General features: G+C 40.6%; 24 protein-coding genes, 1 long non-coding RNA gene and 1 pseudogene across 52 annotated transcripts; 17 read left to right on the top strand and 9 right to left on the bottom strand.

Moving 5' to 3' along the window:
• Positions 1-798: 798 nt before the first annotated feature.
• LOC115738681 (peptidyl-prolyl cis-trans isomerase CYP59) lies at positions 799-12,377 on the bottom strand. The gene is made up of 14 exons (XM_030671386.2): positions 12,132-12,377; positions 11,568-11,672; positions 11,128-11,245; positions 10,820-10,870; positions 8,659-8,750; positions 8,470-8,569; positions 7,935-8,057; positions 7,760-7,837; positions 7,541-7,587; positions 7,379-7,434; positions 6,179-6,219; positions 2,712-2,817; positions 1,879-2,008; positions 799-1,731 (listed from the first exon to the last, which is right to left on the bottom strand). Exons 1-14 carry the CDS (start codon positions 12,227-12,229, stop codon positions 1,050-1,052), a joined length of 1,827 nt encoding a protein of 608 aa, XP_030527246.2. The 5' UTR covers positions 12,230-12,377; the 3' UTR covers positions 799-1,049.
• Positions 12,378-22,247: 9,870 nt separating this feature from the next.
• LOC115738583 lies at positions 22,248-23,740 on the top strand. Its single transcript, XM_030671225.2, has 4 exons — positions 22,248-22,752; positions 22,867-23,004; positions 23,165-23,317; positions 23,504-23,740. Exons 1-4 carry the CDS (start codon positions 22,315-22,317, stop codon positions 23,621-23,623), a joined length of 849 nt encoding a protein of 282 aa, XP_030527085.2. The 5' UTR covers positions 22,248-22,314; the 3' UTR covers positions 23,624-23,740.
• A 5,925-nt stretch (positions 23,741-29,665) lies between these two features.
• On the top strand, positions 29,666-45,328 carry LOC115738577 (molybdenum cofactor sulfurase). Of its 2 annotated transcripts, none has more exons than XM_030671216.2 (22): positions 29,666-29,839; positions 29,936-30,034; positions 30,731-30,789; positions 30,887-31,047; positions 33,447-33,577; positions 34,361-34,487; positions 34,839-34,941; positions 35,020-35,065; positions 37,264-37,302; positions 37,374-37,530; positions 38,368-38,470; positions 38,858-38,962; positions 39,385-39,462; positions 39,563-39,664; positions 39,781-39,874; positions 40,693-40,803; positions 41,534-41,598; positions 43,295-43,446; positions 43,689-43,921; positions 44,331-44,467; positions 44,554-44,664; positions 44,752-45,328. In XM_030671216.2, exons 1-22 carry the CDS (start codon positions 29,716-29,718, stop codon positions 44,938-44,940), a joined length of 2,526 nt encoding a protein of 841 aa, XP_030527076.2. In that variant the 5' UTR covers positions 29,666-29,715; the 3' UTR covers positions 44,941-45,328. The 2 variants fall into 2 exon arrangements, with proteins under 2 accessions (XP_030527076.2, XP_048130204.1); XM_048274247.1 differs by having other exon boundaries at positions 44,738-44,915.
• Positions 45,329-46,301: 973 nt separating this feature from the next.
• Positions 46,302-65,554, top strand: LOC115738582 (transcription factor JUNGBRUNNEN 1). Of its 2 annotated transcripts, XR_007197441.1 has the most exons (5): positions 46,302-46,313; positions 48,233-48,239; positions 54,694-54,700; positions 57,046-57,048; positions 65,438-65,554. XR_007197441.1 is itself a non-coding variant. In XM_030671224.2 (3 exons), the coding sequence occupies exons 1-3, from the start codon at positions 55,362-55,364 to the stop codon at positions 57,472-57,474; spliced, it is 981 nt and encodes a 326-aa protein (XP_030527084.1). In that variant the 5' UTR covers positions 55,343-55,361; the 3' UTR covers positions 57,475-57,635. The 2 variants fall into 2 exon arrangements, 1 of the variants encoding a protein (XP_030527084.1); XM_030671224.2 differs by lacking the exons at positions 46,302-46,313; positions 48,233-48,239; positions 54,694-54,700; positions 65,438-65,554 and adding exons at positions 55,343-55,605; positions 56,391-56,698 and having other exon boundaries at positions 57,046-57,635.
• On the top strand, positions 60,610-64,883 carry LOC115738576 (elongation factor 2). 2 transcript variants are annotated; one of them, XM_030671211.2, is made up of 4 exons: positions 60,610-60,716; positions 61,656-61,705; positions 61,813-61,900; positions 62,108-64,883. In XM_030671211.2, exons 2-4 carry the CDS (start codon positions 61,703-61,705, stop codon positions 64,546-64,548), a joined length of 2,532 nt encoding a protein of 843 aa, XP_030527071.1. In that variant the 5' UTR covers positions 60,610-60,716; positions 61,656-61,702; the 3' UTR covers positions 64,549-64,883. The 2 variants fall into 2 exon arrangements, with proteins under 2 accessions (XP_030527071.1, XP_030527075.1); XM_030671215.2 differs by having other exon boundaries at positions 60,694-60,711; positions 61,655-61,705.
• On the bottom strand, positions 65,472-76,417 carry LOC115738579 (KRR1 small subunit processome component homolog). Of its 4 annotated transcripts, none has more exons than XM_048274274.1 (12): positions 76,366-76,417; positions 68,669-68,932; positions 68,460-68,570; positions 68,272-68,340; positions 67,541-67,597; positions 67,267-67,305; positions 67,060-67,164; positions 66,899-66,981; positions 66,713-66,794; positions 66,287-66,430; positions 66,099-66,173; positions 65,472-65,927 (listed from the first exon to the last, which is right to left on the bottom strand). In XM_048274274.1, exons 2-12 carry the CDS (start codon positions 68,927-68,929, stop codon positions 65,793-65,795), a joined length of 1,161 nt encoding a protein of 386 aa, XP_048130231.1. In that variant the 5' UTR covers positions 68,930-68,932; positions 76,366-76,417; the 3' UTR covers positions 65,472-65,792. The 4 variants fall into 4 exon arrangements, with proteins under 4 accessions (XP_048130231.1, XP_048130230.1, XP_048130229.1 ...); XM_048274273.1 differs by having other exon boundaries at positions 76,370-76,389; XM_048274272.1 differs by having other exon boundaries at positions 68,669-68,941; positions 76,367-76,388.
• Positions 69,174-73,822, top strand: LOC115738578 (UBP1-associated protein 2A-like). 3 transcript variants are annotated; one of them, XM_048274271.1, is made up of 2 exons: positions 69,174-70,798; positions 72,343-72,572. In XM_048274271.1, exon 1 carries the CDS (start codon positions 69,334-69,336, stop codon positions 70,786-70,788), a length of 1,455 nt encoding a protein of 484 aa, XP_048130228.1. In that variant the 5' UTR covers positions 69,174-69,333; the 3' UTR covers positions 70,789-70,798; positions 72,343-72,572. The 3 variants fall into 3 exon arrangements, with proteins under 3 accessions (XP_048130228.1, XP_030527079.1, XP_030527077.1); XM_030671219.2 differs by lacking the exon at positions 72,343-72,572 and adding an exon at positions 70,968-71,113; XM_030671217.2 differs by lacking the exon at positions 72,343-72,572 and adding an exon at positions 73,479-73,822 and having other exon boundaries at positions 69,175-70,798.
• Positions 76,418-84,979: 8,562 nt separating the features above from the next.
• LOC115738580 (probable BOI-related E3 ubiquitin-protein ligase 3) lies at positions 84,980-86,313 on the bottom strand. 2 transcript variants are annotated; one of them, XM_030671223.2, is made up of 3 exons: positions 86,169-86,312; positions 85,687-86,135; positions 84,980-85,591 (listed from the first exon to the last, which is right to left on the bottom strand). In XM_030671223.2, exons 2-3 carry the CDS (start codon positions 86,116-86,118, stop codon positions 85,001-85,003), a joined length of 1,023 nt encoding a protein of 340 aa, XP_030527083.1. In that variant the 5' UTR covers positions 86,119-86,135; positions 86,169-86,312; the 3' UTR covers positions 84,980-85,000. The 2 variants fall into 2 exon arrangements, with proteins under 2 accessions (XP_030527083.1, XP_048130232.1); XM_048274275.1 differs by having other exon boundaries at positions 85,687-86,313.
• A 5,501-nt stretch (positions 86,314-91,814) lies between these two features.
• LOC115738718 (protein Iojap, chloroplastic) lies at positions 91,815-96,473 on the top strand. Its single transcript, XM_030671429.2, has 5 exons — positions 91,815-92,139; positions 92,802-92,928; positions 94,269-94,407; positions 94,523-94,611; positions 95,955-96,473. Exons 1-5 carry the CDS (start codon positions 91,924-91,926, stop codon positions 96,074-96,076), a joined length of 693 nt encoding a protein of 230 aa, XP_030527289.2. The 5' UTR covers positions 91,815-91,923; the 3' UTR covers positions 96,077-96,473.
• Positions 96,474-97,158: 685 nt separating this feature from the next.
• On the bottom strand, positions 97,159-101,325 carry LOC115738688. Of its 4 annotated transcripts, XM_048274715.1 has the most exons (5): positions 101,173-101,291; positions 100,996-101,062; positions 99,175-100,260; positions 98,267-98,598; positions 97,159-97,616 (listed from the first exon to the last, which is right to left on the bottom strand). In XM_048274715.1, exons 3-5 carry the CDS (start codon positions 100,214-100,216, stop codon positions 97,563-97,565), a joined length of 1,428 nt encoding a protein of 475 aa, XP_048130672.1. In that variant the 5' UTR covers positions 100,217-100,260; positions 100,996-101,062; positions 101,173-101,291; the 3' UTR covers positions 97,159-97,562. The 4 variants fall into 4 exon arrangements, with proteins under 4 accessions (XP_048130672.1, XP_048130670.1, XP_048130673.1 ...); XM_048274713.1 differs by lacking the exon at positions 100,996-101,062 and having other exon boundaries at positions 101,173-101,325; XM_048274716.1 differs by lacking the exon at positions 101,173-101,291 and having other exon boundaries at positions 100,996-101,139.
• Positions 101,326-102,691: 1,366 nt separating this feature from the next.
• Positions 102,692-108,155, bottom strand: LOC115738662 (protein NARROW LEAF 1). Of its 2 annotated transcripts, none has more exons than XM_030671352.2 (6): positions 107,847-108,155; positions 106,739-107,404; positions 106,478-106,621; positions 104,778-105,018; positions 103,690-104,190; positions 102,692-103,149 (listed from the first exon to the last, which is right to left on the bottom strand). In XM_030671352.2, exons 2-6 carry the CDS (start codon positions 107,225-107,227, stop codon positions 102,713-102,715), a joined length of 1,812 nt encoding a protein of 603 aa, XP_030527212.2. In that variant the 5' UTR covers positions 107,228-107,404; positions 107,847-108,155; the 3' UTR covers positions 102,692-102,712. The 2 variants fall into 2 exon arrangements, with proteins under 2 accessions (XP_030527212.2, XP_030527211.2); XM_030671351.2 differs by having other exon boundaries at positions 106,739-107,324.
• A 4,228-nt stretch (positions 108,156-112,383) lies between these two features.
• LOC115738553 (auxin-responsive protein SAUR76) lies at positions 112,384-122,414 on the bottom strand. The gene is made up of 2 exons (XM_048274717.1): positions 122,401-122,414; positions 112,384-112,871 (listed from the first exon to the last, which is right to left on the bottom strand). Exon 2 carries the CDS (start codon positions 112,857-112,859, stop codon positions 112,440-112,442), a length of 420 nt encoding a protein of 139 aa, XP_048130674.1. The 5' UTR covers positions 112,860-112,871; positions 122,401-122,414; the 3' UTR covers positions 112,384-112,439.
• LOC115738550 (beta-amyrin 28-monooxygenase-like) lies at positions 120,343-122,237 on the top strand. Its single transcript, XM_030671173.2, has 3 exons — positions 120,343-121,348; positions 121,496-121,683; positions 121,774-122,237. Exons 1-3 carry the CDS (start codon positions 120,403-120,405, stop codon positions 122,077-122,079), a joined length of 1,440 nt encoding a protein of 479 aa, XP_030527033.1. The 5' UTR covers positions 120,343-120,402; the 3' UTR covers positions 122,080-122,237.
• A 2,095-nt stretch (positions 122,415-124,509) lies between the features above and the next one.
• LOC125313867 lies at positions 124,510-126,122 on the bottom strand. Its single transcript, XR_007197553.1, has 2 exons — positions 125,974-126,122; positions 124,510-124,834 (listed from the first exon to the last, which is right to left on the bottom strand). It is a non-coding gene; the product is annotated as an uncharacterized LOC125313867 (long non-coding RNA).
• Positions 126,123-128,983: 2,861 nt separating this feature from the next.
• On the top strand, positions 128,984-143,290 carry LOC115738549 (probable methyltransferase-like protein 25). 5 transcript variants are annotated; one of them, XR_004015123.2, is made up of 12 exons: positions 128,993-129,381; positions 129,568-129,663; positions 129,814-129,897; positions 130,448-130,522; positions 130,803-130,883; positions 131,119-131,258; positions 131,593-131,829; positions 137,775-137,949; positions 139,327-139,410; positions 140,855-141,007; positions 141,169-141,356; positions 141,924-142,062. XR_004015123.2 is itself a non-coding variant. In XM_030671169.2 (12 exons), exons 1-12 carry the CDS (start codon positions 129,256-129,258, stop codon positions 142,104-142,106), a joined length of 1,647 nt encoding a protein of 548 aa, XP_030527029.2. In that variant the 5' UTR covers positions 128,993-129,255; the 3' UTR covers positions 142,107-143,290. The 5 variants fall into 5 exon arrangements, 4 of the variants coding, with proteins under 4 accessions (XP_030527032.2, XP_048130669.1, XP_030527029.2 ...); XM_030671169.2 differs by having other exon boundaries at positions 140,855-141,032; positions 141,924-143,290; XM_030671170.2 differs by having other exon boundaries at positions 128,999-129,381; positions 140,855-140,996; positions 141,924-143,290.
• Positions 143,291-148,583: 5,293 nt separating this feature from the next.
• Positions 148,584-152,678, top strand: LOC115738551 (NAC domain-containing protein 21/22). Its single transcript, XM_030671174.2, has 3 exons — positions 148,584-148,881; positions 150,923-151,206; positions 151,948-152,678. The coding sequence occupies exons 1-3, from the start codon at positions 148,716-148,718 to the stop codon at positions 152,404-152,406; spliced, it is 909 nt and encodes a 302-aa protein (XP_030527034.1). The 5' UTR covers positions 148,584-148,715; the 3' UTR covers positions 152,407-152,678.
• A 5,887-nt stretch (positions 152,679-158,565) lies between these two features.
• On the top strand, positions 158,566-163,773 carry LOC115738599 (DNA repair protein recA homolog 1, chloroplastic). Of its 2 annotated transcripts, none has more exons than XM_048274922.1 (14): positions 158,566-158,651; positions 158,682-158,937; positions 159,641-159,732; positions 159,976-160,051; positions 160,851-160,913; positions 161,045-161,174; positions 161,318-161,403; positions 161,485-161,610; positions 161,988-162,092; positions 162,220-162,270; positions 162,380-162,442; positions 162,523-162,599; positions 163,073-163,145; positions 163,313-163,773. In XM_048274922.1, exons 2-14 carry the CDS (start codon positions 158,698-158,700, stop codon positions 163,403-163,405), a joined length of 1,275 nt encoding a protein of 424 aa, XP_048130879.1. In that variant the 5' UTR covers positions 158,566-158,651; positions 158,682-158,697; the 3' UTR covers positions 163,406-163,773. The 2 variants fall into 2 exon arrangements, with proteins under 2 accessions (XP_048130879.1, XP_048130880.1); XM_048274923.1 differs by having other exon boundaries at positions 158,607-158,937; positions 163,313-163,422; positions 163,461-163,773.
• A 670-nt stretch (positions 163,774-164,443) lies between these two features.
• Positions 164,444-166,827, bottom strand: LOC115738601 (photosystem II 10 kDa polypeptide, chloroplastic-like). 2 transcript variants are annotated; one of them, XM_030671256.2, is made up of 5 exons: positions 166,628-166,827; positions 166,464-166,522; positions 165,998-166,053; positions 164,767-164,819; positions 164,444-164,660 (listed from the first exon to the last, which is right to left on the bottom strand). In XM_030671256.2, the coding sequence occupies exons 1-5, from the start codon at positions 166,782-166,784 to the stop codon at positions 164,566-164,568; spliced, it is 420 nt and encodes a 139-aa protein (XP_030527116.1). In that variant the 5' UTR covers positions 166,785-166,827; the 3' UTR covers positions 164,444-164,565. The 2 variants fall into 2 exon arrangements, with proteins under 2 accessions (XP_030527116.1, XP_030527117.1); XM_030671257.2 differs by having other exon boundaries at positions 165,998-166,047.
• A 6,154-nt stretch (positions 166,828-172,981) lies between these two features.
• LOC115738598 lies at positions 172,982-180,243 on the top strand. Of its 2 annotated transcripts, none has more exons than XM_030671251.2 (9): positions 172,982-174,060; positions 174,541-174,670; positions 175,790-176,280; positions 176,769-176,849; positions 176,982-177,080; positions 177,602-177,706; positions 177,859-177,942; positions 178,640-178,711; positions 179,547-180,243. In XM_030671251.2, exons 1-9 carry the CDS (start codon positions 173,740-173,742, stop codon positions 179,814-179,816), a joined length of 1,653 nt encoding a protein of 550 aa, XP_030527111.2. In that variant the 5' UTR covers positions 172,982-173,739; the 3' UTR covers positions 179,817-180,243. The 2 variants fall into 2 exon arrangements, with proteins under 2 accessions (XP_030527111.2, XP_030527110.2); XM_030671250.2 differs by having other exon boundaries at positions 177,593-177,706.
• Positions 180,244-181,797: 1,554 nt separating this feature from the next.
• LOC115733012 lies at positions 181,798-191,012 on the top strand. 2 transcript variants are annotated; one of them, XM_048273565.1, is made up of 3 exons: positions 181,798-182,139; positions 182,811-183,009; positions 189,403-191,012. In XM_048273565.1, exons 1-3 carry the CDS (start codon positions 181,893-181,895, stop codon positions 190,721-190,723), a joined length of 1,767 nt encoding a protein of 588 aa, XP_048129522.1. In that variant the 5' UTR covers positions 181,798-181,892; the 3' UTR covers positions 190,724-191,012. The 2 variants fall into 2 exon arrangements, with proteins under 2 accessions (XP_048129522.1, XP_048129524.1); XM_048273567.1 differs by lacking the exons at positions 181,798-182,139; positions 182,811-183,009 and adding exons at positions 187,749-187,997; positions 188,704-188,902.
• On the bottom strand, positions 185,270-194,242 carry LOC115738649 (release factor glutamine methyltransferase). 6 transcript variants are annotated; one of them, XM_048273571.1, is made up of 4 exons: positions 193,340-194,238; positions 193,005-193,250; positions 192,420-192,612; positions 185,270-185,663 (listed from the first exon to the last, which is right to left on the bottom strand). In XM_048273571.1, the coding sequence occupies exons 1-3, from the start codon at positions 194,126-194,128 to the stop codon at positions 192,478-192,480; spliced, it is 1,170 nt and encodes a 389-aa protein (XP_048129528.1). In that variant the 5' UTR covers positions 194,129-194,238; the 3' UTR covers positions 185,270-185,663; positions 192,420-192,477. The 6 variants fall into 6 exon arrangements, with proteins under 6 accessions (XP_048129528.1, XP_048129525.1, XP_048129529.1 ...); XM_048273568.1 differs by lacking the exon at positions 185,270-185,663 and adding an exon at positions 191,344-191,866; XM_048273572.1 differs by lacking the exon at positions 185,270-185,663 and adding an exon at positions 191,344-191,765.
• An 804-nt stretch (positions 194,243-195,046) lies between these two features.
• LOC115738711 (translation initiation factor IF-2, chloroplastic) lies at positions 195,047-202,315 on the top strand. Of its 2 annotated transcripts, XM_048273563.1 has the most exons (13): positions 195,047-195,239; positions 195,338-197,058; positions 197,158-197,190; positions 197,424-197,537; positions 197,676-197,825; positions 197,955-198,053; positions 198,133-198,195; positions 198,628-198,783; positions 198,923-198,988; positions 199,632-199,868; positions 200,002-200,277; positions 200,739-200,927; positions 201,715-202,315. In XM_048273563.1, the coding sequence occupies exons 2-13, from the start codon at positions 195,526-195,528 to the stop codon at positions 201,874-201,876; spliced, it is 3,078 nt and encodes a 1,025-aa protein (XP_048129520.1). In that variant the 5' UTR covers positions 195,047-195,239; positions 195,338-195,525; the 3' UTR covers positions 201,877-202,315. The 2 variants fall into 2 exon arrangements, with proteins under 2 accessions (XP_048129520.1, XP_048129521.1); XM_048273564.1 differs by lacking the exons at positions 200,739-200,927; positions 201,715-202,315 and adding an exon at positions 200,331-200,550 and having other exon boundaries at positions 200,002-200,300.
• A 2,084-nt stretch (positions 202,316-204,399) lies between these two features.
• Positions 204,400-205,235, top strand: LOC115729618 (probable glutathione S-transferase parA). The gene is made up of 2 exons (XM_048274960.1): positions 204,400-204,738; positions 204,888-205,235. The coding sequence occupies exons 1-2, from the start codon at positions 204,400-204,402 to the stop codon at positions 205,233-205,235; spliced, it is 687 nt and encodes a 228-aa protein (XP_048130917.1).
• An 11,905-nt stretch (positions 205,236-217,140) lies between these two features.
• On the top strand, positions 217,141-218,413 carry LOC115729611 (probable glutathione S-transferase parC). The gene is made up of 2 exons (XM_030660224.2): positions 217,141-217,481; positions 217,920-218,413. The coding sequence occupies exons 1-2, from the start codon at positions 217,167-217,169 to the stop codon at positions 218,262-218,264; spliced, it is 660 nt and encodes a 219-aa protein (XP_030516084.1). The 5' UTR covers positions 217,141-217,166; the 3' UTR covers positions 218,265-218,413.
• A 3,386-nt stretch (positions 218,414-221,799) lies between these two features.
• LOC115756476 lies at positions 221,800-222,933 on the top strand (annotated as a pseudogene).
• Positions 222,934-228,829: 5,896 nt separating this feature from the next.
• On the top strand, positions 228,830-230,452 carry LOC115729613 (probable glutathione S-transferase parA). Its single transcript, XM_030660225.2, has 2 exons — positions 228,830-229,282; positions 229,874-230,452. Exons 1-2 carry the CDS (start codon positions 228,968-228,970, stop codon positions 230,216-230,218), a joined length of 660 nt encoding a protein of 219 aa, XP_030516085.1. The 5' UTR covers positions 228,830-228,967; the 3' UTR covers positions 230,219-230,452.
• The last annotated feature ends 1,700 nt before the right edge of the window (positions 230,453-232,152 follow it).

The raw sequence follows: 232,152 nt of genomic DNA, 5'->3' as shown, positions 1-232,152 counted from the left end.
AATGCCCGTCGTGACTTGACGTGACGATACGATGGAGATCGGATCGATATGTCGTCCCACCATGTTCCTGGGGGCCCACGCGGGCCCCTCCATTTGCTCCTGAGATTATTGATTTTGCTTGGGGACGGACAAAAAGGGCCTTAGAAACCCACATCCACATTCGCTCGATGATGTTTTAACGGACCAAATCATTCGTGAGACCCGAATTGGCCTTTCTGTTTGGTTTAATTTGGAGGTATATGTCCTCGAGAAACTCGAATCCAATCGCCACAGGCCTCGTGTTTTGGAAATGGACTGTTCGGTATCGGCGCCCATCGTAGAATATCTATCACGCCCAAGACGCCCAAGACACACAGAGCACGAATCCGGTCAACCGAAAACTTAAGCTATTATGTGAAAGGAAACACATATACTTGTTTTTAAGGACATTTAAAAACTTCATGTTTAAACAATGTGACGCCGTTGACAACCTCAACCACCTGTCACTTCTCTGACAAAAAAAAAAAAGACGCTCCACGTAGACAGTTCACATATTAACGAGTAGTTATGGCCATTTAGATTACTATTAAACTTTGAACTTGAAAAATTTAAGACTGAATTGATAAAAATATAGCATGTATAAGACTTTTTTGGGTAATTTTGCTTATGACGTGAAGGTTACACCATATGACAGCGACAAATGGCATGGCCAATTGAAGCGAGCGACGTTAAACTTACCTAGCATTGTATGTCACACTGGCAATGTGCAGCTCTGCCGGCCTTGTAACCAGCACATGGACACTTTTGGAGTAGAAAGGATGATGTGACTGGGTTCTATGATAACTTTCCAAAATCTTTACCATGAGGCACAATCAAAGGGTGAGAATGATGAGTGCAATATGATCCAATCAAAACCAGGATATTGGACATCAGCTATTTAAAGTTATGCAGCACGCTGATCTACATTGCCTCTCGTAGGGCATAATCCCTACAAGGGAGCTCAAGAAGAATTGTCATTTGACCTGTTCATCTTCAGAAATGTCTTTGTGCTCTGGCGGTGTGTCATATCTTCATCTCCTGCTAGCGCCTCGATGGCTTCTCTCCTGATGACTCTTGCCATCTGTCTCTCGACTTCTATACTTCTGCTCTTCCCTTCCACCATTGAAGCTATCTTTGTGACCATTGCTTCTCCTGTAACTAGGGTCATCCCTCCTTCCCCGTCCATCGCCATCTTCATCTCTTGTTCCCTTCCTAGACTCTCCATACCCTCTCCTATCTGCATGGTGATCATCATCGGAATCTTTTCTCTTAGCAGCTCCCCCAACTTCACGGCCATCATCATAAGCAGCACCCTTTCTACTATAGTTTTCACCACCTCTCCTGTCTTTATGATTCTCAATATCTGCTCTTCCCTTTTTATAATCTCGATAATCACCTCTGTTACCATCTCTGTCTCTGTGTCTCTCCATATTTTTCTCTCGGTCTCTCAGCTCTTCCGGATAATCCCTGTCAATCCTTCTCCTACCAGCTTCACTAGCTTTACCATCTCGACTCATTTCGTCCTCTCTATGCTTACTTCTTTCACTCTGCCTATGCTTATCAACAGAGTGCCTCATTTCTTTATCACCGAATTTTGTGTCCTCCGCAATTCGCCTGCTCATCTTATGTCTATCATCCTGGTCATCTCGGCCTCGCCTTTTCTTTTCATGACTTGGACTTTTTGGTGCATCTTCATCAAAGACCATTTCATACCTAAAGAGGAATTAGGCTGTCAGAATCACACATGCAAAGGCACACAAATGCATGCCAGCCCCACACACATATCCACTCACACACTGAGGGAGAGGGAGGGGGTTGATTGAGAGAGAGAGAGAAAGAGAGGCACTGTCAGGAACAAACCTAGAGTCATCTCCCCCCCTCTGTGCGTTGTCCTCCTTCAGAATGTACTTTGAAGGTGGCTGTCTAGTGGAGCTTCCGCTACATTCCCTGGCCATGTGATCCGAAGCCCCACATTTAAAGCAACTTTTTCCTACAGACAATAATCCAAGAGTTGTCTATTATAAGAAACAATAAATACAAATGACGTTGATCATCATATATCCACAGTAAGCATAGACTACAACCAACGTTAAGCATAGTCCCCATGTAATCCTAGATCCCGCACAGGCAAACATCGTATTTGAATGACGAGCAAAAGAAGGATAAGCTTTCACAAAGCAAAAGCAAGCAAATTGCCAATCTGACCACTGGAGTCGCATGATTCGTTGGAGGGCACAAAAGAACATGCAAAACGACAGGTTTGACTAGATCATCATAAAACTAGGCTCGATTTAAGGCCTGCATAATCTGCATTTGCTAATTAACAGATACAAGTATGGAACTTAATTTAGTCCTCAACTATGCTTGTTTGACCACTAAAAGGCTATTTGCAATTTTTCATGCACTAAGATGAATACATGCTGTCCCATTCTCTCCTGAAATTCTGCCTTAACAAATTTAACTCAGGGAAACACAACTGTCTTAGGAGCTTGCCACTGCTGACAACTCCTCAAGTTGCATATCGTAATAAACCAAACCTTACACACAGAGAATTCGTAATGGCCACTTAAAGAGGAAATGCATCAATTCCTCCCCCATCAAACAAAGTTGGACATAAACATAATTTTCACCATTAAAGATAATAATCGCCTGAAAGCAGTGAGAAACCCCACAGAGTTTGAGTGCAGCCTTACCTTTAGCCGCTTGGCTATCTTTTCGTCTGTACTGGGACCAAAGTTTTGCAACACTCTGGCTAAAATCCACCTTTATCCTCCTATCATCAATCAAGGCATTGTCCATCTGCCATGACATATCAGACAAACATAACAGATGTGTCACACGCAACAAGAACTTATTTGACAAATTAGGGATGGCTTTTTAAACCAGAGAGAATAAACAATGCCACCACTTTTAGTTAGAATCAAAAGCAATCAAAATTAAGAATATAATGAGCCAAGTCACCCATCCCAAGATCAGTATAAACCAATGTGTAACTTCACGCTTTCCTTAAGGGATCTCCCTAATTGTCCTATTTCCCCTTCATTTGCTCTCCCAAATGAGCCATTTTGATATATTTAATCCTGCTTGGTCTTTGAGATATATAAAGTATGTACATCGTTCTATCCTACAACAGCAGTCAACTGTTGCAGAGGCATCTCTGAAATCAGCAAAAACCATGAAAAAATTGGTGAAGAACAAAAACATGGAAACCAACTTGTAGGTTTCACAATTGTATAATGACATAAAGAAACCCACAGGATAAGTTGTAAATAAGTCATGTTACTCACGACATGCTCGAGCTTGACAGCCATATTACTCGATCTCAGCTGGATAGTTTTTGAGTTTGATAGATTGAATAATGGATCAGCACCACTCGAGCACAGCTAGATAGTTTTTGAGTTTGAGTAGCTCCCGAGTAGACATGGCCAAATGGAACCGTGGGCCCGGTCAACCAGCCTGTTGACTGGGCCCACGGTTCCAACTCGAACCGAACCGGAACCGGCCCCGAGGGCCGGTTCCGACCCGTTTTAAAAAAAAAAGGGGGAGGCTCGGGGGAAAGAGCTGTTGGGCTCGGGAACCGGCGGTTCGGTTCCACCTTTTTGTGGAACCAGAATCGGCGGTTCGGCCGAACCAGCCATGTCTACTCTTGAGCCTAACCTAATAGTTAAAAACCGCACTTCTTTTTTTTTTTGGTTTCTATTCAATTGTGTGTGTTTTTATTTTATTTTTTATAACCAAGGTGTTCGAGTCAACTTGTGCCCACCTCGACTATTCTTCGGGAGAGACTAGCACAACAACTCACCGCTATGGCCCCCAACTTAAATCACATGTGCTCACCTGGGGAATCGAACCTGGGATCAGTGTGCCTAACCACACAATCTCAAGTGCGCCCCAACCAACTAAGCCACCCATGGGTGGGTGGCTTCTATTCGCTTGTTTATGTAGTCTATATGGGAGAAATCACTTTCCCAAGCTCTTTTCTATACGTAATGAGAACTATTCTCGGGTGAGGTTATTATAAGCACTGAGATGTTAACTTTGTTAATTTTTAATCCTTTCTATTTTTTTGGCATCTTTATTTAGGTTGCTTTATTTTGATAATAAAAAAACTTGAAATTTGTGCTTCATATAGCAGAGTATTTTAGCGAGGATTTCAAGTACATTATATAGGAAACAAAATACATTTATAACGGACAGAATAACTTTTCAAATAAAGGTCTAAACATTGAAAAGTTTTTTCTGTACACCACCAAATAACTGAAAACTAATCATTTTCCCTGAAAATAATTTAAAAGGAAAATATTTTCCTCCTATAAGCAGTTTTCCACAAATAAACCCACCCTGAAAACAAGTATCCTCAGCCTCTCATCTACTTCATCTCATTCCTCTTGTTGCTTTTAAAAGTGGCAGTTCAAGCAATAACTGAACCAAGATGAAGAACAGAAGTCTCAATGCCTTTGATATAAGAACAAAGGAGACAAAGCAAACATCATCTGTATAGTCCTCGCCTATGACCCAATTTTCTTCGGGGCCTAGAGTAAATCCCTAGCTCTTCAAAGTTTTGATGCAGTCTTCCTGCTTTAAAGTTGATGAGACCAAAGAATTAAATTTGCTAAGGAATCACAACCATCGAGGAATCTGACCCCGTTTGCAAAGTGGATAGTAAGTGATACACATAGGATGACCTAAACTTTTCATAGACAACTATTGGCCAGACAGCTTTGATGAGGGCAAATATAGTGGATTGAGAAGCTTTTAGGAGATGTCTACATAGGTTTTGAATACTTGAGAAGTGGGAATCGGGTTTGTTCTCACACTTTTTCCTTGTAAAGAGAAGGATCAATCTGCAGATGAATAGAGAACTCCAGCTCTTAGAGTAGTACACGTGCCGAGAGTGTATCATGACTTCTTATGAACCTCATATCTCTCGATTTCAGGGAAATTGAAGTTCGTATGCAAAATTCCACCAAGTCAAGAAAGAAAGTGGTGAAACTCTTGAAGCATGGAGATGCTGCAAGATCATATTGAAGTGCATTTGAACAAAGCTCAAGTGGCTGAAGGCTCCAATGATATAAGAACCACAACTCGATTTGGTTTCCGATTTATTAATATTGTCTAATGAAGCATGGACAGATGTAAGATGGAAAGGAAGGAGTCACTTTGGTTGGCAGAGGAATAGATAGGTTACCAATCAAGATAATATCAATCCACCAGTTATACATATAAATTTTATGGGTCGTAATCTACTGAAATCAAGATGCCCATCAAAATCTTCCTTTTAATTCCACAACCATCTTAAACCCCCAAGAAAAACTAAAATTTTCTCACCATTCAGAACCACAAGAAACAAACCCCAATAGGAAGAAACTCAGCACGGCCCCTGCCGTAACTCCACAAGAGAAAAAAAAATCCAATTCACAGTCAGGCAAAGGCCAGCATGAGGTTGCGGTAATTGGTGGTGGGGGCTTCGTGGGCATGGCTATTGACAGTGGCGGTGGCTGAAAGGAAGAAAGGAAGAAGAAGAGAAAGAAACGATGAAGAATAGGAGAAATGCAAGGTGCAGAAGAGAGAGACAGAAGACTGACAAGTGGGGCCAACTTCGACATGTGGCGCCATGTGTCGATCACTGAGTGGCCTGGGACTACGCTGACGTGGTGAGGCAGGACTACCTAATATTTTCTCAAGTTCAAGTTCACACACAATGACTCTTCTCACTTGGAAAGGCTTCTTTTCGAATGACCATAACTAGTATATCAACTAAGGAGGACACAGATCCTCGTAGTGATGTTTCCACACAGAACTGAAGCAGATACATAGACACTCATCCCTTCCCGGGATGAGATGCCCACAGATTTATATTTTAAGCTCCTTTTCTCTCAGTACCTCTAGGGAGGAGATGCAATGGGTGGAAGTAGGAACCAGACACAATGAAGAAATATTCAACTCTCTTGCAATGTCACAAATAAAAGAAAGAGAGGAACGACACTGCCTTGAAATTCATAAGGATACAGAAACCAACAATTTCGGGAAAGTGACAACCAAATACAGCAAAATAAAATGCACAAACGCATAAAAACCCCCAAATAAGAAGTAAAGTCAATCAAAGGGAACATATAAGACGGAAATATGGCAAGTTGCAAAAGTAGTCGAATCAATGTACCTTAAAATATGCCTGCTCACATGAATCTTTGTTCTCAAACTCTGGCAAAAGAACATTAACGTGATTATTATTAACTCTTTCCTTTATCAGAATCGTTATGTGACACGACCAATAAAACAAGATGGGAACCCAAGAATGGGATCTTTAGCTTATGAGAGATTAAAGATCTTTATAAGACATCTTTATATCTTCTAGAACATATTCAATGTCGAATTTAAAATAACTATTAGATGTTCTTAAACTAAATAAATTTCATCTTCAGTCACTGAAGCACGTTAATTGCAAAAAAAGAAAGAATTTGGTCAGATTCCGAGCAAAGTACATAAATTGCAAAAGATCAATCTCTTGCTGCCTTATCCCGACGTGATAAAACTTTACTAATCACAGATGCAATTTATCATTCTCCTACAAAAGCACCAGATATTATCTTTTTTTAGCATAATTTGAAATGAAATAAGAGGATGAAGCAGCTAGATATTTTTTTTTTTTCCCTATATGCAGTCCTCGAGGAATGAAGTGGTTATTAGCCCAACTAAGGATAAGATGAGAGAAACTTGTCTAAGATGATTTTCAAACGTAAGACTAAAGACTTTGGATGTGTCCATGAGATGTTACTATGGAAACAAGATTTGGGGAAAGTAGAAAAAGATACAGAAGGAGATGATGACAAAAGATATAGGACATGACTTTGTAAGATATTGTGAGACTAGAAACAGTGGCGGTGGTCCCACCATAACTTACATGGTATCAGAGTAGAAGGTTTTGAGTTCTAATTTTTCCAGGCCTCATTTACCTCCCTAATAAAATATGTTCACACTTAGTGTAGACAAAAAGACCAGACTAAGCGTAAGAGGGAGTGATAGAATATTTAAATTATTAAACTACGCTTTCATCTAATAGCTTGAACTTTTAGAACAGTTCACTGTGGTCTCACTATATCTTACAATACAACGTCTATCGCAATAAGAAAGAGGATCTATGTAGCAGACCAAACAAGGCTTAGTTCTTTTGTCATATGCAATCCGTTTTATGGCCGGTAAGTTTAGAATACATAAGTAAAAAGCTGATGCGAGATATCATGCTTTCTCATATCAACAGGGTTATCGACCATCAAATTTGTGCTATTCTTCAGAAATTCATTTAATTTTTCACAGCCTAGAATCAATTGAAGAAGACAATTCCAGAACAGGATAACTTTACCTATGAATGCATAGCATAAACTATCACCAGTCTTAAAATCACGGATGACATCAGCCCTGTCAAGGTTGTCATCATTAGCTTTGCAATAAGAATCAGCCGTCCAAAGCAATAACAAGAAGCGATGAGCAATAAAAATAGCACAGGAAAGCAAGATGTACTTACGATACCACTGTTCCAAATCGTGAAAAGATTGTATGCAAGTCCTCATCCTGCATCAAGAAGTAATAGATTTGACAGTGAATTCAGATGTAAAGTGTAGTGATAATCAATAACCATAAGGGAAAGCAAAATCCTTCCATTGGTCAATAACCGTCTGTAGTAAAGAAAACTTTCAAAATGATTTTCAGAAATCACCCCCTATTAGGCAATTAGCGAACTCACTTCGGTAACTGGATTCAGTTTACAAACAAAGAGCACATTGTCTGGAGGCTTTATCTCAGCATCAGGAATATCCCCAATCTGTAATGGAGATGAGACAGAAGAGGATTCTTTGTGAAGAAGATGAAGAGAACATCTGGATACAGCAGCATGAGAAAAACATATCAGGTTTACTTACACTCTCAAGCACAATTGCACTAGAGTGCGCTTCCTTAGCACGAATAGCCTCCTCAAGCTGAGCTGGGCCCAGTTGCTCATCCAAAGGTACCCAATCATCTTCAAGTCGAACCTCATCAACCACCTGCTTCCGACATATGCAACAAAACCATATGCTGAGAAACAAACATGACTCAATTCTATATAATTAACTTCTAGGGAGGTAAAAGAAAGGGCAGAGGGGACACATTAATTTCATGCCAGTGTTTCTTTTAAGAAACTTAGAACTGGATAATTAATTTACCACTAGCTGTCACAGAGATAAGCCACTCCTTGCATTTCATCAGATATTTACTCATTAAGTAGCAAATTTTGGCCGCATGTTCAGTGAATTCTTGTCCAACTTCCATCTCTATCAATGTGATTAAATAGATGCCAATTTTATGAAGCGGTTGGTGACAATTACATTTTCATGTAATCGATCCAAAATAGCAGAGTATTTGCAATCACATATTTTCTGCGGCTAACTGATAATAAAATCTTTAATCAGTCAACACCTCATCTTTCGGCTTTCCTTCAGGAGAAGCATCAGGAATCAACTCAGTTAGCTGGGGAGGGTCATCAAAAGGGTCATCCAGTATATATGTGTGCCTGATCCTGCTCAAAACAATAGGAACCATACTAGAAATAAACAAGAGAGTTACATATAGTAATTCAAAGAGCGAGAGAGTGGATAGAGAACGAGCCTTATGTTCTTATACGGTCTCCCCTTCTCATCCACATAAGCTTCATTAATCCTAGTCAATGTCTCAAGACCTTCTGCAACTTCACCAAACACCTAACAATGATGAATAATTTGTTAAAACCCAAGCGCAAAATGACCAATGATGCAGACAGCCAAAATAGGCAACTCAACAAATAGGAAGCTTCTTATGCAGCAATGATATCACTAATATGCAATTCCAGTTTTTTTTTTTTTTTTTTGGGGAGTATTTACAAGTTTTTTTCACTAAAATCAAGAAATTAATCTGATACGATAGGCAAGAACTAAGTACACTTACAGCACACCGAAATAAATATTAATAGAACAAAGTCTCCAGCCATTTACACCATTCTACATTTATAACCCCATATCAAGGCCTAGAATGTACAAAAGCAGTGGGTACAATCGACCATGAAATGACTTCACAAGACTCCCCTACATGTATTCAATTAGAATTACTGAACCAATAAGCAGAGACTCCAGGATGAACTAGATTTCACATAGGTATTTACTAACTGAAATTGCACGTATCACTAGTCCATAAAGATGTAATAGAAAAGACACTTCCAGGCGATAAAGGAACCTGATCAAAATTTTAGTTGTTGCAAACCACAATCTAACTGCTGCTCCACTTAATTTCCAACTATTTATTATTAATCTGTCTAAAGGGTCCAAATGAGTGGTTCAAGGAGAACATGGTCTCATGAAGAGGAAAGCAGGAAAAAGTTAACCCAAAATTTCCATTTGGAACAATGCAATTTGCAAAAGAACCTCATAGACTTGCATGAAATGGTTAGCAAGAATTCAAAGGAGCACAAAATAAATATTTTCTCAAAAGTCTGCGGGAAACGTATCAAAAAGCAATTCAATCAACTCAGCAGAATGAAAATTGCAGCATAATGAGTCAATGAAATTACCACCTTTGTATCATATGGACTCTTTGTTTTGCACCTTAATGTATCAGGTTACAGATCAACTATCTTCTCTTTCCATTATCTATGTATAACTAGGTCTACCATTCTTTTTCATCCTTGGGCAATTGGTCTACCATTGTTTATTTTAGTCCGACATCAGGTCAATCCTTCTCACTAGTACATCTAGAAGACAGCTCCATGAATGACTAAGGTCACCAAGCGAAACGCTGAAAAAAAGCTTTGGGCTCACAAAGTCCTTTGAATGAAAGTTTTGATGTTTGGTAAAATTATTTTAAAGCCCTTTGAGCCCAAAACCTTCCTTTGCACAGCCTAATGCCCGAGGCAGCTATTTACCAGCTTTCAATCAAAGGAATTTCGGAGCCCAATATTTTCCAAAATGGCCCTAAGCCTCTTCAATGTCTCTCCTATAATATCATTAATGCAGCCAACTGCAAAGTTCCCACTCTACTTTATTTCTAATCCTGCTTCTCACTCCTCTAGCCAAAGAAATACGACATTCTTCTTTTACACTGACATCAAATTTGCACATTTCACTTCTTGCCTCACCTTAATTGGTCACATTTCACATACTACAACTGGCCTCACTATTGTCCTTTCAACAATAGTGAAACACTGATATTGCTTTGGGTCATAAAAATGCCAAAATGGCCAGCTGCAATTTCCAATTGAAAGTACCTACTGAAGTTTGTACATCTTTTTATACCTCTTAGAGAGTGACCATGTTTAAAGAAACATTGTGGAGCAAGTACAGAAGACCAAAATAATATCTCAGGCTCCACAAAGAACACGAAAGACTAGATTTAAGCGGTAAGATCATCTGTGGACCCAAAAAAAAAGAAGCTACCTCATCACCCTCTATCTCAAACAGGATAAAAATATAGATCTGCAATTGAGCGACTAAAACCTATTAAAGACATAGCATAAAACCATTCTAATATCAACCCCCAGGCACACAACACCCCCCCCCCCGGGCCCCCAAAAAAAAAAAAAAAAAAGAACAAGAAATTCCTTTAAGCTAAAATGAATAAAAGTTCTTCCACATAAGTTGCTGCTGTAAACATCAAAGAAGTGACTAAAAAGAAAGTGAGAATCATAACAAAGAACAGAACTCATAAAACTGGAAATGCAGTGATACGAAAAGACTAATTATCTCATGGAACTCATGAATGATGATCGAGTGTGACCAGAGAAATCAAATCAGAATCTTACCGTGTGCTTTCCATCAAGATAATCCAAGTCATCCCGCAATGTGAAATAGAACTGTAAAAGCACAGGGTTACCAGAAGAAACATTTTGGTTACATGGATGAAGAGTGAAACAAAACTTCAACTTAAATTAACAATAAATAGTCATTATCTGAGCTTGTGAGTGCTCATACAAATCTGATAATGTAGAGAAAATGACAGAATTGAAGAACGTAGAAAAAGCCACTGCATTCAAAAAGTGCAACCATCTGCCTCCGTTGTATCTGGTACATCTCAATAGCAAAATAACAGCCAATGGCACAATAAAGCTACCTGAGAAGCATTGAGATTTTCTCCAGCACTTGCCATGGCAACCGTTCCCGTCTTGGAGTGTTTTAGATCAAGATGAATCTCATCCATGAAAAAGCGAGCCTGATCACCATACAGAAATCTGAAACAGAACCATTTGTGCCAATTATATCGAAACTGAAAGATATAAGGGGTGCAACGCATATATATTAACAGAAAACACTGAAAGAGGAGTGTCTTTTTTCTTTAATTTAGGAACTAGTCTCCTTTTATTTCCCACGAGAAAATGAAATAGAAGATGTGATACGAATTAACAACACCGCGTTATTGTCCTAACCCAAAGGGAAAGTAACTCATTATTCCATTGATCAACATAAAATCCTTCCAGTTTGGATCATAGAAGTGTATGAAAGATCAGAAACTGCACAATCATATAAAAAAGACGACAATGCAAAGTCACTAACTTATAAACAGAATTGCCGCCTGTTCCTGTCCCAGTGGGGTCGCCTGTCTGTGCTGTGAAATCCTTCTGTACATTGTGAAACAGACACCCATTGTAGTACTTGATCCTGCACCAATTAGATAGCAAAAGGGAGGGGGAAGGGTTAAGAAGGTGCGCAGAATGCATCTGAAAAGGCCAGAACAATCCTCAGAAGCCTCTACTCTTAAGCAAAAAGATGGAGCGCACGATTATCGAGCGAAAAAATGATTGGTACATGTTTCTCAGGAGTGGGTGCATCTCCTGATTAATATTCTCCTCGTCACCAAAACATGGAGAACCGCCAATCACGCACACCCTGCTTCCCGAACAAAAATATAGTACGCCACTACCAAAATTAGCAGAATTCGAAGGCAAAATGAGCGGGCTTTACAACGGCCGAAGAAGACTGATCGCGGGAACAACCTCAGAACAGCGACTGTGTCCAAAATTAATGGAACACTTATACCAAAGCCGATAAACTCACGGACAAAAGAGATCGGAAGAAGAAGCAATCAACAACAAACGAAGGTTACAGGGCAGTACGTACTTGCAGAGCTTGAGGAAGTTTTTGCAGGTCAAAGGGCACCTATCAGCATGCAAATCCACCACTATGTCCCCTAAACTCGTCACGACCAGCACCGACATGTTCGCTCGGTCTCCCCCAAAAACCTCCGCCGGCTCCGAGGAAGGATCGACGACGACGGTATGTTGTAAAAACTGAAGAAGGGGAAGAGCAGAGAGGAGTGGAGGGAAGGGCCCTGGGCTGAACCAAAATCACAACCCGCGTTCGGAAGCCTGTGATCAGACCAGATCGGGCCACATCTTCCAATGAGAACCACAACGAATCCACGAGCGTAACTGAAGGGCTGGTTTGTGCAAATCTGGGCCTCATTCCAACCAACAAAACAAAAGAGTCAGGAAAAAAAAGTTCCGATATGGATGACACGATAGATACGAGGGTAAATAATACAAACGGCCCATGAATTTTGGCTCAATATATAATGAGATCTTCAAACGGCCCATAAACTTGTATAATATGACCTCTCAACTTTTAATTTACTTTTGGATCACGCTTAATTTGGTCTCTAAAATGTATGAAAATATTCAATGTTGTTCTTGAAATTGAATTAATAAAATGACAAAATTGAACATTTTCATGCAGTTCGAAGACTAAATTGAATATGTACTCAAAAGTCTAGGGGAATACATTGAACAAATTAAAATTTCGTAGAGAGACGGTATTGCGCATTGGATTAAAGTTCAAGGACAACAATAAATATATTTAAATTTTATGGGTCACATTGCACATTAAACCAAAATTTAGAGACTATTTGTGTCATTATCCCCAAATATAACTGATCACATGACAAAAAATTCTTAGGGACTTGCGTTTCTCTTTTCTCTTTTCTTCTTGTGGATAATTACATTGTTGTTAATATAAAACAATTAAAACACATATAAGAGTGCACAAAAAATGAAGATAAATCACATTGTTCTTTGGGTGTTATTACTTCCTTGATGGCTCAACACATGTACTCTTTACCCGCTTATGCGCTCATAGCACAAGACTTTACTACTCAAGTTGTCTTATATATTAATCAGCAATACATTGCAAGATTCATCATGATAGAGGCTTCTCCTCATGGGGCTATACCTTTCATTAGAGAATACTTTGTAAGAGAACATCAAGTGAATGAGAAAAGATAGATGAATTTCAAATGAAGTACTTTTAATAAGAAAAATGGAAAAAAAAAAAAAAGCCAAAGTCTAGAACACATATGAGAGTATTCGATTTCATTCTTTTCTTGTGGTTCGAAATCAGTGTTGGAAAGAAGGGAAGTGGTAAGTATAATTGACATTTTTTTTTGTTAGAAAGAAACCTTCATTTCACATAAAAGAAAGGTACATTACATCAAGACTAAACCAATCACAAAGTGTTACAATCAAGTATAAATCCGAAAAATAGATCAACTTGATATAGCCTGTGGCATCCCCCTCCTTTCCACAAGAATGGATTTATCATAAAATCATAGCACAATTGGTTGCTGACCACCAAAACATCTATCATCATCAGTGATGAGCACACGCCGAAATCTTCATCTATAGTAACTATTTTGTCAAAAGGTGGTGTGGGCCCAAGTTTGGTGTCTCAAGCATTATCATCGTAAAGAGATAACAACACAAATATGTTGAAAAAACATAAATAACGCCTTGTAAACCTCATATCTATATGTACATCGGGATAAAAAAAACTCTTAAATTTAGGTCTAAATCTAAATCGGGAGAGAAAAGCTACAAAATAGTAACAATTGATCTAAATGCTTTCAGATAAACTCACCATTGTACACAGAGAGAGATGAGCTTCGGAGATTTGTGGAGCGCTCGAACGACATCCGCGAAAGCAGTAAAGAAGTTGTGAAAATTCTTAAAAAAAAAAAAGATAGAGAGATAGACAAGGGTATAAGGAGGAAAAGAGAAGAGGGGAGAGGGAAGATGGATGGAGGGAGAGAGGGAGAGAGAGGGGGGGGGGGGGTGGGGGATTTTTTTATAAATGTGCAATTTATAGTTGACATTTTAACATATACCTTCTGTGCGCTCCACTTCAACGCCTTAAAAAAAAAAAGGTTTTCAGGGGGAAAATCACATGATGAAAGGAGTAATTTATAACAAATCGGAACATGAGTTGTAGATTTATCAATAAAAATCATTGGAAAACAAAAATTCTGGAAGCTATAGAGAGAGAACTTTATTGAAGCACTGAGCTTGGTCGAAGTTCTTTGGTATCCCGCGACATTACACAACATGAAACTCAGCTAATGAAAACGATTTTTTTTTTTTGTTACTAGAAAGGAGAATTTCCTCCTTTCAAGTGCGGGTGTTTTTCTTTTTATTGTAAATGCTTTTCAGCTGACTTATCGTATTCAACATTCCAAATAGGAAAAACTCTAGAAAATATTTTCATGAAGCTTCTTTTCGACGGAACAAACGAATAACTCCAAGGCTCCGTTCGTTTCGTGGAAAATGGGTTGTTTCTAGAAAATGTTTTTCAAGAATGCAATTTTCAGGAACATGACAATATTTTATAGCGCTAGGCTGAAACCCGAAATTGAACTGGAAAATATTTTTTGTCGTTCGGTAAGGAAAATCGGATTTAATTTTCCTCCGTGCAATCTTTTTAATAGTCTTTTTATTCTTATTTATTTTTAATTTAATTTTATTTTTTTCTCTTCTTCTTCGGCCGGTCTACAAAAGGAAAAAACAAAAAAATATTAGAATATTAAAAGATTCGAAAATATTTTTTAAAATAATTGAAAAGAAAAGTAATGTGAAAGAGTGGGGGAGGAAAGATGAGAGAAAATGTTTTCCTTTTTTCAAAATTTAAAATAATTTTCCCCACTTTTGAATGTGTCTTTTTTTTTTTTTTCACGACTCGTTTATTTTCCATAAAACAAACGCCGGGAAAATATTTTCCTGAAAGTTATTTTTGTAAAACAAATGGAACCCAATAGCAATTTGAGTTCATGGAATGGTCTCAGTGCTAGTCATTAACTTCTTAGGGCTCACATGTATTGTTCAGGGTTGGTAAGAAAAAAGTGACACCAAGAGATTTGATGCGGGGGCATTGCCAACCCGAACGAGATGAGGGAATTGTACCTGTAGATTAAAGAACCAGCAAATCTCTGACTACAAATCTCAACTTGCTCGCCTCTAGAAGCCATCTTGTGCATCCATGATCGAGAGAGAAGCGAAAATATCTGTTTATATCTGAATAAAGTGGGAAAGTGCGGTCTTTTCAGCTTAAAAACTTAATGGCAGATTCACATTCAAATGGCAACATGCGAGAACATGAGCTTGTTGGACCCTCTACACACCACTTGCGCAGAGCGACGAGGACAAGATTGCGTGAATCGGCTCCTGGCGTGATCGCTGTCCCTGCAGTGGCATATGAAGGGATGAGCGCGGAATCTTTCTCAAAGATAGGAAAGATAGTCCGAGATTATTTGATGCCTTTCCCTTTTCCAAGTAGTCTCTCTCGAACTCGAGGGTATCATTCAAACTCTCACATGGAAAGCTACGCGAAAGGAGAGGGAATAAAGAGAAAACTCGACACAGCCAACATCTTCCTCCGACATACATTTAGAAAGTAAGGCGAAGCTTTCCTTTAGCGCAGCACAAGTTATATTCCCCGCGTTCAAGTATGTTAAGGTTTCGTGGTTAGAGATATCAATGGGAACATGTTCCATTTCTAGGACAAAGCCCTCGCTTCTTCTTCTTCTTCATCACCTTGGCATACGCTCACGGCACAGTAGCTGGTTTTCGCAGCCTCCTCTCTGACTTCTTTGACTGCATCGGGCAATAAGGTCTCATTAGCCTATCAACTTTTAATGATTCTCAGAATACCAAGGTGGCAAAAGCGCTCAACAGTGTTCTCACACATCAGATCTTGTCCTCCTTCTATCTACGCCAGTCGATTCACTCGTTGAAGATATTTATCAGTCTTTTTATCTATGGCAATTAGGACCTGAAATTATTATTGCAATAAGATATAATGTGTCAGACCACTATATACGATTCAAGTGGCTGCGTCAAGTTATCAAAAACAAATACTTAACCGAAATAGGAGCATAATAGAAAACGGCATCCATTAAAGCAAACTGCAAATGGCAACATTGTCAATAAATGGAGTTGTGAGGAGGAACTTAATATGGAATTGTAATAATAAAGCAGTGAAACTGGAATATTTATCACAGGTATGATAAGAACATATACTTGGACGAGGTAGATGGTCAAACAATTGAAACTGCATGTGTTAAATTTGAGAAGAAAGGATTCACAAATTCAATAAGTGTTTTATGCAAAACACGCGGTGATGATGTGAATTTACGATTGAGATTGTTAGGAAAATATTTCCCAATTCAAAATCAACTACCAAGAGAATTAACTTCTCACAGAATTTCATCTCTTAACGAGAAACTAAAACATAAAAGCAGAATTTTGCAGAGAAAAACATTAGTTCTAAAAAGACACATCTCCAAGCCATGTCAACTCAATTTCTCAACTGACCACATCATGTAGAATCCAAATTTTCATTATAAACCATCAGGGCACAATTCAAAATGCCAGTCTCCTCAAGAACTGGAAGGACATTTGACCCCACAGAACACCCAGATCTAAAAAAACCTGATTATTCAAACCAAAAGGCATATGAACACTTTCATAGCAAGGGCATAGAGAAAGATGCTCACTTGATCAAAGAGAACAGTCTTGCCACTCCCACCCGAGTCGGACGGGCACGATGGTGTTGGACTTCTTCTGCTTAAACAAGCTAACTGCGAGCTAAAAAGTAAAAACTACAAAAGTTGAGCGGCGGAAATTGGCAAGAGCAGACTACCTGAATGAGAAGAGTGGCTGGCTGAGGTGCTGACTCCTGAAATACCTCCGTCGCCAGTACGTCCTTTGTTGGCCGACCATGGTCCTGGAACTGTAATCTCATATCCAACCAATGGAAACTCTTGGTCGAGGCATTGAGTTACTTTCTGCTAGTACAAAATACTTCCTACAAATTAGACAAAATCTTCTAAACAACATATTTTTTTGGTGAACCAAATAGAGCTGCATGTTGTATGTAACTTGATCTTGACCTTGTCAGGTTTAGAGGTTTATCATCATTTAAATTACGAAAAATTACCAAAAAAGTCCTCAACCTATTGCAATTGTGCCCATTCAATTATAAGTTTTTTTTTTTTTTTGCGGCAATTCAATCCTAAACCTTCTGCACATTTGTGCCAATTCAGTCCATTTGGTAGGTCGGTCTTGACGTGGCAAAATCTTAACAATATTTTAATAACATCGAGCATTTTTTATTTCTTTATTTTTTTTTCTTTCTCAAGTTTTCCCCCTTCCCTTTGTAGTCGGCAAGCCATGGCCGGAGCCCGGAGCTCACCGGCTACCGGGCAAGGCTGCGAAGCCCTATTAGGTTGCCGGCTGGCCTACTAGCGTAGCTCGCAAGACCACTTCGCCTGCGGTTGTAGCTCCCAAGACCATCGCTAGGCATGGTTGTGGGTGAGGCGGCCTCAATAGGGCCGTAGCGAAGGTGGGCATGGCCTTGATCGCCGTGGGCGAGGCCGTCGATGCCCGGGCGAGGGCCGTGAAGCCCTCATTGGTAGCCGACTATTGTTTCCCAACCTTGGCCTAGTGGTCGGCGAGCACTGGCGGGCTTTGGCAATGCTCGCTGGCCATAGGGGGAAGGAGGAAAATGAGAAAAAAATGAAATAAAGAAATAAATATATTAAATATTATTAAAAATTTGATATGTCGGCAATGCCAAATGGACTGAATTGGCACAAAAAAAAAAGATTTAAGACTAAATTGGTACAATTGCAATAGGTTTTAGGAATTTTTTGATAATTTTCCCTTTAAATTACTTAGAGTCGGTCATCACAATTGAATTCCAAACTAAGAAAAGATTATGTCCTTCGTCCAATTCTTGAAAACTTACAATTCCGACACTTTGTTTTGAAAGTCGAAACGCATTCTTTGAACAGTCGGATTAGGAGATTTCATTGATGCAAAATCGAATTAATGGAACACTCAAAGTATTCTCAAATTTGGGTAAAACCAAGTGAAAATATGTTCTCTAAAACGGATGGTTCCTCGAAAAAGCATACCCGCCGATTTCTTTATCTTAGCATTTTTGCCTCCCGCCGGATTCTTTTCTCTTGACTTTCTTACCTTCGTCGATTTTTTCTCTTTGCATGTTTACCTTCGGCCGATTCCTTTCACTATATCTTAGAATGGAACTTGTTTTCTTTCCTTTAGATGACCAAAGAGAGAAAAAAAAAAGGCTATTTATGAATTGAAAGAATATTTAGCTCATGAAAAACAAAAGAGTGAGGAGCAAATACAGGGCTAAAACTGAATTGAAAGACTTATCTAGCAAATACAGGGCTAAAAATTCTTGAAGAAGAACAATTTCGGAAAAAATTATAAAATACTCGATAGTTTATTTTAAAAGTCGGATAACATTCTTTGAATCATTGGGTCATGGGCTTTTCATTCGTACAAAAATCGAGTTAATAGAACAGTAAAAGAAAAAGCTATGTCCGCACAAAGTATGCCCAAAATTGGGTAAAAACAAATGGCTCCTGAAGGTTCATCTCATATCCGTCGATTCATTTCTCTTAGCATCTTACCTTCTGCCCGATTCTTTTCTCTTGACTTTTTAACCTTTTGTCGATTTTTTTCTCTTAGAATTTTTATCTTCCGTCGTTGTTTTCTTTTCTTCAGACGGCTAGCGGGCGAAAGAAGGCAATTTATGAAGTGGAAGAACGTTCAGCTCTCGTGAAAAACAAACCAATGAGGGGATTATTTGGCTATTTATTTTTTCCCGAATCATAATGTACAAGTTGGCACAAATGAACAAGGCCATGTGTTAGATTCCTAGTCTAAGCGTAGGTTAAATTTTTTGGAGGTCCGTCCCGGCCCACACCTTTGTTGGCTTTTTCCAGGCTGATCACATGCGACCCTCCATGTACATATAAAGCTTCCCCAGTTTTCAAACAGCTTTTCGCTTTGGCATGCATGAGCTCATGCTTATTGTTTACACTTCTTGGTTTTGTTTCCCAAAAAATGTGGTGCAGTAACCTTCGAGGATATGGATGAATCAGCGATATGCGTAGACAAAAGTTGTAAATGGTACTCGACTTTGAATAGGAAAGTAAATGATAAGAAAATTTAAAGGTTCGGAGACTACAAATTATGGTGTTCAACCATGAAAACTATAGGAATATAAAGATTAATATAATTTTGCATAATTATGTTGAGTTCTGTGATTGATTGAGGGTACTCTACGATGAACACACTTTGGGTAGTTATGAACATCTACAAACGGTTAGTGAATTTAATTTAAAAAAAAAATAGCTTCCTCATACTATCAGTAGTTACAAGAAGTTACACAATTTCTTATTATCTAGCAACACTTATCTATAAGAGGTTATACAAATCGTAAATTAAATAGCGACAACAAAAAATAATCATCCGGTAGTTACGTTTTTCTGTCAATTGCCCACAATAGATGATTTAGTCAATCAACTTCCTAAGTCTCGAGGAAGTCTCTCGTCGATCCACGATTCTGACCAAACTGTCCTGAGTTTGTCACTTTGTCAATACTAACAAAAAGTTGGTCAATTTTTCTTTTTCTTTTTTTGTGTCAGTAGGTTTCAAACGAATTCTAAGTTGCTGACAAAGAACTTCCTCCATATCCCGCGATTGAGCAAGTATGTAGGGTTGATATCTATTCCATACTAACTGAAATGATCGTAAAATCAGAATATGATAGATCTCTCGGAGATAAGCATCCCCGTGGGCTTCGCCAACATCTTTATTCCGGACTAGACACCTGAAGAGTTCCTCATGTTTCACTGCCGAGGCAAAAGAGACAACAAGGGAACATATGCCGCTGCTTCCAACTTACAATTGGCCATCGTTCCATATGAAATCTATATGAACGAGTCATTCTTAGTCCGAGGCTCTTTCACCTTTTTCTTTTCATTTTACATCAAATGATTCACACACCCATATTACCCACGGTAATATCACGCCTTGACATGCATGCACGCATACAAAACTAATTCCATAGCTTTAACAGAGTTAACCTATAGGGTTTTCGTGCGAACGCGGAGTTCGTGTTCTATTATTTTGTCGAGCACTTGAAATAATTGTTTGGCAAGTTCCTGGATAAAAGTTTGACATTACATATCTTTAAATAACTAAAAGATAATTGATTATATAGCAATGTTTGGGTAACTGTTATGTTAACAAACTGTTTTAGGCCATATATAATTAATTAAAAATTATTGTGAAGTTCACTCTTTTAAGAATTTATGACTAACAATATATTATTATTCTCATAGTCACCCAAGATTGTTATGCTAGCAAAGTTTCGAACATCCACAAGAGAGACAAGACAGAACGAGCATCACAGTGGGGATAGCTGCCACCATCGCGTGGTCATTATTGTCGGGGAGCCGTGGATGCCTCGAGGCTGTCATCTGGCAACCGCCGCACCACAATCACAATCGCAATTCCAATGAATGGGGTTACTCAATCGCTTTGAGAGAGAGAGAGAGAGAGAGAAGGAAAGAGAGAGAGATGGCCACCACCGACACTCATGGGCTACCTCCGGGATGGTGACGTTGCCTATCCGCACGCCTTTCTCACTTGTCATTGACACGGCCGAGAGCGCTGCCCACTTTCTCTCTTACCCCACCTTGCTCGTGCTCAACTTATTTTCCTTGTTGTTTTAATTTCACTCATTATCAAGTCTCAAACTCGTTATCGGGGAACAAAATAATATATACTATATTTGGAGTTATAACCGAGCGACCAAAAGCATCGGCGAACCGCCATGTGCATAGCCGTCCATTTGAGAGAGAGAATCTCAAACTTGAACTGTTTCCAACTCCCTAATCCATGAAAATGTAGGTTTGATAATCATTATCCTCTTAAAATGGAGGAGATTTACCATGTGATATTGCTAAGGGCTCCAAATCCGGAAAGTAGTTGCGTGAATCAAGTGCATGTAGCCCGAGTCTTTCTTAAAAGGAAGTTGCTAGTCCGACAGATATCGCATGCAAAACACACAATGATAATGTGTGGAGATCGCTAAGAGGAAGCCTAAGTCCGTGCCTATCACCATATCCAGTTGGACCCACTTTCACTCAAAAGGTTAAACCAATCTCAACTTGAATGTCCATAAAGGCTGCCCATTGAGCTTGCGTTAGTCATCGGATTTCTTCCTTGAGTCATGCAAAACACGCGACAATAATGTGTGGAGATCGCTAGAGGAAGCCTAAGTCTAAACCCGTCAACATATCATGTTGGACCCACATTTACTCAAAAGGTAAAGCCTATCTCAACTTGAATCTCCATCAAGGCCGCCCATTGAGCGGGTGTTAGTCATCAGATTTCTTCCTTGAGATATTCACCAAACATTGATACATATTGGGAGTGGGCCACCAATCAAGAGGGAGCCTAAGTACGAGCCCATCAACATATCCGGTTGAATTCATTTTTACTTAAAAGCTTAAGCCAATGAATTATGAGGCCAACTAGAATATATTAATTGCTCAATATCACATCAATTTTTCAATGTAGAATTTTTTTAACATAACTCACACGTGCATCCTAATACTACGATTAGGATTGTACGATTCTTGACAGTATTGTTAGAAAAACATTTCCCACATGGACTCTATTAGAGTAATTAAATATTAAATCACGCTTTCATCTAACAACTTAAGCTTTTAAAATAGTTGACTGTGGTCCCATCAAATTTTTCATGGTATCAAAGCAGGAGGTCATGAGTTCAAATCTTTCTAGGTCCTTATTTGTCTCTCCAATAAAATAGGCGGGTGTTAGAGTTCCAAGCTTTTGCTTTTAGAATAATCGGCTGTGGTTCCATCAAACCTTTCACACTCCATCCAGCTTTTTTAGCTTTTCGGGGGTGGTTTTCCTTAGCTTAGTAAAACAGTCAAAGATATTCTGATACTACAACCAACACTGTCTGTTCAAAGCCACTTGCTTTTCGTCGCCAGAGTCCTCGACGCCGCAACACTATAAATAAATCCACTTTAGATGCTTCTTACCCAACACAACACAAAGGCAACCCATTAGTATAGTAAAGTAACCCATTAAAGCCTTCCTCTCATCACTTCAACTTGCAATTCTTAATGGCTTTTATTCCTCAATCTTATTCTCATTTCTCAACCTTTGCCGGCGATGATCTCTACGCTCACGAGTCTCTGGCTCAAGCCGTTGAAGCCGGAAGAAATGTGGGAGGTCCGCCATTGTGGAGTGCTGAAGAATTATTGCCTCGCCATGGGATGTTGTCGTCACAGCAACATCAGAAAGTCATCTCATCTGTTCCGACATTCCAGACATACGCGACCGACTTCCATGAAGAAAGGATCACGCCTGCATTTCCCGAAGCTGTGATCAACTACGGATCATCATCCTACGGGGTTGTCGACAAACCACAAAGCTTTGGCAACTTATTGTCGCGAGACGATCAGTCCTATGTCTGCGAATTATTGGGAAATGGAGCCTGCCCATTCATGTCTGGTGATTTTGAGCCAACTCACCGTGCCGCTGGAGACCATTGCAAATGGGTATGCCTTTGCTTTAACAAAGTTATTCATTTCTATGCCAATCTAGACCTTGCATGGGCATATTTGTTGCGCCTCTGCTAGTACTTAGTTGAACAAACGCCATTTTTCTCACAGAATATAAAGGTTCAAGAAGAGCCATTACCTGAAGAGTGCAACCTCAAAGTTGGGAGATACTCGGTGGAAGAAAGGAAACGTAGGATTCTCAGATATCTGAAGAAGAGAAACGAGAGGAATTTCAACAAAACAATTAAGGTGACTCTCTGTACGAGCCCTACTCCCACCGCATGCATGCTCTTCTGACCAGTTTCATTTCACATGCATTTTTTTCCTGCTCGGCATAAGGTTGCCGGTACCAATATATCATCAGATTGATTTTAGTACGCTAACATTATGAGTGCATATATACATGCAGTATGCGTGCCGCAAATCTCTAGCAGACAGAAGGGTTAGAATACGCGGGAGGTTTGCGAGGAACAGTAATTCTTGTGCGGAAGGAATGGCAGCAGCGAAGAAGAACGAATATCCCCAGCTCGAAAAAGACTTGTTCTTCGGCGATGATGTTCAGGTAATTGACTAGTGTAACTTCACTCGCTAATCAAGGGTAGAAAACACCGATCAACTGTCACAAGCAGTTCGCTTAATGTGCTTCACCGTTAATCCATGATATAATAGCATACAGTACAAGCAGGAGAAGCTGGATGAATTCACAATTTTTTTTTTCTTCTTTTGATTTGCTGTTTATTGTCGACAGATGAAGCGAGACGAGGAGGATGAGTGGGTGCAGGAGGCATTGGCAGATCTACTCTATTTGCCGTACACGTCGGCGGCAGTGGGCGATAGATATCTCGGAGCATACGAGACCATGCTCTGAGCCTCAAAGCTAGAGACATTGCCTCCATCTCCACAAGGCCTGCCCAGATCCATGTGAACTTAGCATTTCCTTCTATGGAATCACCACATGAGTTCATTAGATGGTTCAGCCACCGAAGGATTTGCTAAATAGGATTTTCATTTTTCGTGGAATATCTCGCGTTAACTGTCCCTGGGACTTCGGTTTTCCTTAATTTCCCGATTATTGGTAAACCTCATCTTATTGTGAGATTGGCATCTGATTTTCTCGTAAGAAAGTCTACGATGTTTCCCGCACGGGCATGCACCTCTTCTCTCTCTCTCTCCCCCTTAGATTTTGCTTATCAAAGCGAGAATATTGCGGGCAGTCCGTATCGCATGCGATCGCTGAGAGCATCACGCTTTATTCCATCCCGAGACCCGAAAAACGCATGCGCGGCGGGATCAAAACTAGAGGAAATTCCAAAAGTTAACGCATTCGAATCAAAACCACAATCAAACTTGCTCGCGATAATTGTGGCTCTCTCGTATAATAAACGTGCATCACTCCGGTCTAACGCGTAAGTTTTGAGAGTGAAATGCTTCGGCCACGTTCAAATGGAAGTTTAGTGACGGAAGCTCAGCACCCATTTTCACGATTATATCTGATGTTGACTCGTGACTTCGACAAATATTAGAATCTGGAACGCGCCATTTGAAGGTGCAATGCAGTGTAGATGATGGAACACCAACATATATTTCACGTCTGGAAAGACCAAAAAAAAAAAGCACCAAATTATTCACCTACTTTCGATGCCTCCGAAATAAGTAGGGAAAATTATATAAAAAAAAACCATAAACCTATTGCAATTATATCAATTCAGTCATAAACATTTTTTTTACCGATTCAGTCATAAACCTTTTGCAATTGTGTCAATTCGGTCCATGTGGAATTTTGGTGGGCTAGTGCTGATGTGGACCCCAGGCCGGCCGGCGACATAATATTTTAATATTCTTTTGAATTTTTTTACTTTCTCTTTCCACATTTTTCCTTTTTTTTTTTATCTTCCCCTTCCCTCTTCTTCCTCCAGCTATTGCCATACCTTGACGACCGGCTAGAGGGATGGCCAGCAAGGGGAGATCTTGGTTGGCCCTCTAGTCGGTCATCGAGTTCTGGCGACCGACTCAAGAAGAAGAGGGAAGGGGAAGGAAAAAAGAATAAACAAGAAAAGGAAAAGGAAAAAAAAAATAAAAATAAAATATTAAAATATTATGTCGTCAACTTGCCAGAATTCGTTGGTTGGACTGAGTTGGCATAATTGTAAAAGATTTAGGACTAAATAAGCAAAAAAAAAAAAAAACTTAGAACTAAATTGGTACAATTGTAATAGGGTTAGGACTTTTATAGTAATTTTTCCTTTCTAGGTATGTTGTAGAAATGCAAAAATTTCTTTTTAAAGTAAGTGACTTGGGCTTCTTCAAGTTTCAAAGTCATTGAAAAAGGGTCAAATTTATTTTAACTTAACTAGTGTCCTATTTTTTGACAAAAAAAAAAAAAAAACAGACTAGTGTCCTATTTAAGGGCACTTGTTAACACCACCTCTTGTTTGGGAGATTTACCAAAAAAAGTCCTAAATCTATTGTAATAGTGTCATTCAATCCTAAACCTTTTGAAAATGTGTCAATTCAGTCCATTTGGATTGTCGACTCTAACGTGGATATTTTTTGATGATATTTGAATAATTTTTTGAATTGAAATCTTTATGATTTTTTTCTTTTCTTTTTTTTAAATTGTTTCGCCAACCCTTGCCCAGTGTCGTCGAGGGCGCCGCGGCCCTTGCTTGGTCTAGGTTTGGAAAAAAAATTTAGGACAAAAAGATAAGGAAAAATATCATAAAAAATCAAAAAATTATTAAAATATTATTAAAAAAGTCCACATTAGGGCCGTGGCCAAATGGACCGAATTAGCACAAATACAAAAGATTTAGAACTGAATTGACAAAAAAAATTTAAGGCTGAATTGACAACAATAAGTTTATAACTTTTTTGGTAATTTCCCTCCCCTTAAAAGGGAAATGCTTTCATAACATTACTATTAGGAACGGTACAAATCTTAACCATATATCCACACATCATTACCGCGTGTTTTACATAAAACATTAATTGATTGGGAGATCTTGTGGTTAGAAATAACTAATACTGTCAAACTGTTAGGCTAGCAACTTCCTAATAGAAATCCAAAATTTCATTGCAATTTCATATTTTGAGGCCCATGCATGATCTTGGAATTCTTGATCATATATATATATGATTGAGATTCTCTAAAATTTGAATGATTGTAAGGGTCATGCACTGTTACATCGATCTAAATATTTTTGGAATATTGGTAGCACAAGTTGTTTGTTCTATTTCTTTACTTTTTCTCTAGTTATGTTTTTCCGTATTAAAAAATAAGTATGGTTCTCATTTGCAATAATTGCTATTCGATGAACACCAAACGCACAAAGAAATAGCATGTTTCAATACCAGCTGTCATATTCAAAAAATTTGACCAACAAAGTATAGATGCAGAAAGTCCATCTATCATATCTTATCTGATCTAATAAAATGATACTTGATCGGTGGAAAGAAATTAGGACGGATAAAGAAGAGAATTCCAAAAATGGGTGAGAGGAAGTTGGGCTCGTTGAGATCCTAGCTCTTGATACTTTCTTGAAGTTGAGTACGAAACCGCCTCTTGTTTAAAACTTAAGCTCTTAGAGATCGACATGGGATTATTTTCATATATGTCGATAATTTAGGGCGCACGTGGCAACCCTTCTGCTTTAAAAATCTATTAGCCTTGTGGCATAGATAAAGATTCTTACTTCTGGTCAAAAGTTGATTTTTCTACTTCTTGCTTCTAATTTAACTTCTAGAGAGATTTACTTCTTCAAGTGGCTCCAAACAAAAAAGATGCTCTAGAAGTAGAAAAATAAAGTTGCGTAACTAAGCAGATTTTTGCTCGAGAAGCACTTTTGGAGTAAAATTCTACCCCAGAAGTGTTGTCATGCGCGCCTTGAACTGCCGAATGTTGACAATAAATATGAACAAATAAAGTCCAAGTATTTGTGGGTAACGAGCAACATATAGCTGCAAATTATCACATCCATGTCAAAATGAAGAGGTGAGAAGCATGCCCAAATGGAAATGGTCTTCGTTTATACGGTCTTTTGAGCGCTCTTCTGAAGCCCGGTAATGAAAGAATCAAAGTGTTAGCAGCTTCACACTTATTAGGACCTCCATGAAAGTCAAAACGGACATGACAGAGGAATAGGAACAAGAGCTACCGTCTTCACATGCTTCTATTGGATAAACATGTGGTGGGAGAAAAATTGGGAAATGGGGGTCACGAGCAGGCATTCCTATGGACGTAAGAAACCACTCACCCCCATGAATGACAGACATCCTGTCAAAGTCGTGGCCCCTCTCTCTGTATCGTGACTCAAAGTCTACAATCGTTTGTTCACTTCTAACCCTGATCCAATTTCCTCGTCGAAATGCCGGCGGCGATAATTGGATACAACGCGTTCTTTCAAATACTGGAATCGGTGGCTTCCTAATGCATTGGCCACGACATGCCTAGGGGGAATTTAAGTTGCCAAAACTGGCTTAAATTAGTTGTAGGGGGAAGCCTCTAATCAACCCAGAATGGTTCTTTTGCCTTTTAATACAGCTCAAAATTAGGTAAAGTACCCATTCCTTTGTTGCTCTTGCTCCCGGGTTTCCTAGAAGCACATGTAGAGTAGTTCTTTCTTAACATTCGTCTTAGCATTTCCCGCTTCAAACGCTGGGCAATGTCACACAAAGATGCTGCGTGAATGTCATAATATCGCATCATGTTTCTTTTGCTAAATTTGGCCAGGACAGTGGAGGCCCATTCGAAGAAAATCGCAACCTATGTATTGATACGAAAAGTCCAAGGAAGTGAAATAATGTTTTTTTTTTCAGTCAATTTGGAATAATGTTTGAGAGAGTGATAGAGCCCCCTAACTTTTTTTGTGAAAATAACGTTCCATTTTATTCGCTTCCTTGGAATACAAGAGAAATATCACAATTCAACTTCAAACCAAAACAAATTCCAGACAAACAAGCTCTAGATAATAAGAGAAATTATCAAAATAAGATTATGGGTGACAAGCTCAAAGAGCACCTATATGACTTCTTCATAATAATCGACCGCTAATCACCGAATTCGTTTTTAGTAATGAGCATACACCGAGAACTTCATCTGTTACTACGACTTTGCCTTTCGGCGATGCGCGCCTAGGTTTAGCGTCCCCAACACCATCGCTAAGTAAAGTAAAAAAGTTGAACGAGCATAGATTTGATAGTCGCAAAAGTGAAACATTCATGAAGTTTCTATGATTTTCTTCAAAAATGGACTTGTTCACAAACGAAGCCCGACGAGAATATACACAGAAAATCTTAAATCTAAATTAGATTGGGTAGAAATCTCCCCAAAAATGAAAGAGAAAAGTTTCGAGATCTAGACTAAATCGGAAGAGAAAAGTCTCCAAACGGGAGGAAAGTAAGAAAATGAAATAGAAATCCAAAGCAGCCTAAGAAAAGGGGAAGGGGGAGAGACTTCGAATATGTCAGTGTCCTTTGGAGCGGAGAGAGGGCTAAAGTGGGGAAGCTCCAGTCGAAATTATTGATGGGGGTTGAGCTTTGAGACTTTCGAACATGTCGGTTTATAAAATGATTATTCTAAAGACAAACTTCACAACCAAACTCGAACTCTCCCTCAACATGATTGACCTGAAGATTTGGTCGGTCGCAAGTTGGCTTATCAACGACCTGTCTCCTTCATGTCCTGCTCGTTTCACATCGATGGTGGCTCGGCTCATAAACATGGAATCCCTTTTCCTCTCTGCTAGGGTTTTCTAGCAAGTGCAGCTACTACATACAACAAGAGCGACTGACCAGCTAGCTCTCTCTCTCTGTAGCTTCTTGAGTCTATGCAACCACTGCTCATGGTGGTGCAATCTCTTTCAAAAGTCAAAAAGGGAGGTGGGTGATACGTGGCCAAACAGTCATGGCACTTCAGCTCAGAAAATAGAGAAAGGGAGATGGTATCCCCCATCATGAATGCAGGATTTTAGGTAGAAGAAAGGAGATGAATGGGACCTGTCCGCTTAGACATTCTACCACTCCCCTACTAATTGCGGTGATAAATGTCGTCCCTCCCCATTCAAGCCCCACTTTTGCCATGTCACGTTCTTTTCAATTGCATATGCACGTCTTCTAGAAGATTATAGCTAGAACGTGGCCAGCATTCTCCTGGGACAGTACATTAGTAAAGTACCATTTAGTATAATTGTCTTGTGTGATTCATAAAAAGCCAATCATCTTGTACTGAAACACTATGAAGCTACTTTCATCATTTACCAAGTATTATTTCGATTAATTGGCCACCATCTTATGTGAATTTACCCACGGTGAACTCCTCACGTTCGAAAACATAGGCTGATAATTCATTAAAGCCAACTTGCAATTACGACACAATCGATAATGGATGTGTTAAGGATGATAACACCTATAGTTAATGTAACTATCTCATGTAGTTAATACTGTGAAGGACTAATTCAAAATATTTTCAATTAGTCCATTCTTATATCATGTATTTATCTTAACGGTTCCTAGAAAAACTTTATAAATACATACGCTATCTTAGAGTTAAAGGAAAATCGAAACTCATTAGAGTCTAATTCTTATAGGATGGACCGGTAGAAGGACAAACACAGGAAGATTGTATATGTTAAAAAGTCAAATTCAAAAGTTTAATGTCGAAATGTGAAAACATGATCCGAACCATGAAATATCCACACACACCCACACAAATGTTTGATGTGAAAAGAAGAGGCAGAAACCAGGATGAGCTATCATTGGATTAACTCGCGAGCAGGCCTTTTCTACTAGGTGGTTGTTGGGCTCTATGGATGGGCTGACTTCATTACAGTCAAGATCTCCCGTGAACAGAACAGACACGAAGCCCAAGCCCACCTTCCCTACTTATCAAAGATTCGGAGGCAAATTCCGAGATTCAATTCTGCCTTCTCTCCAGAAGCAGAATCCGTCACCGGGCAGACAGCAATGGCGATGGAGCTTGACCAAGACAAGGAAGAATTCCTGAAAGAATTCGGCGACGACTATGGCTATCCCAACGGCCCCAAGTCCGTCGATCAGATTCGAGCTTCCGAGTTCAAGCGATTGGATGGTGCCACGCTCGCTCTCTGCTCCTTCACCTTTGTACTTGTCCTGTCCTCCTTTCTCTTTCGTTTTGTTCACTCTCCTTCTTCCGATGGAATGATAGGTTCCGTCTACTTGGATCACGCTGGTGCGACGTTGTACTCGGAGCTGCAGATGGAAGCGGTATTCCGGCAACTGACTACGAATGTTTATGGAAATCCTCGTATCCCTCTCTGCTAATTCCCGCATGTGATTTTGCTTCTTTGTTTTTGTTTTTCTTCTGCCTCCCTACATAAGCCTCATGAGTTGGTCTTTTATGGATTGGACCTCCTGGCTGGATTGGCTGATGATTAAATTGGTGATGACGATTAAAACTAAGTCCAAGGGAAAAGCGATCACGTGTTTGATATGCAGGCATTTACTTACAATCTGATTGGTTATGGGGCGATTACTCCTTAGCACTGGTTTTAGGGAGTTAGAGATGGGCAGTGGTTCAAAGTAGTGCGAGTAACAACTTCTAATGGAGCTTTGGCCATTTATTTGAGTGATCAGACAGTTCAAATAATTTTAAGACAACCTTTTCTTCACCTATTGGAAAGGTGTCAACTGGGGAAGCTGATGTTACGAAAAGCATGATCGTGGCTGTTTAAAGGATCGAGTTTGAATTGATGGTAGTGATAGCACTCCTTTTCTACTCTTTGATGATCAGAGTCTCTTTTTATCACTGCTATCATAGGAGCAAGCTATCCTTTCATTTGGACTTCAGTAGTTCTTTAGGTTGTCTTGGTATTTATGGCAATTGAATCACCAAGAACTCAATTGACCTATTATAGGATTTTCTTCCCCGTCTTTGATGTGAAGGGGACGTGTCGATTATATATTGGGTTTGACTGATATGAGTTCCTTAAGTACGATGTAGATAGCCAAAGCGATTCGAGCATGGCAACAGCTGACATTGTACAAGAAGCTCGGCAACAGGTACTGTATATTTAGCCAAGCTGCACTTTTTCCTGGTTCAATTGATTTTTGAAGGCCTCTTCACCCAATACTCATGTTGGTTTATTGTGGAGGATAGGTGCTTGAGTACTGCAATGCATCTCCTAAATACTATAGATGCATATTCACTTCTGGTGCAACAGCAGCTTTGAAACTGGTTGGAGAAGCATTTCCTTGGAGCCACCAAAGCTGTTTCATGTACACGATGGAAAACCATAATAGTGTCCTTGGAATCAGAGAGTATCCTATCACTTTGTACTGTTTTTATCTTTACTGCACTTTGCTCCAATAACATTTTTCGTTGTTCATACATGCGATTTCCTACGTCATAGGCATTTCGTGATTTCGTATTGAAATGGGACATAAAAGAGGGGGGGCGCTTATCAAGTAAAATCCTGTTACCAATATTCTTGTTGGTGCTTCTTTGATTACATAGATAACAATTGTGATATTGACAGCCTCAGTATCATATAGTTGAATAAAACAATAGTGATCTTTTACCGATTTGCCTCCGAGATTCCTCTCTTCTAACCTTAGAGAAAGCCTCTCAGATGGATGGGAGAGCTTTTTGAGCAAGGATTCTGCCTCTCACCTCATTGAAGCTTCGATTAAGGACTACTAGAAACATGTATACTCTATCATTCTCTCTTCTCTTCAATTCTCTCGCAATCAGTCGAACTCTCCCTTGTATCATCATAGCACTGATCTAATTCCTGCCACAAGGTCACCATTTCATTGTAGTAAACAGTGACCTCACTATCTCCTTGCTTTGATTTCCATAGCTTTGTCTTTAGTTCAAAGATCTGAGAAGAATTCTCCAATCTGACTATATTTCTCTCACAATGTCCCACGCATCTTTGGAGGTCAGAAGGAATAGGTGCAGTTTTCCAATTGCTTGCTCCATAGAATTGATCGGCTAGGCAATTGCTAAGGAGTCTCCGAGTCTTCCAATACGATTGCTTTTTGCTGGTTCCTTAACCTTGCCTGTCAAGTGGCCTAACTTCCCTATGCCGTCGATTCTTAGTTTCACTGATTGTCTCAATCGGTGAACTGTTACTAGTAGGTTGGATTTCTGGGAGAATTGCTCTCTACTATTGCTCGATTGTCCAGAGAGATCAGTTGGGTTGTTCTCTGGCATGACACTTGAAGAACCAGTGTCCTTTATAGTTCCGGTCATCGCCCTTTTCACCATAGTAGGAGCTGGATTCAAAACCTCAGCTTTGATACATGCGGATTTTAGAGAAGAAAAGTAGTTTCTTTTGTTTCTTATTGCTCATAATTCTTACATAGAACATAAGATATAATGGAGCCTAGGACAGCTAGGAAATAGCAAGAAAATGGAAGCAGAAAAAGGAAAAGATTTCCTACTTCCTAATTCTGAGTTAAGAAATAAAGGGAAACAAATTGATCTCATATCCCAAGATTTTCTCCTAATTCTTCGACAAATGGATAGTGGTCCTGCTTTCTTATTTTATCTCCTTATTTTTGTGTGTTTGTTTGGAAGAGAGGGGGGTGTTCTGTTGCAGGTCTTGTATCATTTATTTGCGCAGCGCACTTACCACTGTAGAGGCTGCAACTGGGCTTTGAAAATACTAGCCTCCTCTATAAAGGCATTCTAGCTTTAGACCCAGGTGAATGAGTGGGGAAGTAGTTTGACTGCTAGGATGGGATTGGATTCTACTTGAAGCACTTCACCACGAAGTTGAGTCTTCAGTTTGGATAAGCACTGAAACTTCTATCTGCTGGGTAGACTTTCAAGATGGAGATCCGTTACTCCACCTGGAAAGGGCCATCCCTTGCGGGTAAAGAAAAGAAAGGATCCCCTTTTGGCTCAAATTAATGGATGCCCATCCTTCAGAGAAAAGAAAATGGAGACATTGCCATTTCTGCTAGTCATTTCTAAAATTGAGCAATTCTCCAATTAGTGAAATATTTATTGGTGAAGCTATAAATGCAAACTCTCAAATATTTATAGTTGGAGAAAAGCAGCGAGAAGAAGACAAAGAGAGGGAGGGAGAACCTGCCGAATGGTTGGGAAATCTCTGTCATCATTATCTGACTACGGCTCCTAAGTGACAAAAGAAAGAAGAACTATCCACGCGGATGGATGCTAGTGCTCTGCATGATGATAGAGAAATCATCTACAAGAATATATGCTAGTGCTCCACATGACAACCATAAACTAGAAGTTTCCATGACGAAAGATGACAAATCCACAAGAATGAATGCTAGCGCTCTAAACTAATAAAAGAAAATCACAAAAAATAACTTTGGCAGAGCATCAATTTGCCTAGCAGCCAGAAAACAAGCAGAAGCTTTGAAAGTGTGATAATTGGATTGTGTATCAGCCAAAACTTCTATTGAATATATGAGAGGCGCGATGATTGATCACATAGTACTCTTAATGTTTTTCTCTGGTTTTAAGTTGTGCCATTGTGGACTCCGGACTAGTAGCAAGTCTTTGGTGGGGTATCATTTATCAATACCTAGGCACCATATACGATTATTGCTACATTAAAAGTTTCTCCACTTGGCATATTGTCACAACTTGGAACGTCAGATAGACACCACAAAGTTTAATATGCTTGCATAGATGACAAAATCCAGTTTCGACATGCATTACCTTCATAATCGTTTAGATATGCTTTGGAGAAAGGAGCTGCAGCATGTGCAGTAGATATTGAGGAATATGTGCATGACAGAAGAAGTCCGGTGAAGATTTCACGACATCCACTGAAGAGGAGGTCCTTTACAGATGATGAACCTGCAGGTAATTCTGAGTCGAGCTGCTAAGGCCTGTTTGTTTGGAATTAATCAAAAGCAAAATTTGATAGTGTCCATACTTCTGTATCCATGATTGCTCTGATTGATTTATCCCGAGTGAGGTTGATATTTTTCACTACAGCGAGTTTAGAAATATTTAAGTATCTGCTTGCACTGTTGGTGGTGTGTGATGTGCTCTAGGACTGGATCTTTTTATCGTATTGTCATTGTCTCCTGGTGCTTCGCTTGTGCGGATGTGTTTTTCCTGTCACTGATCCATTAGTCAACGGGATTTCTTGTAAACAGTTGCCAAGGATGTGGACGCTCCCTTTTCCTCCATTATATCACTTAGTTCTGGGTCTGTTTGCCACTCCTCTGGCTTTTGCCATTTGATAATTTGCTGGCAAATGTGAGAAGTTTTGGAAAGGCTTTTTGTCTTTCATGATTGTGACTGGGCTAATCACTACAATTGATTAACACTTGACAGTCATTAATGATGAAGATATTGTACTGACTGTTTCTTTTGAAGGAAAATTTTGTGGTTCCTATCAAATACAATTTTTACTTGCCAAGGCATTGTCAGTTTTCAGCTTGTATGGCCATTTCTTTGATTTATATTTACGATTCAATGTGAACTACAGTTATAAGCAGATAACCCAGTGAGTGTTTCTAGTTTCTTTTGTAGACTATGACTTATATTTGTTGCACATATATATGATATGAATTTGCTTTAGAAATCAAGCAAGCAAGCATTATCGAACTATCTGTTGAGTAGTTCTTTAATTTGCAGGAGCTGCTTACAGCTTGTTTGCCATGCCTTCAGAATGTAATTTCTCAGGGGTGAGGTTCAACCTTGACTTGGTTAGGATTATTAAGGAAGATTCAGAAAGAGTACTGGAAGACTCTCATTTTCACAGGTTTATATGTAAAATCATATTGATCTAACCTTTAGGTTAGCATCATGAGTTCCTTGTGCTCAGTCTTTGTAATCAATATGTCATTCTTACTTCCTTGTTGGTCTCTTAGCCTCACCAGATGGAAGATTTTCAGACAAAACTATACTTTTGGCCTCTTGACAACTGGCTGGGCTTCGGCTCAGTCGGCTTCACTTCCCATGATCTGTTGGGTACTAGAAAGAATAAAGAAATGAGTTTTCTGAAGAATGGGTGATTAGTATGAAGTTTCACTGTTAGAAGTTGAACATGGAGCTATATAGAGTAGTTTGCTGAATAATTGATTTTCATGTTTATTCTCTTATGCTGTGCCAGGGGCAAATGGATGGTTTTGATTGATGCTGCAAAAGGATGTGCTACCAGAAAACTAGATTTATCTAAATGTCCTGCTGATTTTGTTGTCCTATCATTCTACAAGGTATATTTACTGGATCTTGTTGGGCTTTAAAGAGACCTTCACTCATCTGATCCCGTCATCTTTCTGCGTCTTTTTCAGTTATTTGGCTATCCAACAGGACTTGGTGCTCTCATAATACATGAAAGTAAGTTGCTCAGGGATGAAGTTATCATGAAGGAATGGCGTTAGAAATTCTTCAATCCAAATTTTAACTTTTGGCAAGACACTTCATTCCACCTATAGTTTGATCTGCGATGAGCCATTTGAATTGGACTATTCCGTGATATTATGCTTCCAGAGACTTAAACACCTTCTTATATTTTGGATCGGTACCTTGAATATATTTTAATAACCATGAAATTAAGAGTTTTTGTTGAGTTTGTTCTTGTCTTCCACTGAGGAAACACAATTATATGTGTACTGTGTGGTACATAAGCCCTCCATGCAGACTTTGATTTCTGGGCCAACTTCCACATATTTGAAGGGGCTGGTGTCTCTCCTCCACCATTCTTCAAGAATTTTTGTTTTTATCATTCTTGATAAAGTTGACTTTGATTGCCAGGAGAATTCACAGATTTATGGAGTAAAATTTCTTTGCGCACGTGATGATGTTTCCTTAACCACTCTACTGCTCGGAATGTTCTTTTTTTTTTTTTTTGGTAAGGAAATGTTCTTTAATAAAATATAAATTCTAAATCCATTGAAATAATAAACCCTGCAAGTACAAAGAAATGAGCCCATGTGTTCATGGAACTATAATTTGTTTATAGTTTTATCTAAATATCCCTTCGATATTGTCATATCTGCATGTCTTCGATATTGTCATATCTGCATATAGAAGTAGGCACCTCTTGGTACCCATGACCACATATTGACACTTAGATTTCTGAAGTAGGGATGAAGCACTTTTAAATTGTATGATCAGAAGAATTCTAGCTGCATAACCATTTCCAAACTCCAGTTTTTCTCTGTAGTTTATGTCATAATGGCCATATCATGCAACCAAAGTGCATTTTTTTTTTTGTGTTGAATGTTCTATTACTACCCTGTGCGTAGTATATCTGGATATTCTTCCTTTATAAATATGCCTACCTGTAATAAGGTACTAACTGTAAAATATAACATGATGTTTCTTTTATCTATTTATTTTTTTGCACAATTTTACTGTTGTTACATTTCAGATGGGAAAGTTGTACTACCTTTTTAATAATAGATTGGAACTTGTTTTCATTTTCCATCGAGAAATTATATTGTGTCCCACTAAGTTGGGTTGGCTTATGAATCGTTTGTGCCATTGTGCTTGATTCTGCATTAAGTCTTTCTTAGATTCTAGGTACTCCATATCTTTCTTCATCGTCTTCTTCCTCCTCTTTGGCTTCTCCTAACTTAGCGGGAGCATCAGAAGCATTCCCTTTAATGTTGTTAAGCCATCATAAACGAGTTTCACTTGTCCTCAATTGAAGTCCCACCTACTTTCCCTTGGATGTGTTTATTTCTGATTCTTCTTTCTTTTTTCTTTTTTGTGCCTGCTCATCTAATGAAGGCTTCTTATCTCCCACTACACTCATTATGTGCATATATTTGTGTCTTACCACCCACTTTTTTGTTATGGCCAGCCTTATAATGTTCTCTAGAAGTTTCCCTGAAAGCTTAAGTGGTGTTCAATGGTCATACTACAACACCAGAAGCACTTTTCCACTATCTATCTGTACAAGGGATGTTATCCCATGAAAAGTAAATATAGAAGTCACGAAAATGTCATCCCCAACACCACCCACCTGGGTGGCACCGTTGGTTCGCGCACTCTTCCTCTCGCAAAAGGTCGAGTGTTCGAATCCCAGGGGCGTCGCAGGGTGACTTACCCGGTGGCACGTGTGTGGTGGCTAGCATGTGTTGCCCCAGGGTTTACCCCCCGGCTACCGGCCGTGCGGGGGTTCCTTGGGGCATAAAAAAAAAAAAAAAAAAATGTCATCCCCAACACCTCGGTTATCAAAAAAAAAAAAAAAAAAGCCATCCCCAAAAATCTCCTTCTTCGAAGGCTGTGTGGGCTCATCTCATTTGAAACCACTAAATTTCAGATTATATTGTCCTTCTAGAAATGGCTACGGTGTCGGTATGTTGAATCAACTTTGCAGAGAAGCATTTTCTTTGCTTTTCTGTGTAGCTTCATTATGGTTATGTCTAGGTTTGCATGCAAGGCAGATGCATGTTAATAATATTTCAATATGTTGGAATTGCCATAGTTTAAATGATGGAATGGTTGTTTGCTGAAGACATGATGTGAAGCCTGGTAATACTTGGATATATGCTATTTTTCTTACTCTCTTATTGGCTGTGTTGCAGCTGCTGCCAAATTGTTGAAGAAGACCTATTTCAGCGGAGGTTTTTATCAATTTCATGTACATCTTATGTGGCATAAAAGCCTGCACTTTCTGATTGCAAGTTGTTTACAGGTACTGTTGCAGCTTCAATGGCTGATGTTGATTTTGTTAAAAGAAGGGAAGGCATTGAGGAGTCGTTCGAAAATGGCACCTTGTCATTTCTGAGCATTTCATCTATTCGGCATGGTTTTAAAGTGCTTAATTCTCTCTCTATGGAAGCAATATCAAGGTGAGTGAATATCTATTATATATTATGCATATCTGATCACAATTCGCATCACATGGAAATGGGGATTTCTCTTGGTTATATAAGCTTTTTGTTGTACCATATTATAGCCTGAGTTAATGTCACTATCATTGGAAGACCTTTTATGACCATTCAATTACTAAGATCAATCTTCCTTTATTGGTTTCATTGTCGAAGGTGAAGGAATATAAATCCCTGGGTGTCCACAGGCTAAATTTTAGGCAATTGAAGTTAGCAATTGGCCTGTATCCCTATTTGACAATGCATTTTTGCCTGCCACATGCTTGTTGAAGATTAAATGATGCCTTTGGCTTGTAATTATCAATTTTAAAGCATGATGCGAGGTGATAAAGTTCTTTTATTTTTCTAAGTTTTCCCATAATCAAGGCAACCATTTGTGCCCGAAACAAAATAAAAGCAACAAAAATGATAAGGCTTCAACAATGAGAAACAGTCATTGATGGTTTAAAAAATTCTTAAGGTTAGCATCTTCTTTTCTAGGAACATAATGTTTATCTAGCTAGTTATCTGACAGAACGGCAGTTGAGAATTTTAGATACTTCTTGACGTTGATGATCTCTATTTCAAGGTTGGTGATATATCCAGAATAAAGCTTTTGGTTGTCTGCTATCAATTTGATCGAAGAAAATATACTGAATGTCTTGTGTCGTGTTCTGTTCCTTAGTTCCCAGCAATACCACCAATATGCACCTATCATCTTTATGGTTTCTTTGATATCTTGTTTGAAGGAACCTATGTTGACATAACTAAACTCACTGACTCTCTCTCTCTCTGGTTGACTTGCTACTGTTCCATTAGGCATACAGGATCACTTGCCGTGTACTTGAGGAAGACACTTTCGAACTTGAGGCACAAAAATGGAGATTATGTTTGCATTCTTTATGGCGGTCGAAATTCAGTGGTAGGTTTCTCCGCCGAGAGAGATGCAGCGTGCTTGACATTGTGGATGTATAATCTTCAGATGATTAGCCTCTTTCCTATCCAGAGAAACAGGATAATACGTTTTTTTTTTTTTTTTTGTTTGCCAAAGCTTATATCTGTTGAGACATGAATTTTATTCGTAATTTAATTTGATTCTTAAGTTGTGGTTTTTTTAAAGCCATTTTGGGCTAGTTAATGGAGATATGTTTTTCCTTCATTTTTGGTAATCGAATCAAAAAAATACTTGAAAATGCCAGCTCTTGATGATTTATAGGTTATGCAGCCATTTAGGTCCACTTGTCAGGGCTTAATACTCAAAATATTGGTAAATTTTCTGGTGTTTTTTAGCATTTTGGATCACTTGCAGGATATGGGCCCTACTGTGTCATTCAACTTGAAAAGACCAGATGGCTCCTGGTATGGATACCGCGAGGTTGAGAAGTTGGCTTCTCTGTCTGGAATTCAACTACGGGTAAAATTTTAACTATACTCCTCCAATGATGTTCTCTTCTCTCAAGATGGAAATTTTACTCATGTTGGACGGTCATGTCATAATTAGGTGTACCTTCTAACCTCACAGAATGACATAAGTTACTGCCTAGTGTCTAATATTGTCAGTTAAATGAGGATATTAAAGTACACAGACCAGTTCTCTTTACCCAAAAAAAAACAAGGTACACAGACCAGTTCTGCTATGGTTTATGTAGATGAGTAAGGTTCAAGTATGTACTCTTGGAGCCTCTACCCTTTTTTTGCATCTAGCGTGTCTTGATTCTTCTTCTTATTACTGACGTACTTTGTTTGTCTCACAAGAGATAAATGAAGTCCGTTGTGGGATTTTTCTGTTTTGCCTGAGATGCTGGCATTATGTTTTTACTCTTCTTTTTTGTGTAGACGGGTTGCTTTTGCAATCCCGGTGCATGTGCCAAGTATCTTGGTTTATCTCACCAGGACCTTCTTTCTAACGTGGAGGTACTTGTTCTATGTCTGACATATGCCTAACACTGTAACTAAGATAGCTTTCCTTTCTGGAAGCTGAGCAGTTAAGAAAGTTGAATTTACTGATTATTAGGCTGGCCATGTTTGTTGGGATGATAATGATGTCCTACATGGAAAACCTACTGGAGCTGTTAGAGTGTCCCTTGGCTATATGTCAACATATGAGGATGCAAAGGTATATATGTCTAGACTTTTAATTGGAGAAGCTCCAGAGTATTGGAATCTTTGAATTTGTCCTTAGTTTAGTCAAAACACACTTTGGCCTAATATCATTCTAATTTTGTGGTTCAGAAATTTATTGATTTCATTAAGGAGTCTTTCGTATGTACGTGGAACCATCCCATGAGTTTGTATCAGTCAACAAAACAATCCGACTTTTATTGGGGTGAGAGCCTCTCTCTCTCTCTCTCTCTCTCTCTCTCTCTCTTGCATAGACACGTAAACTCGGTATCTGCATGCATCATTTGTGCACATGGTTTGTTCTGATATTACTTTGGTTTAGCATCTTGAGAATGTTGGTCCAATTCAAATTGCTCGGCTCTTGCCACCAGTTTCATGACATGAAATTGTTTATTCCTATTTGAAATTAAGTTCTTTTTAGACTTTCTCCCCATGCTTGGAAACGAAGGTTCCGTTTTCCATGTTTTGCACTGTTTGTTCATAAACAATGAAGAAATGTCTGCATATTGTCCTGATTTGATGAAACTGTCTATTTATATGTTTAAACTTTGCCAGAACTCTCTCTGGAAAGTCCTAGAATCAGTTCAAAAAACAATTGTATGACTTTCAGTAGTAATCTGATGCATTGGCAACCATTTTTTTTCCCGAGGACAGAAGCATGAAGATGTCTTTTCGAGTCTTAGTGGAGTCATTGATCATTGTTTATCCAGGATATGTTGTGCAGTAATCATGGAAATAGTCATTATAAATAAACAAGCAGCCATCACTTTTTTCATTATGTAGCTATAAATTTTGACAAGTTACCTTCCCAGCTTGCCTGGTATTTTATGAACTGCACCTGGTTATATGAGGAATCCTTTGAGGGCTGTCGACACCGCAGTTGCTCTTTCAGTAGCTGTTTTTTATTTATTCTCTGTAGAAATCTGTGTTCTCCAAAAGATGGTGCAGCATGGCGCGTTTTGTCTCCAAGAGAATGAGACATGGCATTGGTATTTGTTGTTTATGACTTCTTGCCCTTTGCAGGTTTTAAAGGATTGCCGCAGAATGTTGGAATTCGTGTCAAATCCATTATTATCTACCCAATAAAATCATGCACAGGATTCTGTGTTGAGAGCTGGCCTCTTAGCAGTACTGGTGATCTTTTGTTTCTGCTCATGTTTATATATATTACTAACCAGTAGCATTACTATCTAAATTCTTTGATCCTACAAAAGTAGGTGTAGCTCTGAGGGACATTTCTTTTGTTAGTAACTAGTGTTAAGATGCCCATACTTACGTAGCAACATGATGCTACTGTCCCACATGAAACAATTCTCTCCTAACCACACTAGCTACTTTGAACTTATACACAATAATCTTAATTTCTTTATGAACTCCCAATTTTATCAAATAAAATTAATTAACTTCATAAAACTGTACGATTTTCCCGTTTTAAATCAAGCAGGTACATCTCATCCGTCCGCCACTAGAAACACCACTTCCCATTTATAACCACAGAGTAGCTGCGCTGAAGCTACTCCAGTTTTCCACTAGGCCGAAAGACAAGCTAATTTGAATTTTGAAGTTTATTTATAATTCTTTTATGGGGCAATTGGGTAATGGAAAATTAACTTGATGAGCTTTAAATCTGTTTTCAGGGATAATTTTATTTTTCTCTGGAATCTGGCTTATTTTTTTAAAACAAGCTGCAAATGCTTGACCCTTAGGGATTTACTGATCATGTAGCCTTCCATTGAACTTACTTATGCCTACTCAATTTCGGTGCACTATGTTCTCTGTGAAGTTTAAGCTTCATGTAGTGTTTGGAAGAACTATGGAAATAAACTAAATTAAGATAGTCTCCTGCTTTGTGAACATTGAGCAGGTCTTCTACATGATCGTGAATGGCTTCTGAAAAGCCTGGCTGGTGAAATCCTTACACAGAAGAAGGTAAAGAGTGTCTTCTTCTGCCATTTTATACTCATATCGAAGTCTAAACATTTCAGTAAGTTTCAATATCATGCATTTCTGATTTTGAGCTGAAACTTAGTAGCTTCAGCTATGTCAGTACAGCTTCAGACGGCCACTTCTGTTTTATTGCCACAGGCAGTGCTAATCCAACCCTTGCACTGCTTTCTTTTAAGGTTTACTGCCTATAGAGTCGAACTGTTGATCGTGGTGGATGAGTACTGCATGGCCTAAAATTGCTAGCCCCCAAGCACCGCTCTCCCCCAAATTCCTTTACATGCACTACACTGACAGAATTTCAAAAGTAAAACGCTTGCTCTTAAGATGAAAAACCGGGCCAATGCGTTGGTTATGGAGCAGAACATGAGTTAGAGCACGACCTTGTGGCAGTTATCTAAAACATGAATTGCACATTAAGCTTAAAGTATAAATAGAAATGAATGTGTGGCAGTTTTGTGCTCACAAACCTCTGCACTTTATTCTCGGTAAAGAATCTCCTTATGTCAATCAATAAGGGAGAGTAGGTTCTCATACCGGCTCTCAATTCAATTTTTTAATTTTTCCACATTTCTTTGTGTTAGCAACAAATGTTTTTATTATGTAGCAATTCATCACATAATGCAGAACACCACACATGTCACATGATCCCAACATGTAGTTAGCGTAGTTAGATTCATATTTATCATATTGAAGTAAGATCTATATTTATTTATATGCACTTAAAATAAGCTGAATTGTCTACATAGATAGGATCAAAATGTTGTTCTTGTGGGAGTCTTGCTGGCTTGATTGGTTGCACAAGAGACCCCTTTAATAGATAGGACCGACTATAGGCATTTGTAGGTTATGCAGATCTTAATCCAGGGCATCTCCCTTCAGTCTTTAGTGCCCTGATACTTATACGCCAGATTACTTTGTCTGGCAATATGCGCAGGTGGCAATTTGTGACATGTCCCAAACACATATAGTAGATCTCAGTATGTTGTGTGCAAAGCCAGGTCTATGTCAATTATAGTATCTCGCTTGATATAAATATTAACCACTTTGAGTTAGCTTGTATAATTCGAAATAAATGAATGTAAATGGTAACTGAAGATAGGTAAATTTATTGTCACATATATTGCAAGAAATTCAAATTTTTCATTTATGCAAGACTCAATCGTCCAAATCATCTATGTATCTCCATGCACATAAGTTTTATTTTTTATTTTTTTATTTTTTATGTATCTCCATGCACATGAGTTGATGAGGCAGTTTACTTCGCCGTTAAAAAGTAAATTATCAGCTACATTTGATACATGAAGTTCAATTATCTACTCTTTGAACATGTTAAATTGTGTCTCGAAATTATATTGCATGTTTGAGCTCGCCTTGTTGAGTAGAGACAAAAAGAAAATGTGTATCTTCCATATGCTCGTCCTTAGTATCATATGATATCTCGAATATGCAAATTCTTTATATGTCTTTGCTTAAAGATTATTCTTGTGCAAATGAACTTTTAACCCTAGGGAGATTTTGCTAAAATTATTGCATGTTTTCTCATTGTGCTGAAGCAACAGGTTAATAGCTAGTAGTATATGGGACCCTTTATTCATATAAACTTACGATAGTGCAGTGGAACTTCAATTTTGGTTTTAATCAAAATAATCAGAATACATTCTTTATCTTCATTTTGTAGGTTCCTGAATTGTGCTCTATAAGTGCTTTTGTTGACCTCAATCAGGCACTTTTGATTGTGGAGTCGCCGCGTTGCAAAGAGAAGCTAGTGATCAATATTAAGTCAGATTCATATCATTGCACAGAAGAAGAGATTGGTTTGCATGCGCAAAGGTGCGAAGTCTACTGACACCATGATGTAGCTGGGGAAAAATTGCTTATCAGCTGAGACCATAAATTATGCTTACTGTTGCCTTCCTCTGTTATCTACAACACGTTTAGTATCAGAAAGGGGCCCAAATTCACAGAAGCATGTTGAAATGTTCTCTTCTTCCATATGTGATCCTAAAGTTATCTAGTTATACTTGTCTTCATAATTATGAACACCATGAGCTGACATTGACTTTTTAATCAAGGTATGTAGTGGACAGTTATGATGAAGACGTCAACACGTGGTTTAGCAATGCCATTGGGCGACAATGCATCTTACTACGGAGTTCTAGTTCCAATAATCATGTCTGCTTCAAGACAAAAAATAGCGTGGACATGTGCCGAGATGTGAAAAATCGGTTGAATTTTGCCAATGAAGCTCAGTTCCTATTAATCTCGGAGGAGAGCGTGTCCGATCTTCATAGCAGAGTGAAGTCAAGTACAGTCTACACTCTCTCAAATCATTTCTTCTTGCGACATTAGTGATCACATACTGCAAATATAGAAAATTCCTGTCTGAGCAAAACTTTCCTGGAATGCTTTATAGATGGACTTGGGTATTGTTGAAGACCATAGACAATAACATTGAAGTATAGATGGCTGGAGTGACAGATTGTAGGTGGGTAGAGTGATGGAATTCCTTTTGTGCTTGTGAATGCCATTCATGAGTTTGTAATATTAATTAATTATTTGTGTATGCATATTGTTGGGGATAATTTCTTCAATTAAATGGACAGCTATTTAAGTAATTCGGTTTCTCATTTCCTCCATGTTTATATGATTGGAATAGGGTATCCTTGAAATCTATCAAGAATACCATTTTAAAGACCAGTTGTCGGTGTCAACAGATGCAAAAAATGTTGCTCAGGGAGCATCAGTCAATATTAGCTCAAACAGATTCCGTCCTAACCTCGTCGTAGCTGGTGCGGAGCCTTATGCTGAAGATACCTGGAAAAATCTTAGAATTGGGGGGAACTTATTCACTGTAAGTTTTTGGCTCATTTATCAGAACAAATCTCTTTCATTTTGAGGTTGACAGCAATTTGGTCCCTTTTTTGCTGTGATTGTCAGTCATTAGGTGGGTGCAATCGTTGTCAAGTGATCAACTTAATTAATGAGGGAGGAAGAATTCTAAAATCAAATGAACCATTGAGCACTTTAGCATCGTACAGGAGAATGAAGGTATGCCATATAATCAAAATCCTCATCCTCTATTTTTTGATAGAATAGCATTGCACTTTCATCTCTTATCAAGTTTCCTTTTCACAGGGAAAGATTCTGTTCGGTATACTTCTGAGATGTGAGAGTGTTGATGAAATCAAGCTGGGAAAGGATCAGTGGCTTCGAGTGGGAGATGAAGTGCATCCAGATGAAAATTTAAATGGACGGCAGCCCCCCCAAGCTCACCTCCCAGAGACAGATGACGTAAATGGAGACGTCACTCTGAGATTCTTATAGTTTTTACAACTAGAACTGTTAGCAGGTTGTGAATGATCCGACAACTGCTAATGCTCTATGTGTGAATCCATCAAAATCCAGAGCAGAATGCGCTCTCTACTGTCGGTTCTTTTGAATAATTTGTTTGAGTTGAATGTGGGAGAATGGTCAGGATCAAATTCACAGCCCCATAGTTATACACACAGCAGTTTAGATTTCAGCTTCCAGGTTGCACTAATAGCATATGCTTATTGGAACATTTCCCTTCTTTCCTATGATTCTCCTTCCCAAGCTATGAAGTTACTTGTATATGTTTGGACAACGGACCATCAGTAACGCCATTCCTTTGCCTCCCATATAAAATCTTCATTGCTTTCAGATTAAACCTTCCATACTATTTCGTCTTCCATAGACATTATCCTCCCAGCTTGCTCTTTTTCTTTTTCCTTATTTAAACGAGCTTGGTCTTACATTGTCAGAGCTGATGAATTAGTTACACGTGGACATAAGCACGTCTTACTTCGAACTATCTATTTTGACCTGGTCTTTATAGTTCATTGTTATTATTTCTAGGCACCCGAGATTATTTCCGTGAGTACGTGACATTTTCAGATCTAATGATTCAAATTAGTATAGTTGCGATTTCTAAACTGAGCTCGTGAGCTACTCGAGATTAGCATTTTCATGCTTGGGCTTGATTCGATTGAATACTCAAACTCGACTTGAAATTGAAAAGAATCTATCCTAGTTTTAGTTCGCACTTAATGCTAACTCGTAAGTAGCTCAACTTGCTTTCTCCCCAATAGAGTTTCATAGGGACTCAAGAAATGGAAGCAATATTCAGTACTCCGTTTATCTAGCGGGAAATTTTTCTTCCCAAAAAAGCAAAAAAATATAATGATAATTCAGGAAAAAATTTAACAAAAATTACAGAAATTGTCTACGGCACGTGACACGGTCGACGCTGACTAGACCACGGCGTTAGTCATTTCTGACCAAATTTGACTCAAAGGACTAAATTGATAAATTGTCAAAAGGCCTAACACCAAATAGGCACAAGTGCAATAAATTTAGGACTCTTTTGGCAATTCTTCCTCTTCCGAATATTTACAACAGGCTGGCAATTTTCCATTGTTCTAAGTCTCAAATAAGTTTTATTCAGCTAAATACCTAATTCAGGACTTGTTTAAACCGCAAAGAATCTGACTGGCTGCCCCATCTCAGATTTGTCGTATCATAGCACAGGATGGGGATGCCTAGTCAGAATATCAAGTTGAAACGCATGCTGACTTTTAAACCTACCCAGACGAAAGAAGCCTGTGTCGAAGCCAATCTCCTAACCACCCCAGAAACAGAGATGGCAAAAAGTAATTACCAGTAGCTATCTTCTCATCGTTTTGTCTTAATGCTACTTTTATCTCTGTAAAGAGGTCGTCGTTTCAACGAATTTGAAGATTCAAAGAGCTGGTTTCATGTTCTTTGACTGAGAACGTTGACCCTTGACCCTTGACCTTTTCGTGCCATCTTTCTATCTTCTTTGCCTTCCTTTTTCCTGCAGGGTTGACCGGACCGGTTCTCGGTTCTGGAGTAAGTTGATTCTTCTAGGTCTTCTCCATCCCATCCACATCTCACATAAATAAACAATTGTTCTCTTGTCTGCTAAGCACATTAGTCAACAATTGGCGATATATGGAAAACTATCGAACAACATAAAAATTTGTTTGAGAATACTAATCTAATTCTACATTTTAAGGTCAGCGTGGAGAAAATTGCTTTCCCTTGTCTTCGTCGCCTGCCTAATTTGTTCGGGACAAAAGAAATCGTCTCAGATCCCATCGGAATACAAAGTCAAGTGAGAGCGATCGAGGCCCCCCCCCCTGTTCTTTCAATTTTTAATAGAGGATGCGATAAGTAATGTCTGACTCATTTTCTATTTTAATTTGGACACGTCCCCTTCCCCGTTTGCGTGGGACTTGTCTTCTTAAGATTGTCCATGCCGACCTTGACATCACGTCGACATCCTATATATGTATACCCTTTTGGACGATACTATCGCTTTAGCTCGTCTCTTTATTGCCTCTTCAATTACTTTAGAAAATTCAAACACGTCTTTCAGTGCGTCAAGTTTAAGAAGACAGATGTACGTGCAGCAAAAGCAAAGGATTAAGCTTTCTCTTTGAATTTTTATTGTGTCCGTCGCTCGGCAGGTGAGGGCGATCAATTTTGGCCGAAATTGCTAACATGAACACTGGCTACCTTGCATGGCATGGCCAAACCTGACGTGGACAAATTTTAATGATATTTTGACATTATTTTCAATTTTATATTTTACTTTTTCTTTTCTTTTCCTTTTCTTTCTCTTTCTTTCTTTCTTTCTTTTTTTGTTCTCTTCCCTTCTTGCTCTAGACAGTCGCTGCCAATTGGTGACGACTCGACCTCGCCGTCGCTGGGTGGGTGAGGCGGACCATCGCCAGGCTAGTAAGGCTCGCCCTTTTGTCTAAAACAATTAACAAAAATGTCGTCGCATTTTATGTGATCGGCTGTGAGTCCTTCTTCTCCCTTTTGTCTCGAACAATTTCCCGATGGAAAGAAAATATTGCTGAGAACGTCTTCCATGTTGAAAAAATGACAAGGAGAAGACTAAGGGCATGCCGTGGAGCAAAAGAGAACTTCTCGTGAATTGGGACGTTTGATGAAATGTGCATTCTCAATATATTAATTCTTAATAAAGGGAAGGTGACTCGAGAGTCGCCTACGCAAGTCGAAAGGCCTGAATTTAACTAGCTCGCGTGGGGTTCGTTCCCTAGACCTCTCGGTAAGTAATCTCGTTCGCATCCTTCAATTACAAATAAATAATAAATATTAGGAAGGCATACTGGGTCGAGAGGCAGTACAAGGATTTCTATTCCAAACTCGTTAATTCGCTCCTTACCAAACAAATCGCAAGTGCTTGGATGGAACCATAGTTGATGAAGAAGCCAGGGCACAAAGGAGACAAAAAGCTTTTGAGGAAGTCAATTGGTGCGGCCGTTGAGCCGGTGTCAACTGTCAACGAACTCGAACCCTTTGACAATCTCGGATGTAGGTTATGCGGACAGCAATTGAAGTTGTTCAAATTGAAAGAAGCTATCCTTGCTTTTCCTCTCATTACTCTACCATCAATTGCTCCATGTCAGAAATTATTCTTAAAAAGTGGGCTGCCGTCTCGAGGATCACAAAGCTAGCTGTAGACGGAAATTAAGAAAAATATAATCTAATTCCAATAAGAAATATTGGGGAAAATTGTAAAAAAATAAATAAAAAAGTCGGTTAGTTCAGTCGTAGACATTTCAATTATGCCAATTTAGTTTTTAAACTTTTGACAACTTACCAATTTAGTCTTAAACCTTTTAATTGTGTAAATTTAGCCATAATTTTTTGATGATTTGTCAATTTAGTCATAAATCTTTAATTAATCTGCCAATTTAGTCCTTCCGGGTAATTTTTGCCGGAAATCGCTAATATGGGTCCATTTTCTTTAATTTTTCTAGATCTTCCATAAATTTTTCGATTTTCTTTTTTTTCCTGTCCTTCTTCTAGTCTGGCAAGGACGATTTGACTGGTGCTCGACCCTCGCTGGCCACACAAAATGAAAAAATATAGAATGAAGGGAAATTAGGGGGGGTGGTGGGGTGGGGAATGCAATAACTCAAAATATCATTGAAAATGCGCAGAGAAAAATTTCAAATGACACATTGATGGATGACCTTTCACCTTTTATAAAAGGGAAAATTCTCGAAAGATGATATTTATGTATGTTTTACACATATTTGGCCAAATTTGTCGGGACAAATTTTTCCCTTTTTACATGATTCGAAATGCTTGACCTTGTGAGGTTAAAAGCTTTCTCATCATCTAAATTACTTAGGTCTGTATGGTCGAATTCCAAAATAAGAAAATCTCATGGTCTTTTGTTCGATCCAGTTTTTGAAAATTCATGAACCCGACACTTTGTTTTGAAAGTCAAATCGCATTGTTTGAACAATCGATTCACGGGCTCTCTCTGTATGTGCAATAATCGAGTTAAGAGAGCGTCGCATGAAAAAGTCAGGCCGTGTGGAAGTATGCCCAAATTTGGGTAAATAAAAAGCAGAAATATAGTCACCAGTATGTATAGTTCCTCCAAAGTGCATATCCACCGATTTTCCTCTCTTAGCATTTTCACCTACCGCCGGTTCTTTTCTCTTGACTTTTTTACCTTTCGTCGCTAGATCTACTTCCATGTTAGCTCTAAAGAGTCCATTAATGTTTAATTTCGTTGTAGATGTTAACTTTCTGATCTATGTTTGTTGCTTTCTTTCATGGGGTGAATGTGTTCTTGGAGTTGTAAGAGAGTCGGGGATAACGCTGTCAAAAGTCATTTACCGGTTTAGGCCTGTTTGGTTCGAGTATTTAACCAAGGGACTTTGGGAAAATGTAAATACCTTTGGGCTAAAGGCCTTTTTCAAAATGCAAGTAGTGTTTGGTAAAATGTATTTTAAAAACACATTTGGAAAGTAACTTTGACGTAAATGTTGTTTGGTGAAAAATGAATTTTGTAAAATATTTTTTCTTTTTGAAAAAAACCGCGGCGACTGGTGGCCAGTGGCCGAGACCGGTGGCCGGCGGTGGCGGCCGGTGGCTGGCGGTGGCGACCGGTGGCCGGCGGTGGCGACCGGTTGCTACAACCCGCGATTGGCGGCGGCGGCGATCGGCGGCCGATGGGGGATGGTGGTGGGCTGCGGCGGCAAGCGAAGGTGACAAAATTAAAATAATAAAAAAATTAGTTGCATTTCACAAAAGTCCTTTAGCTCAAAGTACCTCTAGAGGTACTCTGGACAAAAGGACTTTGGAAAACATTTGAGATGGGATTGCATTTCCCCAAAGTGAGCCAAAAAATGAACCAAACACCATTTGCATTTGGCCAATGGACTTTAGAGCCCCAATGCTTATTTGCAATGCTAAACCAAACAGGGCCTTAAAGAGCAAATTTCCCTCCTATTTTTTAATTAAATCTAGATTAATTCTTGTTTTGTAAGGGAAATCTTCTATGTTATTTATGTTGACTAGATAATTCCAATGCATGTAGAGATATTGCCTCGCGCATGGCTAGGGAGGCCGCAAACACCTCGTCTAGAGCCTTCGTTGTCCAATCGGCCCCGGGCAAGGTGACCTCGCCAATGTAATTGGCCACAGGCAAGGCAACCTCGCCAAATTTCGCGAGCGGGCCCTTGCCGGCGCTCGCCCCGATTAGACATTGCTCTTCAAGGCTGACCCTCACCGGCTAATCAAATTTTATAGTTGACTTGAGAGGACGGTACGTCAGTATGACTTAGCAAGTGGAGATTATTGTGGTCGAAGGGAATATATTCTTAAGATGTGGATCTCCAGCTTATGTTTTTTACGGAAAAATTTCAAAAAATGATATTTATGTGCATTTTCACACATATTTGGCCAAACTTTCAGCAGACAATTTTTTACGTGTTATGTGATTCGAAATGCCTGATTTTGTGAGGTTCAAAGTTTCCTCATCATCTAAATTACTTAGGGTCGATCATGACCATTGAATTTCAAATTAAGAAAATCTTATGGCCTTTTTTTATTGAGAAAGATCTTATGACCTTTTAATTCAGTCTAGTTCTTGAAAATTTGTGATTTCGACGCTTTTTGTAATTTTTGAACAATCGGGTCACAAGCCTGTTATTTGCAGATTTAAAGAACAAACTTCTCCTCTATTTATTGATTTTAAATCTAAATCGATTCTTTTTTGTTAAGAAATCATCTGTGTCATTCTTCTTGACTAAATACTTCTAATGGTTGCACCAATATTACCTCGCATCGGCGAGGCCACCGCGGCCTCACTAGATTTGGCAAAGGGGCCACGCCGGTGCTCACGTCGCCTATACGCTAGTCGATGTGGCCGACCCTTGCTAGCCATGGAAATATTGTACCCGATTCATCCTGTCATGCCACGTCAGAATGATTTAATAAGTGGTTATTATTGTGGTCAATCGAAATGAATTCTTAAGAGCGGATCTCCTTCTTACGGGGAAAATTTTTGAAAGATGATGTTTATGTATGTTTTTGCACATATTTGGCCACATTTTGACCAGGCAAACCTTTCCATTTTATATGATTCGAAATGCTTGACCTTGAGAGTTTCAATGTTTTCTCGTCATCTAAATTACTTAGAGTTGGTCATGACAATCGAATTCCAAACTAGGAAAATCTTAAGGCCTTTTAATTCGGTGCAATTCTTGAAAATCCACAATCCCAACACTTCTTTTTCGAAAGTCAATTCGCATTCTTTAAACGATAGGGTCACACGCTCTCCTTATGTGCAATAATAAGTTAACGGGATGTTACATGAAAAAGTTGTCCCGATCAAAGTATGCCCAAATATGGGTCAATAACAAGCGGAAATATACTCTCAAATATGGATAGTTCCTCGTGAGAGCATATCGATTACTTTATCTTAGCATTTTTATCTTCGGCCGGTTCTTTTCTCGACTTTTTTATCTTCCGTCGCTAGATCTACTTCCAAATTCGCTCTAAAGAGTTTGTTAATGTTTAATTTCTGCGTAGATGTTAACTTTCTTATCTATGTTCATTGCTTTCTTTGAGAGGAGGGTGTTCTTGGAATTTGAGAGATCAGTCTAACGGCATGCCATGTTAAAAGTCATTTACAAGTTTAAAGAACAAACTTCTCCTCTATTTATCAATTTTAAATCTATACTAATTCTTTTTTGTTAAGGAAATGTTATGTGTCATTCATGTTGTCTAGATACTTGTAATGCATGCAGAAATATTGCCTCACTAGTGGCCGGCAAGGCCGCAACGGCCTCACCCAGTGCCTTTGCAGTCCAACCAACCGCAAGCGAGGCGGTCTCGTCAGATTTGGCAAGGGGACTTCGACGGCAATCCCTGACCTTACAGATTCTGTATTGACTCATTCTTATGTCAACATGACTTAACAAGTGATGATTATTGTGGTTGATCGAAGTGGGTTCTTAAGACGCGGAACTCCATTTTACGTTCTTCACAAAAAAAAAATGGGAAAGATGATGTTTATGTCTATTTTTACACATGTTTGGCCCATTTTTGTGAGGTTCAATTCCAAAATTTGAAAATCTTATGGCCTTTTAATTCGGTCTGATTCTTGAAAATTCTCGATCCCGATACTTTGTTTTGAAAGTCTAACAGCATTCTTTGAACAATCAAGTGCTCTCCGTATGGGCAACAAGGAAAGTTGCATGAAAAGTTATGTTCGGTCAAAGTATGCCCAAATTTGGAAAAATAACAAGTGAAAATATACTCTCCAATATGGATTGTTTCTAGTAAGAGTATATCCGCCCGCCGATTCCTTTCTCCTAGTATTTTTAGCTTCCGTCAGTTCTTTTCTCTTGACTTTTTGACCTTCCATTGCTAGATCTAATTCCAAATTCTTGACATTTTTACCTTCCATTGCTAGATCTAATTCCGAATTCTGTCTAAAGAGCTTGTTGATGTTTAATTTTTGTGTAGATGTTAACTTTTCGATCTATGTTTACTGCTTTTTTTCAGGGCTAAAGGTATTTTTGGAGTTATGGGAGAGCCAGGTCTAACGGTATACCATGTCAAAAGGTTTAAAGAACAAACTTCCCCTCTATTTATTAATTTTAAATCTAGATTAATTCTTTTTTGTTAAGAAAATCTTTTATGTCATTCATGTTGACTAGATACTTGTAATGCATGCAGAAATATGGCCTCGCCCAGGGTCTTCGCAGTCCAACCGACCGCCGGCGAAGCGAGCTCCCTAGATTTGGCGAGGGGGTCTCACCGGCACTTGCGTGACCTAGACGTTGTTCGGCAAGGCTAACCGTCGCCAGCCATGAAAATTCTGTACCTAACTCATATTCGACAAGTATGTTAGTATGACTTAATAAGTGGTGATTACCGTGGTCGATCGGAATGACTTCTTAAGAACGAATCTCCATCTTATGGTCTTAAGTAAAAAATTTAAAAAAATAGTGTTTATGAATGTTTCAGGGAATATAAGGTTTTTATGGTTAAGTGTAATTTTCGGGGTCGACTTCTTGGCCGGGGCATCAAGTACATCTATATTTTTCTCATCATCTAAATCACTTAGGGTCGATCATGACAATCAAATTACAAACTAAGAAGATCTTAGGGCCTTTTAATTTGGTCAAATTCTTGGAATTTGCAACCCCGACACTTCGTTTTGAATAAAGAACCACATTCTTCGAACAATGAGGTCACAGCCTCTCTGCATGTGCAATAATCGAGTTAATGGAACATCACACGAAAATATTATGGCTAGTCAAAGTATGCCCACATATGGGTAATAACAAACGGAAGTATGCTCTCCAATATGGATGGTTCCTCATAAGAGCATATTCACCGATTCCTTTCTATTAGCACTTTTACCTTCCTGCGATTTCGACATAAATACAAAAAGGTTTAAGATTAAATTGGTAAAGAAAAAAACAGATTTAAAATTGAATTGATGTTTGAAATTTTCTTTTTACTAATTTTTTCCTATTTTGACGTTTCATTCCCTTCGTATATTGGAGCCCGCGCCGCTAGTGACAGGTGCTTGAAAAGGCGACTTACTGTAGGGCTGGTCAAACATTGTGTCGAGGACCTTCTGGAAGCCCCCCCTATAATTCGTACGTGGACAAGCCATTATTTAGGATGAAGGTTTCAACGGAGAAGAATTCCTTTGCCTTTGATTTAGTATTACTTTCAACGCACATGCTCCTCGGGGACAAAGTTTTGCCCACTTGGCCTTTGGTGTAATGTTTTCAAAGGGCACATGGACCTTCATTTTCACGATTTTTTGGGGGAGCATAGACGGACGTGAATCGGTCTCATCCAGGGCACAGATCTTATTACGTTATGGGTTTACTGAAGGGACGGATCTTCCCTTGTTTCCTCGTGCATTGTCTGATCGAGTCCAGTTTCATCTCTTTGAACAAGAATAGCCAAATGGCAGGCGTTACACTGATATCACATGTCCTTGCGTAGGGCTGGCGCATCGCCGCGGAGAAAATGAGATTTTCCTGGACGATTCCTTTCCAAATCTGCCACCTTAGAAAGGCGGCACGACTCCGGCTAGGCCACTTCACCATTTACCACTTTTTTCCGGCGACGAATTTATACAGAACTAATCCTAAGATCGGACGGGTCGACGACGAAACGACGCGTGGTGCATCGTGGCGGACGCTCGGGAGTTTTTCTTGGTACACCAGTTTAGTGCTTCTCAAGATATGTTTAGGGAGAACCTTAAAGCAATCGCCTTATTTATTTCGGGTTGCTATCTCAATTCATGCACGACCATTGCCATTAATTCATCTGAAGACTATAAAAGCAGCGTATCTATAATATGTTGTCGGGAGTTGCGGCAAGAGGTTAATGCCTTGTATGGAAGGGAACTAAACGATTTAATTATACCTTTTAGCTACAACCGCTTCATGCGTGATTCTACTCAACAATCATATTTCGGTAGGCGACACATGACTTCACCCGTGGATACCTCGATGCCAAATCTCATGTGGCAGCTATAATGATACCGACATGATTTCTTGGCATCAATCAAATGCAACAACTAGAGCCAAAGTAAGGTAGCCAGATGGATAATAACATACACCAGTCTTTTACCTTTCAACAAGTGTAATCAAATCATCTAGCATTCTCTCGAAGGATGCAAAATCAAGTCTTTTTGATTGCCAGAAACCCAAACCTCTGTGTAATAAGCCATTTTGTATACATGTTTATTGCTCTTTCTCAACTTCACATGGGGAGAATATCCAAGGTGGAAATCTTCTTCGATTCCATCCATGTCTCACTCGTGCAACCTATAAGCTCATTAGACACTTCAAGGACCATTTCTAAACGATTCCGGTAAGATGCCCTTGGACGAGGCCCGAGTCTAAACTCCCTCTTCTATGGTGACTGAGCCATTATTGTGGTGACATGCTCCTTTTATTTAAGTATCCGACCAAATTCTCTTCCCAATTATGTAGACCGTTTCTCGTCTAAGGTAAGGTTGGTCTCAACGCTTTTAATGTCAGCTGTGAAGGGCTAAATCAAACCGAGGGATCCCTTAACTTTCTCCCATTTCGGGTCCACTCTTGCCATTATTGGTGGCTTTGACTAGTTTATGTTGAGGTTTGAAGTGCACATGAAGATGGGACAAGAACGCTTCAGCTTCTGGGGCCTTTAAAAAAAAAGTCATCTGCGGTTGCCACAGAGGCTCCAAAATTGAAAGACTCGTTCCCACCCCCACCTCAATGTCCGGTTCAATATTAGCTGATGGATGCAAAAAGTCAAACCTCTTGACTTTGACCTTGAAACTAATCACTCTTTCACTAACTTCGCGTTATAAAGAAGCTTCTCCTTTTTCATCACAGGTGCCCTCCTGAATGGTGATCTCTTCCTCGATAAAGAGAGAAGTTAGCTACAGGGCGAGCAAAGGAATGACATCGTCAGATGCAGCGAACGCGAAGCCGGAGGACGAAGTTCCCCTGCCGGGGTTTCGATTTCACCCGACGGATGAAGAGCTGGTAGGGTTTTATCTTCGCAGGAAAGTTGACAAGAAGCTCATCAAGATCGACCATCTTATCAACCAGATCGATATCTACAAATATGACCCCTGGGATCTCCCAAGTATGAGTTTTCTGTCTCTTGCTGGTGATCTTTCTACTCCGGGAACAAGAAGTCAGATCCTGGATTGTTTTCTCGACTCTTTTCTACCATTTTTTTGACGATTTGATATATGCATCATCTACTCTTTTTAAGGTTTTCGCGTGGCTGGAGGACTTTAACAGGATAGTCTAGGGTTAACTTGAGTACTTTGAAAAACAGATATTTATTTATTTATTTTTATTATTTTTTTGCTAAGATAAAATGAGCTGATGGAGAGAACAACCCTAATTTTAGTTAAGATGGGGTTCTTGCACATAACGCATGCTATTTCCAGCCAAATCAACAGCCTCATGAACGTACCGATAGTCAAGAAAGCTATACTGTTCGATTGAACTTCATCTAACCATCTTATACTAGCTGAGTTCACAAAAAAAAAAAAGTACTATTTCTTTCATATGCAAGCTCGCAGTTGAAAGTGTTAAGAGATAGTTTTATAACCATGAGATAAGTTTGTATTCTGTAATTTCTACCCGTCATATCTTTATTATCCATGATCACTTTTGAATGTCTCTAAGTTACAAAAAGCCCCAAGATCAGTAGAGATAACAAGTAGTCCAAATATGTAGTCTTGTGAGATGCTCAGATAAGCAAATTTTTCGAATTTCTCCACAACATCATGAATATCCATGCCCTTCGACTCGTTTTAGAGGATGGCTAGGTTAAAAACTAGTGGTATTTTCTAGAACAAGTAAATAATATTATGAGATCTATCTATTCTCACTGAAGTAGATTTTGACTGGCAACAGAAGCAAGTAGTACAGGAGATAAGGAGTGGTACTTCTTTTGCAAGAGGGGAAGAAAGTACAGGAACAGTATAAGACCTAACCGAGTCACGGGGTCCGGCTTTTGGAAAGCAACAGGCATCGACAAACCTGTGTACTCTCAGGGAGGAGAAGGCCATGAGTGCATCGGACTCAAGAAGACTCTTGTGTATTACCGCGGATGCGCTGGGAAAGGAACCAAAACCGATTGGATGATGCATGAGTTTCGTCTTCCCGTTGATGGCCCTAGCCCCAGCAGTACCATCATCGATAAATCCACTCCTCAAGAAGCTGTAAGTATCGATGTTATCTGTCCAGAATCTCGATCCAATTGACTAAACCAAAGTTTCAAATATGCAAAAGCTTCGAGCTCACAGAGGGTCAGATTTAATATTTTGTTTCCATTTAGACAACTAGAGAATGAAGCAAGGGTTATTAAAACTAGCTTACAAAATACTAAGTGATTCGACAAACTTCTATGAGGTGTGGAATAAGGTTCATTTGTTCAAATATTCACTTGTAATCTCTACAGTCTTATTGTATCAATCTTGTAGAAGAATGCTGGTTTTACTCTTAACTAGTTGAAGTTATGGAGTCATTCTTACAATGAGCTTCTGATTAATTTTGCTTGAAATTGCAGGAAGTTTGGACAGTATGTCGAATCTTAAAGCGCAACATCTCTTACAAGAAGTACACCCCAGATTGGAGAGAGCTACCAAGCAAACAACCTACAGCAACAGCAATGGATCCAAGCAGCTCTAAAACATGCAATATGGAGTGCAGTGACCAGGAAAGTTACATCAACTTTGGTGCTCCTGTAAATGTCACCGACTATCATCATAACGAAAAGAAGCCAATCGTGGTTGGTCATCGTTCGACCGAGAAGAACCAGCATCAAATGCAATTAGGTGCCTTAGGAGCATTCAGCTCAACTTCTCACTTGCAAGCTCCATCCGTAGCCTCGTCTTCCAGCCAGTATGGCTCGGATGTGATGGAGCACCTCAATTATGAGAACTGGGATGAGCTTAGATCTGTCGTAGAGTTCGCCTTTGATCATCATCATCATTAGTCCTTGCTCTTGTAGATATGTAGCTTAAATCATAACTTCGCTGGCCTTGCTTAGTACCAAAAAGTTTGAGTTAATGAGATTATGTTGTGCATGAGATCATTACGAACTGAATCTTATAAATTTGGCTTTGCTGGTATACGTGAAGCATTATTAATATACTTGCTCATAAGCTTCACATGATTTCTGAATGGTGGCTTGGCTCACTTATCTAGATAAGCATCGACAATTTCTGACTTGTTGCTGGTGCACTAGTATTTGATTTGTTTTTAATTTATGATAGGTCATGAATTATGACTCTCTTGCATATATCTTTATTGCAGAATTCTATTGTTTCGTGCTCAAATATGGATTTTTTTCGTTTCCATTAATTTTCAGCATGTGTTGGTACATATAAAAGAACTGTCGATAAAATTATCAATGGCCCTTTTCTAGGTAATTTATTAGTAACTCATCCACACTGTTAGGAAATTGACAAGTTTATTTTTATTCTGCGAATTAGTATTTTTTTTGTATTAATTTACCAAATTTTATTTCCATAAGTTTCTATGCATCCGATTATAACGTTATTATGAAATATCAACTCAAATTAAAGTGATTAACCAACTTTTATCAGGTTAAATTCCCAACGGGTTCGGGACTACCAACTCTAATTTGTACGACTCACCATAATTTAATTCTTTTTTGTTAACCTCTTATATTCAATAACTCTTTTTATAGATTACCTACCAAAATTAGCGTGATTGCCCAATTATTTTCCAATTAAGTTATGAACTAATTGTTTGTTATCAACTCTTATGAGTACTTACTAAGTTAATTTATTTTAGGAAACATTTCTTTTAAATGACAACTTTTCTTATCTTTTACCACTTCTTATTTTACCTTTTTTTTTTTAAATTGTACCTATATTTACTGACTCTTATATAAAAATACTAACTTTAAATTTATGGTTTTTCTAAGTTTATCCAATTAAGCTATCTACTAATTTTTGTTACCTACCCATGTTAGAGAGTTAACAACATTCAACTTTTAATTGGATTATTTTATCAGCAATAAAATTGGTAAGTCATTAAATAAACATTAGTAATTTTAACAAAGTTGGAAAATATAAGAGTTGGTGAGTTTAATAATAATTAGTGAACAATAAAAGAAATTTTTTTTTGTAAGAAATAAAAGGAGTTGGTGATTTTAGAAGGTAATCAAATAACATCTGATTACTAATTCAAATAATAGTTGGCAACAGAAAATTACTTGATATTTAATCATAGAAAGAGGGTCGTTAAGTATGGCAAATGAAAGTGGTAAGTCAATAGAAAAATTGGTTAATTCAGGAAGAAAAAGATAAACGCTGATAAGCAGCTCAAAAAAAATTTGTCATACAATAATGAATGTTAACTTAATCTGAGAAATTTGTTACAAAATCCAGGAAATCACAAAGAATTCATCGGATAAATGTCGTAACCAACTCATATAAAATTTGGCAACATAATGCTTGTTGGTAACCTGATCTATGTTAATCACTCCAATCGAGATTGGTAATTCCTAAAAAGAATTATAAATTAAACGAGTTAGTAAGCATGATATATAAAAGTTGTTGAGGTAATAGAAAACCCACTAAATTTTAGGAAAAATTTTTGGTAAGCAACTAAGATGAGACTTAGTAAACTAAAATTAGTTAGTAACTTAACGGTAATATAAATGACAAGCTACACTAGAGTTACAAAATTTAAGGCATTTGTAAGAGAGACAAAGAAAAGTTAGTGTAATAAGAGAAATTTAATAAACTGAAAAGGAAGAAACAAGTGAAAGTTGGTAAGCAATTCAACAAGGAGTTGATAAAAAAAGATAGTTGTTAATTTAATTGAAAAAAAGTCGGACGTCACTTGAATAAAATGTTGATAAATAGAGTTGGAAAATTTAACATAATAATAAGAAAACAAAAAAAAGTAAATGTCAAAAGAAGAAAAGTTGATACCTTATAATCTATGGAACAAGAGTTAAGGCTATTGTTGGTCGTTTGAATTTCTAATCAGGCTAGGGCTGTTTATGATATGATATGAAATCCATGAATTTTGCTATATATATCCACTATGAATCGCATTAATAAAACTAGATATTTTCGCATGCTATCATGTCCATTATTCGGTATAAACGGCTTATCAATGTAAATGAATCTAAAAATTGCACAAATGAAGATGGTAAATATCTTGCTTACTTCATTTATTTGCTTAGTTTGTATTATTCCTATCTTTTTTAATTCTTTTTTCCCCTTCCATCGTTCTCTAATAAAATTTTATTATTATACCTAAAATAGTAAAATAACAACATTATGTAATAAATATCAAATAAAAATAGTAATGAATAAAAGATATTTTTTTTAGTTCTTCGTTATTTTGAAGTAGTACTAAAACTAAAATACAATTTGTATGCAAATATTATTTTAATTTTATTAACTTATAGATATTGGAGTAAAAGAAGTTTCATATTATGGATATTAGAAATCTTATCCACATTTATCTCACCTTTCCATGGGATGATTTTATCCGAGTTAGATTACTCTTTCATTCGACTTTATCTTGTCCTGAGCAGGCACACAGGATATGATAAATTTCATCATGTCTTCAATTTTATCCCGACTATCAAACGTAGCCTAATAATTTTACCAAAATAAAAAAAAAAAAGGATCAGTGAGTAACATAAAATCTATTGAGATATCGGGTGATTGGTAATTTTCTCGACAAACAAAAATTTGGTATCCGTCAACTCTTTCAAAAATCTGACAATAGTAAAACACCTATTTTTTTTCTAGAACGGAACAATAAAATCGTCTATCAATAAGAGGTTCGCTTCATGTGTTTTTATTTATTTATTTATTTATTTATGCGTTTAAAGGGGGAAAATTAAAAAAAAAAAAAGATAGAGGGAGAGGGAGAGAGAAGTGGACTTGCCCCAAGCATCCATAGATATAATATTTCGTCATTGCGTGCGTGGGTCAAAAGCGAGGTTGGGCTTCAAAAGAAAATATCTGCAGCGTGAAGTGGGCTTCAAGCCCAAGTCACCCGGTAAAACGCACCGTATAGTGAAGGGATTACTATAGAGATTAGGGTTTTCGAAGAGGCGGCATATCCGTCGCACATCCCATCTCGATATCCTCCTCCTACTATATAAAGCCTCCCCGTGGCTCAGAGTAGCGCCTTAGCTCTCACCGCCTCCGTCTCTCCTCTCCTCTTCTCTCTCTCTCTCTGGTACGCCTCTTCATCTCTGTTCTTCTCGTCGCTAGATGTAACGATTCTCCTGTTTTCTGCCTCCCTGGTCCGTTCCGACCGTTCGTTTCTGGTGTGTTTTCGTTAGCGAACGAATCCGCTGGCTGAATTGAAGCTCTTTTTACTCTGTACTGTATGATGTGAGGTTATGTGGTCAGATCGAACACCGGAATCTCTTCTTCCGTTAGCTTATTTGGATCTGTTTGCATGTTTTTTGATGCTGTAGTTTTGGAAGCCTTGGATAAAGTTTGGTCCTTTGGATTGCCCTAATTGTACTGTTGCGTAAGTCGAGTCCTTTCCGTGTTGTGCGATCTGGAATTTTCATGCCTTTGCTGCTTCCTGTGCTCCTTTTGATGTTCGTTCAGCTGATAGTGGTTAGTATTGATAGCTTATTCGCTGATCTGTTGCTGTTCTCTGTTGATTTCTTTTATCGCCGATTATTCATACATCAGTATGATTAACTTGTTATTGAATAGTTTTGTCTCGTGATTCTCATGAGCATTATTGGCTTCTTCGAAAATAATTTTATAAATTGTAAAGCTTTAATTTGTTTTTGTTATTTTTTTGTCTCCCAAATATCACTGTCGTTCAATATCTTGACACGGCTGCAGTGTTCTATGTCGAAGTGCATCTTGTTCTTATTTATTTTGACCTCGTCTCGATATGCTGGATCTTAAAGCTGCAGCTTTTCTAGCTGTAGTAGAATTTCTTTAGTAAGAGACAGTTCCAATGGCACTTCTCAAGAAGAATTGTGTTGACGTCCCTAGTGAGCACTTTGATGTTAGATCATGTCGGAAGTAAAAGCGAGTGTATGGAGATACATTTTGCATGTGGTTCTGGGACTTTTGCTTTTCCTATTTATTACTCTGCACATTATCATTTCCTGGTTCACCAAATGTCGTTTGATCCTCAACTTTGCAGATTTCTTCTATTTTTTGTGGAGGAGTGCCTTTTAAGTACCAGTCAAAATGGTGAGTTTGGTGTCAATTGATTGTTTTTCTGAAAAAAAAAAAGTCCAGAATATGTTGATGTTTCTGTTGGCATGCACGACTGAATACTATCTTTTTGGTGGGTGCAGGTGAAGTTCACGGCTGATGAGCTCCGAAGAATCATGGACTACAAGCACAACATACGGAATATGTCTGTCATAGCCCATGTTGATCATGGTATGTTTCCAGTTGTCAATTGTTTTGACAGCATGGATTAAATCTGCTTGACAATTAACTAGTTTTTCAATCAATTTCATGAATTATCTCATGTTTCATAAGTTGTATCTTTGTATTTGGACGAGGTTCTGTGGACTCAACGTAGTATAGCCCTAGTTGATCCTCCGCACTTAAATTGGACTAAGGTGATCTTTTTACACTTTGCAGGGAAATCCACACTCACTGATTCCCTTGTGGCTGCTGCTGGTATTATCGCTCAGGAAGTTGCTGGAGACGTTCGTATGACTGATACTCGTGCTGATGAAGCAGAGCGTGGTATCACGATCAAGTCTACTGGAATTTCTCTTTACTATGAAATGTCTGACGATTCCTTGAAGAGGTACACGGGAGAGAGAAATGGCAACGAGTATCTCATCAACTTGATCGACTCACCTGGGCACGTAGACTTCTCTTCTGAGGTCACAGCTGCCCTCCGTATTACTGACGGTGCGTTGGTGGTTGTAGACTGTGTTGAGGGTGTCTGTGTCCAGACAGAAACTGTTCTTCGTCAGGCTTTGGGTGAGAGGATCAGGCCTGTTTTGACTGTCAACAAGATGGACAGGTGCTTTCTCGAGCTGCAGGTTGATGGAGAGGAGGCGTATCAAACATTCCAAAGAGTTATTGAAAATGCTAATGTCATTATGGCCACGTATGAGGATCCGCTTCTCGGTGATGTCCAGGTGTACCCAGAGAAAGGAACTGTCGCTTTTTCTGCTGGTCTGCATGGGTGGGCCTTTACTCTCACCAATTTCGCCAGGATGTATGCCTCCAAGTTTGGTGTTGACGAGTCAAAGATGATGGAACGTTTGTGGGGTGAGAATTACTTCGATCCTGCCACCAAGAAATGGACAAGCAAGAACACCGGTTCTCCATCATGTAAGCGTGGTTTTGTCCAGTTCTGCTATGAGCCAATCAAGCAGATCATCACTACATGTATGAATGACCAGAAAGACAAGCTGTGGCCCATGCTGCAGAAGCTTGGGGTCACCATGAAGTCTGACGAGAAGGACTTGATGGGTAAGGCATTGATGAAGCGTGTGATGCAGACTTGGCTTCCGGCAAGTACTGCCCTGTTGGAAATGATGATATTCCACCTTCCATCTCCATCTAAGGCTCAGAAGTATCGTGTTGAGAACTTGTATGAGGGCCCCCTTGACGATCAATATGCCACTGCCATTCGGAACTGTGATCCTGAGGGACCTCTCATGCTCTATGTCTCCAAGATGATTCCTGCTTCTGATAAGGGTAGATTCTTTGCTTTCGGCCGTGTCTTTTCTGGCAAGGTCTCTACTGGTCTGAAGGTCAGGATCATGGGTCCCAACTATGTCCCGGGTGAGAAGAAGGATTTATATGTCAAGAGTGTCCAGAGAACTGTTATTTGGATGGGAAAGAGGCAGGAGACTGTTGAGGATGTGCCATGTGGTAACACTGTGGCTATGGTTGGTCTTGATCAGTTTATCACAAAGAATGCAACTTTGACAAATGAGAAAGAAGTCGATGCCCACCCGATCCGTGCCATGAAATTCTCTGTCTCCCCTGTCGTGCGTGTTGCTGTTCAGTGCAAGGTGGCTTCTGACCTTCCCAAGCTCGTTGAAGGACTTAAGCGTTTGGCCAAGTCAGATCCTATGGTGGTATGTAGCATTGAGGAATCTGGGGAACACATTATTGCTGGTGCTGGGGAACTCCATCTGGAAATTTGCCTGAAGGATTTGCAGGACGACTTCATGGGCGGAGCTGAGATTGTGAAGTCTGATCCAGTCGTGTCTTTCCGTGAAACTGTCTTGGAGAAATCATGCCGTACTGTCATGAGCAAGTCGCCCAATAAGCATAACAGGTTGTACATGGAGGCTCGACCTTTGGAGGAGGGGCTTGCTGAGGCCATTGATGATGGCCGTATTGGTCCTAGGGATGATCCCAAGGCTCGCTCGAAGATCTTGTCTGAGGAGTTTGGCTGGGATAAAGATCTTGCGAAGAAGATTTGGTGCTTCGGTCCTGAGACTACTGGGCCTAACATGGTTGTTGATATGTGTAAGGGTGTTCAATACCTTAATGAAATCAAGGATTCTGTTGTTGCTGGTTTCCAGTGGGCATCAAAAGAAGGTGCTTTGGCTGAGGAGAATATGCGTGGGATTTGCTTTGAGGTCTGTGATGTGGTTCTGCATGCTGACGCCATTCACAGAGGTGGCGGCCAGGTCATTCCGACTGCAAGGAGGGTTATCTATGCTTCGCAGTTGACAGCCAAGCCCAGGCTTCTTGAGCCTGTCTACCTTGTCGAGATCCAAGCTCCAGAGCAGGCCCTTGGAGGTATTTACAGCGTCCTTAACCAGAAGCGTGGGCATGTGTTCGAGGAGATGCAGAGGCCTGGAACCCCCCTCTACAACATCAAGGCCTACCTTCCTGTTATCGAGTCCTTTGGTTTCTCCAGTACATTGAGAGCTGCAACCTCTGGACAGGCGTTCCCTCAGTGTGTCTTCGACCACTGGGATATGATGTCATCCGATCCTCTGGAGCCTGGGTCTCAGGCAGCTCAGCTGGTTACTGATATCCGTAAGAGGAAGGGCTTGAAGGAGCAGATGACCCCGCTGTCTGAGTTCGAGGACAAGCTGTAATTGCAGGATGGATTGATGATGCGATATTTCGTGGCGCAGTGCCGCCCCCCTAGTTCTCCTTTATTGGATACTGTCCCTTGTGTAGTAGCAGTCACAAACTTTTCCAGTTAAATCGTTCTGCTTGTCGTCATGTTTGAGTTTTTTCTTTTGACATTGTCCTGTTGTCTTGAGAGGTGCAATTTCTCATAGGTGGTTTTGTTTGTTGGAGCTGATGAAAGTTGATGGTGCCATAATGTACCAGATCGTCGCAAACTTATATTGCGAACTCCTCCCCCACCAGAGTATTTTTGCTTCTAGAGGTTTATTATTATGAATAAGTTTTCCTTTGTTCTCCATTGAGTTTCTGCATTAGGAGCTTTTTATCTTTCTCGAGATTTTCTAGAGTTGAATGCCATTGATGTCTGAGTCTCCACACCATGTCACGAGACTCATGACCAAGCGCGGATCCACTTTCTTGGTGATTCAGATCAACTGACTACTGGTTTTGAATAAAAAAACTTCATTAACTTAATAAAATCAAAATAATGTTTGAATTCAAATATCAAAAATGCAAGATAACAAAAAAATGGCCAAAAGGTATTTTAAGTACATAAGTAGAGTTTATTATTTAACAGATTTTATTAGAGACCGTTAAAGAGGGGAAAAATAAAAAAATAAAAGAAATTAAAAAGAGAGGGAAAAATAATAAAAATAAAGAATGCAAGAATACCACAATAGATTATAATTATTTCCGTTTGTATAATTTTTAGATTCATTTACAAAAACATACCATTTATACCAAATAATGAATATGATAGAATAACAAAATATTTGAATTTGTTACCGCGATTCACCAAACAGTAAATATAATATAGAAAAATTTTTAGACTTCATATTTGATTATATCCAGTCATATTTTGACTAAAAATATAGAAGACTATATATAACCTAAGTTCTAACAAGCTACATTTAAAGAGTTGTCAGAGCAAGGGTTTAGCTGAACGACATGGCCTCACAAGAACAACGGGCAAAGGAATGCTCAATAGGCATTAAGTTTCTCAATAAATTGTTAATACAAAATACAAACTGCTCGAGGATGGAGCGAAACTCTCCGAAATTGGCTTCAGGACCGTTGCCAAGGAATGACTCAGATTCCAATGCAACACGGTCAGCTGGTCCACAACTCCACATTCCTCAAAAAGTTTCAGCGGATTCGGCTGGAGCAGAGTTGCGGTGCTTTCTAGTGTCAAAAGTCAGCTTCTGCATCACAAATTCTCCGACTTCTCGGACTTGGACCGCTTGGATTTTTTCCTTGACGGTTGTTCTCCGGATGAAGCAATGTATGTTTGTGGGTTTATGCTCTCAATGGACTTTGGCTTGCCAAAATCCTTCACCTTTTTCTGCAGCCATAGTTGTACCACGGGTAAATTAACCTAGAAATATGCATTAACCATGACAGACGTGTGTTCCCATCTAACTATGAAGGCATTCATTTGACGCCCCTTCGAAAGGGCACGCAAGAGAGACTAGTCTATAATGTAACTTCACAACCAACTTGACTCTAGCTTTACCTTAAGGGACTCAGCAATGGCAGCAACATCAGTTTGATCCCCTCCAACTTGGGTAGAATTTTTCTTAACTGGTTCCTGTTCAAGCAAAATCACAATCAACAAGCCCATATACGGATCTAACAAGAGACACTGACAGGGAATTGAATGGCCGGGTCTTAAAAGACTGGGAAGAACTGTTTGAGTTGAACCTCGGGGGGAATAAATGCAGCTTCTCTTTTCCTTTTGTTCTCAGCAGTTTTTTCTGCTTGCTTCTCCTGCTTCTCTCGCCATTGCTTTTCAAACTTCTTGTTGTCGCTTAAGAAATATTCACCACTCTCCAGTTGCAAATCAATCTGGTAATATAATAGGATATTAAGCAAATGACAATATGATAAAATATACTGAAGAAGCTGAGTTCACCACTTGTCCAGGGCCAATCAATCTGTTCCAAAGATAATTAGCAATTGCACAGGGATACATATACATCAATCGGGTCAACAAGCCAAGTAGCCAACAGCCTATGTGGAGCCCTCGATAAATCATGTCAAATTTCGAAACCATTTGTAATGATACATCCTGTTTTTCAGTGTATCTATTATAGCTGAGATGTCGCATATCACAAAGAATAATCTCACCTTACTAGGTGGCTGAGGAGGAGGAAATGGAGTATACGGTTTCTTCTCTTTACTCTTAACCTTCTTCTGTTTGACATTCTTCCTGACAAATGTGACCCCAGATATAATAAAGAAAACATCACAGGAACATTGGATGGCGGAACACTAAGTATAATACATTGCAAACAAACGAAGAGGAAATCATACTTCTTGAACTTCGGAAGAAGCCTATCCCAATTTTCATTAGCCAATGCGGGATTATTTGCAAGTTCCTTCTTCATCAAGAGAATCTAACATAAAAAGGAGAAAGAGAGAGCATGAAACAAGCTCTGATGACAATGATTGCAGAAAATTCCATCATCTGTTACCTCTATGTGGTACACAGGATGCATTCTGTTCTGGATGCAGTCTTCTACAATCCTCCTTACTTGTTTTAATCCCTTAAAAGACCCCATGGCAGCAACAGTGTTTCCCTACAATTATGAAGGCAAAATGGAAAAGTGTTTCTCCAGCACCTAACAGGTGCAGACACCGTCAAAGAGAATGCTAATTGAAAAACAGAAACAGAAAGTTACCTGTACGAGTATATAGCAGCTGGTTAAAATTTCAAGAGCCTGCACACCAAGTTACAAATTAAGAGACATCAGCCAAAAAGAATTATAAAATCATACACAATACTTGAAAAGGAAATTTAGTGTAAAATGGTTAACCAATGGCTACAGCATAAACATAAATCAATCATTCAAACATCCGCAAATGTTCGTTATCGTTCAAGCTTTTCATTTTCGAACACTGAAGAGGACAGGCAAATTATATCATTCAATCAGCCAAAATCATTTACTGATATACCTTCAGAGTGGATGAATTGGGGCCTACAAGCTGTTGTCTCCGTTTAACAAATCGCTCCTGCATAAAGCACAAGAAAGCCGATAAGAATCTTATATGAAGCTAAAAGTTCAACATGATGCTAAGCTACACATTTACCGAGTTTGATTCAAAGAAAATCAAAACAAAGCAGGGTCTACCGATAGTATTTCAAGCACATCAAGTAAGAATGGAACGCATAACCAATTCCCACTTTCATTTTGTAAAGAACCAACACTATTTGGAATCTTCCAACAACCAAATTCCAAAAAACTATAGGAAAGTTGTTCTTCTTTTCTCCCCCTTTGATTGCAAGCCCGCTTAATGCTGAAGCACAACAGTGGTTTAAAATCGTCAGTGAACCTCCCATATTGACATGCACAGAGCCAAGGAACCATAGCATCAAGCCATTGAACATTGAATAGAATAAACATGCATCCATGATCAATTGTTCAACTGAGATATACTGCTTAGACATACAAGTGGACATTTAAGCCTGTTTCTCTGGTTTATTGAAAGTCCAAATAAGGCTGATGAGAACTCAACAATAAAAAAGAAAATTTTGACATTGTTCCACCAGTCATGCACAAGAGGTAAATCTGCCCGTATCAACATGTTGGCACCTAAGAGGGAAGCCTTTCTCTTACATATTCTATGCTTTGTTCGTGACACAAAAGATACATCAGCTAGTACAGAGAAACATAGGCATTACGCACCTTTTTCCGGACCAAGTTGCCAATTTTGATAATGTCACATTGCACCTCATCATCCAGTATTTTTATGGCCTGCACAAATGGAAGAACCGTTTGACATAAAGCTTGAGGAATATCATCAGCTCGATTGCATATTGACTAGGATGACTTATCGAGTAAATGAATAAGGTCGATGAGAAAAAAATTCATACTTGAGGGGCGGGGACACTTCTAGAGAGGAGCTTGATAAGGTCTCTAGCTTTGATGATGATATACGGGTCCCTCGTCTTCCTGGTAGTCGAAACTGTCATCGACCCTTCAACCTAAGCACGTCATAGGATTGTTGTGCGTAGTTAAACCGCGGAGAATCGATCTTTCCGAGTGAACAATAATTGGGAGAAGAAGGAATGAGGGGACTCACGAGGTTGAGCTCGCAGGTGACGCCGTACTCTTTGAGGGCGGACTTGACCAAGGGCCAAGCTTCTTGAAGGTACTTCTCGCGGTACTGAGGGAAGAGGGTGGAGAAGGCGCTGACCTCCAGCATGCCCCCCTCGTTCCAGGACGGATCGAACTTCTCGATCTTCCAGCGGTCGACGTTCGGGTCCTCGTCCCACGGCTTCGGCTTGTCGTGCTTCCCCTTCGTCTTCCCCTTCTTCGTCTGCTGCTCTTCCTCCGCCGCCATTCTCAGAGAGAGCGACGGTCAAGAAGGGTTTCCAAACAGAGAGGTGCTTCGGTTTTACCGTCGACGGCAGCCGCGCGGGGATGCGTCTAAAGGGTAGAGCTTACGACCAAAGTTAAAAAAAAAGGAGGTATGGCTTGGCTTGGGCTTGGGCTTTTTTGGGCTTTCTTTTGGGCTTACTTAGGCTACAAATGAAGCCCAGTCTCTGGACTCCCTAACCTTTGGGCCTGCACGGTTCAGTCCGAAACCCGGATCTTTGCTTCCTCCTCTTAATTTAATCGACCGTGTGTCCTCATCGTCTCACTTCACTGCAAGCAAAACCCTAGCTAGACCGACAAGTCTGCCTAAAAATTGCCCTTAGATCATCTGTTGGCGCTTCCAAGTTTCGTCATCACCGAATTTGAGTAATGGCGAGAAAGCGAAAGCAGGAGTCTTCTCCGATCGTTTCCGCCGAAGCAAGTCAACCGCCGAAGAAGCAACAACAGCAGCAGATAAAGCAAGAACAGCAGGAGCTACAACAATTGAAACAGCAGCAGGAGGCTGCGGCCCGAGAACAGCTTGTTGCTGTTGAGTATGAAGAAGTAGAAGAAGAAGTCGAAGAAGAAGTCGAAGAAGAAGAGGAGGAGGAAGAAGAGGAGGAGGAAGAGGAGGAAGAGGAGGAGGAGGAGGAGGAAGAGGAAGACGAGGACAATCAGACCGCTAATGAAGACGACGACGAACCTATACAGAAGCTTCTAGAACCATTCAGCAAGGACCAACTCATCGCTCTGCTCTTTGATGTAGCAGCTGCGCATCGCGACGTGGCTGATCGCATACGCCAGATGGCCGATGTGGATCCAGTGCACCGTAAAATATTTGTCCACGGCCTTGGATGGGACGCCACTGCAGAAACCCTAACCAACGCATTCAAACAGTATGGTGAAATTGAGAACTGCAAGGCCGTCTGTGATAAGGTCTCCGGCAAATCAAAAGGATACGGTTTCATTCTTTTTAAAACTCGTCGGGGCGCGCGCAATGCCCTGAAGGAGCCCCAGAAGAAGATTGGGAATCGCATGACTGCGTGCCAGCTTGCATCCACCGGCCCTGTGCCTATTCATGCGGGAGTGCAGTCAGCCCCTTCGCAGCAGCAGCAGCAGCAGCAGCAAGTGTCTGAGTATACACAGAGGAAGATTTATGTGAGTAACGTCGGGGCAGATTTGGATCCAAAGAAGTTGACTGAATACTTTGCGAAGTTTGGTGAGATCGAGGAAGGGCCATTAGGGCTCGACAAGTTGACTGGCAAGCCAAAAGGGTTTTGCTTGTTTGTGTATAAGGCGATCGAGAGTGCCAAGAAGGCTTTGGAAGAACCACACAAGAGTTTCGAGGGTCATATGTTACATTGCCAGAAAGCTATTGATGGACCAAAACCTGGGAAGTCTCAGCATATGCAACATCAGAATGCAAACAATCCCCAATCCCTGAGGAATGACAGTGTAGGGTTTGCAGGTGCAGCTGCTGCAGGACATGGGCAATTGAACCCTGCAGGAATTGGGTTTGGCCAGGGGGCTGCAGCTGCCCAGGCATTGAACCCCGCACTTGGGCAGGCGCTTACTGCTTTGCTTGCAACTCAAGGTGCTGGGTTGGGGCTAACGAACTTCTTGGGAACTCTAGGTTCAGCTACGGCTGTTAATCCAGCCATGCCTACTGCTGGTCATGGATTGCAGGCAGCATACGGAAGCCAGATGAACATTAGCCCTGGACTAATTGGTGGAGGATATGGAAGTCAAGCTGGATATGCAAACCAGCAAATGGGTCAAGGTGCAGCTGGTAGAGGGCAGCATGCCGGACAGTTTAGTGGCAGTGGACCATATATGAGTCATTAGACCCTGAGAGGTATGACTATGGGTTACTCTCTATTCGACAGTCTTACATTTTTGTTGAATCATTCATATGTGCGATATAGCAGTCTAATTTTTTGACAGTCTAGTAAGTGATAAAGGCCAATTTTTTTGTTGCTTGATAACGTAAGTGTGTACAGAAAAGTTAATTAGGTCTATTACAGGGGGCTAGGAGTGTGACAGATAGGCAGCCCATGTATGAAAAAGCTTAGGATCCCAAAAAAGGAGCTCATCACTATGTCTAGCAATGTGTTACACCAATTAATAATTTTCCTATGACAGAATGGAAAATTCTAAACCTGTTTAACTGCAATTTAACTATTACAAGATTGTTCCTGCTCTGTGAACTTGCCATGCCCAAATTTCATTGTTTAACTGAACGTTAAACCAGTTGAAGCAAGGACTGCTGTACATATTTTCTTGCTCATAAGCAATGAAACGGGAGGTGAAAAAGAGTTTCTTCTAGCTCATTACAGAGTAAGTGCCTTTTTAACTGCAATTGACCCCTTTGTAGTATTGATAGGAATCTTCTCCCATGTGGTCTCTTGCACAAAAAAGGAGGCCTATGTGAATAAGTGCATGCTTACCACCAGAACCCTTAGTTTCTTTCAAAATTTTGTAACATTATTTCATGGGAAGGCTCTAGAAGTTTTATTGTTGTGTTCCTTTCAATTGTGGGTGAGAAGTTTTTTTCTTTTCTTTTTTTTTTTTTTTTGGGGGGGCAGGGTTTGGTTGGGTTGAAAGAGCCTTAGATTATTTTTACCATTAACTTGCACTCAACATTTCATTCCCATACTGGCAGAGTGTTTCTTCATGAAACAGATGTAAATGCTGAAAACTCTTAAAAACATATGCTGAATATTTCCTAGGTAGAAAAGCAGACCAGACATTAGATGGTGCCTTCATGTGCATGGCATACGTCTGATTTGATTGATTGTGAAGGGACAAAGCATTTCTTTAAAATAAACTAATTCAGAGAAGTTCAGGAGCTCTACTCAGTCTCCATGTTCAGTCCTCTAGGACTAATGCGATTTAGATTCAGCATTTAAATATTGATCTTTCATTGTTTAGTTTGATTGATAAAAGGTGCATCTTTCCTTTTTATTTAGGATAAAGTCCAGTTTCTGTATTCTATCAGGTTATTTGTTAAGGCTGAATGAAACGACACTTGACATACATTCACTTTTTTCTTAGTGCTGCTAATTTTTGCCTTGTTGTGTATCTTTTGTTAAATTTGATTGAGTTAGAATGGTTAAACTGGTTCATTTGGTATAGTATGCTGCTTATGCTTATTGTGCTCTCTTTTCTTCGTAAGCTTTTCCTCGAAAGCTTACGGTTAGTTTGGTTAAGAAACAAACTATAGTGATCATTTTAAGAATGTTATGGAGTTAGCTGATATTCATATCGTTTCCTATGCTGTTATCCTCTTGAATGACCACTCCAAAGTAATAGTGCCTTTTGTTCCATCAGTGTACGCCTTATGGTGTTTTTCTTTCTCAATGTGTGGCCTCTACTTTGTGGTAACTGCTTTATTGGCAGCTTTCTACAAGCCATCAGCTGGACAGGAAGTAGCTATGCCAGTTCATTCTTTTCTGTTTTTTCTTACTTGGGATGCAAAATTAAGTTTTTTATTGGAGCTGTGTTTTTAAGTTAATTTTGTCCAGAGAATAATCCATTTTATCTATTTTAGTTTTGGTTAATTTTTTGTTCAATGGCAAGTTGGATAGACTGCTATTAAAATGAGTAAAGAATAAAAGCTCAATCGGGAATGAATTATGAAATCAATAAGATGTATGCTGAAATGATCACTTAGTGTGTTAAAACATCTTTCATGTGCTACTGCAGCCAGGGAGTGTAAATGGGTTGTTTCCACCTTAGTAATTGATATGCAATCAAGATTTATTCAACTTTACTTATTAAAAACTTTGAGAGTAATCAAAATAAAACTTTTGGGGTTATTGTCAATGCGATTTTTGTGTAATTCATAGTTGTTAATTTCAAAGGATTGAGTCTGCTCTTATGAAAAAAAAATCTAGAGTTTTGTCTATCATTACTTACTGATTGGAAAGGATTCTGCAAGTGGTCTAGCTGTCTTTTAATTCATAGGTTATTATTTCTAATGAAATGACAGTCTGTATCAATTTTAGAGATTGCTTAGTAACTTTCTCTGCACTGTCATATCGTGTTGTGTAATGTGATATTATAGATCTTTTAGGTCAACGGTCCGAATAAGAAAAAGAAATGATACTTTGATTTTAGTATGCATCATGTCTTGTCTGAGAAACTTGTAGAGTATTACACATCACAAGCATAAAAATACTGCCGTGGGAAGGGTTTTTACTCTTTATTTTCTTTTCGGTTTTGCATAAATGGTATGCTTTCATGTTTTCTGTTGGTATTTTGCCAGAAGCTCAGTTTTATTCAGCTGTTTTCTTTAACACGGTAACAAACTGTCTTTTCAGAGACATTTAGAATTAATTTAAATCTAATTCCAAAGTCGCAGAAAATTCAAGTGAGTTGCTCAGATAACAAGCATATTCAAACACTTCACTTTGTTGACAGACAATTTCAGTACCATTTACTGGAGTTGAAACTTCTTTTGAAACAATATCAGATCCTGAAATACTTTTAGCAGTATAAAATTTTTTATCGTGTTTTACTGATTCATTTTGCAGATCCAACAAAGGTGCATCAGTCTTTTAGTACTGCCTTGGTGATTAATCTGAAGTTTCAAGAGCTCATGCAATCGCCATATTTCTGCTTATGATGAGATTGTTTATCATTGCTACCAAGACTACAGTATTTAAAATGTCAAATGGAGCTTTCGATTTTATGTACTTGTTTTTGCCTACTCTTTGCCGCTGTGCTACTTCTAAAACATCCAGTGTTTTCACTTTCAATGTGATTTTCATTAAAAATTATGTAGTTCAAATTTCCAAATTCGTTTTCTTTGTGTTTGCGGTGTCTTCGAACTCTCCTTCCTATGGATATTGTGGGACCTGCATTAATTTCTCTTTGATTTGATTTTCCTCCGAACCAGGCTTGCAGTCTATGTTTTGTAACTCTGCTGATGCCCCCGAATTGCAAATCGTTGCTTAAAGTAGGGTGGCTGGTTCTGATTGTCCTGGGGTGGTCTGATATAAATGATATTATCTTTTCTGGTGTAGAACTTCTGAGTTAGTTCCGGTGTGGCCATTACCTAAAGCTAAACCTTTCAAAGTGCCTAATAGTCGTTATAAAATGTGCTGGGATTTCTGTTGATAATATGATCCTCAAAGAGACAATCTGTATAACAGCAAAGTGTTGTGCTAAAGGCAGTTAATGTTCTGTTACCAGCTGGGCTGACGGTTAATTTCGTGTTGCTTTTCTGTTTATGGCATGATCAATTTTCCATTTATTTATTATGTAGATTCTCTTTTTTTCCCCCCTATATCAGTGTGTAATGTGGAATTAGAGTTTATTATACTTAGTTTGATGCATTGATTTGATGTTATCTAATGGTTGATAAGTATGGACTGTGATCATGTCTCTGCAAGAAGCCATCATCATCTTCCTCTCGCAGACTGTTATTCGCTTGGTCATTCCTGCTGTATGTGGATTTTCAGAAGCAATGATCTAGTGGAGAAAAATTGAAGAAATCTACTATTGGGTCCATGAACTCAAAAGAGCTCATGGCGGAAATTGAGTTCCCATTTTTGCAAATTGAATACGTTCAGAATTTGAACTCTCATGCCTATGATCTTTTTTTCTTTATAGCGCGTGTGGAAGCTGTAATCCTCAATCTATGTGTACGCGTGTGGAAGCTGTCTCATCTGCCGTGAAAAAAATTGTGCTAAAATGTGAATGGATTTCACTTTTCAGAAGGATTTAGGTAGAAGATTGAATTCATTGGAACCTCAATTGTTCATGTGCAATAATTTTAAGGTCTGAGCTGGTGACGCTTGGGGGATGGTTCCAATTAAAAAAAAAATTCCTTGGAGGATGGCCAGAAAGAATAAGAAATATTTGTAAAAATGGCCAGAAACAATCAGAGACCGAGAAGACAGGCGGGCCGATAAAGTTGTCTTTGATTCAACATGCTTGAAAACTGCGATATTTGAAGTGTCCATGACAAAATGCACATGAAGGGGGTTAAACGATGGTTGTTTTTGTCCATTTGAATTGTTATTGTTCTTGGTTCTTCATTTTGTTTCTCTTGTCTTGCTTGAGATTAAGGGTGAACAAAGAAGCTGCTTTCCCGCTTGCAGTGGTTCAATCAAAAAGTTTGCTAATAAGCTCAAGTATTCTCCTCGAGGTTAAGGGTGTGGTCTTTCTGACCTAGTGGAGGTATGGTGTTGAGCTAAGATCATAGCTGGAGGCATTGTATGGACAGGTAAGATAGGTGATCCATGTTGCCAGGGATGAATTCCTTTGCATTACTTAGAAAGAGATGACGCATGGTACATATAGAAGGCATCCACTGGTGAACTTGACAAAAGATTTTGGCATGCTTTCTTGGTCGAAAGAGTACCTGGAGGTGTAGTAAGTGATCGTCGGGTTACAGTATCGTCTCGATGTCACAAGACAATACTGAGTCGATAACAATTTTTGGGTGACATTTGAATCGGCAGGTAATCCAATATCTGCATAGAGGGCGTTTTCTTGAAAATATCAGTCAAAATCAATGAAAGATTCAATATTAAGACAATGAACAGAATATGTACGAGTGACACGACGAAAAGGAGATTACAGAATATGTACGAGTGACAATGAAAAGAAGATTAGTGGATCAACGCGGATACAAGGGTTACGCAGGGAACAATGTCGCTTAACACTTGATAGATATGCAATTCGTGGAGCCTTTTATTCAGATGTTCGGTGATAAGACCATGTATGTTGTTGCACAATGGATTTGGGCATGTTGGTGGTACCAAATAGATTTAAAGTCTTTTGTATGAAATTGTGTTTGAAGAGAGAACATTGGCCTGTGTTTGAAGTTTTCAACTGAACTAATGCTGTTCAGCTTTAGAGATGCGTCATATGCACACCAAACAAGCCAAAAAAAAAAAAAAAAAAGTTCAGGAAAGTGGAAGATTAGGACATGGCAAAGGAAAAGGCATTTCCCAATATGCACTTGTCTGGTCCACTCCCCATAAAAACTGATCTCCTGTCGGTGTCTGGTTCAATTTCAAGCTGGGACACCAACTTTTTCACTGTTTCAGATGCGAAAAAACTTTCGAAAAGCGAATAGGGGAAAAGAGAACAAAGACTCAAGCAGAGTCATTTGATCCTTTGCTGTTTGACACCGACAGGGATGTAACTCACCTTCAGTGCTCCTTCGTATCGCTTTAAAAAGTCCCGAAAACAAGCGCAGCAGCATGCCTAAGTCCCAATCCGGTCTCACCGCAATCTATCCATCCACCTAGAAGATCCACTCCCTCGAGAAATCTACATGTAATGTGCCCCCACCTCACCAAACGACACGAATGACTTTAATGCACTTGCTTTTTCAGCGATGCCTAGGCTACACAACAAGTCTTTACAAAGCACAATGCCACTTGGTGGTCCACTCTTTCACACACAGAGAGAGAGAGAGAGAGAGAGAGAGAGAGAGAGAGAGATTGCTTCTTTGAATTCGCCCAACCCAAAATGGGGGGAGGTTGGGCAGGGACCCAATGGATGGATGAGGGAGACGTGATAGTACAAAGCACATGAATCTTGAGCCAGTGGTTGAAGCTGATGTCTGCTACACCAACACACTCTCTAGAAAACCTTGAAAGCCATAAAGAAGAAAGAGCTTTGACAGCAGATCTACTCTTTTTCTTTTTCTTTTTTCCCGTGACTTTGCGCTAACTCGGTTTTTCAAGGAAAGATATTTATCAATTGGGGCGCAGTGGTGGGAGTTTCTAGTTTCAAATATGCAATGGATAGTGTCCTTATCTTTGGCCTCACTCCACTATCCCCTCCCACTCCCACCCAAGCTTTGGGTAAAAAGCATACTCATGGCAGGCCATTGAAATTCCCGCAATAAAGCAAAGTGTCGTAGCGGAAGATAATGATGTCGATTCCTTCTATGTGCATTCCTAAAATATGCCCTCTCTCTCTCTCTCTCTCTCCCCCCTTGTGTGAATTGCTCAACTTTGACCCACCCACATTGCCCTTTTCATTGAAAAATACAAATAGCCACTGTCCCTCCCATTTCTCCCACCTCCATCAAGTAGGAAAAGGAATGATAACCCACGAAAGCTCCTGTGGGGAATCTTTTCTCGTTGATTTTTCTTTTAGCTCAGCTCTTTGCTTTTTTGCTTCTCTCTCTCTCTCTCTCTTCAAGCAATGCATAGATTTTGGAAAAAGCTTTGATATCATGAATTGACCTCTGATCATCTTTTGGACCTTGGGTTGCATTGAGGGCGGCCGAGGAAAAACGCCAATCCGGAAAAAGTCTTTTAACGTTAATTAGTAGTCGCCCCGGGGGAGGGGGGGTGGTCCAATCAGGGGTGCAATGATGACTCGTGTTCAATGGGGACATGGCGTGTGTACTGTGTGGTTGTCCAGTGAGAAAAGGAGGAGTGGATTAGCAGACAGCAACGAAAGCGACACTCTCAATTATGAAGTTGATAAAAAAAAAAGGGCAAAGCCCCCCACCACAACCCCACACCATCTCGCAATCATCTCCTGCCTCATTTGATAAGAAAAGCTTCCCCAATTTGTAACGTGGGTGCACCGTCCCCCACCGCTTGAGCAGAACAAAACAAAATTGTAAGGGAAAAAAAGAAAGGACGATCACGAATATGATGCGTTGATATCAGAAGGTGGACAGCTTGGGCGACACACCCATCCCCATCTCCGGCTCCGTCTCCTTGGCAACCAGAAGCATGCACGCACGTCGCTTTCCCTCTCTGGCAAAACCAGCTTTTCCTCTCCAAATTGTCGCTGTCCTCGGCGTCCGCGCTAAGGGTTTTGGCTCGGTGCCTTTGGTGTATGCGTGACGGTCAATCCCAGCAGGCCCCCCTGTACTCATTTCGATGCCCATCTTTTCTTTTATCGTTTCTCTCCATTGCCAAGGAAAGTTCCCCGATCCCAAGTCTTGGGGGTTGTCGTCCAAGAGAATGCTCGGCCACTTTCCATATCTCCGCGTCAAGCAAAGGTTTAAGCAACCCTCAAAATCGGACCTCGAATATACGTGCACGCCTTTGCTATAGGATACCGTAATCGTCGAATCAAGAAGGTCCGATTGCCATGGACCCAAAGATAGGAACTGATTACGGTAAAACCAACAACAAACGTGGAAATAACGACAGCAACCAAGTTGGGATTACGCTAAACACCTTTCTCGCCATGCCTGCTTAGTCAAAAGCGGGGAGGAAGATCGACATGGGGTCCTCTTTGTCCTCATTTCGAGATTAGCTATACTTTTAAATCAAGTTGGTGATTTTGGTGGAAGCCCCTTTTTAAAAAAGAATTGCTTGATGATCCCAACGTGCGATATACCCCCCCACCCCCATTAAAAGACGCACACGAAAATTTATAGTTCTCCGTCGAAAGCGCCGAATCGTGTTTCCCCAAAGATACCAATGCCTTTTGATGCGACCGGTTATTAGAATATTGAGTCCCATGTTAAGAGCTTGGCAAACATTGCACTGGCACATTCACAATTCAATACGTGTTTGGCTAAGTAAGTACCTAATCGTTTCGAGACTCGCCCAAAAGCCGTGAACGACGAGAGCGTCGATCGAGCAAGGTTCCTCCTTGAATGCGATTAACGATCCGATTCTATTTCGTCGGGAATAGTATCGAAAAAAAGTCCTAAATTTACTGCATTAGTATCGATTCAGCCATCAACCTTTCGATTCTGTCAATTTAATCGTGAACATTTTTTTTATATTTGTGTCAATTAAGTCCATCCAAACAATTTTGATCGAAAATTACAAATGTTGACGTTGGTTATCGTACGTGATACGGTCAGTACTGACATTGATATTTTTTCTTATATATATTTCTTAATAACTTTTTTTCTTCTTCTTCTTTTCTTTTCTTTCTTTTGTTACTCTTTCTTTTACAAGCTTACTAGCCCTCGCAGGGTCTGGGCAAGGTCGGGACACCAGATCCAGCAAGGGCGTGTCACCTCAATAAATAAAAAGTAAATAAAAAAATAAAAAATAAAAAGCATATGTAAAAAAATGTTTAAAAAAGTTCATGCTAGACGGCCGGTAAACACATCAATAATTTTCGGTCAAAATTGATCGCATAGGCTCAATTGGCACAAATGCAAAATATTTAGAACTAAATTGATGCAATTAAAAGGTTTAAGAATTTTTTTTTTGTACACTTTGCTTGAATATCCTCTTCCTCATACAAACGCCGTCAAACTCGACTCAATCCATGTTCATGTCAAGCTTAATGATAACAAAGAAGAAAGAAAAAGGGGGAATTCGTTAACATGAACGCGGGGAGCTGATATTTTGAGCTCCCCGAAAAAAAAAAAAATTGGGGTAGGCCGGTCTCGGTAGGTCCACAAAACGTGTGATGAATCGATAAAATCGATTGCCCAACTACATTAGGAAAAATTGGCCAAAACAGAGGATGAAGTGTGAAGAGTTGATTGATTTTGAGATGTTAAATCTACATGCAACAAAGAAGCATGAAAGCATGACAAAACCCAAGAGGGGAATTGCACTCGATGTTTCCACCCAATGCGTGGGGGCCATCGGACCTAAGCAAAGTCTTAAAGTTACTTCATTTGAACTTTATGACGTAAAATTCGAAGGTATTCTCTAAGATGAAACGAAAAAAAATATTTTCTCCTAATTTGAGGGGTGGTGGTAAAGAAGACATCATACTCTATGTCATTTTCGGATTGCTACTATTAGGTAGACTTGTATAGTAGCGACTTGCGCCTAAGATGAATCATTAAAGTTTCGGCTCCTACGTTGTCAATCTATATTATTCACAGTACTTTTCAACTAGCTTGCCGACAGCGTACTTCCTATTAGGCCATTACTTCATGCGCGTCCGAGTTTTTGATTTACCAAAGGATCTTTTCGGACCGCCGGCCGTGTGGCGAATTCGGACAGCAAAGACAAAAAAAGGAGAATCGTCAAATCAAGCCCCCCACCAATTACTCCAATCTCTCGATTATTTCTCTTCGGATTAGGAAATCACAGCATCATCGCATGTGGCAGATTTCGCCGATCGGGACGAGGGGCACGCAAAAGGGACAGGCCATCATCCCCCCATGTGAAGATCTGACATGGATTCAACCAAGCACAAATGTTTAAGCCAATGTCTTGATCGCATTGATTCTTCAACTTCAATACATGGCAGACCTCCGTGTTCAAGGATGAGACATGGAGAGAGAGGAACGTGCGCTTTTCGTATCGGTTGCCAACAAAGTAGGTGATATTGCAAGAGCGAATCGATCGTACCGCGTGCGATGAGCTCGACGACGATGACCATGTGCGACGCCCTTAATTACAAAAGAGCGGCCCCATAAGTAAGATTCCCTCGCCCTAGGCGAAGTATGTAACTAAGAAATTCAAATGCACGAATACAGGTTTGACATGGGTTTGCTAAATTTACAGGAAAAAGTGTAAAAAAAAACAAAAGTTATAAACCTATTGTAATAATGTTAATTCAGTTCTAAACATTTTATTGATGCCAATTCAGTCCTAAACATTTTACTTTTGTGCTAATTCAATCCTAAACCGTTTACATTTATGTTTATTAAGCCAATCCATCAATTTTGGTGAGAAATTTGCTAATGTGGACGTCGGTTATTCTTACCTGACACATGGCCGGCGTTGACATGAGATTTTTTTTAAATATTTTGATAAATTTTTAATAAATATTTTGATTTTTTCTTCCTTATCTTTTCTCAATCATTAAAAATTTATTTAAAATATTTAAATAATATTTTAAAAAAAATATCCACTTTAAAGCCAGCTGTGCCATGTATGACAATCCATGTCCACGTTAGTGAATTTCCTACAAAATTGACCGGGTTGATTCAATTAATAGAAATACAAACGGCTTAAGATTAAATTGGCACAAATACAAAAGGTTTGAGACTAAAGTGGCATCAATAAAAGATTTATGACTGAATTAACACAAATACAACAGGTTTAAGGCTTTTTTGACACTTTTTCCTAGGGGAGTGACATAATTATTAGCATCTTTAATGAAGGAAAGGGAGGGGACACGGATGGATGCGTATGGAGCCACGCCATTATCGATGATCTCTCAATAGTCGAAATCAACGAAGCAGATGACACGCCGAACTCGATCAAATCGTCCAAACAGCGTCCATTGTTCCTGATTTTGATTGCCATTTTCGCCCAAAAATCAGATAATAAAAAGAAGATAAAAAAGCAAAACAGAGGGAAGGTCAAGAGCACATCAAAAGGGAATCATCGCGATGAAGATCACAAAGGGGAGACGCAACTACTTTGAGAAACGGCGTCGTACAGAAGGGGGATCCTTTCCCCTTTTGCAGGTTCAATGCATTCCCACTTTTCCCCGTTTGGATTCCACCCTTTATTCTTTTCTTTTTCAAATTTGGTATTATGGATGGCTAATAATATTTAGGAAATTAGAATATACTCGAGCACGTGTGCAGATTTTCATACATTCGTAAAAGAAAAAAAAAATTACACGAATAATTCGTAAATTTTGGTCAAATGTAACAATGCAGTTTCTAAAATTTTCATTTATTTAATGTGATCCCTAAACTTTTACTGCACGTTCAATTTAGTCCATAAATTATATGAAATAGTTCAATATTATATCTAATCTTGTATTAACGGAACGATAACAATGAACATTCTTATATAATATGAGATTATATTAAACAAATTAAAAGTTTTTGGATTGCATTACACATCAAAATGAAATTTAAGGACCATATTGCATTTTTGACCAAAATTTAAGGATCGTATGTGTCGTTATAGAGAGTTATCCTTTTTTGAGCGACATAAATTGGGTGCCCTAGTGGTAAATGAAATTTAATCGGTAACTCTGTTTTACGAAAAGTTAAATCCGGAAGGATAGAAAGTGAAATCCCCGGTTCGGATCAATATTGGCGTGATCGCCCCCATGCTCTCTCCCGGTCAATTAGGGTCGGCTCAATCCTGGAAAATGTACGAAGAGAACCATTCACAATTAAAAAAGAAAGAAAGAAAGAGAGGAAATCATAATAAAGATAAGTGATGAGCATATCGAGCGGTCCCATCTTAATCTCATCAATCAAAGATAAAATAAAACATGATTTAAAAGATAAAAAGAAAAGGGGGAAGTGGTGGGGGAATCAAGATTCACGTGTCGTGGAGGGGATGCCGGGTCGTAAAGGAACAGATGGTCACTGATCAGTGATCCGGTCCTGCCTCCCGCCACCCGCAATGTCTCGGTCTCCCCCATTTTCCCTTTTTTCCTTCCTTTCTTTCCGCAATAAAATTAAATTCCTAAAATAATAATAATAATAATATTATTATTAATTATAATATATGTATATATCTATATGTTTTTTTTTTTTTTTTTGGGGACCCGGGTCTGTGCGTGTTGTCGCTGTTAGCAGCCCACACGCTGTCGCAAACCATGAATGCCATCTTTTCGGGCTGCATCGTTCATTCATTCATTCACACCGAAAAGAGAAATAGTTTGGGAAGGATTCATTCAATGCTTCCTTACAAAAAAAAAAAAAAAAGGCACCAAACTCATCTATCTGCCCAAAAACACCACACATTGAATCGGTCCACACCCCCCACCCCTCCAACAAAAAAACAAAAGAGTTATATAATAATAGTAATTGGTTCCACACGACCGGTCCCCATCCCAAAGGACAAGAATTTTTATTTTTTTTTTTCCGTGGGAGCTGATTCCGATGTTCGCGATTTAAAAAAAAAAAAATTTTACAAATCAGCATTGGGAATTGTCCCCTCCCCCCACCCCACGGGCCCCGCCCCGGCCCTATTCTATCGAACCAACGAACCCGTCAACTTCAACCCCGAATTCAATGGCAATTAAAATTTCCTCTGGCGTTGGACGGACGGCGAAGCAACGTTGCTTCCTTCCACGTTCCACGGTCCAACCCTCCCTCTCTCGCTCTCAAAATCGGAAGCGGGTCTCCCGTTCCCATCCGTGGAAGCCGACTTAATAGTAAAAGGAACATCTTTTTATTCGTCGAATGAGATCATCCATCGATCGATAGGACACCCTCGCCTCTTCGTCTCTTAGTCACGATGAGGAAGGTATCGGCTTTCTTTAGTGCCCGCAATGAACCCGTTATCGTCGTCGTTGTCGTCGTCATCCTCCTAATTTCTTACGTGCGCACCTCAGAATGAAAAAAAAAATTCCTTTTTCGAAGGCCTTGAAAATCGTCATTAGGTTAAAGTATCTATGCCTCTGAGGAGCTAAAAGCCGAATACGACTCGGCTCGGACATGGTGTCATTGCAAAGGGTTCCGATTCCACGTCACGTCGCAGCCGACGTGTGGTGCCAAAAAACCGAATGACAAGGAAGGCCTGCCGTGCCATTACCATTCAATGCATCATGCGAGCGCGACGAGGCTTTGGTTTGGCGTTTGCTCGTCTGTCCGTGCCCACCTTTTTTTCCCCCTCTCCATTTCAGCTTTTTTAGCTCAAAACGACAAGAAAATGACCCTGACCCGACCGAAACAAATATCAGGAACGTGGCAACAAGATTAGGGGTAATAGCACGTTGCTAACATATAGTAAAAATAAAGAGAAAAAAAAATGGGCAGGGAATCCAGTCTAGGAAGAGACAATAAATTGATAGGACAAAGGCAATAATAACGAGGGAGGGGGGAGAAGGGATGAGAATTGGACGGGGACGAAGAGGGTGGGAGGGGACCATCAAACGACACGAAGGGACACTCCCTCCGAAAAAATAAGCAATGCCTAACCCTTTTGCTGTCCTCTCATCCATTTGTCTTTACTGCTTTCCCCAAACCCACAATCAACTTTTGCTTTCTCCGCTTCGGCATCGACATCAACATTGAATTCTAATGAAAAGAAATCATGAAAGACATTTTCAAACAGATACGAAGTCCTGTGTCCTCATATGTGCCTTGGCCCCCCGGCCCGCCCCTCAAAGGAAAAAAGGCGTGGATGGCAACAATGCTCGTCCTCTCACTTTCCATCATCGTACCAAGAAAATTGAAAGAGAGAGAGAGAGAGAAAAAGATGATCGGTTTTTTTTTTTTTTTGTGCCCTTTTTGCAAAGGAGAGCGACCTGGGAGACAACACCAACAACGCGGTCAGGTCGAGGACCCGACCACCCAGCTCGCTCAACCTGGTCCACACCTCGCAACTGCAAACCCCACTAATCTTCAGAGCTTTAATTATAAAGATCAATATCACGGGATTATCAAAGCACTATTGTATTTATCATTGTTATTGGAAAGTGAATCTTTCCTCGATCCAAATCCCAACCCAATAAGGCTGACGTGGTTGCGTAAAGAAATGACAAAAGAAGATGGGGTGCGTGGGCTGGGCAGTAACCATTCCTTGCTTGCTTGCTTTTCGCCCCTTTCTTTACGATTTATACGTTGTTCATAAAGGAGAGAGGATCGTGCTTTTTCATTTTACGGGTGCGGGATATCAAAGCGAATGACTGACAATGGTGGTGGTGGTGGGGACTGGGGGGGTCCAACTGCACGAGAAACAGCGACATTTGCGCGCGTCGGACGTGTCAGCCTGTGGGGCTCTCCACCTCTCCCTCACATACGTCGCTTTCTCCACCCCGTGTTCCACCCCGTTGACCCATTCTCTCGAGTGGGGCGCGTAACCGTCACGCTCCCCCACACTTCCAAACTGGCATGATGATACGATCTCCTTTGTCCGATAGATCCGCTACCGGCACGGGACGGGGACCCCACATCATATCGAAAGTCCTCGATGCACGAACAGACGACGGGTCACAAAACACAACCGTGTCTTTTTAGCATATCATCTCTCAGCACACGCTAAAATGGGGCGTACGTTGCTAAATCTCTCTCTCTCTCGAATGGATTTGCCAGCTACCTTCACTACTACCAAAATAAGGAATGGGCAATTGAGTAAAAATGAGACCTGCCACCAATTAAGCTCTGCTCACCAGCAAGAAGCAACCCAAGTGGAGAATCAAAAGAGACGAGAATATGGCAAAAGAATTAATCAAATCATGAGACCAGAAAAAAGAACCACAAAAAAAAAAAAAAAACGATCTAGGACAGATTAACATGGACGCTCCCGGATTTGGGAGAGTTACAGAGGGGACAAGTATGGAGGGAAGACCCGCACACCGCGCACAAACACAAGTGCCTGCACGGCAACAGCAGCACGCTCGCCTCCTCCTTCCCGCACTTCCGGCACCACGTCGTCGTCGCCGCCCTCCCTCTCCTCCTACCATGCTGCGCCTCCCCTAGCCCCCGCCTCCGGCTCTCCTCCTCCCCCTCCCCCTCCCCCTCCCCGTCGTAATTGCTCCCGCAGCACGACCCGGCGTCGTCAGCCTCATCGTCCATGGCGGCACCGCCGCGGGGGAGGTCGTCCGTGCCGACCTGCGCCAGGACCTGCTCGAGGTTGGTGCGCAGGGCGTTGGCGGTGGCCTCGTTGGCCTGGGCCAGGTCCCTCCAAATCTGGTTCTCCACGCACAGCGTCTTCACCCGCTCCTCCAGCGCCCAGTTGAGCTTCCCAATCTTCTGGATCTCCTCCTCCTTGGACCTCAGCCTCTTCCCCACCTCCTCCTCTATCCTCCCCACTATCCTCCTCGCCTGCCTCTTCCTCCTCTCCTCTATCTCCATCCTCACCTTCTCCATCTGTAATCAATCAGCAAAATTAGCATTACAAAAATGAACACCCCCCGTAATCAACCGACAATATATTACGGCGTCTTGGGGCCGCCGGTGCTTACATGGTGAGAAATGAGACGATCGATGTCCAATTGCTGCTGTTGGATCTGCATGGACACGTCTTCCCCCAGAAAAGAGAAGCAAGCGCGAGTCTTGCTGTCCGGGGACGACGTCCCGTAGGAGAGGACGGGGTTGATGGAGTCCCTGCCTCGCTTCCTGGATACCGAGGGCAGGTTGTGAGTGAGGCCACTGTCGGATGGCTTCATCACGGCCTTGGGAGGGAGGGAGTCGCTGATGAGAGAGCCGTGCTGCTGGAGGAGCGGCAGAGAGTCGGTGGCGGTGGTGGTTCCCGACAGCGGCAGCCCGCAACCCAACTGGGCGGCGTTGTACGGGTCCGGGATGGCGTCCATCGGGTTGAGGAGGAGCTCTCGGTTACCCAAGAAGTGGTGGAGAGCGAACAGATTGAGATGGCCAGAGCTAGCGTCGACAGCCATCAGAAATCACAAAAAGGGTTTTTTGGGGGCTCTCTCGTGCTTCTTTTTCCTGTGAAACGGAAAATGGAAGCGTGGTTGTGAGCAGAGCAGAGCCGAGGGGGGGGGGATATGTTCGGTTTAAAAGGAAGAACGAGACGAGGAGGAAATGGGACAAACAAGGCATGCATAAGCATATATAAAGAGAGGAAACACGAAACCAACGCACTCGATTCTCTTCATTTGCCGACGCAAAGTGGAATAAATACAAGTGAGGAGAGAGAGAGAGAGAGAGAGTTTGTGTTGGTAAAAGGAGTTTTGTCTATAAGCGCGATTTGGTTGCCAGAAACGCCCTTGTTTTACTCGGGACTCTTATTATGATGGCGTTGGGAGATCCAGTCGTATCCGTAATTCCAGCCATGTTACGGGCCCCGTTTCATTTGTCATCGTACTCGTACCTGGACGCAAAAACCGTTTTCGTTTCTCCTTTTTTCTTTTTCCTTTTCATTTTCTTAAGGGAGAAAAAAAAAAAGGGCCGCATTGGGAAGCATGGGCTGATTTTTTTTCCGTATTAACTGACGAGAAAGGGTGCATCGGCCACGTATGACCTGCCGACTGGACGACTGCATGAGGCCGCCACGTCGGCTCACAGCCCATGCTCCGTACAGGGAAAACGTTGAATGGGCGTGGGGCCCGACGGAAGCACGTGCGGACAGGACCGACTAGGAACCCGACAAGGCGAGGGGCGACGCTCTCTGCCACGTGCGAGGAGCAACGCGCGGGCCCCACGCTCCATTTTCTCTTTTTTTTTTTTTCTTGTTTTATACAGAGCGGGCAAATCCCGCCGAGGAGGACCGGGGGGTGCTGGTTTCGCGGGATGTGCTGGGATGACGGAGGGTGCGGTTGGAAGTGAAACCCTCACGCGAATCGCATTGGGAAGCGTTACCTCTCTGCCACGTGGGGGACGTGCCGATGGTACGGAGGACGCTGTTACGTTAGCCCGCGCTACAGAATCGGCCGTCGGGTTTTCCGGTGACCACGATCCTAGCCGTTCAAAGTGCCATGGATCTCCGATGCGATGATGCGATGCACGTTGTTGTTTTTTTGTTCGGTTTCGTGCCTCGTGGACAGTGTTTCTTTCCCTCTCTCCCTTTTTCCTTTTTTTGTCTCTTTTCTTTAAATAGCCCCCCCATACCCACTCGTCGGGGGCCCCACCTCGGCTTTTGTCTGGTTCGGCAGTCGCATAATCCTCGTTTTAACTACGAGTGTCGTACACGTGTACCTCGCTCATGTGTCCGGTGAACTCAAAGTGGGGTTAATATCTTAATTTATTACACAAAGAAGACCGTCAAAAACGTAAGTCTACCTCACTTAAAGAATTCCCAAGGTTGCACGCAATTATGACTACGATGTTTCGCCCTCGTCCGTTTTGTATCTTCAATTCAAGCGTGGGTGGAGTCGAAGGAACCCTTCGACGAATTTGCAAGTGCATATTATCTTCCTTCTTGCAATCTGATTTTCAGATGGCGAGGGTTGGAAAATAGCAATTATTGGAAAAAACTCGTCTAAATACAAAGCCGTTATGTTTGATGAAAGTGCATTAAGAGATATAATGTTGTGTAATGGCTGGTGATTGCGTTATTTTCACCTCCAACAAGCGGAAATAATACATGATTTTTCATATTATTTTATCTAGTAAACTCTTGCGTGATGATCGGAAAGATTTGTCGCATGCATTTTCCATCTTCATGTGATAGTTATGATCATTAAACTCATGTTTTTGCTGGCTACAACATAGGTGCATAACCCATTAACGTCAAGGTATCATGATGAGCTGGACTATGGATTGGGAAGCAGTACCCCTCAGCCACTTATTCTAATGTTGGAAGTAACTCGTCACTTTCGCTTACATGTAGGATGGTCCATATTGATTCTGGTCCATCCTCTCTCGGTCTAGTCAAGTCGAGAGTTTCGGCTTCGTTTTCGACGGCTAATTGTCTGCTTAATTACGAAATGAAAGGGAGAGAGAGAGAGAGAGACGATTTTGCGCGAGAAAAGTAACTTCACCGGCCTTCTTCATCTTACACCAAATGAATATGAAGGTGACGTGCTATTCCCTAGCTTAGTTGCGGCTTAAAAACAAGGCCTTTGATGGTAGTGGTGTTCTTTCGACCTTTCGCTCAGGCTAATCCCTAAAAGTGGACAGTCTATACGCCACCTTGACCCCAATCAAGTGTCGCATAGCCTATACATGTAGGTGATCATTTGCCATATCAACTAATAAACCTACCTAGTTCTCTAGCTGCTCGGTTCCCCCACTTTGATATCTTAACCTAGTCTATCTACCAAAACCTCCCATGTGGCTACATGCCGATCAATGCAACATAAAAAAGAAATAAAAAACAGAAAAATGTTTTTCTAGGAATACCGTCGGGATGGTACATTTTCAATTGTAGATTCACACACCATCATCACGTATTAAGTATAAAACGCTCATTGATTGGAAGATCGTGTGACCGAAAATGATCGATAGTATTATCGGACTATCGGGCTAATAATTTTCTAAAAAAAAAAAATTCTAAAAGCAAGTTCATTATAGCTGCGTACCCACCTAAAGATGCCCGTGTACATCCTAGGTTTAGAAGATGCAGTCCCTTCTTGCCCCTGTCTTTGGGGAATGATGCTAGGATTATTGAGACTAGTCTTGAGATTAGTCAATCACTAAACGAGTATTGGAAGTGGGGCTACTTATTTAAATGCCCATTTCATTTCTAGCTTCCTCTACTAAATTATTTCATGTAAGTGTAGCATTATTCTAGGCTGTGTGCTCCACTGAGATCCTATCGGATGAGGCGACATATCGACCCCTAAATTAATCGACTGCTCGCCAATTGCCAGGCGTCCGCACAAGCAAAAATTTAATTTTGTTCACTTTATGCGACACGCATGGACAAGTCCGAGGCGAGCTTATATTGATTAGGCAAATAAAGCTGACTTAAACATTGGCAACGGATGCAGATAAAATGCAGATCGGCCTAAATTAAGGAGACAAATCAGGCCGCCTTATCAACAAGAAGATGCCATCGGGTTCTTTATCCATCACTGACAAGACCCAAAACGATAGTGCATGATGATGCTTTTTGACTCTGATGCCTGTTTTACCTTTGTGTATGGTGCATGATGAAGCAAGTGCAATGGTTTTTCCTGGGACGAAACACGCGATTGACACGGTGTTTGACTTTGCCATCAACACTGAGAGCGATAAGGCGAGATGCGATAGGAGTGAGATCTCGTTTTTTTCTCGTTCCCTTCCTTATGGTCGACCCTTGAGCGAACGGTGAGCCACGAGATTGGACAGAGATGCACACTTCCTGGATAACGGAAGAAGTGAATCCAAGCGATTGGAGAGTCGATAGCTGCTTTAAGGATCATAAGCATTTTCGAGGATGACCGGCATTGCCGGCAACCTTAAAGTAGGATTCTTCTAGCTAGCCGGTGGATTAAAAGGTTGCCATTGAGAATCGGCGGGTGCGTCACAACCCAACAACCATTCAGATTATTTGCTTTGTGGTAGGGAAAGATACAAACTCGAACGTCCATCGATTGGTTCCACGAAATTGCATTGTATCTGTCCTGATAATTCAGGACATCCTACAAAGCGGAAAAGCAAAAGGGGGAAGAACCTGATGCAATTGCGTACAAGTTGGGGGTGAGATCATGCGTTCTTGTGGATTCCCTCCTTTCAAGGGCAGACCTTTTGTTGCAGAATGCAAAAACCCTACCCTTGACTTGGGGATCTTCTTTATCTTTTCGTCCATTCGACTTAAAGTTGTTCTTACACCAATGGCAGAACCCATCTTTCTCTTTCAGTTTCAGAAGCTCATAAAGGTCGAGACTCGAGTGTCGATCAGGCGCCCTAATCTATTGGGAACTTTCGTTGCATGTTATGGTTTTCTTTTTTCTCACTCGCTTAACTAGCTTTACTGTCATGAACAGCTGAAGGGTTTCATGTGTAATGAACACACAAGTTTGAAGTCACCCATTATACACAGAGAAAGAGTTGAAGGGTGTCCTACTTAAAAAGCAGAGCATAAGCCAAAAGCAGCTGGCTTCTTCTTTGGTTCTTCTCTGGGTTCCACATGGCTTTGCATGGCTCTGACAGCCTTTACTGTAATGTTGGGTGAGCCCGACTCGGATCGACTCTCGGCCACGATGATGATTCCTCTGTACTGAAGAAGACACGCCTTCCTTGTGCGCAGCACAGCACAGTATACACAAACATATCTCTGCCAATGAAAAGAGAAATCGTATTTGACTGTTAGGTAGAGACTCCGACTGGGAAAGAAAAGAAGAGATGGATGGGAGGACCATCGCGGAAAGGTGCATCTGATTCCCCTCGCACCTGCAATGCTTGTGGCAACACCACCCAATGCATTTGACTCTAGCACTCGTCTGCACGTTGTCTCCACCTTCAATGTCTTCTTAACCAGATTCGAAACTAAAGATGGAACGTTACTCTAAATATTTAGCAAATCACAATAATTGCGACCCTGAAATTTCTTTAGCGGAACTTTCGGAATACAGTAGAATATCAATTGTGGAGAGCCGATTGATTTTAAATAGAGAAAATGTTATCGTACACCATTACTGATGAACCAACCGATTGCAATTAGGAGGTATTGAGCAATGCAAGACGCGAATGAGGATCAATCGGCGTGGCCAAAGTGCAAATAATTTCGCCAACAAGCGAGCTTGATGAATGTTTATGTAGGCTTGATCCGTGTCGTCCACTAGAGCGTTCGTTTGATCTATTACAATCTAGTTTTTGAAAGAAATTATGTATCGGCAACTTTCGTGCCGACCGTGCCTAAGTTGAACATTAGCAAACAAGTGCAACACGAGTTAGCAGGAGCTTGTAATCTCCATGACCCACCTTCACTATCAATTTCATGGACATGGGAGGGTGTCCTGAGTATGATTGAAAGAGAATCTTCATGACAAGTAGGTTTTCCAACAAGAACTGTGCAATGGAATCAGCCCACGAGATGGATGACCGCCCATTTGGTGAAATCCAGTCCACTGCAGGGCCACACATCAGGACAAGACAATTCACTTTCACTTCCACCCCGGATTCGTCCTCGCGGGCAATGTGGAGAGCTCTGCGGACGCAGTGGCGATTCCTGCTCACCTCCTGCTCCCGAATCATTTGGGGCAAAAATCTGTACGTAGCCAAATGGCGTGACGGAGACTAGTGGGTTCGTGCATTAGCTGTGGGTGAAAGCGGTTTCTGCTACCAAACGATAGATCCGTGAATGGGGAGGTGGACAAGTGGGGGAGTCTTGTCTTGCGTTTGATGTGTACCAAAAGGGATGAATAGTGAAGATCTTGTTGTACTACCTAACTCAGAATTCGATGATGTGAATGGACGGCATTCGTCCTTGTCCTGTCCTGACACCGGCACCCACGATCCTATTCATGGCATTTGTTGGTCCACCAGCTTGTGGGATTACGCAGATCTGGGGCCCCGTTCGAGAACGGGTTGTGCACCTCCGGCGAATCTGAATCCGAGCGCTTCGATTGGACCCATTGGTTTTCCTGCAAACCCAGTGGGCCTCGTCCAACAGCTCCACGAAGTCGAACCCATGTGAATTCAAGCGAGTTTGGTCTCTGTGTAATTTGAAGGGCCGGGCTGTTCAGAGGATAATATAAAGCCCGTTTAGAGCTCGACCTCACTGGTCCGCTCTCGCTGCTGTTCCGCCTTATCTCGTTTTCTTCTTCTTCGTCTTCTATCTTCTTTGCCACATAATCTTCGGGTGCGCAAAAGGTGCAATGGCGGTGGCCACGGCGACCGCGGTGTCACTCCCCGGCTCCGCCACCATGACTCAGCTTTCCTGTGAACCCTCGCATGTGGAAGTGAACTTCCCTCGATTTCAAGTCCCTCGCACACCCTTTCTTCAGACTAGGTGCCTGTGGAAGATGGACACGTTCCGTAGCTCCAATTCCAAGCAGACGCACCACAAGATTCCTTTCGCGTATGGCAAAGAGGTCGCCTCTCTCTCTCTCTACTTATGTGATATGGCCACTCCATTTTCGTGAATCCAGAACGCTCTGCTTCGTTTGATCAATTGTCATGGTTTTGGTGGCTGTTGTGTTTTATCTTGTTCCGGTCCCGTTCGTTTCATATCTATCATAGATAAGAGCATCAAGTATGTGCCCCACTGCTCCTTCCTCTTGAATATGGACTGTTATTCCCAAATGCAGCAAGGGAAACCCCGTCTCAAAATTTACGAATTTCCAGATGATGGGAATAAGGTTTCTGTACAATATAGACCTTGTCATTGTGAAATTTGTGCCCGACACTAATCAAATTTGTCCAAGTGATCCATCTAATGGCATCGGAAATTAATGTGTTGAAACAGAGCTAGAGATACTAGAGTTCTCTCCATTTCTTAAGAAATGTAGTAAACAAGGACAGCACTGAGGATGCCATTATTTCCACAACTCCATGTGGCGAGTGGAATTTGTATTCCTGCATCAAGTTCTTCACTTGTTCTTTTGTTTTCCCTGGAAGAGGCTGAGTTAGTTATTATTATTAGTCTATTTCATGTGTTTGGGCTGCTTATTCTTTGTAAATTAATACCAGCAGAAATTGGCTACAGGTTGGGAGATTTGTTTTGCATGTTAGTGATAGAGTCTACTTTTTGCAGAACGTGAATGAAGATACTGATGACATGTTCGATGAGTTGTTCAATAAGTACGGAAAAGTGGTGTTCAGGAGAAATGACAAAAGACCTCCTAGTGTTGAAGTAGATGATGATGCAGAAAGTTTATCATGTAAGCTGATCTTGCCACACATGTACGCATAGAGAAGTTACAAGTTGGAAAATGAGGTAGTCCATGGATGGAAAGTATCTTATGCAACGGTGATACCATGTGTCTTGCTGATGTGGAATGAATCAGTCAATCACATTTGTCCATTTTGCTGACGTGATGACCTCCCATTTTCTGAGTCCTGAAATTTGGAGGGACGTCATTGGGTGGTGATACTGCATCAGCATGACATGTGACGTCGCTGTTGCACAAGACAGTTTCTTCTGATTGGTAGAATCAACATACTTAAATATCCAAACAGTTCTTGTTTTAGTTACTTATATGCCCTAATGTGTACGGTGATTTAGAACCTCTCTGGCTGAGTGAAGAAGTTTCAGGATTTCCTTCTTATGTGAGCAATGGAGGGTAGGATTATTTGTTTGCGATTTTCTGGCAATTAGGTTGCTTCATGACTTCATGGGGTAACTTTTTCTTCTCCACTTACAACTTGATAGTCGTTGTGTTTCCTTTTCTGAGATTAAAAGCATGCATTTCTTCATGACTTATGCCTTTTCGAGTAAGGATTATTCGAGGTCAACTGATGAGTAGAAGCTTGAAATCATTAGTTCATCCTATGCAGAGAATCTCTTTGTAATCTCCAACAAATCTTTGAACAGGAACAAAAAGGATTGGCGTTGAAATCCCTGAGGACAACTGGATTTACAGGAAAGCTTGTTTGTGATGCCAATTAATAAATCCAAAGAAGTATGAATATGTCTAATGATGTTTTGCATTCCAATCTTCTTTGTTAAATTTTTTTTTTTTGTGTTGTTTTGAAGAGGTAGGAGAGAACATAAAAGAACCACACATGATTTCCATCCACCATTTATTTTAGATACAAATTTATCCTTGAGTTTACTTCTTCTAGAAGAAAATGGTTGCATAAATCAAATGATTTTGCTGAAAAGTGAAAATAGCGTTTGTCATAGTTGATTTTTTTTTCTTGTAGTATCCTAAATGTTCTACAACTTAGTCAAAAGGTGTCAAGTTTGGGCCTATTTTAGTTGATTTAGTTTTGCATGGATCAATTAATAATCTGGTTTTATGCTATCTAGTGTATTTTCCCACCTACTACCTGTGGTTATTTGTAGTATCTAAATATTGAAAGCAAGTTGCACAGTTGCAGCATTTAGCACGTGATTTCTATTTGAGCAAAGATAAAACAACATAGATTGTTTATTACGAAGCCGAAACATGTAATTTCTGCTCTACTGGTACTGAAGATTAAAGTGTAAAGTTCAATTGTCATCCTTTGTTTTTTTCCCAATATGGTCCACTAGTGGTCATTTTCTGCCATTTTTCAGTTGCAGTGGCAATGGCTAAGGTTGCAAGTGAGGTGAAAGCTGCAGACATAAAAGTCCTCTTCGTGAAGCCTCTTGTGTACTGGACCCGCTTTTTCATCATTGCCACAGCATTTTCCCGTCCTCAGATTGATGCCATTGGGTAAGGGCTAACATGATGGAGTATTCATTCAATAATGGACTGGCATAAAAAGCTGCCAATCTAGATCTCTATTCTCTGTCTCTTGATGTCTTCCCTTTTCGTCTAACCATCTTAGGTCAAGAATAAGAGACCTGGCGGAGAAGAAGTATGGGAAAGTTCCATCTGGGGACTCAAAACCTAACTCATGGACACTTCTGGATTTTGGTAAGAATTCTTATTTGACAACAGCTGGTCTCAATGAAGTAAACATGTAACAGTTTAGGAATTGTTAGTTTACTTCATGTCATAATGATTTCACTGATTCTATTCGGACATGTTTCCTTTTAGGAGATTGATCAAATGACTACATATTCTTTGTTTATTTCTTGTATAATTTTTTGAGAAGCTATTGTCGCGGATGAGCAGTTTTTGATACGATGGAATTATACTATCTTAAGGCTAATCTGGCTTATCTACTGGCAAAAAAAGAAACAAAATCTGGCTTAGCTCCTTTAATCTTCTTTTCAGTCACACCATCAAACATTCTGACTAAAACTTGTCTCAAGTGGTACCCAATTTCTGTCATGGGGTTAATAAAAAATCTCAAATAATAATCCGTGCTGTCAAGAGTGGGTAATCTGGACACTCATGGCTGTTTATTGTACTACTGAGATGCAACGATAATCTCTCTCTTTCTATTACTGGCTACTTATCCATATGAAGGTGCAGCTGTTCTGCTACTCAATTGACTATTTAAAAGAATCATAGGTTCAATCCTTCTTGCTGGTTTTTGGTTGATTTGGAACAAGCAGAATAATAAAACTTTCATCGAAGAAAAGACGCCTGTCAATCGAATCATTGAAAGTTGGATGAAGTCTCACACTTTGGATGTAGTGGAAAGTTGTGTGTGGATGCAAATGCTTTAATTGAGATTGTAGATGATTTGTCTTTGTACCCGAGCTCTTTTAGTAGTCTTTTCTTTTCCCTTATCAAAGGAAACATTAACTTTTTAAAGTGAAAAACATATATATGGAGGTACCTTAGCTTTTCTGGCCTTATTTTCTTCAGAGGCAATAATTGAGTGTGAGGTTTTTGTGAGAAAAGAAATGCCAGAATAATTGTAAAGAGCTGAACAAAAATAAACACAAACTGAGATTTGTTGATTTTTTTTTTTTATACCTTGGGTTGAAGAAAAAACGGAAAGAGTAAGTTTGTGTGGCTTTTAGTTTTTTCTCCGAACCAAGCAAAGCTAACAAACCTAGACATTTTACGCATTCTCATCTATTTGTTGCTCGTGCTTAAGAAACATATTTGCATATAAGTAAGTGTGGAATCTATTTGTTCAGAAAAAGAAGAAGAAAAATATGAAATTTACTTGCCGAGTACATTCAAAATTGCCAGGGATGCTCATCTGAAAGTTTGAATGGCCGTTTCTAAGTTTCATGGTATTTTAAGCTGCCTGTCTGGTGTTTAACATCTGTATAAAGGCTATTTTCTTGTATAGTTCATATAGCATTGCCGACAGACACCTATTTCATCAATTATTCTGGTGGTTTGATTTATTTCAGGTGACGTGGTTATCCACATATTCCTTCCCCAACAGAGAGAATTCTACAACTTGGAAGAGTTCTATGCTAATGCAACTCCAATTGAGTTGCCTTTCGAAAACCAACCACCATTCCGTCCTTGAGAGAGGCATCGACTCCTTGTTTGAAGATAATGCAATGCATCGGTCAACTTCACGCAGGCCGCATTAACTTTGCTTCTTGTTGTCCTGCGGAGTCAACCCCTCTGACATGCTTAAGGGCTGAAAGTTTATCATGGTTCTTCAGGCAAAACCTTCCAGCTGAGATGGTCTGCAAACATTCGAAACATGATTAAGCCAACGGGGATCGCGGAGGAACTGGTCTAGGTTTCATTTTGGATCTGCAGATTTTGCAATCAATATCCTGCTGTTTTTTACTACTTGAGGGTCAGCAAGGTTTGTAAGTGATGATCATCCCCAACAGTCTCGAATTGGATATGCTTATATGACGCAATTGTGGTAGCCTAGTAGGCAGTATCTTGTACTCCACAGTTGCCTTTCGGTATATTGATCTTATTTCCCATTTTTGCTCTGTGCTCTCATGCTTGTTTAACGTTTAGAGAGAGAGGGAGAGAGAGAGGATTTTAGGCCCAAACGGTCTACCATAAGGTGATCGCAAATTATGTTAATAAAAGATTCTTCTCCTGAATCTGCCATATCAATTGTTTCCTGATGCTTTAGTTGCCAGTAGTAAAGAGAGAAATAGATACTGCAATATGAAACGGAGTGCACCCACAAAAAATAGTAGACTCATTTATCCTCTCAAACTCATTTCTACAAGAAAAATTAGCGAGAACTCACTCCCAATGGCATAGTTAGTCCTATTTTCTAGAAAATTCCTGTTACTCTGTACAATAAGACTTGATTTGTAGAACTCTTTTGTTTTTTCCCTTTTAGGTTGTAGGCATATGATATCCAGCTATAGAGATCATCAAGGAACAAGAGCTGATTCCAGTACCCGTCCATGCTTTCTACGATCTTCTGAAGCTACTGTTAGCTCCCACCTCCTCCTCTCTAATTGCCCAGCAAAAAGAAAAAGAAACAGCCATTCACTATACCCACAACCAGAAACATCCCAAACACAAGCAAACCTGAGATGTCCGCACTGAATGAAGGGCTTTGCCACCATTGATTCCGCAACCTGGCTTTTCAAAGATCAATTAAGGAGTTCTTAAAAAGGCAAAGGAAAAGAGAAGAAAGAAAAAAAAAAACGAGAGAATACCCCTCTAGTTATTTGTCACATGAATCCCTTATAAGCTCCCCAAAGGGCAGCACATTCATCATGAAATGACTTTTCCAGTCATATGAAGCTAAATTACAAGTTATTTTGAAGGGACATTTGTACAGAAACAATGAACAAGGGAGAAAAACCAAGTCTTGAGCCGAGCCAGTCATGAGAATCCAGCTCCATCCTTGACATCTTCATTGGAGCTTTAATCATCTCTTAAGAATCTGCATTCCAGAGGCCAGAAGAGCAGCCATAAAAATCCGGATGCAAAGATACAATTCTCAAGGAGCAATCACTATATCATGTGGCATCACCAGTTAAAAACTGGAAACTAGTCTGGTTCAATCACAAGGAAGTCACAAGTTAATTGCACGCTTGCAGCTGGGTGACCACAGCAGAAACTATGGAGAGTGGTTCCTGCAGAGAATTCAAGGTAACTCCATGTTCAGTTAGTAGAAACTGAGTGGTCCAGATGTTTGCATGAGAACCCTAACGTCACATTAGATAGGACAAGCCATTGACCGAATATATGCATAATGTAGGGAACTTTTTCTCAAGAAGACCAATGCAAATTCATTTCACATGTCATTATTTACATCATGACAGTGGCAATAACTTTTTGTGATAGATGTTTCTTCAATCTGAATGTTCTCTATCAAAACGTGTTATGACTGATGCCTCCTAATTAGTTCCCACACAAATTTTAATTGAAGAAAGAAAAAGACATGACAGTTCCAGTAAAATTTCATCACTAAAATGCTCCTTCCCCAAATTAATTTGAGCCGAAAAGGAAAAATAACATCATGCAGACAAATAACAGTTCGCAGAGCATTCTGAGACAGATGACCCCACATTTGTTTGCCAAACATGCTGACTACATAAGCAGTGTCACTTTGAAGGCACCCCAATTAATCTTATAAATGGCATGCATTATCCGTGCTTTAACTAAACCAACTGACAATATATGAGCATAATAAACAAACAAGTGAGAATGAAACTTGGCAGAAGAGTTACAATTACAATCCTCTGAATGACGATTGATATGCCCGGGGTTCAGTGAGACTTAACTCTGTATCATTAGTTGCCGTCCACCCAGGTTCATATGCTTTCAGAAATTCAACCTTTGCTTTATTGGGTAGGTCATGGGGATGGACAAATGGAACTCCTGGTGGCCACCCAATTTCCAATCTTATATTTGCACAAGGGCCATCTAAAGAGCGAATATGAGTCTCGCAGTCCTTCAAGGTACAGAACCTCAGCTTGATACCCCTTTTATCCGCGATGTCCTGAACTCTTTCCTTCAAAACTCTTTGAGCTTCAAGGCGCAACCTTTTGGAAGGTGGGAGTGGCTTGCATTTGGAGCTATTCTTCTTCCTTCTCATCAAGGGCTTCATTGATCCTGTACCAGCATTTCATCGATCCAAGGACCTGCTGTTAAAAACCTCTCACTAAGAGCATTCACACACAAGCAGCATTCAACATGAAGATTGCCCATACATAAAATCGATATGCAGAAAAAACCCGAAATAAGGATCATTGACTAAAAACACAACAACATGAACGCATGCCAAGTCAAGCAAAACTTGATGAATTCATTAAGGCAGTATCCACTTCAAAGCTCAATCACAGTAACAAGAGATTGCCAGGATGATTAAAGGTACATGAATTATTTAAACAGTGGAAAACATTGCTATCTAGGGAAGTATCATCACTATTAACAGCAAGAAGTTGATACCAATATACAAATATTGGTTATGATTTTTGTTATAGTTGATTTATTTGTGTTCACCTCTGAAAGGAACGGAAAGCATAAGCCTTCAGCTACATGGGGAGAAAATCTTGAGTAAGAATGAAATGAAGAGCAATAACAACTACGAAACAACTTCAATCTTCTGTTTGTTAAATTCAAGAGTTCCAAGTTCAGCCATAAAGTGGCCAAAACTTAATAACTAATCTAAATTTCCATAGTTCATACCATCTTGAGCTGTAGGGAAGTTAAAACTTTGGAGACTATGCCTGTTGAGGAGCTGATCTGTTGGGTGGGATCTTTGCATGAAATCATCAACTGGCACTGGAAGCTGGAATTGAGCTTCAACCCCATGACCAGCTGCTCTCATCTCAGAGCAGCTAAGACTGGTCATTGACTTAGGCATGAGCCTGAAAGCCAATGAACACCTTCCATAGATGTTAGACTGCATGTTAGTGATCTCCGTTTTAAGAAGAGCTGGGTTCACGTAGCCTGCCGTTGCCTGATAAAGTGCAAGTCCAGGAAAAACAACTGCTTCCTGGGGACCAAGGTCTCCATCCACAAGAACCCACCGGCCTTGAAAGTCTCTTACATGTAAACCCGCTTTATCTGATTTCATAAGAGTTATTAAGCTTTTATCAATCTGCTGATCATTGTCAGAAAACACAACTAATTGGCCATCATCTTGATTTATCAAATTGGGGTGTTGTGCTCCTTGAAATGATGGCCTTGCATGACAGCAAACAGACAATACCGAGGATGATATTTCCCGATTTCTCAAAGGGACGTTATCCAGAACTTCAGAGAAAGGAGAGCTCCGCAAGTTTAGGTAGAAACTGATGGCATCTAAGATATCCCTAGCTGCTTTTCCCAGAAGAGAAAACACATCTGGAAGACCTGCTGGTGGTAATTCCAATGTGTTTGGTTCAATGGGTGTAAGGCCAGGTCTGTAATCATAAGTTTCTTGCCACAACTGAGGATCTGCATAGTAACCGGACGTCTTGCACCACTCGCGAGTTTCATTGGTGTGAATCATATCACTAGCAGGGTACGATGCCCTTTGATGGAAATAGAGGCGAGCAGAATCTAAACCAGATCTCAAAAGAGCCCCATCGCTAGTGGAAAATTGAATAACTGCAGCAGAATATTGAGCGAGTGATTGTGACAGGGTTGAGACAGAAATTTTGTAGGAATCAGTAGGGAGCCCTTCGGAAGGTACAAGATCAGCAAGCTTCACACGGCCCAAGGATGGCAGGCCATTGCCTGCCATGAAATGCTTCAAGAGTACCTTCAAGGACAGGAGGAACTCTGACCCTATTGACAAAACACATACAAGGAGGGTCAATTTCTCGCAAAAGTTGCATGACTATCCTTCCTCAATGATATGAACATGAAGGGTAAGGAAACAACCACCCTCAATGATATGAACATGAAGGATAAGGAAACAACCACCCTCAATGATATGAACATGAAGGGTAAGGAAACAGCCACCCAGAAAGTAAGCAAAATATGGCACCGTTATTCACCGTCATTTCACTTAAAAACTTTTCTAACAGTTCTCCTTGGATATAAAGGGTTAACGCCACAGAAAAATTGCATGTTTATCGGTTATTTATCTCAAGGACACTACATCTCCTATCAAAACAGCACGACTCTGAAGTAAAAAGGTTGGTGCTAAATCTTTCTTCTGTCCCAGGATAGATTCTAGTGGATGCGTCCTACAACATGCTTCATTTGTAAAACCCCTTTCCCCATGGACATTGTCTAGTCAAGCCTATGTGCACTCATCTTCATCGACTGAGCTCCAACAAGAACAGAACCGCTTCAAGCTCAATAGAGAATGTGCACTCATCTTCATCTTCTTGCTCCATTCATATAGCAATATCTGAAGCAACAGAGGATGCTTCTATTTAAATTAGTCCCTCGACTCTATTAATTTCTACCAAAGGCTATGATCCATTATGAATCGTCAAACGACCAACCCCCTAACCATTTTAAACTGAGAAGCGAAAGAAAATCGCTGGAGAACAAAGGGGATAAATTTCAAACCTCTCCCAGAAGCATCTTCATCTCATAATCAATTCCAGCAGCAGGAAAGCATTCCAAAATCAACTGCCTGAAATCATTTCCACAATACAATCAACAACCACGAAACCCAAGGAGACGTTATTCCCCTAAAAATATTCCGAAGCACACAATCGCGGTTTCTGTGCAAGAAGAACTCACGGAAAGCTCGAGAAGTTGAAGTTGAATTGCCAGCCTCCATACGCACAACAATACCGTGGCGTAAACCAGGAGATTTCAGCTCACGAACAGTTGATTTGAAGAGTAGAGAAAATAGGAGCAGAGGACGGAAGGAAGGAAGGGAAAGAGCTCACCTTTTAGCTAGAGCAGCTGTTTTTCGATTGTTGACGATGAGAAGAAGCAGATTAGATTAGGGCTTGGCAGTAATCAGAGGAGACGGAGAAAATTCATTCGACATTCAAGTGCCTTCAGGCTTCCGAGGATGATTGGGTTCCGTTCAAGTTTGCCTTTTTCCCCCTCTTCCCGAAAATAAACGATTTTTAAAAATATAGTTTTAAAAAATAACTAATTATATCACTTAAAGTAATTAATCTACAAAAAAAAAACTATTATTATCAACAATAATTCACACCTAAATATTCTCGAAAACGGTGATAATTTTTTTCGTTCATAAATTTTTGTAAACAACGTAGACAATTATTTTTAGGGTATTATCATCCAAAAGCGAGTTTTCCCGAAAACAAATCGATCTTTTAATAACTTGCTATGATTTTCTCAAGATGTATAACTTGTAATACGTACGATCGAATCCTTGAATTTGTACAATAATTACCTTAATTATGTCCTTGGTTATAATGCCGGTGATTTGATTGGTACAAATTCATTATAATCGACCTCGATAAATTATATGGTCTTCCGGATGGATTTACGAGAGCGGTCTCTCCCGTAACTTGTGAGGATCGTTGGATTAAATAAATAAAAAAATGAGAAAAGAACCATGGATCTGTTTTAAGTAATGGAATAGCTTACTTAGGAAATCGATTTGAGGATCGTAATATATGGATGTCAAAGGAAAGCAATACCAATAATTATCATAATTTTCGTTAGAAGTATAAATTTAGCTTATAGGAAGTACTCTCCTTAGGTGGAGTCCATTGGTTATGGGTTGTTGGCTTACCTTTACAGATCGTGATTAGTATAAATTTGTCTTGTACGCATTTCGCAATTTATTTTTACGACTAGTAATTTGGCTATGGATTTCATAATATGGGAGTCCACGTGTCCAACCACTCAGTAATTAACAACTAAATGTCGTCGATTTTTTTTGCAAATTACCATTTTCGTTCATAAAGAAGTGATGATAATCCGTTTTTTCATTTTGTCAGAAGTGATAATCTACCAAACATGCCTGTCCCAAAATAAATAAATAATAATGATGATAATCTAGCAAACATGGATTGGACATACTTACATCCTCGACCGCAGTAGATTAGGAAAACATTAAAAACAAGGCATTAACGATGAAAGGTTTGCATCATAGTCGTTGATTAAGCAAATAGCGAAGGAACATAACGGTTCATGGCAGGAAATTCTATGGTTAACCCGCCATGTTTGCTGCTACTTAGTCATGATCAACAAATTAACAGAGTCCACAACAACTTCAAAATGTGCAGCGTCAGAGATTAAAGAGCAGCACCATGGTTTTACTGTGCGAATGCACGCAAATGCAGATGTACAATGGTCATTTCAGACCTCCAGTGTCGCTAGAAGCATCGGACCATCTCCTCTTGGCCTCGTTGTCACCCAACTGCAACGAGACACAGACATCTTCATCGCAGTTGTTTCTCAGTGATGACAGATTCTGAGAGACCATTTTGTCGGACGGATTGTTCTGATGGAGCGGAGACCGTCTACAGAAGCTTGGAGGAATAAACTCGTGTTCAATGCTCGGACCAGCCTTGATTCCATCTTCTATAGTGAAGTCGGGATCCATCAGGGACGGATTCAGCTCCGAGCTGCTTGGTTCTACTTCCAGAGGGATGTGCTCTATCTGAAGGCCGAGGGAATCTAACTTCTCATCAGTTTTGTCCTTACCCATGATGCCATCTGGGGGCGATGAGTCACCAACAGTTGATCCCATTGCTGTTGCTGAGGCAGCTCTTTGTTCTTGCACCGCCACTGTGAACCCAAGGAAAGCAAGTAAGGGTTGCATAAGAAAACTACGAAAAAACTAAAAACAGCTTTTAACCATTCGACCATCCACAGAGTCCACCAACTTTGCATGTGTACTTATTCATTTGTCTTTAAGGGTTCCCGAGCAGTTACCCGAATTTTGATGATAAAGTGCGAGGGAAAACCGGGGATGTCCCTGCTAGCAAATAATATATTCACTAGGGGGAACTCCAGCATTGATTTAGTACTGCCCAATTGAGATGTTGTTTTGTCTCTCTTTCTGAAGAACAACCGTTCTAATCCTCTTCCTTAAAATTCTGGCCAAAAGGAAACAAAAGGAACACTTCTCCTATAGATGCAACCCAGTCTTACCGGGAATGCTGTCCGACATTAGGTTCATAAAACAAGTGTTCCTAGAAACAAGATAGGCTTTTCTTTTAATCTTTGATAAAGTAAGAAACATGGCAGCTAAATTCAAGATCAGACAAATATGAGCCAGTACAATGGTAAGGTGCCAATGTATTATGCAGCTGCCAAATGACAAACCTTTCAGCCCTTCGTTGGTTGTTATTAGATCAAGTTCAAGAAGATTGAGGAGACGTCCAAGATCTACTCCACTGGTCCAATTTTCAGGAGGCTGGCCAACTTTTAGTTTTAGCCGTCCCCTATTAGCCGTTCCTCCCCAGATAATCCCAATAGGCCGTGGCTTCCCGCTGCCCTCACCCTTCAATATTATGAGGCTTCCACTGTCTCCTTCCAGATCAAAAGTTTGTTGATTCTCTCCCACCACAAGGAAGTCAGTTAAAAAGCAGATCCCCTTCTCATCATTGTACTCAAGAGCATAAGCCAAAACTGTTCCAGTGGTCAGGCCAGAACTTCTCCCAACCTTCATTACTTGCCTCCCAATTAGGCTACCTATTGGAGCCTGCAAATCTATAATCTTGACATCACCAATTTCCCCCACTCCCCTGACAGATGTAGTAACAGTGGACACATCGAAATCATCAGCAAAAGGAATGAATGCCCCATCAGCTCTCACAAATGTCTCTGGAAGAAGGAAGCCGCATTAGTTAATGCACACAAAGAATACTAGAAGAGTATCTCAATACAACAATGTCCACTGGATAAAAAAAAGAGGTCCTAATCTAGGATGAAAACTCATCAGGATCATATTGAACAGGCAACATAGGTTTTCACACTGATCTGATAAGAATGTATGTGAAGCACCCCAGTGCTGAATGAGTAGCCCAATTGCAAACCCATGCCCAAGATCTCTCCAAGTTCACATGCATGACGTGATCGACTGTTTGCATTGGTGATATAAATTTATGAATTGGCCCAATTGGTTTTCCAGGTTTCAGTTCAGACACCTTTCCCCTATATCAGATTATGACTGACCATAAGCCATCCCGTTTTACCAAAAACTACTTAAAAAAGCTTCACCAGTTTGCAGTTGCACTACAATAGCTACCACAACTCGCCTACCAGTTGCTCCGAAGACTCTACATCATCCTCAAATCTAAAGTAGAGGCACAAATTATATACTTGTTGCATTCCCAAGTAAAGAAATGCACATAGTTTGCCCGCAACTGCTTCATACATTGCACAGACATGACAACTGCAAGTCAGTTTACCTGGGTTTATTCCAGCAAAAATGCCGTACCAAAGTTCATCTGTGATGAAAGAAGTTGCCCTCTCAACAGCACCTAGGTATATCCCAGGCCCAAGAGTTGGAGGCAGAGGATGAAACATTTTCTGGTTTGGATAATCTAAGTCAACAGCAACATGACGATTGGTGAGAAAGCCAACTTGTCTACTTCCTGTTTGGCTCCTCACTATGGCACCCAAGGTTCCATAAGTCTCTTGGCTTGCCACCTGAGCAGAAACAGACATAAAGCAACAGCTTGAGCAGATTCAAAAGATAAATTAAGATTATATGAATCTAAATAGTAGCATAAAGTGCAGTAACACTTTAGAACAATACTGACAGAAGGCTTTATGTATCTACTATGATAAGACGCATTCAGCAAGCAATAACTCGTGGGAAAGGAATTATAGCCCATGACTTTTCCTATAGCGGGTTCGACAAGATAGCTGGTATAAATGAAAATATTCACTAATTTTCTCCACCGCCAATTCAAACCCACCATCATGAGTCCCCATTTGTTTACCAGTAAATTGAATGGAAACATTGGCCCATTTGGGTTGGTTCTTAAACTACATTATAGTTTATATATCCTTTCCGATGTGATGTTTATTTAATACCTAACACCCTAAACCTGTTTAAAGTACATAAGTACTAACATTCAACGTCATTTTGAATTTACTATTATTTCTAAGCTTAGTAAAACAACTTTTCCATCTCGTGGAACACCGAAAATGCTTCCAAATAGGATAGTATATCTGAGCAAACAATCTATCACATTTAGCCAAGAACAAGCCACTGAAAACAAAATAAGGAATTTTGAGTCCAAAAGCCAGATGGATGCCATGTGAGGAAGGAAAAAGTATCTGAAAGTTATGCAGTAATCAGCAGGGAGGATATTCACAACATAAGATTAGGGAGGACACTACTAACATAGCAATTTCAGCCAAACTCTCTCTTCCTGTCCTTTAGGCTGTGCACTAAAGAGAAATGGGGAACCAGCAGAGGGGGAACCGGTAGAATGTCATGTTTGCCATTTGGCATAAAAATTAAGCTACATATGACTCTCAAATTTTACCAAGGTAAAAAATAGTTGTGAGTTAAGTTGTAAGCATGATTTAAAGTCTTTTTTCTTTTAAGTATAAAAAAAGGCTTAAAGGCTAATGCAAAAATTGACGTCAAGAATCTACTATCCCTATTTTATCACCTAATACAACATGAAGTAACTCTCTAGGAAGCAGTTGAAACAACATAGCATCCTTGCACTTATTGATTCCAAGGTTAGCGAGCCAGTTAGTAGGACAATTTCCTTCCGGCAGTCAAATTTTGAACTGCAGCTTATAGCCCTAATGCTGTTCTCAGCAAAACATTCTCACAAGTAATGCATAAGATTTTAAAAACTCAAAATTCAATGCCTGTGACTCTAGCATTCATCAGATTTCTGTCCAGCAAGTTGCCTTGACAAATGAAAAGAGAAAAATTGTATCCCAAAAAATAAAGACATAATCTCAATCCACTATAAAGATATAACAGAACCTAATTGAACTACTAAAACAAAAAACCCCAAGTCAGAATAAGAGAAGTATATATGTTCCAATCTCTGATAGTTTTTCTTTTATACAAACATTACAGGGCATTTTTCCGTGTAAAATCAGATTCGTTAATTTGTTGGGAAGGCGCAGAAACTACCTGTGAGCCTGAACCAATGCAGGGATCACCTCCGCGCAAATCATCCACAATCTCAGTGTATAACTGCTCTTTAGGAGCTGGCTCGGGTGCACCGAAGTATGAGAACTCGACCACATCAACATCACACCACACCCCTCCAGGTCCCTAATTAAAGGTTGCACTGAAATTTTATTTACATGACAGACAAAGAAGAGGAGGTTCATCTTTCCTCCCCCTCAATAAAAATGGAGAAGGACAAATGATCAAATATACTTCTCTGACCTCTAGAGCAGTTGGAAGACATTGGATGGGGCTGAGCCACTGCTTATGGACTTTCCTAGACACAAATACGAGAATGGCTGGTATGTCAGTCAAAACACCACGTCGAATGCGAAAACCAATGGCAGTGCCAAGACTATAGCAGCGCAAGATTTTGCTATGAAATGCTCTTATGGTCATGAGTTCAAGCAATGTGGTAGCTTGCTGGCCTTTGGGCAACCGGCCAAGAGTTTCGGGTAGCACCCCTTTCTGCAAATTTGCAAAATAATTTGCACGCTCCTCAGCACCATCATTTAATCGACTTGGCCATGAGAAGTAAGGGGCATTGCTCTCGCAGTGTTGTCCAGCCGATGCAAACGGTTGGAGCATCGGTGGACTGAGCGAAGGAAGATTAGAATGATTGCAACAGCTCCTTTCGAGATCTAGAGCCGACTCTTCTGAAGGCGTTGAACCGGAGCAAACAGCCCTCATTTGCATTTTAGTCCGCTCCATCTGTCACTCACTATGCACAGGCTAAGCTAAGCAAACCAAACCGAGATGCCGCGGTGCGAGGAAGGAGTAACTTTGGGAGCAGTGGCTCATGGGAAGACTAGAGAACAGATGAGCAGACATACAAAGCTTCAGTTAATTGCCAGAGTTCGTATATTCAAAACAATTAATTCACTTATCCTGTAAACCAAGCAACCGCATCAGATAATCACAACACAATGTTGCTGTACCTGTCTAGGTTTTTAAATCTATGTGAACGCACGGCTACACCGGCTCAAAACGTGATATGCACTACAATGAAAAATACAGCAACCCACAAGTTTCTTGAAAGTGTTAAAAGCAAAATATTCCCCCTTCCTACTGCTCAAAGCAACTGCAGACATAACTCTCGAACTCAGTAACGTCGGGTGCGACAAAAGCCCTAGGAAAGAGGGGAGACACTCATGTTCAACCACTAAACAACCATCCAGCGAAGTGAAGCTTGCATGACCAAAAAACCCAAAAGACAGCGAGCCGGAAACAATCTCGGAAGCAGACCCAGTACAGACAGGACATGCAACCGCAAGATAAAAAGTGAAACGGCAGAATCCGAAGGGAAGCGCGAGAAGGAAGAGGGACTCACTCGATCTGAGCAGAGAAAAAGCTCGAGTGGAAAATCCGGTGCTCGGGTTGAGGCGAGGCTCACTCAAGCTCATCAAGCATATGACTCATCCTCATTCGTCCCCTTGCAATAAGAAATTCGTCAAGTAGGAGTGCGGCTGCGTGTCAGCCCATTTGTCGCCACCCCATGGCCATCATCAATGGCCACGCTTTCTCTCGGGAGAGAGCTCAAAGCTTAAAGCTGCTTTCTTTTCTCCAGTATATAATATAAGAAAAAACTGCTTTTGCGGATGTCGGAACTTGGAAAGGCGACGGAGAGAGAGAGAGAGAGTGAGAGAAGCAGTGCTCATTCACGGGAGAAGTTGTACAGCGTGGCGGGGCTCACGATACGACTCTCATCAATCAGCCATCAGTGGCCCCCACTGCGTAAATTTAGCTTTTTGATTGATTCTATTCGATTTGATTGACATCTTTTCCCATTGTTGTAATATCAATTGACCGTTCGACCAATATATATATCTAATTGGCTGTACCTTGCAATTTAAATTAACGCGTTATTATTATAGAAATTAGTATCATAGCTAGGGATAAACTAGTGGACCCCTAATCTGTTTTGATGCCTGAGGAATAACTTAAGGAATGATTCTGGTCACCAACACGATTTTTTAGGCGGTGGGCCTTGTGGTGTAGTAAGACCGGATCAATGACATGCTTCATGGTTCGATTTTGAGAAAGAGATCAGGATGAAGTTAGGTGTTGATGGAGATTCAAGTTGAGCTACTTTGAGAAGGTTAAGGGAAGTAGACCTAATAGTAAGCTAACATGTGAAGGGAAAATTAGTGAGATGTATGTGTAAATTGTGTTAGAGAAGTCATACATTAGAGAATTGGTATGGTGTAGAGCAGTTAATTAGACGTGTCAAAATGGGTTGAAAACCATTTTTAACTCATATTCAATGAGACGAGCTTCATTGAGTTATAACAAATTTTGACAAAAAAAAAAGTTACAATAAATGGGTTGCAATGAGTTTGAGTTTACAACTCATTTAGCTTATATAGGTTATTAGTTGAGTTAATCCATTCATGAAATGTCATCCTCTTTGACAATTTTTATATTTTTTGTATTTTTTCAATTTTCTAATTTTTTAGTAATTTTTTTATGTTTCTTTCTTTTAGTTTTTATTTTCCTACAAAGTTTGGCAAGGGTCGTCCCTCACCATATTTCGTAGGAAAATAAAAAAATAAAAAAACACTCAAAATAAAACAACATATTTTAGCAATATAATTTTTTTCAATTTTATATGAAACAAATTTTTCTAGATTGGATTAAATATGTAAGTGTTTTAGCAATATGAATCGGGTCAAGCATGGATAGAGAAATTTGCATTACAATAAATGGATCATACACGGGATATATCGGTCAAATTGGGCAGCACCATTCATGACACGACCCAACCTACTAGTTTGACAGATCTATAGTTAATATTTTCTAGATTCGGCATATAGCTCACTGACTTAATTTTTTGAGTAAAAGTGAGTCCAATTGATTTTTTTTTTTTTTGCTTGTCAACTAAATATATTGACGGGCTAGAACTTGGCTCTCCCTTGACAATCTCCCAAACGAAGGTATCGACTTTTGCTACCCCCGACCTCTTCTTCTTTTCACCGGTATGGTTATAGTATGGATTTGAGTTATGAGCCTAATTTCATGTGGGTTGTAAATCGGTTTCTCTTTAAACCCATTTACAACTCATTTAGCTTATAAAGGTTATTAGTTGAATTAATTCATTCATGAAATGCCATCCTCTTTGACAATTTTCACAAATTTTTTTTTTATTTTTTTCAATTTTCTATTTTTTAAATATTTTTAATTTTCTCTTTCTTTTACTTTTTATTTTCCTACTAAGTCCGGCAAGGGTCGCCCCTCACCGTATTTTGTAGGAAAATAAACAAATAAAAAACACTCAAAATAAAACAACATATTTTAGCAATATATTTTTTTCAATTTTATATGAAACAAGTTTCCCTAAGTTGGATTAAATATGTAAGTGTTTTAGCCATATGAATCGGATCGAGTATAAGTGGAGAAATTTACATTACAATAAATGGATCATACACGGGATATATCGGTCAAATTAGGCCGAACCATTCATGACACGACCCAATCAACCAGTTTGACACATCTACAATTAATATTTCCTAGATTCAGCATATAACTCATTAACTTAATTTTTTGAGTGAAAGTGAGTCCAACCGAATATATATATTTTTTGACTTATCAACTAGATATGTTGACGGGCTAGAACTTTGGCTCTCCCTTGTCGATCTCCCAAACGAAAGTTTCGACTTTTGCTACCCCCGACCTCTTCTTCTTTTCACTGGTATGGTTATTGAATGGAGGAGTTACTCTTATCATATATACAAAAGATTTTCTTTTCTTAATCGGGTGTCTATGGCTTGCAAAGCGATAGAGGAGAGTCGTACGCTTGCTGTAGGAACTAGATTCGTGAAACATCTTGAGCTTCAATGGAGTGACGTTTTCCTAAATGGTCATTGCGAATTTCGTTTGTTCTGTAGCCCTCCTCTCCTCTCCATGGTCATTTTTCGTTGATGAAAGCTGAGTTTGAACCGGATTATACACAATGTATAACGTGGATGTTGAATGACCAACCTAAACAAAAACAAAAGGTTTGCACTGGCATAGCGCCTCCAAAACTCATAAATCTTACTTCTCTTCATGCTTTGGCACTTATGAAATTAGTAATCGCAGCTGGGAAGAAAAGAATTCTCGAATCGATTTGGTTATCGAACCTGTGACCCTTTTCCTGAAGAACCATCTCCAGCTCTCGTACCCACTTTTTATTACAAATTAAAGGGCTCGACAGAAGGGAGTCAAACCATTTTGTCTTCTGCAGAAACACACAGGGTTGCATACCAGTTGAATTTTTAAGGCAACGAACGGTGCTTCGGTAAGGCAAAATTTCATGTCGTTCTCTACGTTCTCTTTTGTTTGACAGGAAAGTAGATATCTTTCTAGCATTAAACAGCTCGCCACTTTTTTTACAAGCAGAAGCTCACTGATCTGGGTAAATTTGCAGCAGGAGATAAGTGTCTGTTATGATTGACTCGGCAAAGGATAGGATTTGTATTTGTGCATACCTTTTGGTCCTTGTCCACATTTAGCACCTTGAGCACTGACTCAATTCCATAAGGTTCAAACGTAAGACCGCGGGCTACCTAGTGGCGTGGGAATCACATAAAATTGATCGAAAGAGGTGCATCAGATTAGAGGTTTCCCCTACCGGGGAAAGCTCAAACTGCACCATTTCACTAGCGTTTTGCGTACTACGAGGGATCGAGTAATCAAATGCAAAGATTGATCTTTTATTTTTATTTTTATTTTCTTAAACTCGAAAATACAAGTGCAGAGACCCGACTATTTAGAAGCCTAGTGAACACCCTGCAAGTATCAAGTTTTTTTGGGGGGAGTTTCATGGGAGAATTATAAAAAAAGTCTTAAATTTATTGCAATTGTTCCAATTCGGTTCTAAACTTTTTTTTTTTGGCCAATTCAGTCTATCTAGCCAATTTTATGTAGCCACTAGTCGGTGCTCATGTGACATTACTGCGCTAACATGGACTTTTTTAAAAAAAATTATAATTTTTTTTTATTTTCTTGAGATTTCTTTTTCTCCAACCCTTAGCGCTGGCAAGGGTGCGCTGCCCTTACCAAATCTGGTGAGGGCAGCAACGCCCTCGCCAAATCTAACCAAACCAGGCAAGGGTTGCGACGGCCTCCCCCGATTTGGGCGAGCAAGGCCGTTGCGGCCTTCGCAAGGTGCCGGCGAGGGCATCACTGGCCTCGTCGGCTCTATAAGTTGGAACAAGAAAAAAAAAGACTAAACAAAAGAAAAGAAAAAAATCAAAATTATAAAAATCAAATTATTAAAATATCATTTAAAAAAAGTCCACAATAGTGCTAGCCAGCCAACATTTGCCGGATGGACTAAACTTATACAAATGTGAAAGAGTTATGGTGGAGTTGGTAAAAAAAATGTTTAAGATCGAATTGACACAGTTGCAATAGGTTTAAGACTTTTTTTTTTAAATTTTCCCCGGGATTTCATCAACCAATAAATAAGACATGACACCACATTTGTCTAGAAAGCAACAATGACTTGTCCAAATATACGACCAAATCTAATTCAAGAGCAAAGGGATCTAAATAGGGGAACCATTTACTTGCCTGGGGTGTACAAATCATATCGTAATATCGTGACACAGCAAAGAATTCAACACATGTAGATCCACCCTCCCCCTTCGCCGCCCACCACATCACTTGAGTGCCAACTTGAGACCCACCAGATCCATGGACATACTTCTTTTACATGGTGATTACGTTCATGGCTGTAGACCCACAAAGACATGACGCAAGCTCTTGATGATTCAATCACCAAAACTTTTGATCGGGTGCATTCGGTAGTCTCGACCTAAACATGCAATGAATCAAGATTTGAAATTCTCTCTCTCTCTCTCTCTTAATAATAAAAGAATCATAAATATCTGGAGATCTAGATGAAATTTGTAGTGTAGAGGAAACAGAGCCCTTATCGTCGTCAGAACACGTAAAGCTCGGCCAGTTCTTCCAGCGACTCGGGACCGATGCTCGGGTCGGCATTGTCGAGCATCCACAGGAGGTGGTCGAAGAGAACCACTTCGCACTTCACCTGAATGACACCGTCCCCGTCTCCAGGCTTCTGCTTGGTCGACGAGGGCGGCGAGGAGGAGGAGGAGGACTTCTGGATGAGAGCGCTCAACAAGGGGTGGCTCAAGTGCTTGGAGCTGATCACGTAACGCTTCCTCGAGCTCCCGACGAGTACGGTCTCGCGAGGCTCGTCGCGGTCATCTCGCATGCCGCACCACAGCTCGACGTCCCTCGCCGACTTCGACCTGAGGTTGCTGTAGGACGACGATCTCGCCAGTTGCCGGGACAAGCTCTTGCACTTCCTCAGTATCAGCTGATTGATCTTCTTCATGCTGTGCTCTCTGTCCCTTCGTTGGTTGAGAGAAAAAGAGGAGAGAGAGAGAGAATGATTGTGTGCGCAGCGAACGAGAGGGCGAGACGAAAGGGTGACTTGATATGCACTCTTGATCGAAAGAAAGAAAGAAAGAAACTTCAAGTGGCGAAGGTGATGGGGTTGGGTGAGGAGTCATTGTTTTCCGGTGCTGGAAAAGGATGGGGTCTTACACATGGAAGGGACACAAACAAGTCATCTTTTTTCAGCGCACTTTTCTTTCTGTCACTAAATCGCGCACGGCTCTTAATTTCGACGAGAATGGCTCCACGCGATGAAATACCTTTCATTAAAGGTTTGATCTTTTGATTCTAATTCAAATTGGGTTCCGTGGCGATTTGGACATGAAGTATCACAAGTAGCTAGAAATTAGAACTAGTTGCTCTTAAAGAAAGTAAATGCAAGAACTGAAAAGTTAAATTGATTACTGAAAAGAACATAGTTTTTTTTATGATGATCGGGTGTCTTGATGAAAAATATAACGTGGCTATTTAAAGCTCCCAATGGATAATTACAAGTCGTTATTGTACTTGAAAAGATGACTTCCTAATCCTATCTTCAAACGAATTAACTTTTTAATCCTATATGTTACCGGGAGTTACAAAAACACTCATCCACAAGAAGTTGCAAAAATTCTGAACATAGCACCAATAAACATAACTACCTAGCTTTACGTTTTTGGGCCAATTGCCCGTTGTCGATGATTTCCTTGGTTGTCGAAGCTCTTTTGAGTTGTAGTATGTTCTTTTCATCGATGACTTTTGTTGTTCACCAAAAATTCTGTTTTTATTGACTAAGTTTGTCAATTATCGATTATAACCAATAGTTAGTCAATTTTTTTGTTTTTTTTTTTTGTACCAAAAAAGTCCAAAATATATTGTCATTATGTCAATTCAGTCATAAATTTTCAATTATACCAATTGAGTGCTAAGTCTTTTCACAATTCACCAATTGAGTCCTTCCAGCCAATTTTGAATGGAAATCGTTGATATGGATACTAGTCGTCTTATATGGCAAAACCAGCGTTGACATGCCCATTTTTTTATAATTTTTTGGAGCAAGCCCTCGCCAACCATAGGTGAGGGCGTGAAAGCCATTACCAAATATGGGCGAGGGCCATGAACTTCTCCGGCGATTGAGAACAAGGCCGCAAAGGCCCTCACCCAAACATAGCAAAGGCCTGGGCGAGAGCCACTAGAAACCTTGTCGGCAAAATGAAAGGAACTAATTTAAAAAGTAATGAAAAGAAAGGAATACAACTATAAAAAAAAATCATTAAACTATTAAAAAAATTATCTACATTAGCACTAGCCGTACCACGTACGAATGTCGAAGTCCACGTGAGCGATTTTGGCGAAAATTGGCCAAATAGACTATACTAGCAAAGCGTCCAAAGGCTTTTCCTAAATTGACACAACTGAAAAGTTTCAAACTAAATTGATACAAGTGCAATAACTTTAACACTTTTTTGGTATTTTTTCCCTATTTTTTTTGTGTCAACAACTCTCTGGCCGTCGCTAGTCATACGCATCCTTAATACAGGACGAACCAAAACCTTATATTAAATTAAGCTATTCATGCAGATAATCATCCAGCTCAAATGAGAGATCTCCTTACTTGTTATTCATTCCGGCAGAATTCCATTGTTCCGTGCCTAAACATACGGATGTTCTCCCATGCCGATAAATATCAGTACGCATCGTCAAGTATTAAAAAACTGTTTATAAGAAAGTGATGGGTAACATGTTTTTCAAATAATTTGTTGATAATTTATCTATACTTTTATGAAACTGGCAACTCTTTTTACTATCTTCCCAACTTGGTCTTATTTGCGTGACTTCCCAATATCGTAAATCGACTAACTCTTGTACAAAACTATCTGAATTAGAGTGAATTACCAATGTTTGTCAAACTGAATTACTATCTGCTTTTAAATTACCAACTCTCATTTCAGTTCTTACCCCCCCGGTTCATTTTTTTATCCTTTATAATTTACCAATTTTTCGATTTATTGGGCCTGTTTGGTTTCGTTTTGGGGAAATGTATTGGGAAAAATGCAAATACCTTTGGGCTAAAGAGATTTCTCAAAATGCAAACAGTTTTTGGTAAAGTGTATTTTAAAAACACATTGAAAAGCAATTTTAATGTAAATGCCGTTTGGTAAAAAATATCCTTTGTAAATAATTCGATTTTTAATTTTTTTATCTTTTAATTACTTACTTTAACTTTTTTTCCTTCTTTCTTCTTTAATTTCTTCTCAGCCGGTCGCCGGCCATAGGCTAGGCTCGGCCTCACCCCGACCTCGCCTAATCCGGTGAGGCGAGGCGAGCCTCGCTTGCTCGAGGCCAAGCCGGATCCAGTGAGGCTGAGGCTCATGTTGTCGAGGTCCACAATGGCGACAAGGACTTATCCCAACAATTCTAGACCTCGAGCCCCGTCTCCATCCTCGAGAGCAGCAGCTCCCGCTTCGTCGAGAACAAACCCGGGCATGTAGCCAAGATCCGTAGTCGCCTAGGCTCACACCGCTGAGCTCGCCAACTCGCACGTCATGACCAATCATCGGGCGGCCGACCATCGTCGAGGTCCCCATTTGGTGGAGGAAGGAGCAACAAGCAAAGAAGCAAGCGGAGGAACAAGGAAGAAGAAAAGAAAATAAAAGAAAATAAAAAGATTAAAAAATAATAAATTATAGTTGCATTCCAAAAATGCAACTTTGCAAAGTACCTCCCAAGCGACTTTAATCTAAAAGCCTTTAAGGGCCTTTGGAAATGCAACTGCATTTTTCCAAAGTTGAGCAAAAAATAAACCAAATACTAGTTGCATTTAGTTAGAGAACTTTAGAGCCCTAAAGTCCCTTCCAAATACTGAATCAAATATGCCCATCAACTTGGTAAACATCCCTTTACATTTTACTAAAGCTCTTGAAGGGAACGGATCCCAATGATGTATATCAGGTAGAGAGTTTGGAGAGAGTTTTTCCACCATCTCTCATGTGCAAGTTAGATTACGAACGTCACACGTGGAAATTGATTAATATACCATGTTAGAAAATCCAACCCAAAAACTTAAGCTATTAGGTGGAGGGAAACCACATGAATATAAAGAGTATATATGACTCATTCACAACCAATAAAGGACAACAACTTCAACAACAAAAAAGCCCTAATTTTTCTATCCCAGCCCCAATGTTTTTTTCAATCTATAGAACCAAAATGACATTGCTTATTAAAGTTTTTGCTGATTGGATTTTCCGGCAAACCACGTCAGCCATTTGATTTTCAGCCACACAAATCACCGATGGTGTTGAAGTGACCCATTTCTTTATACCAAATTGACACTCAAGTGGTAGCTTGAAAAGTTTAAATACTGAAGTGAGCGACGCACGAAAATTATGATACTTACAATATAAAATATGCTTTCCCCCAATAGAGATGCTTAAAATGATGAGGTGAGTTAGGATGGCCCTGTCCTTATAGTGACTGGTACATCTCGACACATGAGTTACTTTTCATGGTTTAGATGATGAGTTGAGTTGGGATGTTTCTGTCGTTCCCCATATGACTTGTCATGGTCTTTTCGACATACAGAAGGCATAAGTTGGTCCAGCAGCATAAGGGGATTGATATTTATTCTAATGCTCAAAGAAACATGAAGGACGATACACCACGAAATTTACTGAACTCTATGATTGCAATGTCTCTCGACATCCACCGTGCACATTTCATAATTACGCAATTAAATTAGCCCCATTATTTTGTCAGACTTGAACTAGCTGCCTGCTCTAAAATAGGCAATTGACAAAATTTGAGTTAAACTCTGCTTAAAATTGAGAGGAGCTTTGGAGGACCCACGAGACTAGAATGGCACAATCCCTTCAAATAGTGGGAGCAGATGTGATGATTCAGTATGATTCTTGACAAATTAACGATGATCAACGACGTGTTCTTCCGATCTGTTGATAAGTTTCAAGGTAGATTTTCAATTTTGGGTTCAAGTTGATAGTCTCATTCTTCAAACATTTTCGTCCGCATGGAACATTAGTCGTAGCTATAGATTAACTCAATAACGATAGGTAGTGGACGAGAGTTCACAAAGTATGCCCCCAATCGAGCTTTGCTCTCGAGAGGGAATGCATCATCTGTCCATTTTGCGACCATGATGTGAATGTCCAAAAGGAACTCATGTACATAATTAGGATGCCTACATCCACGACAATGGAGAAACCAAAGTTTAAGTCAAAACATCGTCATATCCTCATTTTATTTTGGAAATTGCTAATCTGACAGTCTGATAACACTATTAGTTATTTCGACCATACGATCTCCCAATTAATTAATGCTTTATGCAAAATATGTATTGATGGTGCGTGAGCCTACGGTTAAGATTGTACAATCCTTGACGGTACTATCGGGGAAGCATTTCTCTTTTGTTTTTGAATGCTTGCCTTGATTACCGTCTTCCAAATCCCCAAATTCATCTCCACATCAACGAGAATACAAGTTCTAGCTTATTCTATACGTAGACCGCCAGTACAATTTCCTCCATCTAACTTTTGATCGACGGATTATAACTTCACCCATCACTCCTATTTATAAATAGTTTTGGGGTAAGTGCATTCGAAGTCCTAAAACTTATCATAAAAATATAATCAAGTCCTAAAATTTATCAAATTGGTTCAATCAAGTGCTTCCCTTAACTCCGTCCAATTAGGCTAACGAAAAATGCCAACATCTCTTATTTCGAAACTGCTTCGGGGTTGATATTACGTAAATATCGTGACCGGTTGCTGCTGGAGTTAACTTGATATTAATCGGTTGAGTTTTCAATTCTGAACAAGTTTCAACATGACAGGTGGGTTTGGTCAACATTTGAAAGAGCTTGGGAATGCAAATTTCGAAAGCTTTGGGCTTCTAAAATTGGGCTTACCTCCCAAGAGGAATATTTGGCCAATGCTCCTTCAAAATCTTCCAAACGGTTCAACATTTTTAAAGGAGTATTCGAACCAAATTTTTTTTTAAATTTTGAACCAACCCCCCCCTAAATCATCGCCAAAGCGTACAATTCCTGTAATTTGTAGTTCTCCAATACGGCATGTGACGTGGCTAAATTTCATCATTGTCATTGGGCCTCAGCCCGTTCTCGTCAGGCCTAGAGCGTGAATCGCATGGTCATCGATGCTGAGTTCTTACCTACCACCAGTAGGCGATCGAGTGTCTACACACTCGGTCGTATCTGGCAACTCTGCAAGTCCCCGTCAATCTGGCTTCTTCCCAGTTCATGATGGCGAAACAGCTTTGACTTTACAGCTCTACCCAATCAACGTTGGGGGAGTGTTCATTCCGGAATTGCCACTTCGTTTTCGCTACAGTTTCATGGGTTCAGTGAAAAACCAAGGGGCGATCTGTCTAGACATCCTCGACGTCAACGCTCGGCCAACTCCGCCGCTCTATGATTTCTTATCCGTGCTCTTCTCAAAACCCGACAAGTTCGAGCATCTGAACGGGGTCTCTCCCTGCTTGTGGTCTAATTCCAGTTGTATGATATCCATTGATTCCTCCGCGCCTCATCGGGAGGCCGAAGCCGGACACAAAAGTGAATCTGAGGAACTTCGCTTGTCGCGACGGTTCTTGGATTTGGACCAGACTGAGTCGCTGGGGTTTTGGTCCAACGAGACGTGCTTGACCTTCGAATCCATGTCAACCAGCTCAGCTCGCGGTCGCTTTCGAATGATTTATTTATCTGTTATATGTTCTTGCTCGAAGAGTTGGTAACGATATTCTCCACAATGCAGGTCGGGTGGTTGCGTAAAGTCCTCAGCTCTCGCTCCACATTTTTATCAAATTTCCACAATTGTAATGTAACAAATTCAAAAACCAACAACGACCGCTCAACCGCTCCTGTCAACCAGTACGGACCAAAGGTGTCAAATAGGTGGGCTGAGTCGGGTTTGGTCCGACCCGTATTGACCCATTTAATTCGTTTTGACCTATTTTCATACGATATAAATTTTATGATCCATACTCAACTATACTCAACCCATACCCAACTCGATCTGTATTACTTAAATACTTATATATTCAATCAAATTGTGGAATATTTATTTCACAAAATTAAAAATGTAAAAGCTGCTTCGCCAATCATCCGCTGCCTACCGCCGACCTCCGCCACCGCTCCCAAGCGGCGGCAAGGTTCATATTAGGAAGCTACAGGTCACGGGTTGAAAATGAATTGAGTTAAAACCCATAGTTAAATAGGCTTTATAAGAAACCCATATTTGATCCCCTTTTTTTAAAAAAAAAATTGTCAAATCTATTTACGATCCGAATGAATAAAAGTGGGTTAAAAAGTGAGACCAAAGACTCATTGTTGACGCCTCTAGCATGGACTAATCGGTTTCGGTTAGCGAACAATTGCTGGATTTCGGGTTTGCCCATTTCGCTAAGTTAACTGAAGGACTTATTCACTGAGGTTGCTGCGTGCGGTGCGTGCCGATGCTGGTTCGAGTCAAGAAATTGACTGAGACGATGGCGTGAACATTTGGACTCCATGGCATTACGTGAACACTAAGAAAAGCTGCTGCTAAAATGGTCAGAGGGTGCAAAAAGGAATTAGCGAGCTTGCGTAGATTTTTTAACATGTTTTTCCGGCACCCCGGCTTACCCCGGGCGTTCCATATTCAAAGTTCGCAGCCACCAACGAAGACAGGGACTAAGTTTGCAGAGATTTTCGCGCTGGAGGAGTTTGACTTGCCTTGAAGGTACCAACCCCCCGACATTTATTTAGTATATTAATCACTGCATGCGTACGTTCACCTCACCACTCCACTCTGGTCCACGCCATTACAGCAAAAATTTCGATGCACATTACATTATGATCTAATCCAATTTGGGTGAACAAACAATTCTTCGCAGAGTCTAAATGAATAGATGTTATGTTAACTATTAAAATACGTCGAAAAACACTTTCCTAAAAATGATCTCTCACATCACTTGCAAAAAATAGAGAGCGTAAATATTTTCGCCGTCCATGAAATTTTTTAGACATAAAGTACCGTCAATAATGAAAGTATTTTCTACTGACAAGTTCAAATGATACAAGAAATTATTTTTAAGAGAAATGTTCTTCACATAATCTATTTTTCGCAAAATAAACGAAACCTTAGATTGAGATAAAATCAAGTGGCTAGTAGGAAATCATCATGTTCAGCATGTGGATGCAATTGAACATATATATATATATATAAAATTAGATTCTCTTCTCTGGCAGATTTTTTTTTTGTGGTGCCTAGGTCACGGCAACTTTTGTGCTGCATCTTGTTTTTCTCGGGCTGAATTCCCTAAAGAAAAGTTCAACGCGCGAATTTGGTCAGCAGTGGCTGGCTCAGTGGCTGGCCAGCTCTCCCGTATAAAAAAACACGACCGTCTCTCGTCACCACAAAGTAACACACATTCATCGTTCCACTGCCTTCTCTCTCTCTGACTCGAACCACGAACCTTCTCTAACCATGGAGCTCCTGCTTCTCGCCGCCCTCTCCTCCGTCCTCGCCCTCTCTCTCATCTTCCTCCTGTTCAGGCACAAGCTGAGCAGCGGCCCCAAGCTCCCGCCGGGCAGCTTCGGATGGCCCGTCCTCGGCGAGACCGTCGAGTTCCTCTTCGGGAAGCCGGAGAAGTTCGTCGGGGACCGGATGAGGAAGTACTCGTCCTCCGTGTTCAAGACCAACATCCTCGGCGAGAAGGTGGCCGTGTTCTGCGGCCCCGCCGGCAACAAGTTCATCTTCTCCAACGAGCAGAAGCTCGTGACCGAGTGGCGCCCGCACTCCATGCAGAAGCTCATGCGCTCCTACGAGGCCAAGTCGCCGCCGCCGCCCCCGATCAACCCGAATGAGTCCAAGACCAAGGTGTTGCGCCAGCCCGGGTTCCTCAAGCCCGAGGCCTTGTCCCGGTTCATGGAGCAAATGGACTCAACCACGCAGCAGCACATGGAGTTCCACTGGGAAGGCCACAGCAAGGTCCTCGTCTTCCCTCTCTCCAAGAACTACACCTTGTCCCTCGCCAGCAAATTCTTCCTCGGGCTCAACGAGCACGACCGCATCACTAGGCTCGCGAAAGAGTTCGACGACGTCTCCCTCGGCCTCCACTCGATCCCCTGGAAAATCCCCGGGACGATATTCTACAACGCCAGCCAGGGGGCCACAGAGATCAGGAAGGAGCTCTTGTCGGTGATCAGGGAGAAGAAGGAGGCGCTGGCGAGCGGCGCGAGGTCGCAGGACATACTGACGTACATGGTGGCGGCAGCCGACCCGGCCACGGGGAGGATGATGCCCGATGTCGAGATCGCCGACAAGATGATGGGTCTGCTGACCGCCGGATACAACACCGTCGCCAGTGCCATCACGTTCCTCATGAAGTTCGTGGCCGAGAGGCCCGACATCTATAACAAGATCCTAGCAGGTACATTAGCCCTAGGAGGAAAAAATATCTCACTTGAAGACAAATCATTAATTTCAGCGCCGTATGTTACTGGATACTATCGTCTTGTTCTACGGCAAAAAAATGAAAAATCTAGAGTTTGACATTGTTTTTTTGGGTGGGAAACAGAGCAAGTGGAGATCAAGAAATCCAAAAACCCCGGTGAGCCGTTGGTGTGGGAGGACATTCAGAAGATGAAGTATTCGTGGAACGTGACGAGCGAAGTGTTGAGGCTCACTCCGCCTCTACAGGGAACTTTCAGAGAGGCCATGACCGACATCACCTACGAAGGCTACACCATTCCCAAGGGCTGGAAGGTAAATTTCGCTTCGTAACTACGTAATTCCCCGAACATCAACCCCGTTTCAGATTTACTAATTTCTCCCGTGGTGGTTCCGAATTGTTAGATCTACTGGACCGTGAGCACGACGAACAAGGACCCGACTTATTTCCCGGACCCGGAGACGTTCGACCCGGCGAGGTACGAAGAAGGGAACGCGGCGCTGCCGCCGTACACGTACGTCCCCTTCGGGGGAGGGCCGCGGCTGTGCCCGGGGAAAGAGTACGCGCGCTTGGCCATACTCACGTTCCTCCACAACGTGGTGAACAGGTTCAAGTGGGAGCTGGTCGACCCCAAGGAGAAGATCGTCGAGGATATGATCCCAACTCCGTCGAAAGGGCTCCCGGTGCGCCTCCTCCCTCACCCGGCGTAGATTCAATTCCTCCACATGCTGAGAGCCCACCCTACTTCGAGACGCAATGTATAACACATTTGGCTTTTTTCCGGCCATTTTAATTGAAATTCCTCTGTCTACTTTCCAAGATCTTGATAATAAATAATTGATGTGAACGAATATTCAAGGACCGAGAAGAGAATTTACAGACAAGTGTGTTGCGGGTGCATTGTACTGTAGCTTCGTCATCTGGCGAAGTGGGAACGGAAGACAAAGTTGGGGACAAATTATTATTGCGTAGGCCCGGCCACTCCGGCGGGCCAGGGGGCCGGACCAGTCAAAGAAAGGACACATGAGTCGCTCTCTCTCTCTCTCTCTCTTCATTGAACACACGCTCTAAACTTGCCAGGAAACATTAAATTCGGGGCTACGTGTGAATGGGTGGAAGGACGCATCGGGGGTACTCCGTTGCTTGAAAGCTGATTAATAAAATACTAAACGAAGCATAAATCAACAATGCAATAGTCGAAATTTCAATGACTCACTTTAGAAACACGGAAGGCTATTATATTTGTCTCCTCGACGGTAGTCATTTAAAAATGACATGAAATTTATTTTTCTCACTTTCAATCTTCAAGTTGAGAAAAAATATTTTTTTTTATTTATCTCATGAAATACTCTTAAATTTTACATCCTAAAATTCAGACGGAATAATTTAAGAATTTGTTTAGGTTCGTAGGAAGATAGAAGTTTGTCCCCAACGAATGCGAGATGTATTGCCGGGTCTGTGCTAGGCACTAATCTGTGTAGATTGCCACGTTGGTACGAAAAGGATTCCTAGACGAGGGGAATCTACCACATTAGGTGTTCCAACTAGGTGGTCGGACTTGGTCTTTGAAATGCAACGAAAGACCTTGCCCCCAAAATCCCAGAATAGAATCTGCGAGTATGTCGCAGTACCAATCTCCTCTTCGTGTTTGTTTCCCCGCTCAAATTTTTTTTCACTATGTTTCCACGTGCATAAGAGAAAAATAAAGAAAGAAAGGGTGGCTTCTCTGCTTGCTCCCCCACGCGATTTTAAATTATTTTTCCATAACCGATGGACAACTGTATTATCCGACTTCATAGATACATACAAATGATTATTATTTTTTTCTGTCCAAAAAAAAAAAAAATGACTGCACTACCTTCCCATCTCTAAAAGCCTCAACAATCTTAGCCTACACATATCTCCAAGCACCCAAACCCTCAAACCATCTTTGCCACCACCTTTCTCGGCGGCCGACCACCACCTTCGCTTTCACGGGCTGGTCTGCCACCACCAAACAGCCTTCCGTTGCCGCACAGATCTCCTCCTCTCTCGCTGTCTGCCACAGCTCCCCTTCTCTGTGCTCCACCGTCCCTCTCCTCCACTTGATCTCTCTATCGTGCTCACTTGTGGGGCTGTCGGGGCCGAGGATGGCATTGTGTCGATGATGCTGATTGGCGGTGGAGATTAAGATTAAAAACGTCAACCTAACGTTTGGATGTGGTCAGGTCTGAAAAAGCAGGGAAGTGGTTTTTGGAAAGCAAAATGACACTGTTGTAAAAATTCAGGCCCGTCTTTGGTATTTTCCCTACCCTTTCGATATGCATCCCAACTTTCAGATAAGAGTTAGGAACTCTCGTTGCCCGATTCTCCACGTGGCCGTGACTACCAATCGTGAAAGTTAAATCATTGCATCCGAGTATGCATCAATAGGGCATCATTGCTTGCCTTCAATAGATGTTCTCTTTTACACCCACTACAAGATGACCAGCTATAGAGAGATGGGATTCACATAGGCCCGCAGTGTTTCTCTTGGGCTACGGTACGGGGCCTTAGGTGCTAGTTACCCATGTGAGTTTCTCAGGGATTCCCCTTCAATCAGGCCTTTAACATAAATTTCTAATTACAGGGGAGCGTATACGATAGCTTGGTACAATTGCGGTACCATAGAAAAGCTAGAAAAGCACAAGTCCGATTCATCAAGCACAGCCCCAGCATCTTTCCCTTCAAGGGTAATACTCAGCAACATAGAAAAGCAAGAATAATACTAAGCATCAATTAAGGACATGGAGATCGTTTTGATCAAAGCTGAGTCGCATTAGTCAAGGGGCTAGCCATTACTAAAGGCCCTTTAAACAGCACTCAGGATATCCTAACATGAAGGTTGAACTCTTCGAATGCTTGGCCTCAATCATTTGCAATTATATCAACAACTTAATCCCCCATCTGAATGGTATAGTTTTGACTTATTCTAAAAGGCTCAGCTCGTAGGAAATCCCCACGTGAACGAACTAAGGCAATGAGCAGCAAAGAGTAGACACCCACGTGAATTAAGGATGCCATGCACGCTAATCGTAATATCTGCAGCCTGTCAGTATCATGTTAAAACATTGATATTTGGACTTCATGAAATCCATACACAAGGATGTCTAAATAAATCATGAAGGCAAAATCACTGCTTCATAGGTACTTAAAACATTCTCCAAGCAAGATGTCTAAGCATATGAATGCATTTCATTAAAGTCAAACAACATGGCTACTTGTGTAAAACTCAAAGAAAGTCTGATATCCAACAACTAACCTAATATCAAATGGATCAAAAAGCCCCTCATCCACTCTGACAGCCTTTATATGATATGTTCTATCAGGTAGACAAGATGAAGGCAAATCAAGGCCAATGGTGCTTCACACAACATGAAACTACTTTGACCTCTGCCTCATCTTTCGGCGCTTCCTCTTAAGCCTCCTCATACGCTTCTTCTTCCACTGGATCAAAAGAGAGTGAGGGGTTAGGGTTAAAAAAATGCCAGCTCGAGCAAGAAAGTGGGCGGTGATTAACTGATCACTATAGCAGATAATGAAAGCACCATTAGCAAAGAAACTACGGGAAGCATCTCTGCAGATTACAAGTCAAAATCCATTCGAGAACAAGATGAAATGAGTGGCAGTCGTAGGAATTAAACCAATTGCACCATCAACTTAACTACACAACAACTCTTCCTATTCATTTGTTTTCTCCTTGACATTCGAAACAATATATGAACCCCATCAGCAAATAAAAAAACACTCCTATAGTGTTCCAAAAAGCACGACAAATGATCGAAGAATGACACTATAAGCATTGGATTAGAGTACATGGCACAAATTACAGTGCATATGCAATTTCAGTGCAAAATCAAACAGGTGCCAGCAACAGAACTTAAACAGCATGGGCTATCCAAGTCAAGTAACCCCGCTGAGAATAGTAACATCCACCAATATCACATCCCAGGTAATATTCAACACTATATCCAGAACTTGATAGCACAATAACATAAACTCCTAGATTATATGGGTAACCATCAGGAAAGACGACTATGAGCCACCCAAGAAGCCTGTTATGGAATGAAAAGAATGCCGCGGTGTTCATGATATAACTTCTACTTTTCTTGCGTGAAGAATGCCGCAAAGTTTGCAACCAACGATTATTGAATTACCACTTTTCCTTGCTAAAAAACTAACAAATACGGCAGCGTAATGAAGGGAAAACGCCCAAAATGCCAGCTCCAATAAGCAATAACTAGCAGAACAGTCTTCCTATAAGCAGAAGCTCAAACCTCATTCAAAATAGAAGCCAAACAAAGTTCAAACGTCTTTGCCAAAATGCAAATGCAAACAAATCTCATCCTGATTTCGTCGATACACCGACAATTTACCCTCCCACGAACCGCTCAATCCGGTCAGACCCTACCGCACGAGGCCTCTTAACGTGTGCACTTACAAGAAAGCTCCAATCACACGAGTGGAAGCTGCGTATTCTTCCACTCGACATCTATCGAATCTACTCGGGACATGCGAAATCAAACGAATGGCAAAACACACTCGCATCCAACACGAGAAAAGCACCCAGCTAAGATTCAACTTACCTTCGCCCTCATTCTGATCAGAGCGTCGGTATTCTGTCGCTCTGCTCTTCTCTTCTCTGCTCTATCCGCGTCGACAAATCTCCGAAACGCAAACGATACTTCGACGGCGCAGCTTCTGCGGTTATATATGACCTGGTGATGCGGAAACCCTAACTCAATGGAGGGCCTTTTACTGGGCCCACCCGGAGCAGTTCTTTTACTTAACTCCTTGAATGGGCTGAAAAATGGGCCTACGGACTGGGTTCGGTCGACCCATTGGACCCACTTTTCTCATCCCTCCACGTGGGAATTCAAAAAAGGATTGAGAGAGTTTTACCAAAAAAATCATAACCCTATTATACTTAAGTAATTTAATCCTAAGTTTTTTTTATCAATTGAGCCATAATTTTTTTATACAATGCCATTTTTTGGTCAATTGATTCCTAAACCTTTTTTTTTTTGTGTCAATTTAGTTTATTTGGTTAACCGTCATTAATGTGGATAATTTTTAATAATATTATAATATGTTTTTATATTTTTGTATTTTTTAATAATTTTTTATGCCTTTTTTTTCTTCTCTTTTTTTTTGGGGGGAGGGGGGGCGGTGAGGGCAATGACCCTCACTAGTGGCGGCTCCCATGCCCTCACCTAGTGACTGCTAGCTCTAAACAAAATAAAGAGAGAAAAAAAGAAAGAAAAAAATTATTAAAAATAATTAAAAATTTGAAATAACATCGTCAATACCGACCTGTCAAATGAAATGAATTGGCACAATTGCAAAATGTTTAGTACTCAATTAGTAAAAAAAAAAAGTTAAAAAATGAATGAGCACAACCGCAATATGTTTATAACTTTTTAAGTAATTATCCCAAAAGAACTCCACATTTCCCTATCCCCAAAAAATTTCTTCCAATCATGAGTTTATCGCCAACAATTTCAAAGCCACCAATCAAAAGACCGGTCAGAAGAAATTTTCTCTTATCAGATCGGAGGCAAAAATGGTCCCCATTCAAAATAGATACTTGCAAGCTTTGTTAGACGCGACGCACTAAGTTAAATGAGTCCAAGGATTTTAGGCATGACCTACTTCAACATATGATATTCGCTATTCGAGAACATGCACACAATAAGATGCACCGAGACGAACGGCTTCATCTTTCCTCGTATTAGTATTAGTCCTTAGACAAATTAGGTACAGATTTGCAATCTCTATTTTGCCCTCTGTTTATTCTGCCGGTCGACTTTGACCTCCTGCACATGTAATTATCGCCGACATTCGACTTGATCACGATCCACCGCCAGAAAAGAAAACTAACAAAGCCGTCTCCAGGCGGTTTTAACTAACTCCCAGGTTTCAGATTCTAGGTTGCACGTGTCTGGTTTTAATAAGCTGGAAAAACCTAGTAAGTGCTCTCCCATGAAAGCCGGCTTTCGTCTCGAACTCGACAAGAAGGTGACCTGTCGCCTAACAAAGGCCCATCGACGCCCAATGCCGATACGATCTCTCCCGCCACCCGCACACCAAACTTTTTTCCGACTTCGCCCTCTGATTTCGCATTACATTTCGTTGGAGTCCATGCATGGCCTCCCTCCTATTTATACACTCCAAAAGGTTTCCCCCCTCCCCCTCATCCCAAAGCTCCGATCAATCCCGTAAGCTATCATATACTCGCGAAATCGAAAGCAGCGGCATCGATGGCGTCCCCGCGCGGGTTCCTCTTCACGGCCTTTGTTCTGGTGCTCGCGGCCGTCCTCGCAGCCGGCCCGATGGGTCGGTGTGAAGCGGCTCGCAGCCTGCTACAGCTGCCGAACACTCCAAGCTTGCCGACGCTCCCGGGGACCACGTCCTGCCACTCCCGCCACTCCCACTGCTCCCGCTGCTGCCCTTTATCCCGGGACTCCCCACCACAAACCCGACCGTCCCGGAACTCCCGCCATTCACACCGCTCCCGTCGATCCCCCAAATCCCGGCCATCCCCTCCATCCCTTTCCTCTCTCCACCACCCTCACCCTGGACCTCTTCCACCAGCCCTTGAAGTATTCAGCTCCGGATAGCTTCATTTGAATACGATGTGGACGTTGCACGCATTACTTTGGTGTACTAAGTATTATACAATAGTGTGATCCTTAATTTGTGTCTAGCGTTTGGGATAAGCGGGTGAGTTTATGACGCCTCACTTATGTGTCTTGGATGTGGTCTCTCCACCGGAGGACTTAGGTATGAATAACTTTTTCAATTCCCACACGGGCGATTGGATTCTACGTAATCTACTCATGTTGTTATGTTAACTGGGATCAGTTTGTTTTTCGTGGTGATTCTCTCCTTTGCTTGTTTTGTTACTCAGTGCATTGTTTCTATATAAGTACACCGGACTCATGCAATTGCAGAAGAAAGTTTATAGCTTCGATTAAAAATGGAAACGATACTCAAGTTTATCAAAAGTGATATTGAAAAATCACAAACCCTTTGGGGCTGGCTAGAAAAAAAAGAGAGCAGATTTCAATCAATTTCAAATGAAAAACGCCTACTCTAGATATGAAATCGATGGTGGTAATTTTGTTTGTGAAGCACCGATAAAATACCGATAACATTTTCACAATCCAAGCTCTTTACGTTGTCCTCGGCCTAAAAGGGCTTGGTACTTGGCAGGATCTTATGACCCTTCATATTTTCGGATCCAAATCAATCCGTCAAGCCTGTTCGAAACAATACAAAGGAATCCAAACACGTTTTGCAAGAGGAAACTGTTGTCGTTGTGAATTTCAATAAATTCTTTAGACATTGCCCCTCCAACCTACTCCTACTCAACTAGATTGATCAAGTTATCTCACAGACAATAATATCAATCGAGAATCTTTAACATTATTTATCAAATTATATGTCCGGGCGTTATGTGTTGTGTTTGTGTGCCAGGGAGAGCGGGTAAAGTATCAACTAATATTTGCAAAAGAAGAGATATAGTAGCTTATTACTCCTCAATTGACCACGTTCCATTTAGGATGAAATCTACGTTGACGAAAAGTGCACAATATCAATGATGACCTGAGCCAGAGTAGCTCATCTTTCTCTTCACAAGCCAAGGGGAATTTTGACATGGAGAGAGAGAGAGAGACGAGGATGAAGACCCGACCCGATGCATAGGCTCCACCGCAAAGTCCGAACAATTGAGGAGATTATATATGATGACCCGGCCCGATCCATGTCCGATCGCATCTCCTTCGGGACTGGGGCCGTTCGAGTTCGAACTCAAATCGAACTGAGACCGAGAGGTTGTTGGATCCTCTCTTCCTTCCGCCACCGCAATGGCGGGGACTCGCAAGTATTCCTGCGAGACTGCGAGTCAAACCCTAGAATGGATCGATGCCATCATCCACTTCATCAAGCCATATACCTTCCTGATGAACGCTCACGTCGTCAATTTCTTCACGGTTCGTGAGCTCAGCTCAAAATTCGCTTGCTTCATTACCCAGCTTATCTGAATTATTCGGTTGATCACCTGTTACTTGTTATCCCGATTCGGAGTTGCTTCGCGCGTCAATGCGTTAGTTCATTTGCTGAATTTCGCTCATATCTTCTGGACGTCGCTACTTCGTTTCTTGTCGTGATTATCTCAGGATAGGTTATGGGAAGCAGTTGATAAGGAGTGGATGGATTGCTTGCGGGGGGAGCCTGTGGAAAATCTTCTCCTCATTCCTTGTGGAGAAGTCCAGGTGCTCTTCTTTATGACTCTGACGCATCTGCTGAAGTTGGAGGAGGAGGATACCACATTCTCGTGCTACTATTCTCAGCTCATGCAGTACTAGGTACGGACCTCGTACTGTTCGGTTCTGACAGTTTCATTGTAATTATCTTGCTGCTAGGATCACTGGCCTGCTTCGCTCAAGAATTTCCTACACAACCTCAGGTCTCTTGTTTTTCCTCGAGAGCAGGTGGACTTACAGAAGGTAACAATCTTTGCCCCTCATCAGAGTTCAACATACAAATCTATTGATCCAAATGTTGATGATATACCCGAGTATTCTTATCAGCTCATTTCTTCAATTATATTGATGCTGTACAGCATTTTATCTCTCAACGTCATTATAAGCTAGTACCTTATATATTTCCTATTCTTGTCTGTAAACGATTTAAAAATAGACAACTACCAACTGTGTTGCTCTTCCTATGTGCAAAATGATTATAAAGGACAATCCCTAGCAACTTATTATGTGTGGAAACCCGTATACGTGTCTTCATCACTGGTATCAGAAGTAGTGTCAGCGAAGAATCTTTATGTGATGTTTTACTAAAATTACAACCTTATATGTCATGAAAAACTATTTGTAGAGTGCTTCTTCGATTCATATTTAGCTTGACTTAGCTTATTCTCCTCTTGTTGATTTATATTTAGCATTTTACTGATCCATTCACCTTGAATTTTCTGCCAGTTATCCCCATTTAAATTTAGTACTGAAACAGGTATTAATGACATTCATAATATCTCCTTTGTTGCAGATTTTCCCTGGTTTGACTGTAGCTTCACTTGGTAGTGTTCTCAGCCAAGGCATGAATGTTAAGAAGAAACATGAAGTAGGCTGCTGTCCCTAATTGCTGCCATTCTTAGTACAATGCTTTCTATAATTTTGTCTCATTGTTCAGATCTCTGCTCTGGCCAGATTCAATGTACTTTTCTGTGATCACCTTTCTTGTGTGTGCTTGTGACTGTGGCAACTCCTTTTTGTTCAAAACTTCGTGGGGTACTTTCTGATATTGCGTTATTCTGGGGCATTGTGAATTGAGCTGGCAATTTCACTATAGGCTGTTGAATTTGATGTTCATATCTTTAATTGTAAATTTCTTTCAAATTCAGGTCGAAATTCTATCTGCTATTACAAGTTTCATTGCAAAGAGGGTGGAAGCTAAAACAGTTGTCGACGTTGGTGCTGGTCAAGTATATATATTTTTTTTTCAAGAGATGTTTTTCTTGTTTTGGAGTCTTTGTACTAAATGTTCACTCATACCAAAAGACGTAATTGAGATTAATTTATGTGTTCTTCTGACCATATCTATAATCCTTAGAAAAGCTATTTTCCTTTTTTATTGTGTACAGTTTCTGTGTTTCATATCTGTTTAACCTTCTTGGCTTCTACAAGTTCGCTCTAAGTGCCTCCAAAATGTTTACCCAGGGTTATCTTGCACAAGTACTTTCATTTCAATATCAGCACTCAGTAGTGGCAATTGATGCTTGTTCTCATCATGGGAGTGTTACAAATGCACGGGCAGAAAGAATTAAGAAGCATTATGCTGCTCAATTACGTAGATCTGGGTATCATCATTCTCTTGCTATTGAATCTTTCTAAACTTCACACTTTCAGAATGATGTGAGTTATTATGTTCATGCATGCATTTAGATATGCTGTTACTAAAGAACCTGGCAGTATGTAGTCCCTTTTCTCTAGCAACTTGAAAAGTTAATATGATATTCCTGCAATTGGCAGTCTCTCCCCTTTCTTGTTGTCGTGTTTCTTTGAAGATTGAAATGAAGGCGAGTGGTTGCAACTTATAAGATTATCAGAGTTGCTTTTTACTGCATAGTGCCTTGTATTCACCTTTATTATTATTTGTTGCCTATCAAATTACCTCTTATTATTTTGTGTTAGATCAGTGAACACGAGTTTACTTGTGCCCAAGACAGTAACATGCCGGGTTTTGTCGACCAACATGTTGAAAGCTTTAAGTGACACGCTTGTCCGTGAAGATGGACAAACAAATTTGACAGGAGAGGAAAATGAAGAATTATGTGTGAAAATAGACTCCTCATATGGTGGAGGGAAGGAAGATTCCTTGGTTCTTGCCGGTCTTCATGCATGTGGGGATCTTTCAGTGACAATGCTCAAGTGAGTCCTACATCAATTCCTCATGAAACTTCGTGTAAAGGCTCATTCCTCATAGACACTGTGGTGCATGTGCAATATCCCTATCCATCACAAGATAGACTGTGAATGGCTTAGATTTAATGGGATCTGTTAGAGGAAAAAGAAGCTTATAATATTATTAAGTAAAGGAGTATTTATACATTGGAATCAAATAAGACCAAAAGACCACTTTACCCTTCATACTTCTAACACTCCCCCTCGAGCTGGAGCATAGATATTAATCATGCCCAGCTTGTTACAAATATATTCTATCCTCCCATTACCCAAAGGTTTAGTAAAAATGTCCCAAGTTGTTCACCAGCTCTAACATGACTAGGAACAATCATTCCACTTTGCAGCTTCTCTCGAATAAAATGACAATCAACCTCAATATGTTTTGTTCTCTCATGAAACACGGTTGGAAGCTATATGCACCGCAGCCTTATTATCACACCAAAAGACATAGAACCAAGCTCTCAATCCTAACTCAATCAATAACCGAATCCACACTAATTCACATGTAGCTTGACATGGCTCTATATTCACAACTAGAGCGGGCAACAACACTTTTCTTACTCTTCCACGACACCGATTTCCTCCGACAAATGTACAATAGCCCGTAGTGGATCTCCCATCATCTCGAGACCCCGCCCAATCAGCATCGAAAAATCCTTCAACTCGCTATGACCATGATTTTGATAAGCAATTCCTTTTCCCGGAGTCTTCTTCAAGTACCTTAAAATTCGAATTCACCCAAAGGAGAAGTACGAGGAGAAGACAAAAACGCTTACCACTAGGAAAGGCAATGTCCGGTCGAGTAACCGTGAGATAATTCGGTTTGCCTACCAATCTTCTATATCTCTCGGATTATCGAATAGCTCTCCTCCCCGCAAAACGCTTAACTCCTTGTTCCATGGGTGAATCAAGAGGCTTTGATCCCAAGATACCGTCTCAGAAGTAAATCCAGACATATTTTCGTTGTGACAGAACAATACCTTTCCATGCTACCTCAATTCCTAAGAAATACTTCAATTTTCCTAGGTCTTTTTTAAATTTTTTTAAAGGTAGATTTTTAGTTCACTATACCAACCAAGTCATCTCCCGTGATGATAATGTCATCCACATACACAATCAAGAACAATTTGCCTTCCCTGACTGTCTATAAAAGAAAGAGTGATCATTGCTACATCTAGACAACCCAAAAGAAAGTACAACTAAAATCTTCCAAACCATGCCCGGGAGACAAACCATATAAAGATCTTTTAGCTTGCAAACCATTCCACCGACTCCCCGAGCAATAAACCCGGAGGTTGCTCCATATAAACTTCTTCATGTAGAGCACCATGCAAAAAGGCATTCTTGACATCAAGTTGAAATAAGGACCAATTATAGGTGGCAAAGAGAGATCAAAATACAACAAAGCAAGCTGGCAACAGGAGAGAAAGTATCCAAATAGTCAACCCCATACACCCGAGCATACCCTTTGCAACAAGTCTCGCTTTTAAGCGAGCAAGAGAACCATCGGATTAACTTTCACGAAACACCCATCTACAACCAATAGCGTTGCCGAAGGAAGAGGTACCAAGTCCCAAGTTTCATTAACCTAAAGCCTTTAATTCTTCTTCCATAGCCGTCCTCCAACAGAATTTGTAATGCCTTAGATACACACTTGGGAATAGGATATTGGTCAACGGTAGATAAAAAGGCTCAAAAGGAGGAGACACGAAGAGTATGAAATAAAATTTGCAATAGAATGCGAGAACAAGCACGTGTACCTTTGCGATGAGCTATAGGAAGATGAAGATCGATACATGAGGAGGATCGACTAAGGCGGAACGAAGATGACGCAGTGACAGGAGAAAGGGGGAGTATGAACCCGAGGACGCCGAGTATAAACCCGTAGAGGACGTGATCCCCGTATAGATGCGAAAAAACCGCCGGAATAGTTGACCGAATGGTGGTCACAAGTAATTCTTCATCCAATTCAGACATAGTAATTGGAACTTCATGATAAGGAGTGGATTCAAAGAATGAGACGTCGGCAGTTATGAAGTATTTCTTCAATGATGGTGAATAGCAACGATACCCCTTTTGGGTACGGAATAACCTAAAAACATACACTTGATAGCCCTTGGATCAAGTTTTGATACTGGTCGATGATCACGAACAAAACAGACACAACCAAAAACACGAGGTGGTAAGGCAAATAGCACGATTTGGAAATAGAGTAGAAAAAGAATACCACCTGCAAAACAAGAAGGCATGCGATTAATGAGATAACACGCAATCAGGACAGCAACAGACCAAAATGTTTTTGGGACCTTCATCTCAAATAACATAGATCTAGTAACTTCCAACAAATGTCTATTCTTCCTTTCAACAACGCCATTCTCACGTGGTGTATCAGGACAAGAGGATTCATGAATCATACCATGCCGTGTCATAAATTCAGAAAAAGGTGCGAAAAAGTACTCCTTAGCGTTATCAGAACGTAAAACTTTAACATGCACACCAAACCGAGTAAAAATTTCAGATATAAATGCACAAAATATAGAAAACAACTCTGAACGATCTTTCATTAGATATAACCAAGTAACTCGAATAGTCATCAACAAAAGTGACAAAATATCCCAAACCCAAATTGGAAGTCACATGACATGGTCCCCAAACATCGGAATGAACTAGCAAAAAAGGAGACTCTGTTCGTTTAATGACTCGAGGAGGATAACTAATACGATGTAATTTGCCAAGTTGGCATGACTCACACTCTAAACTAGAAATAGACTTAAACGAATCTAATCTCCCAAGACTATGTAGGGAAGGATGACCAAGACGACAATGGATCCGATGTAGAGAAGTAACACCAACATGCAATGAAGTTGAGTCTTCAAGCACATACAATCCCCTTCCTCACGCCCTTTACCAATCGTCTTCTTCGTAGCCGATCCAAAGACACAAGAATCGGGATAAAATGTTACAAGAAAAACCGAGGACAAAGGCAATGAAGGAGTTGGATGAAGTACAACTCCTTTAACATGAGTAGATGAACCATCAATGTAATCGGGATGAAGATGGAGTAAGAGAGAAAATATACCCAAAGACCGACATATGATCGAGCCCCGAATCAATGATCCAAGGACGAGAAGCAACAAAACACACGCAGAGCATTACCCGTCCACCAAAGTAGCAAGGAAGAAGTAGGCCAACTTGAGACGATTGTACCGCGCAAACTCCTCTTGCATAACCACTACCTTGCCCTCAATGATTGTGGAAAGAATCAACACACATTTTGCAAACGTTGTTGTTGCCCTGGTCTCCCATGTAACTTGTAGCAAAACTTCGAATATGACCTGGTTTGCCACAATAATGACAAGTCCGGCTGCCCCGAGTGATCGAGACAATTGAGGTTGTCCATAAAGATGCGGTTGGCCTTGGCTTCTCCTCACGTGCCTCGGCCTCCCCCCGCCATTGTATCCTCCACGATTTCCTCCATCACTTCTAATCCCATTACCGGGAGGTGACACAAGAGCTAAATTATCTACCACGATGGGAATCTTGAGAGGACTCACGAGATACTCAAGAACCCGAGCAAACGTATCGTGAGTGATGCAACGTCCTCCTCCAAGAATTTGAGACCGACGGTTCATATTCAGGGCCAAGACCTCCTAGAAATCCCATTACAACCAATTGTTCTCTCCGAGTTGCATCCAACATTGGCAAATAGGAGAACAAATTCAACTCCTCATACATTCTCTTAAAATCAGCAAAATATTGCGTGATAGAACGCCCTTTCCTCTCGATCGGTAAAATTCCTGCATAACTCATATACTCGTGAAAGGTTATTTTGGCCCGAATACAATACATCCAAATACTCCCACGTTCTTTAACCGTATCAATATGAGTAACTAAATCAACTATATTGCTCTCCATAGAATTCAGCATCCACCCGATACGTGCATCAATAACATCCCAAGTCTCATCATTTGTGGGCCGAGTCTCGTTAAATGTCTATGTTGATTCCTACCTAAAGTAAGTTTTACAATTTTCTTCCACCGATGAAAGTTTGTACCACCCTCGAGTTTCTTATCGTTGATTCGATTAGACGAGGATGAAATCACCTCGGTCATCACGCACTATTCTTCTCGAACCGCTCTCAACTTTACTCTTCCAGGATCACCCATCCTTAACAGTTTAATAACCCACCAAAATTCCAAATAATCAACTCCAAAATCCCAAAAATTCACCTACCCAGCTTCACGTCAGCTCCAAAAAGTCAGAAGCATTCCACAAACAGATCAGTATATCTAATTAAGAGCTACCCACATAATCCTCAAGCCTAATCAACAAGCTAACACTTCAATGCGTCGGCTTTGAAACTCAATAACCATCAATCCAACACAGAAACGAACCTGTAGAGCCAGAACAGAGCAACAGAGGGCTGTAATGACCATTAATTCACCAAAAAATCAAACCTATGGAGCCATAGCCAAGTAAAAGAGGGGCTGCGAGTGCTGTAGGGTCAAAACCGAGAGGCAGAGTGCCGGATCTGGGCTCGCTGACAATGGACGACACCTCAACGATGCTGGATGAAGTCACTGCAAGGCTCACTGACGATGAACGATGCCAGATTTGGACTCGCCAACCTAAGCGAAGCTCGACGACGTCCCTCCAAGACTCGCCGGGTCTCGGCGACGCTGAATCTGGCCTTGCCGGGCCTAGTCGACGCCGGGCGACGCCAGAGCTAGGCTCGCCGGCCTAAGCGACACCCCTGCAAGGGTCGCTGGATCTGGGCGAGCCTGGGTCTGAGCTCGCAGGGCCTGGCGACGCTAGATCTGGTGGTCTCGTGGTCCGGCGGTCGACTCCGGTGGTGGCAGGAAGAGGGTCGATGGTCGAAGGTGAGTAACCGGTGGGTGGTCGGCGGTGATTAAGCAGTGGTCGGTGGCTGTGTTTGGTGGTTAACGGCGGTAAACGGCTGGGTTTAGGGTTAATGGTGGCCCTGATACCATGTTAGAGGAAAAAGAAGCTTATAATATTATTAAGTAAAGGAGTATTTATACATTGGAATCAAATAAGACCAAAAGACCACTTTACCCTTCATACTTCTAACAGGATCTTCTGTTTCTCAATGATTTGTATACGGTAGCAGTAGAGACCCTTGCTATGCGCGGGACTTTTGTTTCTTTTTGGTTTGATAGACTAATTTTATGTTAGAGATATATAATTTGGCCATGTGCAACTTTTAAGTGACGCCTTCTTGTTTTCCCTTTTTATTGGTAATCTTTTTTGATAAGTCATATATTGATAAGTTTATTTTGTTAAAAGCAGCATCGGAATGTATATGTTTGGCTTTCATTCACTTTTGTATAATGGAGAACTGAACTATGGAGAAATACTATCCTTCATCCAGTTTGATAAGAACAACTTAACTATTGTTCCCATTCATAACCTGCAGATTTCTGTCTTTTAAATAATCAGTCAGTATTTGAGGCCAATGATCTCATTTGCTATACTTTTTTTGTTAGATATTTATCTTTCAATTGGCGATGTACTTCTTTTTCCGGTTGACAAGCACTGTTTCAAATCATCTCATTAATGATATGGTACAAAATTCGTAAAATTGTATATTGGTCTTGTGTTCCGCATGGTAACTAAATATCATCATGATCTTCTCTGGTAGAGGCAATCAAGCATTAATGTGCGCTCGGATTTTGTTTGTGAAAACACGAATGCTTGGGACTAAGGTGGTAAAGGGGTCCATGTAGCTCCAAGGACCTATAGTTACAGAAGCCAGAGTTTCTTGTCTCACCTTCTATTTTGCATCATATGACATGTTTCCCCAGGGCTCTTAATTGACCGAGACTCAATTTTACTTCTCGGTTTTTTTTCTTTTCCAATTACATAATTAATGTCTTTTGCAACTGAATCAGGACCTTCGTGGAGTGTGTGGAAGTTAAAGCAGTTGTTAGCATTGGCTGTTGTTATAACTTATTGTCTGAGGAGGGTGTTGACAATGCTGGCATGCAGTGCGGCTTCCCCATGAGTAATGGTGTCAAATCTGAGGGCCTCTCACTTGGCAAATGTGCACGTGATCTTGCTTGTCAGGTGATTTTTGTTTTCTGTTTTCGTTTTCAATGATTTGTTGACAAAACACAAAAACAGGGGAACAACCTGCTGCATGCTTAGCAATGGTGCTTATAGCCTAGACAATCCAGTCTTCAAAACCCCAATTACAGCACAACGAACTATGTTTATCTCAAGACATCTTGCTTCTAATGTTAAAAATTGCCAAGCCTTTCTCTAACCAATCTCTTTATCTGGGAAAGAATTGAACTAGGATTTGCATAGTAGGACTAATTATGCATGCAGCAATTCCTAGCATGCCAAATATAACGAAAGTTGAGTTAAAGCATTCCCTTTATAAGCTGAGGCAGCCCAAGAAAGTTCCGCATCCCAATCTCCATTAGATCTAGAAATCACTTGAAGCTGCAGATTTTTTGTTTTCTTCTTCTCTTTTTTCACAAGTTCTTACGTCTTGGAAGAGGACGTAATTAAGAGTTCATCTATTTTTTTGTTGAGTAGTTCGCTTCTGAAAGCGCACAAAAAAAAAAAAAAAGAATATAGAGAATGTAGACATTGGTTTACAACAACAAGGATAAGAAGAGTTTGAAATCTCTTCCATCTTGATTTCTTTTTTTTTTTTTGGTCCAAATCTTGATTTCTAAACAGTGTGTTTTTTTTCTTTTTATTTTTAAGGTCTTTAGCCATTATGTTGCATAGGGGTTACATCACATACAAAACTTAATATTGTACCACTTCTACAGATAGCTTGTAATGCTGCATCTCTTCCGAGACCAGGACATTTTATCATGACTTTTGCTCGTTGCATACCTTGATCTACTACTATCCGAATAGCATTTCCTGCTGCAGTTTGACCATAAAATAATCATTTGATTAAACTTTCTTTTTGAAAGATTTTCTGGGCTAAGCATAGGAAGCACCAGAGATCAGGACTTCTGCTTAGATGAAATATGTACACCTTGAGACGAAATATTACCCTAGAATACAGCAGTGGTTCGACAGTACCACCCCCCTAATTAGTTTCTTATGTTGGAAACCAAGCAGTGGATTGTCAGGGGGAAATACTTGCATAAATTGACTTCTCTGTCTGTGCTAGGAATACCTATATTTCTGGCGCAAAACTGTATATGGGGCTTCTTGAACCGCACTCCACTTCACTGGGAAAGCAGCTAGTCTTTATATCTTTGACTTTCTGGGAACTGGGGCGGAAAGAAAAAAATAAGAGTTTTAAGTTGGGCCAAAATGATTAAGATGTATATTGTATTGTGTGCAACGTTCTTTTTTAGCTATGATCTCCTGCTAGTGATCGATGTGTACAAGGCTTGCACTCCTTTATTTACTCTTTGATGGATTTTCTGTCCATTTGGCCATACTTATTTATCTTTGAGGTAACTCTTTCAGAGTGCAGAGAGATGGAGAAGCCTCGAAAAAGATGATGCTAGTCACAACTTTGAGTTGCATTTATTTCGTGCTGCTTTTCAGATGGTAAATCACGACAAGATTTCTCACACCTTTGTTTTGTTAGATGTCAACAGTCAACTGCTTATGCCTATTGATGAGAATGCAGTTCAGTCAGATGGATTTTTTGTGCATTTGTTTTTCTTCTCCTTTCTGGATGTATATCTGTAATTATCCTCTGAGACTTCTCTAGTATACTTGTGGACTTGCTTGTGCAGAAAATTATACTCCTAAGATTTCTATGTGCGAAGAGAACAGAAGAGATTTTAATGCAAAACTGATAGTATTCATAGAGAAAACATCTACTAAAATCAACTTCCGCATGATGGGTTTCCTTTCTTAATAGAAGAACAAAATTAATAGCATGTAATGTAGCTTTATTGTTTGAATTGAACCTAGCAGTCATCATGGTTTCTGTTATGATGGGCTGCAATTCCTTGTATCTTTTTAACCTTGCTAGAAGTTGGAATCCGATGTCGTTGATAGTATTCTGTTTCTTTGAGGAAGGCCAAATATCCTATCCTCATTCAAACTTTTAGCAGTACCAATTGACTTTGAAGTATCAACTCCATCTTTCAAATTTTCACTAGAAGAGGCATGACTGCATGGAGCCGCGGTGTGCTGCTCATCTTTGAAAAAATTATGGGCCTGTTTTGGCTTTTTTGAAGAAAATAGTACTTGTGGGCTCTCCCGCTAAAACTAAGAGTACTATCTTGATTTTAAAAAGTAATGGAATAAATTCTATATGATTCTATATGTCAATATTAGCAACAATTTTACTTTCAGTGTCAAGTCCATATTTACAATTTTCGCGGTGACAAGGCATCAGACCACAAGGCCATTGGTGTGCTTCTCATCTTTGAATAAATTATTGGCCTATTTTGTTTGGGCTTCTTTGAAGAAAAAAGTACCTGTCAACTTTCCCACCAAAATTAAAATTATCATGTGAATTTTAAAAAATTAATGATAGATATATATACATATATACATATATCTATCGACTTTCCCGCCAAAATTAAGATTATATATATGTATGTATGTTTCTATATGCTAATATTTGCACATTTTGAGATAGTTCAGGCATTTCACATTTTGGGTGAAAATTTGTGCTTTTGACCTTCTATAGGGTGAGGAGAGTGTATGTCCTAGTTCGGAGTGTTCAGACTTGTGCTAACTTGCAAATAGAATCAATAGCATAGGATTTTAATCCAGAGTCAATCAGGTCGCTTAAACGTTTTGGATCCTTCAGAATGAAATGTCTGGTGTGATACTGGATGAATGGCTTTGAAAATGATCTCCATCTATTCCCTACCAAAAAGTAATATCCCTTCACAAGCATGTGTTACTCTTAACATCTACTCCATCTTAAATTGCTTGTCTGGAGACATGCAAATTTAATTCTTTTCAAGTTCATTCATGTTTTCGCTTGGCCTATCCAATCCAACTGTTCTTCTTGCTTTTCCTACTAAAGGTTCTTTCCAAGTATTATCCGGAGGTATTGAAAACAAGTCCCTCAATTGGGCGCCAAGGGAAGGCCTTGCGCCGTCAACAGCGGAGGAGGACCCTAGAGTCTTCGGTGAATTCAAGTATTCTATTGCAGAGAGATTGTGAAGGTGGCCCTCTTGTAAGACAAATTGAAGCAGGGACAGGTTCATAATGAATTACCATGTGTAGAACCAAAAGATGCTTAGACTAATACAACAGAACCTGTACTGCAGAAGCTCTTGATAGATTATGGGTGAAATTACCTCGAGACTGACATTTGATAATTTAATGACGCTGCAGGTGGCAAATCAGGCCCGGTTTTGGCCAAACTTGCTGGGCAAGGTGGTGCTAGATGTGAGGACACTTCATTTAGAGACAAATGTCTGCATTTTGAGAAGTTTAACTTGTCCGGATTAAATCGCCTTGGGCTCAAGCCTCTGCAGGACATAAATTTTTGTTCGATATGGAGAGAAACTGAGCCATTCGCTGTATGCTACTCATCTTGACTTTGTCTTTAAATGCAAAAATTTCCTTCTTTCTGGTTGTCTAGGATAGTTAGGAAATGGAAGTACGCATTAGAAACCTAAAAATGGCATATCTGGTTTCCTCATGCAGATTTTATTTATTTTTTTATCATATTTGGTTAAGTTAATTTTACATAAACATTTAATGAGTCTAGTGGTTTTATGCGACGATACATGCTTTATGTAAAGATGTTGGAAGAGTTTGCCGATGTGGTGTTCTTAATGTCTTATTTTGTAGATTAACATTTAGCAACAATATATATAAATAGAAAAAACTCTAATTGTAGACAACCTTCCCTTGCGACTTTTGAGCCTAAGATGGATTTATGCAGGCAATTGCATTGAAGTTTACTGGTCAGAAACAATGCATCATTCGGCAGAACTGCTAATTGCCAGTGTAATACTTTTGATGCTGAGTTAATTTATCTAAAGGAATAGACAAGTGTCTAAGAGAAGGGAAATAATGTGGGTATTTACTCGATGCTCATAAATATGCTGGCTAGTGCTAATCAACCTTTTCATTCTAAGCAGGAGCTTATAGGACCTTATTGGTCTCTGCGAGCTGGTCTAGGAGCTGTTCTGGAAACTCTCATATTGCTCGATAGATTGTTGTTCCTTCAGGAGAAAGGAAGTTCCTTGGAAGCTTTCATGTTGCCTGCTTTTGATCCTTCTTTATCCCCGAGGAATTTGGCCATAGTGGCTGTAAAGATTTGAGACGAGACTGGACTTTTGTTCTAACAGGTCTCTCTCTCTCTCTCTCTCTCAAGCTTGCGGATGAGCAGGCTCATTTTTTATTGGCATTTCTTGCTTTTAACTTTCTCTGTGAGGTTGTACAATATCAGAGCAGCGCCATTATGATGAGGTCCTTTGTGGTTCCTTTTCTCGCTTGCCATATTTAATCAGTCGTACATTCAAAATCTTCCATGTTTTATCTACAATCCGTGATTACTTTGTTATGTGCTCTGTTCACTTGTCTTGCCTATTGGTCATACGCATTTTCCCAAGGGCCATCTTGAGATCTGCTTCTTGATTGCAAAATTGGGGTTCCTACACATGTTCTGATTGGAGAAGTTGTGTTACTTAGTTCGGTGATTTAGGGTAACTTTCTTATCTCTGAAATACATGCGTACGGATCTGCAGTTTTCCACAAGTGGAAGCCACTGCATAATTTATCCTAAATAGTCATTACAGTCTGACGCTTGTGATTGCTGTAGTAGCGAGGTATATACCATTTGGCTGAAAAGGAAGTTATTGAATAATGACCCTTATTGCGTCATGATGATAACTAAATGACTGGAGATCAAGAATCAGATAGGCACTGCTTCTTATAATTATTCTTCCCAATCTCACTGACCTATGATTACCTTGGACCTATTTTCTCCCGTGAGCTATGAAGGGAATACTCTGGTTAACGTTTAACTAGATAGGGACAACGTCTTTGTCAGTTAAATTGCTGTGGCAGCAAGGTATATACCATTCGGCCGTGATTTCATGTGTCTGACTTTTGACTATTCAATTCCAGTTCGTGCGTACTTGAGAAAGTGGATGCGAACTAGCATTTTCTGGGATGCATTTTGTCAATTCTAAATTTCCCTCAATCATAGCAGTGACTATGCCCCTGAAAGTCTCCTTGAAATGTCTAATTGAGCCCCTCGTGTGAGGGGGACGGGTCTGTCTGCACCTGATCAAGTTACCTGCTTGCTTTGACCCATTCTTAGAATAATTCTTGTGACTTCAGAGGGAAAGGAAGGGATTATAATATCTCTTGACATAAGCAATGACTGTATTGACAGAAAGTTCAAAATATTCCCTTCCTAAGCTTCAGGTACTCTAAAAAATTGACGGATTCTTATTTGAGTTGATGCGATCGTCAATCAGACCCGCCTATTAGATAGAAAGATCTATTGAGAGGGCTAGTTTTTTGACACCTTTATGTGAATTTTAACCCATGGGTGGGCACACCGGTGACGTCTTTGGTTTGGTATCTACATTGTGCTTGAACTGCTTGCGTTTTCAAGACGTTATTTGTGGAGACATGGGTGGTGATGGTGATGGTGATGATGATGATATCCTGATTTCACCTTCCCTGACGCTGTCGAGAATTTATTGCTTGATGATACCCTGGTAATTGTGGTACACAAATTTGCACGATGAGAGATGATTACAAGACTCTCTTTATGTGCGGAAAGTGATTTCTTTGACCCGGAGCTTTGGGGATGCTAATTTGTGGAGAGTCCAACAGGCTTTGAATTTAAATGGCGACACGTCTCTTTAGTCGTTTTGTCCGTTTGCACACCTGCATATTCCTCCTGCTCCTGGTGGGGACGATCGGGTATTGGAGCTTCGTGACCTGAAAAATGCCGTCGGGCCTATCATTTTGTGCGCTAAATCATTAGGAGTCTGTCCAAGCACAGAGTAGGGAGGGCGATGATGCGAGAACATCCATCCATTTCAAGATTTCACCGTCGTTGCCCATGCCCCAAAGCCGGCATGCGTGTCTTCTAGTGTTTATTCACCGATGTCCCGATCACAGTTTCTGCAAGGCGCCAACACCATCTTTTGGAATCAGGAAGGAACAAGCTTGGAAGGGAATTTATTTATTCATTTCCATATTCAAAGCTCTTTCTTTCCCTTTCCTGTTATGTTGTCTTCTTGAGGAAGATAACTTCATCTGGAGAGGAAGTGGTGCAAAGGATGAGTTCGGAAGTGGACTATCGGCATCGGGTCCTTGTCTTTGATGCGGGTTATATTGTTCTTATCCTGGTCAAAAGTTAACATTGCAACGGCTTGGAACTTAGTTTTGATTTCAATGCAGCGTAAAGACGACAACTTGTCTTTTATGGTATAGATTCAATCGCAGGTGGGCACAGATTCATTTTGACAGGTTTACTCCATTTTTTCTTTTTGGGTCGAAGACAGGTTTACTCCAATTATTCGCAAATCTTATGGTCGGCTTTGACGTTCGCAAACCCAACTCGCTAGCGCAATTGGTTACAAGCACTTGACATAAAAATTGGCGATTGAATATATATATCAAGTTCCTTAAACCAATATATACAAAACAACCTCAAATATGCAATCACGACTGTTTACTCGGAACTCATATACTCTAGACGCCCAATTAGAAACCTAGACAGTTGCAAAATAATGATTCCAAATATACAAGAATACACTGGTCGAGTTTCCATACGAGTTTACCAACTAGGTAAGTCTCAATGCTAGGTCTCCTCTTGTGAAAATGTAAAGGCTTGCTAGAGCCATATTGAGATTAAGGATCCCGATAAATCTAATCACCTTCCCATACTTTACCGACGCGACTATGGTGTTTGTCGAGGTAGGGCTGGGTGGGTCGGTACAGCCGTACGATAGGCCGGGATGAGTTGCGGGCACCAGACGTCTTTCGGGTGATTGACCGTCCCACGGCACATGACGGCCACGAGGGCGAATGAAAGGACTTCGCTGGACATTACTCCCATTTTCTCATTTCCCGCTCACTCCGCACGAAAGGAGAAAAGAGGAAACCCCAACTAGCGGACAAACCAGCCTCAGGTCCTTTTCTGCATCAGCCGCCAACCCAGTCGCCCGGTTCTTGACCGCAGAGGCCCACTGACCAGGTTGTGTGCAAAGATTCAATCGTGCAGTCATGATGTTGTTGCCACTGCCAGCCCCTGAGAGAGTCCAGCTTCAGGTCACTACCCTTCCCTTTTTTTTCTCCGAAAGGGAGGTTCGTCATGTGTTGTTCGGCCAATGGCCAGTCCCCGTGTTCTCTTTTTTCCTCACGATGTTAGGCATCGAACACAAAACTCCCTCCCATCGCTTTCCGCCTGTTTCCTTCGAGGCCCACATGATCAGGCGTGCAAACCTGCATATGTTTCGATGACTGTATGAAGAAAAAGAATGGTAAGGCATACCAAACATTTTCGACTCGATGACCATTTACGTACCTCTGCTTTTGCGAGATGCCATTCACGTACCTCCGAGCGACATACCACATTTAAGATTTCTTTAAATACTGCATCTTCTTCCAGAATGCCACATTTAAGACAATTCTCTCCACTTCTTTACCATCCTCGCTTTTGGAAACCCTAGAAGAATGCCATTTATTTGACTGAAACATTCTCTTGAGGTCAATTCTTTGATCAAACAGACTTAAGGTGAAAAAGCTAGTGGAAAATTTTGTGAGACCTGGCACCAGAAGTTCCTTCCCTCCAGTATGTTCTTTCTTCATAAAATTCAAGAGCCATCCAGTGTTATACACGAACTTCGTGATCTTTTTTGCTTTGTCAAAGCATTCTGCAATCCATTTTATCTTTAGAAAATCCTCCAGCATTTGATCAATGCAATACACAGCACAAGGAGTCCAGAATAAATTCAAAGCACGCTCAGGAACTGCCCAGCGCTGCAAACTCGATTTGGTGTTTAGTTGGGTGCGAAAGGTTAGGATTTGGGGATGGGCATTGTTGGTATTTTCGAAGTGAAGATGTTTAAGTTGTTATTGAGTTAAGTGAAATATTTGCTTCTGTAATCTTCTCAATTAGTTAATGTGTTTGGCGCTGAGCCAACCTTATAGGTCCTAAAGTTTTCTTTGTTCTTTTAGGCATCAAATCTTGTGAAAGAAAAAGAAAAAGAAAAAGAAAATAAAAGTACAAGACACTAGAAAAGAATTGATTATATGAAAAATTACCCAAAAATCCTAAGCGTATTGTAATTGTGTCCATTCAGTCATAAACTTTTTTTTGCCGGTCGAGCCCTAAACCTTTTGTATTTGTGGTAATTCGGTTTATCCGACTAATTTTGGCCCACCGTTGTTGACGTGGCAACATTTAATAATATTTTATTTTTCTTCAAACTTTTATCTATTTATTCTCTTTGTCTCGCTTTCTTCTTTTCTTTTTTTTTTTCCTTCCCATTCTTCCTCCAATTGGTCGCTTGACGACCGACCAAAGGCGAGAGCCAGCGAGGCCGACTTTGCCGTCGCAGGACGAGGCCAAGCCTTGACATGGTTGGGCGAGGCCGAGCCTTGCCGGCCCTCACCCCCTGGCCGATCGCCAATCCGATGACCGTCTAGAGGAAAGAAGAAGAAAAAAAACTAGAAAAAAAGGAAAAAAAAGTAAAATAATTAAAAAAAATTAAAAAAATTATTAAAAATTGTCACGTGAGCATTGACCGGCCAAAGTTGGCGGGAAGTACTGAGTTAACACAAATGCGATAGGTTTAGGACTGAGTTGACACAAATATAATAGGTTTAGGACAGAATTAGCACAATTACGATAGATTTGGAAGTTTTTGTTTTTGATAATTTTCTCTTTGAATATATATGGCCTCGCCTTGTCAAAAGTAAAACTTTCAATCGTTTCATTGATACTGCCTTTGTCATCGATATTGTCGATAAGCATCGTAACGCTTTGGAGAAAACGCAATTATATTCTATAATTTGTGGTTAGGGATGACCCTGTGGCGGCGCTCATTAGAGCTCGATGTGCATCATCATGATCACTTCATTACTATGAACTCTGTAAACTCAAAAGAAGAGGGGAAAATAAGGAAACGAAAAAAGCAATGGAGGCATCCCAGTTTGCCAAATGGTCTATTTTAGCTTTCTCTCTCCAGAAAAAGTTGTCCAAAAAATTCTAAACATATTGCACTTTTGTCAATTTAGTCATAAAATTTTTAATTTTGCTAATTGAATCATAATCTTTTTTACATTTTTCCAATTAAGTCTACTCGGCCAATTTTGGCTGAAAATCTTTGACGTGGACATTATCCTTCGTAGTACAGTTGGTGCCGACATAGACAAATTTTTAATTATATTTTTTTTCTTTTTTTGTTTATTATTATTATTTTTCCTTTTCTCTTGTGCTTTTTTTCTTCAATGCCAACCGCAACGGCCCGGGGCAAGGGCTTCGTCAACGACACTTGTGGCATAGAGAAAAAGCACTGAGAAGGGGAAAAAGAGTAAAATAAAAAATATATATATTTATTAAAAATATGCACATCATGAAGGGAGGCTACGTCCACGTCGGCGATTACCGATTAAAATTGATCGAAATGACTAAATTAGCAAAATTTAAAAAAAATTTAAGACTCAATTGACAAAATTGAAAAGTTAGGAATTGAATCGACAAAGACGTAGTATGTTTATAATTTTTATGGATAATTTTCCCCTCCCTCCCAGCTTACAATGCGCAGGAGAAGCTGATTTAGCTCTATGAATCAGGGAATCCACATCTAGCAATGAATAACTGCCACACTTTTCAACTACATTATTTCCAAGGACGTACAGCGATGCTCCCGTCTCCTGTCCTAACGACGCACATATCCCGAAGAAGACATTTTTTTTTTTCCTCTTACCCCAGCGAGCACGTTACTCCCAAATCTATCTGAGCATGGTTTGGATTAAGTTCCTCCTCAAGCTTTTCTACTCAGGATTGACCCCCTCTTTTTTTCTTTTTTGTTGCAGCAATAACTGCCTTGAAGAAAAGTCAAATGACCACACTTTAACATTTCCAAATGGGTCTGGCCCCGCCTCCCATGCTACAAGTTAGTCCATTGGTCTCTCCATGTCTAATAGATTTTACACACCCTTAAGAGGATTTACCTTTGTTTCATTCGATTTCTTCGCACTTCCCCCCTTGCCCGGAGGAGGCGAAGGCGGCAAGCGAAATGGATCTGCTCCAATGATCTCTAGTTTCCGATACCGTATATCCCGTTGAGCTTTGAACAACTCGCTTCGAAAGTTTAAGAGATTGGACAATCAAAGTTGCTTAAGGTCCGAGAGTGAAAGTAGCATCCTCGTCACGTCACGTCACGTGTCGTGTAACTTGAAAAGCTTATGTATGTACCTGATTATACGAGTCTAATTTATCTCGGTCGCTAAATAAATGAAGCGGAAATTGCGCGCGCCGGGTGTACGCAAAAATTGCTTGACTCGAATTGCTTTTTTTTTTTTGGGAGTTTTCCAAGACTCAAAACTACTTTGAAAATTCGCATCTTTGGCTTTTGGTTCCAGCTCATCTCTGAGCTGAGGTCAGTAGAAGGATCCCACTATCTTTCGGGGTGTTCCAGTACACATCAGCATACTGCCAGTGCCAGCTGTCAGCCATGCCACGTCACCGGGGCCCCCCCAATCAACGCAAGATCCAATCCCCCCCCGCCCCCCCTCACCCCTTTCCTTCTGTTGCGGGATGATCCCCAGTTTGACCTCCGGCGCTATTTATACCCTTTGTTTATGCCCACCTATTACTTCGCCTAATTAACCTTCTCCAACCTCTCTCCCTCTCCTCTCTCTCTCTCTCTCTTCTCTCTCTAGAGTCAGAGAAAAAAATGAGCAACATAAGCATAGTGGAGGCAAAGTTGCCACCAGGGTTCAGGTTCCACCCGAAAGACGACGAGCTCGTCTGCGATTATCTGATGAAGAAGATGACCCGCTCTGACTCTCTCCTCATGATCGAGGTCGACCTCAACAAGTCCGAACCTTGGGAAATTCCCGGTTAGTATCTCACCTTCTCCTTCCACCATGCGCGCCCATCTTGACTTCTGCTTCCGGATCGCCTTTTCTGTCCCACCACTTGCTTGCTCCGGTGCGGAGAAGTTCATGCGCTTGCTCATATACACATCAAACTCGACACACAGCTTTTCCTCATCTGTTTTTTTATCGGGGAAGAACCGATCGTACGTCGGTTTTCGCAGCGTTAATACTTGTTGTTCTTCAACTGGGGTCGGTTAATCCCTTTTCGTTCCATTTGGAGAAGGAAAGAAACAAGGTTAGATGCGGAGTGCAGTGCACTTTTGGTGTGAGGCGAGAGCAACTGCACTGGCCATTAATAGACACATTCGTATCGATTCGTGTATGCGCGCTTGTCATCGGCTTTTGTGGCCCAGAAGGTTTGAAAATGCAAAACTAACAGCCTGTGATCTTCCAGGAATTTATTGTACTTGTTTGATGAAGACAAGCACGATAGTTGCTTCTTTGACCTTGCCAAGTCTTCATCTTTTTTTCCAGCTGTGTATTAGCATTGCATTCCTTGCCTGCCCTATAAACCCTAGATGCTCCCGCAGAATCTTAGCGTGCGTGCACAAAAAGTTAAATCTTATGCAGTGGATTCACCCCACCGCATGTAGTACACCAAAGTTTAAGAACCGTAAAAACCGAAATATATTTCCTCATCAACTATAACGATATAATAACTTCATGAGGTGAAGTCACGAGTTCATTTACTAATCCACATCACTGCAAGTTATTACGTGAATACTTTATGTACATGTACACCCTATGATGTATTTGCCGATGTTTGATATTTCGAGAATTGCAAATATCCCAAATTTTGGCTCGTGGGTATTAGCCGTGTCGGATATACAGCTTCACATTAGATCATCTTCTATCGAAGAGATAGTTAAACGTTTGTAGCATAACTTGTGTAAGGTTTTGCCGTACACGAGGTGACTCGAGGATTTACATCACAGTCATGTAAAGATATCGTGCAAGACAAGGGACTAGAAAACTACAATATGGACTCGAGAGGACGCGCACACACACCATACCCAAGTTAGGAAATATCACAGGATTATGAGATGACCACCAATCCACAGCAAAAATTCAAGAGCATTTCGCAGTCGTTGCTTTTTGGTGATTTGACGCCATCTTTGGCGTCATGTTTTAACCAAAAAGATATGATGGCGACCCTGATTACAATGCCCCGAGACCAATCCCCAAAAGTCATATCTCCCCATTGGCCCTAGCCTCGAATCCGCCACACGTGTTCACCCACTGGAAAATTTTTTTTAGGTATCGACATGTATATTTCATTTCCTCTCCACCTAATCAAACAAAGGGCTATGTCACCATCGCTTCGCTAGAGCCTTTCCTTGTCCTTTTCCGGGGAGAATTTCATGCCCTCTCCGGCTCGCTGTGCCGAAATTTTCTTCCAAGGAAAACAGTGGAGGTTTTTGAAAAGTTTGGAATAGCCAACCGTGAATGTCCGGATTTCAAGCTCAGCTCATTGCTGCATGTTTAGCCACGGACGTTGACCCCTCACCGGCAGCGGCATTTGGATCAAATGGGGCCGACCACGGATGGAGAGAGTTGCCAATTTTCTCTACATGAAATGCCTTCTGCGGCGGCCACGTGTCTGCCGTGAATGAACCTTTTGTCAAAGCTCACATGACAGCGACCAATACCCCAGATTTTTCCTTTACTTGTTCAATCCGTTCATTCAATGGTAGCTTGAATACTGCGCTAGAAATTAACAAAGTCGCAAAGTCGTTTGCTTTGCCATAGTAGACGGTCGCATATGTAGTTTTGCCCTTTGAAGTTATCTTAGTATACACGATATTCTTTCTATCAGTTTCATCGATTAAATCAATTTTCAAACATGGACATGTGGTATAAGATTGAAGAGGTCAGAGGAAAAGGTTGAGCGGAAGGAAAACAAAAGACAAGCAGCAACCTTGACTAAATTTTTTTTTTTTAAAAAAGGGATCTTTCCTCTATGCTAATGCCTTTCTCCCCTTTCTTTTTGCCTATTGTGTAGAAACGGCGTGTGTGGGAGGGAAAGAGTGGTACTTCTACAGCCAACGGGACCGGAAATACGCGACCGGGCTCCGAACAAACCGGGCGACAGCGAGCGGGTATTGGAAGGCCACGGGGAAAGACAGGGCGGTGCTTAGGAAGGGTGTGCTCGTGGGCATGAGAAAGACTTTGGTGTTTTACCAAGGAAGAGCCCCTAAAGGCAAAAAGACCGACTGGGTGATGCATGAGTTCCGAGTCGAGGGTCCTCACGGCCCTCCGAATAACTCTAAGATTTCTTCTCTCAAGGTAACACCTTTTTTTTCAATTTTATTTTTTCGGATTTCTAACCTACTACGTTTCTAGGTCATACTATCCATTTAGATTTTCTTTCGAGTCTTGTTTTTGCCATCTAACTTTGAAAAAGCAACCATCCATTTCTCAGCCTCATGGGTTTTGCGGGAGTTATGCGCAAGTTGAGTCTTTTTTTCCTCCTTCGGCTCGCGCACCGAACCCTAATTTGTCTTAGTATATACTATAGCTAGGAGTCGGACAAGAACCTTGGTTATTAGCTGACTTTTAAGATGTTTCTCGTTGATTATTGGTGATGATTAATTGTTTTATTAGGCCCGACTAATGATACGTCTTAGTCTAATTATTCACATTATCGGGGAACTTGACCTCCCATCGGAAGTCTAAGGCCATCGCTATCTCCAAATAAGCATCCAGCTTTCGGCTTCAATCCCTCGATCTATTACTAATTCATACAATGATTAAACCAACTTGTAAACAAATAAGCCACTTGCGGTCGAGGTGTGACCTTAATTAGCAGATGAAAAACAATGTCCCGATATCCTGTCGACTGCTTCTAATTTGGTAGTGTTAGCGGGTCGCGAAATAGTAGTTTAACCAATCATTTGCTCGAGGCCAAGTTTTAATATGAAGTCATGCTGAAAGCATTGAATATCTTCTCAAGATTTGATTGAGCTTTTTTTTTTTTTTAAATCCTTTTGTTCAAAATATTCTAAATCTCTTGTCCCTGGTTAACAGGAAGATTGGGTGTTGTGTCGGGTGTTCTTCAAGAGCGTAGAAGTGGCCTCCAAACCGAGCATGGGAATGATCAGTTGCTACGACAACAGAGGCACTTCATCTCTCCCGTCGCTGATGGACTCCTTCATCGCCTTCGACCAAACTCATCCTCAACCCGACCTTATAAGCAACATCGAGCAAGTGCCCTGCTTCTCCATTTTCTCTCCGACCCAAGCCAATCCAATCCAGGTGGAGCCGAGCATGCCGGCCAAGAACATCCTTAGCGCATCCACGTTCGGGGCGATGCCCGACTTTGGTTCTTGCAATAATCTGGACTCCTACGCATGTGACAAGAAGGTGCTAAAAGCCTTCTTGAATCAGCTCACCAAGATGGACTCGCCAAGCTTGGGAGATCAAGGGAGCTCTGAGAGCTTCTTGTCCGAAGTGGCCATGCCCAACAATATGTGGAATCATTTCTGAGTTTTGGAGAGGCTTGAAAAGAGAGAGAAAATTCCACCAAAAAAAAAAAAAAGAGTAACTTAATTTGCCTTTAGTCTTGCTATTATTAGTCTCGCACCCTCCAAAAAGGATGATTCATGTAAAGTATTAGCTATGCATATGATGATTGATTATCTCCGTTGGGAAGTGCGTGTCTAGGCCGTGGCGTCGTGTCATTTGTCGACTTTGGATGTGCACTTTACTAACTCTCGATTGTAATATAATCTTTTGTCAAGTTAGGTGAATTGTTGGAATGTGATTTTCAAGTTCAATCATTATATCGGGACATATATATCGTTATGTATAGTGATTTCGCTTCGTCGGTTGCCCTAATTACCCTTGAATACCATGAACTTTCGCAAACCAAACTTGTAGAACTTCAAAAGTATCCACAGTTGAAAGCGCATGTGAACTCTTCGAACGTGTGAAGTATATTTAATGATTGAATGATTCAATATGGACCCCTTCTAGTCTAAGCTATGAAAGAAAAGAGATAGTCAAGTTTTTGAAAAGTGACGATGTGGAGAAGCCACTCTCAACTTTAGTTTTACCTTCTCCATTGGCCTAATCTTGGTTTCCTCTTTCTTCTGTTTGACTTTTCTCTTTGAAAACGCAATGTCAAGACACACAAACCTCGACGAATGATTACACACGAGACATGTTATGAGTCCCCACTGGTTTTGACCACTTCTTGGGTTAGGCATATGATGCTGTTTGCTTCGCATGGATTTCACAGTAGAGTGGTTAACATTAGGAATTTTATTTTGTAATCGTTATGTCATGCGAATTTGTGCATGGGAGCCGCGATGCCCAAACAAAAGCAAATGATTGCTAGTCTTGTTTGCATAAGTATAGCAAACCACCATTTTGTCTAACATTTCAAACGTTTAAAATAGTCGGCAGTAATCTCACAAAATCTTGCTTGATATAGAAGCTAAACGATCTTGAGGATGCACCCGGTGCACGCTTAAGTGCACACTTGGAGCACACTTCTTATCTCTTGTCTTTTTCTTTTTCAGTAGCTGCTAATATTATCGAGATATTTCTAAGAAATACAACTCTTTTAAATCTTAATTTAGGAAAAAGTACCGGAAAAGTCATAAACCTACTACATTCATGCCAATTCAGTCATAAACCTTTTAACTGTGCCAATTTAGTCTTAAACATTTTGGATTTGCATCAATTGGATCCATACGGCCAATTGGGGTCGGGAATAGTGATGTAGACGCAGGCCATCGTGAGGTAGGCATTTTTTGATTATTTTTTTTAAATTGAATTTTTAACTATTTTTTCCATTTTTTTCCTTTCTTTTTTGTTTCTTTCATTTTGGCCGGCGAGGGCTACCTCGAACAGAGCCGGCGGGGCAGCGAAGGCCCTAGGTGAGGGCCTTCATGATGTCACTTGCGGTTGACGAGGTGGCCCTCACCCGGATCTTGCAAGGGCTTGCACAACTTGTCCCGCAGCCGTGATGGCCTCGCCTAGGCCCTCCACAACCTCACCTACCCCGAATGAGGCGGCCCTCGCCTAGATCTCGCGAGGGCCGCAACCCTCACCGATAAAAAAAATTATTAAAAAAATATCAACGTTAACATTGGTCACGTCACGTGAGATGGACGGCATCTATGTCGGTAGTTTTTTGCCAAAATTGACACAAATGCAAAAGGTTTAGGATTAAATTAACACAATTGAAAAGCTTAAGACTGAATTGGCACCAATGCAATGGGTTTGAAGATTTTTTTTTTTTTTATACTTTTCCTCGTGATTCGAAATGGGAGTTTCTTGAAACTGTTGTAGACAACTTCTTAGAAAGATAGTTGCAGAGCGCTTTCAACCGTGGGCTGCTTCTTTGTTTTCTCCTCTCTTCTTCTTCTTCTTTTCCTTTATAAGATGTGGTGTATTTTAACTTCCCAATAGTTACATATAATATCTTAGAGCGGAGTTATGGCAATTGTCTTTTGTCGTACTGAACTGATTTTAAGAAAATAAGCAAAATGAGGCTCATACATTATGGGATTTCGATCCTCCAAAGCTAGGGAGGTATAAATTACTCCATCTGTCTAGCTGTGCTATTACAAGGTTTCACTTGTAATTTCTTGTTAGAAATGCTTTTTGCAAATGATGTTACGTGATGGATATGAGGAGTTAGAATTAAAATAAGGTAATTGAATCAAATAAGGTGATTGGAAGGATTTTATTCTTTCGTAATTATTTTGGCCTCTTGATTGCAAAGTGCTAGCATCCTCAAAATAGTGGTTGAGTCACTAGCTTGAATAGTCTCTTCAACCCACTAGCATCGACATACTTAATAACTCATCAACCACTCTATATTCTCACATAAATGACTGCTAAGTCGTTTGTTATTAAACTACACCTTCATCTGCTTGTGATAGGGATTTCACAAAATCTCACAACAGATTGTGAGTTCAAATTTTTCTGACTCCTTATTTTTCTGTCCTATGAAGGCATACTTTCACGGTTTAGTCTTAAACCAAGTCACAGCCTGCGCGTGATGGAGAGTATTAGACCAAGCAAATATTAAAACATGTTTCGCGGGAAAAGTGCCCAGAATGTCCTAAAACTTTCGCATTGATACCAATTCAATTCTAAACTTTTCAATTGTGATATTTTAGTCCTAAACTTTTTGCATTTGTGCCAATTGAGTCCATCCAACCAATTTTAAAGATAAATTACCGACGAGGACGTTGACCGTCACCTATTGTCTTACATGGCATAACTAGCGCTAGTGTGGACATTTTTTTTTAAATATTTTGATATTTTTTTTTTTTTTTTTACTTTTGTTTGTCATTGGACTAAGGGTTGGCGAGGGTTGTCGGCCATAGACGAGGGCCGATGAGGTTCGTCGGCCAATCCTTGCTAGCACTAGGCGAGGGCGGTGGTACCCTCATCGGCCAAAGCAAGGACGAGGGCACCACGGCCCTTGCCGGCCCCAAGCGAGGGTGCTAACTCTAGGCCACAAGGCCCTTGCCTGGCCCAAATGTGGGTGAGGGCTTGTGGCCCTCGCTTTCTCAGGCTAGGACCGTGAAACTCTCGCTGGCCTCGGTCCAAAAAATAAAATAAAACAAAATAAAACAAAATTTTTTTAAAAAATATTGAAAACTTTCACATCGGGCGTCGGTCATGCCACGTATGACAACTTGCGATAATGGCCGGCGTCCGTGTCGGTGATTTTCGGTCAAAATTGATCCGATGGACTTAATTCACACAAAGAAAAGGTTTTTGACTTAATGGGCACAATTAAAAGATTTGGGATTGAATTGACATCAATACAAAATGTTTATGATGTTTTGAACACTTCTCCCATGTTTCGTTCAACAGCTTAAATTCTTAGAATGGTTGGCATTTAGGTAATGGTTCCTCAAAACTTGGTCATGACCGGAGGGAGATGAAAAGAGCAGCAGCCAGAAAATCATTATTTTGCGGGGGCAGACTTCACCTAAAAATCGATAGGGGAATCTCTCCAAAGAACTTAGAGGAAACGCCAAGCACAAGAGAACAAGCAGGGGGATGCGGTTTTTAAGGCAAAAACAATGGGACTGTCTCTTTCCCTAACTTAACAAATTGGATTAGGACAAGTAGCAAATGGTGGGAAAAAAAAAAAAAAAATGGAAGGAGGAGGAGAAGAAGAAAAAGACCAAATCCTCGTGAGCTCACCCCAGAGATTCGCTGACTAAATTCCAAAGGGCACCATTTGGTTTTCCTTTTGCTTTTTGCTTTGCTTCGGAGACGAATCAAACGTATCCGAGAAGCAGCAGTTAAGCAGTGGTCAAGTGCTTCATTCGTTCAATCCAGCAAGCAAGTCTTCCCATTAAGGAAAACAACATAAAAATCAAGAGGCTTTCTCTGTTGCTTCCTTGACTCCAATCTGCCCCCCGCGCCCGGTGTAACAATCTTCCTTAAGAAACTTGAATTAGAGACTCTTGTTTGGAAGATAATCAAAGTATTCTAGACCCCATCCATGAATAGTACCCCCTTTTCCGGGCCAATCTTTAAAGACTTGTATCGAAAAATAGCAAGCCGACGTTCGTTTTCGCCCTGTCAGTTTTGCGTCCTCGAGCAACAATAACCAGCGAGACAAAAGTAAGTTTTTTTTTTTTTGTTTGCTAAGAGAAGCCTTAGATTGAGGTATGCTTTCTGACCCTTCAACATGATAGTCGTTTGATCAAGAGGGGAGATAGTGGGGCGACTTCAGGAAACCACAACTGCTGGAAAACAATCATTGTTCCTGACGAAATCCCCACGACTTGGGCAAAAACCCAACAGGGTGTTGCATTGTAGACAGGAACGTAAGGGGAAGTATCCCTTTCATCAGCACACGGATGCCAGCGACCTGAATAGCTTCTCAATACAGGGGGGGAGGAATATATTATAAGGTTGATGGAGAATCTGCACCATTGATTAGTCCCCAGGACGGACAAAAAGATTTTGCACAGTAGTAAACTATGGATGGATGACGACGACGACGACAAGATGGGAAAAAAAAAAAGAGAGAGAGAGAGAAGGAAAGAAATTAGGTAAACGAGATGTGAAAAAGTCTTTCATAGAATCTCAGTGTGGGGATTATAATAATAATGGCCGAGCGTGGGGTCGTGCACCGGAGAAAGCAACTGATAACCAAACCCTCTCCCCTACTCCAAAGTCAGCAAGTTCTTCCCCCCCCACTAGGTGCGGATCAACAGCAGCCACGCACAGGCGTAGATGTCCGTGTGTGGGTTGGAATATGAATGACCCTTATGGTAAAACTTGGATCCCATCAGCCGTACTTGTCACAAGTTGGTTCTAGGGAGAGTCGACCGATGTCTTCTTGCCGCCCGACAGAGCCGGTCAACGTTAGCGAATGGGGGATTTACTGACGCTAGTGATAAAAATGAATCCTTATCCATTTCGAGGTTTCGCACCTCCAATGCATATCTACAGTTTATTAGAGATCTGCGATGTTTTACTGGACGAACCTAATACTTTTCCATAGAGTGAAGATGTTTATGATTTCTCGGAATCTGAGCATTACATTCGTTCATAATTTAATCGGTAAAATGTGCTTGTTTCGAACGAGGAACAGATCGGAACTGGCATGTGAAAACATTGGATACAAAAATAGGGGATTCCGTTAGCTCTCTCTCGGGTGGTGTTTGTCTTAAACCTCATGAGACCGTCAACATTTTCAGCTCTCAAAGTATGCACATGAGTTGGATGGTAACTCCAGGTCCAAACTCTAGCAGTCCAAAAGAAAAGCCTAAGTTATGATCCAGACCCAGGCCCACCATCCAGAAGAAACCAGAAAGGAAGAGGAGTGAAAACGGGCGAGAAATGGCAATTGGGACAACATGGCCAATGGGCTTATTCCGAGTCCACCATGGTGGGCCCGTTCTGGCTGCTCATGAACTTGGGCCGAAGCCCAATAAATGGTTTGAACAAATTTTTTTGCTCACGCCCACTTTGTTCCCTTTTTTAAGGGCTTGTTTCTTGACGATTAAAAAAATGTATTTTATTTTTCTCTGCCGTCACATTTCAAAAAATTATGAAAAAAAGAACATATATGTTATTCAATGTGCAATATTTGCATATTGTGTATTTCGAATGCTTAGGGTTGAAAAAAAAGAGTGATTTAGACAAAAACGAAAAGTGAAAATTGATGTTCAACGATTCTTAATACATGCGATAACATTTCTTTCTCCTTCTCCCCGTCACTTACCTCTTGCGCGAGTGCACTCCACACAAATTTCTTCAATCTGCCAACGGAAGAGTCCTCAGCTCACACTTTCTTACATTTATTTCATTGACACCCATATAAAATGTCGCAGCACAAAAAAAAAAATTAAAATTTTTACTTTTAAAGGGCTATATTATTTTATTTATACTCGATAATCATCGAAAGATCGGGATCCGTTCATCGAGAATCCTTAGCGGCGTCCCTTTATCCAACGTCATTTTATCATCGAGTCATTATTACTCAACAATTACACAAATTTGGCTTTCAAGCACGATCGATTAAATTAAAATTCATTCAATTCCCCCACGGTGAATCATGCGTTCAGACAGTATTAAGAAAAACCTCTTTCCATATCTCTTGTTTTCCTTAAAATTGTTCTCCCTTTTCCCAACTTCATGTTTTTTCCAAAGGCAAATAGGCAAAAAGAGAAAAAGCTATAAATATCCGACTCCGACGCCTTCGATGCCTCAGGTCCCCGACCGACCCGGAGCTGCAGCAACGCGAGGAGCTTCTGCTTCTCCCTTCGGGGCTCGGTGTCTGCTCCAATGGAGCTTTTGAATTCCCGCGCAATTGCTCCGAGCACGGACGCGGCATGTTCTCTGAAGCTCCAGTTTGCCGCTGCTCTCAAAACCAGGCCACTCGTCTATGCGCCGCGATTCAGAGCTTCCCGCGCTCGCCTCCTCGCCAAATCAGTCAAACCGAAGCTCAACGTTCAGTGTGAGCTCGAAGGCAGAGTGAATGGTTCCGCCCTCCCTTTCGACCCGGACTCACGCTTCCTCGACCGGGTAAGACAAAGACACCGAATGGTAAACAGTCTCAGTTGTGTTTTCGTTGGACCTCGCTCATATTCTCCAGAAATCGTGCAATACTGTGAGAAAGATGATGCTAACTTTCGGTTTTTAGGAGGAGCAGACGTTTTGGACTGTCTATTTTCTTGTTCAAGGGGTGACCCTCGTGCGTTTCCCCTTCAGAACAGGATGATTGCAAGAGGGCAACTTGGATGGGCATAGGATTTTGCACTATGATGCGTTCTGCTTGCTTGTTGCTATATTGTCTTGCTAGCTTCATTGCCTTGATAAGCTAAAAGAAATGTTTTCTAGGGTCCATGACGATCACTCAATCCGTCTGGAAAGTTACAAAAAATGTTACTAGCACCAATATACTAGGTCACATTGAGCGATTTGCTATCATGGGATTTTATCCCATTTTCCTTATCACGGAACAGGCCTGTTAAAGAGGCCACTGCATTGTAATACAGCTGTTATCAATTTCTACGATTATTAATCTGCCAATGGAAAACAAGACCGCGTACTAAGGACCTCGTCGACTGTAATTTGGATAGGGTGCTACTATCTTTAAAAACTAGTCCTGTATCATCTTTCATTTATCTACTAAAGCATGATCATGAATTTAGGTGGCATTTGTTACGCCTTGTCATTCTTTAAAGACTGCTTCTGATATGGACCTTTTTCGTTTTATGATTTCTAGCAAAAAGCTTTGGAAGCTGCAATGAATGACATAAACAACTCCTTTGGAAAAGGAAGCGTTACGAGGCTGGGCAGTGCTGGTGGTGCGCTGGTGTACGTGATCTCTTCTTTGCTATGTTTCCTCCTTCTATCTATTTCAGCTTTTTTACGTGTGTGATTCATAGAATGTTAGCAGGTGCATTACCTGATGCCATGTTGGAGTTGCTATACGTGGTTGTGCAATGTCATTTTCTGTGCTGTTCACTCTTCAGCCTCCATGGTGTAGTTACATTGCATTATATGGTTGCGATGTTTTAGTGAAGTATGCTTACACTTGCTTTCTCTCTTTCAAGACAGTGAGACATTTCCTAGTGGATGTTTGACTCTAGATTTAGCTTTAGGTGGAGGCCTTCCCAAAGGAAGAATTGTAGAGGTATTGCTTCTCTGTCTATGCATTTATCTTATCATGAAGTCCCCACCATATGTAGCTCTTAGTTTATCCGGCCATGTATAGGACACAGAATATTGTTGTGGTTGCTTCTTCCGAAATGATCTTTAAAGTCAATTGTGCGGGGCTAAACAATGTGTTATAGAGAAGCTGATAATCAGCATGAAGTTGATTACTTATTAATGCGTCTGTTTTAGTATGTTTATGGATATTAGTCGGTAGTCAATAGGTATTCATAAATAGGAAAATTAGGGTGTTGTTAGGCTCATTAATCTCAATGTTGAACAGCTTTTTAATCAGGCCATTGCGGGCACTTATTATGGGAGAATGATTTCAAAAATTAAGCGTTTTGGAATTTCTGCGCAAGGCTTCTGCTTTCTACATTCTAATTGTGAGTTTTTCCGCCTAGGATGAGTTCTCCGTATCTATGCTTATTAGCTGGGCAGCACTTTGGCTTTTGTTGAAAAGGTTTTAGCCTTTGAAATTTGGAATTATTCGCTGATGAGGAATATTCTGAGATAGCTAGGCAGCACTTTTTCGATTAGCTACGTGACCAAAATGCCGTATCTGATTTAGTAAGACATATCTGGACAATGATTTCGTCTTGTATTGTCCCGATGCATCGGAGAGAACAATGCTTGTTAGAGTTTGAGATTGAGAATTGGATTATGCTTTTTCCCATTGCCTACGTGTCATTGACATTGGTGCAGCTTCTCTTCCTCCTTTCCTGTGTGGCAAATCTCCACTAAAATGTATCGAAACTGCATCCTTTTTATTTGTACAGATTTTTGGACCAGAAAGTAGTGGAAAGACCACCCTAGCACTCCATGCAATTGCTGAAGTTCAGGTTTGATAATATACTCTTTTTTTCCTCCCAATTTAATGTTATCACTTATCTTTGGTCCCAGAGCACAATGCTTATCAATGGCAATGTCTATTTTAAAACCAACATTCAGCTTTTATGTGCTAATGTTGCAGAAACTAGGAGGCAATGCAATGCTTGTTGATGCAGAGCATGCTTTTGATCCAGCATATTCTAAAGCCTTGGGAGTGGATGTAGAAAATTTGATTGTGTGCCAACCTGATCATGGGGAAATGGCATTAGAGAGTAACATGTCCTCCTTCGCATTGTAACTTTGGCTAGATAGTCTTCTCAATCTGACAAAAAGAAGGATCATAGAAATGATGCTTGGTATATTTTCTCTTTGAGCTCACTACGCATGAACAAATTTTTCTCGCCAATCCTTGCAGTTGCAGATCGTATGTGCCGCTCTGGAGCAGTAGATCTTATCTGCGTTGATTCTGTCTCTGCGCTCACTCCACGAGCGGAGATTGAGGTGGCTATCTTGCTTTATTTCCTTTGGTTGTTTTTAATGTAAAAATTGCCGTAGCACTGTGTCACTTTTTTCTTATAATAGGGCGAGATAGGAATGCAGCAGATGGGTTTGCAAGCCCGGCTGATGAGTCAAGCTTTGCGTAAGATGTCTGGAAATGCCTCTAAAGCTGGATGTACCCTAATATTTTTAAATCAGATAAGATATAAGGTATGAATGGTTCATATATGTGTATTATACTATGTTGTCGTCTTTGCATCTGGAGAACATCGTAACTCTTGTGATTGAAGACTGTTGAACTTTCTCCAATCACAAGAATTGAACATTCCTTAGGTCATCATTCAACATTCCTTTTGAGTTTTCTCAATAGTGTTTGCCATTGTAGTGATGATCTGTGTGCTAGCTGGTGAAACCAATTGCACTTAGGTCAGGTCCAACTTTCTCTTATAAACCGTTCTTGTCAAGGATTAACAACCGTTTTTCCATGAACCACCAACCTAACCAGTTTGCACACCGTGCATATTTAACAACACTGGTCATGATTGATTTTTCCATAGAGCTAAGTAAAGCCTTTATTTTTGTATTAGATTGGTGTGTACTATGGGAATCCTGAAGTTACCAGTGGAGGAATAGCACTAAAGTTTTTTGCCTCAGTTCGCCTAGAAATACGTTCAACTGGAAAGATTAAGTCTGTAAGTATGATAGACTCCATTTTGTAGTCTTATCTGTTTACTTAACCCCTTTCCTTTGATTAGCTATCTCATTGATTCATATACGTGCAAAAGTAAAATGTATGAGACCAACTATGGGCTATTGTAGGCTGATGAAGAAATTGGAGTTCGTGTTCGAGTGAGAGTGCAAAAGAGTAAGGTATTCCAGCCTCAGATATCTAGATTGTCATCTGAACTTTTATCTCCTTAACAATTTTGTCCATTTGAATGGAGATCTACTGTCCTTAATAATTGTAAATCTGTTGCAGGTGTCAAGGCCATACAAGCAGGCTGAATTTGAAATAATATTCGGTGAGGGAGTGGGTAAACTGGTTAGTGTTTTATTACGAAAACTTGTCTTTGCCAATGCATCATATTTGAGCTTTGAATGATATAGTACTTTGACGTGCAGGGATGCATTTTGGATTGTGCTGAAATGATGGATGTCGTGGCTAAGAAGGGTGCTTGGTATAGTTATGGGGACCATAGGTTAATATCTGAACTTTTTATTTCACCAAAAAACCCTTTTTTCTACAATTGTAAACTTCTCCTTTTAATATACTTCTGGGACAGGCACTGCCATTATGAGTCTCTCTTGGATGTGACTTGAAGCAGACATAGTACTTTCAATTTTGAGCAACACCTACTTTCTCAACTTCTTTCATCCTTGGCAAGGATGCTGTTTCCTCCAGTGCACTATGTTATTGATGATTGACTTTGTCTGCTTACTAGAACACCAGAAACCCATTTCCTTTCCCGTGTTCCATCATTCTTTGATTGCTGGCAATGAGAATATCAACTTGTAGGAATTTGCTCATTGAGTAGAAACACTTAGTCCTCTGTTTGTTATGAGATTTTGGGAATTTGTCCAGTTTCTAACAGTAGAGGATCTATCTACTTCTCTTGAAAAGCACAATTGCTATTGCTAATTGGCTTTCTACTGCTATTTATTTCTGCAAAAGATTGGGGCAGGGACGAGACAAAGCATTGCAATACCTGAGAGAAAACCCTCCTTTACATGAGGAGATAGAGAAGGTATGATGCTGCTGATCTTCCTTTCCTTGTTAATATCTGCTTGTGATGTTTAGTGGAGCTGGACAATTGTTCATTCACGCCATGCCCTTTCCTTTTTGGTTAAACATATGGCTAAGTTGCTATTGTTTGAATGATTTTCGGAAACGGTCTTCATTTCGGCACGTCAGATGGTTCGGCTGAGGATGGCAGAGGGCATTGGCCTGGTGGGATCTCCTCATGGTAAGAACTTGCCCATGCCCCTTCAAGAAGAAGACATCTGAGGAAGTCCAATGAGATGGAGATCGTGTGGTCAGTTCATGGATGTCTTAGAATGGACCACAGGAACTATGAAGTGCGTCCGAGCACATTTCAATATAAGATTCCTCCGTGGACCACTACGGTTTCGCGAGCCCTGCTGATGGTTGACTGGTAAATTCTCATAATTTGGAAGGGCTTGAAGTGGCTGAAAATGCGAGAATTCGTGGAACTTTAGTGGCAGAAGCTCCGAGTTGCTCGATTCCAGGCTTTATGCAATTTAAATCAAGAGCGGTCCATAGATGTTAGGATGGTAGGGCTTGACTCCTTTTGCCCAAAAACAATTTGTGATATTGAGTTTCTTTCTCGATTCATTGCTATTATTTTGCCTCAAGTAATGATGATGACAAACCTCTTAACCAGTCAGACACATGCACTCCGATTTGCACCCTTTTGCTATTCGTCTGAGGGCGTCAATGACTTGTTTTAACTTTTTTTTCATTCTTTTCCGTGATCTTTCTTTCTATTGTACTACTTTATATACTCTGTAAAGAGATGAAAAGGCTGTAAAGAGATGAAAAGAGCTGCCTACCCGAAAGAAAAGTGGAAAGAGAGTAGTTAACATGTGAAATCTGAAAAAGCTACTATAGATGCAAAACAGAAAACTTATGGCCACGTCTATTTCCTCCCATTGGTATTTCACTTGTCTGTCGTGTGATTATCTTGTGAATTGCATTAATGTCAGATTCAAAAGTGGGTAAAGTCAAGAACAAGAAAAGACAGGAGCTTGCTCAGACTTCTTCACTTGACTCCAGTTTTCCCCTCAACCATCAGGGAAATTGCGCAATAGTACGACACTCCTTGATAAGAGGAGTTCAAGGAGTTTTAGACCGATCCTTTGATTTCTTGTTCTGAAGATGAACTCGCTCATTCCCAATGTTTCACATCTTCTTATCTACGACACAGATGAGCAAAAAGATCATTGGACGTTCCTGGCCAAACAAGGTTAGACCATAAACGATGCATTCTCAACACTTCACAAGACACAAGGTTTCTCCTGACCCTTGGCAGTACATAAGGTTTCTCACGACCCTTGGCAGTACATAAGGACGAAGTACAGTAACCTTAAGATTATTCTTACAGCAGCTACATATAACAGCGAGAATTGATTCACGCTGTGCCAGTTTTACTGTACCAAAGCGCTGGTGTTGTAAACAAGAAGAGCCCCTCCAGCGAGAAGACCGGCCAGAGTGACAGCCCAAATGGTCAATCCCGTCGTACCTGGAACATAATTGTAGGCACTTAACATTGATAATCATCAAATTTAAATTCCGAGCCTGAACGCTTAGGCATTGGCAATGTAATTGGTAGGATAAGATCTACTAACCTCCAACATAGACATCCCCACTGGGAGACCATTCTTCAGGTGAGTATATGGGGCTGTACAAATGGTAACGAAGCAAACAAGGGCTTAGTTAGAAGTGGGGCAAAAACCAATATACAAGGAAATCTGTCCATGCATGTCATGTAACATCAAACGACAAAAAATACGTAGCAGTAGGAGAGGCAGCAGGCAACCTGCGCAAGATGCTAAAAACTACAGTTAGAAATGCAGCGAGGCAAATATCCTTCTTTCTGATTTGGGAGCTTGAGCTAATAATAATTCAGTATCTATCCATCAAGCTTTTTCTCTTGGATAATAAACGATAAACGATCTCGCTCCGATAAATATGTTCCTCGTCACTCAAATGAGCATGAAACTTCTGCCTCCACCATCCACGAGATGAGAATTACACAAACCACAGATGTGCTTCTCGCCTCTCGGTCTACACTTTACGAGAGGTCTTGTGTTTCGCTCTCAAAAACCTTAAAAGAGAAGCTCATGGTAGCCTAAAAGTTAGCCTCGTTTCCATTCTCTGCTCCATGGCCCAGCACCTTATTTTGTTATAGTCCACCTTCGGTAAAGCTAGAGGTTTCAAATGTGTGGATCGGATCGAGTCGAATATATCCTTCTAATCCATTTTCACCTATATTCAATTATCCATACCCAATCTGTAATTGACCCATACTTGACCCGATCCTTTTTGACCCATATTATTAAATCACACTAATATTTAAAAAAATCTATGTAATTCATTTACTCTATATATATATATATATACTAAAATATTATCATGTAATAAAAAATCTAATAATTAATTTTTTAAAAGAATATTATTTATTCACAAATATTTCATCATTAAAAATGTTTTTTAATTTAATTTTATTTTTCTCCGGCGACCGACGGAGATGGTGGTGATGATGGCGATAGTGGCAGGTGACGGCGAACGGCGACAGGGACTAGTAGTGAAAGGCGACAATTGAGGGGGCAGCGGGCGATCAGCTAACCATTTTTATATTTTTAAAAATAAATCATACACTTAAATTCATTTTCGACCCATATTAAATCTATTATATTGTTACATTATCAACTTCACAAATCTCTATTACAAAATATAAATAAAAAAAATTGGGTCATTCGGTTAAAGCCCATTACAGAAAATTGGACACCGAAGAGAGACTCATCCAGACACCCGGAAGGAAAAAAGGGAGGGAAGTAACAGAAGAAACATGCTAACCTGTATCCGTCGACATTGGCACCATATTTGTCCACAAACTGGTACACGCCCTTCCCATGAATTCAAGCATTTCCATAGATGCCGACCATTAGAAAGTGAAAAGGGAAATCCAGCGTGACGCTTCGAATATCGTTACAAAAGGCATCAAGCTGACAGGGCTTCGAGTATATTTGTTACGTGGCAACAGCTCTGCTACAGACAGCCTTAATCCTAAGACATGTGCAACATTAAGTCTTCCTGGGAACCGCTTGGTTAGTTTTCTACGTGACGCTTTCAAAGTACTTCATCCAAAGTGGACGAGACATCGTCAACTAATGGACGTAGGTATAAGGTTCGTTAGAATATCATGTATGTATTCGCTCCGTGCTTACTGATCTAAAAGGAAAGGCGTTGGCTTTGATCTGGGGTTCTACAAAGCTGAACGGTGAAACAAAAAGTAACCATCCAATCCAAGTTAAGTACCAACCTTCCCCTTCCTGCCTGATGCATCCGCTCCATCCCTCAAGACCATGCCACCATTGATACCTGCCATAGATTTGTCACGCCAGACACGAATGAGAAGAACTCAATTCCAAGTTCCTAACGCTGATTCTCGCACCTCGTTAAACAGAGCAAGACAGGGGAGGGTACCATATGGTTTGGCGGTGTTGATCTTCTTACCACTGGCCTCGACCTTGAGCTGAGAAGTGCGGGCAAGAGAAGGAAGGCCTCTCGCTGATGTTGATCTCTCCACGGCGAACGGGGCTGGTGCTTTCAGGCTCATTGACCACATCGCTGCGGCTGCCATTATTGCTTGCTTCTCTCGCTCTCCTGCACGCACACACGCCCGCTCTTTAATACTGTGGATCAAGGATCCAGAATGCTCGAGTACAGTGACGTCCACGTAAGCGACAAGAAAATTACAGGATCACACGTGGCAGTGCCTTTGTTGTTCAAATCTGGATAATGGCATTCCCCAACTTTATCTAAGAAATTTATGGATCAGGATAAATTATATCCGTCTGAACTGTCATAATCTATCTGACCAAAAAAACAAAAACAAAAATTGTCCTAATATAGATTTTTAAGGGTCCGTCTATTTAAAGAAGAATTATTTTTCGATTTTTCGATATTTTGATGATGAAAAACTAATGAATTTTTTTTTTAGAGATTGACAACAACAAGCTTAGATTAGGTGAGGAGGGAACGACTTTTCCTTCTCATATGAAAGAAATCACTTTTCCTAAATAACCATATAAATGAAGAAAAAATATTTTTTAAAAAATGATTTCTATAGAAAATATGTTCATACATAATGAAGTTTTCAGCGAAATAAACGCATCATAAGTGTGATTCAAATCTCATGGTATTAATGATTGAGATGGTATTTATATCCAAGTCAATGTTTACTAAATGTGTGTTTATTTGAATGAAAGAATTTTTCAAGAATTAATTTTTTAAACTTCAATGCGTTTGGTAGGCTGAAAATAATCAATCAACGTAAAATCACTTATGATCAAATAAAATATGCATGCTTATAGTTAAGAAAAAATTAATTTTCCAACTTGACAAGGGGAAAGTGTTTTTTTTTTTCTGAAAAATGATTTCCCGATTGCATTTTCTTTTATCATGAAATGAAAGAATTTTTCGGGAAATTTTTTGAACTTTCATGCATTTGATTTGCTGAAAATGATTAGTCAACGGAAATCCATTTGCCACAAAAAAAAAAAAAAAATGCTTAAAATTGATATATTAGATTTTTTAACATGAAAATGGGGGAATATCTTCTTGGAAGGAATATTTTCTTGAAAAACAATCTCCTGAAAAACATTGTTGTTTATCATAATATTTTTTCTGAAATAAACACACTTAAAACACTCCTTCCCAACTTACAAAGGCACAAAAAGTAAAGGTAAAGCCAATGTCGAGCACATCAAGGTTCTAATCTCCCCCGTTTCTTGCACTTTGATAAATGTAGTCTATAAAGTGATATCATTCATAGATTTTACTCTGTAGATAACATTTCTTGGGGTCCTCTGCCCATAGCTATGAATGGCACAATCAAAACAAATTTGCCATGTCATCAATAAGTAATTGTAAAATATTTATAGAGTTCTTTTCTTACTTTTCATACATCATTACTTAATTAGATAGAGAACTTGGTGAGAAAAAAACTCACAAAGAGACATGAAATATACAAAGCTTAGCATGTCGATTGCCGCTTTCAAAAGAGTAGCTAACTCTTTGATTCACGGAAGCAAATGACAAACAAATTTAACACGAGCATATTCAAGTGATGTGGGATAAGAATTTTTCTAATGTGGGCTACATTAATTAATATTATAATTATCATTTTATAAGATTAGTCCAATAAAGAAAAAATATAAATATTCTTAATTAGTTTAATATGAGAGCTGCTTAGTATAGGTCGAGTTGAACCCGGTCCGTGATGAGAGGGTATAGCTAAAAACTCTATGAATAAAACTCAAGTCCTTCCTCTAACCTCGATGCATAGTCGGTGATTTGGAGGGAAATGGAGGAGAAGCGCTCGAGCATTGGATCGTCATATTCAACATAAAAAACAATGCATTCCAATTCTCCCTTTATTTCGTGATTCTATCTACGATGATTTTAGATGCCATTCTAAAGATTTTGACGACTTACATGTGGTATCAGAGCCGCCATAGTTTAAAACTAGAACTCAATAACAAAATAGTTGCACAATGAAATGGTTACTCATTCATTTCGATGATAATGAATACCTCTTACTTTCTTGCAATCAAAGAAGCACAAATTATCGAACCTTTCTCCAAAGTTATGACTTAATTAATTACACAATCCTACAATAGTTGGAAGTTCATACAAAATAATTACATACCTATTTTTTTTTATAGGGAAATTGCTTATTTGGCCGTCCCCCAAAGTCAGATGGTGGAACAGTCAATTTATAGCCATAATTTTGATTTGTAGAAACAAAATCACTTGCTAATACGGTTTCACTATTTTGACTTCTCATTTTATTTTTTTATTACTTTTTTTTGCTTTTTATTGTAAGCTAAAATTAGAAGATAAAGTATATAGTATAAGTATGTTTCTATTTTATTTTTTGAGTTATTGAGAATTGAGAAAAGCTAAAATGACAATCCATTAGAGTGATGGACCCATGCAAATCACATATTCAAGTGATATGCTTATCACCCAAAAATCCACGTTTGACATGTACTCACAACATATATGTGTGATATGCTTATCAACCAAAAGTCCACGTATAATATGTACACATCACATATTTTTGAGATATGCTTGTCAGCCAAAAATTCACGTCTAACATGTACATTTCAAGTTGCACCGTTGAGTGACGATACTCTTACCCAAACAAAGTCATCAAGATTTTTTTCATAATTTTGGAAACAATATCCACATAATCTTTTTATTTGGTCGGAGAATAAAATTTACTCTTTTAAAAGTTGCAACTTATTATTTGAATGTTATCAATTAGATATATTTCATTAGAGCCTTGATTGTATGGGGCCATCTTATAATTTTGTTTTTCAATTTTAGCTTACAATAAAAAAATTAAAGTAAAAAGAAAAAGAAAAAGGAAAATGTGAAGTCAAAATACTGAAATCGAATAAGCAAGTGACCAATTTCCACAAATCAAATTTGTGGCCATAAACTGACCGTCCCATTATCATTGTTTTGGGGGCACGATCAACTTAGCCAAATACTTTTTTGAGTTGTTAAGTTTTTTTTTCAAATTTGGAAGCAATATTCACATAATCTTTTTCTTTGGTCGGAGAGTACTATCCATTATTTTAAAAGTTGCAACTGCATTGTTCATGTATTTTTGATTGTTGGAGTATTATCAATTTGATTTGTTTCTTTAAACAAGACAAGAAAATCGTTTTCTTCTTATAACCTTTTTATATAAAAATTGGAAACCCGCTAACTAAGGGCTCTGTTTGGTAACATTTTTGTTAAAAAAAAGTGATTCCGATTAAAATAATTTTTTCATTTTTGTTCCCCCTGAATAAGTTTTAGAGAATCGGAACGTGTTTAGTAACATAAAATTTATGTTCCCGCAATAGAAACGCGTTTGGTAATTGCACAAAATTTCTATTTTGGAAAATAGTTTCTTTTCTCAATTTGTCATTTTAATAAAATAATTAAATAATCACATTTGATGACTTTCCTCAAACCCCACAATTGCAATCTTCTTGCACCATGATATCTTTTTGGTAAAAAAATGGATGCTTCGATATTTTTTCCTTGGAAGGATAATACGCTAAAATTATTATTTTTCTCATGATTCTCTTGAGGCTATGCATATGCCAAGAATAAAAGAGGTGACTTTAATTATCTTTTATTGCTCAGAGTGAGTAAAATCCATCTCTGTCTCATATGTAGCTTAGTTCTACCCTTAGATACCATGTGAATGGTCACCGATGTAGAATGGCATTCCGGCAACAAATTAGGCAAGGCTTAGAAAATCAAAAGGAAAAATCATCAAAAACAGGAATGGCCAATTGAATGAACCTATTTCCTACTTTTTTAGATTTTTTAGAATTTTTGGGATTTTTTAGAACGATTTGCCCATGAGGGGTAAAATTGCCATTTGGAAGAAATCGGAAGGCAAAATCATCAAAAATAGGATTGATCATTAGAAATGACCCATCTTCTAATTTTTGAGAATTTTTTTGAATTTTTGAAATTTTTGCTGATTTTTTTTAGAATTTTTGTAGAATTTTACATTTTTTGCAAATTTTTTATACTTTATTTATTTTTATTAATTTCCAAAATTTATATTAAAAAAATTATCAGGACCAAGTCGGGTTGACCCGCCTCACGGGCGCTCGACAAAAGTGAGAGAAGACTATCATTGCCTTTTTTTATTCTCAAAAGTTTTATTTTTTTGGAGAACCAACTTTTTTTGGTCCAAAAGTGTTCCCGAGAGCATAATCAGAATCATTTGCGTTATCAAACATATTTTTGATTCTTTTTTGTTCTATGGAATAGAATCGGAGAAACATAGACGTTACCAAACATGCTATAAGTCTCCCATTTTGAAAATAGAAAATATGAACACATGTTGTGGTGTGCGCAAAATAGTGAGATCTATAAAACATAAAGCGAAATTACACTATTAAGAAATAGTTGAATCATTACATAATGGAAGGAATTGTACACAATACCAATAAATTGTAAAAATCACACAAACATATATACACATATATTTGCATATAAAGAGAAGAATAGGAAAGCTTAGCATGTCGATTGCCGCTTTCAACAGAGTAGCTAACTTTTTGCCGTTTTCAAAAGGGGGCCCCCCCCCCCAACTCCTCACCCCCCCCCCCCCCCCCCCCCCCCCTCCTCCTCCCTCTTCTCCTCTGCTTCATTAGACAAGATTTGTTCGGTAAAAAATGAATGATTTATCATAAAATTGATCAATTATATCAATAGTAAATATTTTTATATTGACAATAATTTATGTGTAAACATTTTCATGAAAGATGAAAATATTTTTCGTTCATTTGTATTTTTAAGCGGTATGGGTGATCATTTTAAAATAAAATCATGAAACAAATCAAACCTTATAATTTGAATTTTAAAAAATAGATAATGAAAGTCGACTCGTATCGGCTGGACCTGACCCCTTTAGGTTATGGCTATAGTATTTTGGGCCGGGTCGGGTTGGGTCGGAATGTCAAGTACATTCCTATGTTGTTTCGGGTTGGGTCGATTTTCATGGAGACGCGACCCACGACCCATCGACACCCCTAATTGGACATTTCGGAAGCTGATCAACCGAGATGTTTACTCGTATGGTGCAAACGGCATTCCGTTCAGGGTTTAACCATTCCGGCTGACGTTCGCGATTGGGAGTGCCATACAGACCCAACACGCAAACGGCAAAAGAGAAGAAGAAGATCAAGTTGGGATCTTTTGTGTGGTTGACCCACCAACCCTTTTATTCTTCTCAATCGCCACTAATGATTTGCGGGGTGTCGTCTCCATATGGTTTTCTTCTGAACGCTCGTCCAATGAGGAAGATGGCCCTCGGAACGGGTCGAAGTTTGGTGGTTGCCATCACCATACCTGCACCTGAATGAACCCACCTTCACATCCACTCCCTCCGGTCAACCCACCGCCGTGACTTCCAACTCCTCCTCCTCCTCCTCCTCTTCTTCTTCTTTATTGGGTCAACCCCAAATTGCCAAATCCAGCGCCTTAATCCTGCCGTATCTACACGATTATAAGCATCTCCCCTTGTCTGAAATATCCCATCGGCTTGCATAAGCAAATAATGCAAGAGAAATTCTGATCCGTCATCGCCGTGACGATGCCAATAAATACCGTTTCTCTCATCAACTAACCCTGGTAGCAATGATTATACTAAACATTGCGATAAATTACCTCAACTCCAAACCATACACGACATGCATTTCACATGGATCGAGAGAATTTCTGGAACTCGGCAGCAGGAATCCTTCGACAAGAGAGACCGCTTCCCAAGACACGCCATCCCCGATCACGAGAGAGTTTTTTTTTTTTTTTTTTTAAAGCATATCCGAGGGGCCATTTCTCGAGCAGCTAATTAGATATCCGACTAGTCAAATATATGATGGCCCGATCCAGGATTGTTCACGTCAAGTGGTGTTGAAAATCGAATTTCCCGTGTGGTGTGCCTAATTCATATTCAATTCTTAACGAATTTAGGGATTATTGTATTTATTTTAAACAAGGAGAGGAGGCCATTGGAATATATTTACTATGCTCTGTACGACAAGTCAAATATCAACATTTAATTTTTAGCTGTGGGAGTCGGCAGAGTAGAAGTTGAGAGAGTGAAGAGAGCAGACTTTAAGGTAGGAGAAAAAACACACACACACAAAAAAAAAAAAATAAAAGGAAGAGGAAGGAGGAGAGTGTGGGCCCCTGTCCGGTTTTCGCCCTAATCCGCAAACGAAAAGCCATTGGAGCAAGCAAAGCAGCGCAAAGGCGAGAAAGCAGGACGCGACTGATGTAAAGAGTGGATTCCCTGCAAACGAAAACGCGAGAAGCAGACCCTCCTCACTCCTCTCTCCTTCTCCTCCAGTCTTCCCCTTTTCGAAGCCTTTTGTCTCTCCTCACGGGCATTCCCTGAACCACGACACTACCCGAGCTTCTCGCGAGGGCTTCTCTCTCTCTCTCTCTCTCTCTCTGAACCGAAACCAGCGAAGAAGAACCCACATTGGCTTCTCTCGATTCAGCTCCTCGAGTCCCCCCCCTCCCTCTAGGGTTCACGAGTTCTCCGAGATTGATCTCCAGCTCGGCTCGTTCTCCAGCTCCAAAGAGAAGAAGACCCGGCTCCGCTTTGCTGCGTTGCGGGGGCTTTTACAGTCAAAAGACAAGAATGGAGAAGAATATTTGGTTGATTCTCGGGCTGCTTCCCTGACTCGCGCTTCTTTTTCCTCCTTTTCCGCTTTCCGGGTGACGTACATGGGAAGCAATTCGAGTTGAATGCCCTCCAGCGAACGTGATCGAATTCAGTGGTTTCCTGTGATGCAGTTGGTGCTCTCTCAGCTGCAGCTCAGACTCGGCCCTCGAGATGGAGGCCTCTGGATCTTAAATAAGCTTTGCTCCACTCGGAGATGAAGCTCGCCTCCAGCTTTTGGAGATCGTTTTCCCCTTCTGAGATGTTGTAATCGTCTGGGTTTTGCTTGGTCTACCGAAGTTCCGACACCCAGTTGCTGATTATATACTTTCTAGTGCTGGATCGGGCTATGGAGGACATACGGCTGTTTAAGCAGGGGTGGGAATGGGTCCTGTCTCAGAAGCACGCCTTGTCGCGTGCGAAGAACGCGATGTGGCGCGTCAGAGATAGAATCTGTGTGTTTGTGGAGAGGCATTGGCCGATGGTGTGGGGTTGGTGTTCCCAGTTTCGGAAGGTGTTGCTTCTATCGTTGCTTTACTGGAGGAACTGCTTCTTCCGGGGTGTTCAGTCCGTTATTGGATTTGGTTCAGCCTCTCTACTTGTCATCATGTGGAGTTGCTTCCTTAGCCTCACTTCAATGCCTTGCTTGATTTATGTCGTTTTAAGTATGGTAGGTTCTTCCTCTTGTTGCGTCTGTCGGTGTGGGATTTATTGCGCGTCTGATGTGGATGTTATCTTTTTGGACTTTTATTGTCTTTGTCAGCTGTTTCCCTTTTGTTTCCTTAATGTATTTATTGCAATTCAGTTTCTACATTTCCTGATCGCTTTCTTGGTGGTGATTGTTGACTCATTGATGATATGTTCTTTCCGAGTCTGATCTGAATCGTTCTTTCTACACAACCTCGTGATGCTGAATTAGCAATTTCTGTCTGATCTCGATGCTTGGTTATCAAAATCAGTTAAAGGAATCGAATGGACAATATAGACTTGTCTGTGCATGATGTTTATGTATTTACAGTAACAACTATACCTAGAAAATCTTGATGGAATGTATACCTGATCTTATCAAGCGATGTGAGCTTCATTATCCTTTTCTGGGTATCTCAGAGAAATGCCACTGACTTTCCTTTTCAATCCTTTAACTTTTCAGGGAGCTGCTGGAGCTGCGGTTAAGTACTTGGGATTTACTCCTGGGCTGTTTATTGTAGGACTCTTTGCTATTTTAATTTTATGGATGTTTGCTAACTTCTGGATAACGGGAACATTGTTTATAATAGGAGGTATAAGTCGGCTTCTTTCTCTATGTACATAGAAATCAGTCTATTGGATTTTTTTAGCTTCCTCGATACCGTCCTTGTGGATCTTCATCTGTTTAGAGATGCTTTATACGCGGAGTGGATGCTTGCTAAAACTCCATGTCATTTGATTCATCCTTGCAGCTGCTCTTTTCATGCATCTTTCATGTGGATAGTCATTAGCAGTTTTAGATATTAATTTCTTGCTGTACTTGGCCCAAATAGCCCTTTCCATTTGATGCTGCTGCTGCATTGTTCAGGAGAGAAAAAAAATAAGATGGAGGAAATCTCGAGTAAGTTGCATATTGAGGTTAAAATAAGATGTGTGCAATGAAGGTGGCATGGAATGTACTGTTGGGTAATTATGCTAGCCTAGTATGCACTAGCCAATAGATTAGCTACTTATCTTGTTCAAGAGAGGAACTTAATCACTTAGTGGGCCATTCCTTAATGGAAGATGCTTTGTTTTTATGTCGATTAGCATCTTAGTTACTACCTGTTGTAGCAAGAACCTTGTCTGAAAGTGGGTAGCTCTTGGCTTTTCTCTGCTAATTTAAGTAGCTATTTCATTGATGAAGAATCCCTCCTTGGTCTTTTCAGCTGGACTTCTTTTACTCACTTTGAGTTGTCTCCATCCTTCTTTTCTGTTACGATTGTTACTGTTGTCACTGTAGATGTACTGTGTTTGTAAATTAAAATCTTGTAGCTGTACTAAACATGCTCCAATTTTGAGTAGACTGTAGACATAATCTGAATTGTACTTATTTCCTCTCTCTTTCTTTTTTTCTAATAGAAAGTCAAATCATCACTCTATAGGCAATCTGAATTCCCTTGAATTTTGGTACTAGTCAACGTATTCAGAGGAAGAGAATGATTTTTACCTGACTTTAAAGAGAAGTGCAGTTACCTAGAAGTAGATCGTGTTATGCTATAGATTGTGCTACCATAGGGATCTAATATTGGAACCTTAGCAAGTATATATATTCGAACTATTCACTATAACGAGGAAATCAGTTTGAAAGTTGCTTTTGTTTCAACTTTTAAAAGTAAAGTCCAACTTTGACTATAATGCTAATGTTTAGATTCTGGAACACCCAAATGCAGGTTACTTGTTCTCCCGCAGTCATGCCCGTCTGGTAATATTGATGGCTACCATTTACGCCATCTATTGTGTCAAAGTTCGAGTTGGATGGCATGGTGTTTTCATCTCTATCAACCTTGCGTTCTTCTCAAATGACGTGCTGACATATTTGCTTCAGTGTTGTGACAATATTTCTGAGAAAAGGCACTCCGAAGAGCAGAAAGAGTCGGAAACACTGACTGAAGATGAATTCTCTGGAGAATGTGAATTCTCTACTCTGAATGAAGAGCCTGAGAAGTTGCATTCATGTAAATCATCTAGCAAACAGCCTGCTTTCTCATCGTTTATTTGTAAGCAGAGAGAATTATCTGGAAATAAGGTGGTACAAGAAGAAACCAGTTCATTAGATGAGATGAATAGGATATTAAACAGTGTGGATCATTATGAAGCACTTGGGTTTCCTCGTCACAAGAAAATTGATGCTGTGATGTTGAAAAAGGAATATCGGAAAAAGGTGGGTACTCTGAATGCATGGTTGATGTAATCGTTAGTCTTTCTTTTGGCGATATGTAGGAATCATTTATGTTCTTTTTCTTTTTTATGTTATCCTACTGCTTGGCATAATGAGGTCCTTAAATTCTCATTCACGAGGGTATAATAATTCTGAAGCTTCTCATATATTGTTACTTAGTATGTCACACAAAATTATTTTAGGAATCTAAATCAAGATGTAAATTTAGGCTCTAGAACTGTTATTGGAGAAGAAATGATAAATAAGGCTCTTGATCATTATCCTCTAGTCTTCCATCAAGGTGGTAAACTCCATTAGTTGTTTTAAACCAAAATAAAAATAAAAAAATCCAACTGCTTCATTAAAATGATGTGGCATTAATATGCAGCTTCTGGAGATGTTTGTTATTGATTAACATTTAGTAATGGTTCTGCCATACTTCTTTTTGCTTAATGAGGTGTTTGTTGTCTACATGACATGTTTACTTGCAGGCCATGCTTGTGCATCCCGATAAAAACATGGGAAGTTCACGAGCTAGCGAATCATTTAAGAAACTTCAATGTGCATATGAGGTGAGCATTTCCCTTTGTGATGCATTTGTTAATGCACTGGTCAGCTAGTTTCCATTTTATTCCACGTGGAAAAACTAGAAAGACGAAGACCATTGGGCTTCAGATTTTCTCAAAGTGGATGTTTCTCAACAGGTCCTCTCAGATTCTACAAAGAAGAGAGACTACGATGAGCAACTGAAGAAGGAAGAAAGCAGGAGTAGGAGTGTCTGTCAAAAGTCCCACTCACATCAGGTGAAACTTCTGCCATAGTGCTTCTATAAGAATTTCAGCACCTTCCACAATAGAGTTTATCCCCATGCTTTTATTTCTGTATAATGCGGAAAACGTCAGCAGAAGTTTTCAAAATGATTTAAGTTTTACCAATTGATTGAGCTTTGCGTAGCCTATGCATTATTATCCTAAATCCGGATGCCTTCCCTTGATTTCACATTGTCTTTAGCTCCTTATTTTACATCAATATCTGTGACTCCCCCCTTTCTCTTGCATGTGATAGAGTGTTCTGTGGAGTTTGTTTGGGGAACAAATGACAAGCGAAATTTGCTGCGATTCTGGGAGTGCTATCTTGTGTTTGCCCATGCATGTGCACCCTTGCCTCTTGTATGCTTGTTGTTGTTAGTTCCGCCTGTTGTGGCCTAAGTATTTGTCTCTCTGATCTGATTTTGCACTTTGCTTCTGCATTTTTTGTGTGTTTCATTTTGTAAATATCCTCGCTTCGCGCTACACAGTCATCATTTAATAAGCAGGAAAATGAGGATTATCGTGCTGAGGAGTCGAGACGTATACAGTGCACAAAGTGTGGAAAATCTCATGTATGGGTGTGTACCAATAGGAGTAAGACCAATGCTAGATGGTGTCAGGTAGGTCCTCTTCTCATTTGCTCTACCTCCATTGCTTCTTTCCTTTCAATTTTTCTCAAAGCAAAATCTGTCAACTTAAAAAATAAAAAGAGGAAAAAGCATATAAGGCACATCATTTCTTAATTTGTGTGAATTACTTTTTCTTGTATCAGGATTGTTGCCAGCATCATCCAGCCAAAGATGGGGATGGATGGGTTGAATACAACGGCTCATTGGTCTTTAATAGGCCTCAAAAGGTAACCCGCCTGCAATCGGCCTGAAATACTTGATGTGCTATTCCTTGTCCATTGGTCATTAGTGTATATATGGTGGGGCCTCACTTATGTACTGTTCTTCTGGCATTGGTTATGTGAAGTGTTTTACAATATAGCCCAATCCCCAAGATAAAATTCCGATGAGTCTTTCTTCTGTCCTATCTCTTCTTTCTAGAATGTATTGGTCATATCATAAATTGTCCCTCCTTTCTCATATATACAATTGAAATAAGAACGTCCCAAAGTCCTTTTTCCTGAATGTTTGAACAAATCAACAGAACAAAATTCATTTCATTTATAACCTGGAAATAATTATCTTTAAGTGCGTTTTTGGTTTTCTCAGCTAGTGAAATTTTAGATATTTGGTTGAACAACTCACGAGGGTGACCTCTATCCCCATTGTTTTCCCATTTCCATAAAACATGTGTGCCACTTGAGTCAGACTGCATTGGACGTGTGTGATCTCCATGTGTACTATATTCATTGTCATTACCACAGAAAAGTTTACTTCTTCGCCTATTGATTCATCAAGCATTCTTTCTAACTGATACAGGGTCACTGGAAATTCATTCGATCATTGCAAAACAAAATCAGAATCATTGTTCCTTTTTAGTATAGATGTGCAGCTTCCTCTGATGGTATAGTCATTTTACTGAGGCAGCTTCCTTTTGTCCTTCAGGTGGAAATACCCCGGGCTTTTGTCTGTGCCGAAAGCAAGATCTTTGATGTGTCAGAATGGGCCATCTGCCAGGTCAGTACTTCCTTGCCATTTAGTTCATTCACCCGTCGGCAAGCTAGTGTCATAGATATCTCTTAAACATTATTATCCTTTAGGAGTTTGAAACAATAAAGGAAAAGGCTTTATCATCAGTAGGAAAAAGAACTAGGTGAAAAAGAAACAACAGTAGACATTTCTCAAATGCGTGGATAAGGTATCACTGTTCCAGTGATATGTATCCATCGCATAACACTGATGAATGCTTATTAACTCAATTTTTGTGCATTTATGAACTGTAAGGTGCAACTGCTGTCATGGGTCAAAGATATGCCTATATTTTTAACTCTAGTAACATGCTTGATTTTAGGAAAGTGATTTTGGCCGCTACTTTTAGACTCTTCATGTCATTAACCTTTCCAAGGGAGTGTTGAGAAATTCAGCTGGATGTGATTTTTTTAATTTGCTGCACCTCTTCTTGAGTGGTTCTGAAGCGAGTTATGTTAGATGGTGCTGCTTTGGGTCCTTTTCATTTTTCATCAGTCATTCATGTATCGAAGTAGGGGGACGAAGATCAAAATGGTTATCTTTGTAATCCCGGACACTTTCTTGTTCTAATCCTTATAATAAGCTCCTTGGCAGATCATAATAATTAGGATTCTCCATTTCAGCATTTGCCTCCATAAAATCTGTTTCTATAATTTGCCAAGTAGCAAGAAACACCTTGGTTGTTCTGAGTTGATTTTTTTTTCCTTTTTGCTTTTGATGGATTTCAATCATCCTTATAATTGTATCTCGAATGCCCAACGATGTTGTATGAGTCTTTTGGAAGGGCATTTCACTGTGGTCCTCATCAGTTGTATCCATGCAGGGTATGGCTTGTCGGCCCAACACTCATCGTCCAAGCTTCCATGTGAATATGGTTGGCTTGGAAAGGAAGACACAGAGATCTAACTCAAGTAGGTATCCATGGGATCTGGATGCGGAGATGATGGATGAAGAGGAAGAATTCGAGTTATGGCTTCAACAAGCCCTGGCCTCTGGCCTCTTCTGTGAGACTTCCAAACGCAGGAAGAGCTGGAGTCCATTCAAGTTGCACCAGTTGAAGGGTAAGAAGCAATGGAGAAGAGCTTCATCATGAATGGCTGACCAAGCATAGCGTAGAATTGGCCAAGTTCTTTCTATGCTCCTCGGAGCTGAGATTTCACAGGACCAGGATTTCATTGGCAGAGAATATGGTGATGTGTCTGATGTACCCAAAGCATGTTATGTTTGACCAGCCAACCTGTCATAACTCATCAAGGATGAGGTGAATGAAATTGAGGTCCTGAAGTTGAGCAACTGCTCTCTTCTGTTGTCGTGTAAATAAATTTAGGTCATCTCTACGGCATTCCCTTGCTTCACAATGTCAGTTTTGTCGAGTCCCTTTTGGGGAAGGGGAATATTTTGAAGTCAAGTCAGAGGGCAAAACTGATTTGTGTCTGTTGTACATTATTCAGGCAATCTTTGCTTATTCAAGGTGTAACCCAGGTTCTCCTAAAAAAATTTGCTCACACTGTAGATTTATCGTGGCTACATCTTGTCTTTTGAATATCCTGATACTGGAAGGGCAGATGTACCCTAGTGTTTGTAGAAGGAATCTGGTAGCTTTGTCACACCTACTTCAGGTTCAGTAATGGTCTGGATGTAACAACTTTGCACTGTTGGAAAGAGCTAGAAATTTAAACATCCATTGATTGAATGTGACCGATTTGAGCTTTTATTAGGTCCAACTAGATTTAGTTGGTGAGCATTTCATGACAAGCTTGGTGATCTGCTTGGTGCAGCATTTCCATGCAATGTGCAGACAAAACCTGTCTGTATCAGATGCTGGGTACTGCAATTTCTTCGAGCTTTCTGATGTGAACAAGTCAGTCTATGTTTACTTATGCATCTGCGGCTTTCACATTTTGATTCCTGGTGTCATATCATCAGACTAGAGAACTCATGAATTCTTGGAGTTGGAGAAGAGTTCATGAATTGCTTGTCGCCCTCCAGATTTTTCCCAGATGATGAAATCGCTCTTATTATCAAATTATTTGGAGGTCATATCTAGTATTCAGGGCTTTTGTAAGGTGGGGATGGATTCTTGTGAAACTTGCTATGTCTGTCTGATTGAGGAGGCGTAGGAATCTTATTGTAGTAAGTAGGATGTTGGAAAATGAGAGGAATGAGGCCAGTTGATAGAAATGAACCTTTGTTTTCTCACCCGGCCGGCTGTTTGGTCAAGGGCTGCTGAAATTTTGGGAAAAGTGTTAAAAAAGTCATAAACATATTACATCGAAGTTAATTCAGTCCTAAATCTTTTATTGGTGTCAATTTAGTCCTAAATTTTTTATATTGGTGTTAATTTAATCCTAAATCTTTTGAAATTTTGTTAATTGAGTCAATCTGTTCAATTTTGATCCAAAATTTGCTGACATGGACGTCGGTTGTCATACGTGGCATGGTTTGCGCCGACTTGGATATTTTTTTGATATTTTTAAATATGTTAAATAATTTTTTAACAAATATTTTGGTTTTTCTTCTTTTTCTTTTCTCAATCATTAAAAAAATTATTAAGAATATAAAAATAATATAAAAAAAATTCCCGTTAGCTCCAGCCATTCCATGTAGGACAAATGACGGCCACATCAACGAATTTTAGTTCAAAATTGACCGAATTGACTCAATTAACGTAAATGCAAAAGGTTTAGGAGTGAATTGGCACAAATGTAAAAGATTTAGAATTAAATTGACACAATACAAAGCTTAGGATTGAATTAACACCAATGCAAAAAATTTAATTGGCACTAATAAAAGATTTAGGATTGAATTGACACGAATATAATATGTTTAGGACTTTTTTGATACGTTTCTCTCGAAATTTCTATTTTTCACTTTGACCTTTGGGCCTATGGGTCCATGTGGCCCAACCAAAAAACTCATGGCCTGATGTCATGGGCTTGGAACGGCCCAAAAAAATGGGCCAAGGCCCCGGACGGCTACCCGCGGCACTAGCAGTTCCAAAACTGATAAAAACAACTAACGTCTAATCAGTGGTACTTTCGTAAATTAAAGAAAAAGCAAGCGTTCTTTATCAAAGTCGAATTCCTTTCCTTCCCGATGTTCATCCTCAGGCTTCACGTAAGGGAGAGCAAACAAAGAAAAAGAAGACACCTTTAATGTAGTGGCGACAATGCTCTGCGTGCGGAACAAAAGCTTCACCGCATTGGTGGAGGAGAGCGAAAAGACGCGGCTCGGAAGTGAAAATGACGACGAGGGAGAAGAGGAAGTAGAGGAATGGAGGAAGAAATGGCTGCAACAGTATTCATCACACCATCGGATGCTGCTTGTGGGCGAAGGAGACTTCTCTTTCTCGTCAAGTTTGGCCTCGGCTTTTGGCTCTGCCTCCAATGTCATCGCCACTTCCCTTGATCCTTATGGTACGTAGTACGTTCTATAACACTTGACAATTCTGCCTTGTATCGAACATGGTTTATGTAATGTGCGAGCGCGATCCACTCTTTCGGTTTTCTAGGGCATGTGTTGTGTGAGCGATCGACTGATCAAGCGCCTTTTCTTGTGCACTGCTCAAGTTATCTGAGTATGGACGGTCTGTTTAGGCGTTAGGTGCTTGTGAAATGCGCAAGTCAATTCTTTTGTGGAAGGAGTAAGAGGTGGGTTTTGTCGCAGGAAAAAAATTTCTTGCTTCCGTCAGTCACCTTCTTGTCTGGAATGAAGTGTGGACCGAGACTAATGAATGCTGTGATGTCGGCTCTGCTTGGTCTTAGTTGGTAGGCCTTAAGGAAGTCTTATGTTACCTGAAATGCGGACATAGAATCATTCACCAATTTGTTTTGAATGGAAGTAGTCTCAACGATGCCATGTCAAGTGCACTGATGATTCAGGTTGCCACTTGATATAAGCATCACAACAGAGTTTTCTTTCCCTTTCTTTACGCTCTCGCTATGTCTTTCTTTCTTTTTCCTTTTGTAACTAAGCGAGTCTCGCTATGTCATCGTAGCCTTATGTGACAGGAACATGTGATTCAGAAAAAAAGACTAATTGGACTGGCTATTGTTTTTAACTCATAAGCTTGTGTCATACTCGACAGATGACTTGATCAAGAAGTACAAGAAAGCAAAATCAAATTTGGGGAAGTTAAAGAAGCTGGGAGCTTCCTTGTTGCATGGAGTGGATGCCACCAGAATGAAACTCCATGCAGATTTGAGAGTGCGGAAATTTGATCGAATCATCTTCAACTTCCCTCACGCGGGGTTCAAGGGAAAGGAAGACAACGTGCAGTTAATCAAGTAAGGTGCCTCATGTTTCTCCATGATTATGTATAGTCTATTAGACTATTATCGTACTATATCCTTCTATCTACAGTGAGGGTAATGCATCATCATATTCTAACTTTGCTGCAGCACGACATTTTCTTTCTTTTCTTTTCTCTTTATATGAAAAGACATGTATAGTACTTATTTTTTTCTGAGATTAGTATCAGCAATGGGCTCTCTATTGCAATACTATTCCATATTTTAAAATGCTCGGTATCCCTTCAGAGCACTGATTGGATGGAAATCTAGAAGAAGAAAAGGATTTCAGGTGAGTTGGATAATTTGCAGAGTCATCATGGTAGAGTTTTCCCCTTCCATGCCTTTGAAAATTTGATGGCGGAGTTTTGCCTTCTATAGTAGATGGAGATCGACATACATTTTTTAGGATCATATGTGCCTAATCCTGAAAATACTCCTCGGGAAACAAAGCGTGCACGGGTATTGATGTGTTTAATTGTGATTGTTCATATACAGCATGCATAGGGAACTTATGCGTGGCTTCTTTCACAATGCAAGCCAAATGCTTCGTGCTGCTGGTGAAGTACATGTAAGTCACAAGACCAAAGCACCATTTTGCCATTGGAAGCTGGAGGAACTTGCATCTTGGAATTCTCTGAAATTGATTGATCAGACAGCTTTTAAAAGCAAGAATTATCCAGGATATCACAACAAGCGTGGAGATGGTCAGAGATGTGATGAACCCTTTCCTCTGGGGCTTTGCATTACCTTCAAGTTCAGGTTCTACCCTGGAGCTAGGGAAGTGTTGAGAGAGTCGATGACGCACAACAATGCAATTCATGGAGGAAATCGGCAAATTTATGTGAGTCCAGTTCAGATGCCTGTAGAGTTTCCACTAATTCATGAGAGTTCAGTTCAGGTGGATGTAGGGTCTGAGTGAAATTATAAGAACTTGGTCCGGACACAGGAGCAGTTGCTACCACTCTCATTTGTTCCCTTTCCTTCAGTGACCCATGTTCCGTTGTCCCGGAATACACATATTCAGTTGGGAATAAGTTCAAGGAATGCATATGGAGGGATTAGTGTTTATCACAGAAACATTGTGCAGGAGATACCACAAAGAACATGTTATGATGATGTGGGGTTTCGTGCGGTCCCTCTGCCTGGTCTTACACATATCCAGTCGGGAACGAATTCCAGGAACGGATATGGAGGGGTTAGTTCTTATCACGGAAACATTGTGCAGGAGATACCACAAAGAACATGTTATGATGATGTGGGGTTTCGCTCGGTCCTTCTGCCTGGTCTTGCCTCTGAACAACATTATGAATATGTGGAAAGAAGAACGTCTGTTGGTGACCTGTATCTTTTCCATGGACTCCAACATCAAGAGAACTTGAGGAGGCTCATATATTCTTTTGGAAGGCCATGACTGGATCGCACTGCCCTTCTGAATGCAGGCCCCACAAAGGAATCTCAACGCTGGTAAGGGGTAAAATATTTTGTAATCTGTTCTCATGCGGAGGTTACGCAGATTTATTTCGCCATCTTGACGCTGCTAAGTAGAACCTTTTGAAATCTGTTTTTGTATGGACTTGGAAGTTCTGAATTTCTCATGATGCCTCCAAATTTGCATGTTTAAGCTGAGGTCAAGGCCTGGACAGGTTTCTCTGTTTGTGTTTAAAAATTTATCAGAGCAATTTCAAGCCCTGTTCTCCAAATGGAGCAAAGAATATCCATGGGTGTTTTTCTTTTCTGTTATAAAATCCATGGGTGTTGAACTCCCCCATTTTTAGAGTTGGGGACAAAAGAGTGACTTTGGACTCCCGTATTTTGACGTATGTGAACCAATCTTTATTTTGTCATCATTGGCCCTTCTTTTGTTTTATCCTACTTGCGAACAGGCTACTTGTGAATGTCAAAGGGTTAAGGAGTCAACGTTTTAATCCAGGGCGTTTGATGCGACTTCAAAGTTAAGCTATCTAAATCTCAAATGCTCTCCGAAACAAGTGGAGGTAGGACTAGACAAAATCATAATTTCAAATATATTGTATCATTTAAATAATCAAGTCACCTAGCAACCCAGTGATCTTTCATAATTATAACACAATGCCTTGCACAATTCTTAGCGATGATCTGCGATTTACGAATCACTAGAACTTGGCTGGAGTGCTATTTCTGGAGTACAAGGAGAGCAGTCCAGTATATATCTGATCATCATCAAATTTAAGTTGCTGTAGTTGCTTTGCCCTAAAGATACACCCTCTTGCTAGTTGTTACCCAACATTTGGAAACACAATGCCATTTACCATCCTCCTAATATAGGGTTGTTACTTTCGATAATCACGCTGGAACAAACCTTAATAGTAATTGAAGGACAGGAGTAGGACCAAGCTTTTTTGTAAGGCTCTGTGTGTAGTTTATGTAAGTGACATAAGCGAAAAGCTGGATGAAGCAGCAGCACGCGTTGTCTCAGAGACTGCTTTGGGAGCTGATGCATCATTAACTGTTGGGGGCATCTAAAGAAATTGAAACTAACCTGAGAACAGCATCACTCGCACGATGGATGGAGAACACGGATCGGCTTCGGTTCAAAGAGGTGGGATTAAGCATAGGCATTCTGTTGTACTTCAGCAACGCTACAGAGATCAACAGTATCAGCTTGTCACCCGAAAACCTTAGAAAGGGATATTCTAATTAATGATCATGCAAACAGGTTAAAATGATTTTTAATGGCTGAGTTAGTGCTGCGGATGACCCTAGATTCTAATCAATGACACTGAAGAGCATAATTGGCATGTTCATAAGAAGCTGGGCCTTTGTGAACATAGGGGTCAGACATTTGAGCCGGTTTAGTCCTAAATTTTTTATATTGGTATCAATTCAACTCTAAATCTCTTAAAATTTTGTTAATTGAGTCAATCCGTCCAATTTTGGTTCGAAATTCACTGATGTGGACATCGGTTGTCATATGTACATGGTTGACGCCGATGTGGATAGTTTTTTAACTTTTAAAATATGTTAAATAATTTTTTAACAAATATTTTGGTTTTTTCTTCTTTTTCTTTTCTCAATCATTAAAAAAATTATTAAGAATATTAAAATGATATTAAAAAAATCAACGGTAGCGCCAGCCATTCCATATATAACAATTGATGCCCATGTCAATGAATTTTCTATCAAAATTGATTGAATTGACTCAATTAACGTGGGGTGACGCTTTTTTCACTCCTCTTTTGACTAATAAACTCTTTTTCTTGTGTTTTGACCATAATATCCCTTGTGTGGCCCACCACTCTACAAAATTGATCCTTTTTTCTTTAGTTAACTCTTCTTTTTTTTGACCAAAAAAAAAAAAAAATCTCTTCTTTTTTATCAAAAAAAAAAAATCTCTTCCTTTTTCTTTATTTTCTTTTTTTGTCCTTGCGAGTCCCTCTTTATTCTTCTTCTTTCTTTTCACGCCTTTGACGTCTCAGTTCTAAGCTTCTTGCAAATGTCTCTCCGTTTTCTCTCTTGCAAGCCATTCTCTTCTTACACACCCCTAACAGTGATGCCTTTTTGGCTAGAGGAGAGAGAGAGAGAGAGAGAGAGAGAGAGAGAGAGAGAGAGAGAGATAGATGCAACTCTTTTATTTAGCCTCTCTCCTTTTGTTGAAAGAATTCTTATTTTCTAGGAAAAATAAAAATAATTTTCTTTAAGAGCAAAAATCAAAAAACACAATTTAAACCATTTAAGTCTTGCAAAGAGGATGGGAATGGAGGATAAATATGTTTCATGTGATTCAGCCACAAGTCGATACAAATCTATATAAAAAAAAGAAAGAAAGAAAGAGAAGAAGCTCCAGGTGTTTTCGCAATTGCAATGTTGCTTAATCTACTCCATTCTAAAATCTATATTTTGTTGCATTGAGGAAATTCAAGCGGCTAAAAACTTCATAGTTCGCTCTTATTAAAGCATAAGGGACCTTGTTAAGGGCGGCTACTCCATTAAGCTCTGCTCCAAAACCTAAATCCCGAGAAAAAATAACATAAATAGACTACTACTTCAACTAAAACAATTGCTTGGCTGCAGCAATGATAGCCTCCACAGTATTGCCAAATTCCAATATCCTTAACTTTGCTTCCAATGATCTTCTCCCAACCAAAAGTCATTCTGGCTTCGATACTAATTATACTTGATCCAATAGTAAGGCAACATACTCTCCTTATACTTGGGAAATTGCTTGTCAAAAAGTTCCCAATAAACCAAGGACACAACCCTTACATCCTTACCTTCCCTCCGAGCTTATTCGCTACTTTCACAATGAGAACGAAGACGTCAAAAGGTGGAAAGAAAGAAAGAAAAAAAAAGGGGGGAAGTGAGATCCTTAAGGAAAAAATAAAAGAAGAAACAAAATAAAAAGAGTTAGAATAAATAAAAAATATGATTACTTTTTAAAGTGGTGGGCTATACAAGGGATAATATGATCAAAATACAAAAAAAAAAAAAGAAGAGTGTTTTAGTCAAAAGAGAAGTGAAAAAAGCGCGATCCTTAACATAAAAGTAAAAGATTTATGATTAAATTAGTACAAATATAAAATGTTTATGCAGTTTCAAAAGTGAAAAAAAAACTAACGTATAATCAGTGGCACTTTCGTAAATTAAAGAAAAAGCACGCGTAGTCGATCAAAGTTGAATTCGTTTCCTTCGTCATCAAGACTTCACGTACGGGAGAGCAAAAAAAATAAAATAAAGATATTTTTATATGGTAGCGGCAATACTCTGCTTGCAGAACAACAGCTTCACTGTAATGATGGAGGAGAGCGAAAAGACGCGGCTCGGAAGTGAAAATGATGACGAGGGAGAAGAGGAAGTAAAGGAACGGAGGAAGAAATGGCTGCAACAGTATTCATCACATCATCAGATACTGTTGGTGGGCGAAGGAGACTTCTCCTTCTCGTCAAGTTTGGCCTCGGCTTTTGGCTCTGCCTCCAACGTTACCGCCACTTCCCTTGATCCTTATGGTACGTAGTCCGTACTAAAACATTTGACAATTCTGCCTTGTATCGACATGGTTTATGTATTGTGCAAGCGCGATCCACCCTTTGGTTTTCTAGGGTTTGTGTTGTGGGAGCGATCGAATGATCAAGCGCGTGTTCTTGTGTTCTGCTCAAGTTATTTCAGTCTAGATGGTCTGTTTAGGCGTTAGGTGGCTGTGAAACGCGCAAGTCATTCTTCTGGGGAAGGAGTGAGAGGTGGGTTTTGTCGCGGGAAAAAAATTTCTTGCTTCCGTGATGTTACCGGTTTCTCTCTGCTTCACCTTCTTGTCTGGAATGAAGTCTGGACCGAGACTAATGAATGCTGTGATGTCGGCTCTACTTGGTCTCAGTTGGTGGGCCTTAAGGAAGTCTTATGCTGCATGAAATGCTGACATAGAATCACTCACCAATTTATTTTGAACGGAAGTAGTCTCAACGATGCCAAGTCAAGTGCATTGATGATTCAGGTTGCCACTGGATATAAGCATTACAATAGAGTTTTCTTTCCCTTTCGTTACGCTACTAGGCCTGGTTCACGTCTCGCTATGTCTTTCTTTCTTTTTCCTTTTGTAACTAAGCGAGTCTCGCTATGTCATTGTAGTCTTATGTGACAGGAACATTTGATTAAGAAAAAAAGACTAATTGGACCGGCTATTGTTTTTAACTCATGAGCTTGTGTCATACGCGACAGATGACTTGATCAGGAAGTATAAGAAAGCAAAACCAAATTTGGGGAAGTTAAAGAAGGTGGGAGCTTCCTTGTGGCATGGAGTGGATGCCACCAGAATGATACTCCATCCAGTTTTGAGAGAGCGGAAATTCGATCGAATCATCTTCAACTTCCCTCACGCGGGGTTCAAGGGAAAGGAAGACGACGTGCATTTAATCAAGTAAAGTGCCTCATGTTTCTCCATGGTTATGTATAGTCTATTAGACTATTATCGTACTGCATCCTTCTATCTACAGTGAGGGTAATGCATCATCATTTTCTAACTTTGTTGCAGGACCACCTTTTCTTTCTTTTCTCTTCTTTTTATACAAAAAGACCTGTATAGTACTTTTTTTTTTTCTGATATTAGTATCAGCATTGGGCTCTCTATTGCAATACTATTCCATATTTTAAAATGATTAGTATTCCTTCAGAGCATTGTGGATGGAAATCTAGAAAAAGAAAAGGGTTTCAGGTGAGTTGGATAATTTGCAGAGTCCTCATGGTAGAGTTTTCCCCTTCCATGCCTTTGAAAATTTGATGGTGGAGTTTTGCCTTCTATAGTAGATGGAGATCCACATACATTTTTCAGGATTGTACGTGCCTAATCCTAAAAATAATCCTCGGGAAACAAAGCGTGCACCGGTATTGATGTGTTTAATTGTGATTGTTCGTATACAGCATGCATAGGGAACTTATGCATGGCTTCTTTCACAATGCAAGCCAAATGCTTCGTGCTGCTGGTGAAGTACATGTAAGACACAAGACCACAGCGCCATTTTGCCATTGGAAGCTGGAGGAACTTGCATCTTGGAATTCTCTGAAATTGATTGATCAGACAGCTTTTAAAAGCGAGAATTATCCAGGATATCACAACAAGCGCGGAGATGGTCAGAGATGTGATGAACCCTTTCCTCTCTGGCTTTGCAGTACCTTCAAGTTCAGGTTCTACCCTAGAGCTAGGGAAGTGTTGAGAGAGTTGATGATGCCCAACAATGCAATTCATGAAGGAAATCGGCAAATTTATGTGAGTCCAGTTCAGATGCCTGTAGAGTTTCCACTAATTTATGAGAGTTCAGTTCAGGTGGATGTAAGGTCTGAGCAAAATTATAAGAACTTGGTCCGGACACAGGAGCAGTCGCTGCCACTCTCATTTGTTCCGTTTCCTTCAGTGACCTTGTCCCAGAATACACATAATCAGTTGGGAATGAATTCCAGGAACACATATGGAGGGATTAGTGCTTATCATGGAAACATTGTGCAGGAGATACCACAAAGAACATGTTATGATGATGTGGGGTTTCATGCGGTCCCTCTGCCTGTTCTTACACATATTCAGTCGGGAATGAATTCCGGGAACGTATATGGAGGGGTTAGTGCTTATAACGGAAACATTGTGCAGGAGATACCACAAAGAACATGTTATGATGATGTGGGGTTTCATGCGGTCCCTCTACCTGGTCTTACACATATTCAGTCGGGAATGAATTCCGGGAACGGATATGGAGGGGTTAGTGCTTATTACGGAAACATTGTGCAGGAGATACCACAAAGAACATGTTATGATGATGTGGGGTTTCATGCGGTCCCTCTGCCTGGTCTTACACATATTCAGTCGGGAATGAATTCCGGGAACGGATATGGAGGGGTTAGTGCTTATCACCGAAACATTGTGCAGGAGATACCACAAAGAACATGTTATGATGATGTGGGGTTTCATGCGGTCCCTCTGCCTGGTCTTACACATATTCAGTCGGGAATGAATTCCGGGAACGGATATGGAGGGGTTAGTGCTTATCACAGAAACATTGTGCAGGAGATACCACAAAGAACATGTTATGATGATGTGGGGTTTCGTGCGGTCCCTCTGCCTGGTCTTGCCTCCGAACAACATTATGAATATGTGGAAAGAAGAACGTCCGTTGGTGACCTGGATCTTGTCCATGAGCTCAAACTTCAGGAGAACTTGAGGAGGCTTATATATTATTTTGGAAAGCTGTGACTGGATCACACTCCCCTTCTGAATGCAGGCTCCCCAAAGGAATCTCAACGCTGGTAAGGGGCAAAATATTTTGTAATCTGTTCTCATACGGAGGTTACGCAGATTTATCTCGCCATCTCGGCGCTGCTAAGTAGAACCCTTTGAAATCTGTTTTCGTATGGGCTTGAAAGTTCTGAATTTCTCATGATGCCTCCAAATTTGCATGTTTAAGCTGAGGTCAAGGCCTGGACAGATTTCTCTGTTTGTGTTTAAAAATTTATCAGAGCAATTTCAAGCCCTGTTCTCCAAATGGAGCAAAGAATACCCATGGGTATTTTTCTTTTCTGGGATAAAATCCATGGGTGTTGAACTCCCCCATTTTTAGGGTTGGGGACAAAAGAGTGACTTTGGACTCCCGTATTTTGACGCATGTGAACCAATCTTTATTTTGTCATCGTTGGCCCTTCTTTTGATTTATCCTATTTGCGAACAGGTTACTTGTGAATGTCAAAGGGTTAAGGATTCAACGTTTTAATCCAGGGCGTTGATGCCACTTCAAAGTTAAGCTAGCTAATCTCAAATGCTCTCCGAAACAAGTCACCTAGCAACCCATTGATCATTCATAATTATAACACAATGCCTTGCACAATTCGTCGGTGATCTGCCATTTACGAATCACTAGGACTTGGCTGGAGTGCTTTTCTCTTAAGTACAAGAAGAGCAGTCCAGCATATATCTGATCATCATCAAATTTAAATAGCTGCAGTTGCTTTGCTCTAAAGATACACCTCTTGCTAGTTGTTACCCAACATTTGGAAAACACAATGCCATTTACCATCTTCCTAAGACAGGGTTGTTACTTTCGATAATCACGCTGGAACAAACCTTTATAGTAATTGAAGGACAGGAGGAGGACCAAGCTTTTTTGTAAGGCTCTGTGTAGTTTATGCAAGTGACATAAGCGAAAAGCTGGATGAAGCAGCAGCACACGTTGTCTCAGAGACTGCTTTGGGAGCTGATGCATCATTAACTGTTGGGGGCATCTAAAGAAATCGAAACTAACCTGAGAACAGTCAGCACTCTCACGATGGATGGAGAACACGGATCGGCTTCGGTTCAAAGAGGTGGGAGTAAGCATAGGCATTCTGTTGTACTTCAGCAACGCTACACAGATCAACAGTAGCAGCTTGTCGCCTGAAAACCTTAAAAAGGGAGATTCTAATTAATGATCATGGAAACAAGTTAAAATGATTTTTAATGGCTGAGTTAGTGCTGCCGACGACCCTAGATTCTAATCAACGACACTGAAGAGCATAATTGGCATGTTCGTAAGAAGCTGCGCTTTTATGAACATAGGGTCAAACATTTGAGCCCCCCCCAAAAACACACAAACACACACACACACACACACCAATCCTGCGCTTCTCATCAGCAAGTACCTCCTCATACACACATGACTTCCAGAGCAGAAATTACTAGAGAGTTTATAGCTGCATGTATAAATGTGATGATTGCCGAACAATTTCACATAATACACAGTTGAATCAATTGTGTTTGTTAAACCACAAAGCTAACTAAGGAACCAATGATCATACAAGCAAGATTGACACCCTACACTAGCAAAAGCAAATTCACAACAGCGATAAAGTGTCGCGAAGTGGGGGCTAGCAAAACAAGAAAACAATGACTAGAAAGTAAGCAGGTTCATAGCACATACTCATTTATTTGCTTTCTTTCCTGATTGATGGATTGAAATACAGTCGGAAAATTGCTGATCATCGATTTCGGAACCCAGTAACAAATCTCAGAATACCAGCAAAATCAGATACTGTATTGACATTGCAAAAGCTCCCTGGTAATTGATTTTGCATGTAATCTACAAGAAACTTGCACTGTTTTTCTCCGTTCGTCTGCATAAGACGATAATTAAGTCAGATTGGATAATGAGGACAACGACAACATTATGGAGCTAATAACTGAAAATAACAGCTCTTTTTCCCTCCACTGAGGCATGGATATGTGTGATGCTTCCCAGCTTTTCACCCTCGACAGACCGAGTTTAAATTATTATCCTAGACTTGAACACTTATGTATCAGCTATTCAAGTATGATCAAGCCTATGGCCACAGTCACAAAAATTAGCCACCATAAGTGCATGATAATCATGGCAACTTCTGTTCTGCCCAAAAAGAAGAGCTAAACTCAACATGCAAGTCCCCATAGATGAATCAGTCGGTATAACTTCAGGTGCACCAAGTTTAACGCATTAAGATGACGGTGGCGATTCAATGAAAAGGAGTACCTCAAAAGCAAAGAAACCACCAGGTTTCAACATTGAAGCAGCTCCATTACACAGATGCAGAAGATCATCCATGCCCTCAGCACCACCATCCAGGGCAAGCCTCGGTTCATGTCTCCCAACTTCAGCTTGTAAACCACTTATGTCATCACTTGGAATATAAGGCGGATTGCTCACAAGACCTGCAACTTTTCCTTCAACGCCCTTCAAAGGTTCCCACCAAGAACCTTCCCTCACCTCAATTTTGTCCTGCTTTCACATAGACTAAACCAAATGAAAACATACCTCATTTCATGGTATCCCTTCAGATAAACACATACATCTCAACCCACACAGACCTGCAAGCTATATCTTTCAACATTAAAGGAAGCAACTTGAACAGCGACAGGGTTCAAATCCGTAGCGATGACTCTTCCATAATTACCCAAGATCTTGGCAATTCCAATAGCAATAGCGCCACTACCAGTTCCCAAATCAGCCCACAAACCTTCTCTCAATCCTTCGTCTTTCGAAATCACATCACCTACCAATTCCACAATGATCTCGGTCTCGGGCCTAGGGATCAAGACCCCTTCTCGAACGCACAGAATCAAGTCCCTCCAATGCTGGCACCCGACTATATACTGGAAGGGCCTTCTCTCGTCGATCCTTTGCTTCCATAAGCTGTAAAGCTCTTGGACATCAGCTTTCAAGCTAATGATGGTGTCCGGGTCGTCGCGAGCCACGGCTTTGTGCATCAATGAAGGGTCGGACCCGTCGAGGACGTCTTCCATCAGCCAATTGAGCTCCCTGCAGAGGAGAGTGGAGTCCGGGCCGTTGTCGGAGTCCTCGAAGGAGGACCCGATGGAGGCGGCGAGAGATTTGGCCCAGGAGTGCCATTCTAGGAGGTCCGAGACGGTGGTCGTGTACTCGGGTGGCCTTAGAAACAGTGGGAGCAGCGGAGGGGGAGAAGAAGCCAGTTGCGGCGGCGGCGGAGGAGACGGGGAGGAGTGAATGTGACGGTGGCGAATTTGAGTGATGTTGCGGGCATGAGTGAGAGGAGTAGGGAGTTGAAAGAAGAAGGTCGAGAAATTGGAGGCGATGCATGGCCAGGGGCGGGTAAAGCTCGGCCGCAGTGAAGGCTTCATTTGCTTCTGGGGAGGTCGGACAGATCGTGCGGCGGGGTCCAAGAAATTGGCATGTACGATGTTACTTATAAACAAGACAGGCCCAACAATGTGTTTTCACCGACCCGCCCAAATGATCATTTCCGGGTCTCCAACTTGTGAACTCACAACTCGCATTAAAGTAATTTGGCCATAAACTCTCTTCCTTAGAATCTTAGACAAATGTTTATTGAGTTTGTCATAGACAAAGACCTATAAGTTTCGCTGAAGCATATTGATTTTTCGGTGAGGAAACCAAATGATCGATAAAATCATTGAGGTTAAGGCAATTGAAAGAACCAATAAGATAAATAGCTTTAGTAGTCCATGTTCACGAATCAATTTTAAATAATCTTCATTGCTGGCATTTGAGTAACGTCCGTTGCACATGATTGATGATATTAAGGTTTCAGTATAAAATGTGCAACGGAAACACAGCTCTTTCTCTAGATGTCATTACTTTCAAAGTGGGTACAATGCAAATCATAACAAACATGATTGTTTGGTTCCCGTTAAAAGAGAAATTTATATAGGTTGGAGTCATCGCGGTTGATCAACGGACGGGGTTTTTGATTAAGGGAAAATTTATTGCAAGTAGAGGAAGATTCCTATTAAACTTGGCTTCCTTTATTCATGTTATTTTCCGCATCCATTAGTAAAATAATATATGGCCTTCAAATGGCTAGAGATGTACTTCTTCTTTTATTTGCCACGAAAAGAGAATTCTTGAAAGACGCATATTTTAAACATTTAATGCGGAGAAATATCGAGCAAGAGGAATTGTCGAAAGCCTTATCTATCGAGAACGAATATCGACAGGCAGAGGAGGAGCCACATGCAAATTCCCCACACAAAGAGACGTATTCATACATATATATCTCCATCTCGAAATTATGTGGAAAAATTTCCAGCCTTTCTCGTCATCACCACTGCCATATATTTTCTCCGCGCTCCCTCAGCCACAGAGGACTCTCTCCCTCGCTCTTGCTCTCGCTCAGTCTCATCCTGCTCTCTCAAACCGAAACATCATTCATCAGATGATTTCTCGGGAACCCATTGTCATTTCTTGGCTCCTCGCAGAATAGGACTTCAGGTAAATTCCATCTGTTCCCGGTATCTGTCTAATTTGTTTGCCTCCCCGGTTACGTGTAACTGAAATTCCCTTCTTGATTATTTGTTTCTCGCATCAAGTCGACACCTTCTGCGCCTGCGGAGCTAGATATTTGATACCCTTCGGAGTAAATTGCCCTTTTGCTATGTGGGTTCATGGTATACACCTTAGGAAAGGGAAGAGGAATGTGAATTTGAGTAGAATTGCTAGTTTGCTTTTGCGGTCGTTGGAGGCGTTTGCCTCTTCTGGGTAAGGGATACCGGTGGTAATGATTCTAGCAGGAGGTATACAAGGAGGAGCAATGGTTTCTCTAGCTTCCGTAGCCTCCGTTGTGAGTGCAGGGACTAGTGCCAACAGGGGTTCCTCTGAAGTTTCTTATTCACTGGTTGGCAAGATCGCCTTTCCAAGAGGTAAGTACTGGAGTAGCGTCAAAAGATGGCATTGTAAATACTCGGTCACCACGACCGATTTTATCGCCGAACACACCAATGCTCTCTCCCTTGAGTCTAACAATGGTTACAGAGGGGATAAAGATGATGATAGCGGGATTTTACTGAAGCCCGCACCAAGGCCTGTTGTGAAACCATCCAACTCTAAGACCAATTCAGTGGGGTTGGAACCTTCAAGACCTAGCAGAGATTCCACAGTTGAGATGCTAGATGATTTAGAAAATAAGAATAATGTTCTCGAGTCCCTTGATGAGGTGTTGGAGAAGGCAGAAAATCTCGAAAAGTCTAAACAGGGTCAACAAGCAAGCAAAAAGGAGGGCGGAAATGTAAAAAAACCAACACCATCCAGTAAAAGTGCTAATCCCAGAAATAGTAATCCTGTGAATTCATCTAGAAGTAAAACCGCTAAGACTTTGAAGAGCGTGTGGCGGAAAGGGGACAATGTTGCCTCAGTGCAAAAGGTAAAATTTCCAAAGGATTCTCCTTATAGTAACAACATCATTGATGACCCAGAATCTCAAAAGGTTGAAGCGAAGGATGAGCCTCGAGCTTCTCTAGCTGCTCAGCCACCTTTAAGATCGCAACCTAAGTTACAGGCCAAGCCTTCTGTGGCTCCACCACCTACACTAAAGAAACCTGTAATCTTGAAGGATGTTGGGGCAGCTCCGAAATCGTCAACTGTTGACGATGTTGATGCTCCGGGAAAAACTAAAGAAAGGAAGCCAATCTTGGTAGATAAGTTTGCTACCAAAAAACCAGTTGTCGATCCTCTCATAGCTCAAGCAGCTTTAGCCCCTACCAAGCCGTCAAAGGGACCTTCCCCTGGCAAATTCAAAGACGACTATCGGAAGAAGAATGCTTCAGCAGGTGGACCACGGAGGAGAATGGTCAATGACGATGATGTTGGGATTCCAGATGAGGAGACATCAGAACTGAATGTCTCCATTCCAGGGGCAGCTAGTGCAAGGAAGGGTCGGAAGTGGAGTAAAGCAAGTAGGAAGGCAGCTAGACTCCAGGCAGCCAAAGAAGCTGCTCCAGTAAAAGTTGAAATTCTTGAGGTTGGGGAACGGGGTATGTTGATAGAGGACTTGGCCGACAACTTGGCCACAAGTGAAGGTGAAATCCTTGGACTTTTGTATTCGAAAGGAATTAAGCCAGATGGGGTGCAAACTTTGGACAAGGAAATGGTGAAGATGGTCTGTAAAGAATATGAGGTGGAGGTCATAGAGGCTGATCCTATCAAAGTTGAACATATGGCAAGAAAGAAGGAAATACTAGATGAAGATGACTTGGGCAAACTTGAAGATAGGCCACCTGTGCTGACTATCATGGGTCATGTGGATCACGGCAAGGTAATATAAGTGAGACCTTTGTTTTCTCACATGGGTGAGAAAATGCATTGCTTCTCCATTTATCTTACACTGATGTGTGTTGTGCATAATGTTTTGCAGACAACCCTGTTGGATTATATTCGTAAGAGCAAGGTATGAATGGAAGCTTCTATTACGATCACTTTCTATATGGCTTCGTCAGACACCTTTATAAATGTGTTTCACCAAAGTACTTTTTGTTTGGTTTCACTTGTTACCAATTGAGAAAGGACATTAATGAATACCAATCTTGAAATGTAAATCGTAGACCGCTGAGAAATGTCAGGTCTAATTGCTCGTGTGCATTACAGATTGGGTGACTGGACTTGACTGGTAGACTTTTGCAGGTGGTTGCATCAGAAGCGGGTGGGATTACACAAGGAATAGGGGCATATAAGGTGCAAGTACCTGTGGATGGCAAATTGCAACCCTGTATTTTCCTGGATACTCCTGGGCATGAGGTAATTTTGCTGCCCATATTCACCGGTTTATGATGTTCTTAACTTTAGGCTTATGATGATAGTGAGGGTATAGTTTACAGAATCAATCTCTATTATGTTAATTGCCTGATCTAACTTCAATTACATTCTGCCTTGCAGGCATTCGGTGCAATGAGGGCTCGTGGAGCGAGAGTGACAGATATTGCTATCATTGTAGTGGCTGCTGATGATGGGATCCGGCCTCAAACCAGTGAGGCTATTGCTCATGCCAAAGCAGCCGGAGTGCCAATAGTGATTGCAATAAACAAGGTTTGTTTACTGAAGCGAAACTTACCTGAAGTGTTATAAGAAATAGATGCTTAAGTAAGAGTAGTTGGGATAGTCATAATTTGCTCATCCTGGTGTCTAATCAAGCTGCCCCATCTTTTTCTTGATCAGATTGATAAAGATGGAGCCAGTCCAGAACGGGTAATGCAAGAACTTTCTTCAATTGGCTTGATGCCAGAAGCTTGGGGTGGCGACATCCCTATGGTTCAGGTCCACCTTTTTCTCCGGATGGGATCTGTCTTTTCATCTTGTTATGCTAGTTCATGGTGACTCATAGTCCATTTTACAGATTAGTGCGCTCAAAGGGGAGAACGTGGATGATTTACTGGAGACTGTCATGCTTGTTGCAGAGGTATATCTAGATTGATGCATTGTACAGTTATTTATAATGGAAGCAAATTTTCCTTATGGTTTGTTTCCCAGGGGTGGGTTAGCAAACGTTTTTACCCCAATTTATTCTCATATTTAATGCTTGAAATGTTAAAATAACTCTTATCTTTTACTTCTCGGGGTTGACTTTCTGATGGCTTCCTTGTTTCTACTTTGACTCGTGATTTTTTTTTCTTTTGTCGGGCTAGATACTATAACTCATGATTAAGTGAGCTTTTGGACATTATTTAGCCCCCTTACAACTTCAGAGTAATTCCTTTGATACTTTTTTGACATTTAAACTTCTCATAATACACTGGCCATTATTTCTGTGAAACATGTTCTCCTGTGTCCTGCAGAGAGTTATTATATGTGTTGCTGATTTTATCCTAACCCTAAACACCTTGTTATGAAGTTGCAAGAGCTGAAGGCCAATCCACACAGAAATGCGAAGGGCACTGTAATTGAAGCTAGTCTTCATAAATCTAAAGGACCGACAGCTACATTTATTGTTCAAAATGGCACCCTTAGAAGAGGGGATGTTGTGGTCTGTGGAGAAGCTTTTGGAAAGGTTAGAGCATAAAATAAACTCTCAGAAGCTCTGTTAAACTTAATATATGCACAGTGCAACTTGAGAAAACAGTTTCTCAATAATTTATTGTTTAGATTGCTCTGTCTTACTAATGTTTGAATGGTTTTTCTGTGCTCAGGTTCGGGCACTATTTGACGACAGTGGCAAGCAAGTCCATGAAGCTGGACCCTCCATCCCAGTACAGGTTGGTGCTTCTTTGACTATATCGTTATTCCCTTAGGCATAATGATACTTGGAATACGATTTTACAACAACTCCTGGTGCCATCATTTGCTGGGGGTTCTACCTAATTTTAGCCTTAATTTTAATTTATCTTCCACCGATATATCATTGAAATGGTCCTGCTGCGCTTGATGGACATTTCTAAATTTTCCTTAATCCAAGTACTTTCACAGATGTTGCCTTGGCAGTGCTATATTCGAAAATACTTTCTTGTTCATGAGTCCGGAAGTTTTGTGATGGCATACTCAAAACTTGGGCAATGTGCATTTTCTTTTTAACCTGTATAAGGTATTAATCCAAATATTCCTGCATTGAGAGTTTCTCCTATGGTTTAAGGCATGTTTAAGTTATGATCTGTCGTGTGAATCATCCCACTGACATCTAGAATGAAAAAGGAAATTAGAATCCTGTTATGGAAGCAACCACTGCTCTGGCTACTAGCACGATCTAGTGAGAAGCAGAGATGTTCTAATTCCCTTAGATAACCTAGACTGAAATTGTGGCCATGTAGGTTATAATGATACTCTTCATTTTCAATGTCTTGTATTCCTTTAGTTCCACACTGCACCACATATAATTTGCCGGTTGTGATATAATCATGGCAGGTAATTGGACTGAATAACGTTCCAACTGCTGGTGATGAGTTTGAGGTTATTGGGTCCCTTGATATGGCAAGGGAGAAGGCAGAAGTGCGTGCAGAGTCTCTGCGAGATGAACGTATTTCGGCCAAGGCTGGTGATGGGAAGGTCACACTTTCTTCTTTAGCTTCTGCAGTTTCATCAGGAAAGCTTTCTGGTCTGGACTTGCACCAGCTGAATATTATCATGAAGGTTGATGTTCAGGTATGCACATAACATGCTTCATATACAAGCATCAGAGGTGGTTCCAGTGTTATTTTGTGTTTCATATTATTTTTTATTGCACAAATTCTTCTTCTTAGTTTCTGTGTAACTGAAAGATCTTTATCATGCCCAGGGATCAATTGAGGCCATAAGACAAGCCTTGCAAGTGCTTCCACAAGATAATGTCACTTTAAAATTTCTCTTGCAAGCACCAGGGGATATTAGTGCTAGTGACGTTGATCTTGCAGTTGCTAGTAAAGCCATCATCGTTGGGTTCAATGTTAAAGCACCAGGTTCGGTAAAGAGCTATGCAGACAACAAAGGTGTTGAGATTCGTCTGTATAGAGTAATCTATGAACTCATTGACGACATACGTAATGCAATGGAAGGACTTCTGGAGCCAGTGGAGGTTAATTTCTAGAACACACTTTTGAAACTTCCTCTATTTGAGGGTGCGGCATAATCTTGTACCACTTGATTTTGACTCGATTGACTTTTCATATCTCCTCCTACCTGAGAGACCACTTATCAGTGCATTCAGAGCGATATGGTGTTTGAAATGCTTCTTAGAATATAATCTGTATTGATAACCAGGCATCAGCCAACACTGGAAATACTACTGTTGTTAATTAGAGCTCAAGTCCAGCTGCCCCTATCAAAACTACACGATTTTCTTTATCTCGTAAAATCCTTGTGGGGACACCTAATAATGACTTCTATGACATGCACACTCGTACAATTCCCGTTGATAGGTGTTGATGCTGAGTCCAATCGGGGCTGTTCAGTCTGGAACTATGACGTTTACTCTTAATTTTGGTGGGATATCTGTTTCGGATTATTCACTCTGCGTTCTTTCATTAATCCTCACAGGAACAAGAAACAATTGGTTCTGCTGAAGTGCGAGCAATATTTAGCAGTGGCAGTGGTCGGGTTGCTGGATGCATGGTTACAGAGGGGAAGTTGGTGAAGGGATGTGGTATACGAGTTGTTCGAAAAGGGAAAACTGCATATGTTGGTATTCTGGATTCTTTGAGACGGGTCAAGGAAATTGTGAAAGAGGTACAGTTAAAATATGATATTGATTGGGCCTTTTGGCTAAGTCACGTTTTGCTTTGTGTTGTAATTGTCCGACTTGTGGCACATTTTTATGCATGACTATCTATGTTGTCTATGTGCTCTTTCATGAGCTCTGCTGGAATCAGACTTACCTTTTAGTTGAAACAAGCTTCTTGTATAGAATGCTTATCATTTTCTTGATAGAATACATGCATCATTGCTTTGATGCGAAGAATAGAGGGTAAGATACAATTGAAACAAATTCCTGATGAAAAACGATAGTGGAGGTCATTAAGTTTATAGTTAACTGTTATTGTGATATTTCAACTTATAAGTTTTGATGTACGGGGGAAAGAATCTTGTTCAGAAGGATTTATATTAAGACAGATCTCTGAACTTCATACAGTAATTTACGTTGTATGCATCCTGCAGTATGAGGGGAGAGGAAGGCTGAGCAAAGTGATGCTAGCTTCTTGTCCGAGCATGACCTTCTCGTTGTGTAGCCTTGTCTGTCGATGGAGTATTTATCTTTTGGTTTCACTCATGGCATCCTTTTTCTGTTAATATATTTCATGATGGCCATTGGATTATCTTCTTGCCTTTGATTTAACTGGTTCTTTGGAGAGTTAAAGTGTCCAACCGTTACTCCCCAGAAGAGTTGCTACTCTCTCAACAGCAGTTTGCTCACAGAAGTTAAAACTCTTATTTAGTGGCCATCTGGTTTGTCTCATCTCTTATTTGTCACGCATGGAATTGAACATTGCCTAATTTTTCTTACTCTGTTGAATAGGTTGGTGTGGGACTAGAATGCGGTATTGGGATGGAAGACTATGATGATTGGGAGGAGGGAGACGTTCTTGAGGCCTTTAACACAGTTGAGAAAAGACGGACCCTTGAAGAAGCATCTGCTTCAATGACAGCTGCTTTCGAAGGAGCTGGTTTCAAATTATAGGGAGGCACATGCACAGTGTTATACAAGTTGTTGCTATGCATCATTTTACAGAATATCACCAGGAGATTGCCCTTGCCGTTACGCAGGGTCGAGAATGTTACCTTTCTGTCGCAAGTTCCACCTGTGGAGAACAGACATTTGGTCGACTGTATTTACGTGATTAAAGGCGGAAGCACGGAAGGTCTTGGCAGACCTAGCTTATCAGATACGATTTTTAGCTTGCGGCAATCCAGAGGAGGAGGTTTCAGCTGGGTTTGCTTCACTTTTAACTCTACAAATCAACATTTTTGTCAGGCCGTTAGCCTGGTTTAACTTGTAAAGATGTTACATTATGATGGGAACTGTATCATGTTTCCATGTCGAACGAGCACTGCCCAAACGGTTCGATGTAATTTCTCTTCTGATAAAGGAAAGTCATTTATTTAGTCATTTCTGAAAAGCCAAATGTTCGTCTTTGTTCTTCGAGTGGCCTGTTATGACAATTTCTGCAAATGCAGTCCATTCTAAATTTTGCTTTTCCTCTGCACTGTAATTGCTCTAGCTCTCGGTTGCTTTAGGGAAACTCGGCACAATGACACGGAGTAACCTTCAGCACCGGATTCATCAGCTGACTGTTGTATGAACAGGTGCCTTCATACTGTAAAGGGCGCTCTCAGGTCCGCGGATGCCAGCCAGATCTATGAAGTTTCCACTGCATTGCGTGAGTCCATAACCACATCGAGAACTGGGCATCCGGCTAGTCCCCTCCACTCTTCTATCCACGATCACGATCGCAGTTCAGTAGTCACTTTAGGCTTCCATAATAGGGACCTGTCACTGTATTTGAGAAGTGTGTAAAAGTTCATGCCGAGGAACGTTGTTTTAAGTGAGGAGTAGGAGCATGTACATAAGTATTGAGTACAGATCTTGAAATCAGCTTACTTCTGCATGCATCTCTTTGCCCATGCTATGATGCTGAAGTTTCCAAACGACGCGTACGCCTGAAACCAGCAGTTGTAGGGCAAGAGCGATATGACTTCTCTCCACTGAAGGCGGCCTCTCCAAGCTCACTTTCCATCAGCTTCCGAGTTATCCGTCAATTCCTTCTTGGCCACCTCCTGTCCTTCCCCTTTTGTTGTCCCCACATTCTTCCCCAGATTGGAGGAAAAACTATACTAATCGTCTCACCGTAGTCCATCACTTCACATCCAAAGATGCGAACCATCGGAGCTTACGACGAGGAAGCCCCGCCTCAGACAGAGAAACTTAGTAGTACAGCTTGAACATACAAATCTTATTTTTGTCCCTACAAATTAGAGGAACGCACACAAGTTACCTTCTTTTCGATGTCATCGGCCCAGAATCTGGCTTGGCTTGGCTTGCTCATGAGGATCAGATGGCAAGAGAGCAGGCCGGCCGTGCCAGGTCCTCGTTGATGTACTCCGCGATAGTCTTGGTACTGGCACATGGGCTTGCCGTTGTGGACGAAGACCGTGGTTTTCTTGTGAATCGGGTTCATATGACGAAGAAGCCGCTCGTTCCGCATGTTCTCTTCCTCTTACCCGTACTGGATATCCTTCTCGGCAAGTGCTACTTGGCACCTCATTCCAAACACCTCCCCATGGGCCACGGCTCTTCGGAGTCGTCCACTCTGTGAAGAAGCAGAGCACTCACGTCAGAGGAATGCGAGCGTAGATGGACAAAAGAAATTATTAAGCAGACACCGGAGTTAGGAAGAAACAGACGAAATAGTTGCAGACAAGTGTATTCGTCAATCATGTGATTAACTTAACGGGCAGGAGCTGCATTTTTCAAATGGTCGCCGACGGCAGATGCCCTTACTAACAAACCCTTTCCGGGTTTTGTCGTTGTTGTAAGATGTTCACTTTGCTTCGTGTTAACGACACCCGTAGCATCAAATGGGCTCGCGGTAGCAAAGGAATTCGGATAAAATATATTGATATTTTTTGATGATTTAATATGGATTATACATCTTGGAATGAGGACAATTCTAAAGCAGTTCTGTGATAATGGACCAACTAAATAAAAACATATACGCAACCAATACCAGTGTGACAAATCAGCCCGGGGTTGCCATTAGTTCAAAATAGGTGGCATAGGAGAAGAAGCAGTACATGCTTCGAGTTTTTTAATGCCATAAACAAAAACTCGAACGCTCGAAAGATTCCGCTGGACAAGCGGAAGAGCAACTTGGTTGATTTCTCACATGTATCATTCACTGATGCAGCCAACTGTTGCTTCATGTGGTGATAGTTCCACAGGACAACGCAAGACAAAAACCAGAACGGAATCTTTGCTTTATGGCATTGATCATCAGGTCGCAAATGATATTTAAGAATCGTCTGACATTAGTCTGCTACAAATTTGTCATCTTTCATATGAAGGGATCGCCCATGTGCCGAGAGATGAAGACGAGGCAGCACATGAGGTCTGTGACCCTTCATAACCCCATCCCAGCGGTCTTCAGCACAAAAAAAGCGGACGCTGTTTGCCTCTGAAAGGTTGGCTTGACTTGGAATAGCAATGGCCGACGACGACGATGATGTGACCCTGTTCGGGTTTTGGGCAAGCATGTTCGGGATCCAGTGCAGGCTAGCACTCACCTTGAAAGGGATCGAGTACAAGTACAAGGAGGAGGCGGACTTGTTCGATCAAAGCCCATCGCTCGTCCAGCTGAACCCGGTCTTCAAGGGAATCCCCGTCCTCATCCACAATGGCAAGTCCGTGAGCAAGCCCGTGTGCGAGTCCCCCGTCATTCTCGACTATATTGATGAGGCCTGGCACAACAAAGTTCCGTTCTTCCCGTCTGATCCTTATGGCAGATCCCAAGCCAGATTTTGGGCCGACTATATCGACAAGACAGTACCTATGCTAACGTTCTAACTAGTGACCCCCTTTCACATATATGCATTTTGTTGACACAGGTGTCCTTGGATACAAGGGTTAATCTATTGGTGAATGGAAGTTTGTAGTGATTCGCTGCTTTTCTTGTGTCATGTCCTCCGGGGCAGTTGTACGTTCCCGGGAAGAATGTGTGGATGAAGAAGAAAGGCAAAGAGCAGGAGGCGGCAAGGAAGGAGGTGGTCGATGGCCTTAAGGCAATGGAAGGCGAGCTTGGAGAGAAGCCCTTCTTCGGGGGCGACAAGTTGGGGCTCGTGGACTTGGTGCTCCTGTCCTATTCCTGCTGGTTTCATACGTTTGAGATGTTCGGCAACTTCAGCATCAAAGCGGAAGCGCCGAAGCTGATCGAATGGGTAAGGAGGTGCATGGAGCAGGAGAGTGTGTCATGGTTGCTCCCTGACCCTGACAAGGTGTATGCCTCCGTTTTGCAATGCAAGAAGAAGTATGGGCTCGAATAGATCAAGAGGGTACCGTTGTCATTGTTTGAATAACATAAAATTGATTTTTGGATTTTAGCACGTTTCTGGCTATTTCTAGATTTGGTTGTTGGCGGCCTTGATTCATAGTAGACGCTCGGAAAGGAGAATGAAGATAGAAGAAGACGAAGGATTCCAGCGGCTATTGAAGAAAAACTATTCATGAATAGCGAGAATCATTTATGAATAGTAAAAAGACAAAAAATACTATTTGCCATAAATGAAGGCCGGCTGTTATTGACTTTCATCAGTTATTGACTTTCGTCAGCCACGTAAGGCTCCTTTATGCTTCGTCTTATTTTTTTCCTTTGACTTTATCCACGCATTTTAGATTTCTCATCTGCACCAACCTCTATAAAGGTTGCTCCGATCAATTTGTATAATATGACCGGAGCCATAGAACTCCAAGTGACCTTTGCGCATTTTGCATTCCAATAAAAGTTTTTCCTCCTATCAATATTTGTGCCCTTTGTTCTAAATTCTCAAAGTCACCATTATTGTTTTGGTTCCAACATTTGGCATCAGAGTTAGAAATGGCATCCACTAGTTCCGTTCAATTGCAGCTTCCAAAGTTGAATGGAAAGAATTTCAACAACTGATCCTTCTAGATTAAGGTTCTTTTCAAATCGCAAGATTTATGGAATCAGGTTAAAAATTACTACAACGAAGTGGCTAATGCTGAAGCATTCGAGGCTTTAAGAAAGGAGGAGATAGAATCTTTAGTGGAATCCCGGAAGAAAGACCAGAAAGCATTGCATGCGCTCTTGCAAGCCGTGGAGGAAACAATATTAGAAAAAGTATCGAAGGCAGAGACCGCAAAAGTAGCGTGGGATATTTTACAAAAATCTTATAAAGGCAATGATCATGTCTAGCGGGTGCAACCGTAAACTCTTTGAGGGGATTTCGAGTTTTTACGGATGAATGACTCTGAATCGATCTCGGCATATCTTGATCGTGTGCAAACCATTGTTAACCAATTGATGGTTAATGATGAAGAACTCCATGATACACGTAGAAAAAATCTTAAGGTCTTTGACCGAAAGATTTGACTACGTCATCACCGCGATCGAGGAAAGGCAAGATGTGCCAATCCTAAAGTTGGAGCGGTTGATGGGTTTATTGTGCTCGCACGAGCAAAGAATGAATCAAAAGTCTGTTGGTTCGGCTCCCGAGCAAGCATTGCAAAGTCGGGTCATTCCATCAAGCCAAGGAGGCTATCAAGGTGGTCGAGGTCGCGGAGGAGGCTAAGGTAGAGGTGGAAATTCAAATTTCACCAAAAATTCAAAACGCCGGACAAATCAAAAGTCAAGTATTTTAAGTGCAACAGATTCGGACATTACAAATCCAAATGCCAAGCAAATGCGACGTACGAGCGGGCGAGCACGCACATGCCACTGATGTTGACCATGGTGCTAGCATGTAATAAGGATGAGTTTTTTTTTTTTTGGTAAGGTAAGAATGTATATAACTTTTCGAAGCGCCATTTACAAGGAAGAGACCGAACACAAAACCGACCCATTAGTACACAAGAGCTTGTCTTAATGGGTCAAAGGTGTAGCGGTCTATCAAGATACACAAACAAAGCGCATATATACCAAAGAAGCCAAAGAGATGGCTATGTAAGAGGAACCAAAACACCAACCAAGACAAAGACTATCTAACGGTCATAGATACCGCCAAGACAAGCCAAAAATACAAGAAAATACACTAAACAACATCGGGCAATCTTCAAAGATAGAGGATGGGAGCCCCCAATTTCTTTGGAGTCGCCTATTACGAGGGTGGTCTGAACATGACCAAGAGACTCTTGTCTCTCACAACTTTGACAAGGTGTTTGATAATAGCCGGCACAAAAAGAGGCTTGTCTAAAAGAAATTTTTTTTCTTTTGGTCCAAATGATATGACATAGGCACAAGAAAACCTAGTAATGCGATGGTGAAAAAACGTCTCCAAAAGCTTCATAGCCAACGAATGAAGTCATCCCAATGACGGTTTTGCCAAGCTATGTCGCATTTCATAGCCCAATATAATGCAAGAGAGCCCGTAATAGAGCATCCAAAAATAAGTGGTCGATAGAGTCGGTCTAAAAAAGAAAAAGCACACACTCCATATTCAATTCTACGGTATTGCAACAACAGAATTTGAGTAGGGAGGCGCTAAGGTGATTAACCATAGTAGAAAAGCATGCCGAGGGGTTAAGGAACAATCCCAAATGAAAGAGTGCCAATGTACTACACGGCCCCTCGTCCTAATACAGTCCCAAGCCGAGGCAATCGAAAACATACCAGAGGGGTGGCTCTGCCAAATAAGCTTGTCAATTCTTCCATCCACAAAAACAGGAGCCCAAGTCAAAAAGTGTCCGAAAGGTTGCCAATCGAAGCATAAAGGATGGACAATAAGGATGAGTTGAGCACCATAGACACCAACATATAGTACTTGGATACTTGTTGCAACAATCACATGACTGGCCGAAAGGAATTATTCTTGTAGTTGGATGAGACAAGTCATAATGAAGTCGACTTCGGGAGTAAATCAAAGATTCCCGTGATGGGTAAAGGTAACATTAATATGAAGTCAAAAAATGGTACTAATGTTACTATTTCAGACATTTACTTTGTGCTAGGACTTTTTGAAATTTGCTTAGCATTAGGCAACTTTCGAAAAAAGGTCACAAAGTTCACATTGAAAATGGAGTTTGTACCATCAAAGGTGTCAACAATAAGTTGATCACGATGGTGTAGATGACGAAGGACAAAGAATCTCTTGAGTTTTCAAGCGATGATGAAAGATAACAACTGGTGGTTGCATCTTCGATTCGGACATCTAAATTTTCGTGGACTAAAACTACTGGTCCAAAAAAAGATGTTGATCGGTATGCCTTTCATTGACTTTCCAAATCGACCATGTGAAGGATGTCTCATTGGAAAACAACATCAAGAATCATTTCTAGTTGGGAAAGCCAGAAAAGCAAAGCAACCTTTGGAGTTGGTAAGTACAGATATATGTGGCCCTACTGAGTTTGAATCATTCGGACAAAAAAGGTACATGTTAATTTTTGTGGATGATTTTACCATAAAAACTTGGTTATATTTCTTGAGAGAAAAATCTGAAGCTTTTGGAAAATTCAAAAAATTTAAAGTCTATGTTGCAAAACATAGTAGCTTTAATATGAAGACGTTGAGATTGGACAGAGGGGGAGAATTTACCTCGGATGAATTTGACAAATATTGTAAAATTCATGGAGTAAACCGTCGATTGAATGGTAGCTATATTCCTCAGCAAAATGGTATAGTAGAAACAAAGAATGGGACAATTTTTGAAATGGTAAGAAATATGCTAAAAGCTAAAAATTTGCCCAAAAAGTTTTGGGCAGAAGTCGTTGCTTGTGTTGTATTTGTACTAAACAAGTGTCCAACAAAGAGTGTTCTTGTAAGAACCCCAAAAGAGGCTTGGAGTGGCAACAAGCCAAATATTTCGTTCCTACAAGTATTTGGGTGTGTGGCATATTCCCATATACCGGATGAGCGGAGAAAGAAGTTAGATGATAAAAGCGAGAAGTGCATATTCATTGGCTATAGTTACACAACTAAAGGTTATAAGCTATATAACCTTGTCACTAAAAAGGTAATCATAAACAAAGATGTCTATTTTTTTTGAAGATGAAGCTTGGGATTGGAACCAAAAGTGTAACCAAAAAAGCATCACCATGGAAGATCAACCATTGGAGGGAGAGGCAGAAAAACCTCCATCTTCTTCGACTGGTGGTACATCTTCTTCACCAACAGTAGCTTCAGAACCACCGTTATGTCGTTCACAATGATTGCGGGAGGCGCCTTCAAAATTCAAGGATTATATTGTGACAAGAAACGATGATAGTGATAGTGATGGAATCACTGATGAAACAATGGCAAACTTTTATTTATTTGCTGAATGTGACCCCGTAATCTATGATGAAGTAGCTATAGATGAAAAGTGGATCTAAACAACGGATGAAGAAATTCACTTCATTGAGAAGAATGACACATGTGGGTGCTAATTTTTTTACCACCCAATAAGAAACCCATTGGTGTCAAATGGGTATATAAGACGAAGTACAAACTCGACCATTAGGTGGACCGTTACAAAGCCAGATTGGTTTTGAAGGGCTATGTATTGATTATTTTGAAGTATTTGCACTAGTGGCTCAAATGGATACCATTCATATGATCTTAGCACTTGCAACTCAAAACTGTTGGAGGATCCATCAAATGGATGTGAAGTCAACATTCCTTAATGGCGTTCTTGAAGAGGAAGTCTACGTGGAGGAACCATAAGGTTATGAAAAGAAAGGGCATGGAAATAAAGTTTACAAACATAAATTGGCATTGTATGGGCTAAAACAAGCACCTTGTGCTTGGTACACGCGGATTGACACGTACATGTTAGAGCATGATTTTCAAAAGTGCTAGTATAAGCATACATTGTATATCAAGTTAAACACTAACGGTAACATTATAATTGTGTGTCTTTATGTTGACGACTTGATATTTACGGGAAGCTATGAAAAAATATCTGCTGAATTCAAGGAGGCCATGACTAGCCGATTCGAGATGACAGATTTGGGATTAATGTTCTATTTTCTTGGCCTTGAAGTGAAGCAAGCACATGATGGCATATTTATTTCACGGTAGAAATATGAGAATGATACATTGAAGTGATTGAAAATGGAATCATTCAAACCAATTCGGACTCTCGTAGCAGAAAGGTTGGAGCTGAAGAAAGAAGGCACAAGTGGATTGATAAATCCCACTTATTTCAAAAGCATTATTGGTAATTTGAGATATTTGGCTTCCATTAGACCAGATATCACATATGGAATGGGAATTATTAGCGGGTTCATGGAAAAACGGTACCCATTACATTTGTAGGCAGCAAAAAGAATTTTACAATATGTCGGTGGAACTCGTGATCATGGAATTCTATATTTTTGTACTAACAATTTTAGTCTAGTGGGTTACACAGACAGTGATTATGCGGGTGATATCGAGACTCAAAAAAGAGCTTCTAGATATGCTTTTTTTTTCCTCGGATTAGGAGTGATTTCTTGGTCCTAAAAAAAACAGCAAGTTGTTGCACCCTTGACAGTTGAAGCGGAATACATGGCGCTAGCTTCAGTGGCTTGTCAAGCAATATGGTTTCGTAGGATGTTGTATGAATTAATGCATGAACAAACATGTCCTATTAAAATGATGTGTGATAATAAATTAGCTATTGCATTGGCCAAGAATCCAGTTTTTCTTGGCAAGAGCAAACACATTGACATCAAATATCACTACATTCGTGAGCAAGTTAAAGATGGTGAAAGTGAGCTTAATTTCTGCAAATCAAAAGATCAAATTGAATATATTTGACAAAACCATTAAAAACAGATTCGTTCGAAAAGTTAAAGAAGATGCTTGGGGTTGTTGAATTCAAAAATCAATTTTAAGAGAGGCTATTTGAATAACACAAAATTGATTTTTGAATTTTAGCATATTTGTTGCAATTTCTAGATTTAGTTGTTAGTAGTCTTGATTCATGGTAGGTGCTAGGAAAAGGAAAATGAAAACAGAAAAAGACGAAGGATTCCTGTGCCTATTGAAGAAAAACTATTTGTGAATAGTGAGGACATGACTAGTAAAAAGACAAAAACACTATCTGCCATAAATGAAAGTCGGTTGCTATTGACTTTCTTTAGCCACTCGAGGCTCATTTTTGCTTGGCCTTTTTTTTTTCCTTTGACTTTATTTACGCGTTTTAGATTTCTCATATGCACCAACCTCGCTACAAAGGTTGCTCCTTTCAGTTTGTATAATATAACCAAAGCCACATAACTCCAAGTGAGCTTTGAGCATTTTCCATTCTAATAAAAGTTCTTCCTCCGATCATTGTTTACGCCCTTTGTTCTAAATTTCCAAAGCCACCATTATTGTTTTGGTTCCAACGGCCACGTCATCTTTTAACTTCTCATCGATGCTTTTCGTGAAACAAACGCACTCTTAGAGACTTACTTAATGGATATTGTGATGGATACGAGATATTTCATTGTAAAGACATGCGCTAGAATTTGACGTAACAATGTGTGATGGATATATGTTTCAATTCCACCCAACATAGGATGACATTTCTAGGAACGTCCAAACCACATCAAGCTCCACAAAGCTTAGTACCGGCCCGATCTAAAGAGTATCGAGCTTTTGTCATAATCTAATCTCAAGCACCCAAGCGACCCACATTCGGTTGACATTTTCACGAACTTAAAAAAAAAACCCGCCTTGTTAGTTTGAGTTCTTATGATTGTAAAGTGGTAGTTAACATGACAGTGATGTGATGTGATGCGATGAGATGATAGAATCAGCTATGCAAAGAGACTGTTGGAGGTGCTCCACAAAATTTGGTTGGGCTCGTCGGAGGGCGGTGGTGGATGAGGTCGAGGGTGTTTGAGGAGGGGGGCATGTAGGTGTAAGTATCGGTGTTTAAGGTCCCAAAAGGATCCGAGCGTTGCTGGACTATGAGAATATTAGGACGAAGGTGGCGGATGAAGATGGTAGATCCTTTTGAGAGCGGTGGCAGACGATGTTAACATCCGTGTCCTAAAGTGCTTTCGTCCGCCACATTGTTGGAGCCCTAAAACACCGATATTCACTTTGAATCCCTGCATTATTAATTAGTGAAGGGTTGTTGAGTACATATCCTTATTTGATATTGAGTGGCCACTTTGGACTTCCATTTGAAATAAAGTACAACATGGACTCACTTTTGAGAAAATAACGGTACTCTATGCCTTTATTTGATATTTTCGTATATATATTTGAGCTTTATTATTTTATTCAAGGGAAAGTGTTTCGATGAGATTTGGCATTTCTCGATTAGGAAGGCGGATGGGGCATTGAACTCAACATACAAACACTTCGGCTCCGTTTATCTAGTGGAAAATAACTTTCAGAAAAATATTTTTCGATGTTTGAAAAAATTAAACTAGTCAAGGAAAGTATTTTCCATCAAAGAAAAAATACCTTCCAAAGGTGGATTGAAAAGAGGATAACATTTTCCCCCATTTTTCCTCCCTCCACTTATACACATTCATTTTCTTGTTAATTATTTTTTTTTTCTTTTTATTTTTTATTTTTGTTTTTCTTTCCTTTTTTCTTGGCCAATATCTTAGTACGAATAATTCTAATAACTTCAGGATGACAACGCTTAACAACTTACCCTTTCTCTTTATGCCTTTAGTGAGCCTAGTATTTCTAGCACAGGCGAGGCCACGCTTGGCTTGTGGCAAGGCCGTCACGTAGGCAGTAAAAAAAAGGAAAATAAAAAAAAAAAAAAAAAAATAAAAAATAAAAAGCATTAAAAAATTCAAAATATAAAATATAAAATTAATTTTTAAATTAAAAAAAATTACCCATGCTAGCGCCGGTCGTGCAACGTAGGACGACCGGGTCCACATCAGCAATTTCCGACCAAACAACGGTACAAAATCAAATGAATTTTCTACCAAATCAAAAATAGATTTTTAGCTCTTAGCCAAACATCATCAAAAGTTTTCATTTCCTTCAAAAATGAATTTTTGGGAAAACATTTTCCAAAAATATCATATTTTCCACAAAACAAATGTAGCCTTCTTAATTAGTAAAAGCAAATAGCATTCAAAAACCACGAGTTGGACAAAAAAAACCTGGATTTGGTCATAAAGTATATTAGAAGTCTCAAAATTGTGTACGATCCTCACTTTAGTCCTAAAATTTTGCCGACTCACTTAAATGCCAAATCTGAGAAAAAACGATCGCTTAAGTTTTTTCAACCAGAAATTTTGACAAAAATATAATGTAACTTCTACAATTAAAATATTTATCCAAGGTGGCATTTTCTTTCAAAAATTAGTCCACGTGGATAGATAGAACACGTCCTTGCGTTCACTCCGACTCTCTCTCTCTTTCCACTACCTTCTTTGTCTTCTCCTCCTCTTTCACCATCCTCTCCACCGCAGTCCATGGAGCCACCACCCACCATGGCAAGCACTGCCATCCTCGATTCTAGTTGCCACTAACATTTCTTATGTAAAGCCCCAACCTGAAGAACGCAGCCTCAAACTCAAAACAATATATCATAATTTCTATAATCCAACAACAGACATGAATACATCTCCAATGCAAACCCAAAACTCACTACCAAAAGTTCCTCGCCAATAACGCTCTCGCACTACTCGTCACTATCTGAAGAGCCCGAAAAGATTAGGAAGGAAAGAGAGGTGAGCAACCGTAGCTCGATGAGTAATGCATATCTCTTCTAAGCGGATCAAGCACTCACTTTTCATATTTACAAAAGCATACCAAAAATTCATAATCCAATCCCAATATATAAGATATATATCAAATCGAGTGTGGGTTGTTTAGTTTCAACAAAGTTCATATAGTTTAGAAATACTCATTTAAACCACTACCACAATTCAAATATCAATGATCAAGTTCATTGATTAATCTCTATCACATGTCCATGATCTATTCCATTGACTAAACTCACATGCTAATGGTCCATTCCATTGACCAAACTTGTGCTCAAATATCCAACCATGGTCATGCATAACCCCTCGTGACAAGGCGATCAAGATTCCCCCTTGGCAAGGTTTTTCCACCTATAATGCTAGTGGCTCGGCCCACAAAGATATCATAAACTAGTATGCACATACCTACAAACCCTTCGTCCGGGTTCACAACAATATGGAGCACCCAATGAACATCCTTCAAAATGCACAATCCAAAATCGCAATCAATATCACAAATTGATTTATAAATAGAATCATATTGCCTTTCACAACACTTCATCAAATACAAAGCATTTCATAAGTCATTTCACAATTCAATATGTGTAACTTTTCATAAGCATACTCAAAATCAAAAGCTTTTTCCTAGTTCTCTCACATCTTCACAAATTCAAAATATATGACATTTCCCAATTCCGTTCACCAAACAATATTATATATATTTATTCCACAATCCATTTCATAAACTTGTAACATTTCGAAACGTTTTTCATAAAATGTTTATCAAACAATTCAAAAATAAAAATAAAAAATAGTAAATGCCCGATCCAAATTTTATGTATCAAACATGCTATAAACATAACTTTTACCTTTTAACTAAATCACATTTGCAGTAATATGTCTAATCCTTTTTGTCTTTAAGAAATGATTTCACAAATTGAAAGAAGAGACGGCACCACTCACATGGAGTAGTTGAAAATCAACTTACGAAGAATACTCAAGTTGACGCACTCATATTTCTATCGATTAATCAAGAAACGATATCAAAATTCGAGTAAAACAATAGTCCATTGAACAATTCGACTAAAACATGCTCAATCGTCAATGATTCGACTCCTACGTGCTAACGAAGAGACTCGTTTATAGGATACATTCATCTTTTCCGTTATGCGTATATTCTATTACGTGTAACTCGCATGCAAAACTTCATAAATTCATTCCAACCAAACCATAGTTCGAAATTGAGTTTTGTCAAACCTCATTGCTTTGCAACGCCTTAGATTACCATTTCCACAAAAATCGCAGCTCAAGAACTACTCAATCGAATCTCATAGTTCAAAACCCACACAATTCCAAATATATGCCCTAACTTCTAAAATTACTCAGATTAGACGAATAATCGGCTTGTATACTTATCCGGCGTTGCAATTCGCAGTCGATTCAACTTGTCGATGAGTCCTGTTCGTGTACGTAAAGATTTTCTTTCTCTTCTTTCCTCTCCCACGAAACAAGCGGCTTCTCCTTTTCTTGTATTTTTCCCCCCCGGCGGTGGTCCCTTGCATCGGATGGTGTAGAAGAAAGAAAGGGAGGGGCTGGGCTTGCGCTTTTTAGAGAAAATGGGCTGGTTGGGCCCATATATTACAGCTTATCAATGTTTGTCGTTGTTTCTCGCCGTTCATCGTAACCCGTCTTTGATGGCTTCATCTCCAAACGAGCACCAAGAGTGCTCCGTTTCACTCTATCACCGAAATTTTCGAAGGTTGTTGGATCTCATTCGAAGTCCTCGTGAAGATTCTGATTTATATTTCACCAAGAGTGCTCTATTTGCATGTTTGGCTTTGATTTGGAAGTCAGATTCCAAATTACTTTGAATGTAAACACTATTAGGAAATTGCTCGCCATATATTCAATGGAATGCCTAAACGTAATGCAAATTTGTCTCCTCCTCCCACAATCTCGAAGCCAAAACAAAACCCTAGTATGGACATTCCCCAGCATGAACTACTCAAGAAGCGACAAACCCTCGCCGAAGAAACCAGCGGTCGGCACATCTTCAAGTGCTCCGAGATTGAGCAGAAGCAAATCGGGAAGCTTCGTGAGCAAGAGAAGCGCGAGCTCGAGGCCAAAGCCCATAGCCAATCCTCCTCCTCCAACGTCGCCTCCAAGCCCAATCCCTCCTCATCCATCTGCATTGGGGGCAAATTGAATAGGGTTTCAATTTGGGGTTGTAGCCGATTTAGGGTTTTCAATTCGGCAAAGTTGAGATTTGGGGTTTTTGTGGACAATAAATAAAATTTCGTTTACTTATTTTTGTTAGAGATACAAGCGATCATTTTTAAGAAAATATTTTTCAAATTATTCACTTGCCACGAAATAAATGGAGCCCGAGAGAGAAATTCATGATCATAAAAAGTAGAAGTTTCAATGTGTTTCGCTGAAAAGTGTTGACAACCTTTTAAAATGTGAACTGGTCTGGGATGAACAATCGACAGAGGATGTCAAGGCTCCTTTGTTGTTTCTTGGACAGGAATGACGAGAAAAGTAAAATTACGAAGATCAGAGGCAATCGGGGTCGGCCATGTCAAAGGGTTATGGAATGTAAAGATAATGGGGAGATAATAATTAAACAACCGATGTTCATTGATTGATTAGTGTTCCCTCCTACAAACTACGAATGAAGTATTTATCCTACTAGCGACATTTACCTACGGTTACAAAGAAAGCAAAAAACACCTTACGTGACTTATAAAACTCAGCAAACATGCATTTACAAACTGTTACCAACCGACCTAGTACTCGATAATCAGGGCTTCATCGCTGGCCCCACGTTGGTAGTCACTTCTGCAGCTTGAGACTCCCCTTCCTGTATCATCCGTGGTTTCCGAGATTTATGACTCCACAACCTAATGATCGTGCTAACTCCCCGATCGGGAGAATGGTGATGGCTCGATTTTATCACTTGAATACTTGTGTAGTCTTCAACTCATTGATTATCTCTTCAACTTCAATTCCTTCTTCGATTCAACCAAGTCTCGTTCACTGACCCTCGTGACTCAACACTTAGTAATTTTCTCTTTTATCACGTATCGACAAACTCTCATCGCTTTTATCTATTGCTCCTAGTTGCCAACCATAGCAAATATATTAGCTCAATCATGTCTTGCTTGGTGTATTCCAGTCTAAGTCAATGGTTAACAGATTTGGACCTTTTTTGGTGTCAAGACAATGATATAAAAATCCTTGTGCATTTGTGTGGCTTGCGTTGGCCGGCTAAAAAAACATCTTATATAGCTAACGTATTCCGTGTGATCAACTGTATATGTTAATGACAAACTGAGTATTCTATGAGAATGTGATTTTTTTAAAAAAAATTGGGTATGAAAATGTCAATGCTCGGTAATAAACCGCACAAATTACTTCTACAATTCCAAGAAGATAGAACCAAGTCTCGGAGAATACTAGGAAACTTTGTATATGCCGTCCGCGACCATAAAGTGGTATCGAGTTTTGACGTGACGTTCTTATTTTGCTTACAAATATTACTCAGCTCTCTTGTATCGAATGCTTGCTCAACAGTGCCTACTGTTCGCTCCTTTAACACTTCGATATTCCTCTGCTTCGATTGTCAAGCAATGGCCGATCAAGTGACCCTCCTGGACTTCTGGCCAAGCATGTTCGGGATGAGGTGCCGAGTAGCGCTGGCTGAGAAAGGGGTCGAGTACGAGTACAAGGACGAGGACTTGTGGAACAAGAGCGAGCTCCTCCTTCGGATGAACCCGGTCCACAAGAAAATCCCCATCCTCGTCCACAACGGCAAGCCCGTGTGCGAGTCCCTCGTCATTGTGGAGTACATCGATGAGACCTGGAGCCACAAGGCCCCTCTCTTGCCATCCGATCCTTACGGGCGAGCCCGAGCCAGATTCTGGGCTGATTTCATCGACAAGAAGGTATTAGTTCCTGTGCTTTTGTCATCGTGTGCTCTTGTGAACGATTCTTCGATCTCTGGACATTTTGCATGCTTTTTTCTGACGGAGCAACCACTTTTAGCTATTTAGCACTCATGCCGAACGGGAAAAAGGATCATCTGATCTTGTATATGACTTGGTGCTGGAATCGTCAACATCAATTCAACATGAGTTAGTCTTTGTATGGATTTCCATTTGATATGTACTGAAATTGACGAACGCGAGCTGTAAGCCAAATGTCGGTGGCTACATGAACTGGAAATGGTTGAACAGCCGAATTCTTGTAATGAATACGAAACATGTGGGAAGTCGACAATGTTGCACATATAATACCGAAGCACGAAGTACTTTTACTAAGTGTCAGCTTGTGATGATTCTAATGACTCCTTCTGATCTGGGTACCGATCAACAATATCGCAGTTCTATAATCTGGGGCAGAAGGTGGCAATGACGAAAGGGGAAGAACAGGAGGCGGCTAAGAAGGAATTCATCCAAAGCCTGAAACTACTGGAAAGTGAGCTAGGAGACGAGCCTTTCTTTGGGGGCAAGAAGTTTGGGTTCTTGGACATATCATTCATTGGCTTCTACTGCCGGTTCTACACCTACGAGATGTGTGGGAACTTCAGCATCGAAGCAGTGTGTCCGAAGCTCGTTGCGTGGGGCAAAAGGTGCATGGAGAAGGAGAGCGTGTCCAAATCTCTCCCCGACCCTCAAAAGTTGTATGGCTTCGTCTTGGAGGTCAAGAAAGCAATGGGCATAGAGTAGGGTACTGGGGGTAAAGTGTTCTTCGGATTGATGCTCGTTTCATTCTCTATATTCTCTTTTTTTTCTTAATAGTTCTGTCATCCGAGAGGACACTTCGCTGTGTCTTCTCTTCATCTTGTCCTACTAGGCGATCATGCCGCATGGAAGTAAGGCATGCTAGCTGATGTCGTGCTCAGGTAATGGAAGGTTCTGGTCGGTTCATGAGTACATTTCAGGTTTTTGGATGTTCTTCGAAATCCTTCCCATGTTTCATTTTTTTTTTCTTCGAGAATAACGAACTGCGATATGCATGCTCATCGGAGCTGAAAAAGCTGGGGAAGGACGAAGCCTACTCTTTGAAACTGTCCTTAGTCCTGAACTACTTGTGGAGTGATCTTTTTCGGACACGCTTAGACCCCAGTTAAATAACCATCAATCTCATCCCAAAATCGGTCCTAACACTTGGTTGTTGGGTACTTGATGATTGCCATTGGCATTGAAAGTGCCTAGAATATTTCAGGAGTCAGGACACATTACTCACTCCTCCCTGTGGCTAGCTGCAATTGAGAGTGAATACAACATATACTACTCCCAATAGGAACAAAGAAGGATGGACCTATGGTCCGTATGACACAACATGAGTTCGCTAAGATTCCTAACCAGATGCTTTATTGATACATCTTAACTGCTCAAATTCCCCCCGCTTGGCCAGAAAGACAAACCAAATTGGACTACTAAAACTTGTCCCGGTTTTTGGCATCGATGTCTTATTGTATGAGGCCGACACCACTCCCACAGAGGCGCAGATGACCGATAACACACTGCCCGCACGACCTACTTGCTTCCTCTTCAACAACAGTTTCGCAGCCTGTATAGTCTGTTACGAGCAGTGAGATACACTGGAAGCAGAAGAGCAGGAGCTTCTAGATCATCGTTCTCTTCCTCTGCGATAGTCTCGAGCACACCGAATCAGCGGCGTACACCTTCTGGTCGAAGCCGAGACAAGTTTGCTCGGTGCAAATTCGACTGCAAATCTCATGGCTTGCGGCTTGTCCATATTGTTTGAAGGGTTGAAATATGAACCGGTGTCAGGCCGTTGAACCAAATGTAGAGGGGGGGAGGGTGTGGGAATCGCTATCCAGAGCACGAAAAAGTGGAGTGGCCATATAAGCCGCCGCCCTTACTTTTTGCATTAATTCGCATTGAATTGATAGAGCTTGTCTTTGTATTTGACACCGCGTCTCCCCTTCTTATGTCCGCCCGTTGTATGAGTCTATAAGCAATTCATAACTACATGACCTTGCCGCTTCACCGTCGCTATCCTCCTTTGCCGACCAAAACAAGTGATGGCTTGACTAGCGTCGAGTGAGCGAGTAGGTTCCTTTTTTTGTGTGTGATTTTACGTGCTCTTTCATCTGCTCCAAGAGAGTTGTATCTTTCTTCAAAACGTTTCCTGTCACGTCGCGATGCATAGCCAACATGTAAATTGCGAGGCCGGATCAAGAAGTGTGTGGATGTGTGGTTGCATACTAATGACCCGCTCTATAGTGTAGGAGGAAAAATTACCAAAAAAGTCATAAGCCTATTGTAATTGTGCCAATTCAATCATAAATTTTTACTTTTGCTTATTCAATCCTAAACCTTTTGCAATTGTACCAATTCATTCCATCTGGTCAATTTTGACGGACTAGTCGCCGAGATCCGACAACCGGCTGGAGGAAGAACAAGGAAGAAAAAGCAAAGAAAGAAAAAGAAAAGAAAAGAAAGGAAAAAGGCAAAAGTAAAAAAATAAAAAAATTGAAATATTATGTCGCTTGATGACTTGCGTCGGCCGGACTTAATTGGTACAATTGCAAAAGGTTTAGGATTGAATCGTCAAGGAAAGAGTTAATGACTTGATTGACATAATTACAATAGGTTTAGAACATTTTTTTGATAATTTTTCCAAGTACAGGATGTGGCCTTCATCGAACTAAAAGTTGTCGTCCGTCTTTGAGTGAGTAGAGGGCACGTAATATAAATCTATTGAATTTTAAGGGCTCTCTGTAAAGTAGAATGTGAATCTCACCAACTTTTGCCGCATGGATGAATGTCATTGCAAGAAATGATATCTCCGCATTGATGTTCCTATGCCCGATTGAAAGCGGCTATGATTAGATCTTTGGCTACAATTGAAGCAGGAAAACCAAGAGCCTCAACTTGAAGTGAAAAAACTTAAAAGGCCAAAGTTAAAATCATTATAAATAGCTTGATGCTTCTTTGCATGTTTGGTTCCCCGATGTAGGCAATAGATGCTTCCGACATGGCATCGATCGTCAGGTCCCAAATGATAATGGAGCATCATCTGACTAACATCACTCTTGCTCCAGATTTCGTCCTCTTCCATATCGGAAGGGATCGCCCTTGTGCTGAGAGACGACTGAGGCAGCATGTGGCATCATTGAGAAATTAACCAATTGTCCAGATTAAAAATTAAATGGGTAACTTAGATGAGGAAAACAAGTAACAATGCTACATGTAGGAAATTATATTTACCACATGATGCGATACCTTGAATATTTATTGGTTATGTAAAGAAGGTTATCGGTAATGCAGATCATGTAACGAACATATCAATGAACCGCAGTGCTTGAGAATCGCGATTGCTCTGCTTCTCAAGATTGGTGGTGACCGGAAGCAATGGTGGACGATGTGATCATCCTGGACTTCTGGCCAAGCATATCCGGGATGAAGCGCAGGATGGCACTGGCCGAGACGTGTCCCCTGTTGGACGACGGCAAGCCCGTCTGCGAATCCTTCATCATCCTCAGGCCCGGTTCTGGGCCGATTATGTCGACAAGAAGGTAAATTTCCCCTCTGAAGTCTTGCGTTCTGGGCGTCGTTGCTAATGTTCCACAAAGCTGAGCTTTTTATGGCTTTCTCTTGGATGAACCGCCAGTTGTGGTGGTGCCTCCCCGATATTTTACAAACCTGACGTGCTCCCGCTAGCAGTAGCCGAGTACGAACCGTTGGGTGGCCGTGACCGCAAATCAAGATTGAAATGGATGACTAAAAATACATGGACCCTTGTTAAAGATTTCGACTTGGACCCTTATTAGAGTAAGATTGAAATTCAAGAACATATAAGTAAAAGTTTCAGTGACATAAAAAGCCATTGTGTATGTGTGTGTTTTGCCTAAGAAAGCATCTTATATGGCCGACGCATTCTTTGTCATTAAAAAGTGAGGACATGGATCAAATTTCAAGCCCAGCTATCTGTTTTGCTGAGAAACAGAGTATTATTCTATGATTGACCAGTTATTGTTCTCACACAATGCTTCCTCTAGTTCCAAGAAGAATATGCTGAGAAACGACGGGGTCCAATACGCCGCCCGCGACCCAAAGAAAAGCACTGCCCGATACTCTTTTTCTGACCTAACGTTCGTGCTTTTCTAGTAAATTTGATTCAGCTCTCTTGGATCGACTACTTGCTCAACAGTCGCCAGTATTCACTCCTTAACACTTCGATATTCCTCTGCTTCGGTTCTGAAGGGCCAAGGACGCGACTTTGAAGGAAATGGCCGATGAAGTGATCCTCCTGGACTTCTGGGTGAGCATGTACGGGATGAGGTGCCGGACAGCGCTGGCCGAGAAAGGGGTCGAGTACGAGTTCAGGGATGAGGACATGGTGAACAAGAGCCAGCTCCTCCTGCAGATGAACCCGGTCACAAGAAAATCCCCATCCTCATCCACAATGGCAAGCCCGTGTGCGAGTCCCTCGTCATTGTGGAATACATCGATGAGACCTGGAGCCACACGGCCCCTCTCCTGCCGTCCGATCCATACGAGCGAGCCTAGGCCAGATTCTGGGCCGATTTCGTCGACAAGAAGGTATCAGTTCCTCTGTTATAATAGTGGTCGAATTCGTTAATGATTATTCGGTCTGTTGACATTTACGTGCCTTTATTTAGATCTCATGCTGATGCGAAAAAAAGATCATCTGATCTCGCCTTTGGCTTGGTGCTTAAGTCGTCATATCATCAATTCACCATCGGATATACTTTGTATGGCTTTTCATTTAATATGTACTGAAGTTAACAAATACTAACTAATAAACAAAATGACCCTCCCAACATGGACTAGAAATGGTTGGACAGCAGAATTCTTGTGATAACATCGACGCATGTTGCCAAAGCAATATTGCAGCACGAATTGCTAATCCTAATAGTCAGCTTGTGATGATTCTAGTGATTCCTTCTGATCCAAAAATCAAAAAGGTTTGCAGTTCTATGATCTCGGAAAGAAGGTGTGGGCGACAAAAGGGGAAGAACAAGATGTGGCGAAGAAGGAATTCATCGAATGCCTGAAACTAGTAGAAAGTGAGCTCGGAGACAAGGCTTTCTTCGGGGGCAAGACGTTCGGGTTCTTGGACATAGCGATCATCGGCTTCTACTGCTGGTTCCACACCTACGAGACGTGTGGGAACTTCAGCATCGAAGCCGAATGCCCCAAGCTCATTGCGTGGGGCAAGAGATGCATGGGGAAGGAGAGTGTGTCCAAAACTCTCCCCGACCCACGAAAGGTGTGTGCCTTCGCCTTGGAGTGGAAGAAAAAGATGGGCATGGAGTAGCGTACTGTGCTTCTGCTTTTGCCCGACCCTGTTTTCTTCCCGCTGCGTGGCTGTTGGAATTTGCTATCTTTGTTAGCGATCCTGTGCTCGAAAGGGAGACTTCTTTGTTTTCTTAAGAGTTCTGTAATTTGAGAGGACACACTTCGTTGTGTCTTCTCTTCATCTTGTACTACTAGGCGATCATCCCGCATGGAAGTAAGGCATGCTAAATGATGTTGTGCTCAGGCAATGTAAGGTTCTGGCCGGCTCATGAGTACATTTCTGGTTTTCGAATGTTCTTCAAAATCTTTCGCATGTTCCCTTTTTATGCTCGTGATTTACGGACTGCGATTTGCATACCTATCGGAGCTGAAAAAGGCAGTGGGAGGAGGAAGCCTACTCTTTGTTAACTGTCCTCAGTCGTGAACTACTCTTATGTTCTTCATCTTGTGAAGCAACTGCTTCAGATAGTCTTAGACCAGTTACAATCAACAATCTCATTGCTTAATCAGTCCTAAGGCTTGGTTGTTATGCCATTGAATATTATAATTGGCATTGAAAGTGCCTAAAAACAATTTCAGGAGGCACGACACATTACTCACTTTGACCTGTCATCACTCGCGGTTGATACTGAAATACAACAAGCACTGCTCTTGATAAGGAAAGAAAAGATGGACCTACCGGTCAGGATGAGACAACATGATTTTGTAGAGACTCCTAAACAAATGTATTATTGATACATTTTCAACTGCTCTAGCCCACCATTGGCCATTAAAAAAAAAAAAAGCAAAATTGCTCTGCCCAACTGTGTTATCTACATCGAATTGGACTTACTATTAAGACTTTCACAACAAGTCCCTGGTTGTTGGCATAGACGTCATATCGTATGAGCGGAGGCACAGAAGACCGATAACATGGCATGTATGACCTACTTGTTTACTCTTCAACCGTAGTTTTGTAGCCTGGGTGATCAACATACTGAGAAGGAAGATATACCTTAAAAGCAGACGCCTAATAGTTCCCAGATTATTAATTGAATTAGCAAGGGATGCCTTCTGGCCACTGCGAGTTTGCTAGGTGCAAATTTCACAGCAAATCTCACAGTTTGCAGCTTGTCCATATTCTTGGAAGGGTTGAACATGAACTGACGTCGCCAAAAAAAAAAAAAAAAAGATCAGAACTCATGAACCAAATATAGAGGCGGAGGGTGTGGCCATCCTTCGCTATCAAGAGCACTAAAAAGCGAAGTAGCCGTATAGGCCGCCCGTACTTTACGCATTAGCGGGCATTGAATTGGTAGAGCTTGTCTTGTATTTGGTACTGAGCCCCCCCTTCCTTATGTAGTCTATTGGCAACGCAAAACTACATGTGTCTTCCAGCTTCGCCTTCGCTATCCTTGTTTGCCGACCAAAACAAGTGAAGGGCTGAGGAGTTGCGAGCGGAGCGAGTGGTCTTCTTCTTTGTTGATTTTACGTGCTCTTCCCTCTGCTGCTCTAGAGAGTTGTATCTTTCTGCGCTGCCACATCGCAATGCATTGTCGGCAAGTAAATGGAGAAGCTTGATCAAGAACTGGGCGGATATGCGGTCGGATTCTATCGGCACGCCATAGGGTCTGGTTTTTATCGAATTGAAAGTTGTTGTCCATCCAAACAGTGGGAAATCGTTAATGTATAAAGTAGATGAAACTATATTTAATATTTGAACATTCTAAGTGATAGTTAATAGCCCTCCTTTACAAAATCGGTATATTATATTAAAAACGCGACGTTCTATATGTGAGTGTTTAATTTAACGCTTAGAGGGGATGATTTCTTCAACAAGTGTTGTTTTGGCTAAGCTTAACACTTAGAGGGGATGAATAGGTGTTTGTAATTTAACTTGGATAAATAATGCGGAATTAAAATAATCGAGTTAAATAAGAGCAAAGGTAATTAGCAGAATCATGCGATGATTCTACTAAATAATAAATAGAGGCGAGTAGAGAGTAGAAGACAAATCACAAGAGATTATAGTGATTCGGCTTTTGGTAAGCCTACGTTCACTCTTCCATACTAACGGCCTACTGGCTGGATTCCACTGGGCAATCAAATGAGTTATTACAGAAAGATGTGATTACTTGAACACAAGCACTTCCAACGGAAGCGAGCTCTGCTTCTATCAAGGTTACTCACTCTACACACGTGACTCCGTATTATACCTCTCACAAGCTCTCTTGGAATAAGGATGATGAATTCTTGATCTCTCTCACTGGTCTTCGAACTTTGTGCTCTTTATGCTTCTCGTCTTCCACGCTTCCCGTTGGACAGAACCACTCCGAGGATTAATCTCCAAAAACTAGCCATTGATTGATTGAAGAATAAAGATCACAAGCCATTGAGGTGAGATCAAATCAGAATTTTGAGATGATTTATTCACCCATACAAACAAATCTTAGAATCCTTAAACTAAGCATCTAATAAAGATAAGTGTCTATCGGATGATTGCCAATCAATCAAAACTCCTTGAATGGAAAGTCTCGAGAATATCTTTGAGATTGATTAGTCAATCAATTTAATTTAGGAATGCAATCCTAACCAAATAATTGACTGTTAGTGAGAGAAACTTAACATGCTAAAGTAAGCAAGAATAAGATTGATTAAATAATGAGGATAAATCAAAGATCAAAATATATCTCGTCATGATTCTCGTATCGGTCTACATCTACCATGAATATTGCTTCTATCAGATTAAAAACGTTAGGAATATTAAGTACAAAATGCATAGAGATATATTTGTAATAAATCCCGAAAATATAAATCAAAGTCTTTTCAACAAAATATGGTAATTTTGTTTCCTTTAAAATTGAACTTCCTCCTAACAACAAGAAGGTATTAGCTCCTCTGCTTTTATAGTCTTCTAATTCGTTATTGTTGGAAGTTGATGATGTTGCACAAGTAATATTGCAGGCAAGAATTGCTAATACTGGTAGTCAGCTTGTCTTGATTCTAATGAATCTTTCTGATGCGGTACCATTATGAAGTAAACTACAAAAACCAACAACTTTTCAGTTCTGTGACGTCGCGAAGATGGTGTGGACGATGCAAGGGGAAGAACAGGATGCGGGCGAAGAAGGAATACATCGAATGTCTGAAACTAGTAGAAAGTGAGCTGGGAGACGAGCCTTTCTTCGTGGGCGAGAAGTTCGGGTTCTTGGACATAGCGATCATCGGCTTCTACTGCTGGTTCGACACTTAACGAGACGTGTGGGAACTTCAGCATCGAAGCCGTATGCCCGGAGCTCGTTGCGCGGGGCAAGAGATGCATGGAGAGGGAGAGCCTGTCCAAAGCTCTCCACGACCCACGAAAGGCGTGTGCCTTCATCTTGGAGAGCAACAAAGCGATGGGCGTAGAGCAGGGGACTCTGCTTCCGCTTTTGCTGGACCCTGTTCTCTTCCCGCGGTGTGACTGTCGGAATTCGCTATCTTGGTTAGTGATCCTGTGGCTCGTAAGGGACTTCCTTTGTTTTCCTGAAGTTCTGTAATCTGACAGGACCTTTCGTCGTGTCTTCTTTTCATCTTATCCTACTAGGTGATCATGTCACATAGAAGTAAGGCATCATGTGAAATCAGTAATTTTTGTGTAACATAAGGTTCTGGTCAGGGCATGAATACACGATCATGACCACACGGTCTTTCAATCAACGAGCGATTTATACAAAATGAGGAGTGATAGTGTGTGGACCTACGATTGATATTATACCGTCTACCGTCATCGACGATTCTGTCAAGAAAACATTTTCCTTTCAAGTAAGAGACGTTCTTCGAAATCCCTCCCGTGTTTCCTTTTTGTCTTAATAGCTAATGTTGCTCTCTTAATTTTTTTTTTTTTTTTCCGAATGAAGATGCGCAAGCCTGAACGTTTAGAAATTCATGAAACACCTACCAAGGCTGGCGGACGTATTGAGTTAGCCTTTAGTCTTCACCAACTACTCCTAATGAAATCTTCACGAATTGAAGGCCGCCCATCAAAATAGGCCACCGCTATTTCCTTCTCTCTCCCAGTCTTTCGTTGATTGAGGGAGACTAGGCAAAAGAGTTCTACTTCTTCTTCTTCTTCTTTTTCTTCTTTTTTAACTTTGTGGAGGCACTTTTTAACCGACCACAATAATTTTATGCCTTTTAATATGTAAACTATTCTCGCGATATGCATAATCGGTAGTCCATCAAATTATACTTTTTTTTTTTCTAGTAAATATGTTTAACAAAGTGTCTTCGAGACGCTCATAAGTAAGATACATCTCGTCTGGTTTCACGGCTTTCTTTCCGCACGACAAAATGACAATTAGTCGTACTGAGATCCTTGACAAATGACACAGGCCAAAAAGTCCAAAAGCTCAAGCAAACCAATCGAGATATGGTCTCACCAATCATATCTTTTTCGACTTTTGCCCAAAAGTTCCAAAAGGCAATACACATTCAATCATAAACAGATTAGATGTTGAATAATAATCGAGAAGATTTAAGATCCAAAATGAGATGCTTCGGGCCAACACACCCCGACACCGCGTCGTGTCTCACGCGATGTCCTGTACTCAAACAGGTGTTTTCGAGGATTTCCGTCAATTAGGGCTTGTCTAGTTCATTGTCGTTCCTGTCACGAGGAACATTATGCAAACTCTTAACGACACATGAGAACTCAAGAATTAAACCGAAGAGAAGATCACAGCATAAGCCTAACCCCCCCCCTCCCACCTTTCCGTCATTCTCTCTTTGCTCCCAGCAAGATTATTGAATTGCTCGAGCGCCTGAGCTTTCATGGAGGCGTGTCCCTCGTCGAACCTGAACCTTTCCTAAGGCTGCGCTCTTACATAATGTATGGCAATGGAAATTTGCTTCGTCGGTACTTCTCTTCTTGTATTAATCAAAGGCTCTCTTTGTTTCACAGAATATGAGCAATTTGAAAAATATTTTTTTTTTTTGAAAATGATCGTTCGTATATTTTTGCAAGTGATAAGAGCGATTTTTTCGTATAAAAAATATTTTTTAAATGATTCATATGTGGCGAAATAAATGGAGCCTAAGTCGTAGCAAAATAAGTCTTGAGTTGGGGGGGCCAATCTACATGACAGTACACGAAGGCCCACATAAAGTAAAGAGGGGACCAAGTATTATTCCCTTTTTTTTCTTTTTTTTTTCCTTTTCCTTTGCTGATTTACAGATTTTTATTTTATTTTATTTTATTTTACTTTTTGGGCCTTGCCTTGCTAGGAAAGCAAAATCGGGTCCCTTGGCTAGGAGAATGGGATGAATCGCGCGCGATGACGAAAGCGATGACGTATATTTCCCAGAGAAGAGTCCAGAAGAAATATCAACACTAGCTACTACACGACCTGTCGTATTGGAAACCAGGAGAAAAATCTAAAGGAGTATCCCCTCTCTCGACCATAAATTCCTCGGAAAATCGCAATTGCCTTAAGAGAAGAGTCGTAACGTTTGATATTATCGAAATTATGAGCAAAGTTTCACTTTCGACCCAAAAAAAAAAATTCACTAATTTCTTAATATCTCCTCATATTGGCCCACCATTCTAAATTTTCCATATGAATTTCAATATTTCTTTGAAATTTGAAACCGTAGCCAATCATTTTTAGACGATTAAAGGACAGCATGATATGATATATATAGATATTGCTAATCTCGTTCTCGTGTACAAGCTGGATTGAAAATAAATGAAGAGCTGAAAAAGATGTCAACCTCCGATGTCGCATGAAATTTTGTGAAATCACATGATATTGTTTAGAAAATATAATTTATTTTTATGAGGGCGGCATTTCCCATTTCCGAAAATATGTGTTGACCTTTATTTAGAGAATTAATATGACATATAAAGGAATTTTTATAAAAGTGATGTTCCGTGTATAAATATATTATTACCCTAATCAAATAAGTATCTGGATTAATTTTTTATAAGATCAACTTAGATAAGAAAAAAATGACAATGCACGCGTAGTAAATGGTCATTGCTAAAGCCCCATAAATACCCAAGCTGCCCCCTGCCATTTCTTGCTAAGCACTGTGTGTACCGTTCGCATTGACAGAGGCTCTGGTGAATCGCGGTTGCTCTGCTTCTCTCAAAGATTGGTGGTGAACCGGAAGCAATGGCGGGCAAGGTGATCCTCCTCGACTTCTGGCCGAGCATGTTCGGGATGAGGTGCAGGATCGCGCTGGCCTTGAAAGGGATCCAGTACGAGTACAAGGAAGAGGACCTGAGGAACAAGAGCGACCTCCTCCTCCAGATGAACCCCATACACAAGAAGATCCCCGTCCTCGTCCACGACGGCAAGCCCGTCTGCGAGTCCCTCATCATCCTCCACTACATCGACGAGACCTGGCCAGACAAGTGCCCCCTCTTGCCGTCCGACCCCTACCAGAGGGCTCAGGCCAGGTTCTGGGCCGATTATGTCGACAAGAAGGTAAGATTTCCCCCATCTGGGATCTCACCCCTCCAGGTTTCTGTCACCCTGATGTTCCACAACGCTTAGGTTTTTTGTGGGCTTTTCTTGGATGAACCACCGGTTACGGTGGCCTCCCAGTACAGCCTGATCTTTTCCCAAACCTGACGTCGCTACACACTCAGGCTATCTGAGAGACAGTAAGGATCGAACGCGCTTGCTGTGCAATTGTGCGTGTGAATGAGTTTACCTCCGTAGCGACGGGACTCGCCTGTCTTGCGCTCGTTAGTAATGCTGATTGCCGTCCTCCCCATAGTCTTAAATCCGGATGCTTCTTGGCGATGTGTGGCACTGCCTGCTTGGTCACCCCTCTCTGCCTTTTGAGATAACGTGATCAGATTGTTGTTTGTGTGTGGATGTGGTTTATTCAGCTAATTTCTTTGTTACGCTGAAGTGAAATTCGGGAAAAACTTCGAAAATAGAAGCAAAACGTGTATACTGGGAAGGATGCTCAGAAACTGGTTGCCTGGTCTATGTGTGATGAACTTTTCGGACATTGAAATTGAACATCGTGTGTTTCTAATGGTGTCCTTAAAAAAAAAAAACTCGCAGTTCTATGACCTGGGGAGGAAAGTGTGGACCACAAAAGGAGAAGAACAGGAGATGGGCAAGAAGGAGCTGATTGGCAGCATCAAGCTATTGGAAGGCGAGCTTGGAGACAAGCCCTTCTTCGGGGGAGAGAAGTTAGGATTCGTGGACATAGCGCTCGTCCCCTTCACCACCTGGTTCCATGCGTACGAGGTGTGTGGAAGCTTCAGCATCGAGGCGCAGTGCCCCAAGCTCATGGCGTGGACCAAGAGGTGCCTGGAGATAGAGTGCGTGTCCAAGTCTCTCGCCGACCCTCACAAGGTGTGTGACTTCGTCTTGCAGCTCAAGAAAGCCTTGGGCATTGAGTAAAATGGTCTGGATAACTCCTTGCGGGGTACTTCTTTATCTTTTTATGGCTGGTCTCATAGTAATAGTTGCTGCTTAGAGCTTGCTCTTGTTGTTGGATTTCTGGTATTTTGGAAAGGAGACGCTTGGCTGTGTCTTCTTTCGAAACTTATGTTGGTGATCATGGTGAGCAACAGAGAGTTGCTCGTGCTGAGGTAGTGTTTGGTGTGCAATAATAAAAGGTCGCTACGTAAATTATTAGTAAGCTCGAAGTGTTTCTGTTCTGATCTAGTCCTTTCAGTTTCAGTTGTAGTTCAGATGTGCAAATGTGAAGCCTAATTTGTGCCGACACCAATGGCGAAATTGTGGTAAGAGTGAATCCTTATGTATCTGGGACCGATTATGTTCGTCATTCTCAATTTCGTCGGGGTTCCTAAGGCTCTGTCTTTTAAAATTGATCTCGATTGCTCCTGGCAAAAAATCTTCTTCGGGACTACTCGCTTCTTGCTCTACCATTGGCCTTTGTCGGCGCCTCCTCGATGAGTGCGGGTGTTGAGCATTGTTGCTGTAATTCCCATTAGAGAAGAAAACAGGGGTCGAGGATGCCATGTAAATTGTAAAGCATGTTTCATTTATTCCTCAAAACAACTTTGTCCACAGCAAACGGCGATTCATATTACATCCTTTTTATTTGAAAAGCTTATGGCACATAACAGATTGAAACACAACCCATCATCCCACCAAACGACCTAGGTCCTTTTGCTTCTAATCGGCACCGAACATCTTCTTGAGCTCCAACATGAATCCGTAGACTTTTTTCCCGGTTGGCCAGAGACTTCGACACGCTGTCTTTCTGGGAGCACCTCTTGGCCTACGCGATTAGCTTGGAGCAATGTGTGTCGATGCTGAAACCGCCGCACTTCTCGTAGCCGTAGAACCAGCTACAGAAGGGGACGAGAGCGATGTCGACAGGCCCGAATGTTGCCCCTCCGAAGAAGGGCTTGTCTCCGAGCTCCCGTTCCGACACCTTGAGGCAATCTATGAGCTGCGTCTTGTTCTTCTCCTTTGGTAAAAAATGATTCGTCTCCCGATCTCATAGATCTGCACGTTACAATGAAGTGAGTGAAGCATGTGAAGCTTCAACCAAGATATGATCAAGTCACAAGAGGAGAAATTTTTTTTTACTAGTTCGAAGTTAAAAAACGCTTGTGCTTTCCATAAACAAGAATACCTCCACGGACTCGGACTCAGACTTTGTTATCGTTCTTCAGGAGTTGGTAAGACGGAGGTGATTGATTTTCGCGGACTCCAATGTAATGACAAAAGTCAAGAAACGCCGGTTCTCTTGTCGTTTTCGGACGGTGACGTTAAGACCATTATCAACCACAACCTCACTTAACAAAGCCGTACCCGCAGGTGCCATGAGAAGTTGCGTCCCCGTTCTTTCATTCAAAATATGGCACGTGGATTCGAATGGACATACGGCCCTGTATGATCAGAACTCCATTCCAAATATCACCGCTTTAGGTTATGATGGCCCTGTTCTAGGATTTCAGGGGCTGTCATCAAGTGTTTGACAAATTTCATTGTCATGCTTTCGTGGGTCCTGCTCATCCCTTCCTTGATTTTTGGTTTCCAATTAAGTAAAATTATTCACACACCGCTCGAAGATTCATTTATTACAGTTCAAATTCAGACACAAACCTTTGTTCTCCCATACCTTATCCAGGTTCTAGTAGTGGAAACTGGAGAGGGCTAGAATATGCAAAGACATAGAAGCCGTATTTCGACCTGGGTTTCGTGGAAAGAGCTAGAATATGGAAAGACCTATCATGGTAAGGAAAGTAAAAGAGACTTTGAAATTTGATTTTTCATTAACGTACAAAATGAATTTAAATAGATATACAGTTAGTTACATGACGAGAGCAAAATTAATTCCTCAAATTGAGAAAAGAATT

Source organism: Rhodamnia argentea, chromosome 2 (assembly GCF_020921035.1).
Source record: "Rhodamnia argentea isolate NSW1041297 chromosome 2, ASM2092103v1, whole genome shotgun sequence".
Classification (NCBI taxonomy): domain Eukaryota; kingdom Viridiplantae; phylum Streptophyta; class Magnoliopsida; order Myrtales; family Myrtaceae; genus Rhodamnia; species Rhodamnia argentea.
This window is presented reverse-complemented; position numbering and strand designations above follow the sequence as displayed.

Excerpts from the sequence above, each read along its gene's own strand:
- LOC115738681 (XM_030671386.2), bottom strand. The coding sequence starts at position 12,229 with ATGTCGGTGCTGGTCGTGACGAGTTTAGGGGACATAGTGGTGGATTTG. Across the intron at positions 8,058-8,469 it reads AAGGAAAGCCGAAAGATGAG|GTGGTTGATGAGGTTCGACT; the intron begins GTGTTGACTGAT and ends TGTCGGAAGCAG. Across the intron at positions 2,009-2,711 it reads AGATAGCCAAGCGGCTAAAG|GAAAAAGTTGCTTTAAATGT; the intron begins GTAAGGCTGCAC and ends TATTGTCTGTAG.
- LOC115738583 (XM_030671225.2), top strand. The coding sequence starts at position 22,315 with ATGGCTTTTATTCCTCAATCTTATTCTCATTTCTCAACCTTTGCCGGC. Across the intron at positions 22,753-22,866 it reads CTGGAGACCATTGCAAATGG|AATATAAAGGTTCAAGAAGA; the intron begins GTATGCCTTTGC and ends TTTTTCTCACAG. Across the intron at positions 23,318-23,503 it reads TCTTCGGCGATGATGTTCAG|ATGAAGCGAGACGAGGAGGA; the intron begins GTAATTGACTAG and ends TATTGTCGACAG.
- LOC115738577 (XM_030671216.2), top strand. The coding sequence starts at position 29,716 with ATGGCGATGGAGCTTGACCAAGACAAGGAAGAATTCCTGAAAGAATTC. Across the intron at positions 38,471-38,857 it reads ATGGCGGTCGAAATTCAGTG|GATATGGGCCCTACTGTGTC; the intron begins GTAGGTTTCTCC and ends GATCACTTGCAG. Across the intron at positions 39,463-39,562 it reads ACCTTCTTTCTAACGTGGAG|GCTGGCCATGTTTGTTGGGA; the intron begins GTACTTGTTCTA and ends ACTGATTATTAG.
- LOC115738582 (XM_030671224.2), top strand. The coding sequence starts at position 55,362 with ATGGTGATCTCTTCCTCGATAAAGAGAGAAGTTAGCTACAGGGCGAGC. Across the intron at positions 55,606-56,390 it reads TGACCCCTGGGATCTCCCAA|AAGCAAGTAGTACAGGAGAT; the intron begins GTATGAGTTTTC and ends GACTGGCAACAG. Across the intron at positions 56,699-57,045 it reads AATCCACTCCTCAAGAAGCT|GAAGTTTGGACAGTATGTCG; the intron begins GTAAGTATCGAT and ends TTGAAATTGCAG.
- LOC115738576 (XM_030671211.2), top strand. Across the intron at positions 61,901-62,107 it reads CATAGCCCATGTTGATCATG|GGAAATCCACACTCACTGAT; the intron begins GTATGTTTCCAG and ends TACACTTTGCAG.
- LOC115738579 (XM_048274274.1), bottom strand. The coding sequence starts at position 68,929 with ATGGCGGCGGAGGAAGAGCAGCAGACGAAGAAGGGGAAGACGAAGGGG. Across the intron at positions 67,598-68,271 it reads GCAACTTGGTCCGGAAAAAG|GAGCGATTTGTTAAACGGAG; the intron begins GTGCGTAATGCC and ends TGCTTTATGCAG. Across the intron at positions 65,928-66,098 it reads CCATTGCTGAGTCCCTTAAG|AAAAAGGTGAAGGATTTTGG; the intron begins GTAAAGCTAGAG and ends CTATGGCTGCAG.
- LOC115738578 (XM_030671217.2), top strand. The coding sequence starts at position 69,334 with ATGGCGAGAAAGCGAAAGCAGGAGTCTTCTCCGATCGTTTCCGCCGAA.
- LOC115738580 (XM_048274275.1), bottom strand. The coding sequence starts at position 86,118 with ATGGCTGTCGACGCTAGCTCTGGCCATCTCAATCTGTTCGCTCTCCAC. Across the intron at positions 85,592-85,686 it reads ATCGTCTCATTTCTCACCAT|ATGGAGAAGGTGAGGATGGA; the intron begins GTAAGCACCGGC and ends GATTGATTACAG.
- LOC115738718 (XM_030671429.2), top strand. The coding sequence starts at position 91,924 with ATGGCGGTGGCCACGGCGACCGCGGTGTCACTCCCCGGCTCCGCCACC. Across the intron at positions 94,408-94,522 it reads CCTCAGATTGATGCCATTGG|GTCAAGAATAAGAGACCTGG; the intron begins GTAAGGGCTAAC and ends TAACCATCTTAG. Across the intron at positions 94,612-95,954 it reads ATGGACACTTCTGGATTTTG|GTGACGTGGTTATCCACATA; the intron begins GTAAGAATTCTT and ends GATTTATTTCAG.
- LOC115738688 (XM_048274713.1), bottom strand. The coding sequence starts at position 101,212 with ATGGAGGCTGGCAATTCAACTTCAACTTCTCGAGCTTTCC. Across the intron at positions 98,599-99,174 it reads CTTCCCTACAGCTCAAGATG|GATCAATGAAGCCCTTGATG; the intron begins GTATGAACTATG and ends ATGCTGGTACAG. Across the intron at positions 97,617-98,266 it reads CGGCAACTAATGATACAGAG|GAACCACTCTCCATAGTTTC; the intron begins TTAAGTCTCACT and ends AATTCTCTGCAG.
- LOC115738662 (XM_030671352.2), bottom strand. The coding sequence starts at position 107,227 with ATGGAGCGGACTAAAATGCAAATGAGGGCTGTTTGCTCCGGTTCAACG. Across the intron at positions 105,019-106,477 it reads GCATTGGTTCAGGCTCACAG|GTGGCAAGCCAAGAGACTTA; the intron begins GTAGTTTCTGCG and ends GTTTCTGCTCAG. Across the intron at positions 104,191-104,777 it reads TTTTGCTGGAATAAACCCAG|AGACATTTGTGAGAGCTGAT; the intron begins GTAAACTGACTT and ends TCCTTCTTCCAG.
- LOC115738553 (XM_048274717.1), bottom strand. The coding sequence starts at position 112,859 with ATGAAGAAGATCAATCAGCTGATACTGAGGAAGTGCAAGAGCTTGTCC.
- LOC115738550 (XM_030671173.2), top strand. The coding sequence starts at position 120,403 with ATGGAGCTCCTGCTTCTCGCCGCCCTCTCCTCCGTCCTCGCCCTCTCT. Across the intron at positions 121,349-121,495 it reads CTATAACAAGATCCTAGCAG|AGCAAGTGGAGATCAAGAAA; the intron begins GTACATTAGCCC and ends GGTGGGAAACAG. Across the intron at positions 121,684-121,773 it reads CCATTCCCAAGGGCTGGAAG|ATCTACTGGACCGTGAGCAC; the intron begins GTAAATTTCGCT and ends CCGAATTGTTAG.
- LOC115738549 (XM_030671169.2), top strand. The coding sequence starts at position 129,256 with ATGGCGGGGACTCGCAAGTATTCCTGCGAGACTGCGAGTCAAACCCTA. Across the intron at positions 129,382-129,567 it reads ACGTCGTCAATTTCTTCACG|GATAGGTTATGGGAAGCAGT; the intron begins GTTCGTGAGCTC and ends TGATTATCTCAG. Across the intron at positions 129,664-129,813 it reads TTCCTTGTGGAGAAGTCCAG|GATCACTGGCCTGCTTCGCT; the intron begins GTGCTCTTCTTT and ends TCTTGCTGCTAG.
- LOC115738551 (XM_030671174.2), top strand. The coding sequence starts at position 148,716 with ATGAGCAACATAAGCATAGTGGAGGCAAAGTTGCCACCAGGGTTCAGG. Across the intron at positions 148,882-150,922 it reads CGAACCTTGGGAAATTCCCG|AAACGGCGTGTGTGGGAGGG; the intron begins GTTAGTATCTCA and ends CCTATTGTGTAG. Across the intron at positions 151,207-151,947 it reads CTAAGATTTCTTCTCTCAAG|GAAGATTGGGTGTTGTGTCG; the intron begins GTAACACCTTTT and ends CCTGGTTAACAG.
- LOC115738599 (XM_048274922.1), top strand. The coding sequence starts at position 158,698 with ATGGAGCTTTTGAATTCCCGCGCAATTGCTCCGAGCACGGACGCGGCA. Across the intron at positions 161,611-161,987 it reads TAAATCAGATAAGATATAAG|ATTGGTGTGTACTATGGGAA; the intron begins GTATGAATGGTT and ends TTTTTGTATTAG. Across the intron at positions 162,443-162,522 it reads GTGAGGGAGTGGGTAAACTG|GGATGCATTTTGGATTGTGC; the intron begins GTTAGTGTTTTA and ends TTTGACGTGCAG.
- LOC115738601 (XM_030671256.2), bottom strand. The coding sequence starts at position 166,784 with ATGGCAGCCGCAGCGATGTGGTCAATGAGCCTGAAAGCACCAGCCCCG. Across the intron at positions 164,820-165,997 it reads GCCAATGTCGACGGATACAG|CCCCATATACTCACCTGAAG; the intron begins GTTAGCATGTTT and ends CCATTTGTACAG. Across the intron at positions 164,661-164,766 it reads TGGGGATGTCTATGTTGGAG|GTACGACGGGATTGACCATT; the intron begins GTTAGTAGATCT and ends ATTATGTTCCAG.
- LOC115738598 (XM_030671250.2), top strand. The coding sequence starts at position 173,740 with ATGGAGGACATACGGCTGTTTAAGCAGGGGTGGGAATGGGTCCTGTCT. Across the intron at positions 174,671-175,789 it reads AACATTGTTTATAATAGGAG|GTTACTTGTTCTCCCGCAGT; the intron begins GTATAAGTCGGC and ends ACCCAAATGCAG. Across the intron at positions 178,712-179,546 it reads CAGAATGGGCCATCTGCCAG|GGTATGGCTTGTCGGCCCAA; the intron begins GTCAGTACTTCC and ends GTATCCATGCAG.
- LOC115733012 (XM_048273565.1), top strand. The coding sequence starts at position 181,893 with ATGCTCTGCGTGCGGAACAAAAGCTTCACCGCATTGGTGGAGGAGAGC. Across the intron at positions 182,140-182,810 it reads CACTTCCCTTGATCCTTATG|ATGACTTGATCAAGAAGTAC; the intron begins GTACGTAGTACG and ends CATACTCGACAG. Across the intron at positions 183,010-189,402 it reads GACAACGTGCAGTTAATCAA|CATGCATAGGGAACTTATGC; the intron begins GTAAGGTGCCTC and ends GTTCGTATACAG.
- LOC115738649 (XM_048273571.1), bottom strand. The coding sequence starts at position 194,128 with ATGAAGCCTTCACTGCGGCCGAGCTTTACCCGCCCCTGGCCATGCATC. Across the intron at positions 193,251-193,339 it reads TTGAAAGATATAGCTTGCAG|GACAAAATTGAGGTGAGGGA; the intron begins GTCTGTGTGGGT and ends ATGTGAAAGCAG. Across the intron at positions 192,613-193,004 it reads GTGGTTTCTTTGCTTTTGAG|ACGAACGGAGAAAAACAGTG; the intron begins GTACTCCTTTTC and ends CGTCTTATGCAG.
- LOC115738711 (XM_048273563.1), top strand. The coding sequence starts at position 195,526 with ATGATTCTAGCAGGAGGTATACAAGGAGGAGCAATGGTTTCTCTAGCT. Across the intron at positions 197,538-197,675 it reads TGGATACTCCTGGGCATGAG|GCATTCGGTGCAATGAGGGC; the intron begins GTAATTTTGCTG and ends TCTGCCTTGCAG. Across the intron at positions 198,054-198,132 it reads GCGACATCCCTATGGTTCAG|ATTAGTGCGCTCAAAGGGGA; the intron begins GTCCACCTTTTT and ends TCCATTTTACAG.
- LOC115729618 (XM_048274960.1), top strand. The coding sequence starts at position 204,400 with ATGGCCGACGACGACGATGATGTGACCCTGTTCGGGTTTTGGGCAAGC. Across the intron at positions 204,739-204,887 it reads CCGACTATATCGACAAGACA|TTGTACGTTCCCGGGAAGAA; the intron begins GTACCTATGCTA and ends CCTCCGGGGCAG.
- LOC115729611 (XM_030660224.2), top strand. The coding sequence starts at position 217,167 with ATGGCCGATCAAGTGACCCTCCTGGACTTCTGGCCAAGCATGTTCGGG. Across the intron at positions 217,482-217,919 it reads CTGATTTCATCGACAAGAAG|TTCTATAATCTGGGGCAGAA; the intron begins GTATTAGTTCCT and ends ACAATATCGCAG.
- LOC115729613 (XM_030660225.2), top strand. The coding sequence starts at position 228,968 with ATGGCGGGCAAGGTGATCCTCCTCGACTTCTGGCCGAGCATGTTCGGG. Across the intron at positions 229,283-229,873 it reads CCGATTATGTCGACAAGAAG|TTCTATGACCTGGGGAGGAA; the intron begins GTAAGATTTCCC and ends AAAAACTCGCAG.